Source organism: Macaca fascicularis, chromosome 1 (genome assembly GCF_037993035.2).
Source record: "Macaca fascicularis isolate 582-1 chromosome 1, T2T-MFA8v1.1".
Classification (NCBI taxonomy): Eukaryota; Metazoa; Chordata; class Mammalia; order Primates; family Cercopithecidae; genus Macaca; species Macaca fascicularis.
Window position 1 is genome coordinate 149,484,623 of NC_088375.1, and position 261,254 is coordinate 149,745,876.

General features: G+C 39.9%; 3 protein-coding genes across 23 annotated transcripts; 2 read left to right on the forward strand and 1 right to left on the reverse strand.

The window, feature by feature from the left end:
• Nucleotides 1-20,258: 20,258 nt before the first annotated feature.
• Nucleotides 20,259-162,754, reverse strand: DNAI3 (dynein axonemal intermediate chain 3). Of its 5 annotated transcripts, none has more exons than XM_005542867.5 (23): nucleotides 162,605-162,754; nucleotides 85,009-85,086; nucleotides 84,243-84,281; nucleotides 74,577-74,758; nucleotides 73,583-73,687; nucleotides 71,394-71,543; nucleotides 70,052-70,251; nucleotides 65,246-65,362; nucleotides 61,844-62,034; nucleotides 60,940-61,064; nucleotides 59,474-59,563; nucleotides 57,882-57,968; nucleotides 56,868-56,996; nucleotides 52,772-52,845; nucleotides 47,272-47,416; nucleotides 45,364-45,451; nucleotides 37,849-37,979; nucleotides 33,881-33,944; nucleotides 29,461-29,591; nucleotides 26,948-27,152; nucleotides 24,896-24,987; nucleotides 23,293-23,415; nucleotides 20,259-20,567 (listed from the first exon to the last, which is right to left on the reverse strand). In XM_005542867.5, exons 2-23 carry the CDS (start codon nucleotides 85,070-85,072, stop codon nucleotides 20,424-20,426), a joined length of 2,676 nt encoding a protein of 891 aa, XP_005542924.2. In that variant the 5' UTR covers nucleotides 85,073-85,086; nucleotides 162,605-162,754; the 3' UTR covers nucleotides 20,259-20,423. The 5 variants fall into 5 exon arrangements, with proteins under 5 accessions (XP_005542924.2, XP_005542923.2, XP_045224002.1 ...); XM_005542866.5 differs by lacking the exon at nucleotides 162,605-162,754 and adding an exon at nucleotides 95,148-95,290; XM_045368067.3 differs by lacking the exon at nucleotides 85,009-85,086.
• MCOLN3 (mucolipin TRP cation channel 3) lies at nucleotides 109,636-141,554 on the forward strand. 13 transcript variants are annotated; one of them, XM_074002790.1, is made up of 14 exons: nucleotides 109,636-109,734; nucleotides 110,532-110,831; nucleotides 113,544-113,773; nucleotides 118,114-118,281; nucleotides 125,342-125,495; nucleotides 126,614-126,698; nucleotides 126,778-126,874; nucleotides 130,040-130,139; nucleotides 133,357-133,469; nucleotides 133,553-133,702; nucleotides 137,252-137,353; nucleotides 137,460-137,582; nucleotides 138,371-138,577; nucleotides 140,392-141,554. In XM_074002790.1, exons 3-14 carry the CDS (start codon nucleotides 113,546-113,548, stop codon nucleotides 140,524-140,526), a joined length of 1,662 nt encoding a protein of 553 aa, XP_073858891.1. In that variant the 5' UTR covers nucleotides 109,636-109,734; nucleotides 110,532-110,831; nucleotides 113,544-113,545; the 3' UTR covers nucleotides 140,527-141,554. The 13 variants fall into 13 exon arrangements, with proteins under 13 accessions (XP_073858891.1, XP_073858902.1, XP_065375472.1 ...); XM_074002801.1 differs by having other exon boundaries at nucleotides 110,532-110,566; XM_065519400.2 differs by lacking the exon at nucleotides 110,532-110,831 and having other exon boundaries at nucleotides 109,636-109,948; nucleotides 118,114-118,290.
• Nucleotides 162,755-162,864: 110 nt separating the features above from the next.
• MCOLN2 (mucolipin TRP cation channel 2) lies at nucleotides 162,865-235,553 on the forward strand. Of its 5 annotated transcripts, none has more exons than XM_005542854.4 (14): nucleotides 162,865-163,178; nucleotides 191,905-192,064; nucleotides 198,600-198,773; nucleotides 201,028-201,181; nucleotides 208,489-208,573; nucleotides 208,678-208,774; nucleotides 214,160-214,259; nucleotides 220,162-220,274; nucleotides 221,450-221,599; nucleotides 223,069-223,170; nucleotides 223,277-223,399; nucleotides 229,578-229,784; nucleotides 231,448-231,569; nucleotides 234,401-235,553. In XM_005542854.4, the coding sequence occupies exons 1-14, from the start codon at nucleotides 163,102-163,104 to the stop codon at nucleotides 234,435-234,437; spliced, it is 1,701 nt and encodes a 566-aa protein (XP_005542911.3). In that variant the 5' UTR covers nucleotides 162,865-163,101; the 3' UTR covers nucleotides 234,438-235,553. The 5 variants fall into 5 exon arrangements, with proteins under 5 accessions (XP_005542911.3, XP_005542912.3, XP_073858962.1 ...); XM_005542855.4 differs by having other exon boundaries at nucleotides 162,865-162,966; XM_074002861.1 differs by lacking the exon at nucleotides 191,905-192,064.
• Nucleotides 235,554-261,254: the final 25,701 nt, after the last annotated feature.

Genomic DNA, 261,254 nt, shown 5'->3' on the forward strand with positions numbered 1-261,254 from the left:
GTATTGGAGTTTGTCACTGCTAACACACTAGTCCAAGCCACCATCATCCCTCAATCTCCTAGTTCTTCTCTGCTATCACTCTCCCCTCTACACACCCACGATCCAGTCTCTTCATGGAAGCTAATGTGAAAAAGATAAACTGCATCATTTCCTAGGCCTTCTCCCTTGTTGCCCAGCTCTAGCAACACTGGGGACCCTCATTCCTGTCTGAGGCTCTCTGCTCTTGCCATTGACCCTGTCTGGAAAGCTCTTTCTCCAGATGTTAGTTAGGTAGCTCCTTTTTGTCATTCGCTTCTCTGCTCAAATGTCACTTCAAAGAGCCTGCTTCTGAACAGCCTGCTCTGAGAATAAGGGGAAGAAGCAGATGGAGATTTCTGTTTCTTGTAACAAATACTATTAATAAACACTTATGGTACTATCTGACTAAACTGCAGATATTTATCACTTTGGTAAATGTTTACATTTAAACCAAATTTAAGAAAAATATTTGAAGAACTACACCCACATCCATTGTCACTTTTTGTCATATCACCTGGGCTTACTTTCATCAAGGCTTTATCATTATCGGAAATTATCTCATTTATTTGTTTATTCATTTATTGTCTACGTCCACTCTTCTAGAATGTAATCTCCATGGCAGCAGAGACTTTGTATATCTCGTTCATTGCCATATGCCTAGGGACTATAACATAGAAGCTGTTCAATTAATTGTTAATCAGCGAATGACTGTAACAAGACTTGAGAATGGTTGTCTTTTTGTTAGGAAAAGACTAAGTATTATAATCACAATGTCTACATAATTTTAAAAATATTCGCTCCTGAGTAATAAATTATTTGTGGTTAAGAGAGTAATGTTATTTCTTTTTAAAAAACGACTTGTCTTTTTTTTGTAGTTAAAATGGTCTTGGGAAAATTAGTGACTACAAGTAGGTGGGTGGGTAAATTTGGGATGATTTTTTGTAGTATTTCTTTGCTGCAGAATGCAGTCTAAACGTTTCTGTGATATGTATATGAAAATGCACATCTCACCGTAACAAAGGAACATCTTTAAGAAATATTTTGTTAAAATGCATCATTTCTTTATAGAAATCATAAAGAGCAAAATATATCCTCTTAGTTTTGACCTGATTTACTTCATATACACTTTCTCTGGAACTGGAAAAAACTATTTTTCATTTTGTTAAAATATTTTCATAAAACTTCCTTATTAGAAAAAATAGCAGAGAAACCACTTTGAGGGACAGTCACTACATTTAATGTTTTTATTTTCCTCAATGCCAAGTGTTTGTTTTAAGCAAGTGAGAAGATGTGTAAACATTGGCCTTGGGTTGGGTTAACTTCATTCTTACTTGTTTCATAAGGCCACTTGACATGCTTTTAAGTTATTTGGGTTAATCTTGCCTTTTTGCTTAATGGAGGTATAGATGTGGTAGAAACTTGGTGTTGCCCTCTATTTTCTATATACTTTGGAAATTCCACTCTTCAAAATAATTTTCCAAAGAGAGTTTAAAAATTCAGCTTCAGAAAAGTACAATCCACATTAAATGAAGAAACAGGAAAGCCCCTCACATTCAAGACTTTTTTTGTGTGAAAGTTATGAAACAGCATGCCTGCAGCTCACATTTTTTTCACACATTGAACAGTGACCCCTTGTTCTTGACTTTTGTTCAAGAAACGAGATGCAGGTTGCCAGCCTGTTTGCGTCTGTTCTTGCCTTTTTTTCCCCCTGTGGCCATTGTAAAACCCACTCTTTAACCTAAGAGCAAGTTTGAAACCTTAGGTAAGTGAAAACCACTTGTCTCGGTTGGTAGATGAGAAATGTCAGAGCATAAAGTGCCATCTGTCGAAGGTTATAAATCTACATTTGATCTGCACTCTATATCAAACTCACCTATAAAGCCAAGGAAATATACATAAAAGAAGGCATACAGTGTCTTTTCCCTCAACATTTATGAACACTTTCAACTACATAGAAAAGTTGAAAATTTTATGGTGAATACCCATATATCTAGCATCCAGATTCTATAATTTATAAGCTTTTTGTTAATTTCCTTAATCACATATCCATTATTTGTCATACTTTTTTGTACATTTCAAATTAAGTTGCAGGTATCAGGACATTTCACAGTAAGTGTCATTTTGGAAGCCAAAAAAAAAGATTCAATTGTTGGTGAACTTTGTGTGATTATAATTAACCTCTAAAAGATCTGTGGTATTAATTCATCACAAATCTTAGAATTCATCACTGTTAGAAAGAACTAACATTGCTATTAATAGCCTCTAAAAAGTAATGGATATTTTGAGTATCTTGTAATTATTATTATTATTATTTTGAGTCCTGTTGTGTCACCCAGGCTGGAGTGTAGTGGTGTGATCTTGGCTCACTGCAACCTCTGCTTCCCGGGTTCAAGCAATTCTCCTGTCTCAGCCTCCCGAGTAGTTGGGATTACAGGCGTGTGCCACCACACCTGGCTAATTTTTGTATTTTTAGTAGAGCTGGAGTTTCACCATGTCGGCCAGACTGGTCTTGAACTCCTGACCTCAGGTATATCTTGTAATTCTTACCACATTACTTTTAGCTATCCTAGACTTCCATCATTCACAGACAACCTGCACAATTTCTACCATATTTAAATACCGTGTGTAATATTACTTTCTTATTTTCTTTAAAATTATTTTTTCAATTGAAAAAAATTGAAATGTAAAACTTCACACTGCTGCCATATGTGGAAAACCAGTATCAATTGTTATTAACGAGTTAAACAGTTTTTTCTATACACTAAAATGAATTCATAACTATTAAGATAATTAAGGTGTGAGCTCTATGTACTGTTACGTACACCTTAACATGCATACCACACTTTGGGAAATACTGAGTTATAATCTCTGCTATGGTCTGGATATGGTTGGTTTGTCCCCAGCGAATCTGTTGTCAAAATTTACTCCTCAGTGTGGTGTTTTGGGAGGTGAAAGTTGTTTGGGTAACAGGGCAGATTCCTCATGAATAGATTAATACCCTCCCTGGGAGGTGGAGTGAGTTCTCACTGTATTAGTTCCAATAGAGCCAGTTGTTAAAAATAGCCTAGCACCTCTTTGCACACTCTCCCTCCACCACCACCCCTTTCTCGCCATGTGACCTGTGCATATGCTGTCTCTCCTTCACCTTCTCCCATGAATGGAAGCAGCCAGCAGCGCTCACCCAATCTTCAACTTTCTGGCCACCAGAATCATGAGTCAAATAAACCTTTTTCCTTTATAAATTACTTAGCCTCAGGTATTCCTTTGTAGCAACACAAAATTGACTAAGATAATCTCCATCTTTTGTATCACAAATGTTGGGCACAAGAAAAGTCAAAGCTGCATTGAAAGTTGAACACATAGATAACACCAGTCTGTTTTCTTTTTAAGGGACAAAAGCACCTTGTCCAGGTAAGACACTGGACTAGCTCCCATCTGGAGCTGGCGATGGAGAGAGTGAAAGGTCTCCTAACGCAGGGTTGGGGAGGGTCTGTCTGCAGTCTGAGATTGTGTCCCAAATGGGGCCCATTCTTCATGAACCCTGTAGGTGCCACACTGGCAGGAACAGAGCCAAAGCCCAATTCTTACAGCCTGCATTTCTGCCTTGAGGACTTCTCAGTGCTGTTTCCCTGACCACATTTTTTTTTCTCATTTTGTTTCCTCTCACACTGTTAACCCTCTCCTACCAGCATATTTTCCCCTGAACTACCAACATAGGGTTGGTAGGAAATCAACAAAAACTTATCTTTCCTTCCTAAGATTAGAACCAGGGCATAGGAGCCAGACATAGAGATCAAAATACCAAATTTACTTTTGATAAAAATAAGCCGGAGAATATGGCCTGAGTCTATGGCCAAGTGGGCTTCTTCACACATCCTCTGTGATCTGATCATCCCCACCTAGTCACTGGTGGAGTTAATGAAAAAAGGCCTCTCCTGGCATGGGCAGAGCCTGTCAGCACCATAACAGTATGTATTACCAACAGGCTGGTGTGTGGTGAAAGAATGCACAAGGCCCCTAGCCAAGCATGCTCAAGTTCTTCTCAATTCACTACTCAGATGAGTCATTCTTTGTGACTTGGGGAATAGTAAATGAGGGGTTTAAAGAGAAGCTGGAAGTGGTTCTCTCATGCTCTTTTACCTTGAGAAGCAGCGAAATCCCCTCCCTTTTATGGAAATGGTAAAAGTACAGGATGTTATCCTCTAAAAATGACCTCCTATTGTTTCCTCTTAATAAAGGACCAAATTGTCACAAGATAAACTTTGGGACCCTTCTGTAAATGGAGCAGGAAGTGGAAAAGCTGAACTGCACATAGGCAGTCAAAAAAAAAAAAAAAAAAAAAACACACACACATAAAGATTTTCCAGGTAATCACTAGGCAGTTGCTGCCATGGGGCACCCAGTTAATTTGCAAAGTGGCCAAAACAGCATATTCTCACCTCTCTTGGTAAATCCTTTCCCCTCAGGCCCCCATGGCCATGTGCCACCTCTGGCTGCCTTGGGCCTCAGATATCCCAATCAGTCTTGCCTTTCCTTCCTGTGCCCAACAGAAACTGTCTCCTCCTTCTCTACCTCCAGGGAAATCTTGCCTTCCATTTGGTTTTATAATCTTGCCTGGAAGAATGTGGTCTTATCACCTGATTCAAATACTAACGTGTTAATGATGGATAGGGTTTATTTGTACTTTATTTTAAAACGGAAGCATATTAAACTATGCCTAAGAAAGTGCTGGGGGTACTCCTTAGGTTCTCCTGGTTCTTTTTGCTAACTGTGGGGTCCCTTGATGCTTCTGCTACAGTTCCATGTTATGTTCACCTCTGAAAGACTGTTGGCTTTTGTATTAGCCATCTCAACTTCTCAGGTCTACTTTCATCCTCAGCCAGTAGGGAACAGTACTTAAGCCATTATCAGCCATATCCTTAATGCATTTAAACAGGGCCTAGGTCACAAGGGGGTTGTTGGGCTTCTGACAAATCACCTAGTGGAAATTCTATGAAAGTCAGAATTGCATATGTAAATTTTTAAAATATACATATGCATATGAAGGACTAACCAAAACAACTTTGAAAGAGAACAAAGTTGGAGGACCAACATTATCCAATTTGAAGGTGACTTATAAAGTGACAGTAATCAAGATGGTATAGTAATGGCATCAAAATAGACAAATCAATAGAATAGTTCAGAAATAGATTCATACATATATAGACAACTGATTTTTGATGAGACAATTCAGTGAAGAAAGAATAGTCTTTTCAACAAATGCCACAACAGTAGCATATTTCCATGAAAAAAATGCTTTAATCCACATCTCATACCATATGTGAAAATGAACTCAAAATACATCATAGACCTAAATGTAAAGCCTAAAAGTGTAAAACTTCTAGAAGAAAACCTTGGATTATGCACAGATTTCTCACCAAAGACATGACACATAAAAAAAATTTTTTTGATAAACTGAACTTCATCAAATTTACAAACGTCTGCCCTTTGAAAGACCCTGTTGAGAGAATAAGAAGATAAACCACAGATTGGGAGTATACATTTGCATATATCTGATAATGGCTGACATCCAGGATGTATAAAAAAATTCCAAAACCTCAATAATAATTTAAAAAACACTCCCCGTGCTCCCTGCAATGAGCAAAATACATGAACAAACACTTCATGAAAGAGTGTATATGAATAGCAAATAAAGACATGAAAATTAACAACTATCATTAGTCATTAGGAAATGCAAATTAAAACTACAAAAAGATAACACCGCAGAGCAATTAGAATGGCTGAATTTTAAAAGAGCGACCCTACGGGAAGAATGTGGAGGAAATGGGACTCTCATATACTGCAGGTGGGAATGTAAAATGACACAACCACTTTGGAAAATATTTAGCAATATCTTAAAAAGTTAAAAATATACATACCACAGGATCCAGACATTCCATTCCTAGATATTTATCCAAAAGAAATGAATGCATATGTCTGTAAGGAAAACTTGTACAGAAATTATCATAGCAGACTAATTTGTAGTAGCAAGATACTCATTTGACAAAGGTCTAATATCCAGAATCTACAAGGAATTTAAACAGATTTACAAGAAAAAAAAACCATCAAAAAGTAGGCAAAGGATACGAACAGACACTTCTCAAAAGAAGACATTTATGCAGCCGACAAACATATGAAAAAAAGCTCATCATCATCACTGATCGTCAGAGAAATGCAAATCAAAACCACAATGAGATACCATCTCACGCCAGTTGGAATAGTGATCATTAAAAAGTCAGGAAACAACAGATGCTGGAGAGGATGTGGAGAAATAGGAACACTTTTACACTGTTGGTGGGAATGTAAATTAGTTCAACCATTGTGGAAGACAGTGTAGCAATTCCTCAAGGATCTAGAACCAGAAATACCATTTGACCCAGCAATCCCATTACTGGGTATATACCCAAAGGATTATAAATCATTCTACTATAAAGATACATGCACGTGTATGTTTATTGCAGCACTATTCACAATAGTAAAGACTTGGAACCAACCCAAATGTCCATCAATGATAGACTGCACAAAGAAAATGTGGCACATATACACCATGGAATACTGTGCAGCCATAAAAAAGGATGAGTTCATGTCTTTGCAAGGAGATGAATGAAACTGGAAACCATCATTCTCAGAAAACTAACACAAGAACAGAAAACCAAACACCGCATATTCTCACTCATAAGTGGGAGTTGAATAATGAGAACACATGGACACAGGGAGGGGAGCATCACACACCAGGGGGCCGGGGGGCTAGGGGGGCTAGGGGAGGGATAGCATTAGGAGAAATACCTAATGTAGATGATGGGTTGATGGGTGCAGCAAGCCACCATGACACGCGTATACCTATGTAACAAACCTGCATGTTCTGCACATGTATCCCAGGACTCAAAGTATAACAAAAAAGAAAAAGAAAGTATATTATCTGGATGCATCCATTTAAATTTAATGGGTATTAAATTTATTAAACATACCTACAAAATATAAGTAAGACATGAATTAAAAAAAAAAAAAAGAACAGTGCCTGACACTGCAATAAGAAATGATAGCTATTACTATTAGGAGTGTGGCATCTATTAACAGTTTCCACCAGTAAACACAACCATTGTCAAATAATAAAGATCTGTTATAAAAATATTCAAGCAACAGAGATCTATTAAAAGTTTTATCTTTGCTTCAAAATAATCTGGAGTGAGGAGTATAGATTAAAGATTAGCCATGTACTGATCTTTATAAATGCTGGGGCTGGTAAAATCCCCTCTTTGCCTTTCACACTTCTCCCTTCTCCCATTCCATCCCTCAGAAGTAAACATAATGAACACATTGATGGCTACACTTCCAGACTTTTCTATACATATAGAGAAATGTGAATGTTGGTACAAATACACATACACAGTTTTACACAAGTGGGGTCATATTGGATATATTGTTTTGCAACTTGATTTTTCCCTTGATAATTTGTAAACCTCCTTTCTTGTTAGAATGAAGAATGTTCCTTATCACAGCTGAAGAGTAGGTACTTACTTGTCTGATGAACATATTTTGCCATTTTCCTAGTAATGGGCATGTAGATCCCTTCCACACATTACAATTTTGTTCTGGTTAATATTTTCTCTCTCTTTTTTCTATTTCTTTTTTTATCACTTGCTTCATTTTTCCTTTATCTATTTTCTCTCTTTAGTACTAGAAGTCAACACTTTTGTCAGCTTCTAGGTTAGCACTCCCCACCCACTGCTTCCTTGAATGCTCTGAAGACCAATGAATTCTTTATTCTATGAGCCCGACCTTTACAGGCCAAAAAAGAGAGAGAGAAATAGCCAAGTGAATTTCTACTACTGTCACATTTAAGTCACAGTGCAGGCTGCTTTTGCTTTCCTGAGAAAGTATGTCAAGTATTTTTTATATTCTTTTTTAAAAATTATTTTCTTTAAAACATTATTTTTTTCTTGTTCTTTCTTTTCTTTTTCTTTGCCAGCAGAAAGTGAAGGAGACACACTTTCAAGTTTGATTTTTAATTCACAAACTCAACATTTTTTCTTTTCTGTTTACTAAGTCACACAATTTCCTTGGAGGCAGACCTTTATGTGTCCCTTTATTAATGTTTTGTCTTTTATTTTCCATATAAAGTAGTAAACTAATAAAATCTTTATTAGAATTTCTCTCCAACTTTGGAATCTTTTTATGAGGTTGTAGGAGCCTGAATAATGGTCCCAAAGCCATCTGTGCCCTAATCCCTGGAACCTGTGAATGTTACCTTATGCGGCAAAAAGGAGTTGACAGATTTAATTAAGTTAAGGATTTTGAGATGGGGAGATTTTCCTGTATTATCTAGATGGAGCCTAAATGTGGTCACAGGAGTTCTTCTGAAAGGGAGGCAAAGGGAGATTTGACTAAAGAAGAGGAGAAGGCAGTGTGCAGATGGAAGCAGAGATTAGAGTGATGCGGCTACGAGCCAACAAATGCCCACAGCCCCGGGAAGCTGGAGAAGGCAAGGAATGGGTTCTCTCTCTCCACTGGAGCCTCCAGAAGGAACTAGCCCTGCTGGTTTCAGACTTCTGGTCTCTAGAACTGTGAGAGAACAAATTTCTGTTGTTTTAAGGTACAGAGTTCATGGTAGTCTGTTAGGAAATGAATATAGAACTCTATTCACAATGTTCTGTAATTAATTTTGCTTTTTTTTTTTTTTTCAATTTGTTGCTTGTTATTGTTCTTGTTAATTGATTTTCTTCCCAGTAGTTTGCAGACCTCAAAACAAAGTTATATATTTAAAACTGGTGATAAACAATGAGTTTATAATAGCCTTTCATAATATAAGTAGGGGCTTGTTTAACTCCTCACCTCACCTGTTTTTGCCTTCCCCACTGGCACTCTAGCTGCACCAAACTCCTAGGACTTTGCTTTGATATGGTCCTGAATCTGCAGTCCCACTCACTAGAGGTGGTTTCTGCTATTTAGAGTTTTTTTTTTTTCTTTTTCACCTTTATCAGTTTTTAAGACATGTAGCACTTATTTCCTGTTTTCTGTTCTAGGTATTTGAGTACACAGCTTATTGTGTCTGCTGGATTGTATGTATTAAAGGCAGGGATTTACTATACACTATACTTCCTTATCATCTTTCCTGGAACAAAGTAGAAAGAAATAAACTATTTGGGAGGTAATTTCCCAAATAATGGCCCCAAAGAGATTCATGCCGTAATCCCTGGAACCTGTGAATGTTACCTTAAAGAGCAAAAAGGATTTGATAGATTTAATTAAGCTAAGGATATGGAGAGGGGCAGATTGTCCCGGATTATCTAGATGAGCCCTAAATTTAGTCACAAGGATTCTGCTGAAAGGGAGGCAAAGGGAGATTTGACTATAGAAGAGGAAAAGGCAGTGTGCAGATGGAAGGAGTTATTGACACATTATAGGTATAATAACTAATATTTACTGCGGATCTATGTTTCAGACACTGTACTATGCATTTTATATATTCTGTCTCAGTTTATCCTCACAAGAGCCATGTGAAGTGGTTTTCCAGTTATCCATTGCTACATAGTAAATTGTCCCAAAACCTGGTGACTTAAAATAATGATAGCATTGGCCGGGGGCGGTGGCTCACACCTATAATCCCAGCACTTTGGGAGGCTGAGGTGGGCAGATCACCTGAGGTCAGGAGTTCAATATCAACCTGCTCAACATGGTGAAAACCCGTCTCTCCTTAAAAAAAAAAAAAAACAGCCAGGTGTGGTGGCGGGCGCCTGTAATCCCAGCTCCTCAGAAGGCTGAGGCAGGAAAATCACTTGAACGCAGGAGGCAGAGGCAGCAATGAGCCGAGATCACACCACTGAACTCCAGCCTGGTTGACAGAGCAAGGCTCCATCTCGAATATAATAATAATAATAATAATAATAACAATAAATGACAGCATTTGCTTTGCTCACCAATCTGTGGACAGGTTGAGGCAGGGAAAGCTCATCTCCGCTCCGCTCAGCGTCAGCTGGGGTAGCTCGAAGGCTCAGGGTTGGAATCAGCTGAAGGTTCATTCACTGACATGCCTGGTGGCTGACACTGGCCATGGGCCGAAACCTTATTTGGAGCTGTTGACTGGAACACCTCCATTCTCTTTCTCCATGAGCTGCCTCACAATGGTGGCTGGGTTCCCAGGGTGAGTGCCCAGTGAGAGAGCGCCAGGTGGAAGCTGTCTCACCCTTGATGACCTGGCTTCAGGTGAGATGCAGCGTCATTTCCACGGCATTTTGTTCTTTGAGGCAATCACAAAGTGCCACCCAATTTCTAGAGGAGGGGAAATGGAGTCTGTCTCTTGATGGGATGTGGCAAGAACCTGTGGAATGGGAAATGTTGCTCCACTTTTGAGAATTCCTTCTGCTGCAGCAGAAGCTTGTCATGGTTAAATGATTAAAGCTTGTATGTGGCTGAGTGCTCAACATTCTGACTGCAAAGCCCAGACTATGATTCAGATATTTCTCTTACTATGTGACTTTTAAAACTGTTAATATCACATGATCAATTCCTTTTATAAACTCTAAACGAATTCTTATATGCACTCTTTATTATTTTTAAACAAAAATTTTTATTGATGCACATAGATGTACATAGTTTCAGGGTACATATGATCATTTAATACATTTACATAATTTGTAAAGATTAATCAGTGCATGTGGAATATCCATCACCTTAAATATTTGTCTTTATGCCCGAAACATTATTCTCTTCTAGCTATTTTGAAATCTACAATAGATTATTATTGACTATAGTCACCCCACTAATCTATTGAACACTAGGTCTTATTTTTTCTATCAAACCATATATTTGTACCCATCAATCAACTTTTCTTCACCCATACCACCCCCTCACCTTCCTGGACTCTGGTAACAACCAATCGATTCTCTATCTTCATGAGATCCACATTTTTAGCCCCCACAGATGAACTAGAACATGTGATGTTTTTCTGTGCTTGTTTTATTTCATTTAACATAACCTCAAGTTCCATCCAAGTTGATGTAAGTGGCAAGATTTCATTCTCTTTTATGGCTAAATAATATTCCACTGTGTGTACCACATTTTCTTTATCCAGTCATCTGTCAATAGGCACTTTGGTTGATTCCATGTTTTGGCTGTTGTGAACAGTGCTGCAATAAACATGGGAGTGCAGATGTCTCTTTGATATATTGATTTCCTTCCTTTTGAGTGTATACCCAGCAGTGGGATTGCTAGATCATATAGTGGTTCTATTTTTGGTCTTTTGAGGAACCTCCAAACTGTTCTCCATAGTGGTTGTACTAACTTACATTCCCACCAGCAGCGTATAAGAGTTCGTCTTTCTCTACCTCTTTGTCAGCATTCATTATTGCCTGTCTTTTTGATAAAAGTCACTCTAACTGGGGTGAAATGATATTTCATTGTGGTTTTGATTTGTATTATTCTGATGATTAGTGATGTTGAGCATTTTTTCATATACCTGTTGGATTTGTCTTCTTTTGAGAAATGCCTATTCAGATATTTTGCCCATTTTTTAATCCGATTGTTGTTTTGCTGTTCAGTAGTTTGAGCTCCTTATATATTCTGGTTATTAATCTTTTGTCAGATTGGTAATTTGCAAATATTTTCTCCCATTCTGTGGGTTGTCTCTTCACTTTGCTGACTGTTTTCTTTGCTGCGCAAAGCTTTTTAGCTTGATGTAATCCCTTTAGTCTATATTTACTTTGGTTGCCTGGAGCGCTGTTCATTTTTCCATAGGAGGACTATATATGAATTATTTTTCAAATGTGTATAGATACTGTTGTGCTGCATAACATACTAATTCATAGAGCATTTTTGAATTTTTGGTAGTTTTTTATCCAGGGAAAGGGAATAGCATTTTCAAGGAAGAAGAGGTGAGAGGGTATAGCATGTGTGGAAAACAGCATGGAGTGAAATGGCTAGAGCAGAAGTAGGGGAGAGCAAGGCTGTAAGAGATGAGTTTACAAGCAAGCAGGGCCATGCCACAGGAAGGCAAAGAGCTTAGACCCAATCCCCGAGGCAAGGAGGAGCCATTGAAACGTTGTAAGCAGGGAAGTGATGGAGTTCAGGCCTGATTCGTGTGTGTGCGTTTTTGAGACAGTTTCACTCTTGTTGCCCAGGCTGGAGTGCAATAGCTGGATCTCGGCTCACTGCAATCTCTGCCTCCCGGGTTCAAGCGATTCTCCTGCCTCAGCCTCCCAAGTAGCTGGGATTACAGGCGCACGATACCAAGCCTGGTTAATTTTTGAATTTTTAGTAGAGACAGGGTTTGATGATGTTGGCCAGGCTGCTCTCAAACTCCTGACCTCGTAATCCACCCGCCTTAGCCTCCCAAAGTGCTGGGATTACAAGCGTGAGCCACTGCGCCTGGCCTCTGATTTTTAAATGACCACTTCGGCTTCAGTGTTGAGAATTTAAAAGCATAGGATTTGGAGTGATATGTAAATCTCAATTCACCCACTTACTGCATAATTTGAATTTGTTTAGAATATTTTATGCTCTTTCACTTTGTAGACGCAGGTGATTTTCAATTCAGGAAAGGTTTTTCTTTTCTTTTGATATCTTTGGCTTTTTAATTTTCCTGGCATCTTATTAACAGTGCACAGATATAAGTTCAAATCCTGGGTTCCAACTGAGAGTTGGGCACATCTGTTCTAGTAAGACAGAGTGCTCTCTAATCTGCCCAAGTTCATCGGGAGGGGCTTAGCTAATGGCATAACAAATAAAACCTGAAGTCTCAGTGGTTTAATATGATAAAGGGTTATCACCTGCTTGTGAAAAGTCTGATACAGAATGAGAAACTATTCTCTACTTTGTAAATTATGGCCTCTGGAACACATAGCAGGGGGAGATAAAGCTGGAAGGTTCCATGAGATGAGTTAAAGTCAGGCCTGGAGTGGCTTCTGTCACTTCCACCCACATCCTATTGGCTAGAATTCAGGCTCCAATCTGACTGCAAGGAGGCTGGCAAATGCAGAGGTGCACGGGGGATATTTGACCAGCACAAGTGGTTTCTGCCATCTTCCTCCTCATCCAGATTTTCTGTTACTCTCAATCAATTAAAATTGAGATTCTCATAGTGAACGGATGCAGTTTTTTTGTTTCAAATTCTGTCTACAGCATATCATTTCTGAGGACTAGACGCCTCTCCAGTACTCCCTACTTACAGCCCAGGTGTTTTTCTGGAGTTTGCCCTCTCCTGATGCTAAGGTGCCTGTTAGAGAAATGCAGACAAAATTCCAACAGTCTTAAAAAATAAAGTGTACGATTGAGTGATGGCTACATGGTTCCCTGCTTGACATGGATGGGTTGAAAGGAACATACAAAGTGTCATCCTGCCTTTTAAACAGGTGGATGTCTTTTATATGACCATGTCTAATGTTTTTCCCTTATTTCTAAGTTTCAGACTTTAAGATCCATAATATTGTTTTTATTTTTTATTTTTTTCTACTCTCATCTGCTGAAGGGACCCACATAATTATTAAACTAAATTAATTAGCTACTAATACATGTAAATTATTTATCTAGTAGGGTAAGAGAATGGATATCTTGGTTAGCTGATTTTTTAGTAGGTACAAAGTTTCACCATGTTGGCCAGGCTAGTGTTGAACTCCTGACTTCAGGTGATCTGCCTGCCTTGACCACCCAAAGTGCTGGGATTACAGGCTTCAGCCACCAAGCCAGGCCAAGCTGACTGTTAATTAAACACTATCAGGAATTACAATGTAATAAAAATATACTACAATAAACATAATTAAACTTCCTTTGATAATTCAAAAGTCACCTCAGAATCCCAAAGCAGTTCAACATCTATGTAAAATATTTTAATATGTATTTTACATATTTTTAAGCACTTAGACTTTACAAAGTACTTCCATATGTTTATATCTTATTTAATCCTTATAATTCCATGCAGTGGGATTTATTATCCCCATTTGTTGAAGAAATGAATCAGAAACCCAACATTACAAAGCTTGAGACGAGCTGTCTTTATACTGATGACCATCAGTAATTATTGTCAGTCCTGCAGACATGACAATCTGGCAGAATTCTGACATGGATGGACCTTGAATTTGGTTATATACCTGATGATAATTCCTTAATAAAAAGTTGCTTGTCTTTTGTTGTCATAAGTGTTCATTACAGAACTAAAAAATAATGAAGTTCTAGCTATTGGTTGTTAGGATTCTGGATAATTGGGAGTTTATTCTGTTTTGTTTTGTTTTTTGAGACAGTCTCATTCTGTCCTCCAAGCTGGAGTGCAGTGGCACAATCTCAGCTCACTGCAACCTCTGCCTCTCTGGTTCAAACGACTCTTATGCCTCAGCCTCCTGAGTAGATGGGATTACCGGCACACACCACCATGCCTGGCTAATGTTTTTGTATTTTTAGTAGAGATGGGGTTTTGCCAAGTTGCCTGGGCTGGTCTTGGGGTTACTGGGGTGAGCGACCATGACTGGCCTCTGTTTTTTATTTGTTATATTTAGATCCATACAAACTTCATTATAAATGAACAACTAGTACCAATTTAATTGTTAATTTAGCTTTTTTACTAAGCCTGAAATAAAGTAGACACTTTCTTTTCTTTCTTTTTTCTTTTTTTTTTAGACAGAGTTTTGCTCTCATGGCCTAGGCTGGAGTGCAGCGGCACAATCTCGGCTCACTCCAACCTCCGCCTCCCTGGTTCAAGCGATTCTCCTGCCTCAGCTTCCTAAGTAGCTGGGATTACAGGCGCCCATCACCAGGCCCAGCTAATTTTCTGTATTTTTAGTAGAGACAGGGATTCACCATGTTGGGCAGCTGGTCTTGAACTCCTGACCTCAGGTGATCCACCTGCCTCGGCTTCCCAAAGTGCTGGGATTATAGCTGTGAGACACCGTTCCTGGCCAAAGCAGACACTTTCTGTATTTTAGATTTTACTTAGCATTATTTTCTAGAGGTTTTTTTTTTTTTTCTCTAAAGGGAATTATTATTCTTAAAAATATGGTTCCTAAGAAGTACTGGAAAATGCATCTCTAGTTAACAGGGAAGAATGTGAAATCTTCTATTTTACATATTCCTTTTCCTTTTTAAGAAAAAAAGAATAAAAACATCTCAGAATTTCACATATACAGATGAGTTTGGGAAAGCTTATTTTCTGTCTTTAAGTTTGGAGCATTGGCATTGTAGAAAAACACAACCTATATTATCTGTCATATTCACCGTCTATGTTTTTTATGTCATATTTGTTAACAAGAAAGCATTCAAAAGCAATTACGCAACTTTTAAAAATCCATCGTTTCCCAATAAGCTCCCAAGGCTGGTTTTGCTGGTGTGCAGGGTTCTGCTCTGACAGTGTGCGCTGTTTCACATTAGCCCGTGGCCCTCAGAGAGCTCATCAGCCATGGCAGGAGGAAATTCACCGCACAGGGGTTCATTGGCCCTTCACTAACATATTTAATTTCCGTTGTGAGGGCCTTGCTCAGTTGCACAGATCTGTCCTGGCAATGGCAACCTAGCAACCCGGTGGAGCGGAACCGACCCTGGGCAGTGCTCCGAGGTAGAAGGGTGCAGGGAGACGTTAATTATTTACAGTGCTGGATTAGTGAAGCTGTGAAGAGCACCTAGGCCACCATCCACTGGAGTTAATTGCCTTTTCATCTGAAGTGCACACACACAATATGCTTATCTGAGGACCTGAAAATATGCTGGTTTAATTACCTGTTTCTTGGCGGATAAAAAGCAATTTGTAAAGCTGAATGATCATTAAATTTAATATAAATTAATCAAATATTAGAATGATCAATTTTCTGAGTAGCATTATCAGTTCTGCAAAAAAAAGAAAGCTGTTCAAATTTATTTAAAATTTATTGTTAAATACTATGTCCAACACTTGTGGTCTCATATTAAAATGATCAAAGGCTAATATTAAACCAGGCATGGACAGTCACTGCTTAAGTTGCATTTGAGTCTGGGAAACATTCCTGTTATTAATAGTAGCAACAAAAAGTTAAAATCAGAGATTACTACATAGAACAAAGAGGAAACACTATAGTTTCTCTGGGGTGTGTGTGTGTGTGTGTGTGTGTGTGTGTGTGCGCGCGTGCGCGTGTGTGTGTGTGCACCTGTGACCAAGAAAGAAAAGGCAACAACATTCATTAAGCCAACTATATTCCAGGTGCTTTAAATACATTGTCTTTGTGCTAGGTATTATTATTATCCCCACTTACAGACAAGGCATCTGACACTTATGGGATAGTGCAGTTTGCCCAAGGTGATGAAGCTGGGATTTGGATTCGGGTCTGCCAGGACCTGAAGACCCCTGTCTTTTCACTACACTGTAGGCCAGACCAAATGACTTAAGGTCCGAAGAAGATCAGATTGGCTCACAGTGGGTGGTAGGGGAAAGGGTTGGAGCTGTGGGGATTGGAAGCAAGCACACCGGTTAACTCCACTTTCATTCACACCTGATATTCCTACATCTTCAGTGCAGGTGGTTAGCATCTTCACTTGAGCCTCAGCTGTGTTCTTTACTGGGATTCAGCATGCCTGGCCTTGTCTGCCAAATGGAAGGTCTGGGCCAAACAAAAGGACCTTAGCTTAAGGGGTTGAGGAGCCTCGGAGAGAACTCATCCCAGAGAAGGAAGAGACATCACTATGATTTTGTCTGTTTCAAAGTCTTAGTGTCAAAGAGAGGTATCATGAATAATTAAATCACGCTGAGTGGTCTGAGATGAATCCTATCATCTTCTGTCCTTTCCTCTTTCCTTCCATAGGTACCAGACCTGCATGAGCTCTGAAGGCTCTCCCTTGCTTCTTGCACCTCTGCTTCTGCCTTGGTGTTTGCTTCTTGCTGAACTTGAACTAACCCAGAAGCACTGTCCCAGCACCTTCCCCCATGTTACAGGCCATTAGGCAGCTCTAGCGTTTTTGAGAGAATGGAGCCCTGAGTGCCTGGTGGTTGTGGTCTTGAACATGTATGACTCTACCTTCATCCCAGGGGCCACTGGACACACTTGGGGGCACTCTGCAGAAGGCTAGGCTACCTGAGAAGCAAGTGGGGCAAGGTCCCATGAAACCTGGGCTATGGCTGCTTATGTGACTGCATGGTGGACACAGGTGATGAGACTCAGGAAAACCGAGGTTATAAACACACAATGAAAATACCACACCAGGTCTGGGTGTGGTAGCTCAAGCCTGTAATCCCAGCACTTTGGGAAGCCAAGGCAGGTGGATCACTTGAGGTCAGGAGTTCAAGATCTGCCTGGCCAACATGTGAAACCCTGTCTCTACTAAAAATACAAAAATTAGCTGGGCATAGTGGCACATGCCTGTAATACCAGCTACTCAGGAGGCTGTGGCAGGAGAATCACCTGGGAGGTGGAGGTTGCAGTGAGCCGACATCGCGCCATTGCACTCCAGCCTGGGTGACGGAGCAAGACTCCATCTCAAAAAAAAAGAAAAAAAGAAAAAAAAAATCACACTGAACGGATAACAACTGCTATCATAACCATAAGGAGCCCCATGTTTAGTTTCTATAGCAAGAATGTTACAACCATTTTGTATTTGTAAATTAGGCAAAACATATTTGCTGCTTGCCATATGGTAGCCACTATACTAAGCTTTTTATTTGCTAACCCTAAGGCAGACACTTATTCAATATCCATTACTCCAGTCCTTTACTCTAACAACACCCTGCTTTTATTTGAGACAACAATGTGCTCAGCCTCTGGTCATGGTTTATGACACTCAGTCATGACCCTCCTGTTCTCTGTAGTCCCAGCTTCTTTTCACGAAGGGAGGGAGACTGGGTTATGGAACACACTTCTAGAAGACTACAGGTGAAACCCCTCATGCCTTTCAGGACTTTGCTCAAGTGTCACCTTCCCTTACCATCCTGTTTAAAATGATAGGCCCTGGCACATAGAAGGCACTCAATATATTTTTTTAAAGTCAGGTGTGGTGGCGTGTGTCTGTAGTCCTAGCTACTCAGGAGGCTAAGGCAAGAGGATAGCTTAAGCCCAACAGCTTGAGGCTGCAGTGAGCTATGATTGCACCACTGTACTCCGGCCTGTGCAACTGAGTGAGACCCTGTCTCTAAAGACAAACCAACCATTTTTTAGAGTGAACTCATGAAAATAAAATTAGAAAAATCTCTGGAGAAGGTACTGAACAGCAAGCACAGATGCCCAGGGAGAGGAAGATGCCTGGCATGTTTGGTGAACAGGAGGCCAGCATGACTGGGATGGGGTGATGGAGGGGAGAGGAAGGAGGGATGGGACCAGGTGACAATGGAGGGCCTGCCTGCACAAGGGTTTGCAGGGCACAGAGAGGCACTGGGATCATACTCTGAGTGATCATACTATGAGGCTGAGGAAGGACTCTGTGCAGAAGGATGACAGCGTCTGACAGCATCAATTTAAAATTACCATCTGGTTGCGGCTGAAAGAGACTGAAAATGAAAACACAGAAGCAGGGAGAACAGGAGGCTGCTGCAAAATCCAAGTTGGTGATGATGCAGCTTAGACCATGGTGGTAGCAGTGAGGGAGAAGAGAAGTGATCAGGTTTCGCATGCATACTGAACGTGTAGTCAACAGGACTTGCGGACAGATTGGATGTGGATTGTGAAAGAAAGGAGATGAAGGATGACCTTAAGGCTTTTGCCCCAAGCAGCATCATGGCTGGGAGGACTGCTAGAGGAATGGCTTTTGGAGGGAAACATCAAGCACTCAATTTTGGACATGTTTAAGTTTGAGATGCCTATTAAACATCCAAGTGGAGATACAAAAGGTCAAACAGATACACATCTCTTGATTTTAGACAGAAGGTCAGGTCACAGAGGTATTATTTAAAGCCTTGAGAGTGGATGAATGCACCTAGAAAGTGAGTGCAGAAAAAAGAAAGAATAAAAGAAGTTCAAGTGTAAGGATAAGCCCCAGGAAACTTCAATCATGATGACAATAATATGTGCCAGGCACAGGCCCCTTATCTGCAGGTGCTCATTTGCCCCTTACGTAAATGCTGCAAGGTAAGTTCTCTCAACCTGACTTGATGGAAGGGGAATCTGTTTCACAGAGCTGGGTCATCTGTTCAATGGCACACAGGTGGTTAAGAGCTAAAACCTACCCGACAAAGTTTTCTTTCCTCTAGCAATCTAACTGATAAACCTTGGTATTATCCTTTGTCTTCCCCTCCCGATCCAACCAGCCTTTCATTTCTACTTTCACATTAAGCTTTAGTACAGGGCATCCTAATCCTTTGCCCTGAACAATTCATCCTGCCTCCATTATAATAGGATTTCTTGCCATGAGACTCTTCCCCGCTCTAGTTCATTCCTTGTTTCCTAAAAATAAAGCTGTTCGGGTCAACTTCCTGTTTAGTCCTTCTATTCATTCCTCATAAATTCTAATCCAGCTCCTTAGCTTGGTAAACAGGAGTCTTCACAATCTGGCTCCAAGCTCTTCTGTGTCTCAGTTTCACATACTGTTTTTGCTTTTTGGTGCCTATGCTAGGCTTGACCAGCATAGGCAGAAAAAAGCAACTGCAGTACATGATGTTAGGCACCTGATGGTGTGCCCTGTGTCTTGTTCCACAACTCAGAGGAAAGCTTTCTGCTTGTCACCATGAAGTATGATGTTTGGTGTAGTATTGTTTTACACACCCTTCATCAGATTACAGGAATTCTTTCTGTAGATGCTAAGAATGTATTGTTATTATCATGAATGGATGTCAACTTTTATAAAATGTTTTTCTGCATCAGCTTGGCATCATAGTTTCTCTCTTTTGATTAATCACTGATTTATTTTCTACTCTTAAATTAACCTTACCTTCCTTGGATAAACTCAACTTGGTCTTCATGTGTTAACCTCTTTAAAATATATATATATATATATATATATTTTTTTTTTTTCTGGATTTGATTTGCTAATATTTTGTTTAGCACACGGCCCTACAGTTTGTGCAGTGACCCAGGGGAAGCACTTGTTTTGGAAAGGTGGCCAAAAGCAAGCTGATAAGTAGGAGCAGTTTGATTTCCCCTTCTGCCTGGGATGAGGACCTCTGCGTGGATGGCAAGGATTGGGATGGAGGGGACATCCAAAGTTCTCTATTATTATAGGAAAATAAAAATTTTGTTATTGAAAACATTCATTAAAAAAAGAACACTTTCATATTCAGTACAAAATTCGGCACATATTTGGTTCAAAAACTGAAATAGATCTCATTGTTAAAATTCAAAAATTTTAATAGCAGGGAAATAAAAGTATATAAATAAGCCTCTCTCTCTCTATACACACACACACACACATATATATATGTTCAGCTTGCCAGTTCACCTGACATAAAAAAACAAATAGAAAAAGTCCCCAAAACACCCCTTCAGGAAGCTTTTTTACATCACATCCAAGTATGACCCCTTCTCTGTGACTTTGATTAGGCCAAGGTTGATAAGAACGGTCTTTTCCAGTTCCAGATAACTCTCATAGTCCATTTTTAATTCAGCCTCCATTTGTTCTTTTGACTTCTGATATATTTTCTAGGGGGGGAAGAAAAACAAGACATCCCTATAAAACACTGATATCTAAAAATACCAAAGGATGAGAAGGGGCTGTTTGTGAATAGTTGACCTGGCTGCTGTTTTCTGGAAAGGATTGGATGGAGGGCAGGAAGGCAGGAGGGCAGGTGGGTGGGAGGCAGTCAGATGTGCTGGGAAAGGAGGGAGTGGAGGGAAACATGGTCCCCAACCACTCTCTCTCTCTCTCAAAAACAAATCCCTTTTTCCAGCCTTCTTCCCTTGTTTCCCTTATGTAGACTGGAGGGTGACTAATAGCCTAGAGGTTGCAGAATTCTTTTGAGATCCCCCTCTTCTGAGCCCCATTTGAAGGGCATAGCTTGTGGATCACACGGCAATGACTACTCTTCCCAGGCTGAGTCTCCAGCTGAAATTCCAGTTAGGAAAATTCCCATTTCATATGCGATTAGAGCAGTGATTATTATTATCCTTTGAGGAGGGAGCTGTATCCAGATTATATGTTTACAAAGAGATGGATGTATGATTTTCCTGAAATCTGTGTTGAACTGTACAGCCTCATCCTGGCACCTGCTGAGCACTCATACAGGCCAGCCTTGCTGGATGAACATGCGAACACTTTCTATGTGCCAGTCATTGGCTAAGTGCTGTAAATATTTTAACTCATTTAATCCCCATTGCAATCTTCTGAGGTTGTTACTGTTTCCATTTTCCCCTTTATCAGCCATTGCTTAGAAGGAGACATTTCTGACTAACATTAGTTGTTTTTACTTAGTGACTTTTTTCTTGTTCTAAATGTAACAGAGGAACCCTTTCAAATTCATTCACATATCTACAATCTATTAATAGTTCCAGCGAAAATTTGAGAAGTGGTGGCTTTACTTAAAAGAGGGCACCATATCAAATGGAAATGAAGTAACAAGAAGTTGGGAACGTTTTGGAAATTGAAAAGTATAATACAATTTAAGGGATTATTATTATAATATTCAGGTGTTTAAAAAGTATTTCACATGCAAATTATTTTTGGATTATCCACAATTCTACTTGCTCCCATTGATGTAGATAATTAGGAGCTGTTGCTATGGTATTTAAACACTCATAATAGTCATGGATAATTGCTGGAGAAGGGGAAGGGTGGCAGATTATCTCCAATAATAGAATCTCAACAAACTAACATTTGTTAAGTGTGCAAAAGAACAAAACTAAGATCAATTTGTAGCAGTGGAATGGAAAGAAAGGTTAATAAATTGGCATTCTTTTACACTTTGTCTCCAAACATGTTTTTGAAATGAGATCCTCTGCTTTTATTGCACTAATTAGTATCTATCAATAAGTGATAATGGTAATCTATTTGCTAATGCAGCACATTACAATATTTCCACATGCTAATGCTTTTCTTTTCTTTTCTTTTCTTTTGAGACAGAGTTTCGCTCTTGTTGCCCAGGATGGAGTGTAATGGCAAAATCTCGGCTTACTGCAACCTCGCCTCCCGGTTCAAGAGACTCTCCTGCCTCAGCCTCCCGAGTAGCTGGGATTACAGATATGCGCCACCATGCCAGGCTTATTTTGTATTTTTAGTAGAGACAGGGTTTCTCCATGTGGGTCAGGCTGGTCTCGAACTCCTGAACTCAGGTGATCCACCCACCTCAGCCTCCCAAAGTGCTGGGATTACAGGCGTGAGCCACTGTGCCCGGCACCACATGCTAATGCTTTTGAGACTGAGGGCCTCATGTGAGTAACTGTGTTTGAGGATGTATGTATTTGGCTATACGGAACCTACAGATGGGATCAATGATGAAATGTTGGTAACAAAAGAGCAAAGGAGAGAAAGAGCAAGAGGGAAACAGAAATTGAGACTGAGGTGATCTCAAGTGAGAAAGACAGAAAAGCCTAATTCACAGAATGTTTAAAAGCCCAAAATTCCAGTGGGCAAGGGAAGACCAGCAGAGTCACAGATTTCCTATCAAACAGGGAGAAGCTGAGAAAGAGGGGCACGGGGTGCTTTAGAGCTTAGGTTCTTTTTTGACAGAGTTTAGGATGGATGTGCCCTGTACCAATCTCCTCTATTTCAAGTTTCATAGCTTCAGCATATTATATACAGTAAAATTCACCTCTCTCTCCACCCCCTCATTTCTATCTATCTATCTATCTGTCTATCTATCTATCTATCTATCTATCTATCTATCTATCTATCTAATCTATTTATTATTATAATAGCTCTATTTACTGAAAGTCTATTTGTCACATTCTTTAACTGACAGCCTTACAGTAATCTTGGTTACTAGTATTCCCATTTTCAAGATAAGAGACCTGAAGCTCAGCAAAGGTGACAGCCTTGCTCTAAATCTCACAGCTAGTAAGTAGCAGAGTTGGGATTTGAGCCCACGTGTCTTGATTCCATATTCAACTTCTTTTGCACCACCTTCTTTAATGCATTATTCTCCAGATATTAAAATTCTATAATGAAAGCATTCAAATTTTGCATTAATGTACCTGTACTAAAGGACTTTGAAATTATAGAAAATTTCAGAAACTTAAATTGGACAGAATCTCACTAGTTGTCTAACTGGCAGTGAGGTAGGAAATCAAAGTAATGCACTTGACTCTCATGAGAACAAGAGAAGAATGTGAAAAAGTATAACTTTTCTACGGAAACTGTGGATTAAGCCAAACAAATATATTTCCACTGGTGTTCAAGGAAAACATCTTTCATTTCTGAAATTTAACTTACAACTTTTTTCTTCGCCATTTCTTGTTCCATTTCTTTCTTTTCTTGCTCACGAATTTTTTTGCGCTGTTCTACGTATTCCAGATGCTTGACTTCTCTTTCAAAGTAGTGGTTAATACTTGTCATCTGTTAGAAACAGATGCCTGTGAGAGGGTGACATGCAGGAAGCCCCCATGACCTTTACAAGGCTCTGTTAGAATTTCTGCTGCTTGTAATTAGGTAGACGACCTACCTAATTTACCTCCCTAATCTACTTGATCATTATCTAATGATCATCTACCTAATTATTATGTAGATATCTATTTTGTGATACTTTAAATCTCTTGGGTGAATATAATTTGGAAATTGTACTCACAGGTCTACTACCTGAGGAGCTGGCACAATTCAGGGGCTACTGTGCTAATGTTTAGGGCTCTGTGACTTGGAGGTTTCCAAAGTAGGGCTGGAAGGAGAGAGCTGCAATTCAGGGGTTGCTTTTCCCCCCATTTCTTCCTTCTTCCTTCTACATCTGAGGGAAGTTTCATATCATCAATCAAACTTAGAAAACCCAGATGAGGATCTCAATGTAGATCCTAGAGGGACTGGAAGCAGAGCTGAGCTCCTGGTCCCTGGAGGGCTTCACGTATTGGCATAGAATAGAAGCAGGAAAGTCAGCAGAGACCTCGGGGAAGGCAACCAGGGGAGAGACAGCCTTTTGCCTGCCGGTAACTAGGCCGATGTTTGGACTTGCAGCAGGCTGAAATCTGTATGTTTAATGTTCATTGTATATACATTTATATATTTCTATTCATTGATCTTTTTAAAGCCTCATTGTTAACATTGTTTGAAACACTTGGGTGGTGGGTACAGGGTGGGGGGTGTAGAACACTGCCAGTTCAGCTGTGCTGCCTGCTATATTCCAACTTGGGTTGGGAACCGGTGGGGATGGGTGATGGAGAGATGCATGAACATGTCAACTGGGCCCTCAGGGAAGGGTATCACTGAAACTGAAATCCGCATCCCACACTTCGGTTACAATAGGAAAAGTGACATTTTCTGATTATGAATCCCCAAGTCATTATTCTCTCAGAGTCTGGACTTCATTTACTTGGTTTCCTTCTGATGTCATGTTTGGGGCTTTTTTTAAAGCTTCAAACTATTAACTCATACAACAGAAATACATCCTCTTATTTACTGTATGAGTCTTTTGTTCCCTTACAGAGGAAAAATGCTGTCATTTCTTTTTTTTTTTTTTTTTTTTGAGATGGAGTCTCGCTCTGTTGCCCAGGCTAGAGTGCAGTGGCCGGATCTCAGCTCACTGCAAGCTCCGCCTCCTGGGTTTACGCCATTCTCCTGCCTCAGCCTCCCGAGTAGCTGGGACTACAGGCGCCCGCCACCTCGCCCGGCTAGTTTTTTGTATTTTTTTTAGTAGAGACGGGGTTTCACCGTGTTAGCCAGGATGGTCTCAATCTCCTGACCTCGTGATCCGCCCGTTTCGGCCTCCCAAAGTGCTGGGATTACAGGCTTGAGCCACCGCGCCCGGCCAATGCTGTCATTTCTAACATTTTTTAAAAGACACATCTCGGCAATATCTGGTCACATTAATTCTCAAAGTCATGTTACTAACCTCATTGGCGGAAGGGCGACTTAATGTCCAAGGAATTTCTAATATATGCAGTGTTCCATAATAATCAGCTATGGCTATAAATTGCTGTTTAGCTGAAAGATTTAAAATAAATGGGAGGAAAAGATCAGCAAACAGAAAACCATCTTAAGCAGTTAAACATGAAATATGTTTTTGTTTTGTGTTCTCCCAGAGGACCTACTGTGATTCCAATGATCTTGGCATTTTCATCAGATGTTCATGGCTGGACCATGTAAACATGTACAAGTCATTTTTTCCAGCTGATGAAATGAAAGCTAAGACTGAGCCTTTGTTGGCCCCCCCTGCTGCCTCAAAACTTGTATTTCTGGTGACTGTATAAGGAATATGGCTCCTGGCTGAAGTTGACTATCTCTGTGACTGGACCCACTGGGCATACTTGAGAAGAAAGCAAGGAGAACACATAGAAAGATTTTCAAAGAAAAGTCATGAAGTTCATTTTCACCGAACACAGAAAGGGCTAAAGGGTACCATTATCCAGAAGAATTTCAAAGATGTAGCCAGAACCACAGGTCTTATTGTAAAAACAAGTAGTTTCCTTTGAACATTTAAAATGGGTATAATATGCAAAGTGTTTGAGATTTTTAATCTTCTTCTTCTCCTTCTTCTCCCTTTTTTTTTTTTTTTTTTTTTTTTTTTTGGAGACAGGGTCTCCCCCTGTGGCCCAACCTCCTAGGCTTAATCAATCATCCCACCTCAGCTTCCTGGGTAGCTGGGACTACAGGCTCATAGCACCATGCCCGGCTAATGTTTGTTTTATATTTTTTGTAGAGACAGGGTCTTGCCATGTTGCTCAGGCTGGCCTTGAACTCCTGGACTCAGTGATCTTCCCACCTCACTCAGCCTCCCAAAGTGCTGGGATTAGAGGTGTGAGCCACCATGCCTGGCCTGAGAATTTTAATTTTCTATCTCACTGTGTGTGTGTTCTTTTCCTTTTTAGTAAGTCTGCTTCGAATTGCAAAATCCTGGATTCATAATCCCTGTAGGTGTACAAAGCAATGTTTTACACCAAAGTGGGAAAAGATACTTGGGTGGTACATACGGCTAAGCAGTAGTCTGAATGTGACACTCAAGATGCTGAAGACTGAGTTTCCAAATCTAACATTTCTGAGAAATGGATGGCAAGAGAATTTCATGCTGTATACCTTTGCAAACAATGGAAAACTTCTTTTAAAAAAGGCAGGTGGGTTACAGTGATTCATCCCTATAATCCAAGAATTTTGGGAGGCTGAGGCAGGAGGATTGATCACACCACTGCACTTCAGCCCAGGCAACACAGCAAGATGTCATTGCAAAAAATTAAAATAAAATAAAAAGAGGCAAACATACTGGATTTACATAGAAATTACTACTTGGGTGAAACAGAAAAAAAAATGGAGACAAAAGACACATCACATTTCTATAGACACATCCTTGAATTTATGCTTGTTTTGTTATATAGTACTTTTTCCTCATAGTTGGTTCAAAGGTTAAAGCTTAATACATACATATATAACCCCAGATAATAATTTTATCTTATGAAGAGAATTGCTTGATATTAGCCAGGGGAGAACCACAAAAGTGATATAATATTAAAAATATGATTTGTAATGAAAATTAAAGAAACAAAATTTATTCCATCTGGGAAAAAAACCCAGCAAAAGATCACAAAGACCTAGGGCTCACCCTGTCTGACCCGGAGAAGAGGCGAAGGATGTTTTCCATTGTGTGGTTCAAAACCAGCCTCTGCCTGACACATGTCTCAGAAATCATTCTTCATGAGGCAACAGTGAGAAGAGCTCAGGTTGTGTCCAAGGTTTGAGAGCAAGAGAGAAGGAGAAGGAAGAGGAAAGATGGGAAGGAAAGGGAAGAGAGGAGAACGAAAAGGAAAGGAAGAGAAGGGAAGGGATAAGAAGGGATGAGCAAGAAGAAAAACAAAAAACTAAGAAATAAACATTGGAGGCTTTTCAGATGAATGTCAAGATGTTCCCGAGTTACCCAAAAATGACTTAGTTTATTTAGTTAGAATTAACATACGAGAAAAGATCCAGGGTTTGATGCAGGTGATCATAGTTATGCAAATGTTTTGAGACTGGGCCGGTTCATGGGTTTTCTCCAGAAGGTCCCAGATATCAATATATCCATCTTCTCGGCCGATATAGAAAACTCCGGGCCGAGTCAGGGACCAGTGGCCTGAGGTGTACCTTTTTGGTGCACAGCATGACTGAAGGAGAGGTCCAGTCTTTAAACAAATTTTTAAAAAGACAAAGAAGATTTTGTTATTATCTGAGGGAAATTCACTATGATGTTCGTTAAGCACAACTCAAGCTAGCTATGATCATATAACAACAAAATTATGCCCACAGGAAGTCTTACTTCTCTTTGTTGTAGGGTTTTTATATAACACCAGCTTTTCTTCCCTGTTTTCATAAGCCATTTTTAGTTGCTTTTCAGAAAAGTTTAAACATTCCAATTAAGTTGTTGAAGTTTCTAATAGTCCCGCTTCTAAACCCACTACTGCTTCTAACCTTACGACTATTTCTGTGGAAATTGGTGGACATTAGACAAGTAAAGATTATAAGGACATTCTGCTTATGCCTTTATTTTGCTGTCAGATATCTGCTTCCCATGGAAACAGCTCAGTAAACAGTAGAGAGTAAAACAAATGAAAAGTCTGCCAGTTCCAGCTGTGTACTGCATGTTGAAAATCGACAGCAGAATTAGCAAATTCTCATATAAAGTGACTTCAGATGGAAGCAGTTGATAGCCTATAAATACACTAGGAAGAGATTTTAGACCATCTAAGCATCATGCAATCATCCTCTCTTTTCTCTACCATGGGGTAATCTGTCTTCTTTGGGAGGTTTTCAAAAGTAAGAACAGAATGTGCTTTCTACCCACTTCAGGCTTCATCTACTGACCAGGGGTGCTCCTTTGCCTACTTATATCTGCAGGGACTACACTAAATCATGGAGCTGTCTCCCACCCTCCAATATATACATAAGAGACTTTCCTGTGAAGAAACAATGTCACAGATTCATGGACTCTGTGGAGGTGACATTTCAAACTTGTTCTTCTTGTCTACTTCTCCCAGCACCTTGAGTTTCTATAACCAAACTCCTGACCTGGCATAGTCTTTGGACAATCATGCCTGAATTTCCTTTTTCTTTAACTACAAAACTTACTAATTGTAGAAAAAAAAAAAAATCAAACATACAGAAGTACATTGGCATAAAGCAGAAGCTCTTCCGTTGATGGCCATTTAAGTAGTTTCTAAATCCTTTTCAATGATAAATATACAGTTTTTGAGTATTTTTATATGTTAGAGTTTTAGAAGTAGAACTGTTAGGTTAAATATATATGTATATTTATTTAATATGTATATATATTTAACCTAACAGTTCTACTTCTACATATATATGTATACCAACTTTGAAACATATATATGTGTGTATATATATCCACATTATATGCCTATATACATACACACATATATGTCAAAGTTGGTATACATATATGCACATATACATATATAATATGGATATAATGAAATTATATGCATATAAACATATATATATAGTTTCAGGCTTTGATAATCTCAAATGGCTCACCAAAGAGACATGTCAACTTACAATCCCACCAAAAGTACTGATTTCCCCACACCCTTGCTTCACCGGATTTTATCAATCATTCTAGGTTTTGGCAGTTTAGCTCCTATCTGCCTAGATCCAGCCCCTCTCCTAATCCTGACCACACTCTTGCTGCCTCCCTTTAACCACTGTTTGTCCCTGGACAGGCGAGGCTCTGCCTGCTGACATACCCTCAGCTTACTCACTCCCACTTTCTGAACCTGCTAACATATTCCTGGTGCAGAGGGAAAGATGACAAACCCAGTGTTTCTCCTTGCACTTCAATCAGAATTAGGCATCGCATCTTGTATTTTCCAGGGAGGAAAAAATGCAAGTCAAGTCTAGGTGTGGTGGCTCACACCTGTAATCCCAGCACTTTGGGAGGCCGAGGCAGGTGAATCACTTGAGCCCAGAAGTTTCAGACCAGCTTGGGCAACATGGTGAAATCCCTGTTTCTACAAAAAACGCAAAAAAATAGCTGGGCTTGGTGGCGTGCACCTGTGGTCCCAGCTACTCAGGAGGCTAAGATGGGAGAGTCACCTGAGCCTGGGAAGTCGAGGCTGCAGTGAACAGAGATCACGCCACTGCATTCCAGCCTGGGCCACAAAGTGAGACCCTGGCCCCCACCCCCCAAAAAATGCCAGAGAAGTCAACTGCCCACAGTAGATATTCCAAGACTGTTAAGTTTCAGAGAACAAGGAACTTATAAACTGTTTTCTCCCCTCAGGAAGGAAAAACAAATGATTGTGTTTTCAAAAGGATTACAGTGGCTCTGCTGACAAGCTGGTGTCCCCGCCATCTGTTCTAATTTCTCCAAAAAGTGTCCCAAAGGCACTATTATGTCAGAACATAACAGTTGCTCTTGTCTTTCTCAATAACAAAGGATCACACACCCACACCTCCATTTTGCAGGCAACTTACCATAACACTTTCTTTCCATATGGCCACGTTCCAACCCCCAACCGTGAGAATAATGTCATCGTAGAAAGGTGATCTCTGAATAGTGTGGACAATTCCGTCATGAATGGTGTGGAGGTTCACTGGCTTCTTTGCTGTTGGAGTGAAAGAAGGCCATCTCATCTTTAATAACACTATTTGCATTCCTGCAGTGAAGAATGGACAGACCTCCAATGGACAGACAGGGCCCCATGAATGGGGTGTGGGAGTGGAGAACCAGAGACCAGCTGGGATGAATAGATCTGTCAGGGGATGGCTCCTTCTGTTATTATGGAATGTCCAGGAAACATCCCATCAAGGCCAGTTTTCAAGCTCAAATGAATACTTTGTGTTATTCATTTACTCATTCATTAATTCACTCAATTAGTCAATAAATATTTATAGATTGCCTATATGTAATAGCAGGTACTGTAGCTGGCTGGGTAGACAACAGTTAGTAAATAAATATGATTTTGCCCCCAAGGAGCTTGCAGTCCAGTGGGAAAGATAGAATTTCAATACACACATCTGAAAGTATACAATGTAAAAATTGTGAGAAGTGTTGTGAAGGAAAAAATATTACAAGTAAGAATAACAAGGGGATTTGTAATTTAGACTGAAGGGTCAGAAAAGGCTTCTGTGAAGATGCGTCATGTAGGCCTGAATAGCAGTTGAACATGGGAAGATTTTGGTGTGAAGGAACGTTCCAGACAGTGGAAACAACATACAACAAAGTCCTGAGGAGAGAAGTGTTTAGTGCTTTTATACACTTGAGGAAGGCACCCCGACTGCAATCTGGTCATCTTAGAGTGAGACATGAAACAAACGGGGACCAGGAGGGTCCAGGCCATGCTGGGCCTTGTAAGACAGGAATTCAGATTACATTCTAAGTGTTGTAATGAGTCCTTTAGGTCTCCAAGTGAGACAATTTGACTGACATTTCTGAAAGAGCCTCTGGCTGTTGTGGGGAGAATGGATTAGAGGCAGGTAAAAGCAGAGGAGGCTGCAGTGGCAGTTCTGGTGAGAGAGGATGGTGGCGTGGACTAAGATGCAAGGGAGAAGAAGGGATAATCAAGAAATATTTGTGAGCTAGAATTGACAGGACTTGGAGACAGCATGAATAGGAAGACAGAGATGAAATGCTGAGAATAACAGCCACGTTTCTGACAAGAGCCACAGCCCTTCCATTTGTTGCAAGTGGGAAGCCTTACAGGTTCAAACGTTAAGATCAAGAGTTCACTTTAGCCTCTGCCCCAGGTCCCAGGGTCTTCCTGCTTCTCTGGTCTCTTTACTCAGATAACAGGAGGATTCTGCTTGGATTTCCTCTCCCTGAGAGTTGGCTGCAGAACTGAATCCTCCTAATTTCTTGTTACCCACAACCCTATGCCCCAGGCATGACCATAAAAACATATGGCTGTCAAGGCCACACCACAATGTCCAGCCACTTTATACTAATGTTTTCTGAATTTTGTCATATTAATTGCTATGTGAGAGATGGGGTTTTTCCTGCAGAACACTCATGGCACATTAAGCAGAAAAAGATGTACTAAATCTTGTAAGAAGCTTGTAAAGTAGGGTTTCAAACAGGTATTTTTCCACTCAAGTTCACAGTAGCATTATTAGCAATAGCCAAAATGTGGAAGGAATCCAAGTGTCCCTTGAGGGATGAATGGATAAACAAAATGTAGTATATGCATACGATGGAATAGTATTCAACCTTGAAAGAGAAGGAAATTCTGATCCATTCTACAACATGGATAAAGCTTGAGGACATTATGCTAAATGAAATAAGCCAGTCACAAGAAGACAAATACTACATGATTCTAGGGTAGTCAAATTCACAGAAACGGAAAGTAGAATGGTGTTTGCCAAGGGCTGGGGGACCAGGGACAAATGAGGAGTTAGTATTTAATAGGTATGGAGTTTCCATTTTGCAAGAAGAAAAGAATTCTGGAGATTGAGTGCATAGCAACGTGAATGTACTTAACACCACTGAACCATACTTTCGAAATTGGTTGAGATGGTAAGTTTTATGCTTATGTTTATTTTACCACAGTTAAAATTTTTTTTAAGTAAAAATAAATAAAAATTGTAGCTTTTCTGGATTTAAAAAAAGGCTAATTTTCCTCCAACCAAAACCCTTGCTTGAAGAGAGCACAGAAGACATACTTCTGAGGCCATCTTGAAGTGATCTAGAAGATTCCTGGTAAGGCTCAAGACCCTTGGAAACCAGCAGCTTTCTTCTTGCTGCTGCTTCTGTTTCTCAGAGCCTGGGTTTGCCCTCTGCGTTAGTGAGGCTTCCTTAGACACCACCTCACTCCAGGGAGCAGAGCCCTCTAAGAACTGAAATAATTACCAATGATAGTGATGTTGACAATCGTTAATGTCTGCACTTTAAAATAACGTTAGATGCTCTCAGCCCATAAAAACTTTTTCTTTCTTTTGTCCTTTGAAAGACCTTAGTGTCATTCAGCAATGAATGGAGCTGTCCTTAAATTATTAGATGGACTGCCAGAGCCTCCAGGCCAGGTTATTATTAAAAAATGAAAAAGCTATTTTTCAAAGCCATTATCTAATGCTAGAGGCAACATAGAGCAAACTAGCTGTGTTCAAATTCTGGTAATGCCACCTACAGTAGCTACCCACAGGGCTGCTGTGAGGACTACACAGGTTATCCATAGAAAGTGCCTAGCACATGACATGTGCCGATTTGTGAGAACAGTATATGACATGATTATGTCAACTGCCATCATTCAGCCTGCATTTATCTTGGCTTGTCACTTAGAACATCTGGAAAGTTTGTTTGGGCTTCCTTATCACACACATCTCAGTTAAGGTAATCTGTCTCTTAGAAGTTTCTTCTTAAAAACCTGTTTGTCACGGGCCCCCTCCAAAGCAGTTTAGAAGTTGGCTGTAGGATGAAGTGGTGCCCCAAGAAAATCTCTGAGGCCAGGAGGAATCAGTGTCCCCTGTGCACAACCAAGTCATGGCATCAGGTCCTCAGCTTGTGTCCCAGGGGCACGGTAAGACTGCTGTCATGTTCTATAATGCCTAGCTTGCAGTATGTGTACAATGTACACTCATTAATTGTTGAATAAATAGATACATGAGTAAGCATAAAAGAAGTTGAATGTAATTCATTATATCCAATATCTAATTTTGAGTTCAGCTTTAAATCATGAAATTGGGATTGAATGGAAAGTGGAAAATCAGTCTCTGTTGTGTGTGCACTTGGCCCTCCCTAGGATCCATCTAATCCTCTCTCAATGCCCTACTGTTGTCAACAACACACATTTGAGTTTCCAGTCAGGGAAGAAAGTGGGAGTATTTTGGCTGCAAGATTAAATGGCTACCCTGAAGGCACGGCTGATAGTCTTCTCAGATCTTATGACAGACTCTGATTTCTGGTACCACACTCAGTAGGAGTGAGGCCAGGAGGTTACAGGTGAAGACCTGAGCTCTAATAACTGTCCCCTATAGGCTGTGGCTCTGACCTCTGGCCCCTGTCAGTTACTCACACTTCCACTCACATGATTGACCAGATACCCTTCTGCAAAGAATCCAGCTGCTCTACCACACTGCTCCCTCACGGTGTTCTGAAGCCTTCTTGCCAGCCTTTGTCTGCCTAGCAGTCCCAGGAGCTACCTCTTCCTTTGCTTATGGTTATCCCAAACTGTGAAATGCATTAAAATATATTTTAATGCTATGACAAAATTCAAAGCTTTAAAATGAGTAGTTATAATTGTAGTGAACCCCAAGGCTCTGAGCTTGCTAGAGATAGGGAGCTTTGCTTATTGGGGTGCCTGTATTCCTGACAGCAATTCCTTCTCACACCTGAATGTGACCCACATGCTTCTGCTCAGCTTTTCAGAGGCCCAGGTCCTGGGAGCAGCAGACATAAAGACACAACCTGTCCTAGCCTCAAAGGAGGGTCCTGCAGTCCCTTTTCCTGTACTCTGCTGGGGTCTTCTAGATTATCATACATTTTGCTTGTAATCTAACTGACTCAGATTTTCCACGTAGATGAACTATCAAGTTATTGAATTATTGAAACAGGATTTTATTTTTAAATTAAATCACTCAAGTTTCTCAGTCATTTAAGCAACATATAGGTCAGTGCTCCTCAAATTTTGGCATGAAAACAAACACCCTGGAAAATGTTATTAAAATCCAGATTCCGATTCAGTAGGCCTGGGGTAGGATCTAAGATTTGTATGTGTGTTTTCAGAAGTTCCCAGGTGATGACTATGGGGCTTATTCAAGGCCTTCACCTTATTAGTCAGTACCTTAGGAGCCCTCCCTCCCATTAGCAAGACCAGGCTGACTCTGTACTGCAAAAGATTCCTTTCGGTAGTTTAAATTAAAAGGAACATCTTATTAATAACAGGGCAATCACAAAACTTACGCATAAATCGGCCAGTTTCAGGGTCTCTTTCCATTTTCCAATCTGTGTATATCACTTCGCCTTCCTAAAAATATTACAGGTTCCTGATCAGTACAATGACAACTTAAGAGACAAAAGACCTCACACTCATGTGCTAAGATTGACTGTTAACCAAAACAACTGAAAAACAACAAGTCAATTTAATCAAGTAATTTGATCCAGTGGGGGAGAAGGAAAGCCTCAAAATAAGTACTCAATTTTATATTGAAGAAAGAATGAGTTTGTTGTGTCTTTGTCCACATATAATGATGTGGAGAACATGATAGTTCTGCAGATACTCCATCTGGGACAAGAGTCCAAACCACCGGGCATCCAAAGTTTTTGTTGTTGATCCATAAAGGGAGGGATCAGCCCATGTTATTCAGTGATTACTTTTCAGCCCATTAGAAAGTCAATTGTTAATAAATATTTGTGGAATAAGCGAGAAAGTGGGACTATGAATGCATACATGGTAGTAATTACTACTTTTCAGGTTGAGAACAGGAAACACAAAGTTCAATCTAAATAAAATAGCAAGTGATATGTATTCTTGTTCTGCCTCATGGCTGTTTTAAGGAGAGGGGAAGGCAAATGGACCTGATGTTAAGAAGAGGAAGAAACAGTCATGCAAGGGGGAAAGACAGAGAGCACCGATGAATTACAGAGGTGGGAGAAGTTTATAGAAAATAATTAGTCCCTCGCTGTTATCGGATGGATGAGGAAACTGAGACTTGGAGAGGTTAAATGACTTGCTCTAGGTCACCCCATGCAGTCTCCTAATTCTATTGTTTCTTCACTGGATGAGAAGAGAAAAACACAGGAGTTTGTATAAAATGGGGGATGGATTGGGATCTGTAGCAAGGAAGGGGAGATGACAGCACATTTGATTTATGCAAAGTGAAGGATAAACTCACTGGGGACAAGGTCACTCATTCACCCATCTGAGCTTTTATTCACCTATGCTAATTCATTTAACAAACAAGGACTGTATTTGGTGTTGGAAATTCCAAATCCAAGGACAAGCCCTTTCTCCACTAACGGTCCTCACAGTCTAAGGAAGCAGACAGATGGGTACATGTTTTGCTAATCCATGGCCATGTTGCACATCACCCTCAGGGATACCACTTCTTGAGCACTCAGTGCTTGCCAGCGTTCTTAGGAGCTTGATGGATGTGACCCTCAGCCCTCACCAGAATCCTGTAAGAGAGTTACTCATATCTCCTGGGTCTCATAGCCAGTACATGAAACAATGAAATTGAACCAAGTCAACGAGGACTAGCTGGAATCAATTTAATAAATATGTGTTGAAGTAACCTAGCTGGAAACCTTTACATCCTTCTCTAGCCACTTCTGTAATTCTGTTACCCAACTCCACTTCCCCAACCCCTGTGTTGACATTCTTGGCCCCACTGCTCAGGCCCTTTTCATTTCTGGGCTGGCCCACCTGAAATCACCGCCTGCCTGGCTTCTCTCCCTCCAGGGTTCCACTCCCTTCCCTCGCCCCATGCCAGCCAGTCGAGACCCTAGAGAGGCTTCCCTGAAGATCTCTATCCAAAGTAGATGGATCAGCTGCATCACAAGTTGGTAGAACCTTCCACTGGAATGCCAACCCCACGAGGCCAGGGAATTTTGTCTGTTTGTTCACTGCTATATCCCCAGGGTCAAAAACAATGCCTGGCATATATTAAATGCATAGTGAGTATCTGTCGAGTGATGAGTAAAGAAATTCCAATTAGGGCAAGGCCTCCAAAGGCAGGCAAGAGTTTGTATTAGGAGAATGAGAAAAAAAGGCTGGGCATGGTGGCTTGCACCTGTAATCAATCCCAGCACTTTGGGAGGCCAAGGCGAGTGGATCATCTGAGGTCAGGAGTTCAAGACCAGCCTGGCTAACATGGTGAAACACTGTCTCTACTAAAAATACAGAAAAAATTAGCTGGCCGTGGTGGCACACACCTGTAATTCCAGCTGCTTGGGAGACTGAGGGAGGAGAATTGCTTGAACCTGGGAGGTGGAGGTTGCAATGAGCCGAGATAGTGCCACAGCACTCTGGCCTGGGTGACAGAGTGAGATGCCATCTCAAAAAAAAGAAAAAAGTAAAAAGCAGAGCTGCCACAGTGAGTGAGAGGGAGGTTGGTGCAGATGAGGTAGAGAGATAGGCAGCGGACAAATCTTATAGGCCATGGTGTGAAGAGTCTGGATTTTATTCATGTTGTACTGAGTTGTCACTGAAGAGTTTGAGCAGGGGGTATCATGCTTTAATTTCTGCTTTAAGATCTTGCAGTCATTGATCTTTCTAAATCTGATCTGATGGTGTCATTCCCCTGCTTTAAAAACTTTGGTGCACAAAAAGACAAATATTGTATAATTCCACTTACATGAGGTATCTAGAATAGTCACATTTGTAGATACAGAAAGTAGATGGTGGTTACCAGTGGGTGGGGAAAGAAAGGAAGGGGGAATTATTGTTTAGTGTGTACAGAGGCCCAGTTTGGGATGAGGAAAAGCTCTGGACATGGATGGTGGTGATGGCTGTACAATACGAATGTACTTTTCCAACAGATTATTGACCTTTGGGAAAGGAGTTTCTTAATACCACTGAATTGTACATTTAAAAATGGTTAAGATGATTAATTTTATGTTACATATATTTTACCACAATTAAAACAATTTTTTAAACTTTGCTGTGAAACCCAAGTTATAAAGCACATACTTATTTGGTAGTATCCCATTGCTTACTAAATGAAACTCAAATTACCTAACACAGCAGGAAAGGCCCTTCAGTATTGGATTCCAACCAAGCATTCTAGACATACCTTTATCTCTCACACCAAACTATTTCACTATCTCCAGACAAATCCTGGACTTTCATAACTCCAAAATATTGTTCAGGCTGTTATTTCTGCTTGAAATTCTACTCTCAACCCGATCTTTGAGATTCCTTCTCAACCTCCAACGTCCAACCAGCCTGTGAGTCACCTTCCCCAACTTCCTTCTTCCTATCGGAATGGCCTCTGGACTGGTGTTGGTGTTTAACATGTGTCTGCTCTTTGACTAGGCAGAAAGTGCCTTGAGGAGAGAGGGACTATGCTATTCACTTCTGATCCCCGCACCCAGTGCTATGCCTGAGACGCAATCATGTTCTCCGGAGCTTGTGGAATTGATTACTTTCCTCTTCATACCAAAGGGTGGACGTAGATTGCATTCTGGTGAGACTGAGCTATGACCTCTTCCCATGGTGACTTGACCTGGGAAAAATACTCTGTGTTTCAGGGAATGAGAGTCATGAGTGAAAAGAGCATCTCTGCCTCTGTATGACTGTAGATAAAGTTCTGAGACTCATTTCTTCATTTATAAAATGGCAATAATAATATCAACCTTATAGGATTACTGGGATTAAATGGGATATAATTTGGAAAATAACTTGGCACAGACACTGATACATAGAAAATGTCCAGTAAACGTGAGCTCACTTTGGTTATTATTACAGTATGTCCTTAGAAAATGGTAGCCATTATCATTATCATATCCAATTGTTAATTATCTTTTGAATTGAGTGAGTTTTTTACTGTCTTTGTAAAAAGACAGTAAACACAATCTCCGTAGATTGTGTTAGCCCAACAAAGCAGTATAGTTTCTTAGTAAATCTCTAACACTTAGTATGGTTTCTTCCAAATGATAAAGGTATTTGATGAATATTTATAGATAGAACAATATATTATTAGTTTAAAAGTATGCAATTTTACAGATTTTTCCACATGTGTTCAGGAACATTTTAAAGGTGAATTTATGAGGTATCAAACTTAAAAATATTTAATGCAAACAAGCATATTAAAATATGAAAATGGTATAACTGTTATGTCTTTACATAGCAAAAATGTACAACAGATATTGTTATAATATATTTCAGTATAAATAAGTATTAATTTTAAAAGCAGATAATCCAAATTTACCTCTGTTCCCACGAAGAACTTTGTGCAGAAGTCATCTATTGGCTTGAGAAGATTGGCCACCCCACTTTCCAGATTATGGTATGGGTTCATTTCTTCTGCCTTCGCTGTTTTGCTCTGTGCTAACATTTTGTCTTTCAGAGGAGTGTGGGTAGAAGGAGTACATACTTATAGTGAAACATCTTTTAAAATGTAGACAGTTTACATTTTCTGCCCCTTGCCACCTACATTTGCCCTATTCCTTTCCCAATGTAGTAGGCATAAGTCCAAGCATTTTTAAATTTCTAATTTAGCAAAAGAACCCTTTTTTGTTCCAAACCAAACATCAATGACTGTACCGTATTATAGCTCTAGCTATACACGCACATAGTGTAAGAGCATCGCTAATTCAGGGGCTGAAACCAAACATCATCAGCAACCTATTTCTTTTTAAAAGTATTTGATACTACTCTGTTTTAAAAGTCTTTTTGTAATCTAAAATTAATAAATGTTATTTATTTAAGCTTTGGAGAACAGAGAAAGGCGTGAGTAAAAGAACAAAATCATCCATTATTATGTCTCCCAGAGATAATATTAAAGGATTGTGACTTTTCTTGTGAATCCACTTTAAAAAAAGAAAATTGGATCATATACTATTTCAGTTTTACGTACTGCTTTTCTATTCTCTTAAAGCTATGTCCTAAACATTTTTCCAGGTAACTTACTGGTTTTTCAAAAATATGATATTCAATTCCTGGGAAAGATGGTAGAGAAATATATGCTCATAAAACCCTCCTCTCATCACACTTCTTCAATATGTCTTCTGAGTTATATTACCCAAGAGGAAACAAAAAATCATGAAACCAACCAACAAACAGGCAAGTGAAAACTAAAACAGGAGAATAAAACTTCAGCTGTACTAAAAAGACATATTACATTAAAAAAAACTTTAGCGTAATTCTGGACAAAACTAAAAAATGATTTAGTTGGTATAGTCAACCAATACTTTCTTTGTTTGGGATCTACATGTTTTGAGAGGTATCTTTTCCCACTAAGACAGACATCAAAAATGAGTATCAAAATGAGCCAAACATCGAACTAGATCTTTGAATAGCTGTACTACAAAGTGTAAACCAAAATTTCAAACATGACTGGGCATATTCAATCACAGTATTCTCATTAAAAGATATTATTTATAATACATGTAGGAAGAGCAAAAAGGCATTTTGTACCCATTTAATATATACAATTAAAATCATTAAAATATTTATTTCAAATTCTTCACTCTCATTCGGTATCTGTTCCTCTCTTTTTAAATCATGTACACAAATATATTAGAGAAGTAGAATATATATATCATTTATAAATACATATACATACATTGAGAATCTGTACTTAAAAATGTTAAATGAGGGGGTATAAGATTAGAAGTGTGGAGCCTTCTGGTCTCACAAGGGGAGACAAGACCCTGACCTATAGGGTTACAACTGATAATGAAAAGGAAGAGGCAAAGGTGAGATAAATGTAAAGGAAAACATGATTATCTTGAGTGAGAGACTGGAAGTGGAGGCCTGAAGAGAGAATCAGGAATGACTCAAGTTATCAATCCTGTTCTGGACACATTGACTTGGATAGGGTAGACTGGGTTCAAACCCAGGAGACAGTAAGTGTCAGATGGAGAATTCTCGGCAGAGATAAAAGTTAGACCCGTGCAGGTAGACTGTGTTACCAATGAGGAAAGCACACAGCTGAAGTTAAAGTTCAAGGTATATTCATGAGTAGATGGCAGCAAGGTGAAATAGAGCCAGGAAAGGAGATAGAGGAGGAAAAACAGAAGTAGCAGGATAGGAAAATCACAAATGCTAAGAGAAGTGTGAGCTCCAAGAAAACGGGCTGAGTTAATAGCATTTAATGTGTAGAGCAGGGGTCTGCAGCCCCTGGGCCACAGATACTGGTCCATGGCCTGGTATGAACTGGTCAGCACAGCAGGAAATGAGCAGCAGGCGGGCGAGAGAGCATTACTGCCTGAGCAGTATGTCCTGTCAGACAGCAGCAGTATTACATTCTCACAGAAGCGCGAACCTTATTGTGAACTGCACATGCAAGGGATCTAGGTTGCATGCTCCTTATGAGAATCTAATGCCTGCACCCCCACCTCCCCCTACCACCCAGTGGAAAAATTGTCTTCCACAAAACTGGTCCCTAGTGCCAAAAAGGCTGGGGATGGCTGTGGTAGAGTCAAAGAAGGTGAGGCCAGGGAAAAATGTTATTAACTACGTTTATTCAGAGTTGACAGGAATAACTTTGGATACTTAGATTCAAAATCATCCTCATAGGTCATGGATTTCCCATCCTTTGAGATAGTAATAACAACAGCAACTGACATTTACTGAATGCTCACTACATGCCAGGCACTAAAGTGTGTGCTTTATAGGAACCATTTCATTCAATCCTCACAAGCACTTCCAAGGTGGTTATGCATTGATCCTCCTCCAAGGATGAGTAAACTGAGGCTCAGAGAGATTAAGTAATTTAATCTCAGAGAGATTAAGAGATTAAGCAAGGTCTCACACATGGTAGCTAACATTTGCTGTGTGTTGACTATGTGCTATTCTGAGAGCTTCATGTATAACTCACTTCATCTTCACAATACCCTATGAGGTAGTTCTCTTTACTATTTACTCCCCTAATCTTCCTCACTCTATTTTCACATGGATTTAAAAGGAAAAAAAAAACAACTAAGGTACAGAGAGGTAAGGTAATTTGACTTGGTCAAATAATATATTGTGGGTTTGGGATTTAAACCCAGACCATCAACTCCAATGTGGCTGCTATGCCACATTGCTTAGAAGAATATATGTCAGGCTGCAGTGAGCTGAGATCCGGCCACTGCACTCCAGCCTGGGCGACAGAGCGAGACTCCGTCTCAAAAAAAAAAAAAAAAAAAAAAAAAGAATATATGTCAGGCTCTAAAGGCTATTCCAACAGAGGAATTCCAAAAGCATTTAGAGCAAGGGTTTCCTTATCAGAATAAATACAGAATTTCTTAAAGTGACCACTTAGACGAGCATGGGTTGTCATGGACCTATAATGGTAGATAAAGGGTGGGTGGTCCCTGGCCACTAGATAGTGACAGGGTACCAGACACTGACATTAAGTCTCAACAGGCCTCAAGAGAAAATGGGATAGTGAGGACTTGTGATACACAGTCAAAGGAGAAACCAGTACAGGATCAAGAATCAAAATGTGATCAAGAACCTTATGAGTATATTCTAGTTAAGAGTGCCAAGTCTGGCCAGAATGGGTGGATAGTTGGCAGTGTGATCAAAGGAAATTCAAAATACCATAATTGATCTCAAAGTCTTGAAAGCTGACAATTTACACAGGAGGCAGATCATGGCCATAAAATGACCTTCCCCCTAAGATCAGGAACAAAACAGGGATGTCCACTCTCACACTTCATTTAACATTCTGGAGGCTCTACACAGTGCAATCAGGTAAGAAAAAAATAACCATCCAGATTGGAAAAGAAGTAAAACTGTCTTTATTTGCAATGACATTATTATTTATATAGAAAACTCGGTATGTCTAAAAGAAGCCACTATAACTAGTAAGAGATTTTAGCAACATTTCAGGATACAAAATTAATATTCAAAGATAAATTATAGGCCAGGCGTGGTGGCTCACACCTGTAATCCCAGCACTTTGGGAGGCCAAGGCAGGTGGATCACCTGAGGTCAGGAGTTCAAGACCAGCCTGGCCAACATGGTGAAACCCAATCTCTACTAAAAATACAAAAATTAGCCTGGTGTGGTGGCGCATGCCTATGGTCCCAGCTACTCGGGAGGCTGAGGCAGGAGAATCGCCTGAACTCAGGAGGTGGAGGTGCAGTGAGTCGAGATCACACTACTGCATTCTAGCCCAGGTGATATAGCAAGACTCCATCTCAAAAAAAAAAAAAAAAAAAAGATACAAATTGTAATTTTATACACTGGCAATGAACAATCGGAAATTAAAAAATTTTAAGTACCATTAACAAGAGCACCAAAAAATATGAAGAATATAGAAATAAACCTGTCAAAAGAGGTGAAAGACCTGTACACTGTAAAGTATAAAACATCTCTGAGAAATTAATGACCTAAATAAATGAAGAGATATACTGTGTTTATGGGTTACCATTTTGTTAGATGCTAATTCTCATAATATTGACCTACAGATTCAATATAATCCAGTTAAAATCACAGCTAGCTTCTTATGCATAATAAGCTGTTCCTAAAATTCACACGGAAAAGCAAAAAACTTACAACAGTCAAAAACTACTTTGAAAAAAAAAGGTTGGAAAATTAACACTATCTAATTTCAAGACAAATTATAAAGCTAGCATAATCAAAACAGTGTGGTATTGCTCTAAAGATAGGTCAATGGAACAGAATAGAGTTTAGAAATAGACTCACATATATATGGACAAGTGTTTTTTGACAAAGGTGCAAAGCAGTTCAGTAGAAAGAGGATGATGTATTCAACAAATAGTGTGGGAATACCATATACAAAAAAAATGAACTTTGATCCATAACATATACCAATTACAAAAATTAACTCAAAAGAAATCATAGTCCTAACTATAAAACCACAAAACTTCTAGAAAAATTGGGAAGAAACATTGTCAGCTGTGGGATAGGCAAACATTTCTTAAATTCAACACCAAAATCATGATCCATAAAAGAATAAATTGATAAACTGGACTTCCTCAAAATTAAAAACTTCTGATTTTCAAAAGACTGCTAAGAGATGAGACAACAAATCACAGACTTGCAGAAAATATTTAAAAATCACATATCACTGGTCCTGAGAAAGAACTAGTATATAAAATATATTAAGAATTCTCAGACTTCAATAATAAGAAAACAAACAGGCCAGATGTCGTGGCTCACGTTCATAATCCCAGCACTTTGGAAGGCCGATTTGGGCAGATTGCTTGAGGACAGGAGTTCGAGACCAGCCTGGCCAACATAGCAAAACCCTGTCTCTACTAAAAATACAAAAATTAGCCGGGCATGGTGGCACATGCCTATAATCCCAGGTGCTCAATTGGCTGAGGCATGAGAATCACTTGAACCCGGAGGCAGAGGTTGCAGTGTGCCAAGATCGTGCCACTGCACTCCAGCCTGGGCAGCAGAGAAAGACTCTGTCTCAAAAATAAAAATTAAACAAACAACCTAACTGATAAATGGGCAAAATATTTGAACAGACACTTAACCAGGGAAGATATGCGGGTGGCAAAAAAACATGTGAAAATCTGCTTGACAACTTAAGTCATTAGTTAAGTGTAAATGAGATCTGACTATGTATATTTTAGAATGGTTAAAAGGATTAACCATATCAACTGTTGGCAAGGATGTGGAGAAAATGGAACTCTCCATACATTGCTAGTGGGAATGTAAACTGGTAAAACTGGAAAATGCTTTGGCAGTTTCTGAAAAAGTAAAACATATACCTGCCATATAATACAACCATTCTATTCCTAGGGATGTACCCAGGAAAGTATGAAGGCATATGTCTATACAAAGACTTGTATGTGAATGTTTGTAGAAGCTTTATTTGTAATAGGCCTAAACTAAAAATTCAAATGTTCATCAACATATGAATGGATAAACAACTGTTGTGATCCATACAATGAAATGCCACTCTGTAATAAAAAGGATTCATTCAGACAACATGAATTAATTCTAAAATAATCATGCTAATTAAAAGAAGCCAGATTGCTGCATATGGTGGTGCATGCTTGTAGTCCTGGCTACTCAGGAGGCTAAGACAGGAGGATTGCTTGAGCCCAGGAGTTAGAGGCTGCAGTGAACTATGATTATGGCCCTGCACGCCAGCCTGGGTGACAGAGTGAGCCTCCATCTCTTAAAAAAAAAAGAGTATATACTGTATGATTTACATAAAATTCTAGATAATGAAAACTAATGTATAGTGACAGAAAGTAGATCCGTTGTGGCCTGGGAGTGAGGGAGGTGCTGGAGGGAAGCATCCCAAAGGGAATTCCTCTGTGAATAAACTTTTGGGAATGGTGAATATGTTCATTATCTTGATTATGTTGATGGTTTCACATGTGTGTACATATGTCAAAACATATCAAATTGAACACTTTGACAACATGCAGTTCATTGTATGTCAATTATACCTCAGTGTGGTTGTTAAAAATGAATAAAAACCCCTCACACTTTAAAAGAGGTAATGATATCCTTCTTATAAACTGGATAAAGGTAGTCACATCCTCTGGGCCACCTGTTTTCATTAGGTTAAAAAATAATACTAGGACACTTAATAAAGTTATCTTTTTACAAGTTACATTAACCTCTCTCAGCCTTGGTTTTCTTAATTATAAAATGGTAATGAAAATTCCCAGCTTGTAGATTGTTGTGATCATTAGCATCTGTTTTTGCTCACCATCATACCCCTGGGGCCTAGCACAAAGTAAGCAATTCATAAATATCTGTTAAATGAATGAAAGCATGTGCAATAGTAGCATGGTACCTGAACCATGGCTGGAATGCAATACATTAAAACCAATGATTGAATACAAAAGAGTAGGAAAAGAAGGAAGAGGAGGAGAGGCGGAGAAGGAGAAAACTCCCATTAGATTCCCTCAAGAATGAAGCAGGCCCTAATAGAGAAACAGCATTCAATGTTTTAATAATGCTTTGAAAATGTCTATAAAAGTTTAGTGATTCAATTTTTTTTTAGCATGAGGTTTTGGGTTATATCAATAAAACACATGACTTCAAAGTGAAATTTTGCTCAAGCTGGGCATTAGGTATGTGTAACATGTTTTTCTTAGATATCCTATCATTTAACGGAACATTGAAAAATTTATAAATGGAAATCCTTTTGATAAGGCAAATGTTTGGGAAATATTTCAATTGCTAGTTATTCTCGAACATTTTCATTATGCATTGCTCTCCAGGTGCGATATTCATGCATACCTTTATCTTAATAGTTTTGACAGCTTATATGTGCGCCCTTCAATTACTTCAACAAAGATGTGTGGGTTGAGTTGAGATAGATTTAAAAGTCAGTTTTCTTTCTTTATTCAGTTTTACCTTGGTGCCGTATAAATATTATTTTTAAAAATTATATTCTAATTGAGAATGGTAATTTGTTTCTTGATACTTCATAACTTACTTTGTTAGATTTCAGATGTGTTCCATCTTATAGCATTATTCTTTGAGCATATAACATATTCATTAAGTGGGCTTCATTTTCTTTTAATGTAATGAGTTTCTGAAGACACATAAATGTGCTCAATAAATATTTGAGAAGCTGAAATGAACTGAATCTTTTTTGTGTATAGGCGATTTTAATGTGTTGGCAATAGCTATTATTGCCATTATAAAGTTCCACATTTGAGGGTTTGATTTTCTGTATTCTTTTTACAAATTAGACTATCCTAGCGAGTAACTCACGTTAGTCATAATCAGCTACTAACACTCAAACTAGTAATTGTTTTTGTTTTTTTAAATAAGCAAAAGCAGTTACCTTGTGTTTTGCAAAGAAGATGGTCTTCATTCAGGCTTATCTTGGTTGGACAGTGGTCTAAACTTGTTTCACCCTTGGACAGCTTTAACTTTTGGGAGAACATATAGCAAAGATTATTTCCACATATCCTGAAATTATCCTTGGGTAATTTATTCTTGCCTTTCCCTTCTGCTCCCATATTGAAGGAAACCCACCGCCTTTTTTTTCTTCCTTCCCTTTCCTCCCTCAAGTTTCTAGTTTCTTTTCTCCATGGAATGCACCTAAACCACACTTCTAAACCCAGCTACAGAAAGGAGCTGGTCTGAGGACACATTTCCACATCCCAAATTCTCATGTGTCATTTTCTTTCTGAAAAATGTCTTGTATTGTATTCCATAATACATCCTTAGTAGTCTTACTATAAAATAATAACTTGTTACCCTGTTCCCTAAATCTTTCAGTTAAATGAGACTCCAGAAAGTTGTGCAGGGACCTGGCATCTGCTTGGCCACCTCCAAGTCCTCCCAAGCACACATGCACTGGAGTTCCAGAAGGCCCTGGGCCTACACTGCATCCTGGTGGCTGGAAAGAGCAACTGTCACACTTCACAGTTTTCCCTCACAGCTCCCTCAGCCTCTTTTGCTTCAGGATGTTTGTCCACATGCTATGCAATTACTCTTAGATGAGTTTGGGGTTGTTTGTTTGAACGATTCATAGCTCAGTAGATCCTACCCCCATTCCCCCAAATTTATAATCTTCTCTTTCCAATTCTTTCCCAATTATCTCAGCAATATTCTTATTCCTCCATGTTCTCTCTTCCATTGGGAGCAAATACAAAATAATATAATTCTTGTGATATTTATAAATCAGAAGAAAAGTATTAAGTTTAAAATTAAAACTAGACATTCTAAAGAAAGAGAGCCATTAAGTTTGAAGTCTGTTTATGTTTTCCACACACATCTTGTCCATAGCCATATTTTTCTCAAATTAAAACTGCTTTTCTTAAAGCTCTGCCATGTGAGATAAATACAAACAACTTCTCATTCAGTTAATTTTCAGTTTTGTTTGGTCATAGGTATTATCAAGCTTTCTGTGGTCTAATATCCCAAAAACATACAGAAGGAACAATACCAGTTCCTTCTATTGATAGGCAAAATATGCAGAATTTTGGCTACAGTGGGGAGAAAAGCTAGCTTTTCTGAGCTAACTTGAGTACCAACCAAGTTTCAGGCAACTGACATGCAATTGAATAATTATTACACAAACCATTTGGAAATTGTGGCTTGTTTATATATGAAATATCGATCTTGAGTTCATGATGATTTTGATTTCTGCCTGGATCTAAAGAGACATCAAAATAACTTGTTGGGGGGAGGGAAAAAAGGGGGACAAGGGTTGAAAAACTACCTATTGGGTACTATGTTCATTACTTGGGTGATGGGTTCAACAGAAGCCCAAACCCCAGCATTATACAATATGACCATGGGACAAACCTGCATGTGTACCCCCTGAATCCAAAAATAATAATTAAAAAATAATGAGAGCTTGAAGTTTTCCCAGGAACTCTGAAACCTATCATTGTTATTGGCACAGTTAGAATGACTGAAATGTTTTTCTGTTCCCTTTTTCTGTATATCGCAAACATCAGCTACGCCCGCAACCATATACTTCTTCACTGTCAACTTTTCGAAGTAAATCTATGTAAATCATTATGCAATATATACAATAACATGTATCAATTAAAAATAAAGTAAAACTAAAAGTTCTCTCAATCAAGGAATTTACTGGTTGAATAAACACAAATTGTACAGTCTTGTGTTAATTTGAGCTGCTCTACTTTCAGAGAGTGTGTGTGTGTATGTATGTCTATGAATGCAAAGTAAATAGCGTATTACGCAAACAGGATGGACTAAACCCCACATTACTTACCTTAGTGAGAGGTTTCCAGGAGAGATCTAGATGCAAAAAAGTAGATGGCACATCAAAAGGAATTTCAATACTTTCTTCCTTCTTTTTCTCTGTTGTTTGGGGGGTTAAAGGTTTCTGTGGTCTAATATCCCAAAAACATATTGTGCTAAAAAAAAGTTTATATATATATTTTTATTAAGTATAAACAAGAGGTGCAGCCTCAGGACTACCATTAATGCTGCTATATATTAGCATTGTGACCATGGCTATATTTTAATGTATCTGAAACTAAGATTTTTATGAACTGAGACAGCTTTGTACTTCATATTTTAGAGAATTAAACTGTTTGTTGGTTTGTTTAACAGCCTCCCTCATATTGGGACTAATAACATACATAAGAATTGAGTTTGAAATTGACGCAATCTTTTAAAAATACAAGTTTTATTTAGATATAAATCATATACTACAACATTCATCCAATTAAAGTGTATAATTCAATGGTTTTCAATATATTCACAGAATTGGGAAGCCATCACCACAATCAATTTTAGAAGATTTTCGTCAGGCTCTCCCACCTCACCAAAAAACCTCACGCAGATTAGCAGTCACTTCCTATTAGCAGTTTTTACCAAGCCATCCCACCAGTCCTACACAACCACTGATCTGCTTCTTAGCTCTATAGATTTTACTATGCTGGACATTTCATACATTGAATCATATACGGTCTTTTGTGACTGCCATTTTTCCCTGAGTATGTTTTTAAGGCTCATTCGTGTTGTGGCTGGCAGCTATCAGGACTTCATTCCTCCTTACTGATGAATATTCCATTGTATGGATATACTACATTTTATGTATCCATTCCTCAGTACATTTGATAAATAAATTTGAATTCCACACACCCCCACCACAGCTTTTTGTCTATTATAAATGTTGCCAGTGAACATTTGTGTATGTTTGCATTTCTCTTGGGTGTATCTAAGACTGGAATTGCTGGGTTAAATGATAACTCTGTGTTTAATCTTTTGAGGAACTGCCAGATTGTTTTCCAAAGCACTGCACTATTTTTACATTCTATCAGCAATGCGTAATCACTCCAATTTATCCACATCTCCGCAGGTTCACCAACACTTGTTGCTTTTTGTCTTTTGATTATAGTCATTGTAGTGGGTATAAAATTGTATTTCATCAAAGGTAGTTTGGGTTCTTTTTGTGCTTTTGTTGTAATATCTAAGAAATCACCCCTCAATTCAAAGTCACGAAGATATGTGACTATGTTTTCTTCTAAGAGTTTTCTAGTTTTAGCTCTTACGTTTAGATCATTATTCCATTTTATACATTTGTATATGGGATGAGATAGGAATCCAACTTTATATTTTGCACGTGGATATCCAGTGGTCCCAGCATCATTTGTTGAAAAGATTATTCTTTATGCATTGAATTGTCTTGGCGTCCTTGTTGAAAATCAGTTGGCCAAAGATGTATGGGTTCATTTCTGGACTCTCAGGTCTTTTTCATTGATCTATGTATCTATCCTTATGCTAGTTCTAGTACATCCGTCTCTATTACTATAGCTTTGTAGAAAGTTTAGAAATTTGAAGTGTGAGTCCTCCAACTTTTTTCTTCCTTGACAAGATTGTTTTGGCTATTCTAGGTCTCACTATTTGCATTCCCCTGATAACTAATGATATTGAGCATGTTTTTATGTGCTTATTGACCATTCGTGTATCTTCTTTGGGGAAATATCTACTGAGAACCTTTGTTCACTTTTTAATTGGGTCATTTGGGTTTTTATTGTTGCATGGTAAGAGTTCTTTCATATATTCTGGTACAAGTCTTTTATCAGATATATGATTTGTAAATATTTTTTCCTATTCTGTGGTTGTCTTTTCAATTTATTGGTAGTAACTTTGGAAGCTCAAAAAGTTTTAATTTTGATGAAGTACAATTTATCTATTTTTTTCTTTCGTTGCTTGCACTTTTGGTGTTTCATCAAAGTCACATAATCTTAAAAGTGATGTAGTGAAAATAACATACACAGAGTTGGATATAATGTGCTTTGTACACAGTAGGCACCCAACAAGCCAAGTGTTATTTATCCTTATTCCTTCTTCCTCACAGGTTAACTATAAAAGTCAAACGAGATAATATATCTTAAAAATTTTTTTAGAAGTTCCACACATATACAGAGTGCACTAAAAATAATACTCTGTATATGTGTGAAATTTTATAAAGAATGTTCACATACACTATCTCATTTGATTTTCATAACCAACCTGTGAGGAATATGTTTCTGATAATGAAACTATAACACATTATAGTGATACTTGTATTAATTAAGTATATTTAATATTAATTATACTAGTCTGTGAAATTAATTATATTCTTTGTATCATTTATGTGAAAACATATAATGAAAATGGCTAAAAATATACCATATTAGCTCTATAATTTATATCACTGAAGTTATATATAATCTGATTAATAAATTTAAGATCTATTAAATAACTTAGATGTGTAAGTTAAAGTATTAAATAGCAACTCAAGGAAGACTAACAAATTTTTAAATATAATTTAATCAATATAATTTATTCATTTAAATAATGGATAAATGGTTAAAATTAATAAAAATATTAATCATTTTTATATTGTCAAATTGAATTCTTGAGAAAACACCACAAGTGACACATTAAGATCTGTTTTTGGCCGGGCAGTGGTTCATGCCTGTAATCCCAGCACTTTGGGAGGCCGAGGCGGGCGGATTACGAGGTCAAGAGATCGAAACCATCCTGGCCAACATGATGAAACCCTGTCTCTACTAAAAATACAAAACTTAGCTGGACATGGTGACGTGCACCTGTAGTCCCAGCTACTTGGGAGGTTGAGGGAGGAGAATGGCTTGAACCCAGAAGGTGGAGGTTGCAGTGAGCTGAGATCACCCCACTGTGCTCCAGCCTGGCAACAGAGCGAGACTCTGACCAAAAAAAAAAAAAAAAAAATTTTAAAAACATTTTTTAAAAAGATCTCTTTTTAAACATGCTTATAGTTGGTTTTAAATTGTTCTTCAAAATGATATAGCACTTCTTAAATCTTATAGCATTAATTAGCATCATTCATAAAATGGCTTTACTAAATACAGACAGCATCAGTTCAACTTTCTATATAAATTAGTTACACATTCTTCATTAATGGAAATTTATTTTGTTATATTCTGTGTTATAAGACTCTTAGCATGGCTGAAGTATAAAGGTTAGGACTAATGGAGTTTTCCAGGTAACTGAAAGCTTTTCTAAAAGCACAAACTTTATTTTTTTACTTTAATAATTTTTGAAGGAAATGTTTCCAGAATATCCCCATATTTATATAAATAATCATATAAATAACAATTTAACCAACCAGCCTTCTTCCTTCCTTCCAAACTCAAGAGCCATCATTATAAAGAAACAACTCAGGACCTATGTCAATATGCTTTTAAATGTTCTCCTAGTATAGCTTTACATTCTGTTGTTTACAATCAACATTATAGCACAAGTGTTTCCCTATGAAATCATAATATAATATAATTTAATTGTTCCATGATATTTCATATGGCCCTATAGGTGATGTATTGTCTTTGCCTCGGGGACAACTTCCCCCTTTTCTTTTCTTTCTTTCTTTCTTTTTTTTTTTTTTTTTGAGACAGAATCTCGCTCTGTCGCCCAGGCTGGAGTGCAGTGGCTTGATCTCGGCTCACTGAAACCTCCGCCTCCTGGGTTCAAATGATTCTCCTGCCTCAGCCTCCCGAGTAGCTGGGAATACAGGCATGTACCACCACGCCCAGCTAATTTTTTGTATTTTTAGTAGAGACGGTGCATTCTAGTGGTTCTTTGGGGAACCACCCTGTTCTCCATTACATGTAGTCAGGTTGGGATCGTCACTCAAGGTGCTCTGTCATTTCTTCCCTGGCTAAAGGGGTGGGTTCATGATACAGTGGGAGCCAGGCAGATCCCTTCCAGTTAATTTGAATCTTGAGCAGCGGGACACAACGATTGGCACTGATTCATTCAGAGAAAAGGGGCTGGCCATTTGTTCCTGCTACCCAGATCTCTGGGGCTATTTTCAAGGTCCAAGCCAGTTCTTCCTTTGATTCAGGAACGTCAGTACTTACTAGCTACAATATAGGACATTCAGTAGTGCTATGTATAACTCACTCTATATTTAGTCAGCTATAGGTGGAATATGAATTTGCCTTCAGAGCCTCATGTTTTCTTTTCCTTTTTCTTTTTTTGAGACAGAGTTTTGCTCTTGTTGCCCAGGCTGGAGTGCAATGGCGCAATATCACTCCTCATGTTTTCTATCTGTAAATATTTTTCAGGGTTGTTGCAAATATAAAGATAGTTAACCTATTAAAGCACCCAGTAGAGTATTGGCATAAATATCCAATACATTTATTTCCAATAAACTTATTTCTTTCCCTTAAGTTAGCCACAGTAAGTTCTCATTGCCTGTTGTCACAGAATCTTCCCCAATACGTGCTCACAGGATTAATCACGTCTCCCTCATCCCTGGCCCGTGGCTGCTGCTAACATCACTTGTTCCTTCTCCGGTCACTCCACAACTTCTTCTGTGGCGTATGATGTCGTTGTTTCCACTGGAGTCAAAGCTGTTTGGAATGGGAAAGTTTGTCCAGTATTTGGATGCTAGATAAATGATATTATTCTTCATATTTCCTGTTTCATTTTGAATTCTTAGTTCTATAAACTGGGAGATGTAATTTTATTTAAGTAAATCTTCTTCAACGTAGCTACCGAGTTGTTTGTAAGAACACTTTTTATAAATATACAATAAAAATGTAAAAACTTTTCTACTTTTAAAAAGAAGCTTTCCCAATTAAATGTTGTAATCTTCAAAATTCCTAGATAAAATTGAATATAAATAACATATATTACAAATTTACAAATATGAGAATGTGAAGAAGGAGAACTATGGATAATACTATACAACATTATCAACCACAAAGCTTAGTTAATTCTTCTTTACATAACATATTTACCTCTATAAAACAATTTTTAAGCCAGCAACAATCCATAACATTCTTTCATTTTGTTATATTAGATTTAATTGCTACAATAAATATTAAGGAGAAGACGACACTGATTTTAGGAGCACCTAAGAAAAAACAACATGTATGAAAACACATTAGGAAATGTTTGGGCCGGGCGCGGTGGCTCAAGCCTGTAATCCCAGCACTTTGAGTGGCTGAAACGGGCGGATCACGAGGTCAGGAGATCGAGACCATCCTGGCTAACACGGTGAAACCCCGTCTCTACTAAAAAATACAAAAAACTAGCCAGGCGAGGTGGCGGGCGCCTGTAGTCTCAGTTACTCGGGAGGCTGAGGCAGGAGAATGGTGTAAACCCGGGAGGCGGAGCTTGCAGTGAGCTGAGATCCGGCCACTGCACTCCAGCCTGGGAGACAGAGAGACTCTGTCTCAAAAAAAAAAAAGAAAAAAAAAAAAAAAGGAAATGTTTGAAACAAGACTTACCAATCTGCTGAACATGTAACAAGTTGACAGCATATTCCACTTCGATTCTCAAAGACGGAGCCCATTCTGTTAATCTATTTTTCAAACATGAAAGAGAAATAAAATTGTTTTTCTCATAGCTATTTACCTTTTAAATTCTTCTCTTTTTTGGTTTAAATGTTAATAAAAGAACATACTGGCCGGGCTTGGCGGCTCATGCCTGTAATCCCAGTATTCTGGGAGGCTGAGGCGGGGTGGATCACGAGGTCAGGAGATCGAGACCATCCTGGCTAACATGGTGAAACCCGTTTCTACTAAAAACGCAAAAAATTAGCCGGGTGTGGTGGCAGGTGCCTGGAGTCCCAGCTACTTAGGAGGCTGAGGCAGGAGAATGGCGTGAACCAGGGAGGCAGAGTTTGTAGTAAGCCGAGATCGCGCCACTGCACTCTAGCCTGGGCAACAGAGCGAGACTCTGTATCAAAAAAAAAAAAAGAACATACCACTATCTCAGAAGTTTGGGAAATAGTTTTTAAAATTAAATACTGTTCTGCAATATATTCTCGTCTAGTCTTTTGTCACAGAAACATTTTTACATAGTTGTAATTAGAATGCATATAAATTTTTATACTGAGATTTTTCACTCCACATAATTTGAACATTTACCTGTATATTCATAAAATATATATATATATATATATATATATATATATATATATATCTAACTATACAGTATTATTTTCAGAAAGCATCTCACTCTGTGCCCCAGGCTGGAGTGCAGTGGCACAATCCCAGCTCACTGCAACCTCAACCTCCCAGGTTCAAGTGATTCTCCTGCGTCAGCCTCCTGAGTAGCTGGGATTACCAGCATGTGCCCACCACGCCCAGCCAATTTTTGTATTTTTAGTAGAGACAGGGTTTCGCCATGTTGGCCAGGCTGGTTTGGAACTCCTGGCCTCAAATGATCCACCCACCTCAGCCTCTGAAAGTGCTGGGATTATAGGCATGAGCCATGCGCCCAGCCTCATAAATTATTCGAATCCTTTTATAATATACGGATGATATACCACCATTTCATTATCCATTATTATTAGAAATGTAGGCTCTGACAATTTTTCACTGAATCATACAGTAGAACATAGGTGCTTTTATGAGGTTGCTAAGCAGGTAAGATCAATGGGAAAGAGGCTAAATGTTAAATGAGACACCAAATAAAAGTGTGCCATGACTGTTGTAAGACCTGACTTTTTTGTAATTACGGGCATAACTGCATGCACACAGAGGATTCACAGGAGGGTTTATGGTTCCTCAGGTCCTAGAAGGTCCAAAATTCCAACCCACTAGCTCTCAAAGAAGGCAGCAGGCTTTGAGACAACCTGTGAAGATGCCACTCTGGAATTGAGAGGGAAACACATGACTTTCCCCAGTGCTCTAACCTCCTGATAAAGCTGATGAGCAAAATAATAAACAGAGGTGGGGCTTCTAGCAGCAAATGAAGTTAGGTAAAAACAGGGGTGGGGAAGGTATAGGTGGTGCCCAGGTCATGTCTGCAGGCATCCAGAAGCCAGGCAACCACAGACCTGATGGACATCTCTGTGGCCTGAACTACCAACTTCCACTCATTCCAGAACCTGCATGGTGTTACCTCTCTCTCTACTGAGGCTTTTCTGCTATAATGAAGTCAGAGACCCCAGAGATGTGCTTGCTCTGGGGTTTTATGTTTTAATGACTAAAACTCCAAAAACATAACAGTATTATAGAAGTTTGGAAAACAGAATATTTTAGAATCATATATAATTCTGCCTTACAATCTCTTCTAGTCTTCTTTCATGGAAACACTTTGACATGATTTTTCAAGGTATGCATATAATTTTGTATCTAGATATACAAATTGGATCATTTCTTAGTATGAATTCTCTAAAACTGGAATTACTGGTCAAACAATTTGAAAATCTGGATGACTTAAGAACCACCTTGACTAACTGCATTCCAAAAGTTTTATGTTGAAATCAGCAATGTGTTCTGGTTTCACCACTTTATTCTTTTTTAATATATTAATCAAATTTTTCATTTAAAAATTAAATAAATCCAAAATGGCACATTATTGTTGCCTTACTATTAATTTCTTTGATATTAGAATGGCTGAATGATTTTCATGTTGATTTATTGTTTTATTTTTTAAGTCTTTTGCTTATTTATCAAAAATTTTTATATTTACCATATTTGGTACAAATATTTTCCTCCATTTTGTTATTTGTTCTTTACTTTTTATTTTTTATTGATGTATAGCAGATGGACATATTTTGGGGGTATATATGATATACTGATACATTCATAAAATGTTTAAAGATGAAATCAGGGTATTTGGCCTATCCATTACCTTAAATATTAATATTTTTTTCTTTATACTAGGAACAATCAAATTATTCTCTTCTAGCTATTTTGTAATGTATAATAGATTATTGTTAATTATGGTCACCCTACTAATCTATCAAACACTGGGTCTTATTTCTTCTATCTAACTGTATATTTGTACACCCATTAATTAACCTCTCTTTATCCCTCTCATTATTTTATTTTATTTATTTATTTTTTTTTTTACTTAGAGATGGGGTTTAGCCATGTTGCCCAGGCTGGTCTTAAACTCCAAGTCATCCTCCTGCCTCAGCCTCCCAGTGTTGGGATTATAGGCGTGGATGAGCCACCATGCCCGGCCTCTCATTATTTTTTAACTTAGAAATTTATATTTGTATATTTTGAATCTGTCAATCATTCCTTTCTGATTTCTTTCAACATTAATTATCTTTGAAAACTATCTTCATTCCAGAGTCTGATATTCTATTTTGATTTACTGTATTTTTATATGATTTGTTATTTTCTTTTGTTTTCTTTTTTTTTTGTTTTCTTTTTTTCTTTTTTTTTTTGAGACGGAGTCTGGAGTCTGCCTCCGCTGCCCAGGCTGGAGTGCAGTGATGCAATCTCGGCTCACTGCAAGCTCCACCTCCTGGGTTCACGCCATTCTCCCGCCTCAGCCTCCCGAGTCGCTGGGACTACAGAAGTCCGCCACCACGCCCGGCTAATTTTATTTTTGTATTTTTAGTAGAAACGGGGTTTCATCGTGTTAGCCAGGATGATCTTGATCACCTGACCTCGTGATCCCCCCACCTCCGACTCCCAAAGCGCTGGGATTGCAGGCATGAGCCACTGTGCCCGGCCTGTTATTTTCATTTAAATTTAAAATCATCTCAATGAAATTGCATGCATGGTGTGCATTGAAATGGAAGTGATATGAAGTTCCTTTACTTGTATTACAACTCCCATTATTACATGTAAACTTTTAATATATCACAGAAACTATATGTGGGCTATTTATTTTGGTTCATTATGACTTTTAAAAGTATCATTGCTTTGCATCATCCATTTGAATACCTCTTACAACTGGTATAATGATAATCACCTCTTACAACTCTAATTTCTCAGAATATTCTTGATATTTCACCTGTTAATTCTTCAAAGTACATAGTAGATCTTTAATGCCCTTGAGGGAAACATTTGGGGAACTTGCCAGTTTCCAAATTTATAGACCCCATGCTTTGTGAGGTTATAGTCAAGTAAGTATACAACCATAAAGACAAACGCCAATGCAGAAGCTGGGCAGTCAGCTGGGCTCATGGACTGCACAACTAGTTTTCACCCACCAGCCTCTCCGCACACTCAATTCCAGATTGTGCCCAGCAAAATTACATGGTATGTCACAGATCTTTAGGGTTCCCTTCCCCCAAATATCTGAGATCATAAATCTTAAATTCATACATGCTAAGGGTGTAAAATATTTGCAGTTCATTTCTACACATCAAGCCCTCATTTTCTCCACCATTGTCTTTTTCAGTGTTGACACCATCCACATTTTTTAGTTAGAAGCCAACTGAGTTGAAAGATTGGCCTTATTCTTACTCCAGCTCAGATACCGGTCTGGCAACAGTAACCCAATTTTTTGATGCTTAGTTCCTGGTTATTTCACAATTTAAGTGTAAATGAATTGTTGACTTGAAACATCTTTGCATAAAATCTGAAAATGTATAATTCAGCAGGAGAAAGGTATAAGGCCATCAAGTCTCACCTCAAATGTGTCAGACAGCCAGTGTATATCTGTAATTACTCTCTTATGTCCATTTTCTATTGAAGAGACTGCACAGTGTCTGATATACATTGCTTCTTTATTACTCTCCGGTTCAAGGAGAAACATAGGCTGAAAAATATTAAAAGAAAGTTAAGTGCTAATTTCAGAGGGCTGATGAATGAACTCATACTTTACTCATCATCCCAATTAAAATTAACAATTTAGAGATATACTAGTTCAAGGAAAATCATAAATTAATGTTTCTATATATCATATATTTAGGGAATAGGATTGTCTACTTTCCCCTTCAGTTTGGTCTAAGACTGTATCTCTAAACTTAGCAAGTATTATTGACCTACTCCATAAAGAATCAATGAGACATCTCATTCTAGAGGGAGTATTTCTTTGTGCCTATAGAAGGCCGCATCTCACCATTCTTTGGTAAGAGACTTGTTGATGTTAAGGCTGAAGAATTGAGCTGGAGTAGATGTGTAATATGGTTGGTAGGTATGGAGTTGGGAGCTGAGGAATCTTCTCAACCCTCTTAACAGAATCCATAGCCCCACAAAACCATGGTGTATTATCATCAAATATGATGTAACCCCTTCATTTTATACATGAGAAAAGCTATCCTGCTGAGGTGAGGTGGCACGTCCAAACTCATAGGACTACGGTCCACAGCCTGGGTATCTGCTCTTCTGTCCAGTGCTCTTTCAATCACTTCACTTTAGGCAAGTCACATGGTCCCTTCATTTCGTTTAACAATAACAACCAGACAGAACTTCATATCCTTGGGTAGATGGTGCAACTCGATTCATTGTGTTTTAATCAAGGGCCCACATAAAAGTGATTCAGAGCGTGTTCACAAGCACAGGTGAAGGCTTGGGAAATAACATTCTTTTATTTTTTCCTTTTTTCTCTTGAGTTTTTATTAGCCTTGGCAACTATATTATATACTTTTCCATAAACTCTTAAATGGAAAAACTTGCAAATGAAATGTTCTAAAAAGCTTACCTTCAGTGTGGCTTTTTTACTTCTACTACCACCTCCCTTAATGTTTTCTATGCGATCTGCATGTGCGGTGATATCCCACATGACAATCTAAAACAGAAATAAATGTTATCATAACCTTTTCAGAAAATATCTAATTGAGTCTTAATTTTCTTTTAACTATTGGTTTGTAGCCTGATAAGTCAATCACCGTAGGGGATAATCAAATTTAGCTTGTATCTTAAGTAAGTCAGCAATGTTTAAAGCTAGTATAAAAATGTTTTCTTCTCTGTAAAAGTATCTTTAGCATTTTCATTTTTGTGCTCACATTAATAAATGCCAGTATTTTTTAAAAATCCAAAATAAATGTCATGCAATTCCCTTTGCTTTGGGAAAAGTTCTTCCTCTGTTTTTGGAAATGTGCTGTGATTGTAAGGACCGTTGCTTTGGACCCAGGAAAAAACAGCCCATACTCCAGAATTGAGTACAAACACCCGACTGTCCAAAGAAGACTTGGAAGTGATGATTTCGATTTAATTGAATGGCCAACTCTGAATTCTTATGTATCTAGATGGCCATTTTTTTAAAAAAAAGTCAGGATAAGGTAGAAATGTAACACTAAATTAGGTTTCCAATGACTAAAAGGTATTTCAGTACACTAAAGTTTTAACAAAATGTTAGGAGTACAGAATTGTAAGTGATTTTATTTTCATCATGTGCTTTTCTGAATATTCTAAAATAAAGTCACGTTACCTTTGTAATGAGTGAAAAAGGCATTTCAGGATTTGCAGGGCTTGGAGGATGGGCTCTGAGTCATTATGACCCTCAGTTATTGTTGAACAAAACTGAGGGAGAAAAAATTGTTTTCCTGGTTATTTTGGTTCTGGATAAATGGACATGGAAGCTGCAGGCATTTACATTTTAACCGCAAGGAAGTTTTTCAAGCCACACACACAAAAATCATATACGCTTTTAATGGTCAAACCCACTCAGTCACAATGAATTTAAACTTTGACCATAAAACAGCTTTACGATTGTTTTGCTTCACTAGAGAAACAGGATATTGGAGGATAGGATCTAAATTTGATATTAGATAACTTAAAAAGAAGATAAAAGCAAATAGTATCTATCTATCTATCTACATATTATCTATCTATCTATCTATCTATCTATCTATCTATCTATCTATCTATCTATAAATTCAGTGATGTATGTATGCTTTCTAGTGAATTTCTGTTTAAGTTCTGGATCACCCCCTAACTCCTACTCCCAAGGAAATTTCAGAAGAGGCCTTTTTTTCCAAGAGGTAGTAATGCTTGTAGCTTTTGTTCTTCCATGGAATCTTATACAATATGTGGTTCGGTCCCAGCAACACAAATAGATTTCACCCAGTTCTGTTTCAGTTTTGAAGCTGAGTTACCCCGTGAACACCTCAGGAGTTGATACCATGTGTAACACGTCTCTATACCCTGCTTCCTGGTGTGGTGTCTGGCACACAATTGGCATGCCTTCCTTCTGCTGAATTGAATCCTTAAGTCCAAGGAACTGCCAAATCAAAACTTATTACCAAAGTTTGTCTACATTAATACATAGCTGAAAAAATTCCATTTAAGTACCTGCCCATTGATACAGCCTCCAGCAATGATATTAGGATCACTCGGACAGAACTTGAAGCAGAAGATGTCATCTGGGCTCTCCAGCATTAACTAAAGTAAACCCAGCAAATTCATGAAATAATGAGAAAACAGATTAAGATCATGGCTAGAAAATAATATTAAGGCAGTTAAAAGTCTAATTTTATAGCTATCTATAAGCAAGGTATGTAGAGAGTCTATTCTCAGAGTTCTGCCTCTGAACTAAAAGCTGCTTTTGCTGAATTTTATTGTGCACATTGGCCATATGAGGGACGGTGAGTATGTTCTCAAGGGGACCCAGGTATCCCCCAACCCACCCCTCTAGAAACAAACTGTAGTTATTTTGGGAGCATGTTACAATGTTTATAAACAAAAAGACTATGAAATTCGTGTTCCTGAAAACCATGGAAAGGAAGCTCTGTGAGGACAGGATCTGTGTCTGTTTTGTTGCTTGCTGAATAGTGAGCCAGGCACTCCTGGAGTGGAGAGGAGATCTACAGGGTAGAAAGGTTAGAAAACTCTAGTGAGAGAGTGGCACTGTTTTTGTGGCTGATAAGAAAGGGCTAGAGATCTTTTATTTTGATCTCTGGGTCTATAATAATTAAAGTATTTAGAATCTATTACAGTAAAACTACCTTAATTCAAATGAATTGGGAAAAAGGAAGAAGGGGAGGCCAGGGTTTATTAGGGAAAGTCTTGATTATGCAATACTTTTTAGAAACAAAATATTACTATATTTAAAACATTGAAATAACTTAATCTAACACTATATACCACCCACCCACTAAGCAGATGTCTTATTGAGCAGACCATGAAAACTAGAACCCTGTGTAGCAAACCCAGCCTTCAGCCTCATTTTATTTGAATTGCTATGTGTTTTGGTTGGTTTGAGTGGGGTTTCTGTGTGTTTTGGTTTGGTTTTAGTTGAGCTATTTAAAATTGGGCGATTTCATACAAAATTCCAAATTTCTCAATTCTCTTAACAACGGGATCACCTGGCAACAAGAGGGCAGCCAGCCTAGAGACAGGTAATGCACTCTCCAAGGCCGCAGTCCATACCACTCCCCAGTGCTCTCCCACACACTCACTTTTATTTATTATCCAGTGATCCTTGGAATTGAGGAAACTCATGTGAAACTAAAATCTATTTGCATTTGACCAACTGGTATTTAAGTAAAGTCCATAAAAGAGTTTGTTTTAAAAATAGTTTAAACATTCTTCTTACAACCTTTGAAAAAAATAGCATGTTGATTTGTTCAATAAACAAATTGTAAACTTTAGTTTTGCTCAAACTGAATGATGACAAGTTCTGCATTGAAGAAAGCCTAACTTTATAAATGTTTACAACATTACATGATTATAAAGTACTTTGCAATAAAAACTGCTAAAGGTATACATGAAAGTAGTATTTGAAAATTTAGGCTATATGGGCAATTCTTCCTAATTACCTGAGGATGTATAGGATCAGAGAAGCTCCAGAAAAGAATCAGTGATGGCTGCAGCAATAATTTACCAGAAAAGTGAACTCTGTCTTCAAAAGAAAGTCGCACGGCCACCGACACAGCTATTAGCCCTGATTGAAACACAGGTAGAAATTAAAGTTGGCAACAACTATATATGGAGAGATGTCTCTAGCTTTTGCTTTTCTACACAGCCACTCTTCATTTTCACTTTGTCCATAGGAGACCAAGAGTTTTCTTAGAGCTCTGTTGGCTAATGTGGTTGCCACTAGTTACATGTCACTTATTTAGCACTTGAAATCTGGCTGGTCCAAACTGACATGTACTGTTAATATAAGATATACAGGGGACTCAGAAGATTTTGGAAGAAAAGAAAATCTTGTTTTGTTTCTTTTTTGTGAGGAAAGGGCCAGTGGAGGGTGAAAGGAGGAAGAAAGAGGACAAATATCTCTCTTTCCATGTTTCCACCTTTGCACAACCCTACCTACCTCCCTTGGCTGCTGAGCTCTTTAAAGGAGGCACATTTCCTCTCTTGTCTAGTCGTCAGAAAGGCAGTGTTAGGAGGAAGAAATTTAGCTTTGGGAGAGCAACAGGCCCAAGCCAAACCCAGACTCTGCATATGCCACCTGGGTGACCTGGGCAAGTCACTTCCCTGAGTTGAGCTTGGGTACTTTTGTTGTGAAACGGAGATGATGACAGGTGTGTGTCCTACAGGGTTGTTGGGGGGACACCTGGCAGTGAAGGTGTGGAAAGCACGTGGCAGGTACCTAGTGAGCACAGAGCAAATGGAAGGTGTCTTATTGACATTGAGCTAGTTTGCAATTTTACATATGAAAGCAACAGACAATTTCAGTGTTATCACAAAAGGGGATCCCCATCATTTCCATCTCACCATAGATAGTTGGATGCCACGAGACACAGGTAATCATTTTCTCCGTTGGGCTATGAAGGTCGGTAAAGGACTGGTACTCTTTCAGGTGGGTATCAGTCTTGTCCCCAAAGGTGCCTTCTTCTTCTGCGAGGTGTTTCCAGTCATCAATAAATGTGTTCGTGATTTCATTTTGCTGCAGGGCTATTTCAACACTAATTTGTAAAAATAAAAAGCAATTAAGATATTGGATTTTAGTATCCAATAATGTGACTATCTTAGCAACTCCTCCTCCTTCATTTATACTGAACAAAAAATAATAATTCTCAATTATACTTGGCAATAATGATTAACCTTATTTGAAATAAATGACTTAAGAGAAAAAAAATCATGGTGGCATGTTACTCAGAACTTCGAGCAACTTCATGATCTGCCTCAGTTTCCAAGCCAAGGCTGTACTCTCTCCAGGTCAATGCCTGAGCATGCAGCTGGCTGGGCCTGGCCAGTCCTCCTTGTGCAGCACTCCCACAGCAGGCGTCTTTGCTCTGGAGCTCCTGCTGGGTAGGCTGAGAATTTGTCTGATGCTCTACCTTCCTGGTCCTGTCTCCTACTCCTCTATTTTTCACAGTGTAATCCTCAGTAAACTTCTGCCTCTAACTTGATGTCATTTGCTTCCTGGAAAGCCCCAACTGTCACAAATGACAATTTTCTTAGGCATATTCTGTACTAAATGATCACTTATCCTAAACAGGATAGCCCCAATACATACATAATTCAAAACAACAAATAAGAGATTCCGAACAAGGGAAGAATTGGAGTTTAGAAGTGTGTGCATGTGTGTCTGTGTGTGTGTGTTTGTAGTTTTAGTTGTCACAATGCCTGGGAGGTGCTACTCTGTTTAATTCCATTACCAAACCTCCTGCAATGCATGAGACAGTCCCCAAAATGAAAAATTATCCTGCTAAAAATACTAATATTGTTCCTTTAAGATACCATCTGAGTGCTAGGATCATTTGCTAATAGTTAAGGATCTTGGTTTGATAGGCTCCTGCCTTAAAATAGTTCCTATGATAATGATTGTCCCTCTTTATGCTTAGGTCTGAAAGCTCTGCATTCTCCCAAAGTTGCTAAGAGCCTCCCACAATTAGAATGCCACCCAAGGTTTTGCCCTAATGATCAAAATTGTAAACTTCTTGGTTTTATATAGGTATGGTAAGCTGAAAAAGTGATTCTCAATTATGAATTTCTTAAAATAAGAAAAAAAACCTTTTAGATAATTCAATATAAACAGTAAAAATAGATACTCCTAAAATATAAAAAAGGGCACCATTTGATACCCCTGTCATTGATCATTACACTGATCATTGCCTAATAGAGTCCTCTCTTGGTTAAATTCTTCTTGTACTTCATCTTTCAAAATAGACCCCTTTCCTAAGACCTGGCCACTTAAAGTGTGGTCCAGTGACCACCAACATGACCTGGGGCTGTTAGAAATGCAGAGTCACAGGCTCCACCCCAGACTTACTGAGTCAGAGCCTGCATTTTAACAAGAGTCCTCAGATGATTCATAAGCACATTGAACACTGAATAACCCTGTGTAGAGGACTATCGAGACTTAAACAGTTTCCAGTAGAAGCATTAGTAAGCATTTTCCAAATCATATTTCTTTCTGGTTAAGCCTAAATGAGAAAGGAATTCTCATGAGAAAAGTTAAAGACGTGGCTTTCGCTCTGGTTTCCTGATTCTACCTCCTCAGCCAGAATGGGGAAGTAATTCAAACAGAAGAAGTGAAAACACATCTTTCTTCTGGTTTCCGGTTTCTTGCTTTCCTGGAACCATGTGGCTCCTGAGAGTAACAAATTGGAGGCTGGTAAAACTGTTGTCTAGGAATTTTAACTCTGAAAGGAAGGTTTCTTAGTTGTTTTGTGAATCCCCCTGAAGTTCCTCTCTCTCATTTCATATCATTGTCTTCTTTTGCAAATAATGCTTCCCTTAAGTTTGTTTTAGATAAAATTCTATGAGAAAGAAATTTCCCATTTCTAAAAGGGCTTTCTTCCAGAACAAAATCAGGCTTACCTTAATTAAAAACTACTGAATAAACATTAAGCAGTTTTAAAGCTGGAAGTTACATTTGCAGTGATGTAAACATGGGTTTCTTTTTTACTCTTGGCCAGTACTATTATAATTCCTGTGCCAATTTTCCTCTTTCTTCTTATAGATCTGGCTTCTCCTTCCCACATCTCAGGGAGGGAATCATAAAGCTGTCCACTATTCTTTTCTTTATAAGCACGGCAATTCAGAGGGAAGAATAAAAGTCCAGGTCTAAAGATAATATACAGTGTGGATTTATTTTGAACATTTTTTTACTACCTCAATATCCAGTTTTCTCTGGATATTGATTATATGTAAACAAACTTCTCATTTTTATTATTCTTACAGGAAAAATTGTAATGACTACTAAATTTTGATAAGGGGAGGGGGAAACTCAGGTTTTCTTATTTCTACCTCATTGCCCATATAGGAAAAATTATAGCATCCTTCCTGTGAATGAGTGGCAAATAATGTTCTCTCTGAATCATTAACTGAATTTTTGAGCCAGAGTCTCCCTCGGTATAGGTAACAACTTTGAAAGTTGTTGGAATTTTCAGGATATTTAATGCAGTCTGAAAGAACCAATGACATTTCTTAAAAATAAAAAAGCTTAACTTGGGCTATATATGAACTTGACTACCAAGTTTTTCATTTTGGAAAGAAACAGAAACCAGCCTATCGAATATAACAGACAGACTTGTCCTCCATTGGATCCACTTCTCTAAACTCTAGTATCAGCTTGATGAGAACTTGTCAAGTTGTTTCTCTGGTTTAGAAGCCCCAGAACTCTACCCAGGGTCCTACTAACAGCTTAGGGTACATTTTGAAGATGCTTCTCTTTCAAAGCCAGTAAGAGTGCAGGAACACAGGAATTGGTGATAAGAGGGAAATGTCCAAAAGACATTTGAATTAAATTCAGGTTCTCATCTACAAAGATACTTTTGCAAATACTTATCATCATCATAACGTCCACAGCATTCTCCTCATCCTACAAAAAGTTAATGAAGAAGAGGAGTTAGGAGTGGAGAAAAATACTTACATAAAAGTAACCATGGTAAATACAAGTAATTGTTAATTTGCAATTAGGAAAACATCCTCACACACTTAACTCTTCACACTGTTTGATGTGGCCTTAGCTTGAGAGGGCTAAGATGTTGCATAGCAATAGAAAGGAAAGAAATACCAAGAATCTGTAGAATGTGTCATACCTGACAACTGTCTTCATACTTTTTATCTAGATACCATATATGAGATTGTTTATTTAAACCTGTTATTCTATGTAAACATATACATTTTATGTTTTATTTTTAAAATTTATAATACGCAATTTTTTACCTTATGGATGCATTGTTAAGAAAATCAACCAAAGGCTTCGATTGTTTGAGTGTCTCTTTTTCCTCTTCTGAGAATTCTCTTGGATAATATTGTGTAGTAGCATTTTTAGGATATGTCCTAATATATTAAAAGAAAATCCAATACCAAAGATTAGGTCAAAGAAGAGCAAATATGGGCCACAACAGGTCAAAAGTGTGTCTTTGTGACAATGATGTTAGGATATTATCTTATTTTATATTTAAATTATGTACATTGAATTATCTTTATCCTAGACAACTGATATTGACCACTATTCAAAGTTTGCATGAATTTTTCTCCAACATAATCAAAAAGATCTTATTTTTGTAAAATTTTTATTTAGAAATCATTTCAAACTTACAGAAAAGTTGTAAGAAGGGTATAAAGAATTCCCATACACCCTTTACCCAGATTCATCAATTATTAATGTTTTGCTATCTTTATCGTTCTCTCTATCTCTTCATTAAGTCAGTGTCCACCTCACCCCCTCGTGGGACATTTGGCAATGTCGAGAAACACTTTTGGTTGTCACAACCTAGACATGTTACTGGTGTCTACTGCATAGAGCCCAGGAATGCTGTTAAACACCATAGAAAGCACAAGACAGCCTTCCCTCAAAGAGAATTATCCAGCCCCAAATGTCAATTGTGTTGAGGTTGAGAAACTCTGCTCTAAACATACAAAACCAGGAATAAGATACATTTCAGCAGTGATGGTGGCAGGAAGGCTTGCTCCATCTAGTATGCTCTTAGTGGCCTCTGTATGTGAACACATCATATGGCATTGTATCTCTGGGCTTTATTGTCAGTCTCAAGTACTAGACTGGGTGAGCCCTTGATCTCGGCATGTGGAACTTGGAAAAGTCACATGGCACAATCATTAAGAGTGTGGACTCTGGTGATTGGCTGCCTGGCTTTGAAGCCTGGTTCTATCATTTACTAGCTATGTGACCCCGAGCTAATTATCTAACCTTCTGTACCTGTTTTCTCATCTATAAATGAAATTCTTAAAGTAGCTAGTTCTTAGTGTCATTGTAAGGATTGAATGTGTTGATACATGCAAAACTTTAAAAACAGTGCCTACCACATTTTAAGTGCTCAACAAAATACTATGTAGTATTTGTGTTTGTTGAACAAATGTCAGTACAACGCAGAATGTCTCTGTGAGAGGTAATATATCAAATGGAGAGTAATCAGACAAAGCGGTAAAGGGAGTTTTGAGTATGTTTACTAGAATAATTCATTTTTTTCCCCTTGTTTAGGTCAGTATCCATAGCAGAAGGAAGAGTGATAGAAAGAAATAATATTAGTATTGGAACCAGAGAGACCTGGGTTCAAATCTCAGCTTCACCTTTTAATTTCTACTCTCTAGACAGGGTTAACTAAAAAAAAAAAAACAAAGCCAGGTGCGGTGGCTCACGCCTGTAATCCCAGCACTTTGGGAGGCCGAGACGGGCGGATCACGAGGTCAGGAGATCCAGACCATCCTGGCTAACATGGTGAAACCCCGTCTCTAATAAAAGATACAAAAAATTAGCCAGGCATGGTGGTGGGCGCCTGTAGTCTCAGTTACTCGGGAGGCTGAGGCAGGAGAATGGCATGAACCTGGGAGGCGGGGCTTGCAGTGAGCCAAGATCGCGCCACTGCACTCCAACCTGGGCAACAGAGTGAGACTCTGTCTCAAAAAAAAAAAAAAAAGATATTTTTTTGGTGGTTTTATCAAAGTAGCAACATGCCTAAGAGTCACTCTTATTTTCAAAATATGATTTGTTTTGTTGTTTTTCAGCTAAACTATTCATTATTGCTTCAGGTTTAAATCATGCCCAAAACATTGGGCTTTCATTTTTAACCTCTTTTTGCTTCAGTTTCTCTATTTGTAAAATGGGGATAGTGCCTACCTCAGACAGCAGTTGTGAGGATTGAGTTGATGTGTGTAAAGCACTTAGAAGAATGCCTGGTATGTGGTGGGAACACTAGGCATTTGCTTTCACTGTCATTATTCTTCGAACTTCATCTTTGATTTTTCTTGACTCCCTCCAATATAATCACATATCCTATCTTCTCCACCTCATACCAGCTACCCTTCCTAATTTCCTGCTTGAAGTACCAGCCTTCTCCCAGTCATCTAGGTTTAAACCATTTGAGTTCCTTTTAATTCTTCGAAAAAATTTTTTTTCATTTTGTGGGTCAAGACCTCCCTTATTTCTCATCTGTTTACTCCTTCTACGTAGGAACACTGCCACTATTATTATTATCCATCTGTATTCTGAGTCTACCTACTGAGTCTACCCTGGCTGACTCATTCTTGGGACTTGTCTGTACCCTAGTAGGAACATAAAATAAATCTCTGGCTGGCTTGACTTAGAAATTTGTCTCAAAATTCAAGTTCCTTTGGTACTAATATATCACCTCTCTCCTTCCTCTCTTGCACTCACTTCTTGATATTTATGGATGTCTGATGTCCTCCTTCCCTGCCAGGACTTGACTACCAATTCTTGCCTTTCTCTTTACCTCCTCTTGTTTTGGCCTGTCTGTTCATCTTCTTCTCTTGTTTCTGACTCATTTCTTGGCCCAACCTTTGGAGTCCGTATATATGTGCCCTGACTTTAACATTGCATTTTCATGGTTTTTAACCTGTTAGTTCACACAGATCTGAAAAGTATCTTCTGTATTGCATTCCATGTTGCTGAGCCCTGCTTCTCCTCGTCATGACCTGTCTCATTGTATATTTCATAGCTCTTCACTTAACAGTGAATTCAAGTCTGTCATCATTCTGTACATTCTTCCTTACCTATATCCTTTTCTTCCTGTTTTCCCTCCTCCATTCCTTTTTCCCCACCATTTAATAAATATATGCCAGGAACTGTCCTAGGAGTTGGGAACATAGCAGTAAACAAAATATACAAAGTTTTTATCTCACAGAGCTTAAATTCCAAGGGCAGAGTGAGGAGAAGAGAGACAATAAAAAACACAAATCAAGTGATTATAGCACAATGGAGAAAAATAGAGTAAGGGGATAGATGGTAATGGAGTTGTTACTTTTTTTTTTTTTTTTTTTTGAGATGGAGTCTCGCTCTGTTGCCAGGCTAGAGTGTAGTGGCATGATCTCGGTTCACTGCAACCTCTGCCTCGCGGGTTCAAGCAATTCTCCTGCCTCAGCCTCCCAAGTAGCTGGGATTACAGGCACACGCCACCACACCTGGCTAATTTTTGTATTTTTAGTAGAGACGGGGTTTCACCATGTTGGTCAGGATGGTCTCGATCTCTTGACCTCGTGATCCGCCCACCTCAGCCTCCTAAAGTGTTGGGATTACAGGCGTGAGCCACGGCGCCCAGCTGAGTTGTTGCTTTTATATAGGAGTGTCAGGGAATGCCTCATTTGAGCAGAGATCTGAATGAAGGAGGGAATAAACACAAGGGAAGAGCATTCTATGTAAAGGACTTGTAAGCGTAAACACATCATGTATGAGTATGCATGGTAAATCAAGGAATGAAGAAGTCAGTGTGGTTGGATGGATGAGCAGGGAGAACTGTGGGAAATTAGGACAGAGGGGTAAAGGGATCTAGATCATATGAAGCCTCGTAGGTTCCTTTGGGATGACAGGTCATTGGAAGGTTTTGATCAATGACATGATCTGACTTGCATTTTAATAGGATTACCAGGGCTTCTCTATGGAAAACAGAATGCAGGAGAGAAAGGATGGATAGAGGAAGTCCACTTAGAAGGAATTATAGTAATCCAAGCAGGAGATGATGATGAATGGTCTAAGGTAATAGCAGTGGGTAAATTTTGAAGATAGACCCAACAAAATCCAAAGTTTTGGTCTGAGTAATTAGAAGAATATCATTACCATTTACAGAGAGGAGGAAGATTCAGCATGGGCAAAGGTAGGAAGAGGTGGAACCACAGGTATTCTGGGAATTGGAAACCCTTATAGGGCTGGCACACAAAGAGCTTGTTTAGGAACAAGGGATGATGGGGCTGGAGAGGCAGACAGTGTCTCGTCATGGAGGAAGGAGAACCTCATATGCCATCCTAAGGGCTCTGGATGGATGTATTTTTTAAGTGATGGAAGCCAGAGAAGAAACCTAGACAACGAAGTAACACCATCTGATTTGATGTTTAAGAATGATGACTTAGGGCCGGGCGCGGTGGCTCAAGCCTGTAATCCCAGCACTTTGGGAGGCCGAGATGGGCGGATCACAAGGTCAGGAGATCGAGACCATCCTGGCTAACATGGTGAAACCCCGTCTCTACTAAAAACACAAAAAACTAGCCGGGCGAGGTGGCGGGCGCCTGTAGTCCCAGCTACTCGGGAGGCTGAGGCAGGAGAATGGCGGGAACCCGGGAGGCGGAGCTTGCAGTGAGCTGAGATCCGGCCACTGCACTCCAGCCTGGGCGACAGAGCGAGACTCCGTCTCAAAAAAAAAAAAAAAAAAAAAAAAAGAATGATGACTGATGACTTAGGAGGTAGAACAGAGCAATGAGGGACAACTGTAATATGCCAGATGACAGATGACCAGCACTGTCATGATTAACAGCATCACTCATTTTCCTACTCCAGTCTTTACAATCTTCTATACTTGTATCTCATTTTCCTGTTACGATTTTTAAAGGCATTATTGAATATAATTAGATCTTCCTGAATTGAATTACTCTGTGGAGATCTATGTGTCATCATCATTAATCCATTTCTATTTATTATAAAGAGCTCTCAAAATAATAATGGAAGTTATCAGATTTTACTGTAACTGGCTATAAAATTACATACACCCATCACATACTTACCATTTTGTCTGAGTGCTTATGTCCTTTATTTGGGGGATTACTTGCATGCCAACATCTTTTTCAAGTTGTTTAAGGGTAAAATTTTTATCTGGGTAGGCTGTACATTCAATATAGGCATCTTTTACACTGGAAGCATTCTGGTCACTAAACTTAATTGGTGCACCAAATTCACTTCGTTTTCGAGAAATCATATATGTAATCTGTAACACATGTAAACAGTAAAGGTAACACAATGAAGTCCCTGAAGAAAAATTGACGTGTAGGCAATGTTAGTACTCTGCCCAGATCCGCTCAGAGCCCTTTGTGTACTTTCTGTGAGCGCCTCCAGCTCTGTGTGCTTTCCATTCGCACAAGCAGCACCTGCTCCTCCTCTTTGGAGGGCTGCTCTAGGGCTATTAGGACCACTTTGCCAGCAGGTGCAAAGAACAGGAAGTAACTAGTAGTTTCATCTTGACTAATGGTAGACTGGCAGGAGGGATACATAAACCCCTCTCCTTGCCTTCTGTTTGGAACAACTCTGAGGTGTAATTTACACTCCAGAGTTCTTCTCCGGGTTTGGCTGAAGCGTTCCCTCTGCAGACTTTTGCCTGAGAGTGCAGCCTGGCAGGGTTTCCTCCATATCCCTGTTCAGCTGCTTGTCGTGTTCTCTTCTGGAGCACTTTCCTAATAAACCACTCACACACAATTCCCCCTCACAGGAGTTCCTTTGAGAGGGAATGCCACTATATTGGCTTCCTACAGCTGCCATAACCAAGTACTACAAATAGGGTGGCCTAAAACAACAGAAACTTACTCTCTTACAGTTGTGGAGGCTAGAAGTTTGAAATTGAAGTGTTTGAGGGTTGTTTCCTTCTGAAGGCTCTGAGGAAGAATCTGTTCCCTGTTTCTCTCCTGGCTTCTGGTGACAGCCAGCAATCCTTGTGTTCCTTGATTTGTGTATCCATCTTTCGAGCCTCTGCCTGCCTCTTTACATGCCATTCTCCCTCTTTGTCATTCCCCTGGCCATCTTATCACAAGGACACCAGTCGTACTGGATTGGGGCCTACCCTACTCTAGTATGACCTCCTCTTAAATAGTTATACCTGCAATGACCCTATTTCCAGATGGAATCACATTCTGAGGTGCTGGAGGTTAGAAGTTCAATATACCATTTTTTGGAGACAAAATTCAACCCATAACACCTACTTAAGACAATGACCATTCTTCTATAAAAGCAAACCAAAACAGCACACCAAAAACTATGCCTCCACAGCAAACACAGTAAACCTTATGAATTTCTCAGGAATAAGGGTTGTTCAGCTACAGGGAGGTAATGATTACAGATCATATTTAACCCTCTAACCTGCTTTGTAGATTCCGTAACTGATTCTTCCTCAATTTCTTTTTCACTGCCCAAAGAAACCCATGGTTTAGAGACAGGTGGTTTATAAATATACACATCTTCAGGAATATATTCTTTATATTCCTCTTGTTCTTCTGATACTTCTGGGGGCTAAAGTAAAATAAATAGCATTCTACAATATATGCCCAAGTTTAGGTTACAGCTATATGTACATATTTTGCAACAAACTTTAATATAAATTCATTAAGCACTTTCTTACTTTTTTTTGTCAATTCATACTTTTGAATTACGAAAAGGAAACAAAGCAAAAGAAAGGAAAAAGAAAAAAGAAAGAGATCTCAAGAATATAGAAAGAAGAAAAAGACAGTAGACAAGAAGATATATATATATATACACACACACATCTCTATATATAGATGTGTATATATATACATACACACACACACTGCTGCTTTATTTGTAATAGTAAAAAAAAAATCAACCAAATGAATATCAATAGAGGAATGGATTGATGACACTGTGGTAAAACCATAAAATAAAATTCCATAGAGCAGTTATAATGAACAAATTTTATCTACATATATATGGTATCTAAATGTACTGATACTTATAGATCCTAGAATTTTATAATTTGGTGAAAAATGAAGTTGCAGACTGAGTATAAAAATGACACAATTTTTATGTGAAAGTTAAGTTAATAAGACTATAAAATCCATTATTTGTGGAACATAAATATATGGTAAAAGTATAAAACCACAGACAAGAACAGTATGTAACAATTTAGAATAATGGTTCCTCATAGGGAGGAGTGAAGAAAACGGAACTAGGGAGGATACGAGAGGGAGTGGAATATTGTCTGTAATTTTTATTTATTTTGTTAAAAAGTTTCAAAGTAAATATAATAAAAATTAATGTTTTAAAATTCTGGATAATGAAGTGTAGATATTTGTTATACTACTCTCTAGTTTTTTCTATACATTTAAAATATTTCATAACAAGAAATTAAAAACAGAACAACAATCATAAAAATAAAATTGAAAATGTTAAGGCTAAATGAAAGATGATTTTTAATTGTAAACCGTTAGTTTTTATTTATTTTTTTCTTTTTGAGACAGGGTCTCGCTCTGTCACCCAGGCTGGAGTGCAGAGGCATGATCATGGCTCACTGCAACCTCCACCTTTCCGGCCCAAGTGATCCACCCATCTCAGCTTCCCAAGTAGCTGGGACTACAGGCACGAGCTACCATGCCTGGCTAATATTTTTATATTTTGTGGTGGTAGGATCTTGCTTTGTTACTCAGGCTCATCTGGAACTCCAGGTCTCAAGTGATCCCGCCTCGGCCTCCCAAAGTGCTAGGATTACAGGCATGAGCCACTGTGCCCAGCCTAGATATTTTTTAATTATATGGTTTCCCTTTATTCTTATTGCTTATTGGACAGCCACACAAACCTCTCTGTCATTCTCAAACAATTTAACCAAACCTCCCAAATTGCTTCCTTCAATTTGACCAAACAGGGATGGAAGATCAGAAAGAGAGTCTCATACATCTGTTACCTTTCTTGCACATCTTGAACAAAGGGCTTTACCTATATGAATCCTCATGAAAGCCCAGGAAATGTGCAATAATGGTGTCACCATTTTACAGATGAGAGGCTCAGTAACTTACCCAAAGTTGTGGAGATGGCAAGAAGAGAACTAGGAAAGCGGTACTCCAGATTCACTGTTTCCTCTCTCACGATGTCAATGAAGGGCAAATCTGTTACCCTGAGATACTTGATTTAGTTCATCCCCTATTTACTACTTACTTATTCTAGGTGCCAGAACCTGATCTGGGTCCCAAAGAAACCAAACTAAACAAGAATAATAATCACTATATTTAGGGATCCTTCAGAGGTACCGCTTCCGCTTCCTTCTGCTAATCAACAAATTGCCCAGCCTGGGCAACATAGTGAGACCTCATCTCTACAAAAAATAAACAAAATTAGCTGGACGTGGTGGTGCACGCCTGTAGTCCCAGCTACTTGGGGGGCAAAGGTGGGAGGATCGCTTGGGCCTGGGAGGTTCACGTTGCAGTGACCATGATTGTGCCACTGCACTCCAGCCTGGGTGACAGAGCAAGAGCCTGTATCAAAAACAAACACAACCACAACAAAAACAAACAAATTACAAGGCCTTGGGGTTTGCTCACATTTAAATAGTTTTCTTTGCCCTCTTCAGTTCCAATAAGATAAAAGTTAAGTCCATATTTGAAGTCTTTGTCATAAACAAGCAGAAGCTCATTTCCAGGATATTCCTACAAAAATATAATTGAGAGAGGAAGTTAATGTTCAGTGGTCACTTGGTTTATTTTGACACTAACACAAAATTCATATTTCTCTAATCAACCAATTATAGAAGATAACCGTTGCGCTAATCTATGGCTGATAACATCAAATTGCAAAATTATTTTATTAACTTTAAAAGGCTCTTAAAAATATAATGCATCCAGGGAAATTTACATGCACTTTTACTTCTAACAGGAAAAAAAAAAAAAAGCAGTTTTTGTTTGGTATTGTGCTCTGTAGCATGCTTAGAGATAAATCAGAACCAAAATTATGAATTAATTAAAGCGGAAAATAAGGATAGATTCATATTCTAGTTAAAACTGGGCAAAGGCGGAGCATGGTGGCTTATGCCTGCAATCCCAGCATTCTGGAAGGCCAAGGCGGGCAGATCACTTGAGCTCAGGAGTTCAACACCAGCCTGGGCAACGAGGCAAAACCCTGTCTCGACAAAAACAACAATTAGTCGGGCATGGTGGCCTGTGCCTGTGGTCCCAGTTACTCAGGAGGCTGAGATGTGAGGATTGCTTGAGCCTGGGAGGCGGAGGTTGCAGTGAACCATGATTGCGTCTTTAGCCTGGGAGACAGGGGTGAAACCCTGTCTCAAAAACCAAAACAAAACAAAACAAAAACTGGGCAAGGATGACTTTTTCTGGGTGTGGGATTAGATAACAAGTCATTGATGGAATTTTGCTTTTCACAGAGGATCATCAAACAGGATTCCCACGCAGGGGTGGGCAAGCTAGCACTTGCCCAAAGCAACGGGGTCAGATTTGAACCAACAACCTCTCCAACTTTTGTTATTATGTACCAGGAACTTCTTGAGGTAGGACTGAAAATGAAGAGGGATGTTGTGCTTACCTGGACAATTTTTTTGACTGGGTGGAAATCAGATACTGCAGCTCTGTTGCGCAGGTCCTCAAAAATATCCTCTTTATTGATAAGCTTATAAGGTTGTTCATCTGTGATATCTTCATCTATTCGGCAGTTAAATATTTCCTGGGTCTTGGTGGTTAATACTAAAGGATAAATTTCTGGATGACCTAGGAAAGACAAAGTGGAATGTGAACATTAAATATGACCACTTAAAATATTAGCATTAGAAAACATGCAATTGCTTGGTTTTAATAATGATCTTGGTTAAAATTTTAAGACTTTAAAATTATTATTCTTGTATTTAAAGTAAATATATCCATTATTTTTTAAATGCCAAAAACATTTTTTAAAAAATAAGAAAATAACAATGGCCCATAATACTACCTCTCAAGAAGCAAAACCTCTATTAATATTTTGCTTCGTTTGGCTGGATATGAAATTCTGGGTTGAAAATTCTTTTGGCTAGCCATAAGTAGAAAGCTGAAACTGGATCCTTTTCTTACTCCTTATACAAAAATTAATTCAAAATGGATTAGACACTTAAATGTTAGACCTAAAACCATAAAAACCCTAGAAGAAAACCTAGGTAATACCATTCAGGACATAGGCATGGGCAGGGACTTCATGTCTAAAACACCAAAAGCAATGGCAACAAAAGCCAAAATTGACAAATGGGATCTAATTAAACTAAAGAGCTTCTGCACAGCAAAAGAAACTAACATCAGAGTGAACAGGCAACCTACAGAATGGGAGAAAATTTTTGCAATCTACTCATCTGACAAAGGGCTAATATCCAAAACCTACAAAGAACTCAAACAAATTTATGAGAAAAAAACAACCCCATCAAAAAGTGGGCAAAGGATATGAACAGACATTTCTCAAAAGAAGACATGCATACAGCCAACAGACACATGAAAAAATGCTCATAATCACTCGCCATCAGAGAAATGCAAATCAAACCACAATGAGATACCATCTCACACCAGTTAGAATGGCAATCATTAAAAAGTCAGGACACAACAGGTGCTGGAGAGGATGTGGAGAAATAGGAACACTTTTACATGGTTGGTGGGATTGTAAACTGGTTCAACCATTGTGGAAAACAGTATGGCGATTCCTCAAGGATCTAGAACTAGAAATACTATATGACCCAGCCATCCCATTACTGGGGATATACCCAAAGGATTATAAATCATGCTGCTATAAAGACACACGCACATGTATGTTTATTGTGGCACTATTCACAATAGCAAAGACTTGGAATCAACCCAAATGTCCATCAGTGACAGACTGGATTAAGAAAATGTGGCACATATACACCATGGAATACTATGCAGCCATGAAAAAGGATGAGTTCATGTCCTTTGTAGGGACATGGATGCAGCTGGAAACCATCATTCTCAGCAAACTATCACAAGAACAGAAAACCAAACACTGCATGTTCTCATTCATAAGTGGGAATTGAACAATGAGATCACTTGGACTCTGGAAGGGGAACATCACACACCAGGGCCTATTATGGGGAGGGGGGAGGGGGGAGGGATGGCATTGGGAGTTACACCTGATGTAAATGACAAGTTGATGGGTGCTGACAAGTTGATGGGTGCAGCACACCAACACGGCACAAGTATACCTATGTAACAAACCTGCACGTTGTGCACATGTACCCTAGAACTTAAAGTATAATAAAATATATATATATATTTTTTGCTTTATTTTCTTCTAGTCACTCCATATATACCTCATATGAACTTCTAAATACTGCTTTTAATATTTACCATTATGTCACAAGTATTTTACAATGACATTAAGTAATCTGTCTAAAACATTATTTTAGATGAATTGAGTTCTATAGCATAATTTTAAACCAGTCTCGTGTTGGTAAGCATTCTAATTTCTTTTCTAATTTACAATAGAATTATTGTAAATAATTCTACAAACAAATATCTAGTTTATAAATTTTTATTGCATTTCAAATTATTTTCTTGGGATAGATTTAAAAAGTGAAATTATTGGTTGGAAGGTATGACCACTTGTTTAGGCTTTTAGCCTGTATTGCTTTCCTAAAACACCCCAACCTCACCCTCTCCCCTGCTGCTCTCTCTTACCAGGTGACTGGCTTTCTATTTCACAGAGAAAACAGGGTCTGAATAGCACTGAATCCTGCCGGGTCCTGCAGCCCTGCCCACCTGCTAATTAAAATGGGCACCACCTTTCTGCCCTTATGCACACAGAGGACCTGCCCTCCTCAGCCGCCAGGGCCCCATAATCTATTCCTTTCCTTTCAGCTTTTCTTACTTCCATGCCACTTTCCCTCAGCATGCAGATTTGCTCAATGGTCTCTCATTTTGAAGAAACCTTCCCTTAGGGCTGATCAAGGCAGGTGGATCACGAGGTCAGGAGCTCGAGACCATCCTGGCTAACACAGTGAAACCCCATCTCTACTAAAAATACAAAAAATTAGCCAGGCATGGTGGCATGTGCCTGTAGTCCAGCTACTCGGGAGGCTGAGGCAGGAGAATGGCGTGAACCTGGGAGGTGGAGGTTGCAGTGAGCCGAGATCACACCACTGCACTCCAGCCTGGGTGATAGAGCGAGACTCTGTCGAAAAGAGAAGGGAAGGGAAGGGAAGGGGAGGGGAGGGGAGGGGAGGGGAGGGGAGGGGAGGGAGGGGAGGGAAGGGAAAAGAAACCTTCCCTTGAGCCTTGAGCCTATATAGGGATCTCTGTTCTTTAGGGCTTCTCTTTTTCACAGTCAAACTTACTGTTACTCAATTCCTCACATTTTTCAAATAGTGACTTCTCAGTTGTATTAATAAACCCTTGGACACAGGAAAGTGGGCAGGGAATCCCTTTCCTCCCATCTGGCTGCCAGTCCCAGTATTGCTCTCAGAAGAGGAGAGAGGAGAGGTTCAAGAGGCTTCCATCCCTGGTCTTCCCATGCTTTCTTCGTACTCCAGGCCAGTCCTCAGCAGCAGCATGCCCCAGGAGGGTGGACACTAGAGGACAAAGGAGCATTTTGCCTGCTGCCCTTCCCTTTCTCAAGCCTTCTTCCTGTTTTCTTACCTTTCGTATCACTATCATCAGCCACACAGTCTCAGCGCTGCATCTGCCCCCAGGACTCTCTCCCCAGCTCCCAGGATCCACTCCCATCTCCTCCAGCACCCACGCCCCTGGATGTCAGGCCATCCTCCCTCCAACTGCTCAACAGATGTTCCAGCAAGGGGAAAAGTGTATGTGGCCTCTCATGTTGGAATTTTGAGCTTATTTTCAAATAGAAATATTTTCCACCACCCCAGGGGCTCTATGGTACAATAATTCAGGTAATTTGGAGGTTTTAAATAACTGTATGCATAACACTGATTATATGTGAAAGTATATTTCTAACTGCAGTCAGTTTGCCTGACATTGGGAATTCAAGCTGTTCATGAATGAAGGACAAATTATACACTTTTATCTCTCTCAAAAGACTAACCATAACACCTGGCACCTATGAGATGCTCAGTAAGTAACTGTTGACTTGATTCAAATCAAGTGCTCCTCTGCAAACAGACTGCATTTGTGTGTCGAATGTGTAATAAAAGTTCTATAGTTCTGCCTGAGAAAACCACAAGGTGGGGCTGTGAGACTCACACTGTGCTAGTGTAGAAAAGAAGGCAGCTGTCCCTCATAAACAGAGGCATTCAGGAAGACCAGAAAGCTTTCTACCATCCACGACACTGGAAAGACAGCACCAAAGATTGTTTTCTGTGTTATCTGCCCCTACTAAACACACACTTCAAATTCTCCTGGCTTGATATATTTCACACACAAAAAAAATGATCCTTTCACACTAATTGGACTTTTTCAAGGCAAGTCTACTATAGGATCTAACATTCCTTTATCTAGAAGTCAGTAAAACTAGTGGACTGTTTCTGGTTCAAGTTGGCAATCAGTGATAACTGCAGATAACTGGCAGCCAACAGATCACACAAAACTTCTATAGTCCAATACCATAACGCTCCATCACCATGAGAACCCAACCAGGGCAAGGCCTGATGCTTCTGGCCACCCCACAGGGTCACCAGCCAAATACTATAAAACAACTGCTATTGGGTAGGCTTTGAGGCACACACTGAGGACAGCACCATAGGCTACAGCAATGAGGCTACTGTGATCAGCAAGGAGATGGGCTCACTGGAGGCTTGAGAAGAGTGGGAGGCTGGTTGCTCCAAGGAGTGTGAGACAAGTGTTGGTGCAGAGAAGGCCCCTTCAGGGCCCTCTGAAGCTGACTGAGGCCAGGAGTGCCAATCACAAGGACAATGTCTGCAAGGGCACTTCTATGGTGCACCTACTGCTGCCAGGCACAGTTTTAAGCACTTTATGTGTATTATTAACTCATTTAGTCTTCACAACAACATTCAGAGGTGGTTACTATAATTGTCTCCATTTTTTTTAGCCAAGAAAACTGAGGGCCACAGAGTTCAATAACATGACCGAGGTCAGCCTCTGGGAGTTGAAAGTGGTGGTACTGGGATAAAAACCAAGGTCCCTGAACTCTACTATGTTATGCTTTCTCTCTATGTGGACACAAAAGAGCCATGGAGAGGGTCCTGCTTCTCCACACATAGACAAGGAGGGAACAGAGATGACGTTCCATAGGATCCAGTGAATGGCAGTTATTCACCTAGCAGGAACCAAAGGCAGACTCAAGCTCTACACAATTCATGCCTCAGAATCTTATTGTGTGCACACAATAGAAGATTATGCAATATAAATCATAGGTTACACATATATTGTCCTACATAATGAATGTTATTTAAAATAACCCTCATGCATTTCAACTATGCATTCTTTTTTTTTAAACATCTTGGTTGCTATCTAGTTTTTTTTAAAAAACAGCTTTGCTGAGTTATAATTGACAAATGATAAACTGCATACAATATGTACAATTTGATAAATATCTGCACATACCCCATGAAGCCATTACCACAATCAAGATAAAGAACATATCCATAAGACCCAAATGTTTCCTCCTGCCCCTGCCTTCCAATACACCTCCTTCACCCCCAAGTAACCCCAAGTAACCACTAAGCTGTTTTCTTGTCACTATAGATTAGTTTGCTTTTTTCTGGAATATTTATAAATGTACTCTTTTTGTTTATCTTCTTTCACTTAGCATAATTATTTTTGAGATTCATTCGTATTGTTGAATGTAGCAATGGTTCATTCCATTGCTGGCAAGTATTCCATAAAAGAAAAAAATCTTTAAGATTTTAAAAAAGAAAATCTTAAGAAAGCTTTAAGATTTCTTGGGATTTTGGCTGTGGGTGTCATATCTGGGAAATCTTTGCCAACTCCAAGGTCACAAAGATTTTCTCCTATGTTTTCTTCTAGAAGTTTTAGAATATTTGGTTTTACTTTTAGGTCTATGATTCATTTTGAGTTAATTTTTGTATATGGTGTGATGTATGGATTGAGTTCACTTTCTTACTTATAACTATCTAACTGTTCTAGCATCATTTGTTGGAAAGACTATCCCTTCTCCACTGAATTACCTTTGCATCTTTGATGAAAATCAACTGACCATGAACATGTGATCTATTTTTGGACTCTATTCTCATGGATTAATCTATTTATCTGTCTTTATAGTATCTTTTTATAGTAAAAAGAGTTAACATAAACATACTTTGTGACAGTCCTATGTAAGGAAATGTGCATGTACTAGTAATTTAATTTCCACATCAATCTTTTGAGGTAGATAGTCCATCTTGCTTTTCAGATGAAGAAGCAGAGGCTCAGGGAGGTGAAGTCATCTGTGGCCATAGAGTCACTAAATGACTTTAAGTAATAAGTTTATGACTTAAACCAGGTCTGTCTAATTTCAAAGCCTGTGCTATTAACCACTTGTGGCAAACAGAATAATGTCCCCCTAATATTTTCATGTCTAATTCCTGAAACTTGTTAATATGGTTTTGTATGTCCCCACCCAAATCTCATCTTGAATAATTCCCATGTGCAGTGGGAGGGGCCCAGTGGGAGGTAATTGAATCATGGGGGCAGGACTTTCCTGTGCTGTTCTCATGATAGTGAATAAGTCTCACAAGACCTGATGGTTTTATAAAGGGAAGTTTTCCTATACATGCTGTCTTGCCTGCTGCCATGTAAGATGTGACTTTGCTCCTCATTCACCTTCCACGATGATTGTGAAGCCTCCCCAGCCATGTAGAACTGTGAGTCAATTAAACCTCTTTTTTCAAATAAATTACCCAGTCTCAGATATGTCTTTATTAGAAGCATGAGAACAGACTAATACACTTCTGTATTGTTACCTTACATAAGAAAAGGGACTTGTAGATATAATTATGTTAAGGATCTTTACTTTGTGTTGTTTTTGTTTTTATGTTCTTTTTATTTATTTATTTTTCATTTTTTTAAACATTTATCCCAGATGTTGAAGGTTAAGGATTTTGAGGTGGGCAGATGATTGGGCCTTTGAGATTGGCCCAGTGTAATCCCAGGGGGCCTTATAAGAGGGCGACAGGAGGATCAAAGTCAAGGAAGGAGATGTGACAAGGGAAACAGACGTCATAGAGAATGATTCAAAGATGCTATGCTGCTGGTTTTGAAGAGGAAGGAAGGGGCCAGGAGTCAATAAATACAGTGGCCTCTAGAAGCTGAAAAAGACAAGGAAACATATTCACCCCTCAGGGCCTCCAGAGATAATCAGCCCTGCTGACACCTTGACATTAGCCCAGTGAAAGTAATTTCGGACTCTTGATTTCCAGAACTGTTAAATAATAAATTTATATTGTTTAAGCCACTAAGTTTGTGGCAATTTGTTACAGCAGCAATAGGCAACTCGTATACCACTAAGTCGTATTATAATTTGGACAGATTATTTAATATTTGGGAGTCACAGAGCACCTTCATGTCTGTAATGGCCACGATAATGCCTACTTTATAGAGCTAAGGCAATGAGAAGAGTGGGCCTGGCACAAAGTCATTGCTCCACAAATATTAGCTATGTGTAAAAATTATATTTATTCTCCAGAAACCTCTGGGCATTGCCCTGTTAGGCCCTTAGGACTGACAGTTTTTTAATTAGCTTATTGATACTTTGGTTCCTTCTTAGAAAAAGAGATCTCAGTTTCTTGGAGCATGACAGCCATCAGCCCTGAGTAACAGTTGGCAAAGTCAGGGCCCCACCATGAGGAAGTCAGAGGGGTCCTGACGCTACCTGAGGGGAGTCTGGGAGTAGAGACAGGCTTGAGGAGAAGGGGATGCTAACTCAAAACCTACACTTGTCTCACCATAAAGTTCTGAGGTTAGTTTTTTCTTTCCCTTAAGCAAACATATTCCTATTTTTCAGTTCATTTACTTTCAATGAATACATCTCAAACCGTGCCCCTTTATCAGGTTCATAGATTTTCTTACCAGTCAATGCATTTAGTCAAGAAATATTTACTGAGCACCCACTATGTGAAGAGCATGGTGCTACTGCCAGGGTATCCAGTCTAGACAGAGAGACAGATATTAAATAATAAAGTACACTCATAGATAAAAATTGTGGGCTGGGCATGGTAGCTCACACCTGTAATCCCAGCACTTTGGGAGGCCAAGGCAAGAGGATCTCCTTGAGCCCAGGAGTTCAAGACAGTCTGGGCAACATAATGAGAACCCATCTCTATGGAAAAAGAAGAAAAAAAAATAAAAAACAAAAATAAATAAAAACAAATTGTGATAAGTGCTATTTGGGAGAAAACAGGGTGAGAGATGGAACTAAGAAGGGTAGCTGTGGTGGTCTATTTAGACATGAACAAGAGACAACACAATTCATTCACTCATTCATTTATTCAGTAATGAGTTATAGTGCTGTTTGCCATGATTTGGCCATGAGTTCAGTGTTAGGGATCAACAGTATATATTAAATAAGGAGTATTTAAACAGAAATACACATAAGACAAGGTTATGTATTGACTAGTTAATGAAAATGTGACCAGAGGCTCACAGGAACCTAACCCTGTGTTTCCCCTAGGGGTAATAGTTCAGTATTGGCTAATTCAGTATTCAAAGGGACTGTATAGATTCCAGGAACAAGAATTGACTGTACTTTAACTTCAGAATTTTAAGTGCTATGAAAGCAATTAAACAAGGTAATAGGTGACACAGAGGTCAAGGAACATCTCTTCAGGAAGTGAGATAGTGGTCTAGATCTCAACGATAAGAAAGAGAAAATTGCATAAGGGGAAGATCTAGCTAGGCATCAGGGGCAGCAAAAGCAATGGCCTTGAGGCTGGAATAAATTTGGAACATTCTGTGCTAAGCAGGGCTGATGGGCTGTAGGTTGGCAAAGAGGAGGAGGAAACAAGGTCAGGACCACTTGAGCACAGGAGTCAGGACCACTGTAAGGTGTGTCCAATGGCAAAGAAAGACCATGGGGGAGTTTAAGCAAGAAACACGAGTTTAAGCATGGTCAGGCTGCTGTGTGCCCAGTGGACTGAAGGAGACTGAGTGGAAGCAGTGATATCAATTAGAAACCTCGGGAACTAACCGATGTGAGGAGTGCGGAGGTTTGGACTAAGGTTGCAGATGGGAAGATAATGCGAAGCACATGGGTTTGAGATATATTTTAAAAGAGGTGGAATTCACAGAAGTTGGGGTGGTTTGGAAGGGGTAGGGAGGTGTGGAGGGAGAGAGAGAAAGAAATTAAAGACGACTCCCATGTTTCACTAACTCAATAAATACTTATTGGGCAGCATATTCTGCCACAGGCACTGTGCTGGGTGCTGATAACAGAGCCACTGACATTAGCTGACATTCTCTCACTTTTTCCCTGCCTCCACACTCCACACCTCTGCCCCTCTCTACCGCCCTGACCCAGGTCATCACCATCTTTTCCCTGGATTGTTGGAAAAACTTTCTAACTAGTCTCTCTGCTTCAGTCCTTGCTCCTGCAGTTTGCTTCACAGTAGCCAGGACGACCTGACCCTTTAACAACATGTCAGATGGAGTCACTCGTTGATTAAATACTACCAATATTTCCTCATCCCATATGATTAAAAGACAAAATCTTTACAGTGGCCTACAGAGCTTTTAAGTCTTCCTCCTTGCCCCCCTCATTGTCTCCTTTCTTTTTTAAAAATGAAGTGTGTCATCTAAGTCAACTCGAAGAGAGAGGTTCCCCCTCCATCCCACCAAAAGAAGTCTTGTTGTAATAAGATTACTTAGCCTTTACATGTAGGAACAACATTAGGTTAGTTGTCTAAGTTCTAGTTATTTGCTTAAAAACCAGCCTCTTTCCTTGAAATAGTGGCATCTTAGCGTGAAATACAGATAACTACCTATGAGCAAAAGTTTGAAAAAATACTTACCTGATAAAAGTCTTAAGTTGCAGACTTATAACACTTTATAGTTATAAAAGGCCTTCCAATAATCATATAATGAATTTTTAATGAACTGCTTGGTCCAAGTTTGTTTCTCAGTTTGAAATTCTCTACTCTTATTTTTTCTTTAAAAAATTTTTCATTTTATATTTTAATTAGAATAGTATCATTTTAGCCCATGTACATTTTGATTGATCACTTCAGTTTGTAGTATTCCTGCTTGCTTGCTGCATAATTAAAATATTATAAAATTGAGGACGTAAGTTGCAAATTATATTTCCACTTACCCATGCTCTCCATATTTACTGGTTCCATGTCTTCACTAGCTAGAATATAATAAAAGGAAGTCAAATTTACATTTTTGAATCAAATACATCTCAGTTTGTTATAGTCTTGTTTTCTTTTTCTTTTGAGATGGACTCTTGCTCTGTCACCCAGGCTGACGTGCAGTGGCACGATCTCGGCTCACTGCAACCTCTGCCTCTGGGGTTCAAGTGATTCTCCTGCCTCAGCCTCCTGAGTAGCTGGGATTACGGGTGTGCGCCACCACGCCTGGCTAATTTTTGTTTTTTTAATAGAGACGGGGTTTCACCATGTTGGTCAGGTTGGTCTCGAACTCCTGACCTCATGATCCACCCGCCTCAGCCTCCCAAAGTGCTGGGATTACAGGCGTGAACCACTGTGCCCGGCCAGTTTATTATAATCTTTACCAAACCTCAAAACACAAAATATAAGTGCAAATATACAATGAAGAGTTAAACTATCTTGTGAATAATTAGAGAAAATCTGAATAATTGTCTTTCACACTGTTATCTCTTAGTGATATGTTTACTACAGCATTCATTATATGGCATTTAATTGGTATCATAATGAAATTAGTCAAAAGACTAATCCGTAAGAATGAATCTCCATATATCTTATTCCTCATTCATTTGACTTTATGACACAGGAATATTTTATTTAATTTGATATGTAAAACCATAATCATTTTGCTTCTAATATATATACAAATACTCCACAAAAAAATCCCATTCAATGAAGAAATAATCCTACCAGCTAATATTGGTTTTGGGCTTTTTTTGCGACGTGATGACTTTTTCTTTTGTTTTGGAGCCATGGTTCTGGCTTGGGCTGCATAAAGAGATGATATTATTAGTAAATTATTACAGTTTGCAAACAACTTACAATTTCAAATACTAAACATTATCATTTAATAAACATAAGAATATGTTTTCTAAGTTTTACCCTGGGCTAAATCAACCTGTATCTTCCTAGAACGGGTGATCTGTGACAAAGGTTTATTGCAACCACAATCTTACTGATGAGATCTTACTGTTCCGGTGGAGCCATTCAGCTGAAGCACACTGTGGTGACCTGCCAGAGCAAAGTCTCAGCCACAGGTCCTGCCATGGAAGCACAACAGAGGACTTGGCTTCCCTGCATCTCACTGAAATTCCCATCCCAGGTAGCTGCTCTGTGCTACCTTTTGCTGGGCTTTCCAACAGGTAGTCCAGCTACAAAGACAAGATAGGCCACTGGGAGTGATAGGCCCACAACATGCATATGCATATCTAATTTTTAAATTAACATAATTGAGATCATACTTTTGTCTTAGGATGTGAACACATAACCACTAAGGCCTTATTTGGGCTATCAGAGAGAATGCCTCCAAAAGTTTTCCATGGAACTGCTCATCAATTTTGACAGGATGCAACACTGGCCAAGGTCACCACCATGACATCAAATCCTTGTCATCTCCGCCATGCTCACCTTTGTCCCGTTCTGTTTAAATGGTTAGGAGTGTGACTGCAGGAGCCTGGTCAGCAGAGTTTTTAAACAGGCTCTACTTTTTCCAGCTGAGTGACCATGGGCAAATTACTTACCTTCTCTAAGTCTCAGTTCATTCATCTATTTAATGGCGATAATAATAAAATCCACCCCACAAGGTGACTGTGAAGACTTAATGAAATGAAGTGTCATCAGTCAACTCAATCATCTCTGACTGGTTTGTATCACTTTAACAAATCAACACAGACTATTATTTCACAGCCTATGGTCAAAATATCAAAGTTTTATTTTATTCCTAGATACTCAATCACAAAATCTTGTCCAAAGTGTGGATGTGAGTGTGTCTGTGTTTTTGTGTAAACATCTTTGCTTTAGATTTTCTCATATGTATTTTTTAAATAATAAAAATAATAGCTCACATTCGTGAAGTGCTTACTATGTGCCAAGCACAGTTCCAAGTACTTTATATGTATTTTTAATTTAATCTTAACCACATTAAAACATTTTTATTGACATATAATAGTTGTACATATTTGGGGGTACATGTGATATTTTGATACATGTATACAATGTATAATGGTCAAATCGGCATAACTGGGATTATCCATCATCTGAAACATTTATCTTTGTGTTTGGAACATTACAATTCTTCTAGCAATTTTGAAATATGCAATGAATTATTTCCTACTGTACTACTAAATACTAGATAACCACATTTTATTATTACTATTATCTTCGTCTCCATTTTATAATGAGAAAACGGGGCCCCAAGAGGTTCAGGTGACTCTCCTGAAGGGACACAGAGCTCAATGGGCACTGGTGTCAGGCTGTGAGCCCAAGCAGCCTGGCTCTAATAGCCACATTCTTACCCTCTGTACTAGATGATCCCTTGGATTTCAATGATAACTAACTGCTGTGCTTCATTGCAAATGAAACTATTTTAAATCATTGTCTTTACCCAGGAAGGCAGGATTTTTTTTTTTTTTGAGACAGAGTCTCACTCTGTCGCCCAGGCTGGATTGCAGCGGTGCGGACTCAGCTCACTGCAACCTCTGCTTCCTGGGTTCAAGCAATTCTCCTGCCTCAGCCTCCCAAGTAGCTGGGACTAAAGGCGCGTGCCAGCATGCCCGGCTAATTTTTGTATTTTTAGTAGAGATGGGGTTTCACCATATTGGCCAGGCTGGTCTCGAACTCCTGACCTGGTGATCCACCAGCCTCGGCCTCCCAAAGTGCTGGGATTACAGGCACGAGCCACTGCGCCCAGCTAAAACGCAGGATTTTATTATCTAATCAATATTTTATGATTCTGACAATTTCTATTTTTAAGATATTCTGCAATGAATGGATCTGATTTAACTCTTTAGGCTATCAAATGTCCTCCATATCACTTCCCAGTCTTAGTATATTTCAAATCTTTCATCTATTCCTTTTTTCAGAAGATTCCTTATCAATGTACTCCTTCTCCATATGCTATCCCAGCTGCGTTTTAGTTTGATGTAAAATACTGGAAAAAACTTTCTTTTTTTTCTCCCCCAAGACGCCTACTCTGTCGCCCAGGCTGGAGTGCTGTGGTGCACTCACAGCTGTAATCCCAGCACTTTGGGAGGCCGAGGTGGGTGGATCACAAGGTCAGGAGTTTGAGATCAGCCTGGTCAACATGGTGAAAAACTCTTAACACCACTTAGCCTCACCCTACGCACACACCATCACCACCACCACTATTTATTCCACATATATACATTGAGTGACTATGCTGCACCAGATGCTATCCTAGGTGTTAGGGATACAGCAGTGAACAAAATAGGCAAAAACCCTTGCGCAAGCTTACAATCTAGGGGAAGAAAGATGAACAAATAAAGGAGGAAAATATAATTAGTATTTTAAGTGGTGAGAACTACTAAGGAGAAAAATAAGGTAAAAAAAGGAATTGGACATTGGAGCAAAGACTTGAGAAAGGAGAAAGCAAGAAACACAGATATCTGGGAGAGGAAGAGTATTTTCAGGTGGAGGGAACAGTATGTCTAAGGGTTCTGCGGCAGGATCATGCCTGGCATATTTAAGAAAACAGCAAGAAGGTCATGATGGCTGGAGCAGAGTCAGGGAAAGACTACAGGCAAAGCTGGTCAGAAAGGTGATAGGGATATATTAGTCAGCTTTGCTGCACTAACAAATGACCCCTACATCCCAGTGACATACAATAACAAAAATTTATTTCTTCTCATGCTATGCACTGTAGTGTGGATGAGCTGCTGCAAGTCTTCTTATTCCGGGACCCAGGCTGAAGAAGCAGGCCTTATTTCACATGTACCACTTTCACAGCAGAGAAAAAAGCAGGAGAGCTAACGGAACTACATAATGCTTCCTAACTTTCTCCTTGGCACTGACATATTGTGCCTCCTGCTGACATTCTATTGGCCCAAGCAAGTAAGTCAATCCTGATAATGGGGGAGGGATTCTCTGCCTGATTGGCAGTAGGTGGGAATGTATGATCCTCTTACAGGTACGGGAGGTAATGGCTGGGAAAGATATAATTGGAAACAACTATATAATATGCCACCAAGGTCTAGGTCATGTATTAGGACCTTGGCTTTCACTCTGAATGAGGTGGAGAGGTACTGGATGGCTTTGAGCTGAGAAGTTACTTTACTCCATCTGTCCCACAATTTAAGGATCAATATGGCTGCTGTGTTGAAAAAAGACTGCAACAAGGAAAAGGCTGAAGCAGGAAATCCAGTTGAGAGACATTTAAAAATCCATGGAAGAGATGAGAGTGCTTAGATCAGAGAGGTGAAAGTGAGATGGGAAAAGTGATCGGATTCTGGGTATGTTTTGTTAAGTAGACCCAATAAGATTCACTGGTGACTTGAACATATCACTTATGAGAAGGATAACATCAATGAATTTTGCCTAAGAAATTGAAAGCATGGAGTTGCTATTTATTGAGATGGAGATCCCATGGAAAGAGCAGATTTGAAAGAGAAGTTCAGAAGTTCAATTGAAGGTATATGAAGTTAGATTGCAAACTAGACTATAAACTCTGTTAGCATGGGGATTATATTTTCTTTCCAATTTTTGTAACCCCTGTAACTAGCACAGTGAACATACTAAAAAAAAAAAAAAACAAAAAAACCCCCCAAAAAAACCCTTAGATTTATAGAATTTCCAGTCTAAACGAAAGGCTTCTGCCTAATGGTCTGTGGAATAATCTGTATGCATGCTGTATTACTTTTCTCTTAATGCTGTAACAAATTACCACAAATTTTGTGACTTAAAACTACACAAATCTACTATCTTACAGCTTTGTAGTTCAGATGTCTGACACAGGTCTCACTGGCTTAAACCAGGGAGTCAGCAGGGCTGCATTCCTTTCTTTCCAGAGCCTCTAAGAGAGAATCTGCTTTTCTGCCTTTTCCAATCTCTAGAGCCCACCAGCATTTCTTGGTTTGTGGCTCCATCTTCCAACTTCAGAGTCAGAAGGGAGAGTTAAGTCCTTCTTACATAGCATACTCTGACCTCTCATTTCTTTTTCACTTTTAAGGACCCTTGTGACTACATTGGGCCTACCTAGATAATCCAGGATAATCTCCCTATGTTAAGGTCCACGATCTTAATTTCATCTGTGACTTTACTTCTTTGCCATGTATGGTAACATATTCACAGGTTCCAGGAATTAGGAAGCGCTGCCTTAGAATTAAACTTGAATATAGGTATCAGTTTACAATCATCCCCCAAATAATCAAAGTAAACAAGTGTCCTGTTCTTTTCAAACGCTGCTATTAAACGCTCTGTAGATAATTTGAGTTTCCAGTTTTCAGGGAAAACCAAAGTCAAATTTTTGGCAACAAATTAGGCACCAAAATTGGAACGTGCATTAACGCGTGCTGCCTTACCTGAACTGCTCATTTACTACTTTCACAAACGTTAATTGATTACTGTCTAAATTACTGACTGGTGACTAAGGGCAAAGTGACCTAGTGACTGGTGACCAGGTACTAGTGACCAGGTTGTTCTAAAGGCTTTTAGGGGTCTTAATTCTTCTTCATTAAAAAGCATAATATCTCCATTTCTAGGCACCACAGACAGAAACATTCATAAGCGGAAATGAGTCAGGTGAATATAGTCTGAACTGAAAGGAAAATGGTTACTTTGGGAGTAGCCACCTTATATTGTATTTCAGTTTCAGGCAAAATTTTGCAGTTTATTTTAGTAATTGTAAATAATAAAAATCCTACCAACATTATGTATGGAAAATAAATCACTTTCAATTGGGGGTATCGAAACCAAATGAATAATATACTCTATAACTTCAATAAACACATTTATTCAAGGTTTATTTTTTATGTAGATCTTTCTTTTTAAAAACAAATTCCCAATAAAAGATATTACTTTCAAATTATAGCAGGACTTACTGAAGTTTTTTTCATAAAATTAATTGAATATTTCATGAATGTGTTACATTTAACAAACCTTTTTCTATTGAGTTGCTTATTAAAAGATTATGAAAAAATTTTCAATACCCAATCCTACTTTACTAAGATTACTTTGAAATGTGCATAACATTTTTTCTGTTCCCAGCTGAAATCAATTTGTAATTATTAAGAGCAGCAGAAGAGGAGAGGCGTGGTGGTTCATGCCTGTAATCCCAGCACTTTGGGAGGCTGAGGCGGGCGGATCATGAGGTCAGGAGATCAAGACCATCCTGGCTAACACAGTGAAACCCCCGTCTCTTTTAAAAATACAAAAAAAAAAAAAAAATTATCCAGTCATGGTGGTGGGCGCCTATAGTCTCAGCTACTAGAAGGCTGAAACAGGAGAATGGTGTGAACCCAGGAGGTGGATGGAGCTTGCGGTGAGCCAAGATCACGCCACTGCACTCCAGCCTGGGTGACAGAGTGAGATTCCAATTCAAAAAATATATATATATATATATTTCATCTACTCCTAAAATAAAGGTTGTGCCTAACCCAGTGGCTTGTGTTTTGACTGGTTTTCAAACCACTAGAGCTGAGTGGATTTCAAAATAGAAATTTTGGAAGGTAACACTTAGAAATGTTTAAGCATTTTTATTAAAAATATTTTTGATATTAAAACTACTTATTTTCTTTGTAAATTAATTTACGCATTTCAGAACACCTTTTGCCATCAATGCACAAAGGTCACATTTTCTAGATTCTATGTTAATAGCAAGAGACATTAGAGGTTGACAAAAGTGTATATTTGGTAAGTCCCCTGCATAACAGATCAAAACCTGTGATGGTGCACCACTTGATTACGAGGACCACTGCATTCACAGCTGTCTACGATCTGCTTCCAAACTAACTCTCCAACTTGCCCATGACTGTATCCTCTTATGATGCTTCTATTATTCAGGAGGTTAACTACTATAGATGAAGGCATAAGTAACATAAATTAAATTGTCATAATACAGTGATTTAAACAGCTATTAGTTGCCTCTCCTCACTTTATTCATGTAATGCATTGTGAAAGTTATCAGAATCAGCATGGAGCCACTTGTGTTAAAAACCCTGACAAACAGAGCTAGGGAAGGCCATGAAGGGAGTGTATGTCACAAATGCTAGATAACAAGAACTATCACAAAAGACTATACAAAACCACAACCTTGCATAAAGGTCATTGCCACTCTACACACACACACAAAATACTACTGCTAGGATATCTGCCCAGGAACTGCCTGTCCAACCTCAGACTGGTGCCACCCTTGTCACTGATTCTGTAGCCAAGGATAACTATCTGAAGACAATGATATAATCCTCCTCATTTTTCCTTTAAAAACCTTTGTCTTCTTTTATCTCCCTGAATATGCATATAGTTTACCACTGCATGTGTCTTCCCATTGTAATGCATAGTCCCAAATAAACATTTTATTTTAGAGAGTCCCCCTCTCTGTTTGCTATCTAGGTTGACAACACACACCTGTTTACATACTCTCATTTGTTGCCTGTGTGTATGTGTGGCTTATTCCCAGCCAAGAGATCTTGATTATGAAAGGCCTTGTAGCACTGGCACCTTCTCTTTAACTGGGGTCTTCCTTAAAAAGTCTTATCTTCTCAGATCTTCTTCAATTAGCTGACCTCATCTAGGTGGTCATCATCTTCTTTCCTCTTCCCAAATAATTTACAAGCTCATCATGCTGGCCTTCCATTTTTCTATATTTATTCATGTATTTATTTATTTATTTTAATTGAGACGGAGTCTCACTTTGTTACCCAGGCTGGAGTGTAATGGCGTAATCTTGGCTCACTGTAACCTCTGCCTCCTGGGTTCAAGTGATTCTCCTGCCTCAGCCTCCCAAGTAGTTGGGATTACAAGCACCCACCACCATGCCCATTTTTTAAATCTATTTTTTTTAGTATTTATTTATTTATTTATTTATTTATTTATTTATTTATTTAATGAGACAAAGTCTCGCTCTGTCGCCCAGGCTGGAGTGCAGTGGAGCGATCTCGGCTCCCTGCAAGCTCCTGCTCCCGGGTTCACGCCATTCTCCTGCCTCAGCCTCCCGAGTAGCTGGGAGTACAGGCGCCTGCCACCACGCCCGGCTAATTTTTTGTATTTTTAGTACAGACGGGGTTTCACCGTGTTAGTCAGGATGGTCTCGATCTCCTGACCTTGTGATCTGCCCGCCTCGGCCTCCCAAAGTGCTGGGATTACAGGCGTGAGCCACTGCGTCCGCCCAATGTTTTATTTTTTAGTAGAGACGGGGTTTCACCATCTTGGTCAGGCTGGTCTTGAACTCCTGATCTCAGGTGATCTGCCTGCCTTGGCCTCCCAAAGTGCTGGGATTATAGGCATGAGCCACTGCACCCTATCTTTTATTTTATTTTTAAGAGATGAGGTCTGGCTTCATTGCCCAGGCTGGTCTAGAACTCTTAGCCTCAAGCAATCCTCCTGCCTCGGCCTCCCAAAATGCTGGAATTATAGGTGTGAGGTACCTCTCCAGCGATATCTTTTAAAACAAACAAACAAACAAAGATTTAGAATAAAACCCAAGACTAACATCTTGGGTCTCTGGTAAATGTGTCTCCAAGAACTACTGATTCTCAGTAAATCTTCACTAAGACCCTGGTTAAGCTTCAAGATTCTCCTGGGCCCTTCAGCCATATTTTGGCAAGTATACAACATCCACCCCTAGAGACAACTATTCCTGCAATGTCTATTAGTCTATTCTCTCATTTCTTTCCCTCCATAACTATTTCCACTACTTTCCAAGATTGAATACTCACTTATTTGAGTAGATCCTATCCTATTACTTCTCCCTTCCAAATATGTCCCGAATTCCAAGCCCTCCTCTCCCACAGCCTCCTCTGGTTCAGGTCTTTAACACATCCTCCAAAACTGGAGCTCCAACCCTGTTTTGTGCCATGAACCTTTGGCAGCCTGGTGAAGCCCGTGCATCAAATAAAAACATGGAATTACAAAGAAGACAGATTATATGGAAATATAGGTATTAAAATATTTAAAAAATCATGATATAATAATTTGTACTTCTTTATTAACACATTAAATAACAAAATCTAGCAGTGGTTCTAATAACTACCTTAATTGTGAGGTAATGATGAGGATAAATAATATATTTACAATCTCTATAATGTAATATGAAAAGAGTTGGCGGCAAAATCACAGGCCTGTGAATACTACTGTGGTTTGTTACCAATTGCATACATTTCAATCGGTGGTTAGTGAAAATAAATATGTAATTTTATTTTATTTTATTTATTTATTTATTTATTTTTTTTGAGACAGAGTCTCGCTCTGTCGCCCAGGCTGGAGTGCAGTGGCCGCATCTCAGCTCACTGCAAGCTCCGCCTCCCGGGTCTACGCCATTGCCATTCTCCTGCCTCAGCCTCCCGAGTAGCTGGGACTACAGGCGCCCGCCACCTCGCCCGGCTAGTTTTTTTTTTTGTATTTTTTAGTAGAGACGGGGTTTCACCGTATTAGCCAGGCTGGTCTCGATCTCCTGACCTTGTGATCCGCCCGTCTCGGCCTCCCAAAGTGCTGGGATTACAGGCTTGAGCCACCGCGCCCGGCCCCCTAAATATGTAATTTTAAAAATCCACAGATTCTCCTCCCTGGATCCCCTGCCCTAGATCATGGACACTTAACTGGCCTCTCTGCCTCTGTTCTGACCAGAACAACTACTCAAGAGGCCAACCTCAGAGCACTCCAAAAATGCATCTCTTATCAAGTCTCTTCCCTGTATAATGACTTTTGTGGGTCCCTATCATTCACAGTAGCATTCTCTTCCAGATTGTAGAAATGGAGCTCATTTGAAATGCATTCCTGGACCTCCTTTGATTTTGGAGGTCTGGGGTGAGCCTGGGACTCTGTATTTTTAAAAGCACTGTGAGACAGTCTTGCACTGGTGGTCTACACACCAGACTTTGCAAAACAAAATAGAGTCCGAACTCATGTAAGTATGGCCTTCCATACCTTCACAGTCTGCCTCACCATGTCAACCCTTCCAGTTCTATTCCAGCCTCGTACGGTTTCCATTCATTCCCAAACAGTTCAGGACTTTCCCACCTCCCTCTCTGGAGAATGGTCTTCCCTCCCACCCCTCCTGCTGCTTCTTGTCCACACCATACAGGCATCTCTCTGCTTGCTTCAATCTTACTCATCATTCAAGGTCATAGGAAGGTTTTCCCCAAAGCCTGAATTCTCCCTGACTTCGTCACTCAGGCTGAAACAATCTTGTTCTCCCTGACACTTTCCAATCATACTATGTGTAATTATGTCAGGTCTCTGCAAAGGCAGGGGGCTTCAAACTCAGAGCTTCCTAAAAGATTGCTGTGAATTCGTTTAGCATTCACCATACACAAGAAGAAGGAGAAAGTATTGAGCAGCAATTTAGGTACTAGGTAAACTAGTCACTAGGGGAATAAGACAATGTCCTTACTTTCAAAGAGTTTGTGTTCCCTGTTCATCTTCCTCACTGTTTATCTACTCCAGCCCTTTCTAAATAGTCCTGAAGTAATCTATTTCAGCCCACATTAATCTTTTATTCTTTGACCCCCGCCCCTAGACGGATAATCAGAATCAGGCTATTTTGGCATTCATTCATTCATTCACTCACTCAATCATGGTTTATTGAGCTCCTACTATGTGCTAGGCAATATGATAGTCACTGGGTATATGTAACATGGGAACAAGACAGTAATGCCCTCAAAGTTCTTAGAGTGTCGTTAACCGCTCTCTCGTTGCTATTTTTGTCTCCCTCTCTAGGCTGGAAGCTCTTTGAAAGCAAGGAAAGACTTGTATTTTTTGTAGTCTTCACTGCCACTAACCTAGCACATTGCTGACACAGCGAGTGTTCAAATACCCTTGAAAGAGTGAGTAAAATACTTCTTTTCCACGCCGCCTTTCCCATTCAGAGCTTCCCTTACCTGATACTGCTGATCTGAAGGAAAAGGAGCCTCTATGCAGTGCCCTCGGGAAAAGCTCCTTCGAGAGCTGGAGGTGGGAGTTTGACTCTCCTCTCTCAGAATAACAAATCGCAAGGGCACAAACCGCAGCAACTCTGCCGACTGTTGCTAGGACGCATCCGTCGCTAAGAGAAAAGAGGCGATTCTTCTGCGAGATTGACAGAGAACCTCTACCAATACAGTGTCCTCTTCCTAACAGTCTCTTTCAAAGCAGGCTTGTGATTGGATGGCACGATGTGACGTCACTTAACGCTAACGGGTGAGGCCAGCAGCTTTCCACTACTAAGGAAAGAGTTCTGTGGCTTAGGTATATTGATGACAGTGGCCCGGTCCGACCCCAGGTCTGACGGTCTCGGTCCATGCCTCACACCCACCGCAATCTCACCCAGAGAAGAATATTTTTGGGGTGTGGACCCTAGGAACCAGGAGAGGAGATGTTAAGAAGTCTGCCCACTCAGAATCCTTTCGGGCAGCTTTCCTGCCCATCCTGGAGCTGGGCCCTCCTAGGGAGTGGAGAGGAAGCTGCGCTCCACTGAGTGTCGTGGGCGCCCCAGAACCCTGATGGATTACATTTCCCTCTTGTCAGAATAACTTTTGTTTATAATTTGATTCAAGCTTAAGTATGAGTCTCCAGGGAAGAAACTTGAATCCGTGAGTAACCCAAGGTTCATTTTAACTGTGATTAGAAGTCCTGTGGGATTCATACAGTGAAGCTTAACTCTCTGAACACTGTTCTCCTCCTTTCCCTTAAAAAAACTTATAACTGCCTAATTTGTACAGTGGCAGAATTTAATAAAGTAATTTAATTGGCTGCTGTAATTGGTCTAAATTAATTTTTACACTCAATTTAAATAAAATATTTAATTGAGAAGAGGCTGATCATTTATAACATATGAGACTTTGGGGGCTGGTGCGGTGGCTCACGCCTGTAATCCCAGCACTTTGGGAGGCCGAAGTGGGCAGATCACGATATCAGGAAATCAAGACCATCCTGATTAACACAGTGAAACCCCGTCTCTACTAAAAATACAAAAAATTAGGTGGGCATGGTGGTGCGCGCCTGTCAGTCCCAGCTACTCCGGAGGCTGAGGCAGGAGAATTGCTTGAACTCGGGAGGTGGCGGTTGCAATGAGCCAAGATCCGTCTTAAAATAAATAAATAAATAATAATAATAACTTCCTAATTTGTAAACTGGCAGAATTTAATAAAGCAATGTAATTGACTGCTGTAATTGGTCTAAATTAATTTTTACACCCAATTTAAATAAATCTTTAATTGGGAAAAGGCTGATCATTTATAACATATGAGACTTTAAGGATCCTGAATGAAGATTTTTACATAATGTGCAGAAAGATCATATAGATTCTTTCAAATTTCTGAAAAATTTGTGTTCACAAAATTCAACCAAATTTTACAATACAAATTATGAAGAAAAAAAAAACGGAAAAAGAGGTATTATCTAAACATTCTGACAACTTTTTTCCAGCTTGTCCACTCCCAGGCACTGGAAGATTTGTTTTCCCCTGGGCTCAGTCTTGAGTCTTTTTTTTTTAATCATCGCACTCTCCTGGTGGCATCAGCATCATATATTCCCCTTAGCTTCAGCCATCACCACTAAACACGCCAGACTTTCATTTCTACATTCTCAGCCTAACATATCTCTTAAATTCCAGACCTGAATTTCCTCTAGCTACTGGACATTTCCAACTACCTCTCTAGTTCAGTTCATGTTGTTTAATAGATGCTAAATAAAGATTAAATGGGCCGGGCGCGGTGCCTCAAGCCTGTAATCCCAGCACTTTGGGAGGCCGAGACGGGTGGATCACGAGGTCAGGAGATCGAGACCATCCTGGCGAACACCGTGAAACCCCGTCTCTACTAAAAAATACAAAAAACTAGCCGGGCGAGGTGGCGGGCGCCTGTAGTCCCAGCTACTCGGGAGGCTGAGGCAGGAGAATGGCGTAAACCTGGGAGGCGGAGCTTGCAGTGAGCTGAGATCCGGCCACTGCACTCCAGCCCGGGCTACAGAGCGAGACTCCGCCTCAAAAAAAAAAAAAAAAAAAAAAAGATTAAATGTAGTGAATGAATGAATTGCCATAGCACCACAACTTAGCAGAGCCAAAGTCAACTCATCTTCTTTCAGGAAACTGTTTTTCCTTCTTTATTTCCTACCCTAGGTAATAGCGTCATTGTCCATCAGTTGCAAAATGAAATCTGAAAGTCATCCTTGACTCCTCTTCTACTACCCACAGTCAATATATCATTAAGTCCTGTCATTTTTCTTTCTTAACTGTCTCTCAAATAATCTATTTTCTCTTAGCCATCCTCTGCCTCTGCCTTATTTCAGATATGCCTTGTCTCTCACCTAGACGGCAGCAATAGTCTTTTGACTTGTTCTCTTTCCCTCTAATTTATATGCCAAGTTGCCACAGAATTTTCCAAATCATAGTTTGAATTCTGACATCACCCTGCTTAAATATGCTCAAGCTGGCATATGAAACTCTGTATAAACAGGGTTCTGCAAGACACTGGAAATAAATCTGAAAGGTAATTAGTTATTTTTCTAACCTCATTTCCTGCTTCCATCCCCAGCCCAACCCACATTTTAGTCCACTGCTTCTTAATTGAAGACCCGTAACAGCCAAGGAGCAGGAAATCACAGGGACCAGGAGTGAGTAGTAGGTTGATGGAAAGAAGGTCTATAACATGACATAGACTCCTGCAACTGAGATATATTTGTTTCATATAAAGAATTTATGAAGTTTTTGCACTTGGCTCTGTGACGAATTCATGTTTGTTTCCATTTTTTAGAAAATGTCTAAAGCTGCTATTAACTAAAATTGACAGAAAATTGAATAAACACAAAGAAACCTTAGGCAACTGTGACATGCTCATCCTTTGCACAGCCCCTGACATACTGCTGTGCAGGTCCAGGAGTGTGTGGGTCTCAGGTTGAGAGTCAGAGCTCTGGTTACACAGCTCCCGACTGGTCCCCTGTGCTGTGCTGGGTTACAACTGTGTGTCTGCTTATCCTGCTGCCTCCATTTCTGCCTCTACCTCCATCTGCAATGCCTTGCTTCATCCTCATTACTTGGTAAATGACTATTTATTTTTCAAGACCCAACTCAAATGTCACCTTCTCTGTCCAGCCATACAGGCACTCAGTAGAATTAGACACTCTTTCCTCTGTTTTTCCATTATAGCAAGTATTACATTGTGTTGCAATAGCTTGTTTACATAGATGTCTCCCCCTCTAGACTTTAAGGCAGGGATGGTGTCTCATTACTTTATATTTCCTTTACATCCTTTATATCACATTGTGATATAGTGTCAAACATAGATTTTGGTTTGTTGTTGTTTAGAGAGGGGATCTCACTATGTTGCCCAGACTGGTTTTGAACTTCTGGGCCCAAGCCTTGTTGTCCCAAAGTACTGGGATTATAGGTGTGAGCCGCCATGGCCGACTGGACATAGCTATTTAATGAAGCATATATTTAATTATGTAATTGATTTACTATTCTTGGAAGTAAATCTAAAAGAAGTTCTCTAACAGAAGCTTCTTTGTATTTTTCTAAATAATTTGCTCTCCATAAAAAAAAATCATAATCCTTCACGGTCAGATTTAAGGAAGAATTATAACCTTGTGATCTGGCTGAGACAAGCCCTTCTGTCATCTTTTCTTTAGAGACATGCCAAGGGGATGTCCATTTGATGGAATGAGTCATAAGTCACAATACCAAGAAAGTTAAAAGTTAAATTGGAAATGTTTAGAAATTTCTTCATGTTATAAATTCATGATTGATTGACTACCTATTCTTTCACGGGAGTGGTCAGAAATGAAATATCATCATGGTAGCTAGTGAATATGTCCATGCTCTTCCAGGGGAGGTTGAACTGAATTTCCCTGAAACTTGAAGATATGTAAAAATTAATTTTAGCTTTATTGATTGAGCGAACATCTAAAGAGTCAAGAAGTCATAATTGAAAATATTTCCCTGATTCTTTAAGGACATCTTGATAAGTTTCAGATTGGGTTTACAAAAGGATCATCTGATAAATTGACATGAGGTAGATTTTTACTACTTACTATTTTGGTGAGTGACTCATCCTTTTTGTGGATTATTTTTTAAAGAGTTAGCTCAGTAACTAGGCGTGGAGGACCCTATTTTATGCCTGGAAGGGAGAAGTTTCCTTGTTTGAGCCCTAAACTGCTGGGATTACTACATATTTTCCAAGCGCTTGGGGAAACTACCACAACCTATTGCATGAGGAAGCAAGAAGCATTTGAAGAGTACTGAGCTTCAGAAAGGAGAAAGAGACAAAAAAGCCTGACCCTGGGACGAAGATTTAGTTGTTGGAAGAAAGGGCCAATTTTTGCAATTCTAGAAAAAAATGGACTAGAACATTAATGAGAAATTAGGATCTATTCAACATTAAAGTCAGGAGAAAGGCATTCTTAACTGCACAGAATGGCTTGAGTCTACTGGAGACTAAGGAGGACACAGGCCCCACGTGGCTCCAGAATTGCTGGCCCTTCCCATAAGAGAAGGCAGGGCTCCAGCACTCATCTGCAGTCTGCAGGCAGCAGGTATCTCCAAAAGGGCCAAAGAGAGAGCTGTGGAGGTAAAAACAGGGCCACGTGGTAGCAGAGTGAACTTACTTGTCAATATGGCTGAGACTTAACTCCCTACACCTAGAAATAGTTGGTGGTGGGAGAGTCATTGTATGGTAGTGATAGACCTACAATATCATAAAGCATTAAAAGTCAGTGAATATCAGTTTTACATGTACAATTTTTATTGTCATTAGAACACTTAAATATTGTTTAAAGTGAAGTCACTCAACTATTGTATTTAAATAAGGAAATTATGTTGAAGCCTAAATTTGTCACTTTCTGCATAGGTGGCATTAAACAAGTTATTAAACTCTCTAAATCTCATCTGCAAAATTTGGGATGATAATGCTTTCATCAGAGCCAGGCCAGATAAAGGGCAAGAGCAACCACATTGAGTAACCAAGGGTGAGGGCAACCAATGCTGCCCTAAGGGGCATTCTTCAAAAGATACCAAACTTCCCTATAGTGAATTGCGAATAGGTTGTCAGTTAGTTTGGGTTTCCAAAGGGAAATTTTTACAAGCCAGGAGAGACATAAATGTATTCTTCTCTCAACCAAATAGCTTCAGATTTGAAATAAAATCTATGTTGAAAAATTTTGCCATTAAAGGTACCAATCATGAGGGTCAACCAAAAGGCAATACTCCCATTTCTGAGTTCAGCCTGCTTTGATACCTACATTTTGATTTAATTTTTAATTTTTTCAAGATGGAGTCTTGCTTTGTCACCCAGGCTGGAGAGCAGTGGCATGACCTTGGCTCACTGCAACCTCAGCCTCCCAGGTTCAAATGATTCTTGTGCCTCAGCCTCCTGAGTAGCTGGGATTACAGGTGTGTGCCACCACATTCAGCTAATTTTTTTGTATTTTTAGTAGAGATGGGGTTTCACCATTTTGGCCAGCCTGGTCTTGAACTCCTGACCTCAAGTGATCTGCCTGCCTTGGCTTCCCAAAGTGATGGGATTATGGGCATGAGCCACTGCGCCCGGCCTGATACCTATATTTTGAATAGTTTGGCACTCTCCCCAAAAGTTGTCTAGTTTGGAAAAGTGTGTTTTTAATAAGTTATTTCAAATGTAAAGAAAGGATATATATGTTTATTAACAGAAATCAATTTTTCCCTATTTCCACTAGAAAAACAGTGAACACATTTTTAAGGGGTATTAGTATGAATGGATGCCAAATTACTAGCCTGTCCAGATTGCCCACAGATTTTAATCTGTCCCTTCCTCATAGCATTGCCATGAAAAACCAGATAGTGCCTCAAATGTGGCATATTCTCAATGAATAGTTGTGGAACCAGAATTAATCAAAATTCTGTTCCAAATGAATGTATAGACATTACCTCTGTCCTTTAGTGACTATTAAAAGTAGATTTGAATATCCAACTGTCTATAAGACATTTCCACTTGGATGTTTAATACATAGTTATCTAAAGCCTGGCCTTTCCTTCAATGCCAGCCAGGAAATATTTGCTACTAGACCACTAGTTTATGAAATAATTGTTACCCATCTGCAGTAAAAGTAGTACTGAAATTGGGAGTTTAAAAACTTTTTAGCAAATTGACACAGTAACTTCATGTTACGTATGAACAAAATTGAGGTTTGTATTTCAAACGTCCTTATTTCATTCTTTTAGCAATTTATTTATGTTGTAATTTTACAGAATTATTAGTCTGTGAAAGAAATGAAAACAAAACCAAGTCAACTAACCCTTTAACAGATAGTCTGAGAAGCACTTTATAGACATCTCAAAAACACATTAAAAACTGAACTGCTGGTTCTCCCCAGATACCTGCTCTTCCTGCCCTCTTCTTCATCTTAGCTGATGGCAATTTCATCTTCAGGGTCACTGCACAAACTTAAGAGTCATCCTTCACACCTTTTCTTCCATCCTTCACACTTTTAGGATATATTTTCAACATTGCAGTCAGAGGGATGCACTTTTAAAACAAGTCATATCATATCAGTCTTCTGCTCACTACCCTCCAACAGCTCCAATTTCACTCCATTTAAAAGCTAAGGTCCTCACAATGGCCAAGGTCCAGCATAACCTGGCTCCTGTTATTTGCTTCATTTCCTACCATTACTCCCTGCAGCTCACACCACTGCAGACATACTGGTGTCCTTAAGGTTACTCAAACACATCTCCTCTTTCGCATTGGTAGGCATCTCCTCTTTCACATTGGCTGTTCCCTCTGCCTAGAGAACTTAAACAAGATATCCTTCAAGTTTTTGCTAAAATGTTAACTTCTCAGTGAGGCCTACTCTCCACTCTTTTTAAAATGCCAACTTCTCAGCACTCCTCGTTCTCCTTTCTCCGCTTTATTTTTACTCATACTATTTATCACCTTCTAACACACTGTGTACTTATGTTTGACTGTTTTTGTCCACTAAAATGTAAACTCTACAAGGGCAGGGATTTTTGCCATGCTTACTTCTCCTGTCCCAGTGTCTAAGTCTATGTTGGCATACACAAGGTATGCCACAAATGTTCATTAAAGTATTTGGAACAAACACCTTGGAGAGTAATTTGACAGTTTATATTAACTAAAAATGAATACCTCCTATAATCTAGCAATTCTACTTCTGGATATTTACCCTAGAGAAAATTTTACAGACGTGCATAAGAAAATGATTCATGGATGTTCACTGCTGAATTTTTTTGTTTTTTGTAATGGCAAAAGATGGCAGCAACCTAAATGTCCATCAGTAGTGAAATGCATAGAATGATATGGTATAATCAATAAAATAGCATACAGCTGCTAAAATAAACTTGAATGAATATAGCTTAAGACAAAATGGTAAGTGTAGTATTAAAGATTAGGTACAGAGCAATGCTATCTTTGTAAACAAACACATGCATGAATGATTCCTATATATAATGGGAACACATATTCAAGAAAAGTATTACAAATGGACTGAAATGATTCACACCAATTCATGATAGAAGGTTACACTTGGGGAGGGTTGGTGTATTAGTCCAGTCTCACACTGCTATAAAAACACTACCTGAGACTGCGTAATTTATAAACAAAGGAAGTTTAATTGACTCACAGTTTCACATAGCTGGGGAGGCCTCAGGAAACTTATAATCATGGCAGAAGAAGAAGCATCATCTTCACAAGGCGGCAGGAGAGAGTGTGAGTGTGTGAAGGAGGAGCTGTCAAATACTTATAAAACCATCGGATCTCCTGAGAACTCACTATCATGAGAACAGCCTAGGGGAAACCGCCCACATGGTCCAATCACCTCCCACAGGGTCTCTCTGTCTACAGGTGGGGATTATGGGGATTACAATTCAAGATGAGATTTGGGTGGAGACACAGTCAAACCATATCAGTTGGTTAACTTTATAATGCTTTATTCCTCATAAATTAGGAAGGCCAAAAACAAAAGAAAATGTAAAATGTGTTCAATTTGGGGGGTTGTGGGTATTGAATAGCATTAATGTATTGTTATTTTTGTACTTTTCTGTATTTAAAATTTTCTCAAAATTAAAAAAAATCATCTTCTAGACTGTAAGATCCTTAAGAACAGCAACTATATTTTATTAATATTTTCATTGACAGTATCTAATACCATTACTGGAAAATAGGAGTCCTCAATAAATACTTGCTGAATATGTATGTGTTAAATAAATAAAAATTTTATTGAGAAAAAAAGAAGAAATTAAGGGGAGAAAGATAAATGGTACAGATGTAAGAAGACAGAAAGGTGAAAACTATTTTGGGTTTACAAATGTGTGATTTAATACCCATGCCTCCTGACACTTTCAGCTGAGCTACCTTACTCTAAAACAGATAGGAATTTTGAATACGAAGATAAGGATATGAAAAAAGCTCCCTTTCATCCAGCAGATATGAAGAATGTCATAGGGATCTACTGGCTTGAGATTCAGGAGCAAAAAATTGGAATTCTTGAAATCATAAGTCACTTTGTAGTTTTCATAACACTTTACATGTTTTAAAAACATAATGAGTAACCATAATAATAAACTGAATCTTTTCTGTACTTGGATTATACTAAAAGTTTCAGAGGTTTCTTTTGGTTTAAAAAAGATAATAAAAGCATGATTTATTATTATTATCAGCCAACATACTGAAGAAGAGTATGTATTTGATTATATATGATAATGATCACTACCTGTCATAGATATTTCATAGTAAAAATCATTAAAAGAAGGAAGCATTAATGCAAAATAAATTCCAAATAAAAAATTCTAAATTTTAATTAAAAATAATTCTTCAAATGACAATTTAAAACATATAAAACAATTTCCTTATCTGATATATTTCATCTTTGCTTTGTGACAGATATTCCAGATGAGAGAAAATTTCTCTCATTTTGCACTTGATGTCAGTTCACTTGTTAAACGTGCTTCCAAAGTATTATCAGATTGGACATTGGAGTATCTGTTGCTTTATATAAGCTCATTTACTTTTTTAACAATAAAAATATTTTGTTTTACAGAGAACGATACCCTTTAGTGAATATTCAAACTCTGGAAAATGCAGAAAACGAGATTGGGTATTCAAATACAGTCACGCAGAGCTTAATGATAGGGATACATCCTAACAAATGCATTGTTAGGTAATTTTGTCATTGTATGAAGATCATAGAGTGTACTTACACAAACCTAGATGGGATAGCTTTCTATATACCTAGGCTATGTAGCGTAGCCTATTATTCCCAGGCTACAAACCTGAACAGCATGCTACTTTACTGAATACTGTAGGCATCTGGAACACAGTGTTTAGTATTTGTGTATGTTAGCATGTTAGCATATCTAAACATAGAAAAAAATAAAACATGCAGTCAAAATATGATATAAAAGATTAAAAATGGGGGCTGGGCGCGGTGGCTCATGCCTGTAATCCCAGCACTTTGGGAGGCCGAGGCAGGCGGATTGCAAAGTCAGGAGATCGAAACCATCCTGGTTAACATGGTGAAACCCCGTCTCTACTAAAAATACAAAAAATTAGTCAGTCTTGGTGGCCGGCGCCTGTAGTCCTAGCTACTTGGGAGGCTGAGGCAGGAGAATGACATGAACCCGGGAGGCGGTGTGTGCAGTGAGCCAGGCTTGGTGGTGGGCGCCTGTAGTCTCAGGTACTCGGGAGGCTGAGGCAGGAGAATGGCATGAACCTGGGAGGCGGGGTGTGCAGTGAGCCGAGATCACACCACTGCACACCAGCCTGGGCAACAGAACGAGACTCCATCTCAAAAAAAAAAAAAAAAAAAAAAAAAGATTAAAAATGGTACACCTGTATAGGGGACTTACCATGAATGAAACTTGCAGAAGTGGAAGTTGCTCTGGGTAAGTCGGTAGGTAAGCAGTGAGTGAATGTGAGGGCCTAGGTCATTATTGTACACTACCTTAAATTATAAACACATAGACCACACTAAATTTATTTCAAACATTTTTCTTCCTTTAATAATAAGTTAATGTTAGCTTACTGTAAGTTTTTTATTTTATAAACTTTTATTTATTTTTGAGACAGGGTCTTGCTCTGTTGCCCAGGCTAGAGTGCAGTGGCATAATCACGGCTCACTGCAGCCTCCACCTCCTGGACTCAGTGATTCTCCCATCTCAGTCTCTGGAGTAGCTGGGACTACAGGAACATGCCATTATCCCTGGCTAATTTTTAAAAATTTTTGTAGAGATGAGGTCTCCCAGTGTTGCTCAGGCTGGTCTCAATCTCCTGGACTCAAGCAGGCCTCCCGCCTTGGCCTCTCAAGTGCTGGGATAAACAGGCATGAGCCACCTCTCCTGGCCTAAAAATTTAAATTATTTATTCATTTATTTATTTTTCATTGCACAATGGAAATGGTATGAACTTTTATTTATTTATTTTACTTTTTTTTTTTTGAGAGGGATCTCCCTCTGTCACCCGGGCTGGAGTACAGTGGTGTAATCTCAGCTCACTGCAACCTCCGCCTCCCGGGTTCAAGTGATTCTCCTGCCTCAGCCTCCTGAGTAGCTGGGTCTACAGGCGCCCGCCACCAAGCCCGGCTAATTTTTGTATTTTTAGTAGAGACAGGGTTTCACCATATTGGCCAGGCTGGTCTCAAACTCCTGACCTTGTGATCCACCCACCTTGGCCTCCCAAAGTGCTGGGATTACAGGCGTAAGCCACAGTGCCCGGTCAAACTTTTAAAATGATTAAACTCTCCTTTGTAATAACACAGCTTAAAACACGAACACATGGTACAGCTATACAAAAATATTTATATCCTTATTCTACAAGCTTTTTTCTATTTTTCAAAACTATTTTTTTTGTTAAAAAATAAGACAAAAACACACACATTAGCATAGGCTTACACAAGGTCAGGATTAACAATATCACTGTCTTCTACCTCTGCATCTTATCTCACTGGAAGATGTCCGGGGTAATAACAGGCATGGAACTGTCATCTACGATAACACCATCTTCTTCTGGAATACATCCTGAGGCTATTTGACAGCTGGCTTTTTTTTTTTTTTCAAGTAGAAGTATACTCTAAAATAATGATAACAGTATAGTAAATATGTAAGCCAATCACATGGTTGTTTATTATCATGGTCAAGTATTATGTACTGCACACAACTATATGTGCTACACTCTTATAGACTGGCAGTGCAGTAGGAGTTTATTTACACCAGCATCCCCACGAATAGGTAGATAACGCATTGCTCTACAACGTTATTGTGGTGACATTACCACATCACTAGGCGACAGGAATTTTTCAACTCTGCTATAATCTTATGAGAGGTGTTGTGTACGTAGTCGGTTGTCCACCAAAATGTGTTATAATAGTAATATACCATTTGGATATTCTAGCAACATCAAGAGCATCACATAGAATCATATGTTGAGGCCAGGTGCGGTGGTTCATGCCTATAATCCCAGCACTTTGGGAGGCTAAGGTGGGCGGATCACCTGAGGTCATGAGTTCAAGATCAGCCTGGCCAACATGGTGAAACCGCATCTCTACTAAAAATACAAAAATTAGCTGAGCGTGGTGGCATGTGCCTGAAATCCTAGCTACTCGGGAGGCTGAGGCAGGAGAATCACTTGAGCCCGGGAGGCAGAGGTTGCAGTAAGCTGAGATCGAGCAACTGCACTCCAGCCTGGGCAACACAGCTAGACCTTGTTTCAAAAAAAAAAAAAAAAAAAAAAAAAAAAAAAGATTCATATGTTGAAATTAGCAATGTAGGGACTTGTTTGCTTCCAACACTTATTTCTTGCAATACCATTAATTGGATTAACACAATATATTCTATGAGTATAAATGTATTGATGTTTCTCTACAAGAATGACTCACTGACAAGTCCAGAAACACACACAACATTGTAAAAGTTAAAAGCAAGATTGACTGATAAGACCTTAACTGCTTCTCTTTTATGCACTCCTCTCCTGCTTTCCAGGAATGTTTATGTAAACCTTTCATGTCAGCTTTCCTGTCTTTCTTTTGACTTGGTGTCAATATATTCCTTTAAGCCAGTAAAATCATTATGTTGATTGTTAACGTTTAATATTCTCCTTTACATTGTTTTAACATCTTTGTCAGAAATCAATTGACCATATATGTGTGAATCTATTTCCAGATTCTATTTTGTTCCATTGCCTATGTGTAGTCTATATGTCTCTCTTCATCAGTACCAAGTTGTCTAGCTTAAATAGCTTTATAGATATAGGTAGGATAAATCCTCCAGTTTTATCTTTCTTTTAAAAAATTGCTTTGTTTATTCTTGATTCTTTGCATTTGCTTCCATAAGAATTTTAGAATCAAGTTGTCAATTTCTACAAAACAGTTTGCTAGAATTTTCATTGAGATTGGGTTGAATCTATAAATGAACTTGGTGAAAACTGACATTTTAATAATATTGATTCTTGTAATTTATGAACATGGTTGATATTTTCATTAAGTCTTCCAATAAAAAGGGGGAGTCAGCATTTATAAGCACATCACATATGCTTGATACAGTAATGGGTGCTTTACATGTATCATATTAATTGAAAATCACCATTCCTTTTATTAGCTAGATTGTGTTAGGGACAAGCTGCCCCAAAAAAGCTTCTTGGTACTGCCAACACCCCCACCCCCACCCCCTCAAACCTCTCCGTGTCACCCCTCCCCTTCCCCCAAACCTTTTTACATTTCTAAGCCCTTATCTAGGCACCGCGGTGAAGCCAGCAGACTTTTACCTATCAGGCCTTGCTGCTCTAAAGCAAACCCAATTACAAACCATCTGGACCGCACAGTGGGAGGTCGTGGGAAGCATAAACAAATTTTACCTACACCCTCCGGTACCATAAACGTCACGAGGTGATATGTGGCAGAGTAAACCAACAAACAATCTCAGGGTCTCTCTCCCCCATATAAACCCCTCATTTTGTAAGCTCAGGGCTGCCTCTCTCTGTAATGGAGCAGCCGGGAGGTTGAATAAAGGCTTGCCTGAACTTGTCTGTCTCTCTCTGTCTCTCTCTCTCTCTCTTACTCACTCTCACTCTCTCTCTCGTTCTTTCTCTCGGCTAACCTTACAGATTGCACATAAAAGGAAAAGGGGTTGAGAGAAGGTAAGTAACTCCCTAGAGACCAATAAGTGGCACAGAAGGTTATTTGGGCCCTCATCTGCCTGAGTTCAAACCCTGGCTTTTTCTATTCACCGGTCCTTATAACTCAGCTAAAACGAGGGTTAAGCAAGGGCCATCATTTATGACTGTGAACCTCTACAAAGTTCAGATTGTTCCTGAACAATCAAGCATTTCAAACTCTTACCGTCAAGTAAGGAGATAGCGTTACATCGTGTGTAGGCATATGGGGATTAAAGATTACATTGTATTTCCCAAATTGCACTTGAGAATTGTGCCAATTATATCCTTTCTGTTCTTGTTCACGGTATGCGGGATCTACCTTGTTCACGGTATGTGGGATCCAGGTTAATCAACAGCATAACATTCTTGTACCCTGTTGCAAAAATTTATTAGTAATTCATGCATACTGGTTTAGGATTTGAAAACAGGTTTTATAAAAGGTTTGCCAGGTATCGACCTAATTTCAGGAATACCCTAGTAGGGAAATTCAGTGACCTTTACCAACTTACCCGTGGCCAAAAAAATAAATAAGTAAAAATTAAAAATCAGAACGAATCCAAAGTAATTATAATTAAAATTAACCAAAGTTTCTGATCCAATCCTGATAAGGGGTATTAGGTTTAATATTTAAGGATAATTTATGAAGAAAAAGATTACGGTTCAAAGTCCACTTTAGGTATTTCTATTTACATTTCTTGGAAAAGCTTCCCAGGGCTCTTTCTGCCCCAGCCCCCAATCTACAGAGGAGTCTAGTCGACTGTCCACTCATTTCACGGCACTTGTCTGAAACTAGAAGACCCAGGGAGGGAACAAGGTTCAGGCTTGAAACTCTAAGACATTCAAGATTTCACTTTGTATGCAAACATCACAATGGGAGGCTGCAGCGGTGCCTCATACTCACCGGCGCTAGGAGCTATAGATCCCGCACCTGCGGAGCCGGGCAACCACCTGAGGGGCCTCGGCCGGGAGCGGGTGGCCCCCCCCCGGCAGCTCCTGAGCAAAGCGGGCAAACCTGAGCAGGGCGGAACGGGTTGCTCAGGGAGAAAATCAAGGGAGTGATAGGGTGGGGGTGGCAGAGAACGGGCACAACGCCGGCTTCCTCCGGACGGCCTACTGCGTCCCACCTGTGCTCTTGAAAGGCGGCCCCCGCGACAGGGCGCGGCGGGAACCGGAGCCGGGAGTAGGGTCACGAGTTAAAGCGGCGGGGGCGGGAGGATGCCCGGGCGGCGGACGGGGCGCTCTCCTCCCTTCTGACCCTGGGCGGAGCGGGACTCGAGGTTGCTGGAGCCGCTCGCTGACTCTCCCTACGCTCTTGCCGCGGACACCGGAGCTGCGGCCGCTCCCCGCTGTCCCCCAGGTGAGCCCGCCGGGCGCTGCCCTGGGGCGTCGAGTGTCGCAGGAACGGCGCCCGCAGCGCACAGGGAGGGGCCCGGGAGGCCGGGAGGCAGCAAGCCGTCGGGGACGCCGCGGGAGGGCCGGGTCGGGCCGGGCAGTCGGCGCCATGGAGGGCAGGCGGGCTGGAGCTGGGCGCGAGATGCAGCTGTTCCGCGCCGCCCCCACACCGCCCGCAGGTCAGTGGAGGTGCGTGCCTGCCAGGCCTGCCCGGGGCTGGGCGGGTGGGGGTGCTCTGCTCTTCAGTCCCCCTCCAGGCCGCCGCCCACCTGTGGCCAGGGCTCAGAAGGCTGGAAGCCACCTCTGCCCGGAGCCCCTGCGCTGGAAGGCTTTGATACCGGCCGGGACTCCAGATGGCCTTGAGGCGGCTCGGCCGGCCCCTCTCAAGGCGGACTGTCCCCCTGTTAGAGGTGGGGGCGGCTGGAAGTGGGGGCTCAAGCCCGGGTCGCTGCGCTGGCTGAAAGCAGCCGCCAGCCGGACTGCGGCCGTCTGAACTCAAGGGCAGTGCCCGGGGATGGCAGCGACCGCTCTGGGACATCGCTGCAACCCTCCGGCTCTTTCTCGCACAGATTACCCGACATAAGTGTCAACCCTTGTTTGTTTGTTTAAAAAAAGAAAAAAAGAGAAAGACTGGTGAGACCAAAGTTTTGTGTCTGATGAAGTGGGAAAGCGCTTCTGAAAAAACGAGGTTGCGTAACTTTGTCGCCAACTGCGAGGCCTTTCCTATTTATACAGTCCCGGGCTTTCTCCAATTTTCTACAGCTTACTCCAATCAAGCCTCTGACCGCCAGGAATAGGTAACCTGTGTGTGTCCGTTTGCTCCTTCTAAGAGCATGCCTGATACATACTTCGGTGGCCTCTCCGGATGGCCCCTTCGTCGGGTAGCCTCTCCTGCTGGGGCCCTTCGCCCACCTTGCCTCCCGTGCCGGTGCTCCGGGTGAATGTCAAAGGTGGCTGGCTGCGAATATCTCCTTCAGCTGCTGGGGTTTCCGACAGTTTGCAGTTTTTAAAAGTGCACCCTCGGAAGTGCTTTTCAGACTGGGTAAAGCTACCGTTTCCAAGGTCAGCAGCCGGTCCTGGTGAATGAAATGTCTTCCGGGACAACTCCTTGTGATGTGCTGAATAGATGCTGGTTGGCTTGTTTTCTCTTTGTTCCTGTGGGTTACTGTTACATGGTGTGTGGCTAGTTTGTTTAAAATTTAATTTTCCCTGTATCAAAGTGGAAAGGGCTTAGTGTCAATATACAATTCACCAACATGCTTGATTATTAACAGCTTCATCATTATGTTGGTGTTCATATGCGAGCTTTGGTGAACATGAAATCATCTGTGTTTTAAGTCCTATAGATAAAGTCTCCTTAAATGCTGGTTAAAATATCCTGCCTTCACAAAAAAATGCTTATCATTACTCGCCATCAGAGAAATGCAAATCAAAACCACAATGAGATACCATCTCACACCAGTTAGAATGGCAATCATTAAAAAGTCAGGACACAACAGGTGCTGGAGAGGATGTGGAGAAATAGGGACACTTTTACACTGTTGGTGGGACTGTAAACTAGTTCAACCATTGTGGAAAACAGTGTGGCGATTCCTCAAGGATCTAGAACTAGAAATACCATTTGACCCAGCCATCCCATTACTGGGGATATACCCAAAAGATTGTAAGTCATGCTGCTATAAAGACACATGCACACATACGTTTATTGCAGCACTATTCACAATAGCAAAGACTTGGAATCAGCCCAAATGTCCATCAGTGACAGACTGGATTAAGAAAATGTGGCACATATACACCATGAAATTCTATGCAGCCATAAAAAAGGATGAGTTCATGCCCTTTGTAGGGACAGGGATGCAGCTGGAAACCATCATTCTCAGCAAACTATTGCAAGAACAGAAAACCAAACACTGCATGTTCTCACTCATAGGTGGAAATTGAACAATGAGATCACTTGGACACAGGAAGGGGAACATCACACACCGGGACCTATTGTGGGGAGCGGGGAGGGATAGCATTAGGAAATATACCTAATGTAAATGACGAGTTAATGGGTGCAGCACACTAACATGGCACATGTATACATATGTAAAAAACCTGCACGTTGTGCACATGTACCCTAGAACTTAAAGTATTAAAAAAACCCAAAAAAACCTGCCTTTTTGAAGGAAGTAAAACTGTTGAGTGAAAATCCTAATTTATTAATAATTTTCTTTCCTTTATGCCTTTACCTAAGAATTACTGCATTTATGCTTTGACGGGCATTTTAACACACACACACAAGCCACACTTTAATGAGTTATATCATAATTATTTCATTTTGAAGGTACTGCATATGCCATACAGTAAATATGTTTTATGGTTTATTCATCCAGCAGTATCCTTATTAATCTCTTCATTAATCGAGAGTTTAAAAACCTTCCTCATGGCTATTCTTTATAGCCAGTATCTATTGTTCGGAGATGTTGGGCTTGCTAAGAATGCTTGAATTGGAATCAAAAGTGGGGTTCTAGACTTGGAAAGCAGCATGGTATCTAACCAGTGACTTGTAAGAAATTGTATGAATGCAGGTTGCAATTTTCCTCCTTCATTGCTGAGTACAAGTTATTATTAAAATGTCAAATAAAGCCTGCCTTTCTTTTCTGTATGGAAGAACCCTACTCATGGTTTGGGGTATTTTACTTTGAACAGGTTTCCATAGTATAATATCAGTCTTAGTCTGAGGGAAAATCCAAGATCCATCCCAGTCTCTAGAGTGACTTCTCCGTCACTTTGAAAAAGCTGATTCTGAAGACAATAAAACCAGCCCAACCCAGCCCTTTTCAAACGCACCGGCCTCCCCAAATAGATATGAAGTACTTTGAAAATATGCTATAAATATAAGGCCTTCAATTAAAAAGTCCTTACAAGTGATGCCACAGACTGGGAATTAGGCTTACATTGAGGGCCTACTTTCCCCTTTGTACAACAGTTATGTTTCCTGAGGCACATACTGCCCCTTAAAGAACCTTTCTAGGAAGCCGCTCTGTCTGCTGTGGGTGTTAGGCAGGTGAGTCTGCTTAGCGCTAGACCCTATGCAAAGGCTTTGCTGTTTTATATAATGGTCACTACAGTCATAACTATTTAATTCTGGCTACAATCGTAGAAGGGTAGGTGTTGTTATTCCCATTTTGCTGGAGAGGAAACTGAGGCTCAGAAGGGCTAAATGATTTCCTTGAGATTGCACAAATGTCAAGTTATAGAACCAGGATTAGAAACCAAACTGAATCTTGGTTCTTTACACTACACCCTGCTGTCTTTAACTCAGTGGTTTTAAACATTTTTTGATAATCTGTGAAAGTTTTAGTTACTTCCCAGGAAAAAGTGTCCACAGCCACATATATGAAAGTTTTCATATAACTTCAAGGCCCACATACCCTCTGAAGTCCTTCCCCGTGGTCCTCAGGTCTCTGATCCTGCTCTAACTATACTGAGTGAGGCAGAAAACATATATATCCTATATATATGTACATATAATCTTTTACTGTTGGGAGCAGCCCTTGAATTTGGTAACTTTGAACTATGTGAAAATTCACTTTGTAATTAAAACAAATAAAAAAGTGATGTCTTACATTAGAACTGATTCTGTAAACATCTAAAATGCAGTTTAGAGCAGTGGTGCTTATTTGAAACCAGAACTTCTATTTGGGCTTCTTCCTGCAGTATCAAAGAATATGGACTTGTGTCTTTACTCACTAAATGGAAATGTTGGTTGTTGTTTTTTTTTTCCTCTAGAGATGGCAAATCCTGAGGTAGTTATAAGTAGCTGCAGCTCTCATGAAGAGGAAAATCGCTGCAATTTTAACCAGCATACATCTCCATCTGAGGAGCTTCTATTAGAAGACCAGATGAGGCGAAAACTCAAATTTTTTTTCATGAATCCCTGTGAGAAGTTCTGGGCTCGAGGTAGAAAACCATGGAAACTTGCCATACAAATTCTAAAAATTGCAATGGTGACTATCCAGGTAAGTATCTCAGATCATGGGTTTGGTGAAAGCCTCTTTTAATAACAAAGAGAACTATGGACAGTGTTTTTGTTTTTTTAATATATATAACTTTTAACTACATGCATAATGTAGAACAGTAACAGATAAGAAAACATACAATCTTAGACCCTTCTGTCTTCAACATTTGTGAAAGAGTTTGGCTTCTTTTTTCTTAGTTTTTTTCTTCTCATCTTTCCCTTGGTTATAATTTTAGTCACATAATCTAATTAGTTTTCAGCAAAGGAAAACTAATATTTGGCTTCCAATGAAGAGGTTCAGCTGGTTTCTAAATAAGCCATGGAAACTAGTGTTGTCCAATATTAGGACTTTCTTTTCCTTCCTAGTTAGTTTCCTGGGAATTTCTCTCTTCAGAAACTTAAAGGGCTCTTGCTACAGGCAAATTCTTAGGTTCTCACAACCCTGTGATCATGAGACCCGTGCAATGGAAGAATGTGAAGTTAACTAAGAGAAGAGGAGTGGCAGGAGCTAGAGAAACACAGGACCTCTTTTTAGTTCAAAGGGAGCTTTTAAATCTTATTTCCTTGGCTTCTTTTAATATTTTTATGGGGGAAGGAGGAACCATATTTTGTGATTCTTAATATATACTGGTTGTGATTTACTCTTACGAAAATATGTTTTCCCGTTGGTGAGAGTAATTATCTCTTGCTAAAAGCAAAGGGCAAAATAAAAGCAGATTTTAATGAGAAAAATCGATGTGATAGGTTTATTTTTATTATTACTTACTCTTCCTAAGTTGGTGAAAAATGCTTAATTAAATAAACAATTGGTATTGAAGGAGAGATTAAAAAAACAGGACATTACTAATTTTAACTGCTTATTGAGAACAAATGCTTATGATTGTTAGGGAACCAAAGCAATTTCTACAATCATATGAAGTTGGTAGAATTCTTGCTTGTTTCTAATGCTAGATGTTGTATCAAGGGAAACAAACATTTGGTGACTACCCTGTTCCAGTACATTATTTCATTTAATTCTAACACTCCTACTGGCTCATTTTACAGAAGAGGAAGCTGACATTCATAGAGCTCTTTTAAAGTCACATGGCTTGGCCAGGCAGGGTGGCTCATGCCTATAATTGCAGCACTGTGGGATGCTGAGGTGGGTGGATTGCTTAAGCTAAGGAGTTCCAGACCAGCCTGGGTAACGTGGTGAAAACCCGTTTCTACAAAAAATACAAAAATTAGCCAGGTGTAGTGATCACACCACTGTGCTCCAGCCTGGCTGACAGAGTGAGACCCTGTCTCAAAAAAAAAAAAAAAAAAAAAAAAAAATCACATGGCTCGTCAGTGGCAATGTCAAGACTTTGAAGGCAGGCATTCTCTCTATTATACACACTGAAAATGGATGTTCAATCCTCAGCCAAATATTTGGCAAGTTGAAATTGAAATTCTTAACTTCTGAGTGATAATATGGTGTGTCACAACACAATAGTGAAAAGTTTATGTCTATTGTTTCTTATAAAAGGGAAAAGCCTGTAACAATTGAACATGAATATTTTCTACTTAGAATAATAATAGGTACCACTTGAGTGTTTGCTGTGTACCAGGCTAAATATTTTATAGGTGTCATCATGTTCAATTCTTTTTTTTCTGAGATGGAGTCCCACTGTGTGGCCCAGGCTAGAGTACAGTGGCACCATCTCAGCTCACTGCAACCTCTGCCTCCTGGGTTCAAGCGATTCTCCTGCCTCAACCTCTTGAATAGCTGGGATTACAGGCACATGCCACCACGCCTGGCTAACTTTTGTATTTTTAGTAGAGACGGGGTTTCACCATGTTGGCCAGGCTGCTCTTGAACTCCTGACCTCAGGTGATCCATTCACCTAGGCCTCCCAAAGTGCTGGGATTACAGGGTGAGCCACTGTGCCCGGCCCATACTCAATTCTTAAAACAAGTTGGAGGGTAGGTAGTGGTATCCTGATTTCACAGAGGAGAACGATGAGGGGCTTGGTAAGGAAAAGGACCCTGTCATAGTCAGGAAACTAGAAGAGTAGAACTGATATTCAAACTCAGATTTATTTTCTCTAAGATTTATTTTGTCTAAGATTTTCTCTAAGATTTATGTTCGTAATTCTTAATTCTTAATTTTTAATTCTTAGGGAGCTCATCTAACCTTCCTATGTTTACTAGGGTGATCAAAGGAAAACTGGCCAATGGTTTAAGATACTAAAGCTGCTAGTAATAAGCATGTAAAAGGTTTAGGTAAGTTTTTAAAAGGAACTGAGGGTTTCTTAATTGTGATGTTTCCTTAATTTATATCAGAGCAATCAAACAAATAGTAGATAAAGACAGCTTTGTAATTGGGCAAATGAGGTGAGCAAATGGTGACAGATTCTCTCAGGGAAAAGGAGGTGGTCCTTCGGTTAAATTTGAGATTTTGTGTCTGCAGCAGCAAAAGAAAGATGTTTACAATGGTGGACATCCTATTTCTCTTTTCCCACTGCCTGGCTTACTCTGAATGACAGCAGTTTTCTCTCAGCCATTGTTATTCCTGTCTGCCACTAAACCTTTGAGGGCAGGGACCAATGTCTTCTCATTGTATCCTCAGTCGCTAGCTCACTGCTGACACATGAGAGTCAGGTGTGGTGGCTCCATTACCCAGCCTCAGCCATCACTATGATGAAAGATTAAAATTAATAACTATGACCCTGGGTGTAAGTAGTCATTAAGTCCTCAGAGCTGAAAGTATACTTTCAGGGCTCCTTAACAAATAATGAGAATATTAACTTTTCAGAGTTTGTGCAGCAACCAAGACCTAAAAATTCACTTGAAAGTAAGGCCTTTATGTCATACATGACAATGATTTTACTGTGACATTGACTAACTGCCAAACAAAAAACAAGCTTGTTTTTCATATAGGTGAATACTGTATTTTTTCTGAGTTTGTAATATATATTTTTGCCATAATTGTATTTGTATTTTTGCCATAATTGTATTTGAATGACTGGTAAGAATATCTTTGAGCATTCTTTGGGGCTGTTTGGTCATCAGCTTCAACAGATGCAAAATCCCCAGAATATCAAGATATAGTCTTATTGAGGATAATTAAAGAAGCTCTGCAGAAATGAGAGTTAGGTGCAGAGTGATGATATGTGTGGGGTGCAGACCATATATCATATGTGGAAGGGAGAGGGGAAAAGATTGTCTGCTCTGTTTTTTTCTGATGAAACCCTGAATTACTTTGTGTAGCATGACAGGGTGGATAGAACCTAGATTTAGTCTGTCAGACATGGGTTTCAATTTTGACTGTATCAACTGGCTAGTTATGTGACTTGAAAAAATTATGTAACTTCTCTAGGCCTCACCTCTAAAATTGGTGTATTAGGAATATAAGGCAGGATTAGTATGAGGAAAGTTCCCGGAATAGTGTATGGCACATAGGTGGTCAACACTGTTCCTGCCTTCCATATAAAATATACTCTGCCTCACTCTGGGATTTAAGTAAGAGTGTAGTTTCTCAATTTACAGCATGTATAGCATGTGGGGGGTGTGTGTGCATGTGTGTGCCTGTGTGTGGAAGTGTGTAAGAGAGAGAGAGAGATAGAGGTTTGGGTGAGAGGGAAGAGAAGACGAAAGAGAGACTTAGAGTATGGTAAGCTTTTTTTTTTTTTTGACACGTAGTTTCACTCTTGCTGCCTAGGCTGGAGTGCAATGGCGCAATCTCAGCTCATAGCAACCTCTGCCTTCCGGGTTCAAGCGATTCTTCTGCCTCAGCCTCCTGAGTAGCTGGGATTACAGGCATGTGCCACCATGCCCGGCTAACTGTTTTTATTTGTAGTAGAGATGGGGTTTCACCATGTTGGTCAGGCTGGTCTTGAACTCCTGACCTCAAGTAATCCACCTGCCTCTGCCTCCCAGTGTTTGGATTACAGGTATGAGCCACTGCGCCCGGCTATATTGTAAGCTTTTAGGTATAATTGAAAGGCCTTAGGTTAACATGTCAACAGTGCAGTGAAACTTTTTGTGTGTGTGAACAACTGAGTTTCATTTAAAACACTTAGGTCAATCCTGCATGACTATTAAGGACACATTATGTTAATATACTTTAAACATGAGTTGAAAAGGTATTTTCTATTTTTGGTCTTACTATCATGGTTTTGGTGATTAGACCTAGGAATATAGTGTGGTCATAGGACTTGTACTTTCTTAAATTATTATCCACCTGCTGCAAAACCTTCTTGATGTCCCAGAGAATTCATTTTAAACTCTTCTATTTGTTGTTCAAGCCCCTGTACCTTCTGCTCTGCTTTTTCTGCCCATATTTGCCACCCTCTTACCTTTTCTTTTTTTTCTTTTAAGCTGGTCTTATTTGGGCTAAGTAACCAGATGGTGGTAGCTTTCAAGGAAGAGAATACTATAGCATTCAAACACCTTTTCCTAAAAGGATATATGGACCGAATGGATGACACATATGCAGTGTACACACAAAGTGACGTGTATGATCAGATAATCTTCGCAGTGAACCAGGTAAATCAAGTGTGTGCCTTATTTACTTGGGAAAAAGAACAGACTGGAAAAATGGTGGCAATGTATGTAATAGAAACTGACATTCAAGTGGAGAAGGGTGAACATTTCTGCTTAGAAATGACACATACAAAATTATTTTTAATTTTTAAAAAATACTGTCAACAAATTTTTATAAAACCAGAAGTTGAGAAAAGCTTTTGTTTAGTAACAGAAAGGCAGAAACTTTAAAGATTTAATTAAAAGAATCAGAGTTAGGGCTTGGCATGGGAGTCTCAAAGATTAAAATTAGTAACTATGACCCTGGGTGTAAGTAGTCATTAAGTCCTCAGAGCTGAAAGTATACTTTCAGGGCTCCTTAACAAATAATGAGAATATTAACTTTTCAGAGTTTGTACAGCAACCAAGACCTAAAAATTCACTTGAAAGTAAGTAAGGCCTTTATGTCATACATGACAATGATTTTATTGTGACATTGACTAACTGCCAAACAAAAAACAAGCTTGTTTATCATGTAGATGAATACTGTACTTTATTCTGAGTTTGTAATATATATTTTTGCCATAAATAATACTTTTCAAGACCCCAAATTTTTAAATTTTTAGGTGTCATTGAAAGCATCCTTGAAGTCAGCATTCCCAGACTGGGTTAGTTTGCAGAACACATTTCAAAATTATTACAATTCTTCAGAAAATTATTATAGTGTAATCATGGCTATTCATTTTCTAGAGACAATCTATGCACAGTAAGATGTAAACTGCTAGGATAAAATACATATTTATAGCATGAAGTCTTTCTGTTAGCACTGGGGTTGGGAAAATGAGCCAGAAATCTAAAGTAATAGAAATAAGTTACATAAACTGTTAAACAGAACTATGTCCTACAACTTTTTTTTTTTTTTTTTTTTTTGAGACGGAGTCTCGCTCTGCCGCCCAGGCTGGAGTGCAGTGGCCGGATCTCAGCTCACTGCAAGCTCCGCCTCCCGGGTTCACGCCATTCTCCTGCCTCAGCCTCCCGAGTAGCTGGGACTACAGGCGCCCGCCACCGCGCCCGGCTAGTTTTTTGTATTTTTAGTAGAGACGGGGTTTCACCGTGTTAGCCAGGATGGTCTCGATCTCCCGACCTCGTGATCCGCCCGTCTCGGCCTCCCAAAGTGCTGGGATTACAGGCTTGAGCCACCGCGCCCGGCCTATGTCCTACAACTTATAGGGGGGAAAAGGCATAATGATGGAGATACTCAGTTTTTAGAATTTTAAGTATATTAAGTTTCTCTAAAGCTAGTCTGATCTAAACTGGTAGTTTGGTGTTTTTGGAGGGGGTGGCGGGGAGCAGGATAGAGGCAAGAGGTAAACAGTTCATTAAATTTTTTTTATTGAGACAGGATCTCACTCTGTCACCCAGGCTGCAGTGCAGTGGTGCAGTCACAGCTCTCTGCAGATTCAACCTCCTGGGCACAAGTGATCTTCCCACCTTAGCCTCTCAAGCAGCTTGAGGCCACAGGCATGCACCACTATATCTAGCTAATTAAAAAAAAAAATTTTTTTTTTTTTTTTTGTAGAGACAGGGTCTCCCTATGTTGCCCAGGTTGCTCAAACTCCTGGCCTCAAGTGATCCTCCCACCTCAGCCTCCCAAAGTACATTAAATTCCTTATAAATCATCTTAACCTTTATTTGTAAACCTAGACTCAGTCTTCAAAATGTAGTATTTGGCACTTAGGCCATTCTGCTTTTCAGATTTCCACATTCCTTCTGGAAATGCATGTACCTGCTTTAGTCTAGTTGTCTTGGTCTGTTCCTTCTGCTACAACAAAATACCTGAGACTAGATAACAGACAAACAACAGAAATTTCTGCCTAATAATTCTGGAGCCGGAGAAGTCCAAGATCAAGCTGCTGGCAGGTTTGGTGTCTGGTAAGGGCTTGCACCTTCTTGCTGTGTTCTTACATGGTGGAACGCAGAAGGACAAAAGGGCCTGGCTAATTTCTCCCAGCCTTTTATAAGGCCAGTAGTCCTATTCATCATTGTTGGCCTCCTAAATACTTTACCTCTTAAGACTATCATATTGGGGTTTAATTTCCAACATAAGAACTTTGGAGGGACACATACATTCCATGTATGACTCCCTACTATTGATTCCCTACTGTTTTGTAAGGTGACTTACTGTTTTTCTAAGCAGCAGTATGTACTTTTAACTGAAGATAAAAAGTGTCTTGATCAACATTTTTATGAATAAGTAGGGTTTTGAGTGTGAGTACAGTTCTCATTCATGCTTCTGAGAAATGAATAGAAAAAAATGTGAATATTTTCTATTTTTTATTTTATTTTTAATTTTTGAGACAGGGTCTCACTCTGTCACCCAGGCTGGAGTGCAGTGGCGCAATCTCGGCTCACTGCAACCTCTGCCTCCTGGGCTCAAGCGATTCTCCCACCTCAGCCTCATGAGTAGCTGGGATTACAGGCTCCCATCACCATGCCTAGCTAATTTTTTTTGTATTTTTAGTAGAGGCAAGGTTTCACCATGTTGGCCGGGCTGGTCTCGAACTCCTGATCTCAAGTGATCTGCCCGCCTTGGCCTCCCAAAGTGCAGGGATTACAGGCATGAGCCACCGCACCTGGCCAAAATATAAATTATTTTTAAAACGGGAAGGATCTTTGTTTTCTGTAAAGAAAGAGTTTCCTTAATAGTTGAGGTGATTGTTACTGAGAGGAACTGACAAATAGGGCAGTGGCATCTCAATTCTTAGAAGCATATCCATAACTATTAGCTATCCCCAAGGGTTTATTCCCAAGATGTCATCCTACTGGATAATCTCCAGGGCTCATTCTGATCCAATACTGTGATTATAACAGCACTGCTGTTTATTATATACGCTTCTATATTTGAATGTGAGAGACCTACTTATTTTCTTTTTAGGCTGTCTCCTGGCTTTCCTCTTATTTCTTCAATAATTTTGGGGTCAGCTTTATTGGTTCTTTTTCTTTCATCTGCCTCTTAAATTTGAGCAGTCCTCAAAGCTTGGTCCTTTTCCTGCAGAAACGACCTCCACTACCCAGCCTCAGCCATCACTATGATGAAGGGACTCCCAAGTAGTTGCCCACACTGCCAGACAACTACCCCACAAGCACTTCAGAACTGCCCATCACAGTCTCCTCCCACCCACTCCCTAGGCTGTTTCTCCTTTCTGGTCTTCTGGCTTAGGTTGAAAGGCCTCAGGGTCTTCCTGGAATCGTTTATTCTTGCAGCTCAAACATAGTTTATAACTTCCTGTTTCTGGATGGCTTCCTTTCTTTCCTACCCCCCTGCCCTACCACCTCTTGCTTTTGGTGCCACAGCATTTAGCTAAGGACATTGAACGTGTTTTTATATTATCCCCCAAAGGCTGACCTGGGACCCATGGATCTGACTGAAAACTTCTTCTCTCAAGGCAGAACTGCAGAGACCAGGAGGGACGGATGCCCAGTCTAGTTAAAGCTCCACCAAGACCTCAGGCACTTGGCTGCTCTGTGCTGTCTCACCATCGTTAGTTCCAACCATCATCTCATACTACATTTCTGTCCCATAACCCTCTGTCTTGGGCTCTAGAGCTGCCCTCTAGCTGGACACAGCCCTGCTGCTTCCCTGGATTACCCAGTTCTTGCCAGATACTCAGACCTACACAAAGAGCCATATGAAGAGCTCAAGGAAGTCTGGCTATAGCATATGTAGTTAATGTATATATTATATAATGTAACTGTGGTGTATATAGGTATAATGTTAACAGGTACCTGCAGCCATGGGCCTCAGACCTTTCACAGTTCAAGACCTTGAAAGGTTTAAGACATAAGATTCTGTGGTCAGGAGTTTCAGCCATTTAGGGGATTCCTGTGGGGACTGCCCCACAATTACACCTGGACTCTGGGAGCGTTGTAGGGCCCCATCGCAGCTATGACTGCGCTTCGTGACCCCTGCTTGCCTTTCCCGATTTACCTCCCATTACACATCATATGTTCTAGGCACACTGGTCTACTGGGTACCTTAAATGGAAAACAAAAATCTCAAAACTGAGTATCTCTAGCATTATTCTACTTTACCCCATATGCCAAACGTGATGTTGTTTACTAGCTTAGGAAGCTTGCTTCTATTACTGTAGATTCTGGCTCACTTTCCCAATCCTAATGCTAACAGAAAGCTTGGTGCCATAATCATCTATCTTATCCTGTTTACCAACTCACTGTGCACAGATTAGCTCTAGTAATGAAGAGCTCCATCGCATTATTGTAATTTTTCACCTCACCATTCACTTGACAAATATTTGAGCACCTACTGTGTGCCTGCAGGGCTGGTGTTAGAGCAGTGGATTGATAAATTCCCTGTCCTGTGGAACTTGCATTCTAATGGGGGAGATAGATTTTAAACAAGTTTAACTAAAATCTTTTGGTTTAGGGTAATGATGAGTGCTATGAAGAAAAATAAACCAGCATAAGGCAATAACAGTAGTCTCAGAGTGGTCAGAAAAGGCCTTTCTGAAGACTTGAAATCTTGGGGAGAATATTTCAAGCTGAACGTGTGGCAACAGCAAAGGCCCTGAAGCTGGAAAGCGTTTGGTATGTTTGAGAAAATGCAAGGGAGGCAAGTATGAGGGGGCAGAGTTAGGGCCAGAGGAGCTGGGGGCCAGGTCTCTCAGGACATGTAAAGGAGCTCTGAATTTTATTCTGAGAGACAGGAAGCCATGGAAGGGCTTTTGACAGGGGAGAGACAATGATAACATACATAAGCAAAATCTAACATGTATTCACTCAAATATTTATTAGATAGTATCTATTGGCTGGGCACAGTGGCTCACGTCTGTAATCCCAGCACTTTGGGAGGTCGAGGTGGGTAGATCACGAGGCCAGGAAATCGAGACCATCCTGACTAACACGGTAAAACCCTGTCTCTACTAAAAAGTACAAAAAAATTAGCCGGGCGTGGTAGCACGCACCTGTAACCCCAGCTACTCAGGAGGTTGAGGCAGGAGAATCGGTCGAACCTGGGAGGCAGAGATTGCAGTGAGCTGAGATTATGCCACTGCACTCCAGCCTCGGTGACAGAGTGAGACTCCCTCTCAAAAACAAAAACAAACAAAAAATAGTATCTATTATGTATCAGGCACTTTTTTTGTGTGCAGGGGTACTGCAGTGAACAAATAAAGTCAAGGAGGTAATATTCTCATTGGAAGAGCCAGGCAATAAATAACTATGTAAGAGCATCTTCTGTCAGTTTGTAATAAGTATTGTGAAATATAAAATAAAGCCAGCAAAGTGAATAGCTGGAGGTGGTTGGAGAAGGTCTCTTCGACAAGGTGACATGTAAACAGACAGCAGACTAAAGAGAGGGCGTGCAGCCTGTGTCTATCTCAAGGAAGAACCTTTCAGATAGGAAGAATAGCAAAAACAAGAGTCTTGAGCAGGTGTATTTTGGATATCACTGTTCTAAGGGCTGTACATGCATGAATTCATTCATTCCTTATAGCAATCCTATGAGTTCTAGATGGAGACTAGACTAAGGTGAGAGGGAAGATTGGAGAGGCAGAGGCTTAATTTGTCCAGGGGAGAGAGGATGGTGGTTTGGACTAAGGCCGTATCAGTGAAGGTGATGAGAGATAGTCCTATTTGTGGTGAGGAGGCTCAGATTTTTAAGTGATTCTTGTGCGGAGATAATTTGAAAGTCATGTATGACTTTCAGATGGACTGGAAGTACAGTATAAGAGGAATTGACAAAAGGATCTTTCCTAAGTTTTGGCCTGAACAACTGACTGACTTACAGAATAATTTATTGAGAAGGGAATTACTGTGGAAGAAGGAGGTGTTTCTGTGTGCACATTTACTAGAGATTCCTCTTAGACATCATAGGCATCGTGTAGGCAGATTGCCATCCATGTGTGGTATTCAGTGGAAAAGTCAGAGCTGGAGATGCAAATTTGGAAGCTGTCAGCATAGAAGTGGTATTTGAAACATGGGACTGATTGAAGTCAGTTGTGGAGAGAATGTGGATAGAGGTCATGGCCTGAATCCAAAGATACGCCAAAATATAGAGGTCAGCAGTGGGAGGATTCAGCAACGGAGACCAAGAACAAACAATCAGTGTCCCAGAAGTCAAGTAAAGAAAGTATTCCATGTAGGAGGAGCATTCAACTGCATCAGATACTATGGAGATATTAAGTTATAGGAGGACTGAGAACTAGGCATCAGATTTGGTAATATGCTGCTCATTAGTGACCTTGACAAGGTCCAACTCAAAATCTATCCCATATTAGAAATTATTGTCTTCATTTGTTATAGTATGCTTCACACATATCTTTTAGCAGAATTATTTTCGATGTGTCGATCACACAAAGTTGTTAATTTCAAGAATGACAGAATGACCAATTGTACCATATTGCTCCAAAAACACTTCGTTTTGGAAACATGTCTGCAGATATCCATTAAGAATTTAAGATGACAGTTATTCCAAGGCACCATAAGATTCTTACTTGTAAAAGTAATTTTTTTTAAATGTAGAGGACCTGCTAGGATAGGCAATATTGCTATAAAGGTGATTAAATTATAATCTTGCAAAGATAAAGGTTAAACCAATACTTTCTTAAAAAAAAGTTCTGCTGGCTAGCCTATAATAATTGTACCCCACTTCTTATACTACAGTGTTAAAGTAGAACTGTGACCTTACAGGATATAATTTAAAGATAAATAAAATATGTATTTACATTGAATGTCAGAGTCAGTTCCTAAACATAATTCTTTAAGGGAGGAAAGAAACGCAAAGATTAAGTGGCTTCAGACTTTAATTTTGCAGATAAGGAACTAGAAGGTCAGAAAGTTTGTCACAGAAATGAGGCTTGAATCTAGACTAACTCTAATTTGTGATAGCCCTTTGCCTTCCTAGTGCACAGCAGCAAGTCACTTACCCTGTTTGTCAAGGTGAATGTCTCTATCTCAAGGGGGAGGTGGGAACCTGCCAGTATCAGAGGTGGGGAGGGAGAGGAGTTATGGCTTCACTTCTGCCCTGGCTGGCATTCCCATTTTCTGTTTCTCGTTTTGGTTGAAGTACTTGCAGCTATACAATGTCTCCGTTGGGAATCATGCTTATGAGAACAAAGGTATCGAGCAGTCTGCTATGGCAATCTGTCAGCACTTCTACAAGCGAGGACACATCTACCCTGGAAATGATACCTTTGACATCGATCCAGAAATTGAAACTGGTGATGTTCTTCTATAACGTAGAACTTCAATTTTTAATGCCTCAATTTATATTTAAAATTAGTAATTTCATCTTTGAAAACATTGATTTGGTCTGTGCTATTAGGACATAGTAAGAATGATATAGGAGTTATTATGTGTCATGTACTGTTCTGAGCCCTTTACTGTAACTCAAGAATCCTCAAGAAAACCCAGCAAGTCAAGGATTATTATTATCCCCTTTTATAGAAGGCTAAAGTATGGCTCAGAGAGTTAAATGGTCTACCCAAGATCGAGCTAGAAGAGGCAGTGCTGAAATTTGGCCCAGGCTGTTTGTGCTCTTAGCTACCGTATTACACCATCTCTTGTGCAGGACATGCCAGTGAAGTATTAATAGATAGATATTATGCTTGTAAAACATTATGCTTGCAAACTCTTGATGTATAACTCTTGCCCCAATACCGCTTCACTATCATGCATCTTTTGGGGCAGATTGAAGGGGAGGAATGAGAATCAGAACATGGAATAGCATGGCTTATTCTTCTTAGCAAAGTTCTATTTGCAATTATACCTAAAATATTAGCTTAGGTCATTGAGTTAAAAAATAAGTATTCAAATACTTTTAACAACAGCCACTAGGATTCTTTTTTTCGAGAGGTAATACTGATAATAGTACCGACTAGTGAAAACTTTCTAAAATGCTGTCTTCCCTTTTTGGTGTGTGTGGGGGGGGTGTGTATTAAAGGAACCTTGTTAGCACATAATGTTTTAAAAATAGATCCTTCAAACTGCTTAGAAAATATTACTGTAATTACTGCAAGTGCTTCAAATTCTATGCTTAGGAAACAAAAATGGGGAGGGACTCAAAGTTTAGGCTTAAAAATGAAGACAGCATTTATATAACATTAACAATATAGAGTTCAGATCTTTGTCTAGCCTCCATCCACTCCAGAAATGTTGTAGCCATGTAGGTCTTAAAAACAAATGAGTCATGTGTTATCAATGTTTATTTAGCTTTTAAAATTTTAATTCAGAAAAATAATAGAATCTGAATAACTGGTCTTAAATGTAAGCCTTTCGAAATGCAGTCTTATTTATTATTTTAAGTACTGTATCATGTTTTTGTTCCTTTCTATGGCAGAGTGTTTCTTTGTAGAGCCAGATGAACGTTTCCACACTGGGACACCAGCAGAAAATAAACTGAACTTAACACTGGACTTCCACAGGTGAGGGGAGCAGATAGGAGTGTAACTTATGTTTGTATGTATATATTGCCACAGAACTAAAATTGCCTCTGTTTTCTAGACTCCTAACAGTGGAGCTTCAGTTTAAACTGAAAGCCATTAATCTGCAGACAGTTCGTCATCAAGAACTCCCTGACTGTTATGACTTTACTCTGACTGTAAGTGTGGGCCAGGCTGAATTTGGTTCCAATCTGGAGAAAAATTGTTTTATCTGATTATGTTTCATATCCTTGGATTATGCTGTGATAAAAAAATATAGGATGTTTTCACTTGAATGTGCATAAGGGAAACATTGATACATCTAGCTCTATTTTGCTATAATAATAAGTTTACTTGTTAATTATGTCTCCTGCACCTCTGTATAAGTTCTGGGAGAGCAGACACCTTGTTTTCACTGTATTATTTCCAGTACCATGAACAGTGCCTCGTATAGATTTTCAAACACAAAAGGAATAGGTGTTTTTAGGTTCTGTGTGGTTGGCTCTCAGCAGTCTATGGCTGGCTGTCAGCTAAAGGTTACTGCCAAGGGTTCTTGTTACTTAGTTTCCTCACCATGGATGTTTCCATGTTTGGGGTTTGTAGTATACACCTTTAACTTATTACAGTCTACCTTCAAGTTATACCACTGCATACAGTGTAAGAACCTTATGACAATGGACTTCCATTTCTCCCATCTTGGCCCTTGTGCTATTGTGGCCATATAATGTATTTCTACATGTGTTATAAACCCACAATATATGTTATTATTTTTTCTTTAAACAGTCAATTAAAAAGTGATTTAAATTATAATAAAAACATCTTTATATTTGTCCATGTAGCTACCATTTCCAGTGTGCTTCATTCTGTGTAGCTCCCAGTTTGCATCTGGTATTATCTTCCTTCTGCCTGAAGGGCTTCCTGTAACATTTCTTACAGTGCAGGTCTGCACTTTCAGCTTTTGTATGTTTAAAAAAGTATTTTGCCTTCCTTTTTAAAGTTCTTATTAGCATCTTTTAAATAAAACTTTTACGAATACGTATTTATGGGGTACAGGTGATATTTTGATGCAAGCATTCAGTGTGTAATGATGAAATAAGGGTAATTGGGACAACATTCACCACCTCAAATATTTATCACTTCTTTATGTTGGGAATATTCCAAATCTACTCCTTTATTTATATTGAAATATAAAATAAATTATTAACTATAGTTGCCATATTGTGCTACTAAACACTAGATCTTATTTCTTCTATCTCACTGTATCTTTTTTTTTTTTTTTTTTTGAGATGGATTCTCACTCTGTTGCCAGGCTGGAGTGCAGTGGCGTGATCTCGGCTCACTGTAACCTCTGCCTCCCAGGTTCAAGCGATTCTCCTGCCTCAGCCTCCCAAATACCTGAGACTACAGGCATGCACCACCACACCCAGCTAGTTTTTGTATTTTTAGTAGGGACGGGGTTTCACCATGTTGGCCAGGATGGTCTCGATCTCTTGACCTCGTGATCCACCTGCCTCGGCCTCCCAAAGTGCTGGAATTACAGGCATAAGCCACCACGCCTGGCCCTCACTGTGTCTTTGTACCCATTAACTAACCCTTATTTATCCCTCACGCCTCCCCAGTGCCCTTTCTAGCCTCTGGTAATCATTATTCTATTCCAAGCCTTCCTTTGCTAAAGGTAGTGCCCCTGGCTATAGAATTCTATCTAGGTTGACTGTTTTTTTCTTCAGCACTTTAAAGATGTTGTTCTTCTAGCTTGCATTGTTTCTGATGAGAAATCTGCTGTCATCTTTATCCTTGTTCTTCTCTATGGGATATTTTTTCCCATCTGTTGGCTTTTAAATTTTTCCTTTATCTCTGATTTTAAACAATTTGATTGTGAAATGCTTTGGTGTTGTTTTCTTAATGTTTCCTGTGTTTAGGTTTCACTGAGCATCTTGGATCTGTAGGTTTATAGTTGTCATTATATTTTATATTCAGCATTATTTCTTGAAATATTTTTGTCACTCGCCCCCACCTTTTCAGAGATTCAGAGACAAATACATCTGTATATGATTACTTGGAGTTGTCCTATAGCTCACTAACGATCTGTTTGTTTTATGTTTCAGTTTTTTTCAGTGTGTTTCATTTTTGATAGTTTCTGTTGCTGTATTTTCAAACTCACTATTTTTCCTTCTGTGCTATCTAATCTTTTCTAATCCCATCCATTATTTTTCTTCTTTGTTTGGGATTCAGCTTACTGAGATGTGATTGACATTAAGCCCCAGTTTTTTACTCAATAGATATTTAGTGAGCACCTATTATTTGTACAAGCCAGAGGCCCTTTGTGTAGGAAAAGCATGGCTTCTCCGTGGCAAGGATTTCTGACTCAATCAAATAACACTGAGCGTCCTCCTTGCATGAGGCCATAGGCTGGGTCTTGCAGCCATTAGGGATATGGGCAGACACTGACTATGCCCTCAGTTGCTTGTCAAAGAAAGAAGTTTACAATCCCTCGTGAGGAGAAATACAGTGATTGAACTTTTAAAAGTCATTTGAAATCTTGTATTTGAAGTGTTTCTGATTACCCCATATGGAGAAGCTTCAGTACAATTTATTTAAATGACAGAGTTTTCAAAGAACTTTTTTTCTTCAGGACTTGAGAGAAAGAGAAGAGGCAGAAATGAAACGGAATGATTTTCTTGCCTTGCCTTCCCTGTCCTTGCATAAGGAGGACAGTAGAACTATGGAAGGTGTTCTGGCCTAGCTTTGTCCTCCTTGGCCCCTGGTGTCCTGAAGTGGTTATTCTTGAAGCAAGATGTGACTGCTGACTCCCTGTCACCAAACCGTTTATAATACGTGTGGTGCCAACGTGACTAAGAAATCTAGACCCAGAATAAAAATCAAAAAAGCTCCACTTGAAATGTCTCAAAGCGAAATAATGAGCCCTTGTATTAGAAAAAATTATAGCAGCACTGAAAATCTACCCCCAGCTGAGGTCCTGCTGGAATTTGGGAGAAAGCACAGTTGTACCAGCTCTTGCTCATATGAAGAAGGTATCTAGAGGTACTTAGAGTGGAGAGCAAGAGGAAGTGCCCTTGTTATATAAGTTCTTTGGAGTGGAAATGCTGTCCTAGACATATAACGTTTTAGAGACTACAGAGTCTCTGTAGAAGATCTAGTTCATCCTTCTCATTTCACAGAGAAATGAAAGGAACTTCCCATGGTTGAACGGAGTTAGCAACAGATTGGAGATGAGAATCTGGGTCTCCTGTCCCCTTGAAAGAATTGTTTCCTAAATAACGTGTAGATGTTTCTTGGTTTCAAAAACTTTAAGTATGTTTTTGACTGTTTTCCTGTCTTCACAGATAACATTTGACAACAAGGCCCATAGTGGAAGAATTAAAATAAGTTTAGATAATGACATTTCCATCAGAGAATGTAAAGACTGGCATGTATCTGGATCAAGTAAGTGATGAGCATTACTAGTTTTCAGAATGGTTATTAAATAATGGAAAATGGTTATTAAAACACCACCCTCTGGATATGTAGAACAGCAAATAGAAGATTAGACCATTTTCAAGTCCCTAAACCTCTACTGATGTTTCAGGCAATATGTGAGTCATTAATAACTGAAATGGCCTTCCTCTCCTTGTGCCCTCACTTGCCCACTCCTGACCAAGAATGTACTCACAGTCCCATGCCACCAAAACCCTACATACACCTTCCCAGACCAACACTTACTGAGTGCATGCTGTATACCTACTTACACCTTAATTTTCTTCATTTTAATATTTTAAAATGCCCTTAAGATAGGCAGAATCCTTATTTTTACAGATGAAGAAACTAAGGCTCAGAAGCCAGGGGCAAGTCAGGTAGGATGTGACCCTGAAGCATCCCACATATTACGATTGTCTTCAGTCCATTTAAAAGTATACTAGGCCAGGCACGGTGGCTCAAGCCTGTAATCCCAGCACTTTGGGAGGCCGAGACGGGCGGATCATGAGGTCGGGAGATCAAGAACATCCTGGCTAACATGGTGAAACCCCGTCTCTACTAAAAAGAAAAAATACAAAAAAAGTAGCCAGGCGAGGTGGCTGGCGCCTGTAGTCCCAGCTACTCGGGAGGCTGAGGCAGGAGAATGGCCTGAACCCGGGAGGCAGAGCTTGCAGTGAGCTGAGATCCGGCCACTGCACTCCAGCCTGGGTGACAGAGCAAGACTCCATCTCAAAAAAAAAAAAAAAAAGTATACTAAAAGAGGAAAGGATCTATTCTTAGAAATATGGACAAGAATTCAGGTATAGACCAAATACTGTCAAGAATTTTGGAGCTGAACTGGAGAAATTGCCTGAAAAGAATTTATCTAATTTTCTAGTCCCTCATAAGTAACACAATGGTACATTGTACTGGACTTAATGGTCACTAGATGAGGAGTTCTCAGATTCTAATCAGCAGAAGAATCATCCTGGGTACCTGCTATGATGCAGTTTCCCCAGCTGTATGCAAGCCAGTAGGTCTGGGGTCTAGAAATGTATAAATGGGCCTTATTCAGGCTATACTTGGATAATCACAGTTCTAAAGTTTCTTACTAATTGATTTGCCAAGTTCAGACGTAATAATGAGATACAGTACATAAAATGAAATGTTGCCATCATAGTATTTTTTTCACTAATAGGTGACTTCAAATATATGAGGCTCTTGAGTCACATTTGAAACACAAGCCTGTTTTGTCATCTGTATACTTCGTAACGCTTCTCTACAAACACCAGAATAAGGAAAATGAGAGCATACACAAGTGTCTGGTACCTAGGCATTCTCTCAAATGTTTGTTTCTTAATTTTTAAGTTTCTCTAAAATCAATTTAGACATTTATGTAGTAATTATGCTCCTTGGCAGATACTAATGGGATGCTTCATCACAGAACTAGTCTTAAGTACTTTCTTTTGTTGTCAGCAGAGAGCAGTCTAACTTGTTAAATAGAGACAAGCTCTGTGGCAGAGTGTGTACAATGGCTGACACCTCTACCCACCTCTCTCCATTGGCTCCACGCATGCTGGCCAGGACTTCACACTTTCGATTCTCCAAAATCTCTATAAGGGTGGCTCTTTCTTACCACTCAGGTTTCAGCTAAAACCCCCTGCTCCCTCAGTGAGGCCTTCCTTTACTACGCAATATAAATCAACCTCTCTGCTTCCACATTGCCCCACACTAACCTCCCTCATATAGAGCAGTAATTCTCAAACTTTAGCATCACCTGGAGGGCTTGCAGAAACCCAGTTTCTGATTCAGTGGGTCTGGAGTAGGACCTGAGAATGTGCATCTCTAACAAGCTCCCAAAAAATGCTAAGAACCACTGACATAAAGTGATGGACACTGGAAACAAACTGCACAGATTTTCCCCCAACTCTTCCACTGACTAGCCCTGCAACTGTGGGGAAATCATGTGACCTCTCTGTGCTTCAGGTTTCTCACCTGCAAAGTGGGGATAATCATGCTTATCTCATTGGAGTTGCTGTGAAGATCAAACAGGTTAACACATATAAAGTGTTTAGAGCTATGTTTGGCAAGAAATGTGCTCAATACATGTAAGCTATTGTGATTTATCTTCTTTCTATTACTTACGTCTATTTGAAAGTATTTCATTATGTATTTGTTTACTTCTTTGTAGTAGAATAGAAGTTCCAGAAGATCAAGGACCTTGTCTATCTTGTTCACCACTGTATCCTAACATCTAGAAAAATGTCTGGCACATAGTGAATGCATAATAAATGTTTTATACCTAGATAAGTATGAATAGAATAGAATATGCAGGGAGGTGCGCCTGGGCATGGTGGCTCATGTCTGTAATCTCAGCACTTGGGTGGCTGAGGTAAGAGGATCACTTGAGACCAGGAGTTCATGACCAGCCATGGCAACAAAGTGAAACCTTGTCTCTACAAAAAAACTTAAAAATTAGCCCAGTATGGTGGCACATACCTATAGTTCCAGCTATGAGGGAGGCTGAGGTGGGAGGATTGCCCTCACCTGGGAGGCTGAGGCTGCAGTGAGCTTGATTGTGCTACTGCATTCCAGCCTGGGCAACAGAGTGAAACCCGATCTCAGGAAAAAAAAAAAAAATGCAGGGAAGTAATTGTATCAAGAACAAAAGACCACAGGCTTATAATTAAAGATCCTGGAATGATCTTTAATTGTGTGGTGATTTTTTTTTTTTTTGAGACAGAGTCTTACTCTGTCGCCCAGACTGGAGTGCAGTGGCACGTTCTTGGCTCATTGCAAGCTCTGCCTCCCGGGTTCACGCCATTCTCCTGCCTCAGCCTCTCAAGTAGCTGGGACTACAGGCGCCTGCCACCACGCCCGACTAATTTTTTTGTATTGTTAGTAGAGACGGGGTTTCACTTTGTTAGCCAGGATGGTCTTGATCTCCTGACCTTGTGATCCTCCCACCTCGGCCTCCCAAAGTGCTAGGATTACAGGCGTGAGCCACCGCGCCCGGCCCCAGTTGTGGTAATTTTTTAAAAGAAGGACTTTTACCCTTCTTTAAATACTAATTGGAAGAACATTTATCAGGGCTTCTTTGTTGTCTTACCAGAAAGAATGCTTGAATTATTTAAATGATTCTAAAAAGAAGATGTCACCTTATTAATGTCCCACCACATAAGCATTATGTAATCCTCTTTGCTTTCAGTGCAGAAGAACACTCATTACATGATGATCTTTGATGCCTTTGTTATTCTGACTTGCTTGGTTTCGTTAATCCTCTGCCTTAGATCTGTGATTAGAGGACTTCAGCTTCAGCAGGTAGGGAATGTTGCTTTCTAGGAATGCTACTGACATTTTCACTGACAGAGACATTCACTGTGCCTCCCCTCTTTTCCCTAAAGGAGTTTGTCAATTTTTTCCTCCTCCATTATAAGAAGGAAGTTTCTGTTTCTGATCAAATGGAATTTGTCAATGGATGGTACATTATGATTATTATTAGTGACATATTAACAATCATTGGATCAATTCTAAAAATGGAAATCCAAGCTAAGGTAATTTTTTTTCCTAATCATGCTATTGTTAGTGTCAGATTTGCATTAATGGTAATATATTTTTCCAAAATATGAGAATTTTCAGAATGAATTGTTTTTTCCAAACTGTGTATCAAGTAGACTTGAAATTGATAATGGTAATTTTCTTAAATCTAGTCAGAAGGTCTCTTAGGCAGAGTTTTTCAAAGTGTGATCCACAAACCATTGCATCAGAATCAATGGGTGGCTGGTAAAAATGTACCATGTTAGACCTACTGAGTTCAGACTCTTCGGCGGGGCCTGTGAATTCTTACACACACCAAAATTCATACACAACCAACGTAACTAAGGTAAGAGTTTAAAAAAAAAAAAAAATCTTACAAGAAATGCTCGAATCTTTAACAAAAATGAGTGGGGCTGTAGGGGAAAGTGAGGTCAAGGCACTATGGTGTACATGCTTGCGTTTGTTTCCTCCGTCCATTCAAGGTGAGAATGCTCCCATTTTCTTACTTTCCCATTGATGTGCTACAAGCTTATCCATTTTAAGACTAACTTAGCCTAAAAATCAACTGTCCCACAAAATAAAAGTCAAATTAAAAAACTAATAGTGTTCAAACTCATCTTGCTCAAACTTATGTTTCCCTAGTCTTGATGCAACTGATTGAGTCACCTGGGGAGTTGGTTATAAACCCGGGCAGAGACCCCAAATGCAATGGCTCAGAGAAGATAGGAGCTTATTTCTCTCTTATGTAATAGTCAGGATGGGTTTTACAGATTGGTGAGTAGCTCAACGTCTCACAGTCATTCAGGCGCCCACGCTCCTCCCATTTTGTTTCTCTGCCACCCCTTAAGGACTTGCCCTGACTGCATGATTACTGCTGTGTTGCCTCAAACAGGTTGCAGCTTATGAGAAGCAAAAACACGGTATGGTGGAAGCTCTCCCATAAAGCGATGGCTTGGCTCAAGAGTGGCCAACTTTATTTCTGTACATATCCCACTGGATAGAATTTAGTCAATCCTAACTGCAGAGGGAGCCAGGGAACACAGCCCCTCAGGCATGTGCCTAGGAAGGGGAGAATGGGTTTAGGTCGACACTTAGCAGCTGCCACTATATGTGGCTATAGTATGCATTATTGGAATAGATGTTTAACTTTAGGGACAAATAAAGAAAAAACCAAAACAACAAAAAAGAGGAGTAAGGGGAGAGATGTGCAGCAAATCTTTATTTTTTACCAACCTAAATTATCATTAATTTCAGTGAACCCTGAATGGTGTCCAACAAAATATCTTTCTATATTTTTCTAGACTATTCACTGTCTCTGCCTCACAGATGATCATATCATGTTTTCTTCTCTTCTGAAACCTCGAATACCCTTGTTCTATCCTCATTCTAAGCCGCTGACCTTACTTCCTATTTCACAAAAATAATAGAAAAAAACAGAATTTCCACAAACCCCCACCTAATTTATCTGCCTCCTGCCATCAGTGCCCATATCCTGTGCTTTTTTTCTGTGGATATATTATTTAGGCCACTATTCAGGGCCAGCCCCTCCCACCTGCCTACTAGAGGCCATCACCACTTGTTTATTCACGGGCACAGCTCCAGCTAGTTTTCCTTCTCTTGGGGATCATCAGTTTCCCTCTCTCTATGAGGTCATTCCCATTAGCATGTTTTTGCCCCTTTTCTTAAGAGATAATATCTCAACCCTAATTCCTCCCCCTAACTTACTACACTCATTTATTTGGCAAAATAGCTAAAAAAAAAAAAGTAGTTAATCTTGTTTCTAATTCTGCTTCTCCCCTCCCCCACCCGTTTTTTTAAAGAGATAGGGTTTCACTCTATTGCGCAGGCTAGAGTGCAGCGGCGCGATTATAGCTCACTGCAGCCTCAAACTCCTGGGCTCAAGCAATCCTCCCACCTCACAGCCCCCAAAATCTCATTCTTTCTATGTCTGTTCCAATCAGGCTGCCCTGCCACTCCAAGGAAAGTGTTCTTTTCAGCATCCTCTCATGCTGATAAGTCCAATAACCAACTATGTACCCTCATCCTGACCTAGCAGCAGCTTCGAACACTGCCGAGCACATGCTTTCACTGGACTATCACCTGGTTTTCCTCCTGAGTCACTGGCTGGTCTTCTGACTTGCCTTTGCTGGTTCCCTCTCATCTCACCAACCTATTAAGGTGATAATGCTTCAAGGCATAGTGCTTGGACATCTTCTCTTTCTACCACTGTCTTGGTAATCTCATCATGTCCCATAGCTTAGTATCTATCTGCCAATGATTCCCAAATCTATACCCCCTCTTAGAATTCTTCCCTGAACTCCAGATTTGCATATCCACCATCTAGTCTATATCTCCACTTGGATGTCTGCTTTTCCTTTCAAATTTAACACACCTAAAACAGAACATCTAAAGCCCTCACCTCCGCAGTCAAAACCTGCTTCTCCCATAGCCTTTCTAATTTCAGTTAATGGTAACTCTCATCAGTTACTCAAGCCAAAAATCATGGACTCATCACAGACTCCTCTCTTTCACTAATCTCCTCTTTGCCATATCTAATCCAAGAGGAAATCCTATTGTTCTACCTTCATTGGCCAGGCACTGTGGCTCATATAATTCCAGCACTTTTGAGAGGCTGAGGCGGGAGAATGGCTTGAGCACAGGAGTTCCAGACCAGCCTGGGAAACACAGTGAGACCCCATCTCTATGAAAAATAAAAAACATTAGCTGTCAAGGTGGCATGTGTCTGTAATCCAAGCTACTTGGGAGGCTGAGGTGGGAGGCTTTCTTGAGCCCGGGAAGTCAAGGCTGCATTGAGCCATGGTTGTGACACTGCACTCCAGCCTGGGTGACACAGTGAGACCCCTGTGTCAAAAAAAAAAAAATCACCTCATCAATTCCACTATTACCAGCCTGGTCGAAGCTACCATCTCTCATTTATATTATTGCAATAGTTTCCTCACTCCTCCAACAACCTGCTCTCAACCACAGCAGCCAACATCTGATCATGTCACCTCTGTTTGTGGTTCTCAAATCTCCCCAGTTGAGTTAGAGGAAAAGACAAACTTGGTGAGTGCCACCTTATCTCTGTAACTGTATACTTTTTCTATTGCTCACTCCAGCCAGATGCACTATCTTGCCAAGCACCCTCCTGTCTCAGGGCCTTTGCACTTGCCAGTCTCTGTGCCTGGAAGTCTTCTCCCCTAGATTTTCCCCTGATTTGCTCCCTCCCTCCCTTCAGATCTTTGCTCAAATGCCTCCTTTTTAGTGAGACCTTCTCTGGTCACTGTATTTAAAATGACAAACCCATACCCATTCCTTATCCCCTCCTCTGAATTTTCTCTTCAGCAATTATCAGCAGCAAATGTCCCAAAGTTTCTATTAACTTATTTCTATTGTCTCTCTCTTCCCTCCACTAGAATGTAAGCTTTATGACAGCAGAGAATTTTGTTTGTTCACTGCTTTATCCTTAGCACCTAGAACAGTGCCTGACTCATAGTTACCTCAATATTTATTGCCAAATGAATTTCTGCTTTATAATCTGATTACATTTTTCCACTTTGTCTTAGAGTCTAACTAGTTATGATGTCTGTAGCATACTTCTTGGGACTTCTACCATGCTTGTGTGGCTTGGAGTCATCCGATACCTCGGTTTCTTTGCAAAGTACAATGTAAGGAATTCCACGGATCTCCATGCTGTTGGTACTTCTCTCAAAGTTATTGCACTGCTTTGGCTAAAGGACAAAGCGATTCTAATGGCCTCTCTTACTTTCCCAGCTCCTCATTTTGACCCTTCAGGCAGCACTGCCCAATGTCATCAGGTTCTGCTGCTGTGCAGCTATGATTTACTTAGGCTACTGCTTCTGTGGATGGATCGTGCTGGGGCCTTACCATGACAAGGTACTGATAAACAACTTTTTTCCTATTACTGTTAAGCCGTTAGCATAGTGCCAGTGGCTTGTTATCCTTTTTCAATGAACTCCTTTTATTTTGTGATTCAGCTTAAAATGTTGAAGGTAGTATATCTAGTGCCATATTTATAAAGTGATAGGGTGTGACCAGCTTGAGAGAATATTTGATGTACTCAACTGTCTCAAATTCTTTCTTGCAATATATCAGGTAATTAAGTTCCGTTTACCACCAGTGAAGTCAAATTTAGTCAGTTTGATTCATCGATATATCCAAGAGCAGTCTATTCAGATATGCCTTCTCAAAATGTGACTTTATTTAAAAAGTAGCATAGGGGGAAACTTGTAGAAATATTTGAAAATTTTGTTACCACAGCTATAGTTTGGAATATTATGCCCTTAAATGAAATAAACTTTAAAATGAAATGTATGAGCATGCATGGTTGGGACCTGGGTATCTCTGCACAGGCATTTCAAGGTCTCTTTAAGGTAAAGGGCAGATGCAAGGCTTGATTCAGAAGAGCACTGAGGGTGCAGCCCAGCTCCTGCATTTGATTCAGGCTACTCCAAGAGAAAGCTGCTTGTCCCAGGAAAAAAATAGTAGGCTTATATATGTTATATGCATCACAAAGCAAATGTGTGTGGTTACCTCAGGTTATTTGTTTGAAAATGGTAACTTGGGTTATCTGGTCCCATTATCTTTAATATGATGTCATGAACAAAGGTCTCCAATGGGAAGGAACATGGAATAAAGTGAACTTTTCTCTTTTCTTTTTCCAGTTTCGTTCTCTGAACATGGTCTCTGAGTGCCTTTTCTCTCTGATAAATGGAGACGATATGTTTGCCACGTTTGCAAAAATGCAGCAAAAAAGTTACTTGGTCTGGCTGTTTAGTAGAATTTACCTCTATTCATTCATCAGCCTCTTCATATATATGATTTTAAGTCTTTTCATTGCACTGATCACTGATACATATGAAACAATTAAGGTACGTTTATCAAGAGCCTTAAGTAGTAGCATTGTCCTATAACTTTTGGAGTAGCAGTAAAATTCAGTACCTAATGGCAGAAGAAAAGTTGATGGAATGTTACTTTCTTCAGGATAGCAAAAAAAGACCTTATTTTTAGAGACTGATAAACAGAAATAGAGGAAAAATTGAATGTTGAAAGTCTTAGTCTCTAAGTAGTTATGCTTTCTCATACAAGCTTTCTAACCTTTTATTAGAATTATAAGGGTCGTTAGAAGTCTGGGGGGTAAAGAGTGAAAAACTAAATAAAGAATGAAAAGGGTTAGTAGATATTGAGTGAATAAAACATATGGCATTTCAGCAAGCCAAAATATTGTGGGGAACACAAAAAATCCAATTTTCATAAAGAAAAATTGACCCCTTTGTTTGGACTGTACTGTAACTATGCCCATTGCTCTTTGCAAGGCCCTGCAGGGCACAAGCCCAGGGTCCAGCCTCCAGAATAGCAAAAGGATTAATGGGTCCAGTACTAGCATGTAGCTTTATACAGTCAGATACCTGAACTGAAAAACTATTGTCATTCATGTAAGATCTTTTAAAAATCAATTTGAGCCCATTGAAATATGGAAAGGCAGAATAATTATCCACATATGTTTACATTTCCGATAACCTTATATTGTTAGGTGTATTTGTGGCATAGACACTTCCACTTGGGGACTTTTCTTTCTGGGTATGAGAGGGGTAAAGAAACATGAAGCCATGTGATTGGCCCTAGGGATAAAGAGAATGCCTTGGTTTGGAGCTGATAATGATGAATACTTTGCTCATGAAGCCAGGGCTGTGACTTCATCCTTACTGAACAAGATTACAGGGACCAAATGTCCTCCTTGCTCTCTCATCTGCTCAGCAGATGTGTCCTTCGGATCACCAAGGCAACTGGGAAAGAATGTAGTTGTAACTTCAGATCCTTCCAAATGGTGCTCTAAAAGTTCACTGCCTCCAACTCTGCATGCAGAGAACTATGTGTTATTCGAGGGTGACATCTGAGAGCTCTAAGGGTAACATGAGTTTTCACCTTTGATGACATAAGCCTGAAACTCATATTTTAGATGCTAACCTCTCTCTGTGGGCTCAGGGCCCTTGCCAAATGGGCAAGCTAAGTTACTTTTGATCCTTTCTAATCATGGCATGTCCTAGAAATTTTAGGTCCCAAACTGATATAAATATGAGGCCCTTAAACAAACTTGTCTGCCTGGAAGACTGACTCCAAAAGGGTGTGCAGATTGGAAAGTTCCCTTACAGCATTCGGACCTTTATCCAGACACCTGGGCCAGCTCAGGAGAGTCCAAGACTGTGATGAGGTCTTCTGGGTGAGGTCAGGGATTTCCATCTCTTAGCCTGCTAGAAAACCTTGTTAATTTAGATCCACTGGGCTTCTTGTGGCCTGAACCATATTCCTTCGAAAATGCCTGCATCACACTGGTCTAGAAGTCACAGGCCTACAGGGCAGAGTAGTGACAGAGGTTCTCCGACTTGGGATGGGGCTGACTCAATTCTCCCTGGAAGGACAACTAAGACTTAGACTCAGTGTGCCCATTTGAGTTTCAGTGGACCCAGAAAGAGAGCTCAGGTAGGCAGCTGCAGAATCCCAGGCCCACTTTACCTCCACCAAACCTGAGTGACTCTAGAGGCTACATCTCCTTGCAGGTACTCGGAAGTAACTATACTCTCTCTGTAGAAAACCCCCTCCCTTGCCAAATGATCCATTTTGAATTTGGAATGAAGCTGTTTTCAAGGGGCTTATTAATGAAAGCTTTTAACATTCTTCTGTTTAGCATTACCAACAAGATGGTTTCCCAGAGACTGAACTTCGTACATTTATATCAGAGTGCAAAGATCTACCCAACTCCGGAAAATACAGATTAGAAGATGACCCTCCAGTATCTTTATTCTGCTGTTGTAAAAAGTAGCTATCAGGTTTATCTGTACTTTAGAGGAAAACATAATGTGTAGCAGAGTTGGAAGACTATATGGATATTCTGAGATCAGATGTAGTATGTTTGAAGACTGTTATTTTGAGCTAATTGAGATCTATAATTTACCAATAACTGTTTATATTTTTAAAAAGCAATATTTAATGTCTTTGCAGTTTTATGCTGGGCTTGTTTTTAAAAATAACTTCAATGAGGAAAGCTATTGGATTATTATTATTTCTTGTTTATTTTGCCATGGCTTTAGAATGTATTCTCTGTGCCTCTCTTTTGCTCTGAAACTCTTGCTTCCCGCTATTCTGACTGTGTGGACTGTATAATCAGTGGAAAACAATCCCTGGTCTGACTGTGACTTTGGACAACTCAGTAACCCTGGCTTGGACCACTCTCAGGAGTCCATCCTTGAGAGACTGGGGGTCATTACCATATATACAGTAATCATTGCAGTTTAAAATCTTCTGTTAAAAGGAAGAATAAGAGTGCACCAGAATGAGAATGTGCCAGCTAACAATGTGATACAGCCATGTGTCACTTAGGATAGAGATACAGTCTGAGAAATGTGTTGTTAGGTGATTTTGTCATTAAACATCATAGCAGGTACTTCCATAAAACTAGATGGTACAGCTTACTACACACTAGGCTATTTGGTATAGCCTGTTGGTCCTAGGGTACAAATCTGTACAACATGTTACTGTATTGAATACAGTAGGCAATTGTAACACAATGGTAAGTATCTACACATAGAAAAGGGACAGTAAAAATATGGCTTTATAATCTTCTGGGACCACCATTGTACATGCGGTACATCGTTGACCAAAACATTGTTATCCAGCATATGACTGCATTTGGTTATGAAAGGCAACTGTTATTTGATTCTGCTTTTAGTTCTTAAGAGGATCAGGTTTTTAAATACTCATTTACAAGTTTTCTATCCTCCTTGAGTGTTAAAGTAGAAAGTAAAAAGAGTATCTTATATATGCATGAAATTAAAGCATATACCAAATGCATTTTTGATCAAGTAGTGATTATTTTATTAGTACTTGAGCAGCCTGTTAAAACTAGTGATGTACTATACCTTTCATAGGCACATTATGTCTCACAGCAAAGTGTTTTGGGGTGAGAGGCTGTGGTTTCATGGGGCAAGGTTCTATAACTCACATTACAAATATTTCAGGGCTGGGCACAGTGGTTCATGCCTGTAATCCCTGCACTTTGAGAGGCCAAGGCAGGAGGATTGCTAGAGCCCAGGAGTTCAAGACCAGCCTAGGCAACATAGTGAGACTCATCTCTACAAAAAATAGAAAAAACTAGCTGGCATGGTGGTGCATGCCTGTAGTCCCAGCTACTTGGGAGGCTAAGGCAGGAGGATTGCTTGAGCCCAGGAAGTCGACTTCAGTGAGCTATGATCATGCCACTGCACTCCAGCCTGGGTGACAGAGTGAGACTCTGTCTCAAATATGTATACACACACATATACGTGAAAATAATTATGCTTAAAATTTTAAAATAAGAGAAATGTGTGCTGTAAAAAGACATAGAAATAGTCTCCTTATAGACTGCCTTATAGACTGCTAATTGAGAACTGCATGGATTTTCAACACATGAATATTTATTGTGTTTACTGTTTATTCAAGTAGAAGTGAATTCAATTATATACAGCAAAGATCTCAAAGCAAACTTTTAAAAAAAAACACTGATTTTTAAATTTCTAACTTTGTTTTACTGAGATTTTATTATTTAATCATAATGACAGTCATAATAATGACTCCAGGTGTTGAAATGGGAGGTTTTATAACAGGTGTAAGTTGTTTCTGAAGTACCTGAGGCTTTAAAAAATAAAAAAATCTAAATATCTAAGTGACTGTTTTGGGGACAGTTCTAATATTTATAATACTATCATTTTTAGAAATTACTAGAATTCTATGTGAGTTTTGAAATAATGTTTATTATGTGATAAATCTTTTTCTTTATACCTTGTGAGATTTTTAGACTAACGGTACTTCAATGGAAACATGAAACCACTGACCCAGTGTTCAGCCTGGAGTTTTGCTTTGCTCTGAAGTCATTATGTTTCTTCTGTAGAATCACAGCCAGTGACTTGGTGCCTTCACATCTCTCTCCTGATTCTCCAGGCTCTCTTATTGTGGTAGGAGTCCCTGATAAATTCCAAGGCTTAATTTTTAGTAATGATGTCCATGAGAGAATAGCTCTTCTGTCTACTAAAAGAAATAGCACTGACTGACTTTTTTGAACTGTCCTCAAACCAGTACAATGGCTTGATCTCGGTAGGCAGATAAATTATGGGCCAGTCATTTTAGAGTTATCCTTACATGTATATATGTACCATAGAGAATGCCAAGGCAGTTGTAAGAAAGAACATAGAATTGAAGTCATGTTTTTCTTCCAGGCTTCTAGTCTCCTTAGCCCAGGAAATCAGGGCTGGATTTTTGTCGATGATACCCCCTTTTTCAGGAAGTCAGATTCTCTGTCCCCTCCTCCTGCCATAATGATTTTCAGGGTTGTAAGCATAAGGGGATTTTTTTTTTTTTTTTTTTTTTTTTTTTTTTGAGATAGAGTGTTGCTCTGTTTCCCAAGCTAGAGGCTGGAGTATAGTGGAGCAATCTCACCTCACTTCAACCTGTGCCTCCCAGGTTCAAGCGATTCTTGTGCCTTAGCCTCCAGAGTCGCTGAAACTACAAGCACACACCACCACACGTGGCTATTTTGTTTTGTATTTTTAGTACAGACAGGGTTTCGCTATGTTGGCCAGGCTGGTCTTGAACTCCTGTCCTCAAGTGATCTGCCCGCATCAGCCTCCCAAAGTGCTGGAATTATAGGTGTGAGCCACCGCGCCCAGCCCACTGGGGGATCTTGTTAAAATTATGAATGTACAGGTAATACCAGCAGAGATATTCGTTCTCTCTCTCGCTCTCTCCCCTCTTTCTTTCTTTCTCTCTTTTCTTTCTCTTTCTCTTTATCAAAGCCTAAGCATAAATTCTTATTCATCATATCCTGGGGGAGGCCAGGAATCTGCCATTTTTAGCCGGCACACAAAGTGATTCCGATACAAGTGGTTTGTGGTGGCTGCAGGGTCCAGAGCTTGACCAGGAACAGATAAATCCCTTTGTTGGGGCTACAAATAAGAAGTTGTTTATAAGTCTCAGGATTCAGAATGGTCTTCTATCACTCAAGAGAGAAACCACAGTAGTCAAGAAAGAAACCCCAAGAAAATGGGTTTATAGATATCAATGTGGATATTTTAGTATTTGTGTCTGTAAAACTCAGTTTTGTGCAGACATTGATTTTCCTGATGCTACATTTTTTTTAAACAATTCAGGTGCCATTTTCTTTTTTCACTCAATAAAGTTTTAAATTATCTAATACATATTGAGTTTTAACTTTTTTATCCCACCACACTATTTTCAAATTAATACATACAAATAGGTGTATGGATTAGAACAAAAAAGGTAAAACTCATTATTTGCAGATATTATGATCTACATAGAAAGTCTAATAGAATCTAAATAACACATGGGTCAAAGAAGAAATATCCAGAGGCTGAGGCAGGAGGATCACTTGAGCCCAGGAAGTCGAGGCTGCAGTAAGCCACGATTGTGCCACTGCACTCCAGCCTGGGCAACAGAGTGAGACCTTGTCTCAAAAAAAAGAAAGAAATCTTGAGAAATTACAAATTATTTTGAACGAAATACAAACTCAAACAAAAATGGTAAAGAATTGTGGAAAACAGTAAAAGCAGTGCCTAGAGGAAAATTTATAGCATTGAATGCATATATTAGAAAAGAGGAAAGATGTAAAAATCAATCTCCTAAGCTTCTACTTTAGAAAATGGACAAAGAGCAAGTTAAATCCAAAGGAAGTAGAAAAAAATAAAAATTATAGCAGAAATTAATGAAGTTGAAAACAGGAAATCAGTGGAGAAAATCAACAAAACCAAAAGCTGGTTCTTTGAAAAGACAGATAAAATCAGTAAGCCTATAGCCAAGCTAACTAAGAAAAAACAGGGAAGATGCAAATGACTAATACTAGACATGAAAGAGGGAGCATCACTACCTATCCCACAGGCCATTCAATGGATAATAAAAGAATATTATGAACAAATCTATGCCTGCAAATTTGAAAACGTGGATGATATGGACCAATTCCTTCAAAGACACAATTGCCAACTGACAAAACTAACACAAGAATAAACAAACAATATGAATAAGACTCTAGTAAAGAAATGGAATCAATAATGAATAACCCTCCAAAACAGAAAGCACTGGGCCCAGATGGTTTTACTGGTGAATTCTACTAAACATTTAAGGAACAAATTATACCAATTCTGTATCATTTCTTCCAGAAGACAGAATTAGAATACATCCTAATTCATTCTGTGAGACCAGCATTAACATAATATCAAAACCAGAGAGATATTATAAGAAAAGAAAACTAAAGAACAACATCTCTTATGAACATAGATGCAAAAATCCTCAACAAAAATATTAGCAAATCAAATTCAACAATGTATGAAAAAATTATATACTATAAGCAAGTGGGATTTATTCTAGGTAGCAAGGCTGATTCAACATTCAAACCTCAATTAATGTAATCCATCACATCAACAGGCTGAAGAAAATATATCATGATCATGTCAACACATACACAAAAAGCATTTTTAAAAAATCGAACATCCATTCATGACAAAGCCCTCAGCAAACTAGGAAAAAGGGGGAACATCTTCAACTTCATAAAGAACATCTACAAAAAATAACTAGGGTTAACATCACACTTAATGGTGAGAAACTTAAGAAATTTTCATGCTAAGACCAGCGACAAGGCAAGGATGTCCCCTCTTAACACTCTTTTTCAACATCATACTAGAAGTTCTAGCTAATGCAATAAAATACGAAAAGGAAATAAAAGGTATTCACATTGGGAAAGAAGAAATAAAACTGTCTTTGAGATGACATGATTATCTATGTAGGAAATCTGAGAGAATTAAAAAAATCTCCTGGAACTAATAAGTAATTATAACAAGATTGTAGGATACAAGGTTAATATACAAAAGTCAATCACTTTCTTATATATCAGCAATGAACAATTAGAATTTTAAATTAAAAACACAATACCATTTGTAGAAGTATCCCCCAAAATGAAACACTTGGCTATAAATCTAACATTATGTAGAAGTTCTATATGAAGAAAATTGTAAAACTCTGATGAAAGAAATCAAAGAACTAAATAGGTGGAGAGATATTTCATGTTTATGAATAAGAAGGCTCAATATTGTCAAGATGTCAGTTCTTCCTAACTTGATCTATAAATCAACACGACCCCAATTAAGATGCAAGGGAGTTATTTTGTGAATATCAAACAACTGATTTTAAAGTTTATATGGAGAGTCAAAAGACCCAGAATAGACAACACAATTTTGAAGGAGAGGAACAAAACAAAACAAACAAACAAAAACACGGCCTGATGTGAAGACTTACTAGTAAACTACAGTAATCGGCTGAGCACAATGGCTCACGTCTGTAATCCCAGCACTTTGGGAGGCCAAGGCGGGTGGATCACCTGAGGTCAGGAGTTTGAAACCAACCTGGCCAACATGGTGAAACCCTGTCTCTACTAAAAATAGAAAAAAATTAACTGGGCATGGTGGCAGGTGCTTGTAATCCCAGCTACTTGGGAGGGTGAGGCAGGAGAATCACTTGAACCTGGGAGGTAGAGGTTGCAGTGAGCTGAGATCATGCCATTGCTCTCCAGTTTAGGTGACAAGAGCGAAACTCCGTCTCAAAAAAAAAATAAATAAAAAATTAAAAACAAAAACCAAAAAACTACAATAATCAAGGTACTGGTGAAAGAATAGATAAGATAAATGCAACAGAATAGAGAGCCCAGGGGCCAGGGCGGTGGCCCACGCCTGTAATCCTAACACTTTGGGATGCCAAGGTGGGTGGATTGCTTTGAGCCCAGGAGTTTAAGAACAGTCTGGGCTACATGGCGAAACCTTGTCTCTATAAAAAATACAAAAATTAGCTGGGTGTGGTGGTGTGTGCCTGTAGTCCCAGCTACTTGAGAGGCTGACATGGGAAGGTTGCTTGAGCCCAGGAGTTCCAGGCTGCAGTGAGTCGAGGTCATGCCACTGCACTCCAGCCTCCAGCCTGGGCATCAGAGTGAGAACCTGTTTTTAAAAAAAGAATAGAGAGCCCAGAAATATATCCACATTAATATAGTCACCTGATCTTTGACAAAGGAGTAAAGATAATAAAATGGAGAAGATAGTCTCTTTAACAAATGGTATGTTAATAACTGGACATCCACATGTAAAAAATCACGAACCTAGACACAGACCTTTCACCCTTTACAAATATTAGGTCAAAATAAATCATAGATGTAAATGAAAGGGGAAAAGTAAAAACTCCTAGATAATAACACAGGAGGAAATCTATATGACCTTGGGTTTGGCAATTATGTTTTTTTTTCTTTTTCTTTTCTTTTTTTTTGGGGGGGGTGGGGGACAGAGTCTTGCTCTGTCACCCAGGCTGGAGTGCAGTGGCGCGATCTCGGCTCACTGCAAGCTCCACCTCCAGGGTTCACACCATTCTCCTTCCTCAGCCTCCCGAGTAGCTGGGACTACAGGCGCCCGCCACCACGTCCGGCTAATTTTTTGTATTTTTAATAGAGACGGGGTTTCACCGTGTTAGTCAGGATGGTCTCGATCTCCTGACCTCGTGATCCGCCCGCCTCAGCCTCCCAAAGTGCTAGGATTACAGGCGTGAGCCACTGTGCCAGCCACCTTTTTTTGTTGTTGTTGTTCTTAAAAAGAGTTTATTCAAGCCACTATTTGAATATTTCTTTTTTTTCCACCTTTTAATATTTCAATAGCTTTCTGGGGAACAGATAGTGTTTGGTTACATGGATACTTTCTTTAGTGGTGATTTCTGAGATTGGGTGCACCCACCACTCGAGCAGTGTGCACTCTACCCAATGTGTAGTCTTTCATCCCTCACCACCTCCCACCCATCTTCCTGAGTCCCCAAATCCATTGTATCATTCTTATGCCTTTGTGCCCTCACAGCTTAGCTCCCACTTATTAGAGAGAACATATGACATTTTGTTTTCCATTCCTGAGTTACTTCATTTAGAATAATGGTCTCCAACGCCATCCAGGTGGCTGTAAATGCCATTATTTCTTTCCTTTTTATGGCCGAGTAGTATTCTATTGTATATAGATCACATTTTTTTATTCACTCATTGATTGATGGGCATTTCAGCTGGTTCCATATTTTTGCAATTGTGAATTGTTCTGCTATAAACATCCATGTACAAGTGCCTTTTTCGTATAATGACTTTTCCTCTGGTTAGATACCCAGTAATGGGATTGCTGAATCAAATGGCAGATCTGCTTTTAGTTCTTTAAGGAATTCGGACTGGGCGTGGTGGCTCACACACTTTGGGAAGCTGAGGTGGGTGGATCACTTGAGGTCAGGAGTTCAAGACCAGCCTTGTCAAAATGGCGGAAACCCCATCTCTACTAAAAATACAAAACAAAAAAAAATTAGCCGGACGTGGTGGCATGTGCCTGTAATTCCAGCTACCTGGGAGGCTGAGGTGGAGGAATAGCTTGAAACCGTGAGGCAGAGGTTGCAGTGAGCTGAGATCACTCTACTACACTGCAGCCTGGGTGACAAAGCAAAATCCTGTCTCAGAAAAGAAAAGAAAAAAAAAAAGGAATTCCCATACTGTTTTCCCATAGTGGTTGTACTAGTTTACATTCCCACCAGCAGTGTAAAAGTGTTCCCTTTTCACCAAATCCACGTCAACATCTATTATTTTTTGATTATGGCCATTTTTGCAGGAGTAAGTTGGTATCGCATTGTGGTTTTGATTTGTATTTCCCTAATAATTTGTGATGTTGAGCATTTTTTCATATGTTTGTTGGCCATTTGTTCTCAATTCTTTTGAGAATTGTCTAGTCATGTCCTCAGCTCAATTTTTGATAGGATTATTTGTTTTCTTACTGATCTGTCTGAGTTTCTTGTAGAGTCTGGGTATTAGTCCTTTGTCAGATGCACAGCTTGCAAAGATTTTCTCCCACTCTGTGGGTTGTCTGTTTGCTCTGCTGATTGTTTCTTTCACTGTGTAGAAGCTTTTTAGTTTACTTAAGTCCCATCCATTTATCTTTGTTTCTGTTGCTTTTGTTTTGGGTTCTTGGTCATGAAGTCTTTGCCTAAGCCAATGTCTAGAAGCATTTTTCCAATGTTATCTTCTATAATTTTTACGGTTTCAAGTCTTAGATTTAAGCCTTTGACCCACCTTGAGTTGATTTTTATATAAGGTGAGAGAAGAGAATCCAGTTTCATTCTTCTACATGTGGCTTGCCAATTATGCCAGCACCATTTGTTGAACAGAGTATCCTTTCCTCACTTTCTGGTTTTGTTTCCTTTGTTGAAGATCAGCTGGCTATAACTATTTGGCTTTATTTCTGGGTTTTCTATTCTGTTCCATCAGTCTATGTACCTATTTTTATATCAGTATCATGTAGTTTAGATGACTGTAGCCTTAGAGTAGAGTTTGAAGTTGGGTAATAAGATGCTTCCAGATTTGTTCTTTTTGCTTAGTCTTGCTTTGGCTATGTAGGATCTTTTTTGGTTCCATATTAATTTTAGGATTTTTTTCTAGTTCTGTAAAGAATAATGGTGGTATTTTGACAGGAATAACATTGAATCTTTAGATTGCTTTTGGCAGTATGGTCATTTTCACAATATTGATTCTACCCATCCATGAGCATGGGATGTGTTTCCATTTGTTTGTGTCATCTATGATTTCTTTTAGCAGTGTTTTGTAGTTTTCCTTGTAGAGGTCTTTCACCTCCTTGGTTAAGTATATTCCTAACTTTTAAAAATTTTTTGCAGCTATTGTAAAAGGGGTTGAGTTCTTTATTTGATTCTCAGCTTGGTCACTGTGTATAGCAGTGTTATTGATTTGTGCACATTGATTTTGTATCCTGAAATTTTAATGAATTCATTTATTAGATCTAGGAGCTTTTTCGATGAGTCTTTAGGGTTTTCTAAGTATATGATCATATCATCAGTGAACAGTGACAGTTTGACTTCCTCTTTGCCAATTTGGATGCCCTTTTATTTCTTTCTCTTGTCTGATTGCTCTGGCTAGGAATTCCAGAACTATGTTGAATAGAAGTGTTGAAAGTGGGCATCCTTGTCTTGCTCCAGTTCTGTCAACTTTCCCCATTCAGTATAACGTTGGCTGTGGATTTGTCATACATGGCTTTTATTACCTTAAGGTTTGTCCCTTCTATGCTGATTCTGCTGAGGGTTTTAATCCTAAAGGGATGCTGGATTTTGTCAAATGCTTTTTCTTTATCTATTGAGATGATCATTTGATTTTTGTTTTTAATTCTGTTTATGTGGTGTATCACATTTATTGACTTGCTTATGTTAAACCATCTCTGCATCCCTGGTATGAAACCCACTTGATTATGGTGGATTACTTTTTGATATGCTATTTGATATGGTTTAGCTGTGTCCCCAACCAAATCTCATCTTGAATTCCCACGTGTTGTGGAAGGGACCTGGTTGGGGGTAGTTGAATCATGGGGGCAGGTCTTTTCCATGCTGTTCTGGTTATAGTGAGTAAGTCTCATGAGATCTGATAGCTTTATAAGGGGAAGTTTCCCTGCACAAGCTGTCTCTGTGCCTGCTGCCATCCATGTAAGATGGGACTTCCTCCTCCTTGCCTTCCGCCGTGATTGTGAAGCTTCCCCAGCCACATGGAACTGTAAGTCCGTTAAACCACTTTTTTTTTTTTTTTTTTTTTTTGAGACAGAGTTTCACTCTTGTCACCCAGTCTGGAATGCAGTGATCTTGGCTCACCACAACCTCTGCCTCCCGGGTTCAAGTGATTCTCCTGCTTCAGCCTCCCAAGTAGCTGGGGTTACAGGCACCCACCACTATGCCTGGCTAATTTTTTGTATTTTTTCTTTTTAGTAAAGACGGGGTTTCACCATGTTGGCCAGGCTGGTCTAAAACTCCTAACCTCAGGTGATCTGCCTGCCTTGGCCTCCAAAAGTGTTGGAATTACAGGCATGAGCCACCATGCCTAGCCCATTAAACCTCTTCCTTTTGTAAATTGCCCAGTCTTAGTTATGTCTTTGTCAGCAGCATGAAAACAGACTAATACAGTAAATTGGTACCAGTAGAGTGGGACACCGATGAACAGATACCAGAAAATGTGGAAGCAACTTTGGAACTGGATAACTGGCAGAGGCTGGAAGAGTTTGGGGGGCTGAGAAGAAGACAGGAAAATATGGGACAGTTTGGAACTTCCTAGAGACTTGTTGAATGGTTTTGACCAAAATGCTGATAAATATGGACAATGAAATCCTGGCTGAGGTGATCTCAGAGGGAGATGACGAACTTGTTGGGAACTGGAGTAAAGGTGACTCTTGTTATGTTTTAGCAAAGAAACCGGTGGCATTTTGCCCCTGCACTAGAGGTTTGTGAAACTTTGAACTTGAGAGAGATTATGTAGGGTATCCAGTGGAAGGAATTTCTAAGCAGCAAAACATTCAAGAGTGACCTGGGTGCTGTTAAAGGCATTCAGTTTTTATAGGGAAACAGAGCATAAAAGTTTGGAAAATGTGCAGCCTGACAATGTGATAGAGAAGAAAGTCCCATTTTCTGAGAAGAAATTCAAGCTGGCTTCAGAAATTTGAATAAGTAACAAGGAGTCAAATGTCAATCCCCAGGACAATGGGGAAAATGTCTCCAGGGCAAGTCAGAGGCCTTTGAGGCAGCCCCTCCCATTACAGGCCCAGAGATCTAGGAGGAAAAAGTGGTTTCGTGGGCTGGGCCCAGGGTTCCTCTGCTGTGTGCAGTCTAGGGACTTGGTGTCCTATATCCCAGCTGCTCTAGTGTGGCTTAAAGGGGCCAACATAGAGCTCGGGCTGTTGCTTCAGAGGGTGGAAGCCGCAAGTCTTGGCGGCTTCCACATGATATTCAGCCTGCAGGTGCACAGAAGTTAAGAACTGAGGCTTGGGAACCTCCGTCTAGATTTTAGAGGATGTATGGAAATGCCTGGATGCCCAGGTAGAAGTTTGCTGCCAGGGTGGGGCCCTCATGGAGAATCTCCGTGAGGGCAGTGTGGAAGGGAAGTGTGGCATCCGAGCCCCCACACAGAATCCCTACTGGGGCACCTCCTAATGGAGCTGTGAGAAGAGGACCATCATCCTCCAGACTCCAGAATGCTAGATCCACGGACAGCTTGCACCATGTACCTGGAAAAGCCACAGACACTCGATGTCAGCTTGTGAAAGAAGCTGGGAGGGAGGCTGTACCCTGCAAAGCCACAGGGGCAGAGCTGCCCAAGACCATGGGAACCCATCTCTTGCATCAGTATAACCTGGATGTGAGACATGGAGTCAGAGCAGATCATTTTGGAGCTTTAAGATTTGACTGCCCCCTGGACTTGCATGGGGCCTGTAGCCCCTTTGTTTTGGCCAATTTCTCCCATTTGGAATAGCTGTATTTACCCAATGCCTGTAACCCCACCATATCTAGGAAGTATCTACTTTGCCTTTGATTTTACAGGCTTATAGGTGAAAAGGACTTGCCTTGTCTCAGATGAGACTTCGGACTTTGGACTTTTGAATAAATGCTGAAATGAGTTAAGACTTTAGGGGACTGTTGGGAAGGCATGACTGGTTTTGAAATGTGAGGACATGAGATTTGCGAGGGACCATGGGTGGAATGATATGGTTTGGCTGTGTCCCCACCCAAATCTCATCTTGAATTCCCAGGTGTTGTGGGAGGGTCCTGGTGGGGGATAGTTGAATCATGGGGCAGGCCTTTCCCATGCTCTTCTCATGATAGTGAATAAGTCTCACTAGATCTGATGGTTTTATAATGGAGAGTTTCCCTACAGAAGCTCTCTCTTTTCCTGCTGCCATCCATGTAAGATATGACTTGCTCCTCCTTGCCTTCTGCCATGATTGTGAGGCTTCCCCAGCCACATGGAATTGTAAGCGCATTAAACCTTATGCTTTTGTAAATTTCCCAGCTCGGTTATGTGTTTATCAGCAGTGTGAAAATGGACTAATACACTGCTGTATTCAGTTAGTTAGTATTTTGAGAATTTTTGCATCTATGTTCATCAGGGATACTGGTCTGTAGTTTCCTTTTCTTGGTATGTCCTTTCTTCATTTTGGTATTAGGATGATACTGGCTTCATAGAATAATTAGGGAGGATTTCCTCTCTGTATTTTTTGAAATAGTTTAAATAAGATTGATACCAATTCTTCGAATATCTGATAGAATTCAGCGGTGAATCCATCTGGTCCTTGACTTTTTTTGTTGGCAATTTTAAATTTACCATTTCAATCTTGCTGTCTGTTATTGGTCTTTTCGGAGTTTCTATTTCTTCCTGGTTTAATCTAGGATGGTTTTGTGTGTGTATATGTGTGTGTATATGTATACGTATATACACACACACGTATATATGTATATATACATATATGTATGCATATGTATATGTATATCTGTATAATACACATGCGTGTGCATATATATACACATACACACATATATATATTTTTTTTATATATATATATATATATTTTTTTTTTTTTGAGACAGAGTCTCACTCTGTTGCCCAGGCTGGAGTGCAGTGGCGTGATCTCGGCTCACGGCAACCTCTGCCTCCTGGGTTCAAGTGGTTCTCCTGCCTCAGTCTCCTGAGTAGCTAGGATTACAGGTGCACACCATGATGCCCAGCTAATTTTTGTATTTTTAGTAGAGATGAGATTTCACCATGTTGGTCAGGCTTGTCTTGAACTCCTGACCTCAAGTGATCCACCCACATTGGCCTCTCAAAGTGCTGGGATTACAGGCGTGAGCCACTGTGCCTGGCCCTTCTAGGAGGGTTGTATATTTCCAGGAATTGATTCATCTCCTCTAGGTTTTCTAGTTTGTGCACATAAATGTGTTCATAGTAGCCTTGAATGATCTTTTGTATTTCTGTGGTATCAGTTGTAATATCTTCCATTTCATTTCTAATTGAGCTTATTTGAATCTTCTCTCTTCTTTTCTTGGTTAATCTCATTAATGGTCTATCAATTTTATCTTTTGAAAGAATCAGCTTTTTGTTTCATTTACCTTTTGTATTTTTTTTGTTTCAATTTCATTTAGTTCTGCTCTGATCTTTGCTATTTCCTTTCCTCTGGTGGGTTTGGGTTTGGTTTGTTCTTGTTTCTCTACTTCCTTGAGGTGAGACTTTAGATTGTCTATTTGTGCTTTTTCAGACTTCTTAATGTACGCATTTAATGCTATGAACTTTCCTCTTAGCACTGCTTTTGCTGTATCCCAGAGGTTTTGATAGGTTGTGTTACTATTATTGCTCAGTTCAAATATTTTTTTAATTTCCATCTTGATTTCAACCCAACAATCATGCAGGCACAGATTATTGAATTTCCATGTATTTGCATGGTTTTGTGAGTTCCTTTTGAAGTTGATTTCCAATTTTATTCCAATGTGGTCTGAGAAGGTACTTGATATAATTTTTATTTTCTTAAATTTATTGAGACTTGTTTTGTGGTCTATCATATGATCTATCTTGGAGAATATTCTATATGCTGATGAAAATGTATATTCTGCAATTGTTGGGTAGAATGTTTTGTAATATCTGTTAAGTCCATTTGTTCTAGGGTATAGTTTACATCCATTGTTTCTTTGTTGGCTTTCTGTCTTAATGACCTGTCTAGTGCTGTCAGTGGAATATTGAAGTCCCACACTATTATTGTGTTGCTGTCTATCTCATTTCTTAGGTCCAATAGTAATTGTTTCATAAATTTGGGAGCTCCAGCGTTAGGTACATACATATTTAGGATTGTGATATTTTCCTGTTGGACTAGACTTTTTATCATTATATAATGTCACTCTTTTTTAAGTGTTGTTGCTTTAAAGTCTGTTTTGTCTGATATAAGAATACCTAGTCCTGCTTACTTTTGGTGTCCATTTGCATGATGTATCTTTCTACCCCTTTATCTTAAGTTTACATGAGTCCTTATGTGTTAGGTGAATCTCTTGATGACAGCAGATACTTGGTTGGTGAATTCTTATCCATTCAGCCATTCTGTATCTTTTAAGTGGAGCAGTTAGGCCATTTACATTCAACATTATTGAAATGTGAGGTACTATTCTATTCATCGTGCTAGTTGTTGCCCATATACCTTTTTTCATTGTTATTGTTTTATATGTCTTTTGAGATTTATGCTTTAAGGAGATTCTATTTTGGTGTATTCTGAAGTTTTGTTTTAAGATTTAGAACTTCTTTTAGCAGTTCTTGTAGTGCTGTCTTGGTAGTGGTTAATTCTCTCAGCATTTGTTTGTCTGATAAATACTTTATGTTTCCTTCATTTATGAAGCTTAGTTTTGCTGGATACAAAATTCTTGGCTGATAATTGTTTTGTTTGAGGAGGCTAAAGATAGGACCCCAATCCCTTCTAACTTGTAGGGTTTCTGCTGAGAAATCTGGGGTTAATCTAATAGGTTTTTTTTTATAGGTTACTTGATGCTTTTGTCTCACAGCTCTTAAGATTCTTTCCTTCATCCTGGCTTTCAATAACCTGATGACTATGTGCCTAGTTGATGATCTTTTTGTGATGAATTTCTCGGGTGTTCTTTGAGCTTCTTGTGTTTGGATGTCTAGATCTCTAGCAAGGCCAGGAAGGTTTCCCTTAATTACTGCCTCAAATAAGTTTTCCAAACTTTTAGATTTCTCTTCTTTCTCAGGAACACCAATTATTCTTAGGTTTGGTTGTTTAACACAATCCCAAACTTCTTGGAGGCTTTGTTCATTTTTTATTTCTTTTTTCTTTGTCTTTGTCAGATTGAGTGAATTTGAAAGCCTTGTTTTCAACCTCTGGAGTTCCTTCTTCTACGTATTTGATTCTATTGTTGAAACTTTCCAGTGTAGCTTGCATTTCTCTAAGTCTGTCTTTCATTTCCAGAAGTTGTAATTGTTTTTTATTTGTGTTATTTTTTCTGGAGATTTTTTTGTCCATACTCTGTACGATTGTTTAAATTTCTTTAAGTTGGTTTTCACCTTTTTCTGGTGCTTCCTTGAGTAGCTTAACAACGGACCTTCTGAATTTTTTCTCTGGAAATTCAGAGATTTCTTCTTGGTTTGGATCCATTGCTGGTGAGCTAGTGTGATATTTTGACAGTGTTGAAGAACCTTGCTTTGTCATATTACCAGAATTGTTTTTCTGGTTCCTTCTCATTTGGGTAGACTATGTCAGAAGAAAGATCTGGGGCTCAAGGGCTGCTGTTCAGATTATTTTGTCCCATGGGGTGATCCCTTGATGTAGTACTCTCCCCCTTCCTCTAGGGATGGGGCTTCCTGAGAGCTGGACAGTGATTGTTTTTGCTGTTGTGGGTCTAGCCACCTAATGGAGCTTGGGTTCCGGGCTGGTACTGGGGAGTGTCTGCAGAGTCCTGTGATGTGATCTGTCTTCAGGTCTCTCAGCCATGGATACCAGCACCTGCTCCAGTAGAGGTAGTATATGAGTGAAGCGGACTCTGTGAGGGTCCTTGGTTGTAGTTTTGTTTAGTGCACTGGTTTTCTCAAATGCTTTCTCCAGTCTTTTCTTATATGGGTGCTAGGGCACTAATTGCCCCAGGCTACAAGCCTCCCCACTGAGAAAGCCAGCAGGGCTTTCAGGCCCCACCCCTCACAGCCTGCCACTGCTTCTGTGGTCCTATCTGTACTTTCTGTCCATCTCCCTCCCCTGGATTCTGCCCAGGAAAATTCACACTTGGTCAAAATTATTACAAAGCTCAACTGGAAGTTTCCTTCTCCCTGTGGTCCTTCCCCAATTCCATTGGCAGCCCTCCCCAAGGACCCCAGTGAGATAAAGTCAGAAATGGCTTCCCTGGTGACTGGGAGCACCTAGAGGGCTCTTCCCACCGCGGCTTCTACTTTTATATTTTGCTCAGCTGTCTAAATTCATTTTAGTTCTAGGTAAGGTTAAATCCTTCTCCCATGATCTGGATTTTCAGGTTCACCAGTGAGGATGTGTGTTCGGAGGTAGACTTTCCCCATTCACACTTTGGGCACTCACCATTTTTCAGCTGTCTCACAGAGTTTGCAGCCACAAGCCACTTTTTCAAAGGGTCTGTGAATCCTTTCAGTGTTCCTGATATGTTCCTGTGGTAGTTCTTGAAGCAAAAGCTCATGATGTCAGTCTCCACATGCTGTTCTGTTCATCTGAGTGGGAGCTGCAAGTTAGTCCTGCCTCCTATCTGCCATTTTTTTTTCCTGGAGCCTGACTTTTTAAACACAACACTGAAAGCATGATCCATGAAATAAATAATTGATAAATTGGTCTTCATTATAATTAAAAACTTCTACTCTGTAAAAGATATCATCAAGAGAAAGAGAAGACAAGCTGCAGACAAGGAGAAAAATACTTGCAAAAGACATAGCTAAAAAAAGGATTGTTATTCAAAATATATAAAGAACTCATATATCTTTCTTGTTGAGATGAGGTTTTGTTCTATTGCTCACACTGGACTGCAGCCTTGAACTCCTAGGTTCAAGCAATCCTCCCGCCTCAGCCTCCCGAGTAGCTAGGACCACAGGTGCGTACCACCAAACCCAGATAATTAAAAGAAAATTTCTTTCATAGAGACAGGATCTCTCTTTGTTGCTCAGGCTGGTGTTGAACTCCTGGCCTCAAGCGATCCTCCCATCTCAACCTCCCAAGGTGTTGAGATTACCGGCATGAGCCACCAGGCCCAGCCTAAAGAACCCTTAAAACTCAACAATAAGAAAATAAACAGCCCCATTAAAAAATAAGCAAAAGACCTGAAGAGATACCTCAGTAAAGAAGACGTACAGATGAAAAACAAGTATATGAAAACATACTCAACATCATATGTCATTAGGGAATTGCAAATTAAAACAAGATACCACTACACACCTATTAGAATGGCCAAAACTTGTAACACTGAAAATTCCGAATACTGGCAAGTATGTGGAGCAATAGGAACTCTCATTCATTGCTGGTGCAAATGTAAAATAATACAGCCACTGTGGAAGATAGGCAGTTTCTTACAAAGCTATACTTTTACCAGACAATCCAGCTATTGTACTCCGTGGTATTTAAAAAAAGGTACACAAAAATCTGCACACAGATGTTGAAAACAGCTTTATTTATAATTGCCAAAACTTGGAAAAAAACAAATGTCCTTTCGTAGGTGAATGAACAAATACACTGTGATATATTCATTCAATGGAACATTATTCAGTGCTAAAAAGAATTGACCTATCAAGCCACATGAAGACAAAGAAGAAGCTTAAATGCAAAAATGCCAAATGCTTAAATGAAAAAAAAAGCCAATATGAAAAGGCTATATACTGTATGATTCCAACTATCTGAAAAGGAAAAACTATTGTGAAAGTAAAAAGATGAGTGGTTGCCAGGGGTTGGAGGGAGGGATGGATAGATGGAGCACAAAGGATTAGGTAGTGTTTTCATCAGTTTGGGCTGCTATTACAGAATACTACAGCCAGGGCGGCTTAAACAACAGAAATTGATTTCTCATAGTTCTAGAGGCGACAGAATCCAAGATCAAGGCGCTAGCACACCTCGTGTCTGGTGAGGGTGCTCTTCCTGGTTTGCAGACAGCCATCTTCTCGTTATATCCTCATATGGTGGAGAGAGAGAGATCATCTCTCTCCTGTCTTTTCTTATATGGGTGCTAGGGCACTAATTGCATTCATGAGGACTCGACCCTCAAGACCTAATTACCTCCTAAACGCCCCATCCCCAAATATCATCACATTAGGGATTTAGGTTGCAACATATACATTTTGGTGGGGGAGGGGGATTGGTAAAGTGGGGACAAACATTCAGCCCACAGCAGGCAGTGAAACTATTCTGTATGATACTCTGGTGGTAGATATGTGTCATTATACATTTGTCAAAACTTACAGCCTGCACACAAGAGTGAACCCTAAAGTATGGACTTTGAGTGATGATTTGTCAATGCATATTCGTCAATTATAACAAATGTACTACTCTGGTGTAGGATTTTAATAGTGTGGGAGAGGCTATGCGTATGTGGAAGCAGGGAATATATAGGAACTTTGTACTTTCTGTAAAATTTTGCAATAAGCCTAAAACTGATCTAAAAATAGTCTATTTAAAAAAAATTAAAAGAAGAATAAATATTTCATAATACATGGAACACAGCCACTCTCTTCTTTACATACTGTGTATGATTATGTTTACACTAGATAGTTAAATAGTTGTAAAGGAGAAAGTACAATCCACGAACCCTACATATTTATATCTGACCTTTACAGAAAAAAAAAATAGCCAACCCTGAATTATAAGATAGCTTGCTGAAAACTGGCTTACTTGATGTTGAAAAATCGAGGTGCATTAATATCTCCCACCACATGCAAAGTTGAAGTACAATGGAATTTGATATGAAGGATAAAACTATTACAGAAAATACAGAAGAATGATGAATTAAGAGTAGAGAACAACTTCTTTAAAAAGATCATAAAAGCACAAGCTATAAGGATTAATATCCTTAATTTTGATTTCCTATACCAAAATTAAGGACTTTCATCCAAGGAAGAACACATGGACAAAAAGATAGATGACAACTGGAAGAAAATATTTATAATGTTTAAAACTGGCAAGGAATTAATGTCTACATACAACATACAGAACACTACTTGCAACATTTTGGAAAGCATGAAAGTAGGTAAAAAAAAAAAAAAAAAAAAAAAAAGCATCATTTTTCTCTTATTTTATCATATTCTCCTTCCCCATATTCTTCACAATAAATATTTTTTGTCTGCCCATCCTAGAAAATTAAAATTGTTGCATTTCTACTAGCCTGTCTCACATTTCCTTTTCTTTTCTTTTTTTCTTTTCCTTTCTGAGACTGGGTCTCTGTTGCCCAGGCTGGAGTGCAGTGGCGCAATCTTGGCTCACTGCAACCTCGACCTCCCAGGCTCAGGCAAGCCTCCCAAGCAGCTGGAACCACAGGCGTGGGCCACTATGCCGAGCTAATTTTTGTATTTTTAGTAGAGACGGGGTTTCGCTGTGTTGCCCACTCTAGTCTTGCACTCCTGGGCTCCAGCAATCCACCTTCCTTGGCCTCCCAAAGTGCTGGTATTACAGGTGCGAGCCACTGTGTCCGGCCTAGCTCACACTTCTTTAGACTACTTTTTAAAAATTTCCTTTTTTTTTTTTTTTTTTTTTTGAGACGGAGTCTCGCTGTGTCGCCCAGGCTGGAGTGCAGTGGCCAGATCTCAGCTCACTGCAAGCTCTGCCTCCCGGGTTTTTACGCCATTCTCCTGCCACAGCCTCCCGAGTAGCCGGGACTACAGGCGCCCGCCACCTCGCCCGGCTAGTTTTTTGTATTTTTTAGTAGAGACGGGGTTTCACCGTGTTAGCCAGGATGGTCTCGAACTCCTGACCTCGTGATCCGCCCGTCTCGGCCTCCCAAAGTGCTGGGATTACAGGCTTGAGCCACCGCGCCCGGCTAAAAATTTCCTTTTTAACACTAAATCAGTGAAACGTCCACATGAAGACAAACTGCTAGAGAAATTTAAGACCTTTAGGTTGTAAAATTAAAATGTCATATTATAAAACACTGCTGAGCAAAAGATTCTTGTGTTATTTGGTTACTGGTCATTACAAATTTGAGTCAGGGCACAAAACTTTTTGTGCTATGATATTCAGAACAGAACACAGATGCCTGAAAGAATTAACACAGCACAAAACAATGTCTATTACTACCTACTGAAAAATGAGCCACGATCTTTACCACAAACAACTGACTTTTTGAAAGTTAAAAACTTAATGCCTACTGAGAATTAAATTTACTAATTGAGAACGATTAGATTCGATGGCTGAAAACTTCAGTATGTGTTATATTTATAATAAATCCTTCAGTCATCTGACTCCAGTAATTTTCCACTCAGTCTTCTCCCCCTCAATTCCTGCACACACTCAGATTAAATATTTCTGAGAACCTGGCTACTTACAGAGTGGGAGCAGCAGCAGTAGCATCTTCTTGCTAGAAGTGCAAAACCTCAGGTCCTACTAAATCAATCTGCTTCAATAAAAGCTCTCGTGACTCATGTGCACATTAATGTTTGAGATCCCCAGATCTCCTTTTTGAAACTATTTCTCCCTCTACAGGGGTCCCCGAAACCCGGGCTCCAGACTGGTACAGGTCTGTGGCCCTCTAATAACCAAGCCGCACTGCAGGAGGTGAGCATTGAGCAAGAGAACAGCGGTTTCCATTAGATTCTCAAAGGGGCACAAAGGGGCAGAAGCCCTACTGTGAGCTGCGCATGTGAGGGATCTAAGTTGCAGGTTGTGTGCTCCTTGTAAGACTCTAATGCCTATTGATCTGAGGTGCAACAGTTTCATCCCGAAAACATCCTCCCCTCAACCCCCCACCTTCCGTGGAAAAAAATCACCAGTCCCTGGTGCCAAAAGGTTGGGGTCTTACTATGTTGCCCAGGCTGGAGTGCAGTTGCTATTCACAGGCTGGATGATTGCACACCTCCGATGAAAGCGGCTCAAAACCAAGGCATTTTTGCCTAATAACCCCTTGAAAGTGACTTAAAAGAGGGTCAATTATGTATGCTTTTATGTACATAGTCTGTCCAATTGCTTCTACCTGGACAAGCATATTAAAATTAATACCTGGCAGAATATTACTTGCCTGAGCTAAACCCGGAGATCTTTTAAACGCTTGCAGACTCACAGAGCCTGGCACTGCGGACTTTGCTGCTGCTACCTCGTGAAAAGAAGGGGTACCAGCTCTAGGAGGCTGTCGGCCACGTCCAAACTATCAAGCCAACATCACTAGAAGCCGAACACGGCTTTCGGTCATGTACTGCCGACTCTCATCTCTAAGATTCACGAACCGCGACCGATTGTCTGTTCGGTTTCCCACAGGCGACTTCCTTTCATGCACAAAGAGGGAAGAGCAGCGGTGGCTGCGGCAGGGCCCTGGGGTTGCGAGTCCAGCCCTGGGGCCGTGCACCCTCCCTCGGCGCCCGCCGGGCCACTCTGACGCTCCCTCCGGGCTCCCTCCCTTTCATCCCGACGCGGGCGCAGGGCGACTCGCTTCTCCTCTGCCTTGCGCACCCATCGCACTTTCTAACATCTCAGAAACATGGCCCTTGTCACAGACTTTCGTGATCGCGCACTTTAAAGAAAAGCCAGAATGAATGAACTTGTCAGTTTAATGTGACGTCTTAGAGGGAAAGGGCCATGTCTTTGTCATCCCAGACACCACAGTACCCGACGGTCGGCTTGGCGCTCAGTGTTTCCCTAAGCATCAAAACAGGAACAACCAAAGCAACGGACAAATGAATGCATGTGGAAACAAGAAAAGAATGCATAAAAGAGTGAAGAAAAGAGGGGGCCAGGCATAGTGGCTTAACCTGTAATCCTAGCACTTTGGCAGGCCAAGGCAGGAGGATCACTTGAGTCCAGGAGTTCAAGGTTGCAGTGAGCCGTGATCGCAGCTCAGGCGACAAGTGAGACCCGGTCTCCCCACCCTTTCCCCCCTCCCCCCAAAAAAGGCAGGAGCCCCACAGGGCCAGGAGTGCCAGGTGCGGCCGCCCGGGGGCGGTGTGGGGGGTGCGTGGGCCACTTTGCCTCAGCGACCACCGCCCGGGTCCCTCTGTGAGGCGCTTCTCAGGCAGACACCCCGAGCCAAAGCGGGCCGCACTGCAGCGCTGGGCACTTGGGTGGAGAGCGTGGGGGCCGCGGGCCCGCGCCCAGACAGGTGTAGCCGTCCCATGCTCGGCGTCCTGCCGCTCCCGGACGGCGCCATGCCTCCAGGCATGGAGGTGCTGGACCTGCCGCTGTGGAACCGCTTCTCGGGCCTGTCCTGGGGGCCGCACCACAGGTCAGTGCCCCCGGGCGCCCCTTGGCGCGCTCCACGCCTCCCTGGGGGCCCCACCGCCGCCCCCTTTCGGGACTACTTACTTCCTCAGTTCTTCTCGCGCGCGCCTTGGCTCCATCCCCTACGGCCCCCACCCCGCCTCCGCGTCGCCGATCCCCTTCTCCGGGAGCGCGAGGAGGCTGGTCCGCTGACGCGTGGAATAAGTGCCCCAGGACCTCAAGTGGGGAAGCTCCGGTCCCTGGTGGGAGGCGGTGGGGTGGGGCGGAGCGGGACGGGGCGGGGCAGTCCCTTGGGGGCGGGGCGGGAGCGCCTGGCCACGCGCCGCATCCTGCGGCGAGAGCACAGAGCAGCCTTTCAGCCGCCCGAGCAGGGCCAGCCGCACCCAGCGACCTTCGCGCTTGCCCTAGGGCCGGGGTCTGCGCGCACCGCGCGGCCGGCAGGAAGGGTAAGAGAAGGGGACCCCGCTTAGCAGGGCTCCAACTTCAGCGGACGCGTTCCGGCGACGGCGCACTGAGTCTGCAGTGAACAATTTTTCCTGTTATGAATCCCGAGAGCCCTGCAAAGTTTTGAAGGAGGAGGCATGGCCCGTCAGCCTTATCGTTTTCCCCAGGCAAGGATTCCAGAGAGAGGATCAGGTGTTTTCAGGTTAACCGGCAGGTGAGGAGTCGGGGCTGCATCTTTCAGGATGCTAGACTAGAGAAATCTTCCTGAAGTCGATGGCTTTACTTCCGTAGACTAGAGCTTGCCTACTGCCTTGGGAATGCTTATATTAACTGCTTGCAGTTAGTTAAATAAGGCTGGGCTGTGCCTTCCAGAACAAACAGGCCTTTCCCTCAGGTGGGAGGGTTGTAGTGTGGCTAACCCCAGTTCTCTGCCTTTATGAAAAGGCGCACAGTTCAGCCGCTTGGCGCTGCCAGCGGGCCCCTCCTGCGTGGTCAAAGCTCCAGCCACCCCAGCACATTTGAACCGAGGGTGTGAATACAAACAGGCCTTGGCTCCCCCGTTCCCTGCTCTCCAAACAGATATATATGTATGTATCTGAAATATATATGTATGTGTGAGTGTGAGTGTGTGTGTCTCTGGTTGTACAGTACTTGTGGGAAACAAAATTGTGTGTCATTGTAAATTGAGAATGGAAGAAAAGGTTAGTAAGAGAGAGGTGGGAGAGGTTTCTTATGGGTGTCAGGATGTAGACTCTGATATTTTATGTAGAAGGAACCAACTACGTAGTTCTCCCCAGAAATGGGATGTGGGTTTCACACTCAGGAGCGGCTCATCACCTCTGTGATGTGCTAACCAAAATCGCACAAGTTTTGGGAAATTTGATAGCTTTCCCCTATTGAGTCAAAGTTTCTTGAGACTTTAGCCTGTCTTCCTCTTCATACCTTAAGAAGAGTCAAACTCCCTTTGCTGTGAACTTTCCACAGGCATACCCTTCTCCTTTAGAAAGCCCTTTATAGGTCAGTTTCTGTGGCCAGAACTCTAAAAACGACACATTTTCCATACAGAGGCCATCATAATACCAATTTTATTTAACCTCCTGTAATAAAAAATGAGTGAATCCTATTAAAGTGTTTGAGGTAGCCACATTCTTTTCTGTGAAGGAGGAACATAACAAAAGTGTTTTTTTTTTTTTAAATAGAGTAATAAATGTAAAATATTTTAATGAAGCAAGTGAGAAGAACTGAGAGGCGTAGTTTGAGCAGAGGGGCACAAAATACAGAACTGAAAGTCAAGAATGATCATATTCACAAGCTGATCTCTTTGTCTAGATCCCTGTCAGTGAAGTGAAACCTAGAACAAAACAATTTGAAAACCGGCGGAAAAAGAGATGGCTTCTTGTGACTGTAGCTTTCAAAGTAAAAATAGTGGCCAAAGAAAACTCTTCTGGCCGTAAAATTATAAGTGGACTTTCCCGAAGCTGGACTGTTTTCTTTAAGGCCTAAAGTCTAAGTTCCATATGTCAGTTCTGAAGAATTAAATCACTCTTTAGTGAGCTCTTGTGTCACATGTTAAGGGGTTCATAGAAAAAAGTGCAGGCATACCTTGTTTTACTGTGCTTTGCTTTATTGCACTTTGCAGATACTGCTTTTTTTTTTTTTTAAACAAATTGAAGGTTTGTGGTAACCCTTTGTCCAGCAAGTCTATTGGTGCCATTTTTCCAACAGCGGGTGCTCACTTTGTGTCTCTGTGTCACATTTTGGCAATTCTCTCAATATTTCAAACTTTTTCATCATTATTATTATATCTGTTATGGTGATCTGTGACCAATAAACTTTGATGTTACTACTGTAATTGTCTTGGGGTGCCATGAACTGTGCCCATATAAGACAGGGAACTCAATTAACAAATGTTGTATGTGTTCTGACTACTCCACCAACCAGCCTTTCTTCTATCTCTTTTCCTCTCCCCAACCTCTCTATTCCCTGAGATACCACAATATTGAAATTAGCCCAATTAATAACCCTACAGTGGTCTCTAAGTGTTTGAGTGCAAGGGACAATCACAGGTCTCTCACTTTAAAGGTAGAAATGATTAAGCTTAGTAAGGAAGGTATGTTGAAAGCTGAGACAGACCAAAAGCTAGGCATTTTGTGCCATTTGGCCAAGTTTTGAATGCATATGAGAAATTCTTGAAGGAAATTATAAGTACCACTCCAGTGAAAACACAAATGATTAGGAAGCAAAACAGCCTTATTGCTGTTATGGAGAAAGTTTTTGTGGTCTGGATAGAAGATCAAACCAGCCCCAACATTTGCTAAAGCTAAAGCATAATCTAGAGCAAGGCCCAAACTCTCTTCAATTCTGTGAAGGCTGAGAGAGGTGATGAAGCTGCTGAAGAAAAGTTTCAAGCTAGCAGAGGTTGGTTCATAAGCTTTAAGAAAGGAAGCCATCTCTCTAACACGTAAGTGCAAGGTGAAGCAGAAAGTGCTGATATAGAAGCTGCAGCAAGTTAGTTGGAAGATCTAACTAAGATCATTGATGAAGGAGGCTACTCTAAACAACAGATTTTCAATGTAGACAAAACAGCCTTCTATTGGAAGGAGATGCCATCTCGGACTTTCCTAGGTAGAGAAGACAAGTCAGTGTCTGATTTCAAAGGTGCAAAGGACAGGATGGCTCTCTAGTTAGGAACTAGTACAGCTGGTGACTTTTAAGTTGAAGCCAGTGCTCATTTACCATTCCAAAAATCCTAGGGCACTTAAGAATTATGTTAATCTACTCTGCCTCTGCTTTGTAAATGGAACAACAAAGCCTAGATGGCAGTACATTTGTTTACAGCATGATTTACTGAATATTTTAAGCTCATGGTTGAGACCTACTGCTCGGAAAAAAAGATTTCTTTCAAAATATTACTGCTCATTGATAATATCTCTGGTCACTGAAAAGTTCTGATGGAGTTGTACAAGGAGATGAATGTTGTTTTCATATATGTTAACACAACATCCATTCTGCAGCCCATGGATCAAGGAGTAATTTCAACTTTCAAGACTTATTATTTAAGAACTACATTTTGTAAGGTTATATGTTGCCATAGAAAATCATTCCTCTGATGAATCTGGACAAAGTAAACCCTTCTGGAAAGGATTCATCATTCTGGATGCATTAAGAACATTCATGATTTATGGGAAGAGGTCAAAATATTAACATTAACAGGAAGTTTGGAAGAAGTTGATTTTAAGCCTCATGGATAACTTTCAAGGGGTCCAGACTTCAGTAGAGGAAGTATTAGGTCAGTGCAAAAGTAATTGTGGGTTTTGCCGTTACTTTTAATGGCAAAAAAACCATAATTACTTTTACACCAATCTGCTAATCACAGATATGGTGGAAATACTCAGAGAACTAGAAGAGAAGCCTGAAGATGTGACTGAATTACTGCAATCTCATGATCAAACTAGAATGGATGAGGAGTTGTTTGTTATGGCTGAGCAAAGAAAGTAGTTTCTTGAGATAGAATCTGCTCCTAGTGAAGATGCTATGAACATTGTTGAAATGACAACACATAATTTAGCATATTCCGTAAACATAGTTGATAAAACAGCAGGAAGGTTTGAGAGGACTGACTCCAATTTTGAAAGAAGTTCTACTGTGGGTAAAATGCAATCAAACAGCATTGCATGCAACAGAGAAATGTTTTGTGACAGGAAGAGTTAATTGATAGATCAGACTTCGTTGTTGTCTTCTTTTAAGAAATTGCCCCAAACACCCCAGCCTTCAGCAACCACCACCCTGATCAGTCAGCAGCCATCAACAAGGAGGCAAGAGTACCCTCCACCAGCAAAAAGAGTACAGCTTGCTGAAGGTTCAGATGATTGTTAGCATTTTTTAGTAATGAAGTACTTTTAAATTAAGGTGTGTTTTTAGACATAATGCTGTTACAGACTTCATAGACTATAGTATAGTGTAAACATAACTTTTATATGCACTGGGAAACAAAAAAAAAATTGTATGACTTGCTTTACTGCAGTATTTGCTTTATTGTGGTGATCTGGAACCAGACTTTCAATATCTCTGAGGTATGCCTGTAATTTTATTTCCAGACTTCATTTTATCAAACTGCAATGTTCTGTTCAGTATTAAATGTTTAAAGTCATGTTTTTGGTTTGTTTATTTGTTTGCTTTGGCAATCATCTGAATTTTTTTTTCTTCCCACTCTTCTCTGCCTGCCTATAGCTGAGTTTTCTACTCTGTTTTGAGCTTGGTCCTCAGCCCCTTTTTTCCTGGTATGAGAGACTGTGTCCAGGGAATGTTGTCCATATTCCTTTTCCCTCAGCTGGGTGGACTGTTTCCTTCCTTCTCTTTTGAGGGTTGTGTTTTGTTTTCTCCCCTTGAATACATCTCTGTAGTTTCAGCCTAAAACATCTGCCAGGCAATAATTGATAACTCATGAGGCAGAAGATTCTTGAAAATAGTCTTTGGTGTATTTCTAGAAGACCCATAGTTTAAATGGTGGCCTTAAAAAAATATCATACTATGGCCAGGCGCAGTGGCTCACGCCTGTAATCCCAGCACTTTGGGAGACCGAGGCGGGCAGATCACGAGGTCTGGAGATCGAGACCGTCCTGGCTAACACGGTGAAATCCTGTCTCTACTGAAAATACAGAAAAAAAAAAAAAAAAAAAAAATTAGCCGAGCATGGTGGCACTCGCCTGTTGTCCCAGCTACTTGGGAGGCTGAGGTAGGAGAATCACTTGAACCTGGGAGGCAGAGCTTGCAGTGAGTGGAGATCATGCCACTGCACTCCAGCCTGGGTGAGAGAGCAAGACTCTGTCTCAAAAAAAAAAAAAAAAATCATACTACTTATGCCAACTACAGGAATTTGCTAGAGATACATAGAATGTAGGGATTCACCAACATGACACTGAGGTGGGCTTGTCCAAAATTAAGGTAACCTCAATGCTTTGAGGAACAAAATGATTATTTCTTTATAACTTCTTTTCTTTAGGGAGAGTCATCAGCATGACTCTGTTAAGTTGGGCTCTTACTGAAAATATTGGAGAAAGAAAAATGTTAGGAAATGTCATAATTCCAGTCATCTCCCTCAGTTTTAACTGCATGTGGAATCCTTTATTGCTGAGAAATGAATTTCCCTTTCTTTATCTCTTCCTCAGAGAACTGTTTCTTCAAGTTTCCAAAGGAGTGTGGCTTGTTTAGAAAAAGCACATTAAAAATATGCAGCCCTAGTTCTGCTTTCCTGGTGTTCAGAGGCAGCAAAGTGGGGATCGGAGGTGATTTTTGGGAATTTGGTGGCACGGTTGTCTGTAGGGAAACTCCTGAAAGGTTAGCATGTTCATCTTTCATGAGTGGTTCTAATGGAAAATGAAAAGCCCCTCTGGCCTTCCTTCAGGGTGCTTCTTAGGGTTAGAATGACCATGTCATTTATGTTCTGAGAACTGTGTTGAGAAGGGAACCAAAGTTTTCTTCTTTGCCTTTTTTCCTCTCAACTTCATTTAATTGACACCGACCTACCCTACCCAGCTACCTCAAAACCTCAGTTGGCTAGACATTTTTCTTTCTTCCTCTTTTGCAAGACTAGCAGATCATGAGAAAATTTGTTCATTGTAGGAATTGGAGTGAAAAAATGACGTGCAAGTTGTTAGGAATGGTCTAAAGTATTTCATCTGTTGGACTGCCCCCGATATCATCCTGGGGCCAACACAGTCATTACTGTAGAAACATTGAATTTTAGTCTCCGTATCTACCACTCCTTCCACCCTCTACCCCAAACCAATCACACACAAACTAAGCAGGGAAATACTTGACTATCTGATACATATCAGACTCTTTCTTTTTGAAATAGCGCATTTTAACTCATAATAATGATTCAGGAATTCACACGTTAATCACCAAAAATGAACAAAAAAGGAAAACTTAATGAAGAAAATTAAAATTACCTATAATACTACTTCACAGAGATTACAAAAATATGGAGGCTTTTTTGGCTGGTTCATGTGCTTCTAGACTTTAAAATCTCTATATGCACATATAAATGCTGGCTTTTTTTTTCCAGCCTGGGTCTTGTTCTGTCACCCAGGCTGGGGTGCAGTGGCATAATGACAGCTTACTGCAGCCTCAAACTTCAAGTCTCAAGTGATCCTCCTGCCTCAGCCCCCCAAGTAGCTGGGACTACAGGTGCCTGCCACCACTCCTGGCTAGCTTATTATTATTAGTTATTATTATTTCTAGAGATGGGGGTCTCCCTATGTTGCCCAAGCTGGTCTCAAACTCCTGGGCCCAAGGGATCCTCCTGCCTCAGCTTCCCAAAGCTCTGGGATTACAGGCCTAAGCCACCATGCCCAGTTTATGCTGATGTTTTTTGAAAAATGAGATCTCAATATATCTATTCTGTAACTTTAAGAAAATTACAATATGTCATAGACATCTTCAAGTCAGTGCAAAGTTACAAATAGGGCTGCAATTAACATTTTTGTAACTAACTTATTGTTTTAAAGTTTGCATTATAAATCCATAGAAGTTTGATTTTTTTTTTTTTTTTTTGAGATGGAGTCTCATTCTGTTGCCCAAGCTGGAGTGCAATGGCATGATCGGCTCACTGCAACCTCTGCCTCGCAGGTTTACATGATTCTCCTGCCTCAGCCTCCCAAGTGGCTGGGATTACAGGTGCACACCACCACATCTGGCTAATTTTTTTTTTATTTTTAGTAGAGACGAGGTTTCACTATGTTGTACAGATTGGTCTCAAACTCCTGACCTTGTGATCTGCCTGCGTCGGCCTCCCAATGTGCTGGGATTACAGGTGTGAGCCACCGTGCCCAGCCCAGAAGTTTGATTCTTAAGTCACTTTTATAGATATTGCCCAAGTGCCAATCAAAATTTACATTTCTTTTAATAGTTTTAAAATCATTCTTCATAAATAAAAATTAAGATAGGTTTTTACCAACCTGATTGTTAGTAAGTTTTTATTGTTAAATGTTCACTGGCTTGTTCAGATCCATTGCCTGTTATATTGGATTGTCTTTTTCTTATTAATAGTCTGGAGCTCTTTACAGGTCATAATAGATGGTTAACTTTTCCTGTGTAAATATATTGCACATTTTTCTCCAAATCTCTTTGTATTTTAACTTTTTGAAGTCTTACATTTATATGTTAAGATCTGTCAGTCATTTTTACATCTTCTAAATTTTTTTGTACTTAAAAAGGCATGTTAAATTGTTTTAAAAATCCTGATCTTATACTACTATCAATTTTATTTTTAAAATGTGTCTAAATTTTATTTTTGCATTCAGTTTGAGAGAGTACTCTAACTTTCTCTTTCCAAAATGGATAGCAAATTATTATTATAACAACTCATTGAATAATTTATTCTTTGGAAAGACTAAGAATAATGAGTAAAACAAAGTAAGGTTTCTATCATCAGCAAACCAGGCAACTAAATTACCTACAACTTGCTAATGTATCTTGACTAAGCAAGACTTACTTTTAAATATATTTTTAATTCACTTTTTAATATTAATATTTTAGACTTTCTATTATTTTAATGTTATTAATATGGTTGTTATTATTATTTGATCACAAAAGGTATTAACTAAGGAAAAGTTCGTGTAGTCAAGGTTGATGTCTCATTATTGATTCATTACTTTTTTCCAACAGATTTTCATTGAACACCTATTATGTATTAGATACTATGCTGTATGCTGGGCTATATGGTAATAAGCAAGACCCACCCTTCATGAAGTCCGTTGTAGGGGAAACCAATAAAGATTGTGATTGCAATTATGAAGGAAATAAAGTGATGATAGAGGCAGTGGGGAAGGCCACATTAATAGAGTGGCCAGAGAGCCCTCTCTACCGAGGTGTCATTTGTGCTGAGAGATGAAGGGTGACAGGAAGAAACCAGACGCACAAAGAACTGGGGGAACAGCAGTAGGGTGGATGAAATGGTGAGTGAAATGTGCAGAGGGGGGACTGTCCACAGCCAGGAAAGAAGCCATTGTGTAGTGAGGAAGGGGAAGAGGGTATGGGAGGAGTGGGCAGGAGTCTTTTAGCAGTGGTAGGAGGTTTCGATTTTACTCTGAGAGAGGGAGAAAGCCCCTAAAGAAAGCCCCTAAAGCAAAGAAGTGATGTCTGACTTATGCTTTTAAAATTACCCCTTTGGCTACCATGTGGAGAATTGAGAGGCTATTGCAGTTGGGTAAGAGATGACAGTGCTTGGACCAGGGAGGCTGCAGTGCATACAGAGAGATGGAGACCATTCCTTGATGTGTTTTGAAGGAAGACTTGATAAATTGAATGTGAGAATTGAATACAAAGGGAACTCAAAGCATACTTTAGAGCAGTGGTTCCCATACTTTGCTACACATTAGAATCACCTGAGTAACTTTAAAAATCCTGATGCCCAGTTCACTCCTCCTACTAATTAAATCAGAATGTCTTGGGACTGAGAGACAAGCACTGAAATCTTTTAAAAATCCTCAGGTGGGCTGGACACTGTGGCTCACACCTGTAATCCCAGCACTTTGGGAGGCTGAGGTGGGAGGATCACTTGAGTCCAAGAGTTCAAGACCAGCCTGGGCAACATAGCAAAACCTGTCTCCATTTTAAAAAGCAAAAATTAAAATTAAAAAAATCCTCAGATGATTCTGCTCTGCACCCAAGATGGAGAACGGACTAAGGATTGCAGCTAGGCCACTGAATACACTAAGGATTCCAACTGAAGCATTTTTTTTTTAATGCTAATAACAATGCATTTATTTTTTAAAAACTATTTCAGTAGTTTTTGGGGAACAGGTGGCGTTTGGTTACATGAAAAAGTTCTTTACTGGTGATTTCGGAGATTTTTGTGCACCTATCCCCCAAGCAGTGTTCACTGTACCCAATGTGTATTCTTTTATCTTTTACCCCATTCCAACCCTTTCCCCTGAGTTGCCAAAGTCCATAGTATGATTCTTATGTCTTTGCATCCTCATAGCTCAGCTTACACCTGTAAGTGAGAATATATGATGTTTGGTTTTCCATTCCTGAGTTACTTCACTTAGAATAATGGTCTTCAGATCCATCCAGGTTGCTGTGAATGCCATTATTTTGTTCCTTTTTATAGCTGAGTAGCATTCAATGGTGTATACAAACACACACACACACACACACACACACACACACATACACATATCACCTTTTCTTTATCCACTCATTTATTGATGGGCATCTGGGCTGGTTTTATATTTTTGCAGTTACAAATTGTGCTGCTATAAACATGCATGTACAAGTATCTTTTTCATATAATGACTTATTTTCCTCTGGGTAGATACCCAGTAGTGGGATTGCTGGATCAAATAGTAGTTCTACTTTTAGTCCTTTGAGGAATCTCCACACTGTTTTCCATAGTGGTTGTAAGAGTTTACATTCCCACCAGCAGTTTAAAAGTGTTGTCTTTTCACCCCATCCACACCAACATCTATTTTTTGATTTTTTGATTATGGCTATTCTTGCAAGAGTGAGGTGGTATCACATTGTGGTTTTGATCTGCATTTCCCTCATCATTAGTGATGTTGAGCAGTTTTTCATATGTTTGTTTGCCATTTGTATATCTTCTTTTGAGAATTGTCTATTCATGTCTTTAGCCCACGTTTTGATGGGATTATTTTTTTTCCTTGCTGATTTGAGTTCCTTGTAGATTCTGGATATTAGTCCTTTGTGAGATGTATAGATTGTGAAGATTTTCTCTCACTCATTGGGTTGTCTGTTTATTCTGCTGATTGTTTCTTTTGCTGTGCAGAGCTTTTTTTTTTTTTTTGAGATGGAGTTTTGATCTTGTTACCCAGGCTGGAGTGCAATGGTGCTATCTTGGCTCTCTGCAACCTCCACCTCCTGGGTTCAAGTAATTCTCCTGCCTCAGCCTCCTGAGTAGCTGGGATTACAGGCATGCACCACCAACATGCCCGGCTAATTTTGTATGTTTAGTAGAGACGGGGTTTCTGCATGTTGGTCAGGCTGGTCTCGAACTCCCGACCTCAGGTGATCCACCCACCTCGGTCTCCCAAAGTGATGGGATTATAGGTGTGAACCACCACTCCTGGCCCAGTTTTATTCTTCTACATGTGGCCTGCCAATTATTCCAGCACCATTTGTTTAATAGGGTATCCTTTCCCCACTTTATGGTTTTGTTTGCTTTGTTGAACATTAGTTGGCTGTAAGTATTTGGCTTTATTTCTGGGTTCTCTGTTCTGTTCCATTGGTTTATATGCCTATTTTTATATCAGTACCATGCTGTTTTGGTGACTGTGGCCTTAGAGTATAGTTTGAAGTCAGGTAATGTGATGCCTCCAGATTTGTTCTTTTTGCTTAGTCTTGCTTTGGCTATGCAGGCTCTTTTTTTGGTTCCATATGAATTTTAGGATTTTTTGCCTAGTTCTGTGAAGAATGATGGTGGTATTTTGATGGGAATTGCATTGGATTTGCAGATTGCTTTTGGCAGTATGGTCATTTTCACAATATTGATTCTACCCATCCATGAGCATGGAATGTGTTTCCATTTGTTTGTGTCATATATGATTTCTTTTAGCAGTATTTTGTAGTTTTCCTTGTAGAGGTCTTTCACCTCCTTGGTTAAGTATATTCCTAATTTTAAATTTTGTGGTGTTTTTGTTTTTGTTTTTGCAACTGTTGTGAAAGGGGTTGAGTTCTTTATTTGATTCTCAGCTTGGTCAGCAGCTGAAGCATTTGAATGAATGTGTACAGATCGCTGCTTTGAGCAGATGGGTGGAGGAGCAGGTGGAGGGTGGGTTTGAGAGACCAATTAGACCTGTGGGTGAAGTTTCATAAAAAAGGTTGGATAAGGAAGTCTGCTCAAGAGAGAGATTTGCTGGAGATGCAAATATGGAAACCCACATCATGTAGAGAGTATTTAAAGTCATAGGATTGGACAAGCTGTTTTAGAATAGAGGATAGAGACTAGAAGAATCCATACTGTGCCTCAAGGCACTCTGGCATCAAGAGGAGGGGGTTGTCCTGGAAACTGACAGAAGAGGTTGTCCCAAGGAGGTAGTGGTCAGCTGTATCAAATGCTGCAGAGCCAATAAGCCTGAAAAGTGTTTGTTAGAATCTATAGCAAGAGATGGTTTACCCTGAGCATTTTAATGAAGTAATAGAAATGGGAACCCAGTGTTTGTTCTAGAGAATCTGTACCACAAAGTCAGCTTGAGGAGGTAAGTGCTGGGTTCATTCCATTAGATGGCTTTACTTTTTTTTTTTCTCATTTTGATAATATGACCATGTAGAAGTTTCTTGAATGTATGGACTAGGATGGCTATTTGCCAAAATGTCACACATTTTTTATTTTATTTCAATTTTTCTTTTTGAGACAGGGTCTTTCTCTGTTGCAGACTGGAGTATACTGGTATGATCATGGCTCACTGCAGCCTCGACCTCCCTGGGCTCAAGCAATCCTCCCACCTTAGCCTCCCAAGTAGCTGGGACTACAGGCACAAGCCAGCATGCCCAGCGAACTTTTTGTATTTTTAGTACAGACGGGTTTTGCCATGTTGCCCAGGCTGTTCTCGAACTCCTGAGCTCAAGTGATCCACCACCGCGGTCTCCCAAAGTGCTGAGATTACAGGCATGAACCACCACACTTGGCCATATTGAGTTATTTTATCCTTTGGTATTAATATATTGCTTGCTTTCAACAAAACAGGAAGAAGAGAGGAATGGATACTGGGCAGGCAACTAGTAGTGTCTGTCACAGGAAGTCTAACAATTTACTTTTCAGGCTTCCTTTCCCAGGAAGGGATTGAAGGATATTCTCCACAAAATGAGAGAGTAAAGAAAGAAGCAGACATGGGATCCAAGAGATGGGGGTTCCAATTTAGGAAGGTGGTGAAGAAGTTCCTAAAGTTATGGCCTTGAAAAGTGATTAGAAAGCAACCAGGTAGATTTGAGCAAAAGGATGAGGGCTGTAGGCATTGGTGTCTCTCCATGGAAGAAAGAAATTGACAGGGTACCTGGCTTGTGTGTATTTAAGGGTGGTGTCAGATTCAGCCAGAGTTTAGTGATAAAGTTATAATTGGTATACAGAAAACTAGACAAATGGGGAAAAGGGCAATTAACTCCAGGAAAATAGTTCGAGTGAGGAAGAATATAACATTACAGTATGTTAATAGCTCAACTCTGAAGAGTTTTTACATAGCCACTTCATAAAATCAGATGTTAATTTATCCAAAATTTGCATTAAAACTTGGTTGGGAAGATGAGTAGGGAGGTGAAATGTATGTTGGGGAGAAGATATAAGAGCTAAATCCGTATTTTCCAAGGGAGGATTCAAATTGATAATATCTAAAATGAAAAAATAGTGGCATAAGTATTATTTAGAAATTTTAAAGTAGGGCCAGGCACGGTGGCTCACGCTTGTAATCCCAGCACTTTGGGAGGCCGAGGCGGGTGGATCACGAGTTCAGGAGATCGAGACCAGCCTGACCAACATGGTGAAACCCCGTCTCTACTAAAAATACAAAAATTAGCTGAGCGTGGAGGTGCGCCTGTAATCCCAACTACTCAGGAGGCTGAGGCAGGAGAATCACTTGAACCCGGGAGGCAGAGGTTGCAGTGAGCCAAGATCATGCCATTGCACTCCAGCCTGGGCAACAGGGCGAGACTCTGTCTCAAAAAAAAAAAAAAAAAAAAAAAATTAAAAGTAAATGACTTTTAAAAAGACTGATAAAAGCAGTTGCACCTAAGGAACAGAAATCAGAGGTGTGGTTTATTAATAATTCATTTAAAATCATGTACAGGCCAGGGGCAGTGTCTCACACCTGTAATCCCAGCACTTTGGGAGGCCAGGGGGAAGGATCATCTGCATCCAGGAGTTTGAGACCAGCCTGGGCAATGTGGCAAGCCCCCGTCTCTACAAAAAATTGAAAAATAAGCTGAGCATGGCAGTACATACCTATGGTCCTAGCTACTCTGGAAGCTGAGGCAAAAGGATTGCTTGAGCTCAGGAAGTTAAGGCTGCAATGAGCCATGATTGCATCACTGTACTCCAGCCTGGGTGACAGAGTGAGATCCTATCTCAAAAAAAGAAAAAAACAAAAAGAAAAGAAAAGAAAAGAAAAATACAGTTATATCATTATTAAATTTTGGGGAAATAAAGGTGGTGGGGAGTTAGGTGAGGCCAGATCATGCGGAACCACACAGATTTGGGTTGCTGGTGTGGGGACTGAGGAGGGTGATTTTACCCCTCACTGTGATGAGTATAAAAATGAAGGATAGATTTGGGAAGTGATTTGCCCTGCCTACCCCGCTCCATCCCCTGAGACTGGTAAGATATACTTGTGAATTAAAAAAAAAAAAAATTCTGTCGGGGCTCAGTGGCTCATGCCTGTAATCCCAACACTTTGAGAGGCCAGGGTGGGTGGATCACCTGAAGTCAGGAGTTCGAGACCAACCTGGCCAATATAGTGAAACCCTGTCACTACTAAAAATAAAAAATAGTAATAAAAAAATTAGCTGCGCATGGTAGCAGGCACCTGTAGTCCCAGCTACTCTGGAGGCTGAGGCAGGATAATTGCTTGAACCCATGAGGTGGACGTTGCAGTGAGTCAAGATTGCACCACTGCACTCCAGCCTAGGTGACAGAAAGAGGCTCCATCTCAAAAAAAAAAAAAAAACTGTTGTGTACTGCTATACCAATATATGATACCTAAACAGATCTGGTAAGAAACATGATGCCTATTAGGATTATTTTCTGTATTTTCTGTTTGTTTGTTGGGGCCAGGGGAACAAACATCAATTTCTTTAAAGCTAACAAGTTTATAATAGCAGTTGGGACAACAAAGAACAACCACAGCTAAGGTGTGGTTGGGGCTCTGAAACAATAAGGAAGTAGTTCCATATATTTTTATAACTTGTTTCCAACAGTTAAAAGAACATCTACCCTCTCTAAATATGTATTCATTTACATAGCATATGCCAAACCATATGTATATTATGAATAGATAAAATTAACATTTTAAGGGATGGGATAGATGAGGATATTAAAAATGAATTGCCAGGCTGGACACGGTGGCTCGTTGCCTGTAATCCTAGTGCTTTGGGAGGCCAAGGCTGGAGGCTTGCTTGAGGCCAGGAGTTCAAGACCAACCTGGCCAACATAGTGAGACCCCATCTCTATTTTTTTATTTTAAAAAATTAAAATAGAAAAAAAAAATGAATTGCCAACTGCAGCAACTTTATGTTATGACTTCATAGTGTCATTAGCAAATATATTATGGTACTATATATTTAAAGCCATGCACCTCATTTAGCAATAGTAGATTTACCCAATATTTTAAATAGTTTTCTTGATAAATCTGCTTCCCCCCACCCCAGCTTCTTTTCAGATCAGATATGCTTTTCATCTTTTTTTTTAAACCCATGGCTTACAACATTTAGAGTGTTAGCTCTCCTATTTTTTTTATATTAATTTAGGCTTACATTAGTTTTACAATGAACCTAATTTTTTGCAAGAATTTTTTATCTTTTATTTTTAATTTTGTGGGCACATTGTAGGTATAATATTTATGGGATACATCAGATGTTTTGATACAGGCATGCAATGCATTATAATCACATCATGGAGAAGGGGGTATTCATTCCCCCAAGCATTTATCCTTTGTATTACAGACAGTCCAATGACACTCTTTAATTATTTTAAAATATACAATTATTATTGACTAGAGTCACCTTGGTGTGCTATCAAATACTGGGTCTTATTCATTCTTCCTTTTTGTTTGTACCTATTAACCCATCCCTACTGCCCCTTCACCCCCGATCTCTCTGTCACACTGTTCTTCCCAGCCTCTGGTAACCATCCTTCTACTCTCTCTGTCCATGAATTTAATTGTTTTGATTTTTAGATCCCACAAATAAGTGAGAACATACAATATTTGTCTTTCTGTGCCTGACTTATTTCACTTAACATAATGATCGCCAGTTCCATCCATGTTGTTGCAAATGACAGGATCTCATTTTTTATGGCTGAATAATACTCCATTGTGTGTTTATACCACATTTTCTTTATCCATTCATCTGCTAATGGACATATAGATTGCTTCCAAATCTTAGCTATTGTGATCTGGTCTGCAACAAACATGAGAGCGCAGATATCTCTTTGATATTACTGATTTCTTTTCTTTTGGGCATATACCCAGCAGTGGGATTGCTAGATCATATGGTAGCTCTATTTTTAGTCTTTTGAGGAACCTCCAAACTGTTCTCCATAGTGATTGTACTGATTTACAGCCCCACCAACAGTGTACGAGAGTTCCCCTTTCTCAACGTCCTCACCAGCATTTGTTATTGCTTGTCTTTTGGATACAAGCCATTTTAACTGGGGTGAGATGATATCTCATTGTAGTTTTGATTTGCATTTCTCTAATGATCAGTGATGTTGAGCACCTTTTCATATCCCTTTTTGTGATTTGTATGTCTTCTTTTGAGACATACAAAGTCTATTCAAGTCTTTTGCCCATTTTTTGATCAGATTATTAGGTTATTTTTTATAGAATTGTTTGAACTCCTTATATGTTCTGGCTATTAATCCCCAGTTTGCAAATATTTTCTCCCTTTCTATGGGTTGTCTTTTCACTTTATTGATTGTTTCCTTTGCTGTGCAGAAGCTTTTAAACTTGATTTGATCCCATTTATTCATGTTTGCTTTGGTTGCCTGTGCTTGTGGGGTATTGCTCAATAAATTTTTGTCCTGGAGATTTTCCCCAGTGTTTTCTTGTAGTAGTTTCATAGTTTGAGGTCTTAAAGTCTTTAATCCATTTTGATTTGATTTTTGTATATGGTGATAGATAGGGGCTTAGTTTCATTCTTTTGCATGTGGATATCCAGTTTCCCCAATACCATTTATTGAAGAGACGGTCTTTTCCCAAGTTTATGTTCTTGTCACCTTTGTCGAAAATGAGTTCACTGTAGGTGTGTGGATTTGTTTCTGGGTTCTCTATTCTGTTTCATTGGTCTGTGTATCTGTTTTTGTGTTTTGTATCTGTGTAATACCATGCTGTTTTGGTTAGTATAGCTATGTAGTATAATTTGAAGTCAGATAATGTGATTCCTCCAGTAGTGTTCTTTTTGCTGAGGATAACTTTGACTATTCTGGGTTCTTTGTGGTTCCATATCAATTTTAGGATTTTTTTTCTATTTCTATGAAGAATGTCATAGATATTTTGATAGGGATTGCAATGAGTCTGTAGATTGCTTTGGAGTGTGGACATTTTAACAATATTGATTATTCCAATTGATGAACATGAAATATCTCCATTTTTGGTGTCCTCTTCAATTTCTTTCATCAGTGTTTTATAGTTTTCATTATAGAGATATTTCACTTCTTTGGATGAGTTAATTTCTAGGTATTTTATTTGTGGCTATTATAAATGGGATTACTTTTTAATTTTCTTTTTCAGATTGTTCACTCTTGCACATAGAAATGCTACTGATTTTTGTATGTTGATACTGTATCCTGCAACTTTACTAAAATTGTTTATCAGTTCTAATTGTTTTTTAGTGGAGTCTCTAGATTTTTTCCAAATATAAGATCATCTCATCTACAAACAAGGATAATATGACTTCTTCATTTCCAGTTTGGATATGCTTTATATCTTTCTCTTTTCTGATTGCTATAGCTAGAACTTCCAGTAGTATGTTGAATAACAGTGGTGAAAGTGGGCATCCTTGTTGTGTTCCAGATCTGAGAGGAAAGCCTTTCAGTTTTTCCCCATTCAGTATGATACTAGCTGTGGGTATGTTGTATATGGTATTTATTATGTTGAGGTATATTCCTTCTATATCCAGTTTATTAAGGGTTTTTATCATGAAGCAATGTTGAGTTTTATCAAATGCTTTTTCAGTATCACTTGAAATGATCATATTGTTTTTATTTTTCATTCTGTTAATATGATGCATCACATTGATTGATTTGCATGTGTTGAACCATCCTTGCATCCCAGGGATAAACCCCACTTGCTCATGATGAATGATCTTTCTAATGTATGGTTGAATTTGGTTTGCTAGTATTTTGGTTGAGGAGCTTTGTATTAATATTCATTAGAGATATTGGCCTGTAATTTTTTTTATGTGTCTTATGGTTTTAGTATCAGGGTAATACTGGCCTCATAGGATGAGTTTGGAAGTATTTTTTCAGAAAAGTTTAAGTAGGATTGGTATTAGTTCTTCTTTAAATGTTTGGTAGAATTCAACAGTGAAGCTGTGATGGTTAATATGTCAACTTGATTGGATTGAAGGATACAAAGTATTGATCCTGGGTGTGTCTGTGAGGATGTTAAGGAGATTAACATTTGAGTCAGTGGTCTGGGAAAGGCACACCCACCCTTATTCTGGGCGGACACAATCTAATCAGCTGCCAGCATGGCTAGAATATAAGCAGGCAGAAAATGTGAAAAGAGAGACTGGCCTAGTCTCCCAGCCTATGTCTTTCTCCCATGCTGGATGCTTCCTGCCCTCAAACATCGGACTCCAAGTTCTTCAGTTTTAGTACTCGGATTGGCTCTCCTTGCTCCTCAACCTGCAGATGGCTTATTGTAGGACCTTGTGATTGTGTGAGTTAATACTTAATAAATATATATATATATATAAAATATATGTGTGTGTGTGTGTGTATATACACACACATATACATTCCATTAGTTCTGTCCCTCTAGAGAACCTAATACCGAAACCATCAGGTCCTGGGTTTTTCTTTGCTGGGAGACTTCCTATTACAGCTTCAATCTCATTACTTGTTATTGGTCTCTTCAGGTTTTGGATTTCATCCTGGTTCAATCTTGGTAGGTTGTGTGTGTCCATTTTTTCTATATTTTCCAATTTATTGGTATATAGTTGCTTAGTATCCAATAATGATGTGAATTTCTGTAGTATCAGTTGTAATGTCTCCCTTTTTCATTTCTGATTTTATTTATTGGATCTTCTCTCTTTTTTAGTCTGGCTACAGTTTTGTCAATTTTTTTTTTTTAGCTTTTTGAAAAACCAACTTTTTTTCCATTGATCTTTTGTATTATTTTATTTCAATTTCATTTATTTCTGCTCTGATCTTTATTTATGTTTCTACTAATTTTGGATTTAGTTTGCTCTTGCTTTTGTAGTTCTTTAAGATGTATCATTAGATTGTTTATTTGAAGTTTTTCCTTTTTTTTTTTTTTTTTGATGTAGGCACCTAAAGCTATAAAATACCGTTTTAGTACTGCTTTTGCTGTATCCCATAGATTTTGGTAGGTTGTGTTTCCATTATCATTTGTTTCAATAAATTTTTAAATTTCTGTCTTAATTTCTTTATTGACCCACTGGTCATTCAGGAGCATTTTATTCAATTTCCATACATTTGTATAGTTTCCAAAATTCCTTTTGTTATTTCTAATTTTATGCTGTTGTGGTCAGAAAAGATACTTGAAATTATTTCAGTTTTTTTTTTTTTTTAATGTTTTAAGACTTGTCTTGTGACTTAATATATGGTCTGTCTTTGAGAATGATCCATGTGCTGAGAAAAAAACTGTGTATTCTGTAGCCATTGGATGAAATGTCCTGTAAATATGTATTAGATCCATTTGGTCTACAGTGCAGATTAAGTCCAGTGTTTCTTTGTTGATTTTCTATTTGGAAGATCTATCTAATGCTGAAAGTGGGGTGTTTTAAGTCTCCAGCTGTTATTTTATTGGCGCCTATCTCTCTCATTAGCTCTAATAATATTTTCTTTATATATCTGGGTGCTCCAATGTTGGGTGCATATATATTTAAAATTGTTATATTCTCTTGCTGAATTGACCCCTTTTCATTATATAGTGAACTTTTTTGTCTCTTCGTATAGTTTTTGTCTTAAAATCTGTTTTGTCTGATATAAGCATAGCTACTCCTGCTCTTTTTTGGTTTCTTTCTCCATCCCTTTATTTTCAGTCTATGTGTGTCTTTATAGGTGAAGTGTATTTTTTGTAGGCAACAGATTAGTGGGTTTTTTTTTTCATCCATTTAGCCAGTCTGTGTCTTTTGATTGGAGAGTTTAGTCCATTTACATTCAATGTTATTGATAATTAAGGACCTACTCCTGCCCCTTGGTTATTTATTTTCTGATTGTTTTGTTTTATGGTCTTCTTTCTCTCCTTCTTTCTTGTCTTCCTTTAATGACGGTGATTTTCTCTGGTGATATGATTTAGTTTCTTGCTCTTTACTCTTTGTGTATCTGTTGTCTGTTTTTTGGTCTGAGATTACCATGAGGCTTGCACATACGATCTTATAAACCATTATTTTGAGTTGATAACAACCTAACCCTATTTGTATAAGCAAACAAGCAAAAACAAAATAAAACAAAACAAAAACCTAACAAAAACTATATGCCTTAACGTCGTCTCCCCAACTTTTAAGCTTTTTATTGTTTATATCTTATTGTACTGTCTGTGTCTTGAAAAGTTGTTGTAGTTATTATTTTTTATTGGTTTGCCAATTTAGTCTTTCTACTTAGGATGAGAGTAGTTTACACAAGGCAGTTACAGGGTTATAATTTTTTTGTTTTTCTGTGTACTTTCTAATACCAGTGAGTAAAATCTTTTTTTTTTTTTTTTTTTTTTTTTTGAGATGGAGTCTCAGTCTATCACCCAGGCTGGAGTGCAATGGCACGATCTCGGCTCACTGCAACCTCCGCCTCCTGAGTTCAAGCGATTCTCCTGCCTCAGCCTCCCCAGCAGCTGGGATTACAGGCATGCGCCACCATGCCTGGCTAATTTTTGTATTTTTAGTAGAGACAGGGTTTCGCCATGTTGGTCAGGCTTGTCTCGAACTCCTGACATCGTGACCTGCCCGCCTTGGCCTCCCAAAGTGCTGGGATTACAGGTGTGAGCCACCGTGCCAGGCCTTCTCTGGGAAAATCTTTATTTCTCTTTCATGTTTAAAGAATATTTTCACCAGACATACTATTCTAGAGTAAAAGTTCTTCTCCTTCAGCACTTTCAATATGTCATGCCCCTCTCTCCTGGCCTTTAAGGTTTCCACTGAAAAGTCTACTGCCAGATGTATTGATGCTTCATTGTATGTTGTTTCTTTTCTCTTGCTGCTTTTAGGATCCATTATTTAACCTTGATCTTTAGGAGTTTGATTATTAAATGCCTTGCAGTAGTCTTCTTTGGATTAAATCTGCTTGGTGTTCTATAACCTTCTTGTATTTGGATATTGATATCTTTCTCTAAACTTGGGAAGTTCTTTGTTATTATCCCTTTGAATAACTTTCTACTCCTGTATCTTTCTCTACCTCCAAATTTGCCATTTTGAGGCTATTTCTTGGATCCTGTAGGCATGCTTCACTGTTTTTTATTCTTTATTGTTTTGTCTCCTCTGACTGTGTATTTTTAAATAGCCTGTCTTTGAGCTCACTAATTCTTTCTTCTGCTTGATCATTTCTGCATTAAGAGACTCTGATACATTCTTCAGTATGCCAATTGCATTTTTTCAGCTCCAGAATTTCTTTTTGATTCTTTTTAATTATGTCAATCTCTTTGTTAAATTTATCTGATAGAATTTTGAATTTTCTGTCTTATCTTGAATTTCTTTGAGTTTCCTCAAAAGAGCTATTCTGAATTATCTGTCTGAAAGGTCACCTGTCTCTGTTTCTCCAAGATTATGTCCTTAGTGCCTTATTAATTTATTTGGTGAGGCCATGTTTTCCTGGATTATCTTGATACTTGTAGATGTTCATCTGTGTCTGGGCATTGAAAAGTTAGGAATTTATTGTCATCTTCACTGTCTGGGCTTTTATTATCTGTCCTTCTTGAGAAGGCTTTCCAGATATTTGAAAGGACTTGGGCATTGTGATCTAAGTTGCATCTGCTTTGGAGGGCACCCCAAGCCTAGTAATGCTGTGGTTCTTTTTTTTTTTTTTGAGACGGAGTCTCACTCTGTCACCCAGGCTGGAGTGCAGTGGCGCGATCTCGGCTCACTGCAAGCTCCGCCTCCCGGTGTGGTTCTTACAGACTCATGGAGTTACCACTTTGAACAAGATCTAGGAGAATTCTCTGGATTACCAGGCAGAGACTCTTGTTCTCTACCCTTTTTATCTCCCTAACACATGGTGTCTCTCTCTCAGTCCTGAGCCATCTACAGCTAGGGATGGAGTGACACAAGCACCCCTGCGGCTACTACCTCTGTGACTACACTGGGTCAGGCCTGAAGTCAGCACAGCACTGGGTCTTGCCTAAGGCCAGCTGTAACTACTCCCTGGCTACTTCCTATGTCCACTCAAGGCTCTGGGGCTCTCTAGTTAGCAGGCAGCAAAGCCAACCAGGCCTGTGTTCTTCCCTCCAGGATGGTTGAGTGCCCCCAGCACTCTGCTGGGTCCAGAGGTACTGTCCAGGAGTCAGGGACTAGAATAAAACACTTTAGAAGTCTACCTAGTGTTCTGTTGTGTCGCGCCTGAGCTGGCACTCAAATTATAAGATGCAGTTCTTCCCGTTGTTCCCTCCCCTCCTTCAAAAGCAGAGGAGCCCTTCCCCATGGTCATCACCACCAGAGGCCCATGGACAGTACTGCCAGACTACCACTGATGTTCTCATAAGACCCAAGGTCTCTTAAGTCAGCTTGTCATGAAGGTTGTCTGGCCTGGGACTCATCCTTCAGGGCAGTGGGCTCCCTTCTGGTCCAGGGGAGGTCCAGAAATGCCATCCAAGAGTCAGCTCTTAGAATTGGGGACTCCAGGAGCCCACTTGTTGCTCCACCCCCCATAGCCAAGATAAACCTGAAGCCAACAAGTCTCAGAGGCTCACCCAAGGCCCTAGATGTAGTACCTGGGTATCACTGCTGATTATTCAGTGCCCAAGGGCTCTTCAGTCTGCAGGTGATGAATGCTGCCAGGACTGGGTTCTTCCCTTCAAGGTAGTGGATTCCCTTCTGGCCCAGGGTGTGCCTAGAAGTGTTGCCCAGGAGCTAGGGCCTGGAACAGAGGCCTTATGACTCTGACCCATGCCCTATTATGCTGTGGCTGAGCCAGTATCCAAGATGCAAGACAAAGTCCTCCCCACTCTTCTTTCTCCTCTCCTCAAGCAGAAGCAAGGGGTCTTTTTGGAGCCACTAGTTGTGCAGCCTGGGGTTAGGGGAGAGGTGACATCACCACTCCTTTAGCCGTCCTGGTAGTTTAGTAGATTGCATGCCCCTCCAGTCCACTGTCTCTGGGCCCAGTTCAGCACTAGGACTCGCCTAACAGTTGCAGTCCTTGTGGCCTAAATTGCCTTTCAAATTCACTTAGAGACCCAGAGCACTTTAGCCTGCAGTGATGAAGTTTGTGGGAACTCAAATTCCAATCACAAGGACCTGTGATTCCTCTCTGGCTAGGAATGGTTTAAATGTTCCCTCTGTGGGTGGGCATCAGCTGAATTTGGTCCAGTTTTCCTTTCTGCTCTAACTGGACAGCACCAAGTTTACTGCCTCACAATTGTTGTGCTTTCCCTCCCCCAGCAAGCAGAGGCACTCTCCGCTCCAGGTGGCCGCTGCTGGGGCTGGGGGAAGGGTGGTGTCAGTGATTCAGGACTGTTTTTTCTACCTCTTCAGTGCCTCTTTTAGCAATACAGAGTTAAAAGCAGGTAGTGCGAGTGTTCACCTGATTTTTGGTTCTTATGAAAGTGCTTTCCTTACATAGCTAGTTGTTAAATTGATGTCCTCTTGTGAGGGGATGATCAGTGGAGGCCTCTCTTCTGCCATCTTGCTCTACCTCCTGGGCTTTTGCAAGAACCTTTATGTCCTTTGCCTATTTCGCAAGGGTTATTTCCACGAAAACTAAATGATACATTCTAAAAATGCTTAAATAGGTCCACATAAACCATAACTGGTGGGAATATGCTGAAAATCAATGGGGGCACCACCATGAACCCCTTAATTTGGGAAACTTGGACAGTTTCCCCAAGATGCCTCACATACCTAGGTGAAACACAGGCAACTGATGTTTTGTTTTGTTTTATTTACTTGAGACAGGATCTCGTTCTGTTGTCCAGGCTGGAGTGCTGCGGCAAAATCATACCTCACTGCAGCCTTGAACTCCTATGCTTAAGTGAATCTAGTGCCTCTGCCTCCCAAGTAGCTGGGACTGTAGGCATGCACCACCACACTGGGCTGATTTTTAAAAGTCTTTGTAGAGACAGAGTCTCACTATATTATCCAGGCTGGTCTTGAACTCTTGGCCTCAAGTGATCCTCCTGCCTCAGTCTCCCAAAGTGTTGAGATTACAGACGTGAGCCACTGTGCCAGTGCCATCAGATGTTACTGACCAAGTGAGGGCACCTTAGGTGTGATAGGTAACAATTCATATATTAACTCTTGGGAATTCTTAACTTCTCTATTTTCTAAGTTAACACAATTAGAAGCCCTAACACTTTCTTCTCACATACCAGTGAATGGTCTTGCATACGTCCTTGTGTGTGAGGACCCCACTTTGGAGACCACTGCAGCAGGGGATAAAAACAACTTTCATGCCCCTTGTCAAGTAGCGTAAGGATCACATAAGCCAAAGGCAATAGCAGTCTGGGCTGGTTAGCTTATTTGCTGACAAAGTATCATCACTGAAACTGGCGTGTGCATTTTCCTGAGGCAAAGGTCAAGAGCCTTGTTGTGTTCTCATAGGGGTTTATAACTCCAATAAGGTTAAGAATCACTGGTATCCGGTTTTGTTTTGTTTCAAAACTTCAGGCTTCCATAGACTCTTTGTCATTGTTTTGATAAAGCTGAAATTGCCCTTGATCATATGATAGCCTTAAACTTAGCCAGTGTCACACAGTCCTGATTATCTCTGGAGAGAGTAGGTTTTCTTAATGCCAACCTCATAGTCCTGATTATCTGTGGAGAGAGTTGGTTTTCTTAATACCTGACAGTAGCTTTGTTGTGCCTTCCTCCTGTTTTCTTATCACAGTACCAGTCTCAGCCTTCTTTTCTTTCATTTTCTATTCCAGCATCTCTGGCTTTTATTTAGCCCACTGTGTGGGTGGCTTTCTATTCTATTCCAAATCTTATTTTTATGCCTTCAAATACTATGCTTTTTTTCTTTGATATTTTGGTCTTTAGTGATGCCAGTATTAAGCTTGTAAAAATCCAGATCATGCATTTCCTATGGTTTAATGAAATATAAATAATTCATAAGAGCTGTGATTGCTCTTATTTATTTCATGCAATTTCAATTGCATGACAGCCCTGTAGCTGATGGGTCAGTGTAATTTAGATCTTCATTGATTTTGGTTCCTTAAGCGGTTTTATGGTACAGTTACTTTCACTTCTCCTGACTTACATTACCACAAGTTAGCAGCTCTATGCTTTTCTTAAATTGTTGGTGATTTTCATTTGTAATGGAAGTTGCAGTATTTCTCCTGTCTGCTGACTTAGTTTTTTTGTTTGTTTGTTGTTGTTGTTGTTGTTTGTTTTTGTCCCCCAGGCTGGAGTCCAGTGGCATATTCTCAGCTCACTGCAACCTCCGCCTCCTGGGTTCCAAGTGATTCTTGTGCCTCAGCCTCCTAAGTAGCTGGGATTACAGGTTTGTGCTACCATGCCCAGCTAATTTTGTATTTTTGGTAAAGACGGGGTTTCACCACGTTGGCCAGGCTGGTCTTGAACTCCTGTCCTCAAGTGATCTGCCTGCCTTGGCCTCCGAAAGTGCTGGGATTACAGGCATAAGCCACTGCGCCTGGCCTCTGCTGACCCAATTCTTGGTTATGAAGCTGTGGTTGTAGTTTAAGCTTCCTGTAAGACACCCAGCCAGGTGTTCAGCATCGCAAGGTATGTAGGGTAAATATGTGTTAAATAAAATAATGTTTTATTCCTATGATACTGTGTTGTCTCGTCTCTCTCTTTCTCTGTTTTAAAATTTTTTTCTCTCTTCACTTTGCACCATTTTTATACCATTTAATTTTTGTTATAGCAATAAGATATCGTGTTGTGTGTGTGTGTGTGTGTTTAATACCCTTCATCTACCAGGACAAACCTACAAATGGGGAAGAGGGAGGCAATAAAGAGCCCTCAGAAAAGTAAACTTTAGAAAGTTTATACATTTATATTTTCCTTGAAATATCAGAATTTTTAAATTAAAATTTCAATATCTTTTCCTCCCAAATGTACATATTATTTTAAAACTTAAGTTAGGTTTATTAAAAAACAGCTATCTCATCATGCACCTTTATTATTCATTATCAACTTTTTCTGCTACATGTCTATCATTTTATCATCAGTTGACTAATACTAGCCTATATTTCACCAGTTGGCTCATGTACTTTTGAGGGAAATGTTTTTCCTGCTAGTTTTTTCATTTTTCATCTTTCATGTTGCTAAAAGTATTACAACTGCTCTGTAAATACCCAGATGAAACAATTATGGAAGGATAGATAGCATAAATAGTGTAATACAATGAGTGATCTCATAGTCATTATCTGCTAGTTTGACCTTTTTCTTTTCTTTTTGCCTGAGACTTCTTAATAAAGTTTCTAAGGGCAATGCTCACATCAGTTATCATTTCTTTTCTTTTCTTTTTTTTTAATTGTACTTTAAGTTCTAGGGTACATGTGCATAACGTGCAGGTTTGTTACATATGTATACTTGTGCCATGTTGGTGTGCTGCACCCATCAACTTGTCAGCACCCATCAACTCATCATTTACAGTTACCATTTCTTGAACACTTAGTGGCCGCTCAGTCAAAGGAACCCAGCAGTCAGAAGAATTATTTGAAGCCTCTTGAAGCAATTGGGCTGCATCAAGCACTCTCTCTTTGCAGGACACTCAGATAATATTTCCAATATAACCCTTAACTCATGGTATCATACTTTTATCTATTCACATTTGCTCCTGGAAGGCAGGAAAATGTCTCCAGTAGAGCATGACCCACAAGGTATTCTTTTATTTATATTTATTATATATTTATTATATAAATAATATATGTTTATTATATATATATTTATATATTTATGACACTGCGTCTTGCTCTGTCACCCAGGCTGAAGTGCAGTGGTGCAGTCTTAGCTCACTGCAACCTCTACCTCCTGAGTTCAAGCTATTCTCATGCCTCAGCTACCTGAGTAGTTGGTATTGCAGGCATGTGCCACCACACAGGCCTATAATTTTTTTTTAAATTTTTTTTATTTTTAGTAGAGATGGGGTTTCACCACGTTGTCCAGGCTGATCTTAAACTCCTGGACTCTAGTGATCCACCCACCTTGCTCTCCCAAATACTGGGATTACAGGCATAAGCCACCATGCCTGGCCAGTATTCTTTAAGTATTTGATTAAATGCCTTGTTTTGCGCCACTGTTTTGAGAAAACAACCTCTTTGTCCCTTTTCTTTTCTTTGATTTGGAACCACTCTGGCCTTCTCTGTAGTCCTATAAATTTGAGGACAGGCAGTTTTGATGCCTTTGGGCCTAGAATCTTGGCTCTCTTGTTCCCCTTTCCTGAGGCCACAGAACGGAAGCTGAGTATACTTGAATGGTGGCAATTGGCTGTTACTCATGTAGGTATCCGCCAAGATTGACCCAGTTCTTGCTCTCCTTAACTCTTCAGTCTTTTAAAGGTACTTCTTTACCCTCCTCAAGAAGTATGTATTGTATCTAGGATTTTTCTTTTCCTTCCTTCCCTCCCTCCCTCTCTCCTTCTCTCCCTTCTTCCTTCCCTCCATCCCCTACTTTCTCTCTCCTCCCTCCCTTACTTTCTCTCTCCTCCCTCCCTTACTTTCTCTCTCCTCCCTCCCTCTCTCTTTTTCCTTCCTTCCCTCCCTCCCTCCCACTTTCCCTCCCTCCCTCTCTCCCTTCTTCCTTCCCCCTCCCGCTACTTTCTCTCTCCTCCCTCCCTCTCTCCTTTTTCTCCTTACTTCCCTTCCTCCCTCCCTCCCTCCCTCTCTCCTTCTCTCCTTCCTTCCCTCCTTCCTTCCCTTCACTTCCTCTCTCCTTCTTTCCTTGCTTTCTCTCTTTCTTTCCTCTTTTCCTTGCTTTCCAGCAGGATAATTCTGAATAACTTAGCCCTCTAATCCTAGAAACAAGATATTTAAAAATCTATTTAGAAATAGTAAATTATTAACAACTGACAATAAGCCTTAAAATGGGCATCCCCTTTTAGGATTCTTTTAGATTTGTCAGTCAAGGCAGATAACATAGATCATCAGTCAGTATAAAAATATGTCACTTACATATTTCCAGTAAAAAGATCCTTAAAAATGACCCACAATTATAAAACCTTTCCAAGAAATGAGTAACTCTAATAATTAGCATAACTTACTAGAATTTATTCTTTACACTTACCATCAATATACTTCCTAAGGCAAGAAGTCAAACTCAAACTGGCTTAAGCTATAAAGGGTATTTGTTGACTCAGATGGAAAGACTTGGGATGGATTACTTCAGGAACAGCTAGATCCAGGAATTCAAGTATTGTTATTAGGCATAGTGTCTGTCTGCCTGATCTTCTGTGTTAGCTGCAGTCTCTGGTAAGCTCTCCTTTGGTGGTGAGATAGATTTTAGGAACTCTGGACTCACAGTCTGTGCTTGAAGTCAATGATCTCCAAACTTTGTTGATTATGTACCTAACAGTAAAAGTTGAGCAGAATAGTCCCAACATGTATGTATTTCTTTATATATGATATGCTACTAGATACTACTTTTGTGTGTTATATAATGTATATTCTTTGTTATGGTATACATATGCTGTAAGTTATATTGCTGTGTTGTATGTATATTCTATGTTATACTAATTATGGAGTTCAATTTTCAGTTTTTAATGTAAATAATAAAATAAAAATACTAATATTTTTTATACTCCCAATGGATTGTTTTCTGCACCCCACTTTGGGGACTACAATAACAGTCCTGTAAACCATCTCTCATTGGTTCTTTTTGGCCTACCCTGAGTCATGTGCCCATTCCTGAGTCCAGAGTCCTTGAAATAGTAAAAGCAAATTTTTATTAATGTAAAGTGACAAATATCTGACTAGGCTTAAGTTGAGAGATGCTATTTATCTTTGTGAAGCTATTTATATTCTGGAATCACTGATACTTTATCCAAAAAAAGGGTCATAGTCCTTCTCTCAGTACAGAGTTACAGAACAAAGATTCTCTTCTTCCATAACAATCTAATTCCATTCATTTATACTAAATTTCTGTAATGTCATACCTGGAGTATCATGAAAATGTCCTGTCTGGTTTTTGTTCATATACCCACTCACATACAATTCATACATACATACTCACACAAACATAAACACACATACTTTCTCTAGTGACAAGTGAACGCTCTATGTTAAGAAGTAGGAATTGATGAGTCTTGTAAGTAAAATCCAATTTTTATAATTCTTGAGATTGGCTGTTTTTTTAATTTTGTTTTTAATTTTTAATTTTTTGAGAGAGAGTCTCACTCTGTCACCCAGGCTGGAGTACAGTGGCGTGATCTTGGCTCACTGCAACCTCCACCTCCTAAGTTCAAGCAATTCTTCTGTCTCCACCTCCCTAGTAACTGAGATTACAGGGGCCCGCCACCACACCCAGCTAATTTTTGTATTTTTAGTAGAGATGGGGTTTCACCATGTTGGTTAGGCTGGTCTCAAACTCCTGACCTCAAATGATCTGCCCGCCTCAGTCTCCTAAAGTGCTGGGATTACAGGTGTGAGCCGCCATGCCTGGCTGAGATTGGCCATTTTGAACAAGATTGGTGGCTGTGTGGAAAAGTAGGAGGTAGAGGGTCTGGAATAATTTTTCATGTAGTTTTAGAAATGGGAGACGGTCCCTGCCATAACTAGAGTTCTTTTTTATTCTGTGTTCATAAAGAGGCTTTTCAGTGTATGACATGCCATATGTACCAGCTCAAGTTTAGGGAAAGCAAGTTACTTCTAAAGGAGCTGAAGGAGAGGCTTTCCTGGGTATTTAAAATTAATCTTCTGTGGCAGAAATGCAATGGCACGTCATGATTCTGAGATGAAAGAAGAATGTCTAAGGGAAGACCTGAAGTTTTACTTCATGAGCCCTTGTGAAAAATACCGAGCCAGATGCCAGATTCCGTGGAAACTGGGTTTGCAGATTTTGAAGATAGTCATGGTCACCACACAGGTAACTTACATTATTATTTCATTTGATTTTTCCCTTACCCCAAGACAAAACTCTTTTCATGTGTTCTGTACTTGACTTTTGTTCTGAAAAGCCCAGACTCAAGTTCCTAAAACTAAAATTATGTTGACTCTGGAGAGCAGAGGGTAGGTTGAAGTTCTGTTTAGAAGACAATCTTAGTAAGAGATCCTGAGGTCCTCTCTGTACAGGTTCTGTAAATGCTGAATCAATGTCGATCTGTGGTGAGGGGTTTCTATGTCTGAGTGACACACATTTGTGTTCTGGAACTCTCTTTATTAAACACAGCTTATTCAAATATACTTTCAAAATCTGCATTTTTTTGTCTTCAGACTTACAGAATCCTAAGTTTTCCTTGTATCATATCAATGTGCTCTATCTAAGTAAACACTGATCCCAGGCACTATCAGGATTATACAAAAGCTGCATTTAGACCTTTTGTTCAAGTTCATATTGTTGAGCTCTTTATTACCGGTATCAAGACAGCCATCAGAGTTTTCCTCTAGTTTTGGGGCCTGTATTGCTGAACCAGTATTGGGGAGGCTTCTCTATAGGTCAAGGGTCCCCAATCCCTGGGCCATGGACCTGTTAGGAACCAGGCTGCACAGCAGGAGGTGAGTGGTAGGCAAGGGAGTAAAGCTTTATCTGTTTTTATAGCTGCTCCCCATGGCTTGCAGACTGCCTGAGCTCTGCCTCCTATCAGATCAGTGGTGGCATTAGATTCTCATAGGAGCGCAAACCCAGTTGTTAACTGCACATTCAAAGGATCTAGGTTGCACACTCCTTATAAGAATCGAATGCCTGATGATCTGTCACTGTTTCCCACCACCCTGGATGGGACCTTCTACTTGCAGGAAAACAAGCTCAGGGCCCCCACTGATTCTACATTATGGTGAGTTGTATAATTGTTTCATTATATATTACAATGTAGTAATAATAGAAATAAAATGCACAACTAATGTAATGCATTTGAATCATCCTGAAACCACTACCCACCCACCCCCACCCCCACCCGCTCCAGTCCCTGGAAAAATTGTCTTCCGCAAAACCAGTCCCTGGTGCCAACAAGGTTGGGAATCATTGCCGTAGTTAACTATATTTGAAACACATGCCCTTTTAAACTGATTAGAGATATGTGGCTCTATTGGCAAATAATCATTCTGTTATCAGTGTAGAGGTGTGTAAAGATGTTATTTCTGGGACATAAAAATAAATACTTAAAAATACCTTTATGTAGTTTTAGAAATGGGAGAAGGTCCCTGCCATAACTAGAGTTACTTCTTTATTCTGTGTTCATAAAGAGGCTTTTCAGTGTATGATATGCCATATGTACCAGCTCAAGTTTAGGGAAAGCAAATTACTTCCAAAGAAACAACAAGGTTGAGATGCAAAGACATTGTTAAATGTGTATGCGTATTGTTAGCTTATTTTCATTCTCATTCTTGGTTTTGAAGTTTTAGTCTTGGCAACCAATAATATATCTATTCTGGTCCTGTCCTCAGAATTTGCAGTGTAGGAATATAGATCAGTTAATTAGGCTACTTCTGGCTTTGTCTTATGCCTACCTTTCTTATCCATATACATTCAATGCTAGTATCACCTTAATTTTTCATAGAATAGCCTTTATTGTGTCACTCTCCTGTTCAAAACCCTACTTCCTGTAATCCCAGCATTTTGGGAGGCCGAGGTGGGCGGATCACGAGGTCAGGAGATTGAGACCATCCTGGCTAACACGGTGAAACCCCGTTTCTACTAAAAATACAAAAAATTAGCTGGGCGTGGTGGCGGGCACCTGTAATCCCAGCTACTGGGGAGGCTGAGGCAGGAGAATGGCGTGAACCTGGGAGGCGGAGCTTGCAGTGAGCTGAGATCCGGCCACTGCACTCCAGCCTGGGCGACAGAGTGAGACTCGTCTCAAAAAAACAAAAAACAAAACAAAACAAAACAAAAACCCCTACTTCCCAAGAAGAAAATTTCACCTCTCTAGCCTGGAATTCAAAGAGTTCCAGTCTCCTTCAACTTGTCTTTCCAACAAGTTTTCATCTGCTGTTTCCTACCCAAATCCCAGTCAGACAGGCCAACCCAATGATTCTCTTCCACATCCTGTTTGTTCCTCCAAATCCAGGGTGACTTTTTCTCCCTCACCTTTCAGGTACTATTTGAAGTCCCATCTCCCCCACTGGGCCTTGCCTGACCATCCAGCACATGGTTTTCTTTAGTACTTCTTCCTGTCTACATGACTGATTTTATTTTTTATTATTTTTTCAAGGTGGGGTCTCTCTGTGTCACCCAGGCTGGAGTGCAGTGGCACAATCATAGCTTACTGCAACCTCGAACTCCTGGGCTCAAGAGATCTTCCCACCTCAGCCTTTTAAACAGCTGACTAAAGGCACATGCCACTGCACCTGGCTTTTTATTTTATTTTTGTAGAGATGGGGTCTTGCTTTGTTGCCCAGACTGTATTTGAACTTGTGGTTTCAAATAGTCCTCTCGCCTTGGCCTCCCAGTGAGCTGGGATTACAGGCATGAGCCACTGTGCCCGGCCTACTAATTTTACTTTAAATAACAAAATATTTCTGGGAACTATACTTTACTTTTCATATGGGCATACCCTGTTTCCCCTAATAAAATTGGGAAGGATTAAACTTTTGTTTCCATATAGGATCATTCTAACAAATTTTGCTATTTGGGTGATATCTAATTGGAGCAGATTTCTTGTTTACCATTCCTTGCATAATATCTCACTTTTCCCTCCCTCTCTTTTTCTGTTTTTTTTTTTTTTCTTTTCTTTTTTTTTTTTTTTTTTGTGCTCCATCCTCAAGTCTAATGGGATGGGTATGAGGGCTGATGAGAAAGAAAAAACTTTTTAAAATTCTTACTCTGAATTCTGCAGTAATTTATAATCTTGAGGGAGGTGTCTACATTCTTTTGCTAGTTCTACTCTTTCTCTCCCATTTCTTTTGTACATAATTAGAGCAGTATCTTGTTTTTACCTGGTACAGAATATTTTATCCTACATTGATTTCATAATGAGGCCTTAAATTCACAATCTTCGCCAGACTACACTTATAAGTAATTATTTTTCTGTCTTGTATCATACTCTCAGCAAATCTTAATGTCTAATTAGTGGGACTAGGATGCATTTTGCTGTCAACGCCTTTAAAAAAAAAACCCAGTCATTTGGACAATACCATCTTCCCTTACTCTTACTCTGCAGTGAGTGTTTGGTTCTGTCATAACAAGAAAGGGACTTCGCAGTTTCCTTCCCAGGATTTGTCTCCTTTAAGAGATGATTTGAAAATCCCAACCTTCCCCAGTGCTGGGCCATGCATTTTGATCTTGGCTTGTTCTATGAATAGAATGGAGGAAATTTCTTGCTCCTGATGCCAGATAGGTTAGGTTCCAAGCAGAGATTACAACAGAGTCCTCTCATCCCCAAAGCTGAGTTTTGATGAGCTTTGAGTTTAAGGTTGTGGCTTCAAATATCAGCAAACTGTATACCACTTTCATGGTCAATTTGTTCATTCCCTAGTTCACATTTTTTTGTTGTTGATTCTTTAGCTTCACTATTAATGTGGGAGGAATGGGTCGAGTATCCCTGCCTCTAGAGTTAAATTGGCAGCATTTCAGTTTAAGAGGTTGTGGGGCCAAGAGGTTGAGAGAACAAACAGACTCTAGAATCAAACAGACCTGGGTCCAGATCCTTACTCTGACATTTTCTGGATATTCCAACCTGGATAAATTACTTGACTTCAGATGTATCAAATGGGATTATATTCATCAGCTGATTCAGTGTTTGACATTGTGATGGGCATTATTTCATTTCCTGAGTATATGATAGTAGGGGAAAAGGAAAAACATTCCTGTCCTTGCAGAGCACAGTGCAATAGCTCACTCATAGGGTATTGAGAATTAAATGAAAAATAATAAATTTTAGCACAATGCCTGGTTCTCAACAGATAGGAGTTGTTATTCAGTACCATGCAGTGTTGTTCTTTTCCACATTGTATCCCAGCTTGGCTCAGAGTAAGCACTCAGCAAACTTTGATTGAAGAACTTCATTCATGTGTGGTGTGTATACCAGTTTTTTCATATGTGTCAGTAGTTTTAATAAAACTTCAAAGCAATCGTGTGTGTTGTTTCCCTGGTTTACATTTTACCTTTCAAGAGCAACATGACCTTTTCTGGCTTCTCCTACAGGCACCATTGACAGAAATCACATGCTTAGAAGAACTTATAACCTTCTGTTGCTTAATTTTCAGCACAAGTTAGATGATGTGGGACTTCTTATCTGATGTTTTCCTTAGAATAGCTGAGTTTTAGCAGTTGCACAGTCCTTTGACATGGCATTTGAGGAATGTGACATGGTGAGTCTCAAATGCTGAAGAGTAGCATCTGTGTACATTCTCAAGTGATAGTTGCCTTTCCTAATTTTGGAAAGCTAGCACTTAAATTCGTTAGAAGAAGCATCCCAAAAAACTTTTTCAGCAGAAGGAAGTTGTTTTTGTAGCATAACACAGATGACGTTGGAATTAGACTTGGCTTCCATTCTGGTTAGGTGACTTAGGCAATTTAATGAAGCTAAATCTCAGGTTCCACATACGTAAAATGGAATAACAGTAGTAACGTTTCATAGACCACTTGGAGTAAAGGAGACACGGCATGTAAAGCGGTTAGCACAGTACCTGGCATATAATAATTGCTGAAAATGGTGACTATTTTTCCTAATTGTTTAGTATTTTTTAAAACGACAAAATATAAAAGCTAAAAAATGTAAACCATGAAAAAAACCTTATGCCTATATGTTGTTTGCATATGCAAATTAATATTAGCTATTTTACTTTATTTTTTTAGAGACAGGTCTTGCTATATTGCCAAGGCTAGCCTTGAACTCCTGGGCTTAAGTGATCCTCCCACCTCGGCCTCCCAAGCAGCTGGGACTACAGCCACAGACCACCTCACCCTGCTAAATTAACATTAGTTTTATCTGAATTGTTCAGAATTGTGTCTTGTATATTATTGTTTAGATGTATCATATTGAACCATGGAATGACAACAAATAACAGAACTGTCAGTGTCATCTAGTTACACTTGCTAATTTTACATATGAAGAAAACAGTCCCAAAATTTGGTGGCTTAGTTGAGTGAGGACTTGGGGCAAACCTTCTAGTCTCATTGTTTTATAAGGCAGCTGAAGAGATCACTTAGGGAGGTGGGGAGAGGTGTGTGGGACAGGGCTTATAGAGATTTGACTACCAGCACTGCCTGTGTGTGTATGTAAGAGAGACAGAGAAGACACGAATAAGAGTGCATGCATGTGAGAGAGTGTGAATGTACGCTTGTGCATGTGGGAGTGCGTGCATGATGGGGTATTTGTGTAGCTGTGTGTGTAGTTTCCTAGGTTTTTTGTAAACTTTTGGTGTTAATTTCCTCCATTTTTGGGTTCCAAGAAGAAAACTTTCACTTCTCGTGAAGAGAACCCTTGGGTGCCTAAATTCTGCCAGAATACAATGACAATGAAAGGGAGAATAAGTGGGCATTTTTCAGGAGTAGGTGGATGCTTGGTGACAGTGAATGGGTTTGACATCATACAAGTAAAGCATGCTCTGTTATTCTTTCATGTGCTTTGATACTGTAGAATTTGGTGAGGGAAACTCTCAGGTGTAAATTTTATACAAGAATTCTTACAGAGCTGAATTAATTGAATTCTTTTGACAACTATTACCTCCTAGCTGAAGTAAGTATTTATGTAGGCTACTTTTCAAAAAACACTTTTAAAAGACATATGTAAAACATAGCTGTGATTTTAAAAAATACTACAATTTCTAAATCTTTTTTTTTTTTTTTTGAGACGGAGTCTCGCTCTGTCGCCCCGGCTGGAGTGCAGTGGCCGGATCTCAGCTCACTGCAAGCTCCACCTCCCGAGTTTAAGCCATTCTCCTGGCTCAGCCTCCTGAGTAGCTGGGACTACAGGTGCCCGCCACCTCGCCCAGCTAGTTTTTTGTATTTTTTAGTAGAGACAGGGTTTCACCATGTTAGCCAGGATGGTGTTGATCTTCTGACCTCGTGATCCGCCTGCCTCGGCCTCCCAAAGTGCTGGGATTACAGGCTTGAGCCACCGCACCCAGCCAATTTCTAAATCTCAAATCAATACGATGAGTTACTGCTTTACTAAGTAATCGATTTTGAAAACAATTAACTTGAAATCCAAGTATGAGAAAAATGGATTGAGACTTAGCTGATTTGGATTCTTTCTTTCTTAATTAAAGGCCAGTAGGGTCACTAGTCATTGGGAGCAGTAATCTCTTCTAATTTTATGCTACTTTGAATTGCTGGTGTAGCTTGATGAGGTTATTCTTCTGTGGGACTTGTGTTTTGACATTGATGCTATTAGTATAAACCAAAAAAATTGATATTCTTTTCTGATGTTTATAGGTAATTGTTGATGATAGTGAGAAGACATTTGCCTCCCCTGATAAATGGTATATTTCATGTATTTCTATTTTATTTTATTTTTTAGCTTGTTCGTTTTGGTTTAAGTAACCAGCTGGTGGTTGCTTTCAAAGAAGATAACACTGTTGCTTTTAAGCACTTGTTTTTGAAAGGATATTCTGGTACAGATGAAGATGACTACAGCTGCAGTGTATATACTCAGGAGGATGCCTATGAGAGCATCTTTTTTGCTATTAATCAGGCAAGTGTTTTGTTGTGAATGACCTATACTTTAACAATGTATTGATACGTGGCCTTGTCTTAGCAAACAAAAATTATACATATGTTAAAATATTCTAATGTAAGTTTTGCAGTCTGCCAAAAAATGTTTATTGCTATTTCTGAAGCTACATTTCTTTTTTTTTTTTTTTGAGACAGAGTCTCCCTCTGTTGCCGAGGCTGGAGTGCACTGCAAGCTCCGCCTCCAGGGTTCACGTCATTCTCCTGCCTCAGCCTCCCGAGTAGCTGGGACTACAGGCGCCCGCCACCACGCCCAGCTAATTTTTTGTATATTTAGTAGAGATGGGGTTTCACTGTGTTAGCCAGGATGGTCTTGATCTCCTGACCTCATGATCCGCCCACCTTGGCCTCCCAAAGTGCTGGGATTACAGGCCTCTGAAGCTACATTTCTACACAAAAGAGTTTCCTATTTTGACTTTTAAAAAAAGATTTATCTTTTTAATTTATCATTTCACACCTACTGCTTTTGGAAAATTACCCCAGATCAAATAGCAAGAGTAGATTTTTAATCTCAGAAGGCTTGATGAAAGCTTAGTAATAAAATCAAAGATTCCAGCCTGGCGTGGTGACTCATGCCTGTAATCCCAGCACTCTGGGAGGCTAAAGTGGGTTGATCCTTTGAGTCCAGGAGTTTGAGACCAGTCTGGGCAACATTGTGAAACCCCATCTCTACAGAAATAAATACATAAATAAATAATAAAATAAATAAATAAACAATCAGGGATTCTGTGGCCTTAATTGTGATGTTTTAGCATTAATAACCCTAGCTGAATCTCAAGAATATGGAACATAAAATAGTTGTATGTAGACAGGTCTGAGAAAGCAGATTTGTAGACTTGAAGAAATAATTTAGGAAAGAGAAACTGTTCCTGTTCTTTTCCGTTCATTCAAAAAATATTGAAGTATCTAATATGTAGCAGGTGTTATTCCAGACATTGAGGATGCAGCAGTGAATAACACAGACAAAACACCTTCCTTTATAGAGCTTGATTCTAGAAGGAAGAGTTAGACAAAAAGAAGTGAAATGTATAGTATCAAATGCTGGCTCCCTGAGAACACCACACAAAAAACATGTTGATGAGCAAAGCTGAGCTTATTACTTAGAGTGGTAAGGGAGATGCTGTATTGATCAGATGCCATATTGCCTTTGGTAAGGAGGGAGTTCTTTAATGTGAGGGGAGCTTGATTAGAATTAGGTAAGGATGATGATATAATAATTTAGGACTGATGAACATGGCAAGGTGAGGATTGGGGAGGCAGTTTCAAACAATCTTGGAGTTGTTTTCAGACAAAATCTTCCAATTGATACCTATTTCAATGAGTTTTTTTGGATGTTCCTGAAATAATACAGGGACTTTTATGGTCCAGGGCAAAAATTTTCAGCAATAGTAAAATCATATTGATGAAGACAGAACTAGTAAAGCCCTATTAGTGCAGATAGCCAACAGTAAAGCCATGTTAACGTAAGCTCAGGTAAGCTAATGTTGGTTCATGTTAGTCATTGATGTAAGCTGTGGAGTATGGATGGCTCATGTCCTCAGTAGATGTTAGAAAGTAATAACTGCTAAGGAGTAAAGCAGGGAAGGAGATGTGAAGTGCCTGGGTGTGGTGATAGATGTTTGTGATTTTCTTTCTTTCTTTATTTTTTACTGCATTTATTTTATTTTTATTTGACAGGGCATAATTGTACCCAGTTTATAGTTATGGGGTACAATGTGATGTTTTGATGTATGTTTGCAATTTTCCTTGGCTTAGGGAGGGAAGGCCTCATTGAGGTGTGGAATTGAGAGCTGAAGGAGTGAGTAAACCCAGTGGCTATGTACATGGGTCTCCAGGCAGAGGGAACAGCAAAGGCCAGAGGCAAAAATAGGCATGTGAGCTCCAGGAAGTGCCTGGAGGCCAGTGCAGCTTTGCAGCGGGGCGGGGGAGCCAAGGAACTGGAGTAGGAGATGAGGTCCTAGAGATAAGGCAGGACCTTGGCTTTGGTTGAGTGAGGTGGGAGCCGTCCATCACCATGTTTACTTTCGAGTTCTGTGAGGCAGTGTCTTGCTGAACAACCTGAGAAGATTTCTTTGTAGTATTTTAAATCGGGAAGTTCTATTGAGGGACATGATGTAAGCAATACAAAGTAACTAAAAGTACATTCTATATGCTATAACCTCTGATCAAAGTTTTAAAAGGTCATATGTGGTTTTTATTTGACTATTTTTTAATAGTATCATCAGCTAAAGGACATTACCCTGGGGACCCTTGGTTATGGAGAAAATGAAGACAATAGAATTGGCTTAAAAGTCTGTAAGCAGCATTACAAGAAAGGGACCATGTTTCCTTCTAATGAGACACTGAATATTGACAACGACATTGAGCTCGGTAATGCAGTGATAATTTCATGATGTGCCTTTATCGTCTTGTGGTAAGAGCAAAAATGCCCTCATGTGCTAGCAACCCAGATGGAACAACATTGCTTTAGTGACAGCTAACCTGTCAGGGGCTGACACTCCAACATTGGCATGCAGAGGGGCTTTGGCTCAGGAAACTGTGGGGTTGTGGCGATGGGACAGGGACAGCATTTGTGGATCTATTTGGAGCAACTCAAAAGATAGTTGGTTTTGGGGTATATTCACAGGTCCTGTTTTTGGGGTTTTTTCCCCTAGGAGGGGATGATTAGGCTTTTTGAAAAAATGGTCTGTATGTGTTAAATGAAATAATATATGTAAAGATGCTTTGCACACTTGTTTTTATTATTTGTAAAATACAGAAATGCTCTTCAAAGGTGAATTGTGATTAATAACTCATTTTCTCTCTTAGGAGATCCCTTGGCAACAAGTTAATGGCTAATCAAGTCGAATTGTTTTGTGCTATTTTGTTAAGCATTTAAGAGCATACTGTATGTAAATGTGACGTGTTTGGCTTAAGACTTTTTGTTTTTTTTTTTTTAATATTGTTTTATTATTTTATTGTTTTGTTATTCACTCAACAAACCTCTGGTGTGTAGTCATCATGTCCAGAGCACTCAGTTTTATGTGCTGGGGTTGCAAAGATTAATCAGTTGTGGCTCCTCAAGTACTAACAGTTCAGGAGTAGGGATTCTAACAGCAGTTTAAATTTAGAATACTTTTATTAAAATTAGAGTTTCACATTGTTGAGTTAATTTGATCGTACTTCCTATAATCTGATCTTAAGGTGCCTTGATGACACAACAGGAGAATACCCTATGAGACAGAGGTTTTAATGTTTCTATAGGCTGCCCACTCAGAATCTCTTCGTGAGTAAATGTGTCATGTGCTCTTGACTCTGAAAGAACCAGCCCATAAGCCAGCACATGTGGTATCTGGCTCCCACGGTGCTTTCAGAGACCATCTAGAGGAGAGTTACCTGGTTCTGTAGCTGGCAACATTGAAATGTCACTTGTCACTTGTCTTATCTCCCTGGAAGCTTCTGCTAACTTGAGATCTATTTGGTAGTCCACCTACAGGGGCTAATCCTGTTTTAATCTTTTACCTGGGTGGTCAGCTATGCTCTTCCCTGTAGGTGATTCCAGTAACTGTGACAGGAGGACTTGTCCTGTTACCCTCTGTTTCAAGTAAGCCATCTGTCCCTTGTTCTTTTAAAAATATGTGACTCTAATTGGATGTACCATACAGTGGTTTCCCAGTGATTCATATACTGTTTTTCTCAATTGATTTTTCTTGGAAAATTGATTAAAGAAATGTGACCAAAGTCATACCAGTGGCTAGATAGCACTGGCAATGCTGGAAAGCAGGATTTATTTCCTGCCCATTGGGCAGTCTTTCCCTTGTTCATTTCATTGCGCTCAGAATATGGACTATGTTTAACTAAATGGACAGAGGTTGGTTATTAATGAGTTTATTTTAACAGAAATTGCTTAAATATGTTAATTGTATTCTTTGACTTATTAAATATAACTTGTCAAAGAGAATCTTCTGACATACCCAAAAGGTATAATGAAGATTCTTCAAATATGTGATACTAGATTTTAGGCCTTCTTTCCTTGGATATGTTGAAGGAAGCCTGCAGATACAAATAAGATTGAGTTTGACTTCATTCATTTGGCACTGTAGTTGATGTAGGTGAATTAGCAGAAGCTGTTCCAGATTAACTACTTATGAATTTTGCACTATCTTTACTATTATGGGAATCATCCTTCAGTGTTCTAAACACAGATATTTGCCTACACGCCCAGCTTTCCTGGCAGGCTTATATTTAGCTGCATAGCTGATTGTGTAGATCAAGATTAGTGTTTCCCTTAATTTATGCTAATGGGTATATCCCTCCTGGTTCTGCCTCGAGAACTACAGCTTTCCAGGTCAGCCTCATTGGGAGGACTGTTATGAATCCTGTCAAAAAAATGTTTGGCTGGGCGCAGTGGCTCACGCCCTTAATCCCAGCACTTTGGGAGGCCAAGGCGGGCGGATTACCTGAGGTCGGGAGTTCGAGACCAGCCTGACCAACATGGAGGCACCCCATCTCTACTAAAATTACAAAATTATCCAGCCATGGTGGCACATGCCTGTAATCCCAGCTACTCGGGAGGCTGAGGCAGGAGAATTGCTTGAACCCAGGAGGCAGAGGCTGCGGTGAGCCAAGATTGCACCATCCATCGCACTCCAGCCTGGGCAACAAGAGCGAAATTCCTTCTCGAAAAAAAAAATAACATTTGAGTAACTAACATTTTAATATAGTGTTTCATTTTCTGTAATACAATTTTTGAGTGTCTTATATTCTTTTCCACATGTTCTTAGCATGAGACATTATGACCATTTCATCATTTTTCCTGCTGTTTTAGGAACAGCAGGAATCTACCCTCCCCCTGAAAGGATTATTTCTTTGGCTGGAGTATTCTGTGAGATTCATATTCATTTGAGTTATGAGGCTGTTACTGTAGATATCAGTTTATTCTGCTTGAAGTTTGATGTTTTACTTAGGGCTTTTGCTATCTTGAAAAAACAACACAAAACGAACAAACTCAGTTTTGTTGCTACCACGTGCTTGGCGGCCTCGGCAGCAATGGCTATAAGTGGAAAGTCAGCCAGACTTCAGAGAGTTCTGAATGAATATTTAAACAAAGTGTAACCCTATAATTACAAAATCACACAAAATTTGAACAACCAAACAGACTTTTATAAGGCAAATTTTACGAGTAGTGTAAAATTAACTAACAGAATTCTGTTCAATTTCTGTGAATCTAAGATACCATTTTTTTGAAAGACTCATCTGCTTTAGAGATGCTTAAAAGCAAAAAAAGTTGCATCTTAGAATAAATGAAATACAGGAGAAAAAGGCCTACGACAGTGTATGGCACAGAGAGCTTGAACATGTTTCTTCTTTCAGAATATAGTTGTTTACTCAGATCAGTTTAACTTTTTTTTTTTTTTAACTTCACCTTAGAATAAGAATGTTAGAGGTAGGAGGACCTTAAATATCATCATTTTGACCTTTACAGTTGAGGAAACTGATGCTCAGAGAAGGTAAGCAACTAAGTCATGTAATGATTTAGTGACAGTAGGTCTTTCCTACTGAAAACCCAGCAACATGGGCATCAGCTGGGAGTTTATGAGAAATGCAGAATCTCAGGCCATGCCCTAGAGTCTCTGAATCCAAAAGTGCTTCTTAGCAGCAAGCTCCCCAAGTGGTTCACACACGTTAAATGTTTGAAGCACTGGTTCAGTGATCTCCAACTAAAGATCTTTGACTTCACATAGACATCTTTTTTACTGACTTCATCCAATTCTTCACTGTCCATCACCATCTCCTGCCTTCAGTGCCTTCTGGATCCTACTTCAAAATCTTTGTGCATCAATATCACATTACAAAAGCTGTCAGAATGCTTGCCTCTCCTCCCTTCTCAACTGGGTCCACTCAATCACCATTAGTCCCCAGCCTCTTCCATCCCTGGGTCCAGCTGATGCTTACTGGAGAAGTGCGCCAGATAGAAAGAACACCCTCATCTTCTTGCCATCATGTCTTCAAAGCTTCTTGCATAACTTCCTTCCACTTCTTTTCACCCTTGTGTTACAAAGGAGTACAGAGGTGAGGCCACAGTTAAAACCCTCACCAGAGCAGCGGGACACACTCCTTTCAGTTTCTGGGGAGTTGTGCCCTTTCTCTAGAAAGGTGTACCCAAATTTGCATCTCAAATCCAAACTTCCCTGAGCTCCACGCTCCTCATATATCCAACTGACTATCTGACAACTCCGCTGTGTTGCCTAATAGGAATTTCAAAACTGCTGTGTCTAAAACAGAACACTTTTAGCCTCCCCCATCTCCCTACCTACCCTGTGGCCCAAGCTGTTTCTTTCTTAGACTTCCCGATTTTGAAAATGATACCAACATTTTCATATCATACTGTAATAACCTTGGTTATTCAAGCCCTGTACTTGAAGTTGTCAGTTTCCCCATTTTCACTGCCACCATTGTCATCCAAGCCACTACTTGCTTAGATGGTCTCCCTGCTTCTGGTCTTGCCTCCACCAGCCTCTTCCCTGCCCTGCAGAAACTGCAGTGGTAAATCAGGTCATACCTCTTCCAGGCTTAAAAATCATTAGTGGGTTCCCATCCCATTTAGAATAAAATCCACAAGTCCTTTTAGAAACTAACCTCCTGCCTGCCTCTCCAGACCCCTGTCCTCACATTTCTGTTGTAGCATCCTTTCTGTTTGTTGAGCAAGCCAGGCTCTTTCTTGCTTGGAGGCCTTAGTGCTTGATTTTTTTGTTTTTTTTTCCTATTTGGATCTATGCATAGCTGGTTCTTTTTCCTTTTAGGAAAAAGGTTTCAGTTCAAACATCTTTTGCACCTTTAAAGTCATTCCCTAACTATCTTTCGTAAGGTGGACTCTCCCTCTGTATTAGTCTGTTCTCATGCTGCTAATAAAGACATACCCAAGACTGGGTAATTTATAAAGGAAAGAGGTTTAATTGACTCACAGTTCTGCGGGGCTGGGGAGGCCTCAGGAAACTCACAGTCATGGTGGAAGGGGAAGCAAACACATCCTTCTTCACATGGTGGCAGGAGGGAGAAGTGCAGAGCAAAGTGAGGAAAGCCTCTTATAAAACCATCAGATCTCATGAGAACTCACCCATTATCACAAGAATAGCAGCATGGGGGTAACTGCCCCCATGATTCAATTACCTCCTACTGGGTCCCTCCCACGACATGTGGGGATTATGGAAACTACAATTCAAGACGAGATTTGGTTGGGGACACAGCCAATCCATATCACCCTTTTAGTTATTCTTGTTCACTTTATCTTCAAAGTACTTCTCACACTGTGAAATTATCTTGTATATATTTTTGCTTATTGTTATTTCCCCCACTAGAATGTGAGCTCCATGAAGATGGTAACCATGTCTGTCTTGTTCATTGCTTTAGCTTCAGTGCCTAGCACAGTGCCTGGCTTTCAGCAAATATTTACCGAATAAATGAATGAGTTGAGTACGGAGCCTGGGTCTTTGATATTCTTCTAAAATATGTGCTCAGAGGTCAACCTCCTCAGTGCACTGGTAGAGCTCAGGCTCTAGAACCAAGCACAAGTAGATTTAACTTTTGGATAGCGAGTAGCTACCTGTATGACCTTGAGGAAGTTTCTTGGCCTCTCTGGACCTTGGTTTGTTCATTTGTGAAATAACAGTAATAGTGCCTATCACACAAGATTGCTTTGAAGATTAAATAGGATGATGCATTAATTGAGATAATATATAAAGTCCAACACAGTGTCTGGTATGGAGTTAAGTGCCCAATATGTTTTTGCTATTTCTATCATCAGTCTTTTCCTCCTTAAAAACAAGTTTCTTTTGACCAACTGCCCTCACTGTACTCATTAAGGTCTAATCAGGAAAACCAACATTGAATTGTTTTCTGACACTAATACTCCATCTGCCAAACACAGGGAGACATACTGTCTGCAAATGTCTTTTAAAAATATTATCTCTATTGAGTTGTCTGTTCAGCTCTGGGCCCTGTTTTTGGCTCAGGACATCTAATTTTCAGTAAACATAAGTGTATCCCGTGTATCAGGACATATTTTGAGTGCCAGCTAGATGCTAGGCAGTGGGTGTTTAGCAAGGTGCAACAAAGTTGTGCTCTTGATCTCAAAGACCTTATACTCTAGTTGGAAGGATAAATAGGCAAATGAAGAGTTGCAGTTGTGGAATAACGCTTTTAAAGAATCAGCCAGTGAGTTTTCCAAGATTCATGGACACCTACTAGGTGCCAGGCACTGCACAAGGCCCCAACTGCACAAGGCCCCGACTTTTCCATTTCAAAGTCAGCATGGAAGGGGCAGCAACAGCCTGGGCGAGGGTCACCCATGCTGGTTTCATACCAATTCTGTCACTAGGTTTCTGTGGCCTTGAAAGGTGCTTGTCTTTAGAGCTCCTTGTTTCCTGCTTTGTAAAACAAGGGTGTTAGCCTACACAATAATGAGACTAATTTTTATGTGAGGTTCTTGGACTCATTCTTCTATCATTTACAGCTCATAATTTGTTTTTACTTGAATACAACCTGTGTTCTTTTTCTTTCTCTTTATTTTTTTTACTTTGAAAAAGTGCCAGACTTACCAGAAAAGTTACAAAATAGCACAAAAATTGCCTGTGTACCCTTCATCCAGATTTCCCCAATGCTAACTTTTTTTTTTTTTTTTTGGAGATGGAGTTTTGCTCTTGTCACCCAGGCTGGAGTGCAGTGGTGTGATCTCGGCTCACTGTAACCTCCGCCTCCCAGGTTCAAGCAATTCTCCTGCCTCAGCCTCTTGAGTAGCTGGGATTACAGGCGCCCACCACCATGCCCAGCTAATTTCTGTATGTTTAGAGAGACAGGGTTTCACCATGTTGGTCAGACTAGTCTCGAACTCCTAACCTCATGATTTGCCCACCCTGGCCTCCCAAAGAGCTGGGATTATAGGCGTGAGCCACCGCACCTAGCCAGTACTAACGTTTTATCACATTTGCTTGATCATTCTTTCTATGCATAAACATTTCTCCTGGAGGTGCAGACATGCTGTTCCTTTGCCCCTAAATACTTCAGTGTGCATTTCCCCAAAAAGAGAACATTCTCCTGCACAACCACTATACAGTCCTCAAAATAATGAGTTAACATTAGTACAATACTATAATCTATAAACCCTATTCACATTTCATAAATTTTCCTAATGTTCTTTATCATAAAATGCAAACTGCACTCAACTCCAGGATCCTATTCAGGATAACATCTGGCATTTAGTTGTCATGTCGAGTCTTTTTAGTCTAAAGTTTCTTGGATTTTGTTTGTTTAACTTTTATGATATTGATACATTTAAAGAGTAGAACGTCTCTCACATTGGGTTTTTCTGTTTCTTCATGACTAGATTGGGGTTATACATTTTTTGGCAGGAATACCACACAAGTGATGTCATGCTTCTCAGTTCATTGTATCAGGAGGTACATGTCTGTTTATCTCATTATTGTGATGTAACTTTGATCACTTGGTGATCAAAGTTGTGGTGCCTGCCAGGTTCTCCACTGTGAGGTTACTCTCATTTTTCCTGAATAATTGGTAAGTATTTTCTAGGGAGATACTTTGAAACTCCCTAAGTAATCTGCTTCTTGTCACACTTTTGCCCACTAGTTTTAGCACCCAATTCCTGCCTGAAACAACCATTTCTTGTTCTTTCATTGCCCTAGATTGTGTTCACTTAGACCTTCAGGACCTTTCCAAGGACCCTCCGGACTGGAAGAACTCATCATTCTTCAGACTGGAATTTTATCGGTAAATACATTTTAAAGCGTTATTCCCCAAGAGATGAGGGTGGGAGAAGGATAATAGTATAGTAAGATTATGACAATTTATACCTTTCAATATATTTTATTCAGGCTCTTACAGGTTGAAATCTCCTTTCGTCTTAAAGGCATTGACCTACAAACAATTCATTCCCGTGAGTTACCAGACTGTTATGTCTTTCAGAATACGGCAAGTATCTTTGTTTTACTATCCACTTCCTTTTATTTTTCCCTATACTTTTTGTTGATGCAGGGTATAAAACGCAGCAGCCTACAGATGTGTTAAATGCAGTCGTGTTTAAAACAGATGTAGTGATACAATATGGTACTTTTTTTTTTTTTTTCCAGAGACATAGTCTCGCTCTGTCACACAGGCTGGAGTGCAGTGGCGAGATCTCAGCTCACTACAATCTCTGCCTTCCAGATTCAAACAGTTTTCATGCCTCAGCCTCCCGAGTAGGTGGGATTACAGGCATGTGCCACCACACCTGGCTAACTTTTTTGTATTTGTATTAATAGTAAAGACAGGACAGAGTTTTGCCACATTGGCCAGGCTGGTCTCGAACTTCTGGCCTCAAGTGATCTGCCCACCTAGGCCTCCCAAAGTGCTGGGATTACAGGCATGAGCCATCATGCCCAGCCTCATTATGGTATTGTTGATCCAGAGACCATTACTTCTGAAGATGAAGCAAGCCCTTTTCAACTTTTAAAAACTAAGTTTCTACATTGAAAAGAAGAGCTTAAACAATTGGCTTTGACTTTCTACTCTCCTAATACATTTTTAAAATTGTTTATGCCGGGTGCAGTGGGTCATGCCTGTAATCCCAGCACTTTGGGAGGCCGAGAGGCGGATCACGAGGTCAGGAGATGGAGACCAGCCTGGCTAACACGGTGAAATCCCGTCTCTACTAAAAATACAAAAAAATTAGCTGGGCGTGGTGGTGGGCGCCTGTAGTCCCAGCTACTAGGGAGGCTGAGGCGGGAGAATGGCGTTATCCCGGGAGGCGGAACTTAGTGAGCCAAGATCGCGCCACTGCATTCCAGCCTGGGCGACAGAGCAAGATTCCGTCTCAAAAAAAAAAAAAAAAAAATTGTTTATGAAGGTGTTTTAAATGTTTATAGTACTCTTCCCAGCTTTAGAGGAAGGTCTTTGCAAGTGTTGTAGCAAATGTTTTCAAACCTCGAGGCATAAACTGCTCCACTGATGGGAAGACCAGTCTGCAAAGTAGCAGTTGTTTCTCTTTTTATTTTGGGAGGGGGCATGTATGTATAGTAGAAGAGATGGTGCACTTTTATGGGGAAGTAAGCTGCCTTCTCATTTTCATAGACTTTCTTTCTTTGTCCTTCTCTCCTTCCTTCTTTTTCTCCCTCCCTCCCTTTCCTGTTCCTTAAGGGACTAAACTGAATGCCTAGCTGAAAGTTGTATATACTGTCCTTTAGCAATTCAGAAGAGTGTTTCATTCAACTATCAATAAATACTTAATGAGTCCTTACTATGCACCAGGCATTTTGCTATGCCCTAGAGGCACAGTGGCCCTCAGGAAAGCTTACAGCCTAGTGGGGGAAACAGAAAAACAAGTAAATGAAATAAAAGTAACTACTGATTGTGATATGTGATAAGGAAGAATGTCTCCAGCTGCAAGCTCTCTGGGGTGGGTGGGCCAGAGGAGCACTGGGAGCATCTGCAGGGATGAGGGAAGGGCAGGAGAGGAGCATGGAGTTTGGTCTGCAAGGATGAGGTCATTGATGACTTTGTCATGATATGGTCAGAAGTGTGGGTTTAAAAATATTGGCTTTTCATTTTTATTTTGTTCTTTGGACTTCTATCTGCTTTGAGAAAAGCATTTTAGGGGCCCTCCTGGAGGAAACAGAGACCTTGAGTGCCAGTGCTAGTGAAGGTTTAGTTATAACTTACAGGTATAGAAATGAAGATGGTATGGTTTAATTCTCAAACCTCTGGTTTGAGTGTGTGATCTTCTTGGGCAGACTTGGCTTGTGTTCAGAGACAGGCAGGTGCATGTGGATTTGATCATCTACATATCCGCTCTCCAAGCTCTGCCAGTGAACTTTTTGGTTTTCTTAACGTGTTCACCCTAATAAGTACTTCGCATATATCACTTATAAACTGTAAATGATTTAAATGATTGATTTAAATTTCATAAGGTAGAAGATTGAGGGCATTTGGACATCTTAAGTTCAGCCTGCAGTCTTGGAGCAATCTTTGTTCTTTCTGAAAGCATTATATGTAGCTCTTGAAACAAATAGAAAAATAATTTCTAGCCTAACAAAAACTAGAATTTCATACCCAAAGAACTAAATTGAAGGAAATGTTTTTAAATTCAATTCAGAATAATAAATGAGATCATTGTGTTCTTTCAAAGATTAGTTAATTTTGGTTTTTATTCCTAGGACTGTTTGTCTGTTTTGCTCTAGGATTTCTCTGAACCAGATATCTGATATCCTGTATTTAGTAAAACTTCACATATTAGCCCTTTTAATCATATTTGTTTCATTAATAACAGAAAGTTGTGAAGAAATCCTGTGATGTGAACATTTTCATTGGTATAATTCTCTTTGTTGCCTTAATTTATGTCTTTATTGTGAGTTCCTTAGCCTCTAATTGTACTTGTGTTTGTTTTTTACAATTTTGACTTAAAACCTTCATACTAGAGGACTGAGAGATTTATATAGCACCATTCCAATACTGGGGTATTCTGAATTTGATTATAAACTTACCTGTACTGTTGAGTTTTATGCTTTCACATGTTTTCATGATCACAATTATTGTTTGTTTCCAGTTTTAGTGCTCCCTCAAGCATTTCTTGAAAGGCTAGTCTAGTGGTGAAAATTCCCTCAGCTTTTGCTTGTTTGGGGAGGGCTTTATTTCTTCTTCATTTCTGAAGGATGGCTTTGCTGGATATAGTATTCTTGATGATAGGTTTTTTTTTTTTTTTTTTTCTTTAAACCCTTTGAATATATCATCTCATTCTCTCCTGGCCTGATGTTTTTCTCTTGCAGCTTTTTTTTTTTTTTTTTTTTTGAGACAGAGTCTCCATCTGCCATCCAGGCTGGAGTACAGTGGCACCATCTCTGGTCACTGCAAACTCTGCCTCCTAGGTTCACGCCATTCTCCTGCCTCAGCCTCCCGAGTAGCTGGGACTACAGGCACCTGCCACCATGCCCGGCTAATTTTTTTGTATTTTTAGTAGAGATGAGGTTTCACCATGTTGGCCAGGATGGCCTCCATCTCCTGACCTTGTGATCTTCCTGCCTCGGCCTCCCAAAGTGCTGGAATTACAGGCATCAGCCACTGTGCCCAGCCTACTTGCAGCTTTTAGAATTATCTCTGTCTTTGACTTTTGACAGATTGATTATAATGGGCCTTGGAGAGAATCTTTTTGGGGTGAATCTAATTGGGGATCTTTGAGCTTCCTAGATCTGGATGTTCATATCTCTCCCAAGACTTGAGAAGTTTTCAGCTGGGTTATTTGAAAAGACCCGTCATCAATTTCAGAAATTCTTTTTATTTTATTTATTTATTTGTTTTGAGACAGAGTCTCAATCTATTGCCGAGGCTGAAGTGCAGTGGTGTGAGCTCAGCTCACTGCAACCTCCACCTCCTAGATTCAAGTGATTCTCATGCCTCAGCCTCCCCAGTAGCTGGGATTACAGGCACCTGGAACCGCACCCAGCTAATTTTGTATTTTCTATTAGAGGTGCTGTTTCACCATGTTGGCCAGGCTGGTCTCAAATTCCTGACCTCAAATGATCCACCTGCCTTGGCCTTCCAAAGTGCTGGGATTACAGGCTTGGCCACTGTACCCGGTCAGAAATTCATTTTTCTTTGCTCGATGTAGTCTGTTGTTGAAGTTCTCAATTGTAATTTTTTTATTTCACTCATTGAGTTATTCAGCTCCAAGATTTCTGTTTGGTTCTTTTTTATGCTATGTCTCTCTGTTGAATTTCTCAATCAAATCATAAATTATTTTCCTGGTTTTATTGAATTGCTTGTATTCTCTTATATCTCACTCAGCTTTCTTAAGATCATTATTTTGAATTTTTCAGGCATTTTCTTTGGGTCCTGCTACTTGAGAATTATTATATTCCTTTGGGTGTCCTGTTTTCTTGCCTTTTCATGTTTCTTGTGTCCCTACATTGTTATCTATGCATCTAGTGAAATAGTTGCTTTTTCCAATTTTATGGAATAGCTTTCCTAGGGATAGACTTTTTCCTGTAGATGGGCCCTAGAGTGTTGGTTGACTATAGTGCATTGGCTTTGGTTCTGGGCATACTCAGTAGTGTGGTGTCCATGCAGTTTGTTCAGTTGTGCTCCTTGTCAGTGATGTCTGTGATTGGCTCAGTGGCCTAGGCTGAGGGAGTTTTTAATAGCAATGACACAGTTTTGCTGGAGGCAGGGATGCCAGATTGGTTGTTGGGCTGCACATGTGCATACATAATAAGCAGCAGGCTGTGTGGCAGGCTCTTCAACTGGGTAGGGGCAATTGCTGCCCAGCTGGCTGTCAGGTCAGGTGTGCATGGTTGTGGTGGGCCAGTAGGCTGTGAGGCAGGCTCTTTAGAGATGTGAGGTCACTGCTGAACTGGCTGTCAGGCCTGTGTGGGGTGTGGAGAGATAGCCAACTGTGTGGCCCAAGTGTGCACAAGCACAGCACACCAGCCAGCTGTTTGGTAGCTTCCTGCTGTGCAATTCTGCCTGTTCCCAGGGTCAGGGGCAGGAATGGGTGCTGCATGGATTCAGATGTCAGGGTCTCAGATGTTCCATCAGGTCTAGGCTCTGGGCAGCCAGGGTCATGGTGTTGCATGCACCTGTGTAAACATGGTGGAATAATGGCAGGACTTCAGGAATGGAGAGAGACAATGAGTACTGGCCCCCAGGGCAGAACACACTCTGTTTGCGATCTGGTCTCTAAATGGCGTCATGCCATAGCAGCTTAGGTCACAGAAGTGAAGAGTGCGCACAATGTGTGCTTCCACTCTGGGGCAACATGGCTGCATGAACTCCCAGCACCTCTCCAAACCGGATTCAAAGCCTGTGAGGACTGGAGGGCTCTCCTGCAGCAATGACTGCTGGCATTCTGTGGCCGTAATGAGGACCACTGGAGTCTCTAGCCTAACGTTTTCCTGTCCAAAGAGATCCCCCTGGCTCTAAGCTGATCCTGGCTAGGGAGACAGTGTGGCAGAGGCCAGGTGCCTTGCTCCCCTTCCTGTGTTGCTGTCCTGGGCTTTCATGCTCCACAGGATTTTGCTGCTACCCTGGTGCTCTCCAGTGTACTTCTTCAGTGATTTCAGTCAAAATATAGTTGTTTATTCATTATCTTGGTCCCTTTGTGTGTGTGTGTGTGTGTGTGTGTGTGTGTGTGTGTGTGTGTGTGTGATGGGGGTGGGGTGCAGGAAATGAATGTCAAGTAATTCTAGTCAGCCATTTTGCTGGCCTGTGTAATTCTCCTTGGATCAGCACACTATTTGGATGCCAGTGATTTTTTTTTTTAAGCAGAGTTGATCTAACATGTTATACTTTCTTCTATGTTGTAATCTTTCTATACATTTGTGTCTCCAGATTATCTTTGACAATAAAGCTCACAGTGGCAAAATCAAAATCTATTTTGACAGTGATGCCAAAATTGAAGAATGTAAAGACTTGAACATATTTGGATCTAGTAAGTATGCTATATACTTGCCCATGGGGATTATAGATGATTTTTAACACTTTATTTTGGGGCTTGGGTATTTAAATGGTTTGTTTGCGTGGTAATAGGAAGAAAACCACGTCTTGAGCATTAGATTCTGTAAAAAATATCCCAAAGCCTTGTATTTTTGTTTAATTCAGCAAATGTTTACTATACACCTCTTAGAAGAGGTAGCATGACTGAGTGGTTAGGAGCTTAGCTCTGGAGCCAGATTGCCTGGGTTTCAGTTCCAGTTCTATTTACTGTGCCTGTGATCTTGGACAAATTACTTAACCTGTCTGTCTCAGTATCTTTCTGTGTAAAATGAGAGTAATAGTATAGGTTGAGCATCCCAAATCGGAAAAATCTGAAATCACAATCCTCTGAAATTTGAGACATTTGAGCACTGACATGACCAAAGCTCAAAGGAAATGCTTATTGGAGCATTTTGGATTCTGAATTTTTGGATTTGGGATGCTCAACCTGTAAGTATGAGGCAAGTATTCCAAAATCAAAAGAAATCTGAGATATTTTTGGTCCCAAATCATTCTGGATAAGGCATACTCAGCCTAAACTTACCTTTCAGGATATTGAATATTAAATGAATTAGTATATAAAGCAAAGTACTGAACACAAGAGTTGGCACATATTAATTGCTAGGCATTATGGGAAAAGGAAGAAAATGCCTGAGTGAGGGAGACTGACATGCTAATAAAATCTGTGATGTGTTATGGAGAGAAATAAGGGTATACATACAAAAAGCATGAGGAGAAAAAAAACAAAGGTTAAGTTTGAGTGGGGCAGAGTGGGAAAAGAAATGATTCTTGGAGAAGATATGCTTTGATCTGAGCCTTGGACAGTGGGGAAGGATCAGGGCCTCCAGAGCCCAGAGAGCAACCGCTGCAAATGCTGAGTCATTTACTCAGTCATCGCTGGGAAAATATCACTTAATCCACATGTTTAAAATGGGCTACTGCTGAGCATGGGGGCTCACACCTGTAATCCCAGCACTTTGGGAGGCCTAGGCAGATGGATCACTTGATGTCAGGAGTTCAAGATCAGCCTGGTCAACATGACAAAACCCTGTCTCTACTAAAATTACAGAAATTAGCCGGGCATGGTGGCACACGCACCTGTAATCCTAGCTACTTGGGAGGCTAAGGCAGGAGAATTGTTTGAACCTGAGAGGCAGAGGCTGCAGTGAGCCGAGATCACACCACTGCACTCCAGCCTGGGCAACAGAGTGAGACTTTGTCTCAAAAATAAGTAAAATAAATTTAAAAAATTAAAATAAAATAAAATATAATGGGCTACCTATGGAACCTGTTCCGTTTGCTCAGTAAAGAATTGGGATGATGTTAATGATGGATGCTCAGTACTTTTTATTTTGCAAATTTTGTTTAAATGACTTTCCTTTTGACCAGGTTATCAGAATGAAAGAAAATGTAAAATACCTGTGGCTCCTGTTTTAGAGTTGTTTTAAGTTATATTTGATCTGTCGCCTGCTGCTTTTCAGATGTATGATATGTCCTGATGATTTGAAGTTTTGGTTTCAATAATTTCACCGACTGACTTAAGCCTCCGATTATAGTTTTGGTTTCTGTTAAAAAGTGGTTACTATTCCCCAGCATACACCACTCTCTTACAGACACGCAGAGATCAAGGGCATATTTTCTAATTAGGTCCAAGTATAGGTTGCAGTTTTCGGTGAAAAGAAACTAACCTTTGTCAAATATATGATTTGGAACATCATTATAAAGATCAAAATGATGGAAATTTCCAAACTAGGCAGTCAAATGCATTTCCAGAACAGTGAGTTTTTCACTTCTGCCTACAGCCCTCCTTGCAACATTAGGGGTTTTCCTAGATTGTGCTCAGAAGAGAGTATCTCTAGCCCCCTCCTGTGGCCAATGGGGAGAAACACAAGCCTCCTAGACGATTGGGTAAAAGTTCTTTAAGATTTACATATTCTTCTAGAGCTGTGTCTTAAGAAACCAGGTTCTATCACTAGGAGAATGTGAATTTAAAATAAGATGATGTGATGTGAAAGCGTTGAAAAAATTATGTTTGGAAACCATCTTAGGAAATGGACTTTTTCAACCCTATATGAAGCTGTCTGGTGGATTGAGATTGCCTTGGCTTTGGGGGAAGTGGACAAGGACAAGGGTGACATCTGGTGGGACACTTACACTATTTCTAAAAGTTCAGAGGCTCATTCACACCCACACGCTAACCCCCAGGCTCCTCTCTCCTTTGTCATTACCCATATTGAAGCAAATGCAGGTGAATGTCCTTTTTCACATACAAACCTCGTGCTGCCTTTTGTGACTCCCAAGTCCCCTTTCTAAATGTGCCATATCTTCATTTAACTTGGTTTCATAAACACAGGAATTTGGAGATGAGGAGCTTGGGGAGGAATTAGCGGGATTCCTCTTTGGCGGGATTCCCCAATGATGGGTGATACAAATTGTGGTTTTTTTTGAGATGGAGTCTTGCTCTGTCACCCAGGCTGGAGTGCAGTGGCACAATCTCATCTCACTGCAACCTCCACCTCCTGGGTTCAAGCGATTCTTCTGCCTCAGCCTCCCAAGTAGCTGGGACTACAAGCACACACCACCACACCTGACTATTTTTTTGTATTTTTAGTAGAGATGGAGTTTTATCATATTGGCCAGGCTGGTCTCGAACTCCTGACCTCGTGACCCGCCCACCTCGGCCTCCCAAAGCGCTGGGATTACAGGCATGAGCCACCACGCCCGGCCAAGATGTTCATAAAATACATATTTTTAGCATACCAAACCAGTCTTCTCAGTAATTCAAAGAAAAACAGAATCCTATACTGGATTCTGTTAGGAGGACTGGTTTCTGTTTCTAAGCCTGCTTGTTTTCCCATCTGTAAACAAGGTCCAATACAAGCTGCCTTGGAGATTTGTGTTCTAGTTATATGTCAGAAAGGAAAGTACTAGATGCTGTCCTTGCATTTCGTAAGATTTTCAGTTTCATCTTCCCAAGAGCTGCCTATGTTTCCTCTGCTCCATTCCATGGATCCAAGGGAAAGAAAAATCTTGCATTATGCTAGAGCTAAGTTGTTTTCTTACTTACCCATTAGATGATACCTCAAGATAACTTTCTTGACTGTAAATGGCTAAAGGTAAATGTAAGTGCTAGGCACTGGGCACTATTCTAACAAGCCCTTCACATAGACAGTTCTACCTGGTTCTCATGACAGCCTCAGGAACGGGTACACTTGCCCTTCCCATTTTGTAGGTGGCACATCTGAAGCTTAGTAAGATGAAATCATTTGCTCAGAGAGTTGCATTTACCACGCTGGCTGTCTGCTCACCACCCACTGTAGGAGCTGCTTTGCCCTCAGACACTCATGCCAGTATCACTCACATCTTTGCATTATTAAGTCCATAGACAGTCTGGCATTTCTCTTCAACACTGTCTCTGCAGAGGTTTCCGTGGAGGACTCTGACCGCAGTCTCTCCTCTGAAGGTCACCTGTCCCTGGTTTTATTTGCTTCTCCTCTGGCCTTTCTGCTCCATCCCATTCCTGAGCTCATCTCCTTTTCTAATTCTCAAACGTCGCTCCCCATCCCTGACCGCTTTCTTTCCCAGTGGTCTCTCTGAGGGGCCATCACTCCCATGGCTTTAACTGCCACTGAATAGTCCTCTCTTGTCATGAATATCCAGAGTAAACTCGGTTTACCCAAGACAGGGAACCAGGAATCATTCTTGGTTGTCCTTCTTCCTTATTCCCCAACTTCATTTAGAGACCAGGCCATGACTCTCTCCATCTCTTACGATTCTGTGCCCTCTTTTGCTCTGCCCCAACTTAGCTCAGACCATCATAAGTTCTAACTTAGATTATTCAGTGGTCTTATGTTCTGCTCGATTCTCTTCATTTATTTGTAAGTATACTGAAGCATTATACTAGCCACAGGTGCTGTATTCAACACTACTGTCTTAGTCTGTTTTCTGTTACTTATAACAGAATGCCTGAAACTGGCTAATTTATAAAGAAAAGAAATGCATTCTTTCAGTTCTGGAACCTGAGAAGTCTAAAGTCGGAGGACCACTTCTGGTGAGGACCTTCTTACTGGTTGGGAGTCTCAGTGGAGTCCCAAGGCAGTGCAGGGCATCACATGGTGAGGAGGGGGAGCATACTAGCTCAAGTCTCTCTTCCTCTTCTTATGAAGCCACCAGAGCCATTCCCTTGATAACCCATTAATCTATGAGTGGATTAATCCATTTATGAGGGCAGAGACCTCATGACCCAATCACCTCTTAAAGGCCCACCCTCTCAATCCTGTCATATTGGGGATTAAATTTCAACACGAGTTTTGGAGGAGACAGATAATTCAAACCATAGCAACTACCTGTGGGCCCTGCTTTACAGAGCCTGTCACTTGATGGGGAAGATGGACACTGAATCATAAAATAAGTAACTGCTGTGAGTGTTTGCTATTGTTATTTTCCTTGGCTGTTTCATGGGCTCTTTGTATATGAACTTGCATAATTTTCACGTTTTCTTTCCCAATTTTCATAATGTTCTTGCCCATTCTACACTGTCTCTGTGCTCTGTGCTGTGCTGCCTTTGCAGATGTAATGAAAGGTCAGTGTTTGTTGTGCAGAGGAAAGTAAAGGAGCTCTGGGTATGTGTAGTAACCAAAAACCATGAAAGTATATAGGAGGGGGCTAATAGAGATGACAATTTAAGGAATTATTTTCTGAGATGGGAGATTTTTCATTTGGAACTTGAGCCTGAAAATAAATAAGCTGAGCTGTGTGTGTGGAGAAGTGCTGTTCCAGGCAGATGGATCAGCATGTGCAAAGTCCCTGAGGCGAGAGCAGGAGAGAAGGAAGACCAGTGTGACTGCAGGGTGGAGAAGGCGGGGGGCAGGCAGGAGAGAGCCGGGCTGGGATCGGAGACACTACTGTGAAGTCTGAGAGAAACCAAGGTTGGATTCATCTCCTTCCCGTACATTCTTCTTGCTGCTGTGTGCTCCAAACCAAAAATCTGATTACCACTCCCCTCCTTGCTTCTGTTCCAAGAAGCAATTTTCTCTCCGTATGGAGAAGGCTTATAAGATTGGCACTATGTCCTGGGAAAGTGCACAGTGAGGTTGAGAAGCAGAAGTGGGGATTCTCAGTGGTGGTGGTTTAATTTGTTTGATTTCTTATTAATGGTGAACTGGATGTCTCTGCTTTTATGTGAAAGAACTCAGAGTATGTCAGCAGTTTTGCCTTTTTTTGAATGGAGCCCAAATGGATCACTTTCCGTTGAATTCTATTCTACAGTAAATATTTATATATCAATTTGAGTGCATTTATTAGCAGCTCACTTTTTTTTTTTTTTTTTTTTTTTTTTTTTTTTTTTTTTTGAGACGGAGTCTCGCTCTGTCACCCGGGCTGGAGTGTAGTGGTACGATCTCAGCTCACTGCAAACTCTGACTCCCAGGTTCACGCCATTCTCCTGCCTTGGCCTCTTGAGTAGCTGGGACTACAGGCACCCACCACCATGCCCGGCTAATTTTTTTTGTATTTTTAGTAGAGACGGGGTTTCACTGTGTTAGCCAGGATGGTCTCGATCTCCTGACCTCATGATCCACCCACCTCGGCCTCCCAAAGTGCTGGGATTACAGGCGTGAGCCACCGCGCCTGGCCCAGCTCACATGTTTTTAAATGTATAGCTTTATATCAGGGAATGTTTTGCCTTATATATGTACTTCTGAATGAATGCAGTGTGATTTGTTTCTGATATTTACCATTTTGTTTTAACAATAGACAAAACATTTATTGTTTGAACTTCTTTTCACACTGCCATTTTGTTTGGAAATTATTCTCTGGTAAGGCATGTTTAACATTTGAATTCTGTTTTTATTCCTCAGCTCAGAAAAACACTCAGTATGTCCTGGTGTTTGATGCGTTTGTCATTGTGATTTGCTTGGCATCTCTTATTCTGTGTACAAGATCCATTGTTCTTGCTCTAAGGTTACGGAAGGTAAGAGCGTGTTCACATTCTCTTCCTGCCCTCTTGGCCTGCACCCTCAGTTTGCTCAAGCAGTGGACCACCGATGTTGTGCCACCTGCCTTTTCTGGAGACTTTTGACTAAATTAGATTCCTCTGAGTAGTTGCCCCCTGTGAGGCATTTATCAGCCTGAGGTGTAGGAAGTGAGTAAAGGCTCTGAGTATGTCAGGTGGCATCAGATAATTATCCTGCTTAAAACTGAGCTGATATGTACAGACGCACAGTGGTGAACTCTCAGGCTTTTGAATGTTTCCAGAATAACGAGGCCCTCTTCAATTCAGGAGTGATCTGAAGAGCAGAGTAATAGCATGTGTGGGTTTCATCTTTTGTCTTCAAATCAGAGTTCATTTTGACAGGGAGGCATGGTAAATGGATTATAATGAAGCATAAAATACTTTATTCTGTTTTTCAAATAGTTTTAAAATTCTCCCTTGAGTTTCATTTTGCCTTTTTACCCTCAGGGCTCTTATGAATATATACTTCTGCTCCCCACATATCTTATTCTGACTGTGGCATGTGTACAAATGCACACTGGGGGCGGGGAAATCGGAAGTCCACAGAGTACCATTTGTGGAGCAGGGACGTAGTCTGCATTTGATTTTGCCTAATCCTGACCTTTGTCAATGTCCTTTGTAAATATCCACCTCTCTTACATGCTCCCCGATCTCCTTGATATTATGAATGCAAAGTTAAGGTCCTGTCCCTGCCAAGGTGATGGGGCTCATATTTGAGCACGCACACTGGAGCCGGCCTGCCTGGACACGGATCCTGGCTTAGCCTCTCGGTGCCTCAGTTCTCTTCTCTGGGTGATAGACCTGCTAGTACCTGGTTCATTGGGTTGTCATCGGAATGGATGTGTTGGTAATATGAAAAGTATTTGGAACATACTTTATGTTAGCTATGACAAGAGCCTGCCGGAGTTACCATGTACGTATTTCATATTTGAGGTAACTTCACAGACAATTGAATGCTTACTCAGATTACGGGGGAAAGTGTGTGCTATAACCTCCACTTTCGAGGTGGATCTGGCAAGTTGAAAAGGCAATGCCATGTCCTTTTACGGGTGAGAGCACTGTTTTGCACTTGCCTTCTCCTTCCAGAAGGCAGTGTGGTTTATAAGAAACACTTCTTTAAATGTTTGCCTTAGAGATTTCTAAATTTCTTCCTGGAGAAGTACAAGCGGCCTGTGTGTGACACTGACCAGTGGAAGTTCATCAACGGCTGGTATGTCCTGGTGATTATCAGCGACCTAATGACAATCATTGGCTCCATATTAAAAATGGAAATCAAAGCAAAGGTGAGGGAAGCCCATTTAAAGTCTCTGTTCTTCATCTTCTCCTGGACGGCCACAAGCATCTTAAGACATATGATCCTTTGGAGACAACTTTGATTCTCGTGTCTTCCCTTTTCTCACACTGGCACAAGTGAGGCCTCCCCTGACTTGGTTCCTCGTGAAGGAAAAGTAAGGAAGCCGATGTTCCATGGAACGAAACTTGGCAACAGCTCCAGAATAATGACAAAGCTTGAGAAGATTGATTATTTGGGCCTCATTTTTCTTTTTAAGTTGCAAAAGGAGCAGCTTATCCATAAACCAGTCCTTTCCCTGAACCTGCATGTCAAGAGCTTGTGGGGAGGATCTGTGACCATTGGGTGCTCTGACAGATGGGGTGAGGGCAGGAATGTCGGACTCCCTGCTAAAGCCTGACCCTTTGTATAACTTAGTTGATTTGATCTCCTACCTAAGCCTCAACTCCTCCTTCACCACACTGTTCTCCTGTCCACTCTCTGCTGTTGGTCAGAGGTCCCACCAGCCATACCTCCTAACCCTGACACGCCTACTCCTCCCCTATCCTGGCTCCCTCTGGCTTTCTTCAGGCTTTTTCTTCTCTGGTCAACTGTGGCAGCAGTCTCCTCACCAGCTTTCCCATCTTCTGCTTCATACCTCTGAGATCCATTCACACAGCTGTCAGAGGGACTTTTCTGAAAGTGTCTATCCGGCTGTTACCATCCTTTCTACCTCTTGGGGCCTACTTTGGGATGAAGCAGCTTCCCTTGGCAGCATGGCCTCTGGGGTCATCATCATCCAGCTCTGCCTCTTGCTCCTGCCCCTGCTCTGACCCTGCCCCTCTAGGATGTCTTGTCAGCTTTGTACCTTTGTTCAGCCTTTGTCCACTTATCTGTGGCGCTTCCTCCCAGCCTGTCCTGCAGGCCCGTCTTTGCTCTGGGGTCGTGTCTGTGGTGTCCCTCTGTGATGAGCTAGGCATTGTGTCTTTCACTGCATTTAGCATATTGTATGAGAATCATGTTTGTGTGTTTGTCTTTTCAACTAGCCCTAGAATTTCCTGAGAGCTGGAGCTGTGTTAGCAAATCATGTGGGAGTTTTCTTTCAAAAGCGGTTGAATTGTATTGTTTGGTACTTAACAAACACCATTAATTTATATCCTCGAATGCCTAGGTCAGTGATAAATGCAATTTCTATTTGAGAGTATTATTTGGAAAAAAATTGAGTTCAACCTAAATGTAATTTCTATTTGAGTGTATTATTTGGAAAAAAAATTAGTTCAACCAGTTGAAATACTAAAAGAAAACGAGAAACATATTTGGAATTATATCTGTTTTCTTTTTTTCTTTAAAAAAAACCTCTCACTATCACCTATAGGAAGGCAGATAGTTCTTTTTTTATTAATTGGCTTAATGTAAGGTTAATAAGCTAAGTGGAGTCAAATATTTTACTCATTTCTCTCTCTCTCTTTTTTCATTCCTTAGAATCTCACAAACTATGATCTGTGCAGCATTTTGCTTGGAACCTCTACGCTCTTGGTTTGGGTTGGAGTCATCAGATACCTGGGTTATTTCCAGGCGTATAATGTAAGGATGTGGCACTGGGTAGTGCCACTGCAGTTGAGACTCATTTATTCTTTGGGTTCTAATAGCTACGTTTTCATTTCACCCATTTGTTCATCCTTTTTTTCAGGTGCTGATTTTAACAATGCAGGCCTCACTGCCAAAAGTTCTTCGGTTTTGTGCTTGTGCTGGTATGATTTATCTGGGTTACACATTCTGTGGCTGGATTGTCTTAGGACCATACCATGACAAGGTGTGTAGCACACATTCCTCCTTCTGCACATGGGGCACGTGGGACCCGTGAACATGGGTTTCTAGCATTTACTTGCTTCCTGGTCTTCTCTAGCACGTACCCTTGACATCAGTAAGCATGTATCTTTGTATCCATTTTCTTTTTCCTTTTTTCCTTTTCAGGATATAGAAGTGACTACAGGATATTGAAACAAGAACTGTACAAGACTAGAAAGCATGTATTATAGTTGTCTGGGACTGGCTTAAGGGGTCACATGGTTACCCGGTGATCATCAAATGGGAAATGTTTGGACATGAGATCACTATATTAAAAATGAAAATTAGGAAAATTATTATAAAAAATTTCCAATTTAAAGTATTATGTTTTTCGTCCAAGTTAATTGAGAAGAATGAAGATGGGCAGAGACTGCCTAAAACGACCATAATAGGTTTATGATAGAAATGGTGACACGTCTTGTCTCTGCAGATATCTGGTTTTGATTATAGCATCATCTTTGTGCCTTATTAAAGATCAGTATCTGAATTCCAAACTATTACCAAACTTCAGTTAGCATTATGATCTCAGGGACATCAAAGTTGTGCTAGGATGTTTTTGTTATAAAATCATGCATTTGATTAGTAGATGCATCAGGAAATGAAACTAGGTAAGCCTTGTTTTTAACCCAGAAAATTAAAAGGAGTTATTTTATCTTATGACTTTTCCTCCATTGGGCCTGTGGCAGTTGGAACAACAGAAACAACAAAAATAGCAGCAGCTAACACTTACTGCTTGTGTGTTAGACACTCTGCTGGGTATTTCGGTGCTCTTTCTTATTTACTCCCCACAACAACCCAGGGTACTGTTAGCCTCACTTAGGTGCTCTGCAAGGAGAAAAGAAGTTAAAAATGGTAGGCATTCCTTCCAAGTTTGTATACCAGTTCAGCCTTAAGTTTTGACCTTGTTAGTTGCATTAACCAAAAAATGTGATCAAATCTGGTTTACAAACTGTTATACATGAATCTTAAACCTCTGTGCTGTCCTACCAGAATAACACTGAGTAACCTGGCACACTCAGACTTTCTCCTTTTTAGGTGTCACATTTAATATGTCTAGAGAGAATTACTGTTTTTCCTATTTGAGATAATATATAATTAACAAAGTGACAACCTCTGGGTTGGTAGTAAATCTTGATAATATTGCTCTTCAAATTTTCTGTCACTGCTTTAAAGGTGACTCATAAGAAAAAATTATTCTTTGTTATGATCTCTCTGATTTGGAGAACTTACTGTCTTAGAGCCTGGAAAAATGTATTTTTCTTCCTTGCTTTATGCTCTGAAAGCTTTTCCACATCTCTGTCACTAGAGGGCAGTGTTGCACTGTGTGGAATAAATACTGTGCCTGAGGATTCAGCTTTAATTCACTGCCCCCAAGGTCACTGGACAAGTGGTCCCATCTCTTTTGCACCCCACCCCCGTCTCCCCTACCTCATCATTATTCTGGAAGGTGCTCAGATAAGGTTGCTTGAATTTTACTAGATGGCTAACATTCTCAACTGCTGTCTGCTAGGCATGGTGCCCAAGATTCTTTATCTCCCTTGCTGTGTTAACCCTTCCCTCCCCTTCTCTGTGAAGAAATCCAATTGTCCTTTTACAGAGAATAGGCACCTTCATATATGAAATAATATTCCTGAGATTACCCAGCTAGAAAGTGGCAGAGATAGGATTCAAACCTAGGTCAGCCTGACTGCGGTACCTGTGCTTTGACCCATACCCTGTAGGGCTTTTCTTGGTGTTATCTAAAACAGATCATTGCAAGAGAGCATATAGTCTGACAAGAAACAGTCTTGTACTTGGAGATCAACCGTGAGAGGACAGCCATGTAATTGGTCTCATTCTCTCAATGGTGTCAAGGTCACCTCATGGAAAATGAGGTTATTTGTTTTGTGAGCCTGACTGCATTTCCATATGTTCAATTTGTCCTTTCAAAGGATCCAGGTGAAACTGGGATGCTCTGAGCCAGCACTGTCCAAGAAAAATACAATTTGGGCTACAATTGAGAACCTTGCCTATACTGTAAAATTTTCTAGTAGCCACATTAAGAAATACAAACCAGATGAAATTAATTTTAATTACGTATTTTAAGCCTAATATACCCAAAATATTATTTCAGCATGTATTCAGTATAAAATATTGAAATATTTTACATTCCTTCATACTAGTCTTTTTGATGTGGTGGATATTTTGTCCACACAGCACATCTCAATTTGGACTAGCTACCTGTTGGATGCTGGCTATTCACACATTCCTGGTGACTACCATTATGGACACTGCAGCTCTAGACTTATGTCTTTCACTTAATATCAGCTTTCCCTTTATACCCCTGGAGGAGGGGAGGGATAAGGGATGTCTATAGGGTTGCTCGCAGGTTATGGCATCTCTCACCAGGCTGATATATTGGGGAAATGCACAGCTGAGTTAATTCACTGAATTGTACAAGTCAGTTGGGGAAGAGAACATCAGTCTGGTTTTGGAATTTTGTCCTTTTCTTCCCCATATTGCTACCTCTTTGAATCTGAAGTTAGAATATTTTATTGCCCCTTGCATCCTTTCCCCTAAATTAATCCAAGCTGTCAGCAAGTTCAGGTTCTGCCAGTATCTGAATCAGAGGACTTTCAGGTTACCCGAAGCCTTGAAAAGCTAAGCATTCAAAGCGGTCATTTTTGTAGGATTTTTAGAATCACAGCAACCTTGATTGTGAAAGCTAATTCTTTCTTTAAAACAAAACAACTGAAAAGGAGACATCAGGAAAACCATTTGACTGATAACTGGGGTCCCATAACACTTCAGCTTCCTGTCTTCCTGTTAGGCATCTGATTTCAGGGGCTCAATGGAAAGGGAGTCAAGATGCAAAAAGGATCCTGCTGATGTGTGTTCCCGGCACTAATGGACTTTGGCGCAATGCCCTTTCAAAATGCCTGGGCACAGAGGGCGAGAGACTGTTGATGTTCTTCCAAACCTCATCTTGAATTATTAAACATTACTCTAATGTGGCTTTTACATTTCCAGAGGACTTTTTTTTTTTCTGTGAGGAATAAATCATAGCCTTGCGATGTCCCCGTTTTACAAATGAGAAGACCAAGGCTTGAAAAGTTATTGGACTTCGCTGATGCATGGGTCAAAGTTCAGCAGACTCTGCATTACATTTTCCTCCTCCCAAGGCCTCTGGTTTTAGCCACGTACCTCTCAGCTAAAACATTTTGCCTAAAGTTTGCATGAGATTCTTGGCACCAGCTCTTAAAGCAAATATTTATGTTGTTCTCTGACATAAGCCATTGCAGGTTATGGTTTCATTGAAATGAAAGGTTTCTGGCCCAACTGCAAACTTATCATTTGTGAAATGAATGGTTGGGTTCTCACTGTGGGGCCAGAGAACCTATGGGGACTCTTTATGGAAATACCCATTTAATATGTATTAAATGTCTACTGTGCACCCAACATTGCTAGGTTCTTACAGACCAAGTTCTTGGAGGGGAGGAACTATGGTTTGTTCCTCTTTACATTCCCAGTGTCCAGCACAGCACATAGACCATGGTAGGTGCCCAGAAAGTTTGTTGAACGAACAAGAAGCAGAGAGAGAGTAGTACCTGCTTTCCAGGGGCTTATGATTGCTCAAGATCCAAAGGAATGCCCTACAAATGTGGTCCTTCTAGACTGGAAGCACATTAGGACCTTGAGTATTTTTAAGCTCACTTTTACTATGAATTTGGCCACTGAAACAGACTCTGGTTCACAGCCACTTCTTGTACAAAATGGCAGGGTGTTACCAAACACCTAAAATTGACTGGGTCTCTGTTTTAACTCTTTGGTGTGTTAAAATAATTCTCATGTTCACAAGAGGAGGGGGTGGTAAAATAATGTTAATGTTGAGACAGATATTGTATATAGCCTGATAAGTGACTAAACAGAAAATTAAGAAACGAATGTGACATGTACTGATCAACTAGCTATTTGCAGTTGAAACCTGAAGCGTGGACAGTTGTGCTTGGACTTAGAGGTTCTTGAAACTAGAGAAAGGAATTCACTGGATTCCAAAAGAAACTGAGAAATATGAATTATTAATGGTGCTGTCAGAGTTGTAATTGACATCTATAGAAACCAACTTTAATGTCAGTGTTTTCAGCTTTAACTTCAATGTTTTAAGGCTAGTGTTGGGTTTAGAAAATATTTACTCTGGCAACCGCCTGTTTTACTGTTAAATAATCTACATATTGTTAAGTGATCTGTTCATTTGGATATTTCTTCTAGGTCTTTTTGGAGAAGGACTTTAGTTCATCAGAGTTTTTGCTGATGCAGCAAAGCCATGGGTGGGATCCTTGTTTGGGGTGCATTTGTAGACCTTCCCCCTTGGCCACCAACTTTACCTTGCCTGGTCCAGCCATGTGGCTGGAAAGTAAGGCATGGTGTTTGTATCTAGTTGGAGCGTGTGTGTAAAAACAATTAGAAGACCATAGTTCATTCTGTGATTCTTACCGATATGGAGTGCAGAGAAAGGACTAGAGCTGCCAGGGCACTCGGTCTTGAAGTACACTCTGAAATAACCCTTGAACGTTGGTTTAATTGGACGCAAAGAAGAGAAAGAAGAATATAGCAGGTGAGGAGAATAAATTCCATGAGGGAAAAATGTAGGGATGGGCCTGGTGTTGGAGGAGAAGATAAGCACAGCATGTTAATACTGTCAAGGAGGAGATGTAATGAGACCACATGAAGGAGGAACTTATCACAACCTTCTTGGTTTAGATTTTTATTTTGCATTCAAACTTTGTATAATCTCACAAGGGAGAAATGACCTGAAAGCCTTCTTCTTAAAGTATAGGTTTTATTGCAGCTTTGACTGGGGAGGGTGAAGAGATTGGAATAAAAGAGACTTCCTTGGAAGTTTCTGTAATAATTCGGAAATTCGTGTTGACATCACAGTAGAGTAGAAAGGGTGAATCGGACAAACGTGATAGGAACAGACAGGACTTAGAAGACTGAAAATGGGGAAGAGTAATCAGTTCAACACAGAGTTTTAAGGACTTAATTATTTCAGAGTAAATGTTTCTTTGGCAGGAGATTGGAATCACTGACAGAAATAGGGCAATTTAGAAAAAAAGCTCATTTTTTCTGGTTAGGGTGGTAGAAAGTTTTGTTTTGTTGGCATTTTCAAGGAATGGTCTGTTATATAACAAATGCCAGCTGGGCACAGTGGCTCATGCCTGTAATCCAAGCACTTTGGGAGGCTGAGGTGGGTGGATCACCTGAGGAGTTCAAGACCAGCCTGGCCAACATGGTGAAACACCATCTCTACAAAAAATAAAAAAATTAGCCAGGCTTGGTGGCAGGCACCTGTAATCTCATCTATTTGGGAGGCTGAGGCATGAGAATTACTTGAACACTGGAGGCAGAGGTTGCAGTGAACTGGGATTGCAACTGCCTTCCAGCCTGGGTGGCAGAGTAAGACTCTGTCACAAACAAACAAACAAACAAACAAAACCTACAAATGCTCTCTAAGTGTAGAAAGCATAAGAAGATGCTTATGTTAATCAGGAGAAAAACCAGGATCTAAACTTGTTAGATCCTGGTTTTAGATATGTAAAAACTACATAGGGAGAAACTGTGGGAATTGTTAAGAGATTAACTTTGAGAGTATGGAGGGGTGTGTGTGTGTGTGTGTGTGTGTGTGTGTGTGTGTGTGTGTGTTTTAAAGATACATGGTCTTGCTCTGTCTCCCAGGCTGCAGTGCAGTGGCAGAACCGTGGCTCACTGCACCCTGAACCTCCCGGACTCAAGAGATTCTCCCACCCCAGCCTCCTGAATAGCTGGGACTATAGCGCACCACCATGCCCAGATAATTTCTGTATTTTTTGTAGAGATGGGGTCTTGTAATCTTTCCCAGATTGGTCGCAAACTCCTGGGCTCAAGTGATCCTCCAACCTTGGCCTCCCAAAGCGCTGGGATTATAAGCATGAACCACTGTACCTGGCCCAGAGGGGGTTTTTGAATAATGTTTTCCTACTTCTCATGGTGTTCTAGCATCTTAATATAAGTAAGTTACCACTATTACTAATGACAAAAACAATGTTAACAAAACAAGCTAACTAGATACCCTCTGCTTTTTAGAATACTCTATTTCAGAAACTAATTTTTATCCCCCCCTACAGTTTGAAAATCTGAACACAGTTGCTGAGTGTCTGTTTTCTCTGGTCAACGGTGATGACATGTTTGCAACCTTTGCCCAAATCCAGCAGAAGAGCATCTTGGTGTGGCTGTTCAGTCGTCTGTATTTATATTCCTTCATCAGCCTTTTCATATATATGATTCTCAGCCTTTTTATTGCACTTATTACAGATTCTTATGACACCATTAAGGTAAGTAATTATCAATATTTGCAGCCAAAAAATCACTGCAAATTCTGTATAGATTATAGGAAAATACCACATTTTAAAAACTTAAAATATTGCAGTTCAGATTTTGAGGTTTTGTGGACAAACTTTTTAGACACTGGAGATGAGTTTTAGGACATTGTCCCTGTTACCCACAGCAGGGTGGATCGGTTTGGAGGGGTGGTGGGAAAGGAAAGGGAAATGGGGTCAGGATGGGTTGAATGGGGTAAGTCAGGTAGTCGGGCTGCTGGTCTTAGCCCTGACAGATTACACCTGCCAGTGTGGCTGCCTGGAATTTAGGATTGAGTGATAAGTTTCAGGGATGAGAGGTGACCGGCATCCTGACAACTCTCAGATATTGCTACAACTCACACTGGATAATACAGCTACTGGCATGGTGCAGTCTTCTTTTAAATTATGAAAACTAAGGCTTTTGTGACTGTTTAGCTTCCTACTTTCTTAAGCAACCTGATGGATTCTGTATCCTTTCAAACTGGGCCCATTTAACTGATTTGTGACTTGAAGGAAGTTCACTTCCTTCTTCACAGCAGATGGTCATGCTTAGAAAATCCTGCTTCAGGGTCAGTGACTGAAAAGCCAGGGGTGCCATGCCAGTGCCTTTGTCAGGGCTGTTTTCTGCTTAACTGCTTTCTCAGAATAACGCAGAAGAAAGCCAGTCCATTACCTTTTGAGCATGTGGGGAGATAAGTAAGTGTTCAGGTGGGAATGGTAGTTGGCTCTCACATCAGGGCTTGCATGGAGAAGGAAGAGGTGCACACTCCTGCCACAGAGGTTCATGTCTTTGATGTGGCAGTGTCCCTGCATGGTGGGGGCCAAGCCTCAGTGTTAAAGTGAGTTGTCTCATTAAGCATGAAGGGAGGGAGTCTTTGTGTCTGCTTGGAAAAAATCTGTCTTCTGTTCCACTAGGTGACCAACTTCCATAAAAGTAAGAGGAAATAATGATTACTTCCCAAGCAGAGTCTACATTGCCAATGTGTGTGTGGAGTGGGAGATCTTATCTAGTCTTACTGTTAGCATTAAAGATTTAGACTTTTTTTTTTTTAAAGAGAGAGGGTCTTGCTCTCTTGCCCAGGCTAGAGGACAGTGGTATGATCCTACCTCATTATAGCCTCCAAGTCCTGGGCTCAGTCGATCCTCCTGCCTCAGCCTCCAGAGTAGCTGGGACTACAGGTGCACACCACCATGGCCAGATAATTTTTGTATTTTTTGTAGAGATGGGGTCTCACCATCTTGGCCAGGCTGGTCTCAAACTCCTGGTCTCAAGTGATCCTCCTTGGTCTCCCAAAGTGCTGGGATTACAGGCATGAGCCATCGTACCCAGACTAAACATTTGACTTTTGATTATTTCCTTCATTACCATTTTTTTTTTTTTTTTGACAAACCTCTCCCTGGCTCTCCTCTGCTTTCTTTCTGAAGTTTTTCTTTGGATTGTTCTCTGTTCCCACAGTGGCCCTGGCTTGGTGTTCTGGGACTGACAGATTGATTCATCATTGTTAACATCAGTTCTTGGATCTGAGCTAGCAATGTGGGAGAGCTTTATTTTAGCAAAGGTGGACTTGGTTTGTTGACAAAAGAGCAATTTCTCATGCTTTATAAATAAGGTAACAACATTGTATACTTTCTAAAGAAATTCCAACAGAATGGGTTTCCTGAAACGGATTTGCAGGAATTCCTGAAGGAATGCAGTAGCAAAGAAGAGTATCAGAAAGAGTCCTCAGCCTTCCTGTCCTGCATCTGCTGTCGGAGGAGGTCAGTATCATGTTTATTCGCCATGTTCCTGAGATGGGTTGCTCTGTTGCCTTAAGGAAGAGCCCCTCCAAGATTACCATTACATTCAGAGATCAGCTTATCGTGGGAAATAATTCACCTTTCTTTTCTTTCCTCCCACTGAAATTGGCTTTAGAAATGAATTATTTCTTCTAAAACAGGGTTATGTAGAAAGCTACATGACGTGATTAGAATATCTTAGGAATACTATGAAACTCTTAAGAGAAGGCATAAATTATGTCCTTAAAGTCAAGAGGCTGAACTCTTAAGTGGACCAAGTAAGAGGTCAAAGCTCTCATTTTTAGAGGTGGAACTCTGGGAATGTCAGAGTCATTTTCCCTTTTCACAGTATGTGGTACAAGCAACCTTTCTTGATCAGAGCAGGAAACCTCTTTGCGAGGAGGCTGTCCAAGTGCTTGCTTAGCAGTAAAACACCAGTAGCTCTTCCTTGCCCCGCTGTGCTTTGCCTGCTGTTCGTCAGGACATGTAGGGAAACGGTCTAGACTTCAGTGGACAAAGCATATTACATAGTGATTTGTGGACTAGAATGGGGTCATGTGAAGACAAATTTTTTTTAATGTGCCTGTGTTTGCTTTCATCTGAAGTCAGGGGTGCCAGTTTGTAACTAAAAGTATACTCTATACATGTTTTTTCTTTTTGGAAGGACTCTCTAACCCAAATTCCTGAAGGAAGCTAGGAGAACATAATTGCTATTTAAAACCACAGGATGCATTTTTCTGTTAATCAATTCATACAGTATCTTGGGACTTACAATGATATGATTGAGCAGATCCAGAGAATGTCTGGTAAATAGAAAATGAGATCTGAGAAGAGTTGTTTTCAGAATCACACCTTTTTTTCTCAGAGCATTAAATTGTCGCTATGAAAGCTGGGATAAAGGAAATTAATTTTCTTAATAGGCAGCTGCCTCCTAAGAGGCACCATGTATAAGGAAAGTCTCTCAAAATCTCTTTTTTACTATAAGGGGGAAAAACTTCATTGGAAAATGTAGTCATGAATTCTAAAAAGTAAATGATAGGTCTTTGGTGTTTGGACCTTGGTTTGTGCCACACAAAGTCCTGGGAGGTTGTTAAATGTTTTGTCATGCAGCCCTATGGAACAAGTGAAAGATTTAAGGCGTGGACCCCAAGATATTTGGGTAAGATTGGGTGTGAGTGGTGAGACGCAAGGAGCAACAGCAGCAGACTGTTTGCCCTAAGGTATGCTGAGGGTTGTTGAGAAGATGCATGGTGAGACGGAGGGTCTGCCCCTCATGAAGAGTGAAAGAATTGGAGGGAACAAGAGAATCCACCAAGGAGATCAACTAAAGAACTAGGATGATGAAAGTTTTGAAAAAGAGGATATCAAAAAATAAAGACAGGTAGCTGTAACTATGTTTGGCCAAACGATGGTCCCGAGTGAAGTCAGCTGTGGCAATTTCAGTGGAATCATCAGACCAAAGCCTAGATCCCAGGGTGCTCGTATGGACCCTGCAGAGTGAATGAAGGGCCTAGGCCCTGATGGAAGGAAATGGATTGTAATGGGGCCTTAAGAACAAGTGATGGCTTTGACTCCATCTAAAATTAAGTATAGCTTGGTGTGTTTAAAAGCTAGGAATGGAGCTGGTTACGGTGGCTCATGCCTGTAATGCCGGCACTTTGGGAGGCCAGGGCAGAAGGATCTCTTGAACCCAGGATTTTGAGACCAGCATGGGCAATGTAGTGAGACCCTGACTCTTAAAAAATAAAATAAAAGCTAGGAACAGGAGAATGGACTAAAATTGAGGAAGGCTGTGAATGGAGGCTAAAGATGAACATAAAGATTCAGCTCTGCAAAGATTGGTTTCTGTCTGGTGACCATGACAGGTGACACCTGCTATCCCAATGCTGCTTCCTGCAGAGCATGGCTGTGGTCACTCTTCAACAAAGCAGTCCAACAACCAGCACACATTTGATTCTCCTTTGAGTTTTTGACAGAGCCTCTAGCCTGAGCATCAGAACACCTGGGTTTTCTTTTTGGACACTGCCATTAACCAAGTGTGTCCTGTGACCTCTCCTAAACCTCTTGGATGGATCAGATGACCTCTGAAACCTCTTCCAGTTCTAAAGTGATGTGGTTCTTTGGAGAGAGATGCTTGGTTGAAGAGACACAGAGTTAACCTTTACCTTCCTCTATTGCAGTGAAGGAGGAAAATTGACTGTTCTAGTAATTGATAAGGCCTTGTTAGCGAAGGGACACAGAGGTTCTTTTTTTTTTTTTCTTCCCAGAAGCAAACTAATATATTTATTGAGTAAAACATAAATGTGACATATATTTTTCTTTTTTAAAATTTTACTTAACGTTCTGGGATACATGTGCTGAATGTGCAGGTTACATAGGTATACATGCGCCATGGTGGTTTGCTGCACCTATCAACCCATCATCTAGGTTTTCAGCTCTGCATACATTAGGTATTTGTCCTAATGCTCTCCCTCCCCTTTCCCCCCACCCCCCAACAAGTCCCAGTGTGCGATGTTCCCCTCCCTGAGGGCATGGAAGTTCTTAAGAGACAGGTGACTCCTCACAGTGTTTCCAAAAGCATCTGCTCAAACCTCAAACAGTGGACATTGCCCTTCTTTATTTGTTTACTTTTTATTCTGAACGTTGGTAAATAATCAGAACACCTTGCCTGTCTTAATTTTTCTTCCTCTTACATGTTTCACTCAACATGTCCATAATCTATGTGGTCCTGGAATATAGAGTATTCCTACTGCTCCTCAAAGATTTTAAATTATTGTGTCTTTTCTCTTTTCTTCTTTCCCTTTCTGTTATAGGAAAAGAAGTGATGATCACTTGATACCTATTAACTAAAGTTCTTCTGCTAAAGATGATTAAAGTTCAGGCATCCTTATCCAGCAGCTGGACAGAGGAACCCCAAATGACTTGGACCAGCAGTTCCAAAATGACTCTCTTATTTACTTGTGGAGTGGGAAAGAGGACTAACAGTTAGCCAGCTGACCATGACTGAAATTCCAGCTTTACTTTTTATAAACTTGAATGATAAAGAATAGACCACAGGCTACTGCTGGGCATTAGTGCAATTGAACAGTGATAATAAAATTCTCTATTAGTCTGTTAATTTATGACATGATCTCAGAATGGAAAAAGATCACATTTCAGAGTGTGCAAAATAGTCTTTAAAGCCATGTATTTAAATATGTGTGTTTATTGTCAAATAAGGGTTTGTTTTAAAGGTGATTCTTGGTTTGAAGACATTCGTTAATTCATGGTCTGTATAGAAATGAAGTTGGTTGCAGTACCAATCTAGAGAGTCCAAGCTGGCGAACTACTAAGCTGTTTAAAGATCACCCTTGGCCTGGCACAGTGACTCACACCTGTAATCCCAGCACTTTGGGAGGCCTAGGCAGGCAGACCACTTGCGCTCAGGAACTTGAGACCAGCCTGCGCAACATGGCAAAAACTCATCTCTACAAAAAATATAAAAATTAGCTGGGCATGATGGCAGGCATCTGTAGTCCCAGCTACTTGGGAAACTGAAATGGGAGGATCACCTGAGCCCTGGAGGCAGAGGATGCCATGAGCCGTGATCGTGCCATTACACTCCAGCCTGGGTAACAGACAGACCCTGTCTCAAAAAAAAAAAAAAAAAAAAAGATCACCCTTAAATCAACAAAAAGACCTCATGCTCATGCAGTGGACATTTCTTGGCCTGTTTTCCTGTGGGTTTTTCTTCAGCATGATATGAAGCAACTGTTGGCATAGCCAGTGGGATGAATAAGAAATGGAATCATTTGTCTGCCTCATCACTTGTGCTAATGGTTGGTTGTACACACAGGACGTGTGGAAGTGACCTGTATCTGTGGTCACTCATTTTAACAATTGAACTCTGCTGTGTTAGTCGTTTACCTTTGTCTAGCAAAGAAATATGGTATATTTTCTCTAAATAAATTTATTTTTATCATTCCATATGGCACTTACTATTTTATGCATTGTCTCTAAACAACTACCTAGTGAAACATTCAGATCACATCTCTCTTAAGCACTTGGTCTCCAAAAGGGATTTCCCAATTGCTTAAAAGCAGTGAAGGACACACAGGGGCTAGGATACAGAAGTTATTCAATAAATATTTATGATGATAGCTTGAGAGATGAAGATCACTTCAGGCATAGACTTATTTCATACTTGAGCTATCTTAGTGGTCAACTATTTTAAAGTTACTGGTGAAGAGGAGAATTTGAATTAAGCAGGACCCACCCTCCTTCCAGGGCTCTTCCTCTTTTTCCTTGGCCTCAGTCGCCCTCCCCACAATCCCCTACCCAATTTTCCTTCTCATGTCACCTTCTCCCTCCTTGCTCTGACTCCATCTTCATATGCCTGCACCAAATCTAGGCAGGGAAAATCATGCAGTTAATACTATTAAAGTTATTAAGAGAGTAGATGACTCATGTCTACACACAGGATACTTTGCTAAAATTATCATTTTAAACTTTCTTTTTTACAAAATATGTGAAGAGTTATGTTTGATTTTTAAACTAAGACACCATTAAAGTGGTGGTTCTGGGGTCATTTGCTGAATCAGAGATGTAATTTGACCACTTGTTAACTTCTGAGTATATTGTCATATACTTAGTTTTGTCTCTGAAAAGAATTGCTATTTTTTTCTTTTTATTTATTTATTTTTTTAGACAGATTCTTGCCCTGTTGCCACACTGGAGTGCAGTAGCACGATCTTGGCTCACTGCATCCTTTACCTCCCAGGTTCGAGTAATTCCCCTGCCTCAGCCTCCCGAGTAGCTGGGACTACAGGCACGTGCCACCACATCCGGCTAATTTTTGTATTTTTTTTAAGTAGAGATGGGGTTTCACCATACTGGCCCAGATGGTCTTGATCTCTTGACCTCGTGATCCACCTGCCGTGGCCTGCCAAAGTGTTGGGATTACAGATGTGAGCCACCGCGCCCGGCCCAAGAATTGCCATTAACATGGTGAAACCCCATCTCTACTAAAAATACAAAAATTAGCTGGGTGTGGTGGCAGGCGCTTGTATTCCCAGATACTCAGGAGGCTGAGGCAGGAAAATCGCTTGAATCTGGGAGGCAGAGGTTGCAGTGAGCCAAGATCCTGCCACTGCACTCTAGTCTGGGTGACAAAGCAAGACTCCGTCTCAGGAAAAAAGAAAAAAAGCCTTTCACTTATTCTACAGCTGTGACTGCTGTTTGAATAGAAGATTAATGATGGGTTTTCATGCTCATATTATTCTTCTATTGGCTTTCATGTTTTCTTTTATTTATTTTCCCTCCAGCTGGACAAAATAGTTATAGAAAGAAAAATGTTTTTCAGGGTTAGTTCACATCTATAGAAACATGGTTTTCTCCCTTTTTAATAATGTTAAACAAGTGTCACTTTACCAACTGTATTGTCTATTTGGATTTTATTGAACAATGTTGTCTCATAATTCTGCTAATAGATGCATCTGGGATAAATCATTTTCTCTCTTATCACAGGCCTCCACTTAGAGAGTTCCCTGTGAAAGTTAGGAGACACATTCTTTCCGCCTACTGGTTTCATTCCGGGATCTCCAACCCTTGAATTTAACTGCTTGGCTTGTGGTGACACAGTCAAAACCATATGCAACATTTTAAAGCTTTTTCACTTGGGCTGGGAGTAGAGAGTGTGGGCATAAGAGCCATCTAGACAGACTTGAGTTAAAATTCCAGGTTAACCTAACTTTAAGACCCTGAACAAGTTACTTTCTTCCTCTAAGTGATGATTAACCTCAACCAAGACTAGCACTTAAGTCGCATAATTTATGCAGAACCTGGTATTGAATTCATTCCTGAGCTGCTATTTCCCTTTGATTCTCTACCATGTTTGCAATAGTTTCCATGGGACCATGGAATAATGCAGACACAACTTTGCTTCTGCAACCTGTCTGCCTCAGCTGTCCTCTTCCTACTGCTACCCGAGTCTCCTTGGATAGGTCACACCATGCATCGATTTCCTCATCCATAAAATGGGGGGATTATGAGGATTAAGTGAGTCAAATGTAAAGTACATAGACTAGGGCGTGACTCCTAAATGCTCAGTGACTATTAGCTCTTAAAAAAAAAAAAAAAAAAAGTCTTACTAACATGGTCTACAAATGTACAAATCTATTCATCTGGGCCAGCCAGGAAGATTTTTATTTTATAATGAGCTCACCACACACTTCTGGTGGACTTTGTTCTAGTTAGAAGTTTAAGTGTGCAAAAGTCCCCCATCCAGCTCTGTCCTGGAAGCAATGATCAGTTCAGTTCTAAGAAGCTCACACCTAGCTATACAGGAGCAGCAAGGAGAAGCAGCCTAAATGGCTGGGGCACAGCTGTCAGTCCTGATGGAAGAGAAAAGGTCCAGGAGGTGCACAAGCTGTCACAAAGCCTCAGTCCTTCACCCCGGTGAGACCCTCAGTCATCTACTAGGACTACCCCCTTAACCAAACTTGTCAGAATGTATGAAATTCAGGCCCACTTGCTTCTCAACCCATTGAAGATTCAAAGTGGTGAATGCAAAAGAGTGAGAGAGAGTAGTTAGGAAAAGCTCTTCATATGATTCGAAGCACTGTCCCCTACTCCTGCAGAGGACCTACACTCCAACAATTGTAAGAAGGGTACACTGATCCAGTGGAAGCCCAGGCGTGGAATCTTGGGTTTACAAAAAGCACAACAGCCCAGTCTTTTAATCTAGGAGTAGCCAGTCACCCTCTTGTCCCTGTGGACCTTCATGTAAAAATAGTCCAGCACGGTATTGATGTTCAGGGGCCTTTCTAAAGTCACTGGGAAGGTATATTCAGTAAACTACCACCGTGGTCTTGGCCACAGAGTTGTTTCCTGACAATATCAAGAGCTGTGATGCTTACAGGTATGATTCCAGATACCTGAACAATTCACTTGTGACAGCCACATATTGCAGTAACATTAGATGAATAGACCTCATTTTACTGCTAATCAGTTCCATCTTTATTTTCTTGTAATTTGGACAAATTTTATTTTGCTTTGCTTCACTTGAAGTTTGAACATTTTAACCATGTTAGTCCCTCCTCGTTCACAGAGAATATGTTTCAGGACCCCCAGCAGAGGTGCAAAACCCCAAACAGTACTGAATCCCATACAGGTTGAGCATCCCTAATTCGAAAATCCAAAAGCTGAAATGCTCCAAAATCTGAAACTTTTGCTGACATGACTCCACAAGTGGAAAGCTTCACAGCTGACATCATGTGATGGGTTGCGGTCAAAACTTTGTTTCATACACGAAATTATTTAAAATATTGTATGAAATTACCTTTAAGCTATGTATATAAGGTATATATGAAACATAAGTGAATTTCATGTTTAGACTTGGATCCCACCCCCAAGATATCTTATTATGTATATGTTAATATTCCAAAAGCTGAAAAATCCAAAAGCTGGAACACTTCTGGTCCCAAGCATTTTGGATAAGGGATACTCAACCTTTTTATATTATGTTTTTTCCTATACGTACATACCTATGATAAAGTGTAATTTATAAATTAGGCACAGTAAGAGGTTAACAACAATAACAATAAAATAGAACAATTATAATAATATACTGTATTAACAATGATGATAAAATAGAACAATTATAATAATATACTGTATTAATAAAATAGAACAATTATAACAACACTATACTGTAATAAGTTATAAGAATGCGGTCTCACAGAATGTCTTACTATACTTATTCACCCTTCTTATGATATGAAATGATAAAACGTGTAAGTGATGAAGTGAGGTGAGTGATACAAGCATTGTGATGTAACGTTAGGCCACTACTGACCTTCCGATGATACGTCAGAAGGGGGTCCCAGATCACTGAGCCATGGTGATGTCAACGGTTAGATGTCAGGAGCAGACAGTGTTGATGACTAATGGATGAGGAGCATCTCAGCATGGACACACTGGGCAAAGGGAGGATGCACGTGCCAGGATGGATGGGATGGGACACACGAGATTTCATGACACCACTCCGAATGGCAAGCAATTTAAAGTTTATCAAGTATTTATTTCTGGAATTTTCCATTCAATATTTTCAGACCGTGGTTGATCTCTAGTAACTGAAACCACAGAAAGTGGATAAGGGTAGCCTACTATATTGCAATGAGGTTGAGTCTTTCTCTACCAAATAGCTAGAATTTCACACAGTTCGTAAAGCATGCATGAAGTAGCTCTTGCATGAGGAGTGATGAGGACCTCACAGGCTAAACCCTAAGCACAGCATTCTGGTATCAGGCACTTGAGGAAGGACAAGAGGCACAGGAACAAGAAACCGCTGGTCCTGTGTCTTGATGCAGGTGTTGACTGAGCACCTCTACTTTTCCTTCCTACACTTGAGATGTTCCAGGCTCTGGATACTGCTGACATGCAGAGCCAGCTTTGTGGCTGTGTAATCCATACATTCTCAAAGAACCTTGTGCTTGGCTTAATGGTCCTCCGTCAGTCTTGAAATTCTTAACATTTCTTGAACAAGGGACCCCACGTTTTCAGTTTTCAGTAGGCCGCACAAGTTATGTAGCTAATCTTGATGATAGGATTATATAACTCAATGATTAAAGCATGGTTTTTTTAAAAAAAGGCTAGGAACCCAGGAATGTACTTTTAAATTTAATAGATTTAATAAAAGAAAAGCATGAACCTGAATTGGAATTGCTTTTTGAAAAAACGGACTTTTTTAAGAGCAATTTTTGGTTTACAGCAAAATTGAGAGGCAGGTACAGAGAGTTCTCATATCCCTCCTGCCCACACATGTGCACAGCCTCTGCCATTATCATCATCCCACACCAGAGTGGTATATTAGCTACAATCCAACCAATGAAACTGCACTGGCACATCATTACCACCCAAAGTCTATAGTTTACATTACGGTCATTCTTGGTGTTGTACGCTCTGGATTTGGACACATGTATAACATGTATCCACCATTATAGTATCATACAGAGTCACTCCACTGCTCTACAAATCCTCTCCTCTGCCTAGCCATTCCTCCCTCACCACCACCCCACACCTGAACTCCTGGCAACCACTGGTCTTTTTACTGTCCCTGCAGTTTTTCCTTTTCCAGAATGTCATATAGTTGAAATCCTATAGTATGTCACCTCTCCAGAGAGCCTTCTTTCACTTAGTGATATACATTTAAGTTTCTGCCACATCTTTTCATGGATTTGCTTTTTAACAGGCATTTGGGTGCACCGTTTTCCTCTGTCCTCACAAATAAGTGGCTGTGGAGCCACTTCCTGCCTTACAAAGATGGAGATTAAACTTCTGTGTTTGGTGATATTGATCAAGGTTCCCACATTGTGCCTGCAGGCTGGGTGCTGAGCTGTTCTCCTTTGTCCCATGCCCCACCCTCCACCAGTGAAAACCCTCATTTTCTGGCTTTCCATTTAATGTTTTCCCCTTAATGGAGACTTGGTTTAGAGTGGTTCACATTCTAAACTCAAGCATGTTTGTCCAGTTGCCATATGACCCCCAGCCTTGTTAGGAAAAACTACAACTCATGATTGTTTTATTACGGGCTTATTTACAGCAAGTGCTACTGCAAACCAGTGCATGAAAAAGATGGCAAACGTTTCTCTTGCCATCTGTCTCTGCCAGAGAACCGGGGAGTGAACATGAAGCTAAACGAGTTACAGACAATCATTTCCACACCAACTTACATAACAAGGACAGCAAAACTTTGACTTCTTAAAGACCTCCGGGAGCTATTGGCTATGGTGAATGGGGGAGAGAATTTATTAGGGTGATGTATGTTTCTTAGTTTCTAATGATACATAAATTATCCCATGAGCCATAATACATATGGCTTAAAGAGAATTTTAAATGAAAGCAATTTTTTTTTCTAGCACCACTAATTGCCTAGCAGCAGTAAATTACTCATCCCCCACGGCCTATGGGCTGTGGTCATTACTCTCTCCTCGAGGTTGAGCAGATGTCCCCCAAGAGGAACGTTTGCTCTAAAACAGTGAATTTACATCCTCACTTGTGAGCCCGCCATGCTAGGTCTACAGAGGGAGCAGGAATTAATCATGCCTTTCGGACATAGCACTGTGTTTGTGCCCTCCAACATGTGTTATTTATGATAGCAGGACAGTGGGTTGAGTCTTAGCTCTTGGTTTGCCTTTGAGGGAAAATCAGAGTGCTGCTATCAATAATTAATCTCCTCTGGCTGGTTGGGGGGAAGGGAGGCATGGTTTGAAAGACAGACTTAGCTAATAAGCATGGAAGTTTCCTAGGTGACAAGTTAAACAAGGGAAGTGATAAGCATCACTAGTTTTGGGAAACACTAGATAACTACATGATACGTAGAAGGAAAATGATGGTGCTATCAAAGACCATTAATTCAGCACATTTTTGTTGATTTGCACTACTGTGATAAGTACTAAGGATGCAGGGAATGAATGAGAAGATCCCTGCCGTCACCAAGTTTGATGTCTAGTGGGAGAGAGAATCACAGAAAAAAACAAAGATAATACAAAGTCAGCCCAAGGTCATTCTACTATATGAGAGCAGAATGAAGATAGCTTCTGCCTGCCTGTTGAGGAGACTAGACAATGCTAGAGCTTAGATTTGAAGAATACGTTGTATTTGACCAGATGGCCATGGTGTGGGATGGAGGAAGGACTTTCTGGATGAGGGTAACAATGGCAAAGTCCTGGACATCAGAGAACCTGGTCAGTTAGGAAAACGATGCTTTGGCGTGGTCAGCATATAGGCTGTATACAGGGGAAAATGATAGAAGACAGGACTAGAGAAGGGATGAGGCAAGGCCACAGGAGTATGTATGCCTTGGGAGGGAGGGCTTCAGACTTGAGAACTGCATGACCAAAGAGGGCAGAACTGTGGAGGATGGGTTGAGGTGGAGGGAGGCAAGCAGGGAAATCAGTCACAAAGCTGCTGCAATCATCCAGATTAAAGAGAGAGAGAGAGAGAAATGCCATTACGCTGTAATTAAACACAATCACAAACACGAGAAATTTGCCTTAAAATTATCTCTCAGAAATACACCAGATTGGTGTGTGTGTGTGTGTGCATATATATATATAATGTATTATACATCATATGTGTATGTACTGTATATGCATATGTATATGTGTGTGTGTATACATATGTTTTATCTATCTGTATATACTGTTATCCCCTGGTATCCATGGAGGATTGATTCCAGGACCCCTGTGGAAACTAAAATCCAAGAATATTTAAGTCCCTAATATAAAATATTTGCACCTAACCTACACATATTTTCTCATATACTTTAAACCATCTCTAGATGACTTATAATACCTAATACAATGTAAATGCTAAGTGAATAGTTGTTATACTGTATTCAGGCAATAATGACAAGGAAAAAAATTCTCTACCTGTTTGGTACAGATGCAACCATGCATTTTTTTCTGCTGGGTGAATTCACAGATATGGAACCCATGGATCTGGAGGATCAACTGTATATTTTTGTTTCTCACAAGACTTTTCTGCTAATTACCCTGTCATTTTCTTAAGGGTTCATGGTTTTGAACTATGCATTTGGAGGGGAGGGTCTCCCTTCATAGCTTCTATTATTGGGAAATATATATTTGTTAGGATGAATGGGTTGAATGCATATTTCCATCACATGCATATTGCTGCTTCTCACAATTTTAAGAAAAGAAGCTATCCAAGCCTTTGTTTCTGCATCATCCCTTCCCCATTACCCCTATACCCACACACTCTGACGCGCTCTGACCTTGGCCAGACCTTTGTGTCTATTAAGGTGTCAAGACTTGGTGTCACCACTAACAAAATCTGTATTCTGTATTCTGATGCCTACAAACTGCATAGGGACTTTATAAGGACTCCATCCTACCCTCAGCCTCCCACCTGACCACAGTCAAGATTTGGGAGTGGGATCACAAAGTCTTATGAGGCTGCCTGGGAAAGCAGGGCATTGCAAGTAAATGCCAGGAGGTGCTTTGCCTCTGCTTCCCTTAGGCCAGGGCGGTGTGTGGGGGTGGGCATGAGGAGACTGAAGGGGAGGGGAAGGGAGAGTGAACTGATGGGAGGAACACTGAGATGGGATTGCTTTGTGCCCACTCCTACAACTGCCTTCATTTGGAAAGTAGTAGTAAATACAGTCATGTTGGAGGAATGTTTCTGGGCCAAGATAGAGCGAGACTGGGGGAACAGGGCAAGGAGATTGGCATGGCCCCCATCTCACAAGAAGAAAAAATGGAGTTGTATAAATGCCTGAGTGCCTGTGGTGCTGATGATCTGCCTCCTTCCATCTAGACCCTGCAGAGATGGTCAGCAGTTTGTGTTGAAACCAATCTCACTGATGCTCCTTCCGACTCTACCAGCTCCAGCGACTGCACCCCATGAGGATTAGAGGTGGTAAGCTAATAACATTTCCTTAATTAAAACCCATTTATGCTGGAGGTTGCAATTTTTTGAATTTTTGCATGAGTGAAAAATCAGACCTTGGCAATGACCTTGAGCAGTAGGATATAAATAACTCCCACATGCTTAGTGTTCCAATAGTGGAACACTAGGCATAAATAAGTTTAATGTATGGACCATATGGGGTGCAAGAACAGAAAAACCTCCATCAGGAATTTCCTCATTTCCTCAAGCCAGGTCAGGGGAGCCAGGCTGGACGTTGGTGTTGAGGGAGAACTCTCGCCGCCCTGTGAGAGAGTTACTGTGAAGCAGGACACCCATCTCCAGCCCTGAGGGGCACAGAGGGCAGCCCAGCATAGACCCTGTAAGGTTCCACTCTCAACAGCGTGCTCAGAGGGCTAAGCCACAGCCTTAAGGTGATCCACTCCAGCACAGTGACCCTGCATGACCAGTGAGGCACTGTGAGGGGAAATCATCATTGTCCAAAGTCATTTCTGAACAATGAGCCACCAAGTCCTGGTTTGATCTCTGGGGAAAATGCATTGCAGCCTCAAGCCAGAATAACACAGAGACTGCTTCCTGTATCTTATCTCTTGACAGCCAAGTTTCTTGAACAGCTTTTAAGGAACCGTAGTAACAGTTGGAGGAAGGGGTGAGTGGATCAGTGATGATCCTTTTACTAGACTTTTATCTCCCTTGCATAAATGGCTCCATGGTCCACCTGGAAAAGGTAAGCGTAAGGAGAAAAGATGACAGGCAGATAGGGGTTTAACCTAGGTGATGGGCAGATAAGTTTAGGGTGGGGAGTTGACCGGCAATGACGTGACTGCACCCCCCTCCCTCTTTTCTCCAGGATGAGGGAGGTTCTGACCTTTAGCCTTTATGCAAAATACTCTTGTCAAAGTTTCCATTTATGTGATTGAAACAAAAGAGCCAACATTTATTATCCTACATTAAAACCGAAGCAACTAAATGGGATGAAACCCGCAGATATATATTTCTTCCCCATTGGCCTTTTCAAAAACGGCAATCAATTTTCATAGCAGGCAGCTTAGAAGGTCAAGTTACTGGGACAAAAATGGGTGAAAGCCAACTGAAACAGTATCATCAACCGGTGTCATCCACATAACTATTCAGCACCTTATGACCATGTAGCCAGATAAATTCCGATAGATTACAGATTTAAATGTGAAAAATTAAGCCTATAAAAGGACTAGAAAAAAAATGCAGATAAATATTGATCTGATCTCAGAAGTCAAGAATGGCTTTCTGAGTTTAAAGCTGCACAGGCTGGACCTGGTGGCTCATGCCTGTAATCCCAGCACTTTGGGAGGCTGAGGCGGGTGCATCATCTGAGGTCAAGAGTTAGAGACCAGCCTGGCCAACATGGCGAAACCCCATCTCTACTAAAAATACAAAACAATTAGCCCGGCATGATGGCAGGAGCCTATAATCCCAGATACTTGGGACAGTGAGACAGGAAAATCGCATGGACCCGGGAGGCAGAAGTTGCATGGAGCCGAGATGGCTCCACTGCACTCCAGCCTGAGGGATGGGTGAGATTCCATCTCCGACAAAAAAAAAAAAAAGCTGCACAAAACCATAAAATAACCAAATACATTTTATTATATGAAAGCAAAACATTTTAGAAAAGTAAGAATGTAAACACAATTTAAAAAGCACACTGAGAGGCTGGGTGTAGTATTTCATGCCTATAATCCTAGCACTTTGGGAGGCCGAGGCAGGAGGATCGCTTGAACTCATGAGTTCAAGACCACCCTGGGCAAGATGGTGAGACCCCCCTTCTCTACAAAAAAATAAAATAGAAATTAGCCGGGCATGGTGGCCCACACCTGTAATCCCAGCTACTGAGAGCTGTGACCGTGTCACTGAACTCCAGCCTGGCTGACAGAGTGAGATCTTGTCTCTTAAAATAAATACATGCCTAAAGCCAAAAAGCACACCAAGGAAAAAACCATTGTAGCATATATGGCTGGCTTAGTATGCTAACTGTATTACTAGGCCGAGCATGGTGGCTCACGCCTGTAATCCCAGCATTTTGGGAGGCCAAGGCGGGCAGATCATGAGGTCAGGAGTTTGAGACCAGCCTGGCCAACATGGTGAAAACCCTTCTCTACTAAAAATACAACAATTAGCTGGGTGTGGTGGTGGGTGCCTGTAATCTCAGCTACTTGGGAGGCTGAGGCAGGAGAATTGCTTACACCCGGGAGGCAGAGGTTGCAGTGAGCCGAGATAGTGCCGCTGCACTCCAGCCTGGGTGACACAGCAAGAATCTGTCTTGAGAAAAAAAAAAAAAAAAAAGAACCATTAGTAATTCCTGGAGCCCCCTCCGCAAGGACTGTTTTCTGTCTCTGTGATTCATGTGCCTAGCAAGGTTCCTGGTGAATAGTAGGCAATCAACAAATAACATATTTTTAAAAAGCTATATTTGGTTGAATGTACACTATATCCATCTATTGTTGCCACTCATCTCAGCAAACATACAGATTACATTAACAGGATCTCCATTTTGCCAAAGAGAAAACTGAGCACAGAGTAAGTAGAGAAACTGGATTCAAATCCAAAGCTTCTGACTCCAAAGCCTTCTCCATTTTTCCCTTTCTGCTGCCTGCCTTCTAAATGAATGCTTATTGAATAGAACTGAATGGCAGAAAAAAATGTTTAGCCTACTTAATGAGAAATGTGACTTCTATTTTCAAACAACACCTTGTTAAGCAACATTCCTTGAACTCAAATAATGCTGGTGTTCAATGGAAAATAATTTTTACCTTGGTGGGGGAGTCGAAAACCCATAGAAGCTCCCAGCTCTAACACTAAATTGCTTAGAGATTTAGACAAGTTGTTAAGCTGCTCCAAGTCTCAGAATCCTTATCTGTAATACAGGGATAATAAAATTGAGAGTGCAGAAAGGTTATGTAATTTGTCCAAGGTTATATAGTAGTAACCGCCTGAGTGGACAGCTTGTCTTTACAGCTGCGTAGTTCACAAGGTTGGTGTAATATCTATGAGTAAATGAATGTGAACAAGCTTTGAAAAGGATTAACTGGACCCATTGGGTGAATGGAGAGAAAACTTAAAGTAATAAGCCTGTTTTTTGTGCAAGAATTATGAAAATTAGTTTGATATGAACATTTCAAATATCTGGGTGTGTTCTTCTTGACCTATTATCTATTTTTAAATTTCTATAGCTGAAAATATATACTAGTAGCTGATTATCCCCTCCTTTCTGCCCCCTTTACCGTAAACCAGTGTGGCAGTACTGATTAAGGAATCCAAGTCAGCTTGCCCACAATTATAATCTTATCTAACTAGCTTTTTAAAAAAAAAGATAATTGCATCCACTGGGGTGGCCTTTCTGGCATGTGCAATAATGAATCACCAAATCGTGATTTTTAAAAGATAGTTATCTCAAAATCTGGACTCAGCACCTTTTTCATTTCACTGGCTAGAAACTAAGAGAGTCCGTGTTAATAACGTGTCTTAATAACACTCATGTACTTTTCATGTCTCGATGCAGTATTTGATCATTGATGAAGTCAGCAGTTGGACATGCATCTCAATTACCGTACTTTTCAGAAGATGCCCTTCATATTATCTCTCTAATTTAGAGAATTTATTTTATTAAACTATTCAAGAGAAGGTTGCATATACTACTACTACGAAAGGGGTATAATACAAATATTATAAGGCATAAAGGGCATAAAAGTTGCATAAATATGCAACTTCGGTACATATTTCCTAAGAACAAGAATAATCTCTTATGTAATCACAACACAATGTTCAAATTCAGGAAATTTAATATTGATGCAATGCTTTCATCAAATCTGCAGCCCATAATCCAGCTCATCAATTGTCCCAACAATTCTCTTTATAGTATTCTTTCCCTGCTCACACAGGATCCAATCCAGGTCACTATTGAATTTAGTTGTCGCACCTCTTTTGTTTCCTTTCATCTGGAAGAGTCTCTCAGCCTTTCTTTGTCTTTCATGACAATGAGTTTTTTGAAGAATACTGGTCATTATTTTATGGATAGCCCCTTAATCTGGATTGGTGTTTCCCCGTGATTAGATTCAGGATATGCATTTTCGGCGGGAATATCACAGAAGCAGTGTGGTGTCATATTATATCCAGAGATCCACGCATTGGTCTGCCCCTCATTAGTGACATTTATTTTCATCCCAGTCATGGTGTTGTCTGGCTTCTCCATTGCTGTTGTGGTTATAGAAAGGCACTGCCCTGATCTCCTGTTATGAGGAGCGTAATTGATACGATGTCCTGGCTGATGCACTCAGACTCCTTCTGCATGGGGACCATGCTTCCCACTGACTTCTGGCCAATGGCTCTATTAGTGTCCCAATTACTTTCTTTTATTTTGTTTTATATTTTCTAACTCATGTCAGCCACCTCAAGAATTCAGAATAAGGCCCTGTGCAGTGGCTCATGCCTATAATCTCAGAAATTTGGGAGGCTGAGGTGGGAGGATTGCTTGAGCTCAGGAGTTTTAGACTAGCCCGGGCAACAGGCAAAACCCCATCTCTACCAAACGTACATAAATTAGCCAGCTGTGGTGGTGCATGCCTGTAGTCCTAGCTCCTTGGGGGCTGAGGTGCTAGGATGGCTGGAGCAGGGGAAGTAGAGGCTGCAGTGAGCTGAGATCACGCCACTGCACTCCAGGCTGGGCAACAGAATGAGACTCTGTCTAAAACCATAGCAAGGCATGGCAAGACATTCTGGTCTCATGCTTGCAGGAGCTCCAAAACCCATTACTAAGAAAAAACATTTTTTACACTGAACACTTATACTGGGTTTTCTTCATTTTGGATATATATGTAGCATGTTCAGTGCTAGAAAGGTGAATGGTGAGAACTCTTTTACCATTACTATTTACTTATGTAAATGTATAAATGATGGTAGTTACACTAGTTAGACAAAGTGTACAATAACAGATAAGTGAAATATTACAGGCATGTTTAAGAAGTGGTGGGTAAAGCTTTTAATACTAACAATCCATCATAGGAGCATGGGTTCAAAATAAGAATAACACCATACATTTACACAGTACTAAAAGGTTTGTGAAGGGCTTTCACATGTATTATTTAGTTTTATCCTCACAATAGCCCTGAGCTAGGTAGAGCAGGTATTGTTATCCCTACTTTATCTATGGGACAATCATATTATTTCAAAAACAGAAAAAGTAAAGAAAGAAAGCTAATTGAAATGCCCGTGGATTATAAAATATGTATTTGAAATCTGGCATAAGAAACACCTACTCTGTTTCTGAAACTACCTAACCTTAAGCCTGGAAATTTTTCTTTTATAATATTTAATGTAATTGCTAATACACGAGAATCAGTGTTCTCAACCTGCAGAGAACCCTCACTTAAATCTGTAATTCCTTTTGCTGCTCTTTGCAATCAGTATTTAATAAATAAAATAACACAAGTACTGAACATGAATCCTTTTCCTTTGATATTACTGAACATTTTAAGCTGCTTTTAGATTGCTATGGGGTTAATTAAAAAAGAAAGATGAGAACAAAACTTAGGAATTTTAGATGTGATTTACTTGGGAGGTGGGATAAGAAGGTGTTGTTATTTTTTTTCCCTAGTAATAATACTTCTCTAAAGGTTGCAATGAAAGTTGTGTGATAATGGTTTTATAGACAAAATCTTGCTTTTTAGCAAAGTAACTTTTTGAAGAATTTATTCTATTTGTGGTGACCCTCTTTGTCCCAAATAACATGTTTTGTCTTAAGGCCTCTTTTGATGGATACTAGTAGAGTTACACAGGCTTTCTTCTAATTAGTATTTGTTTAGTATATATTTTTTATTTTGATAATTTAAATGTACTTCATTCAAGTAGCATGTAGCTGAATTTGTTGGTTTAATTGCAATATCTCTATTTGAACCCAATTATTTATTTTGCTTACATTTATTGTGATTACTGATATATTTGGATTTATTTCTATAAACCTAATTTGTGTTTTGCATAAACCATGCTTTTTTTCTTATTTATTTGCCCCCATCCTTTCCTTCTATTGGATTAATGGAGTTTATTTCCTTCTATTCCTTTTATTTAGTATTTACTCTTAACCTCTTTATTTTTTACTTTAGAAAAATCCAAAATTAATAAAAAGTCTCTTTGCTACTCTTCAATAATATAGGAACTTTAGACTTTATGCCTTAGGCCATCTCCAATCTCCGTTCGCGCTCTCTTATATGTTTTTCTTGCCTAGTATTTTAGTTCCTTTTTTCATCTCTTTCCCTGATCGTTATTTTTACTTATTGTCTGGTATAGACAATGTTTATTCAAATTTACCTATCTTTTATAGCTTATAAAAGTGAAAATTTTAAAACCCTAATTTATTCATGTTGGTACCATTTACAATAGGAAAATGCTTTTTGCACACACTATTTCTTTTTAGGTTTGATGTTATTCTTTCTTTAGTAGCTCTCTGAGGCTTAGTCTTCATCTTAAAATCCTTCCTTAACTTTCAGTTTTCAGTAATTCTTTAGCTGAAAATTCAGTTCTAGGTTGCCCAATATTTTCCTTCAACTCTTTGGTAATTATATTCCATATTCTACCTGGTCTCTTTTGAGAAGTCTGTTATCAGTCTAAGTAATTTGTCTTTTCTTACTGGTTGCTTTGAAGACTTACTTATACTTCAGTATATGTGTGTGTTAAATTTAATCGTTTGAGATACTGTAGTTGTGCTTCCTGAATCTAAACATTCATGTCTTTCTTCAATTTGGAAAAATACCGAGTCATTTATTTCTGGAAAATATTATTTATTTCGGCCCATTCTCTCTTGTCTCCCTTTCTGAAACATGTTGACCTTCTCTTTATCTTTTCCGTATCTCTTCATCGCTCCTTCATATTTTTCATCCCCTTTTCTCTCCATTCTCATGAATTTCTTTAGATTTATATTTCAATTCGTTAACTCTCTGTTTTGGCTGTTTTTAAACTTTTAAGTGTTTTTTTTTTTAATTTCAGTTACTCAATTTTTTATTTCTAGAAGTTCTTTTTGATTCGTTTTATTTCTTCTAAAAAAAATGTGATACATATGCAGAACGTGCAGGTTTGTTACACAGGTATATGTGTGCCATGGTGGTTTGCTGCACCTATTGACCTGTCCTCTAAGTTCCCTCCCCTCACCCCCCCACCCCCCGACAGACCCTGGTGTGTGTTGTTCCCCTCTCTGTGTCCATGTGTTATTAATGTTCAACTACCACTTATGAGTGAGAATATGCGGTGTCTGGTTTTCTGTTTCTGTGTTAGTTTGCTGAGGATGATGGCTTCCAGCTTCATCCATATCCTGTAAAGAACATGATCTCATTCCTTTTTATGGCTGCATAGTATTCCATGGTATATATGTACCACATTTTCTTTATCCAGTCCATCATTGACGGGCATTTGGGTTGGTTCTATGTCTTTGCTATTGTAAACAGTCTTGCAATAAACATACATGTGCATGTGTCTTTATAGTAGAATGATTTATATACCTTTGGATATATACCCAGTAATGGGATTACTGGGACAAATTGTATTTCTGACTCTAGATCCTTGAGGAATCACCATACTGTCTTCCACAGTCGTTGAACTAATTTACATTCCTCCCAAGAGTATCAGAGCGTTCCTATTTCTTTGCAGCCTCGCCAGAAATTATTGTTTCTTGACTTTTTAATAATTGCCTTTCTGACTGGCATGAGGTGGTATTTCATTGTGGTTTTGATTTGCATTTCTCTGATGATAAGTGATGTTGAGCTTTTTAAAATATGTTTGTTGGCTGCGTAAATGTCTTCTTTTGAGAAGTGTCTGTTCATATTCTTTCCCCACTTCTTGATAGGGTTGTTTGTATTTTTCTTGTAAATGTGTTTCAGTTCCTTGTAAATTCTGGATATTAGACCTTTGTCAGGTGGGTAGATTGAAAAAATTTTCTCCCGTTCTGTAGTTTGCCTGTTCACTCTGATGATAGTTTCTTTTGCTGTGCAGAAGCTCTTTAGCTTAACTAGATCCCATTTGTCAATTTTGGCTTCTGTTGCAGTTGCTTTTGGTGTTTTTGTCATGAAGTCTCTGCCCATGCCTATATCCTGGATGGTACTGCCTAGGTTTTCTTCTAGGGTTTTTACAGTTTTGGGTTTTACACTTCAGTCTTTAATCCATCTTGAGTTAATTTTTGTATAAGGTGTAAGGAAGGGGTCCAGTTTCAGTTTTCTGCATATGGCTAGCCAGTTTTCCCAGCACCATTTACTGAATAGGAGTTCTGTTTTTATACTGACCTATTTTATTTTTAAAGTGTCTTCCTATATTTTTCATTTTTTTTTTTTTTAACAAGATGAACTCACATGTGAACAGAAGATATAAATACAATATTTCCCAAAGTACCCATTTAAACCTAATATATAGTCTGGCCTTTTACCTACCTTTTGGGTGAAATCTTGGACAGCTCTCATAAATATTCTAATTGTTATTAGATAACTAGGCATCTTGTGATGATTTTTAGACAAAGAACAGTGTTGTTTCAGTAACTATAATGACCTACCTGGCATAACAATTAAATTTCTGAATTTCCTTCAAAGTTAAACCTTCTCTCCTTCCAAAGTTTGAGTTTTTCAAGTCAGGAAACTGAAATGGAAGAGGGGAGTCTGGTTGTCTTTCATTTTCTTCTCCTTGTCCGTGTCCCTGTAGTCAGTAGCCTTAGTTTCTAATCTCTCCATGGTCTAACCCAGGAGGTTAGAGGAACAGGAGAAAGGGCATATTCGTATAAGGCTGATACTGTCTGTCAGTACAGGGACTCAATTGCTGTCTCTTTTTCTCACAGGATGCTTTTCTGGGTTTCTCAGAGATAACACTCCTTCCCTCCCCCGACAAGTGGAATAAATTCCCATGAGTCAGCAATGCCTTCCTTGTAGTTATTTCCACACTTCTCCAGTCTTGACCCTAGTCTCTTGTATTTTCCCCCTATGAATCACGTTGCTCTCAAGGAGGCCTCTGCAGCAAAGTCCCCTTAAATCCAGCCTCAGGCTGATGGCACGCTATGTGATTTTTTGGCTCATGAAAACACGAACAGCCCTGTGCTGCCATGAATGAAAGAGCAGCGTGCTCCCAGTGTGGCCTTTTTCTCCTCTCTGCTCAGCCATCTCAGGGCAACTTGGCACAGCTCCTCATTCTGATCCTTATGCTCACCTAAACTCTAGGGCAGTGCCTCCCAAACTTTAATGCCCATACCAGTCACCTGGGGAATACTGTTAAAATGCAGATTCTGATTCAGCAAGTCTAGGTTGGGGACTGAGATTCTGCATTTCTAACAAGCAACTAGGTGATGCCTATGCTGCTGCTCCATGCACCACACTTTGAGTAGCAAGGCTCTGGGGGATAGACGTCAGGTTTATCGAATGTTATGTTGTTCTCATTTGCTTGAGATCTAGGGGAAGCACCCTTCTCTTCTGCTTGGGCGTGGGGGAGATAAAGCACCTATTTCATTTATATTTTTCAGAGAAATCCCCTTGCTTGACCTCTTCCACTTGCATTTTTTTAATAGACGGGAGGGGAGAGATTGCCAGTGCTGAAAGAAACAGTTTTATCACACTTGTGCAAGTGGGGTCTACAGGTCATCTAGCAGGTCATTTATTTATCACACTGGTGCAAGTGGGGTCTAGCAGGTCATTTAAGAATACAGAGTCCTGCTACCTATTTTATTCTAGGCCTTTGGGACTTCATCCACAACTGAAATGGAAAAAAGCCATTAAAATAACTAATTAGAATTATTTTATATTTTATAATTTTCACAAAATTTTATTACAGAAATGAAAAATATACCCCAAAGTAGAGAGAATCATAATAAATACCAATTTTTAGTGGGAAGATCAATGATTTTGAAAAAAATAATAATATAGAACATTTTCATCACCCTCAGAAGTTGTATTGTGACTTTTTTCAGTGAATCCCTGTCACTCTGATTTCTCTCATTATACTTTAGTTTTGTTTGTTCTAGAACTTCATATAATAGAATAACACTCTATGCACTCTTTTATGTCTGTCTTCTTTCATTCATCCTAATGCTTTTGATACTTGTCCCAACTATTGTGGTATCCATAGTTCATTACTTCTTTTTTAATAGAGTAGCATTCCATTGTGTAGATGTACAATTTATTTATCCATTCCCCTGTTGATGGACATTTGTGTTGTTTCCAGGTTTTACCTATTACAAATAGAGCTGCTATGAATTGTTACTACACAAGTCTTTTTATGAACATGTGTTTTCATTTCCCTTGAGTAAACAATTATGAGTAGAGTTACTAAGTCATAGAGTAGGACTATGGTTACATTTGTAAGAAGCTGCCAAATGGGTTTTCAAAATGGTTGTACCATTTTTTACCCCCGTTGATAATGTATGAGACTCCTAGTTGGTTTACTTTTCACCAACATTTGACATGCTTAATCTTTTCAATTTTAGTCATTACAGTATATGCGAAGTGATATCTCTTGGAAGTTTTAATTTGTATTTCCCTGGTGCCTTTTGATAATCTTTTCGTGGGTCTATTAGCCATTCATTTACATTCTTTCTGCAAAGTGCCAGTTCAAGTATTTTGCTCACTTTTAAATTGGGTTATCTTTTTATTACTAATTTTTGGGAGATCTCTGTGTATTCCAGATACAAATCCTTTATCAAACACATGTAGAACAAATATTTTTTCCCAATCTATGAATTGCATTTTCATTTTTTGATGGTATCTTTTGAAGACCAGACGTTTATAATTTTGATTTATTAATTTTTTTTATTTTAGTGTTGTTTCTTGTCTCATAATTTTTTGCCTATCTCGTTATAGTCTCCTATAACCTTTCTTCTGGAAACTTTATAATTTTACATTTTATGCATAGGTCTATGATTTGTCTCTAAATAATTTTGGTATGAAATTGAGGTGGAGGTTCATGTAATTTTTCCATATAGATACCTAGTTGTTTTGGTACCATTTGTTGAAAGACTATGCTTTCTCTATTGAATTACCTTGGCTCCTTTGTTGAAAATCAATTGACTGTATATGTGGAAGCCTATTACTGGACTCTATTCTGTCCCATCAATCTACTTAACTAACCCTGCCTCAATATCACACTGTCTTGATTACTGTAATTTTATGGCCTTGAAATCAAGTAGTAGAAATCCTCCAACTTTGATTTCTTTTTCAAAAATTTTTTGATCATTTTAGATCCTTTGCTTGCTTTCTTAGTTTCTTTCTCTCTTTCTCTCTCTTTCTCTTTTTTTCTTTCTTTCTTCCTTCCTTCCTTCTCTCTCTCTCTCTCTCTCGAAAAAGTATTTTGCTTTTTCGAGAAAAAAGCATGGAATAAAGAAGCTTTTTAAAATTTTTATTTTATTTTATTAAACTTATTATTATCATTTTAAAATTTTACTTTAAGTTCTGGGATAAATGTGCTGAATGTACAGGTTTGTTACATAGGATTACATGTGCCATGGTGGTTTGCTGCACCTACCAACCTGTCATCTACGTTTTAAGCCCCACATGCATTAGGTATTTGTCCTAATGCTCTCCCTCCTCTTGCCCCCAACCTCCCAACAGGCCCCTCTGTGTGATGTTCCCCTCCCTGTTTCCATGTGTTCTCATTGTTCAACTCCCACTTATGAGTGAGAACACAAGGTGTTTGGTTTTCTGTTCCTGTGTTAGTTTGCTGAGGATGATGGTTTCTAGCTTCATCCATGCCCCTGCATAGGGTCCTTTGCTTTCTTATATAAAATTAGAATCAGTTTGTCAATTTCTACAAAAAGGCCTGGTGGAGTTGTGATTGGATAGCATTGATTCTACAGATTGAATTGGGGAGAATTAAAATCTTAACCCATCAACATGGTATAGCTCTTTATGTATTGCCAATCTGGATGACTTTTTATTTCATTTGACTGCTTTTTTACACAGGTAAAATTTCCTGTAGAATGTCAAATAGAAGGAGTAAAAATAAACATCCTGGATTTGTTCCTAATCTTACATATAAAGCGTTCAATATTTTGCCATTAGCCATGCTGTTAGTGGCAGGTCTTTTATAGATGCCCTTTATCAAATTGAGCAAATTTCCTTCTACTTCTAATTTGCTAAGTTTCATTTTTTACTTTTTTGAGACAAGGTCTTGCTCTGTTGCCCAAGCTGGAATGCAGTAGCATGATCTTGGCTCACCGCAACCTCTACCTCCTGAACCCAAGTGATCCTCCCACCTTACCCTCCTGAGTAGCTGGGACTATAGACATGTGCCACCACACCACACCTGGCTAATTTTCTGTATGTTTTGTAGAGATGGGGTCTTGCCACATTGCCCAGACTGGTCTTGAACATCTGGACTCAAGCAATTCACCGCCTCAGCCTCCCAAAGTGTTGGGATTATAGGTAACTGTAAGCCACTGTGTTCAGCTGGCTTTTTTTTTTTTTTAATCAAAAATGGGGCCAGGTGTGGTGGCTCATGCCTGTGATCCTAGCACTTTGGGAGGCTGAGGCAGGTTGATCACCTGAGGTCAGGAGTTCAAGACCAATCTGGTCAACATGGTGAAACCCCGTCTCTACTAAAAATACAAAAATCAGCCAGGCATGGTGGTGGGTGCCTGTCATCCCAGCTACTTGGGAGGCTGAGGCAGGAGAATCACTTGAATCTGGGAGGTGGAGGTTGCAGTGAGCCAAGATCTGCTACTGCGCTCCATCCTGGGTGACAGAGTGAGACTCAGTCTCAAAAAACAAAACAAAACAAAACCAAAAAAACCCCACAGGTGCTAGCTTTTGCCAACTGTATTTTCTGCATAAATTGAAATTATGATATAATTTTTATTCTTATTTCATTAATCTGGTGAATTACTGAACTTTGATTTTTCAAATGTTGAAACAACCATACATTAATGAGTTAAATCTCAGTCAAGCTATATTATCTGCATACGTTGCTACATTTTATTTGCTAATTTTTTGGAGAATCTGTTTTATATGTTCATAAATGATATTACTCTATAATTTTCCTCTTTTATAATCTTCTTGTCAGGTTTTCATGTTAAAGCTATCTGAGCCTCATGAAATAGGTAGAGAAATTTTCCTTCCTATATTTTCTCAGAGAGTTTTTATAAGATAAATATTATTTTCTTCTTAAATATTTGATAGAATTCATGAGTGAAGCCATCTGGACCTAGAGTTCTGTTCATGAGGTTTTTCATTACATATTCAATTTCTTTGATAAGCATCATGCTAGTCAGACATCTTACTGCTTTTTCTATCAGTTTTGGTAAGTCATGTTGTGTCTGGAAGGTATTCCTTCCGTTGGGTTCTTGGTCTTGCTGTCTTCAAGAATAAAGGCGCAGACCCTCGCGGTGAGTGTTACAGCTCTTATAGATGGTGTGTCCGGAGTTTGTTCCTTCAGATGTGTCCAGAGTTTCTTCCTTCCCGTGGGTTTGTGGTCTCGCTGACTTCAGGAGTGAAGCCTCAGACCTTCCCAGTGACTATTATAGTTCTTAAAGGTGGCGAGTCCAGAGTTGTTTGTTCCTCCTGGTTGGTTTGTGGTCTCGCTGACTTCAGGAATGAAGCTGCAGACCCTTGCAGTGAGTGTTACAGCTCATAAAGGTAGTGCAGACCCAAAGAGTGAGCAGCAGCAAGATGTATTGTGAAGAGCAAAACAACTAAGCTTCCACAGCATGGACTGGGACCAGAGCACCGTTGGGGCTGCTGGCTGGGGTGGCCAGCTTTTAGTCCCTTATTTGACCCCGCCCACATCCTGCTGATTGGTCCATTTTACAGAGCACTGATTGGTCCATTTTACAGAGTGCTGATTGGTCCATTTTTACAGAGTGCTGATGGTTGCATTTTTACAGAGTGCTGATTGGTGTGTTTACAATCCGTTAGCTAGACACAGAGCACTGATTGGTGCATTTTTACAGAGTGCTGATTGGTGCGTTTACAATATTTTAGCTAGACACAAAAGTTCTCCAAGTCCCCACCGGACCCAGAAGCTCAACTGGCTTCACCTCTCAATGTTTTTAAAGGAATTTGTCCTTTTCATCAACTTGTCAAATTTATCTAATATTATTTTTTAACTTTTTGATGTGTGTAAGAACAATAGTGATGTCCCCCTTTCGTTACTGGTTTGACAATTTGTGGGGTTTTCTTCCTTATCTTGACCAATCTACTATGAGAATATCAGTTCTATCAATCTCTTCAACAGAACAACTCTTGGTTTCCTTGGTTTTCCCTACCATTTGTTTTCTCTTTCATTGCTTTCCCTTCTTGTTTTTTTATTTTTGTTTTCTACTTTCTTTGGGTTGATTTTGCCCTTCTTTTTTTCTAGCTTTTTAAGGCAGATGTTTAGATCATTAATTTTTCACTTTATTTTTTTCTAATACAGGTGGCACCTATGGCTTGACTTACTTTTTTTACTTTAAAATTGGTCTATCTGGACATAACCTCATCATAAGTAGAGAAACATCTGTATAACCAATTAAAACTATAAACATTCTTTTAAGTACTGCTTTGGCTGCAGCACATAAATTTTGATATGTAATGTTTTCATTATTATTCTGTTTTAAATTTCTAAATTCTCCTGTGATTCCTTCTTTGATCCATGGGTTATTTATATTTGTGTCACCTGATTTCCAAATATTTGGGGATTTTAAAGATATCTTTTTGTTGTTGGCATCTAATTTACTATCATTTTGGCCAGAGAATAATTTCAATTATTTTAGATTTATTGAAACTTGTTTTATGATTCAAAATATGGTCTATCTTCACAGTGGAGTTCGGGGACTCAGGGGGAAAGGGTAGGAAGGGGGTGAGGGATAAAAGACTACAAATTGGATTCAATGTATACTGCTCAAGAGAAGGGTGCACCAAAATCTCAAAAATCACCACTAATGACTTACTCATGTAACCGAATACCACCTGTTCCCCAAAAACCTATGGAAAGAAAAAATTTTTAAAAATATGGTCTACCTTGGGGAATATTACGTGTGTACTTGAAAACATGTATTTTGTAGTTGATGGATGTAATGTTTATAAACACCAATCAGGTAAGTTAGTTGACGGTGTTGTTCAAATCTTCTGTAACCTTATTTTTTTGTCTACCTGTCCTATCAACTACTGAGAAGTGTTAAAATCTCCAACTATAATTAGAGATTTGTCTGTTTCTCCCTTTAGCTCTGATAATTTTTATTTCATATACTTTGAAGATTCATTATTTGATGAGTTGACCATTTTATCATCATGAAATAATTGTTTTTTTTTTCAGGTAATAAGCTCATTTAAAAAATTACTACAGTATATTGTATCTTTTTAATTTCCACTGCATTTGGAGGTAGGTAGTATTATTCCATTTATAATTGTAGAGACTGAGTGAAATTGGCCAAAGTTGTATAACTAGTAAATACGGTAGAACGCATAAAAGTTTTCAAACTTGAAGGCTGGGTGCGGTGGCTCAGGCCTGCAATCCCAGCACTTTGGGAGGACGAGGTGGGCAGATCACGAGATCAAGAGATTGAGACCATCCTGGCCAACATGGTCAAACCCCGTCTCTACTAAAAATACAAAAATTAGCTGGATGTGGTGATGCACGCCTGTAGTCCCAGCTACTCAGGAGACTGAGGCAGGAGAATCCCGGCTTGAAGCCAGGAGGCAGAGGTTGCAGTGAGCCGAGATTGCACCATTGGACTCCAGCCTGGTGACAGAGCGAGTCTCCGTCTCAAAAAAAAAAGTTTTCAAACTTGACAGTGAGTCTTAAAAGTCATGGGCATTTTAATTAAGTCCTATAACATGTTTTAGTTTCATGCTTTTGTTTCTCACAACTTTTTACTTACATGCTTTCTACACACATTGGTCATTATTTTCCTCACTCGTATTTATACTTTGTACCCGTCATTGTTATTTGCCTTTACTGTACTAGTTCTATCACAATATGGCATAATGAAAGTAAGCCATGTCCAAGTAATTAAAAAACCTAATATTGAACCTCCTAGAAAGTCTTCTATTATAGCAAGATCATTTATCATGACATATTTTCTTGCTGGTAAGTAATAACTAAATTCTTTCAAAGTGAAGTATAAAATTATGTGATTTGCTTGTTTTAATATGTTTCTTTCGTAATATTATAGAATGCTATTAAATCTTATATATTTTTTATTTCAAACTGTATGACATTAAAGGCTGAAAACTTCTTGGCCCTTGATCTTCCATTTTAAAGGCATCAACCCTCTGTTTTAGAGGAACTAAAGGTTAAAGCTCTGATTTTTTTATAGTGCATTCACATTATCTTAGTCTACTGTGTTAGTATTCAAATTACACAAAAACATTAAATATTAATCTGGCCAGTGCCCCTCAAATCCAATTGAAAAAAAAATCAATCCCGGAGATGAGAATGTTAGTGTCATGTTACAGCTTTCTTTTGCAAAACAAGGAAAAAAGTTTAGTGCATAGAATGCAGAAAATTCTGGCAGGATTTATTTACAACTATTTCCTTTTTCTTTTTTAAGTTTACTAGAATAAATATTTGTGCAGCTGAATGTGTTGCTAGAAGCAGGTCCTTGATGGCTGCCTTAGGCAAAGCCAATATCTAGGCATAGCATGGACATCAGGCTTGTGAGAAGGTAGCCTATTATACAAACTGCTATCATTGTCCACACATGACTTCATCTTTGCCTGGGTGGACCCTCAGCATTCCACAGTTGTTGAACGCATGGAGTCTCCGTAATGTTCTCTTAAAGTATCTTGGTGAAGTGTGTATACATATCTCAGGCTGCAAACTTAGGCAGACAAACATACAACTATTTTTGTAAAAGTGGATCTGGATTCTATTTTGAACTCCCTATTTCTTTCTTTTTCTTTTTTTTTTCTTTTTTTCTTTTTTTGTCCGAGACTGAGTCTCATTCTGTCGCCAGGCTGGAGTCCAGTGGTGCGACCTTGGCTCACTGCAACCTCTGCCTCCCAGCTTCAAGCGATTCTCCTGCCTCAGCCTCCTGAGTAGCTGGGACTACAGGTGCCTGCCACCATGTCCAGCTAATTTTTGTATTTTTAGTAGAGACAGGGTTTCACCATGTTGGCCAGGATGGTCTCGTTCTCTTGACTTCTTGATCTTGTGATCTGCCCACCTTGGCCTCCCAAAGTGCTGGGATTACAGGCGTGAGCCACCATGCCTGGCTGAACCCCCTATTTCTATCACTGACTGAAGAATTTAGTTTTATGACTTTCTAGGTAAACTCAGGCA

What these genes read in the sequence shown, in the direction of transcription:
- MCOLN2 (XM_005542854.4), top strand. Translation starts at nt 163,102, where the DNA reads ATGGCCCGTCAGCCTTATCGTTTTCCCCAGGCAAGGATTCCAGAGAGA. An exon ending in TTCAGACTGGAATTTTATCG is followed by an intron (nt 208,574 to 208,677) that starts GTAAATACATTT and finishes TATTTTATTCAG; the next exon opens with GCTCTTACAGGTTGAAATCT. An exon ending in GTTATTTCCAGGCGTATAAT is followed by an intron (nt 223,171 to 223,276) that starts GTAAGGATGTGG and finishes CCTTTTTTTCAG; the next exon opens with GTGCTGATTTTAACAATGCA.
- DNAI3 (XM_005542867.5), bottom strand. Translation starts at nt 85,072, where the DNA reads ATGGCTCCAAAACAAAAGAAAAAGTCATCACGTCGCAAAAAAAGCCCA. An exon ending in CCCAAAACCAATATTAGCTG is followed by an intron (nt 84,282 to 85,008) that starts GTAGGATTATTT and finishes ATTATATTCTAG; the next exon opens with CTAGTGAAGACATGGAACCA. An exon ending in AAATGGCGAAGAAAAAAGTT is followed by an intron (nt 20,568 to 23,292) that starts GTAAGTTAAATT and finishes TTCCCCCCCTAG; the next exon opens with AAAATATATCAGAAGTCAAA.
- MCOLN3 (XM_065519400.2), top strand. Translation starts at nt 109,879, where the DNA reads ATGGAGGGCAGGCGGGCTGGAGCTGGGCGCGAGATGCAGCTGTTCCGC. An exon ending in CAGTGAACCAGGTAAATCAA is followed by an intron (nt 118,291 to 125,341) that starts GTGTGTGCCTTA and finishes TTTTGGTTGAAG; the next exon opens with TACTTGCAGCTATACAATGT. An exon ending in GTTTCTTTGCAAAGTACAAT is followed by an intron (nt 137,354 to 137,459) that starts GTAAGGAATTCC and finishes TTACTTTCCCAG; the next exon opens with CTCCTCATTTTGACCCTTCA.